This window comes from Panthera pardus, unplaced genomic scaffold (assembly GCF_024362965.1).
Source record: "Panthera pardus isolate Hobbes unplaced genomic scaffold, ASM2436296v1 HiC_scaffold_2, whole genome shotgun sequence".
Classification (NCBI taxonomy): domain Eukaryota; kingdom Metazoa; phylum Chordata; class Mammalia; order Carnivora; family Felidae; genus Panthera; species Panthera pardus.
Window position 1 is genome coordinate 46476812 of NW_026526765.1, and position 286518 is coordinate 46763329.

The 286518-nt window shown below is 44.6% G+C and overlaps 5 protein-coding genes, 3 long non-coding RNA genes and 1 pseudogene across 15 annotated transcripts; 6 read left to right on the forward strand and 3 right to left on the reverse strand.

The window, feature by feature from the left end:
• Nucleotides 1–25698: 25698 nt before the first annotated feature.
• On the reverse strand, nucleotides 25699–93648 carry LOC109276004 (uncharacterized). The gene is made up of 3 exons (XR_002084478.2): nucleotides 92145–93648; nucleotides 90136–90331; nucleotides 25699–26885 (listed from the first exon to the last, which is right to left on the reverse strand). It is a non-coding gene; the product is annotated as an uncharacterized LOC109276004 (long non-coding RNA).
• Nucleotides 54772–58667, forward strand: LOC109276005 (uncharacterized). The gene is made up of 2 exons (XR_002084479.2): nucleotides 54772–57189; nucleotides 58418–58667. It is a non-coding gene; the product is annotated as an uncharacterized LOC109276005 (long non-coding RNA).
• Nucleotides 63692–83945, forward strand: LOC109276006 (uncharacterized). The gene is made up of 2 exons (XR_002084480.2): nucleotides 63692–64568; nucleotides 83493–83945. It is a non-coding gene; the product is annotated as an uncharacterized LOC109276006 (long non-coding RNA).
• A 297-nt stretch (nucleotides 93649–93945) lies between the features above and the next one.
• LARP1 (La ribonucleoprotein 1, translational regulator) lies at nucleotides 93946–150145 on the forward strand. 3 transcript variants are annotated; one of them, XM_019464499.2, is made up of 19 exons: nucleotides 93946–94813; nucleotides 126888–126949; nucleotides 127198–127263; nucleotides 128218–128392; nucleotides 129318–129446; nucleotides 129523–129729; nucleotides 129829–129991; nucleotides 130893–131037; nucleotides 133756–133930; nucleotides 134035–134204; nucleotides 136070–136462; nucleotides 137276–137399; nucleotides 137523–137728; nucleotides 138183–138289; nucleotides 139173–139324; nucleotides 142752–142896; nucleotides 144447–144556; nucleotides 144752–144879; nucleotides 146395–150145. In XM_019464499.2, exons 1-19 carry the CDS (start codon nucleotides 94372–94374, stop codon nucleotides 146602–146604), a joined length of 3309 nt encoding a protein of 1102 aa, XP_019320044.2. In that variant the 5' UTR covers nucleotides 93946–94371; the 3' UTR covers nucleotides 146605–150145. The 3 variants fall into 3 exon arrangements, with proteins under 3 accessions (XP_019320044.2, XP_053763029.1, XP_053763030.1); XM_053907054.1 differs by having other exon boundaries at nucleotides 129523–129630; XM_053907055.1 differs by lacking the exon at nucleotides 129523–129729.
• Nucleotides 150146–153572: 3427 nt separating this feature from the next.
• Nucleotides 153573–178378, reverse strand: FAXDC2 (fatty acid hydroxylase domain containing 2). Its single transcript, XM_019464500.2, has 9 exons — nucleotides 178266–178378; nucleotides 167029–167073; nucleotides 164066–164157; nucleotides 163847–163950; nucleotides 160665–160786; nucleotides 155973–156178; nucleotides 155379–155484; nucleotides 154781–154947; nucleotides 153573–153858 (listed from the first exon to the last, which is right to left on the reverse strand). Exons 2-9 carry the CDS (start codon nucleotides 167071–167073, stop codon nucleotides 153702–153704), a joined length of 999 nt encoding a protein of 332 aa, XP_019320045.1. The 5' UTR covers nucleotides 178266–178378; the 3' UTR covers nucleotides 153573–153701.
• A 3774-nt stretch (nucleotides 178379–182152) lies between these two features.
• LOC128778427 (U6 spliceosomal RNA) lies at nucleotides 182153–182249 on the forward strand (annotated as a pseudogene).
• Nucleotides 182250–183654: 1405 nt separating this feature from the next.
• Nucleotides 183655–200515, forward strand: CNOT8 (CCR4-NOT transcription complex subunit 8). Of its 5 annotated transcripts, none has more exons than XM_019464504.2 (7): nucleotides 183655–183966; nucleotides 190714–190897; nucleotides 192285–192478; nucleotides 195343–195504; nucleotides 196105–196249; nucleotides 197219–197329; nucleotides 199005–200515. In XM_019464504.2, exons 2-7 carry the CDS (start codon nucleotides 190781–190783, stop codon nucleotides 199152–199154), a joined length of 879 nt encoding a protein of 292 aa, XP_019320049.1. In that variant the 5' UTR covers nucleotides 183655–183966; nucleotides 190714–190780; the 3' UTR covers nucleotides 199155–200515. The 5 variants fall into 5 exon arrangements, with proteins under 5 accessions (XP_019320049.1, XP_053763031.1, XP_019320048.1 ...); XM_019464503.2 differs by lacking the exon at nucleotides 183655–183966 and adding an exon at nucleotides 184056–184844; XM_053907056.1 differs by lacking the exons at nucleotides 183655–183966; nucleotides 195343–195504 and adding an exon at nucleotides 184044–184844.
• A 989-nt stretch (nucleotides 200516–201504) lies between these two features.
• On the reverse strand, nucleotides 201505–242813 carry GEMIN5 (gem nuclear organelle associated protein 5). Its single transcript, XM_019464502.2, has 28 exons — nucleotides 242572–242813; nucleotides 241604–241764; nucleotides 240734–240915; nucleotides 237743–237894; nucleotides 237429–237548; nucleotides 235931–236063; nucleotides 234868–235033; nucleotides 233695–233907; nucleotides 232695–232780; nucleotides 230026–230108; nucleotides 228438–228574; nucleotides 226804–226877; nucleotides 225942–226123; nucleotides 222720–222859; nucleotides 221667–221838; nucleotides 219179–219406; nucleotides 218040–218153; nucleotides 217459–217581; nucleotides 216057–216152; nucleotides 215509–215646; nucleotides 214379–214526; nucleotides 211142–211261; nucleotides 210504–210714; nucleotides 208755–209003; nucleotides 207062–207224; nucleotides 205781–206285; nucleotides 204166–204262; nucleotides 201505–203586 (listed from the first exon to the last, which is right to left on the reverse strand). The coding sequence occupies exons 1-28, from the start codon at nucleotides 242735–242737 to the stop codon at nucleotides 203419–203421; spliced, it is 4527 nt and encodes a 1508-aa protein (XP_019320047.2). The 5' UTR covers nucleotides 242738–242813; the 3' UTR covers nucleotides 201505–203418.
• Nucleotides 242814–244108: 1295 nt separating this feature from the next.
• Nucleotides 244109–278006, forward strand: MRPL22 (mitochondrial ribosomal protein L22). 2 transcript variants are annotated; one of them, XM_053907057.1, is made up of 8 exons: nucleotides 244166–244222; nucleotides 244302–244344; nucleotides 258705–258821; nucleotides 259019–259154; nucleotides 263605–263670; nucleotides 264898–264975; nucleotides 271654–271723; nucleotides 277713–278006. In XM_053907057.1, the coding sequence occupies exons 5-8, from the start codon at nucleotides 263650–263652 to the stop codon at nucleotides 277922–277924; spliced, it is 381 nt and encodes a 126-aa protein (XP_053763032.1). In that variant the 5' UTR covers nucleotides 244166–244222; nucleotides 244302–244344; nucleotides 258705–258821; nucleotides 259019–259154; nucleotides 263605–263649; the 3' UTR covers nucleotides 277925–278006. The 2 variants fall into 2 exon arrangements, with proteins under 2 accessions (XP_019320053.1, XP_053763032.1); XM_019464508.2 differs by lacking the exon at nucleotides 258705–258821 and having other exon boundaries at nucleotides 244109–244222.
• Nucleotides 278007–286518: the final 8512 nt, after the last annotated feature.

Here is a 286518-nt window from a genome sequence, read left to right on the forward strand (position 1 = left end):
AGACATAACATAAAATAGCTGGTGGGTGAGAAATTGAATGAGTTAACATCCTTCATGTGGGGCCTTGCCTCCCCATCACCCTTTCCTGCCTGGGCCTTGGTGCCTATGATGGCTTTGTGTGTGTGTGTGTGTGTGTGTGTGTGTGTGTGTGTGTGGTAAAATATACATAACATAAAATTAACCATTTTAAGCATTTTTAAGTGTACAGTGAGTGACATCACACTTGGATGCAAACTACCATCCATCTCCAGAACTTTTTCATTATCCTAAACTGAAACTCTGCACCCATTAAACACTAACTCCCCCATTCCTCTCTCCCCTCAGCCTCTGGTAACCACCATTCTCCTTTCTTTCTCTGTGAATTTGGCTCTTCTAGGTACCTCCGGTAAGTGGAGCCATACAAACATTTGCCCTCTGTGATGGATAATTTGATGTGTCATCTTCGCGAGTCTATGGTGCCCACTTGCTTGGTCCCATAGCAGCCCAGATGTTGCTGTGAAAGTATTCTTTAGATGTGATTAACATTTAAATCGGTAGACTTTGAGCAAAGCAGATTGCTCTCCATAATGTGGGTGGACCTCATCCAACGTTTGAAGACCTTAAAAGGAAAGACTGAGTTTCCCTGGATAAAAAGAAATTTTGCCTCCAGACCGCAACAGAGAAATTCTACTTACGTTTCCAGCCTTTCGTACTCAAGACTGCAACATCAACCCTTACCTGAGTGCCAGCCTGCTGGCTTCCCTTGCAGATTTCAGGTTTACCAGCCCCTACAATCACATGACCATGAACCCTCAATTTCAATCTCTATCTCTCATATATATATATATATATATATATATATATATATATATAGTGTGTGTGTGTGTGTGTGTGTGTCCTATTGGTTCTGTTTCTCTGGAGAATCTTGGCTGATACATTAGCCCTGATCCCTCTACATAAACCTTATTCCCATCTTCTCATCAGCCCAGATATCACCTCCTCTAGGAAGCCTTCTGGAGCATTCTCACATGGGACACTTGTGCATTTAGGTGGCCACCTGCATGAAAGAGACCTGAGCAGACAGCTGGATGCAGGCAAAGTTCCTGGCTCCTCCATTCCTTCACTTTGACCCAAGGGGTCTTGGTTCCCCAGCTGGAAGCTTCCAGGGCACGCCAAGGATTTCTGTCGGGTCTGGGATCTGACAGCAGGACACCCACGACTGCTCTCTGGCTTCCTGGTGCCCAGTGGAGGCTGTGACAAGGATGAGGAGGACAAGACTGCGGCTTAGGACCCCAGACCCCAGCCACCAGAGGCTGTACTACAAAGTGGTTGGGAGCCAGGTTTGGAAGGAAAGTCTGCTTGGTTTTGAATCCCAGCTCTGCCACTTACCAGTCATTGTCACCTCAGGAAAGCCAATACCCTCTGTCAGACTTTCTCTTCTTCACAACGAGAATAATAACGCTTATCTCTGAGGGTACCCGGAGGATTAGATGAGGTAACACAAAGCACCTGCACAGGGTAATCACTCTATAAATGACAGGTATTATTATTGTTATTGATGCTATTTTCACTGTTAACCATGTGGCTTCAGGCAAACGGCATAACCTCTCTCGGCCCCATTTCCCGGTCTCTAAACTGAGGACAAAAATAACAGGAAACGCTTCACGGAGTGGCTCTGGGCACGAAATGAGATAAAACATGTAGAGCGACCCTCTATAAACAACAGCTATTATTAGGCAACAATATTTAGTAGTATTGTTGTTATTATTATGATATGGGCCCGCCCACAGAGGTAGCCCCTGGATCCCTCCGCCTAGGAGGGATCTGAGAACCTGGGTGGAGGAAAAGCCCCGCTCAGAGCCCCCTCCCCGCGCCCCCGCCCCTCAGGCCCCTTTGAAGTCCCCAGGGGCCCCCGGGGCCCCGTGATAAATGTCCCAGCCCTATAGGTTATGACTTGCTGCCAGATTTGACGTTAACCATCATGCCCTGGCTGGGTGTTTGAAGAAAGTGGCTAAATGCTGCTGGGGCTGATGGGGGAGATAGCCGCCGAGGCCCCGTCTTTGAAAGCCGGCCGCCCGGGCGAGAGCTGGCGAGGAGGCCGGCTCCGCTGCAGCTGTTTAGTCTACCAATCACGGTGGTGACAGCGAGTCTGTGCGGCCGCGGGGAGGGCCGCGCGGGGCGGGAGGGGCGCCTGCGGCCGCTGGGGCGTTCCCGTCGCTTTCTTTCTTTTCCTGGGGGTGTATGTGTGCATGCGCTCGGTGCTCGGTTCACACCTTTGCGGTGAGCAGGGAGAAGGCTGCAGGGGACAAAGAGCCGGAATGGAAGCCCAGCCCCCCGCCCCCAACCGGGGGGCTCGCTGCTGCCTCGCCTCCCCTTGTTTCCCCTAAAACAGAAGCGCGTTTCACGAAGAGGTTCATATCCCAGGCTTCAGAGTCAGCCGGGCGCTGCCTCTTCTTGCAGGGTGTCCTTGGGAAAGATCCTTGACCTCCCCAGCCTCGGTTTCCTCATCTGTAAAATGGGGGTGAGTAACGGCACCTCCCTCATAGGGTTCCGCGACGCTGAATATGTGTGAAGCGTCTTGCACAGAACCAGGTACACAAGCGAAGGCTGGGCAGATGGAAGCTGATCCCCAACGGTGTTTGGGGGTGCATAAAAAGAAGAGCCACCTTTGCTGTGGGGCTCCCAATGTGTCCCCAGACTCCTCATCCCAACTTCTGGTTCACTCCACCCTTCTCCGTTCATTTGTTCTTTCAAACAACTTGTCTCCAAGGCAGAGAAGCATCATAATTAAAAATAATCGCTACCATTAGGGAGCCCTTACTCTCGGCCAGGCACCGTGCGGAGCACTTTACAGGTCCCAGCTGACCTGGGAGGAAAGCGGTGCCATGGAACCCTTTCACACGGTACAAACCCAGGCTCAGTGAGAAGCCCCTGGCTTAGTGAGCAGCAAGAAAAAACACCAGCCCAGTTGTCTCTTGGGTCACAAGTGGCGCTGCAGACGGGGTGCTGGAGGACAGAGGTGTGGGTTCTTAGGCCACTCGATAGCCAGAAATGTCCCTCATCTGTAAATCGGGAATAACGACACCTGACTTATAGGGTTGGTGGGAGTTTTAGGTAAGATAACAGTGAACAGTGCCTGGCGCTTAGCAAGGTCTTAATAAATGGTAGCCCGTGTGATTTTTGAGCACCTCCTCTGCCCCAGCCTGTGCTAGGAACTGGAGACCCAAAGCTCATCGCGTCAAAGCACCTGACCCATCAGGACACACCAGGTCGCCCTTCGGCGACAAACAACCCAGTGCTTAGCGCAACCAAGGCTTAGTTCACACTCATGCTACGCGCCCAACACAGGTGAGCAGGAGTTTCTGTTCCGCCAGGCACTCGGGGACAGCAGCTGGTGGCCCCTCCACTTACACATGCGTTTCCAAGGTCACTGGCAAGGTGAACAGAATACGGTGAATCACACACTGGCTCGTAAAGTTTGTATCACCAACATTTTATTGGCCACTGTAAATCACTTGGTGATGCCTAACCTCAAAGAGAAGTACACCCTTATCATGGGTTAGAAAGAGGGAGAAAACGACCACCACAAGTCCCATAGTCCAGGAGGGGAGGAAAATATGTAAACAGCTATCCTGATGGAGTTATGTCCTCACTAAGCACTGTGTCAACACAGAGGTCAGGGGAGGCTACATGGCAGAAGTAAGCTAAGAGCCCAAGCCTGGCTTTTAGACCAGTCGATGGTTCTTCCACTGGGGGCAAGGATCCACGGTTGGCTTTCAAGGATCCAGGAATCGCCTGAAACTGCAAAATCTTAGAGGTAGGTGGGTTTGTACATTTTTATGGGAAGAACATCTTAACTTTCATGATCTGAGACTCTGGCCACCAGATGATGTCTGTGCCTTTCTCCTGACATCAGCCCCTTCTATTACAGTGTATCTTAAAGTGCAGTGTTTAAGCCACTGCGGCACACAGTCTGGGAAGTTGTAAGATATGCATAGTCCCGGGACCAGCCCTGAATCAGAATCTCTGGGGGTAAGGCTGGGCAATCTGAATTTTAACGAGTTCTCAGGTAACCCTGCTGCGCCCCCAAACTTGGAGAATGAAGCAAGTGAATGAGGCTGTGAGTGAAGCATGGTGAGTGAACACACAAGACCCTCTGTGGCCAGAGAGTGCTTTACAGTTTGCACAGTGCGGCCATGCACTGTACCTAGTTCGACTGGCACAGCAAAAGGGTGGAGAGAAGGCACCAGGCTCTCTGACTGGCACAGAGGAGGGGTTCAGTGTCACTGAGAGAGACAGGAAATGCAGGGGCAGCCAAAAAAAAAGAAGAAAGAAAGAAAGAAAGGCCTAAAAATATTCACTCTGGAATCAGACATCCCTGGGTTCAAATCTCATCCTTGCCAGTTACCAGCTGGGGACCTCTGACAAGTTCCCTACCCTCTCTGGGCCCACCTACTTCATCTGGCCCCGGAATGACGGTCTCAGCTCCTTCACAGCACTGTGCACACACCCCAGGCGCTCTAAAGGATCGCCAGAGAATAATAACTGTTTTAATGATTTCTGTGCTAGTTCTCAGGAACTCCCTTCTTGAGGGGAGCAGAAGGAAAACCTGAGGCGGTTCCACTCTTGAGTTCTAGAGGCTGAAATCAAGGCCAGGCACAGCCCCTCAGCCTCCTGTCCTAGACACCTGTGCACGCACACACACTTGCCCTTTTTGTCCTTGATACCGCTGTTGAAGCCCCGTCTGACATAGTAGTTAGACACCCCCCCACCCCCGACCCAGGGCTCAGGGCCAAGGGTCAGATCGGTGTTTCCCAGCCTCGTCTGTGCCAAAGAAGAACCTAGCAAGTGTGTTCAAGATACAGATTCCCGGCCCCACCCCTGGCGGTTCTGATTCTATGGCTTGGGGCCCCAGAAACTGCAGTTTAACATGTTCCTGGGGATTCTGACTCTCAGCCAGGTCCTTGAGACGATGCTCGGAACTCCAGTTGGTTCAGAACATGCAGGTTTCGAATGTCTGATAGGGAGATGGAGGTCCTGGCTCACACAGGACCCTGTGCCCAGCAGGGATACAGCCCCAAGATGAACCCTCTCCTCCCCAGCAAGCTACCTGCCCACCCATCTCCAGGATCCCCTGTGCTACCCTTCCCCTTGCAGCTTGGGGCAGGGAGAAGGGGCGACTGTATCTTTAGGTGACTTGGGTGGGGGAAAGAGCCCTGGACTGGAGTCAGGAAACACAGCAGGGGAGACTCCTTGGCTCACCCCATAACCTTCAGGCACTCAGAGCCTCAGCGTCTGATCTGTCTGTGGGGCTCACTCCCCTGACTGAAGGAGATCAGAGGAGAAGCTTTGGCCTCCGGGCGCTACCCTGCACAGCACCCCTTCTGAAGCCCTGCACCTAACTTTGTTTTCTCGTCTTTAAGTAGGGCCCCATAAAATCCACTCTGGGCCCTGGCCAAGATAGTGGCTATGAAAGTGCCAAATGAGGGACAGACCCAGCAGCGGCTCTCACCCAGGAAACTCAGCACCTTAAAAAGGGGAGAGATAAGGCCTCCTAGGTTGCTCCCGGAGCACCCCCTCCTCTGCCTGCTTTGATTTCTCCACTTCTCTCCTAGCCAGAGACCTGCCTGGGAGTTTATCAGCAGGGAGTGGCAGGGCCTGCTAATCACAGGCTGCTCTGGGCCAGGGGATTAACTCTGCAGACCTGAGCTGGCCCGGGTCAGGGGCCCTGGCTACCAGCTGTGCCCCAAGGGTTCTCAGCTTCAGATTGTTTATGGGGAGGAGGAGGGGGGGAGGTTATGGGACCCTGAGGGAGGAACCCTCAGCAAACTTGCAACAGAACCACAGCAGCAGAGAGATTAAAATTAAATCGAGCACCTCACTCTCCTGCTTAGGACCCTCCAGGGGGCTTCCTCTCTGTGCAGAATAAACTCCAAACCCATGCCCCGCCCACAAGGCCCTCCTGGCCTCTCTGAACTCAGCCCTGGCTCTGGGGCGCTCCAGCCATGCCTGCCTTCTCTCCCTCCTGGACCACCACCCCCTCCCCAGCTTATTCTCGCTCTGGGACTCTGGACTGGGCTCTTCCTGTGTCTGGAACCCCATTCCCAGATCTTCAAAAGGCTCTCCCTCCAGGTGTCATCTCAAATGGCTTATCGCAGAGAGGACTTTCCCCCCTGCCTTCCTGAGGGAGGGCCGTCCCTTCCCACTGTCACATTATTATCCCTCTGTTTTATTTTTCAATCAGAGGCTGAAATTCATATCTGTTTTCTGCTTATTTTCTGCCTCTGCCAAGAGAGGAGGTGAACTGAGAGCCTCTGCCCAGTGCTTAGGGGGAGCCACCTACTGGGGGCTCTGAACAGTTTGCAGAATGAGGGCTATAGACCTGTCAAGCCACTGTCCTGGGTTCTGGGCAGGGACTGGGGATGGGGATGGGGGGGGGGGGGGCGTGCCAGGAGCCCTGCTCTGAGCCCATGTGCTTCCCATTGTGGGAGAGCGAACTGAACGGGTGTATTTAAAAAGGCAAGCAACACCTGCCGGTTTCAGGTGCAAACCTGGAGGCTGGGTTGGAGGAGGTGGTTCCATACCTCACCAAGTGGTAGGAAGGATGCCTGGGGAGCTTGTTGCAAAGATGGCTACCTGGACTTCGCCTCCAGGAGCAGGTAGGATGGGAAGGATTCTTGGGCCCCCGTGGTCAGAGAAGGCTTCCCAGAGGGGCCATGCTGTGAACAGGTACATCTGGGGTTGGGGAGGAGAGGGGCAAAGGGAAAGCTAGGCACCTTCTCTTGCGCCCAAGTGTGAGACCCCAAGGTGGAATATGGTAAGACTTGGGGAGGCCCTGGAGAAAGGGGAAGAAGGGCAGGGCCTCAGACCCCCTGCTGCTCCTCCCAGCCACTCTCCTCCTCCCAGGATATCCACCACCTCCTGCCACAGAGGCAGTTCTACCCCTCAGCTCACATCACCTGGCATCGGAGCCAGCAACCCATCCCGGCAAGAACTGGGCCAACTCTCAACCCCTGCTTCCCCCACCCGGTACAGTGAGGTGCTTGGTGTGAGAGCACTGCTTGGCCCCCTGAACTGGGCGGGGGACCATGGTCCTGCCACATGGAAAGTTTGGTGGCCACAGGAAAGTACTTAAAAAGAATCTCTGAGCCTCAGTTTCCTTATCTGTAAAATGGGAGGGTTAAACATGCTAATGCGTGAAAGGCCCCCAGACCACCGTCTGGCACACAGCAAGTGCTTAATAACTGCAGTGAATGTTTTTGCGGCCCTTTCCCCAGAGCCCAAAGCCTTGGGCCCCCGGCGCGGGCCGCCCGCCTAACCCTGGCCTCTAGCGCCACCTACCGGCCAAGTGGCAGAGTGGCGGACTCAGGGGCCGCGAGTGCACGTGTCCGATCTGCCCCCACTCCCTGAGGGACGCGGGCGGGCCCCTCCCTCCGCGGCCTCCCCTGCCTCATCAGTTAAAAGGTGGTGTCCTTTGGCGCTCACGTCAGCTTGGTTTGGGCTTGCAGAGAGTCTTCGGGGCGGGGAGTGGGGTGGGGGATGCTCTCCTGGAGGGACTGGCTCGGCCCGAGTTCAGAAGACAGGTGCCCAGGGCGGACGGGGGCCGCTGCTCCGGCCGGTCACGCCCCTTCCACCGCGGGCGAGCTGCTGGACGCGGTCCGCTGGGGTTTCCGACAGGTTCCAGGCTCGCCCCGCGCCCCCAGCCGCTGCACCCCGGGAGCAGGGGAGAGCGCGTGCGCCACACCCCCGCTGCGCCCATGACGCGCACAGGGTTCCAGAGCCAGACACACGCACCCACGACGTTAATTTTGGTTTTTTTCCGGCTTGATTTGTTTAAGGTCTGCCCGCTGAACACTTCTCCCCGGAGTGTCGGCTCCCGCAGGGCGGACAAGGTCCTCAGCTCTCGTGTCAGCCGGTATCACCAGGCAGGGGGCTGGCACGCAGCTCTCCAGGGCTACTTGGTGAGTTAGTAAATAGCACGACGCACACAATCACGCCCAATCTCAGTCACGCTCTCCACCGGCGCGCACACGCACACACGCGCGCACACACACACACACACACACACACTCGCTCCAGCGAACGCGCGTGCACCCTTGGCGTGCAGCGAGAGCATCTGGCGCCCTGCCAGCCTCCCCGCACCTCCCTCCTCTGCTTCCTGTACTAAGGGCTCCATCCAGCCCTCTTGAGGCCATCAGGGGAGGGAGTCCGGAGGGGTCCCAGTGACCCACAGGGAGATGCAAAGATTTTATGAATCTGCTGGCTGTAAATTCCCACCACCTATACCCACCCCACCTCCCTTCTCACTTGAGAGAGAGTATTTCCCCAACCTCTGCTCGCCCTCCAAAGTTCTCCTCCAAGTAATGAGGGCCATTCAGATGGGACCGTTCCCCCAGCCATCACACACACCATACCACCACGGCCATTTAGACTGATAGGCTGGAGTCCCACCTCTGTGCTGATCAGGTGGGTAGCAAGTGGCCTTGGCCACTTGGACAAGTGACTTGACCTCAGTGACTTCCTCAGGGAAACGTGACTAATAATAGGACTTCTCATGGGTTTAAGTGACAGTGAAAAGAGATAATGCAGTATAAGTCCCTCAATGCCTAGCACCTGTGAAATGCTCAGAAAATTGAGTTATGGTTCTTCTTATTATAGGGCCCTTAATATGATTAGTCTTAGAACTGCCATTTAGACTTAAAATAGCAGAACTAGACAGGCTCTGACAGAACCCCTACTGCAATGGTTTCATTGCAAGCTGGAGACAAAGAAGCCCGGAGAGGGGAAGGGGCTTGCTCAAAATCACTCTGCCAGTCAGTTGTAGAACCATGTCAAGAATTCCGATGTCTCAGGCAAAGCGTTCTTAGACAAGACATCAAAAACACAATCCACAAAAGACAAAAGATAGACTGGAATTTGTTGAAATTAAGAACTTCTGTACTTTGAAAGACATTGTTAAGAAACTGAAAAAATAAACCACAAATCGTATACCTGATAAATCACTAGTATTCAACATAAAGAATTTGCAAAATTCAATAGTAAGAAAGCCTAATGTTAAAACGGGCAAAAGGCTAGAAGAGACACTTCACCACAGAAGATATATGCATGGCAAATAAGAATGAAAAGATGCTTGTATTTAGTCAGTAAGGAAATGAAAATTAAAAGTATAATGAGCTCCTACTACACACTTATTAGAATGGCTAAAATTGAGAGGGAAAGCTGACAATACCTCGTGCTGATGAGGATATGAAGTGACTGGAACTCTCATACATCAGTGGTGGGAATACAAAAGATGTAACCACTTCGGAATATAGTTTCACAATTATAAAGTTAAGCATACACTTATCATAAAACCCGGCAATCTCGTTTCTAAGCCTTTATTTACCAATGAGATGAAGATTCATGTGCGTGCAAAAATCTGTACATAAGTGTTTGCAATAACTTAATCATAATCGTATAAACTGAAAACCCAAATGTCCACTGGTGAAGAGATGAAAATATAGCACAAGCTTACTCCCTCCCAGGAAATACTGTTTCTAAATATTAAGTGCCATTTGATCTGACCAGGATCCCCTGGTGGAAAAAAAGGTGTGCAGAACTTGAAAAATATTGTTTTAAATAAAACCACAGTGTAGGTCATAATATCAATATCTCCAAAACAATATCAGTCCCTCCAGAACAATTTCCTAGTGGTTCTGTGAAAGTCACCTGCAGAATTTGAAAAAAAAAAAAACAAAAAAACCAACAACAAATTTTAGGGTGACTTCTGGAATGGTACTTAGGAATCTTTGAGGGTTTTAACTTTTTTGTTGTGATGTACAATATACATCCTGAAAAGCGCATAAAAAGGGATCATACAGCTCAAGTAGTTTCCGTAAAATGAATATGCCCATGTGCCTAGCCGCCCCGTGAGGAAGCAGAACAGTGCCTACACCCCCAAATTTCCCTTACCCCCTTCGGGATCACACCACCCTCCCTCTTCCCCCAGAAGTCATACTAACCGCTCTGCCTTCTTTTTTTTTTTTTAATTCATTTTTGAGAGACAGAGCGAGACAGAGCGCGAATGGGGGAGGGGCAGAGAGAGAGAGAGAGGGAGACACAGAATCTGAAGCAGGCTCTAGGCTCTGAGCTGTAAGCAGAGCCCAATGTGGGGGATGTGGGCTTGAGTTCATGGAGTAGACTGCGAGATAGTGACCTGCACTGAAGGAAGTCAGATGTTTAACCGACTGAGCCACGCAGGTGCCCCAACCACTCTGCCTTCTAACACTAGTTGTGCCTGGCTGGGGACTTGATGTTCATGAAATAATAATGCATGAACTTGTGTTTGCTTCTTGCTTCCCTTGTTGAACAACATGCTTTAAAGACTGATCCTTGTCATTGTACGGAACATTTTTAAAGTCAGCTCTGCTGATTCTTAAGCTCATCCAGTTTCGAAAATCTTTTCCAAGAAAGCTGAGACTCAGAGAGGGAGAGGAATTCATGGAAGGTCATACAGGCAGTCGGTGGAAAAACTGTGATGGGCTCATCTGACACACATCCTGAGCTTTTTGCATGTCCCTACATCTGTTATCTATGGTGCTGGGGACAGAATTTTGGTTTGTTAATCACATTTAGATGGCAAACAATGTGATAGGATATCACCATTTTTCCTACCCTGGGCAACTTCCACAGGAAACCACCCAGCACCCTGGAGGAAAGCCTGCCACTTGAGCTTGAGTAAGAGGCGTGACCACTCTATGCCTCAACTTCCCCAGATGTGAAATGGAGATAGAAATACCAGTACCTAATTCACAAGATTGTCAAGAGAGCTGAGACAGAGCATGGAATAGTGTCTCCTCAAATGGCCTCAGTAACTTAATGGTAGCTATTTTTATTATTTCTCCTTACTCCCCAGTGGCTCACACTGAACCAATACTCAGGGTGACAGCAGCTCAGATAAAACCATGGCAAATTCCCTCACGGTGTCAATGGGACACAGGGGCATCATGGTAGAAAGTTCAGTAGAGAAAGCATGTTTAGGAAGGGCACGCAGGGTGGTCCAGGGGCTCCATTTTAGCCACTGACTGCCTTGTAGCCTTTGGCAAGTTTCTTCCTCTCTCTGGACTCCAGTTTCCACCTACTTAAAATGATGGAATGGAACTAAATGGTGTCCAGGTATCAGAGCGGAGAGCTCAAGTTGGTGTATCTACTGGTGCCCCTCCTTGTCTCTCCCTGAGTAACATCCTCCTGCCCATGGCCTCTGCGCCTCACCAGAGTAAGGGACCCCACCAAGATACTGTGACCTGGAGAAATGCACATGTACCCTATATCACTGGCCATGGGACTTCTTGTGCCAAGGCTCCCTGAGGCGTCTTCCTAGATCCCTAGAAGTCTCTACCCCCCAGGCTAAGAACCTCCAATCTCTCCTACCCTTGAGTTCCAGACCCTTTTCTCCCAATGGTTCACAAGCACTTAAAAAAAATGCAGTTTTATGGAGACAGAATTCACATAAAGTGTACCATTGAGTGCGTGTTAGCATATTATGATAGCTGCACAGCCATCACCACTATCTAATTCCAGAACATTCTTATCACCTTAGCAGTCACTCCCCATTTCCCCCCTCACCTGGACAACCATTAATTCTGTCTTTATGGATTTGCCTGTTCCAGACATTTGATATAAATGGAACCATACAACATGACTCTTTGTGTCTGGCTTCTTTCATTTATCATAATGTTTTCAAGGCTCATCGTGTTATAGCCTGTATTGGTACAAAGCTTCTTTTTATTGCTGAATAATAGTCCATTGTATGGCTGTACGTCATAATATTTATCTGCTTGTCCACTGATGGATATTTGAGTTGCCTCCACCTTTTGATTATTGTGAATAATGCTGCTGTGAACATGGGTATACAAATATCTGTTGGAGTCCCTGCTTTCACTTCTTCTGGGTATCTACCCAGAAATAGAATTGCTTTATCCTATGGTAATTCTATGTTTAAATTTTTGAGGATCCGTCAAGCTTTTCCACAGAGGCTGCACCACTTCTCATTCCCATCAGCACTATTAGAGGGTTCTAGTTTCTCCACACCCTCTCCAACACTTGTTTTTTTTTTTTTATTTATATTTTTTAATGCTTATTTTTGAGAAAGAGAGAGACAGAGCATGAGTTGTGGAGGAACAGAGAGAGAGGGAGACACAGAATCTGAAGCAGGCTCCAGGCTCTGAGCTGTCAGCACAGAGCCCTACGTGGGGCTCGAACTCACGAATGGTGAGATCATGACCTGAGCCAAAGTTGGAGGCTTAACTGCCTGAGCCACCTGGGGTGCCCCGTTTTTTTTAATGTTTATTTACTTATTTTGAGAGAGATAGAGACAGCACCAGTGGGAGAGGGACAGAGAGAGAGAGAGAGGGAGGGAGAGAGAGATTCCCAAGGAGGCTCTGCATCATCAGCACGGATGTCTGATGCAGGGCTCGAACCCATGAACTGAGAGATTGTGACCTGAGCCAAAATCGAGGGTCAGGACCCCCTCCAACACTTGTCTTTGATTACAGTCATCCTACTGTGTGGGAAGTGAAATCTCATTTGCATTGTTTTGATTTGCATTTCCTGGTGACTAAATGATGTTGAGCATCTTTTCATGTGTTTATTGGTCATTTGCATGTTTTGTTTTGTTTTTCTGGGGAAATGTCTATCTTTATCCCAGTACCACACTGCTTTTACTATAGCTAGTAAATTTTAAAATCAGCAAGCATGAATCCTCCAACTTTGTACTTTTCAAGATTGTTTTGGCTGTTCTGGGTCCCTAATGTTTCCATATGAATTTTAAGGTCAACTTGTCAATTTCTGAAAAGACTCCAGCTTTGACTTTGTAGGAATTGCATTGAATTTGTAGATAGATTTTGTAGGAATTGCATCAAATTTGCAAATAATTTGGGAGCGTATTACCCACAAACATAGGATGTCTTTCCACTTCGGTCTTCAATTTCTTTCAATGATGTTTTACATTTTTGTTAAATTTATTCCTGGTATTTTATTCTTTATGATGCCTTTGTAAGCAGAGTTGTTTTTCTTAATCTCCTTTTCATCTTTTCCATGCCAGTGTATAGAAATACAATTGAATTTTGTGTGTTGAAAAAAAAAATGTATCTGAAGAAACTTTCAAAATGCTTGTTCACAGGCCCACCTCTATAGAGGCTGTAGCGAGGTCTGGAAATCTGCATTTATTTAGATGTTTGTTTGTTTATTTTTAGAGAGAGAAGAAACATGCGCACACGTGCGTGAGCAAGGGAGGACAGAGAGAGAGGGAGGGAGAGAATCCCAAGCAGGCTCCACACTGTCAGCATGTGGGGCTCAAACTGAACCATGAGATCATGACCTGAGCCAAAATCAAGAGTCGAATGCTTAACCAACTGAGTCACCAGGCACCCCTGGAAATCTGTAATTTTTTTTTAATTTTATTTTTTATTTTTTAAAATTTACATCCAAATTAGCATACTGCAACAATGATTTGAGGAGTAGATTCTTTAGTGCCCCTTACCCATTTAGCTCATCCCCCCTTCCACCACCCCTCTAGCAACCCTCAGTTTGTTCTCCATATTTATGAGTCTCTTCTGTTTTGTCCCCCTCCATGATTTAATATTATTTTTGTTTCCCTTCCCTTATGTTCATCTGTTTTGTCTCTTAAAGTCCTCAGATGAGTGAAGTCATATGATGCTTATCTTTCTCTGACTAATTTCACTTAGCATAATACCCTCTAGTTCCATCCACATAGTTGCAAATAGCAAGATTTCATTCTTTTTGGTTGCCAAGTAATACTCCATTGTGTGTGTGTGTCCCTACATCCATACATCCATCATCCATTTTCTTTATCCATTCATCCATCGATGGACATTTGGGCTCTTTCCATACTTTGGCTATTGTTGATAGTGCTGCTATAAACATGGGGGTGCATGTGTCCCTTCGAAACAGCACACCTGTATCCCGTGGATAAATGCCTAGTAGTGCAATTGCTGGGTCGTAGGGTAGTTCTATTTTTAGTTTTTTGACAATGGAAATCTGTAATTTTAATCTTCTGTTTGGCGGCATTTTTCCCCCAAAGTGTTTCAGTGCATTTAGATTACAATATTTTGTTTTACATAAGTGCTATCATACTGTGTATATTGTTCTGCAACTTGATTTTTCTCCAATAGCATACTTAGGAGATCATCTGCACATCCATACACACACATTCTGTTTAATTGCTGCACAGCGTGACAGAGTGTGGCCATCTCCCAGCTGACTTCACCACCCCTCTCTTCATGACTGTTTCCTTTTCACAACTGTCTTTCATGTCTCCATCTTTCTTACTACATTGTCTCACTACATTATTCAGTTCTTCAAACAGAATACACAGGCTCTAGAGTCAGACTACCTGGGTTTAAACTGCAGTTCTGCCCTTCACCAGTCATGCAACCCTGGGCAAGTTCCCACTTCTCTGTCTTCTGTAAGGTGGGGGCAATGGTAATTGAGGCCGATGTGAGTTTCAACACAGAGCTCACTTAGCTCAGGCACCTGGTACACAGTAGGTGCTCAAGAAATATTGGTGGATGTATCAGCAGATGAATAGTTTGCCCACAAGCCCCTTTGTATCCCCTAGAACATAATGCCCCTAAAAAATAAAGAAAAGTGCCATAGTTAGCAGAGGTTAGGAAATGGCTGCTTTAGAATGTTTATGTTTCCCACAGGCTAGGGACATAGGAAACTGGATTTGGAGGCAGATCCTTGTGGTCACCATGCAGATCTGTTAAGCAGGACTTGCCATGGGCTATTGTAGTGCCTCTAGCACAGTCATGGGGACTTCTATTAGTCAGGGAGCCAGGGTTTGCCTAGTAGCAAAAGGTCCAGCTTTGGAATCAGACAAATTCCAGACAGAACTGGATTCAAGTCTTGATTCTACAACCTGCTAGTTGCATTGACCTTGGGGAAGTCACTTAATCTCCCTGAACTTCAGTTTCTTCAACTGTAGAATGGGAAAGTGATGCTGCTTATTTGGGAAGACAGTATGAGGGTCACTGTAAAGAGTTTGCCTTAGTGCCTGGTGTATGATGATGCTCCTCACATGTTGGTCCTCTGGACCTAGCTGTGCCTGAAGCTATTGCCCAGCCTCCACCACCACCACTCCCTGGCTTTTCAGTGCACTATAATGATGCTCACTTTGTTGGTCCTCTGGACCTAGCTGTGCCTGAAGTTATGGTCCGCCCTCCACCACCACCACTCCCCGGCTTTTCAGTGAACTGAGCCAATAAATAATTTTTGCTTAAGCCCATTACAGTTGGGTTTCTGTCCTTCACAGCTCAAAGAATTGGGCTAATTCACAGAGTGAACTTTGTTATAAAGCTCCATGCTCTGACCCACTATCCAACTCCCAGTTTACATGTGACCTGAATAGAACAAATAACCATATGTATATAGACAGTCACTTTAGGATAAAATGAGTTCAGTGTTTCACCTTTCCCATCTCGTTCTCCCTTTTTTAAGTCGCATTTCACATGGTCTCGGGAAGTAGAATTTAATCCAGCTAATCACAGTTAAAGACATAGTCTTTCATCCTGGCCCTTGGGGAGCCCTTCACGAGCCCTTCTCCACAAGCATCCTCCCCAATTCCCTCTGACTGAGGATGCAGTCTCTCTATCTGCATCATGGGAAGCAGGGAAAGGATAACTCTGGAGCCATCAGTGCTTTGTTTAAAACCCAGTTCTGGGGGCACCTGGGTGGCTCAATGGGTTAAGCATCGGACTCTTGATTTCAGCTCAGGTCATGATCTCACAGTTGGTGAGTTCGAGCCCCGCATCGGACTCTATGCTGACAGTGCAGAGCCTGCTTAAGATTCTCTCTCTCTCCCTGTTTCTCTGCTCCTCCCCTGCTTGCTCTCTCTCTCTCCCTCTCTCTCTCTCAATTATTAAACTTCAAAAAATAAAACCTAGTTCTATTGCTTCCTAGTTGTGTAACCTTGGGCAGGTTACTTGCTCCCCTGCTTTCTTGGCACTTCAACTACAAGGAAGAAGGAAGGAAGGAAGGAAGGAAGGAAGGAAGGAAGGAAGGAAGGAAGGGGGAGGGGGCAGGGAAAGGGAGGAAGGAATGAAGGAGGAAGGAAGAAAAGGAAGGGAGGGTGAAGGGAGGAAGGAAGGAAGGAGGAAGGAAGGGAGAAAGGAATGAAGGAGGAAGGAAGGAAGGAGGAAGGAAGAAAAGGAAGGAAGGATGAAGGGAGGAAGGAAGGAAGGAGGAAGGAAGGAAGGAGGAAGGAAGAAAAGGAAGGAAGGATGAAGGGAGGAAGGAAGGAAGGAGGAAGGAAGGAAGAGGGAGGAAGGAAGGGAGGAAGGAAGGAAATAGAGACAACAATATCTACCTCAGGGGAATCTGACACAAAATATACAAAACGCTAACACAAAGCCTGGCACACAGTAAGACTAAAGACAGGGTAGTCATTGTTAATAGTAGCAAAACATTTAGCCCAGTGCCTGGTGTAAAGCAGTCAAGCACTCAATAAATATCTGTCGAAATGAGTTAGATTCAAATCAGTGTCATGACGATTGAGGGATGGAGGAAAGGAAACTGTGGTATATTTTAAGGGCTTTTAAAAACATTAAAAAAATAATAATAAATCAATAAATAAAATAAAAACATTTAAGAGAAATTAATAAGCGTGGCAAGTAGACCTTGTTTGGCACTTCATTTGCATAAGCCAACTGTAAATACATTTCTTGAATATTGGGATAATTTTAATTTTGGCGAGTGTAATAATCGCTTTGTGATTACAGAAGAAATTGTTTCTCTGTTTTATGAGACGCATACTGAGGCATTTAGAAGCGAGAGACACGACTCCTGAGATCTGCTATACGACACTCTGCACAGAAGACGGTAAAGGAGGAGAAGGATGAGAGATGGATACGTGTGGGCAGTTGTTGAAGCTGAGCGATGGCACACGGGGGCCGACCGTACTCTCTGCTTTTGTGTAGGGTTTGGAAATGTTCACAAGTGAAAACAAATAGGGGGCATTGACTTTGAGCCCCCCCCCCCCCCCCCGAGAGAAAGGTGAGCTCTACTCCTTGTCCAGGAACTCAGGCATCATGCAGTAGGAGCACTAAGACACAGGCTTCAGGCAAGGTGAATGCTGTAAACCCCAAAATGGGGGGTCCCAGGGACAAGGGGTGCTCAGCCACGCCCCTCCTGGGAGCCTGCGTTCCTGGTGGGAACATTTCCCATCTGAGAGCCACACAGGCTGATGGAAGACCCCCACAGACTCTCTGCCCCACCCACTCTCACACGCACAAAATTGGCCCAAAGACTAGGGGGGATCCAGAGCTGATTTTGATGATACCCCTAATTAAATGAGGGCTGGTTTGGGTTAAACTTCCTAAGTAAGTTGTTATTCAGTCATTATTGTGAAGCTGTTGTTACGATGGCATCTAGAATTTGCAGTCATGTCAGCACCACCTGATGTTTGAGAAGTTCACCTCGGGCACCCTTGTGGGTCACTAGGGTCCCTGAGCTGCCCCCTGCCCAGAGGGCTCCTGGCTAGATCTTGAGGAAAAAACATAGCACTGGGTGGGGAGTCAGAGTCCAAGCCCCAGTCCTGACTTTGCAGCCTACTTGTGAGTGGCAAGATGAAGCACTCAGTGTAGGGATAGAGGGGGGGCCTGTGGGGTCCCAAAGACCAGGCACAGAGCAGGTGCCAACCATTGGGAGCAACCTGAGGTCCAGGCACCTCCGCTAACTAGCTCGGTGACCCTTGGCCACATACTTTGTCTGTCTGAGCCCCAGTTTCCTAGTTTATCAGATCGAGAGGCAGATCTCTCTGGGTCTGACTCAATGCCACTTCCAGAAAGGAAGTGTTCTCTGTTGTGCCCCAGTGCCTCCCCAGCTTGCAATCACACCTGTTGACTTGCTTATTTCCTGTGTCCCTTCCCAAGCCCACGCCCCAGCTGTAAGCTCCAGGTGGTCGTGTTCTGTTTAATTTACCATCCTATCACCAGCTCCCAGCCCAGCGCCTGACGTAACGGACCCCCAAGTAAGTATAGACTGGAGGGATGCATGAAAAGGGCTTAGCCCCTGGTCTGATACATACTGTGTGCTCAATAAATTACAGTTATTCTTAGTAGTCGTCGTAGTAGTATAGCTAGTATAATTCCTGAGCTTCCGTTTCTTTCCTATAACATGAAGAAACTCATATTTACGGCCCCAGAAGTATTCTGAGGACTGACAGGGTTAGTGTTTGGAAGGATTTCGATTAGGCAGGGCTAATGCAATGAACTGCTAGCAAAAATCATCTGGAATGTAAAGCGAATGCCAGGGAGCTGCCAGACCTGAGGGAAGCGACGCTAAAATGGGTGCAGGGACACGGGCGACTGTGTTCAGCAGGGTTGACATGTCTGTGAGATGGCAGGCACGATCTTTCCTTCCTTTGATTTTCAGTCTTGATACAAATGTTAAGACTTTTACGCTGTTGGAGAGCAAATAAAAGTGACGTATAGTACAGAATTTTCAGTTGTCTTTTAACCCTTCCAGAACGTGTCTAACAGTTGTGGTTTCCCCTTCCAGAACACAACTTGGAGACAACTTGGGGAAGAACAAGGAAATGAAGGGGAGACCTCAGCTTTGCTTACGGGGACAGCTGTTCACTGCTGGGGAAGGTACAGGAGACAAGGTATTCCCAAGGTCCCAGGAGACAAAGGTCATTGGGAGTTGTGGAAAAAACTGCTCACGTCCTACCTCCATTATCTGTTCTCTGAACTGAATTTCCTGATCTCCTTTGCAGACCGAGAAGACCAACAAGATTAAAGCAAAAGTCACTGGGTAGGAAGGACTTCCAAGCTTGAAAGACAACTGAGTAGGATGAGAAGTGTGCCTTTTACCCTTTTTCTTGTATAGAACTCCAGAACTCAGATGTGATGGCTAGAGTTCCAACAGCCATCTTGGACCATGAGGTTACCTCAAGGAAGGAAGCCTAAAGATTGTTTTGGTGGAGCAAAACAATCCTAGGTTATTGATGATATTCTGGAACAGCCACCTCCGTCATAGACTGCCTAGCTCTAGCATGTCATTATATGAGAAATTTAAAAATTGAGTCAGATTTTTGTAATCAGAAGCTCAGCACAGTTATTTACAGGCTGAGAAATGATGGAGGAAAGGGCCTACCACAGCACCCAACATGTAGTGAGTAAATGGATGAAATAATTAGTGAGTAAGCTGGGAAAGGAAGGTTGGAGGGAGGGAGGAGGAAGGAAGGAAGAGAAAGGCAGAAGGAGAAAGGAAGGGAGGCAAAAAGGAAGGGAGGAAGAAAGGGAGCCAGTCTGTGATGGCAAAAGAGCATCTCTCTGATCTAGAAACGGGTTGAGGGTTTGAAATGAGGGATCTTTTTGGCAAATTCAAGCCAAGACCCTCTACATGCCTACCCCGTAGAGCACCCTCTTGGGAGAAGCCAGTGGAGCCATTTTGTCAAAGGGAGTCAGAACCCCCTTCCCCGGGTTCAGACTCCCTCAGACTCTAGTGGACGTTGAAGAAAGACCTGGGCCCCAGGTTCATGTCTGCTGCAAAGGACTCCACACACATCTCCTTCCCTAGATCGGCTAGTTTCTGCATCTGGACAGTAAGACAGCTGCTCCGGAAGGGTCTATCCAGCTGTGACTCACTCAGTATTCTGTCTTTACACTTGCCCTCTCCCCAGATGGCCTTTCTTATGATCATTGTAACCACTGTGTGCTGAGTATCCTCCTTTTCTCCTTTATTCCTCAGGACAGCACAAGGAAAGCTCAGTATTATTATATAAGACAGGTTATACCTTCTGGGGCCACACAAACCAAGGAGTGTAGAGCCAGCTTGTGTACCCTTGTGGGTATGACCCCAAAACTGTGCTGTCAGCTCTGCGTTTCATTCCCTTTCAGAACTTTCTCTTCACCGTGTCCCTGAGTTGAGACCCCAACAAGAGGAGGAAGCTGGGTGGGAGTCGGGGATAAGTTGAGGGTCCTCTGTGTCCCCACCACACCCCTAGCCCCTTCCCATCTCTGGCTCCACTGTGGAGAGGCGGCCAGCCGCTCAGCCCAACCCAGGCACCTCTGGGAAGACACAAATAAAAATAAAACAGTAATAACTCGGGCCCCAGTGGGTGCATAGGCAACAGCTTCAGCCAATTAACATTCCTTCGGGGTTTGGGGAGGGCCCCCCCTTCAGCAGCACCTCATAAATGTCAGGAGGGGCTTGGGAGTGGCCAGGGTTTCTCCCAGGCCTGGGTGAGGGCAACACCCTGAGCCTGGCCTACGCCTTCTCAGTGGGGTAGAGATGCGTGGGCACAGCCTTCCAGGTGCTGAAAGAAAACCAGAGTGAACTCCCTGTCTGGGAGTGCTAATCAACATCCCAAGGTCAGGGAGAGATTTATGGTGATAACTGGAGAAGCTGCCCGATTTCGTCCTGGAGTACGCTAAGCCTTTTCCAGCCAGGAAAGAGGGGACAGGCACAAAGGCAGCCCCTTCCCAGCTTGATTCCCTTTGTACACAGATAAGAGATGACAAAGTCTTGTCCGATCTCCTCACATTGCTCATCGCACCCATTTCACAGGTACAGAGAGTGAGGCCCAGAGACTGGACATGACTTGCTCAAGATGTCAGAAAGCCAGTATGAACGACAGGGAGCACACCATCCTCTGTGCCCTCCTCCCTGTACTCCAAATGTCCTACCCACACACCCCAGCCTGTGGAGGGGATCTCCCCAGCTCCCACTTCTCCCTCAGAGCTCAGCTTCCCTGCTGCCCCCCGCAGGAGCTGGACTTTCTGATCCCTTCTCATGCGTCTCCACATTTTTCCTTCAGAGCACATTTTGTATTGTATATTGGTTACTTTCTGACTCCCCCACTAGGTTCTAAGTTTCCAAGGCAGGGGCGGGGTCTGCTCTGCTCACTGTTGAGTGCCCAGCATAGGGCCTTGTGAATGGATGAGTTAACAAGTAGATGAATGTCCCATCTCTGCTTGAAGGCTCCCAGGTCCCTGGTGGGACAGAGGGTTTCCCAGGGCCCCTATTTGGGTCCTTGAGGGCAGTGCTTCTAACAGGCAAGGATCCCAAATGTGCTGGCACATCAGAACCTCTTCGGGCAGCTTGTGGCCACAGCCGGAAATCCGGAAGGAGGAGTGCTGGGAAGCTGCATGCTAGCAGGCGCCTTGAGAGAGTCCCATGATCCCGCGCAGATCGCTTCACCGTTCTGAGCCTTGCTTTCCTCATTTGAGAAATGGGAGGAAATAGAACAGACCCCAAAGGGCTGCTGACAGGAGTTAAGTGGGGCTTTGTAAAGGGCTACAAAGTCACACACGGGGGACTGCTATCGTGCACACCAACTCCACCACTGTCATCGTCATTGGTAGTTTGGGACAGGATCAAGGAGGCCCTGAATGCCTGGGTGAGGGATGTGAGATTTAATGTCAGAAACATGTGTTGATTCATTCATTTATTCAACTCGTAGTTACTGTGTTCCCACCATGCTCCAGACCCCAGTGCTGGGCACTAGGGAAACAGACACTGCCTCTGCCCAGGGATGTCTCCTGCCCAGACCAGGGGCCCCGGCGCTCACAGGGCCAGGCAGCTCCTGTGGGCGGGTGTCCAGGGCTGGGCGGCCCACAGCAAACCAGCAGCCAGAGTCCACACCTGCGACAGGCAACCTCTGCTCAGCCCCACCTGGAGGAAGTCAGGCCAATGGAGGCAGAACCTTGAGTCTTTCACAAGAAGCTGGGAATTTGGAGGTAACTCTCCTTATTTTTAAATGTCGGCCTCTAATTCAGAAAATTAGTTTAAGCTGGGAACTGAAGCACCGAGAAAGAACTATTCATGGCTGGAGGAGGAAGCCCGTCAGCCTGGGGAGGGGTGGGGGTGACCCCACCGAGGGGTGACCTGGCCCAGGTTCCCGGGTTTCGCTCAGAATGGCAGGGACACAGGTTCTGGCCGTCCTCCCCCTTCCCTCCCTGAACAGATGCCCCCTGGGAGAAGGAGCCAGCTCAACACCGAGTCCAAGGAGGCACCACAGCTGCTTCCAGGGCTGATCACCCAGGTAAGCAGCAACTCCGGGGGTGAAAGTTTGAGAGGCTCTCCCAGGGAGGCAGAGACAGAGAACCACCAGGGGGCCAGACCAAAACAAGTCCCACAGCAAGGAACTGCCAGGCTGGGGGAGAACCAGCCTGCAGGCTCCCTGCCCAGAGCTATTTCCGCTCTCCCAGGACACCTCTCAGAGGACTTGCTGCTGCTCTCTGTCCCCTTAAGGGGAGGGCAGGGGAGGGGGTGGGGCTGGGTTCGTCCCCCAGGCCCGGGATCAGAGGGCCGGCAAGCTGGAGAGGTGGAGGACAGAGATGGGATCTGATCTTATTTCGTACTTCCCCTCCCCAATAGACACACACCCATAGTCTCAGCACGGAGCTGGGCACGTGCAAAAAGTGTAAATTAAATGTGTGATGACAGGGGCGCCTGGGTGGCGCAGTCGGTTAAGCGTCCGACTTCAGCCAGGTCACGATCTCGCGGTCCGTGAGTTCGAGCCCCGCGTCAGGCTCTGGGCTGATGGCTCGGAGCCTGGAGCCTGTTTCCGATTCTGTGTCTCCCTCTCTCTCTGCCCCTCCCCCGTTCATGCTCTGTCTCTCTCTGTCCCAAAAATAAATAAAAAACGTTGAAAAAAAAAATTTAAAAAAAAAAAAATGTGTGATGACAAACCGTACTCTCTAAGACAGGGGAAGCTCCACCATGCTTGGCAGGTGGAGTTCTGTATCTCCCCTGTCCCTGCACCTCCACTTTGGGGAGCCCTGGAAAGTGGGGGGGGGGGGGGATTTCTCAGAGCCGGTGTGTTGGGAGCGCCACGATCACCGTGACCTCAGTTGTTTGCGGGCTGGTGACACCTGCTGTACCAGTTCCGAGCGCTCGCGGCCGAGAGCGGGGCGCGCTAACAAATCCCGCCACGAGGGGGCGATAAATCCCAAAGCCTGATGCTGGGGACCTGGAGGTTAGGGTCCTAGAATTTGCGCGCATCTTTTGGGCCCGAGACTCGCCACGCGCGCTTGGACCGCACATCTGCGAGCCTCGGCTGCTCCTCCGGGCGGGCTCTCTAGAGTTTGGATGAATGTGCATGAACAGGGCGAACGCCCTGCGAAGACTCGTAGCCCCCAATCCTGAGAAAGTGATGGCGCGTTTGAAAAGCTGGCATGGTGGGAGGAGGGGGCTAGAAAATGATGGAAAATCGGGAAAGGCTACGGTTAAGGCACATGAGGAGACTTCTCGTCCGTGTGGCTTTGTCTCCCTCTAGTGGAAATCAACGGAGCTCTAAAAATATTAACCTGGAAGACTCCTCGTCTATTTTCCTCTTCGAGATCTCCCGCCCTTCCTCACCCTTGCTTTATAGGCTTTGTTTGTTTCTTGTTTATCTTTTCGGTTTTTTACTATTAAATGGCCATCAATAAGGAAATGGAGTACCAGCCAACAAATAAAATAGTAAAATGTATCTGGTTCCTCGCAGAGTTCCAAATCATACTGCTAATTTAGTAAACCAAGTTATGAAATAATATAAACACATAACTCCATGTTTACATGTGCATATATATGAGTATGAGTAGCCTGAAAAGTTTGGGGGAAGATCTGCAGAAATGCACACCCAACGCCGTGATTTCTGAGGAGGAAGAGACAGAGATTTTGCTTTACCTGTAATGTTTGCATTGTTACATGAGAATGCACTTTGTGAAATTAAAAATTAATGAAAGTAGCCTTTTTAGTATAAAATTATGCCTTTGGAAAGAATCACAGTATTCAATATGTATTTAAATTGCTAGTTACAAACTAATACATATCGTATGATTCCATTTCTTTCAATAACGTGTGCATGCATGGAAAAAAAGGCTGGGAAAATATAAACAAAATGTTTACCAGTAGTTATTTCTGTTTGGTGGGGTCAAGGCAATCTTTGTTATTTACTCAATCATCTTTGTCAGTGTTGTTGGTCTATACTTTCGTTTTTAATCTTTTGTGATACTTGTGTTGTATGGGCATACCACGATTTATTTGACCAATCTCTTATTGATGGACGTTGAAGCAGCTTCCAACATCTTCCTATTGTAAACAATGCCGTTAAGAGACATCATTAATGACATAAGGACAAATTCTGGAGGGGGATCCTCTGGGTCAAGGAGCGTGGCACATTGCATTTTGATATATATTACCAAACCCCTTCCCAGGAACGTTTGACTCATTCTCAATCCCCCTACCTACACGTGCAGACATCAATGTAGAGAGTGTCTGATTTCTCACGTGTCCCCAATCCTGAAAATTGTCATTCTTCATCCTTGGCAGTCTGATGGATATAAAAGGTGACTTTGTTTTCACTTGGGTTTCTTTCATGACCAAGGTGGTGAGATAAGACTGGTTTTCCTGATGCTTTTTCTTTTCTTAATATGTATTCCCAGAGCAGTACTCTCTTAATTATAGATAAAAAGCCTTTATACTAAGTCTGGCTATCTGATAGGAGACGTGTTCCTTCTGCGTCTTCCAGTTTCGCGAATTTCTTGACTGTTGTTTCCTCTTCCATGTCGTTCTAGAATAAGTGTATTAAATTCTGCAGAACACCTCAGTGGTGTTTTGATTGTATTGCTTTGCACTTATAAGCTGGAAAAAGTTGACATCTTCTATGGCTAATCATGATATATCTTGCCATAAGTCAGATTTTTTTTTGTTTGGCATTCTTCATTAAAGTTATCTAATTGCCTTTACAATGGCGACTCTAGAGTTACATCCTTAGCCTACAGCACATGGTCAGGGAAACAAAGATAACAACCACCAAAGGAGAACTGAAAAGCAGGACCTGACTCCTAAGAGTCTAGTAACCATATGCATCTGCCCACAGTTTTGCAGGCAGTGGAATGTTCTGCAGAAGAGGGCCGGCTGCGGGTTCCATCCCCGTTCCTCCCTGACGTGCTTGGGCAGGTCACTTGGCCTAGCTAAACTTTAATTTCTTCGTGGGTAAAATGGATTTAATGATAGTGGCCCCCTTGTGCCGGCAATTGAGATAATGTGTTGTCTATAAAAGTGTTAGCCCAGTGCCTTGCATGCAGGGATGAGGATTTTTAAATGTGGCCTTTCCACCTTTCACCTGTGGCACCAAATACTTGCTGTGTGATTCGACCATGTTCACCAACCTTTTGGTTCCTGGGGCTTTTTTCTGTTGTGAAAAGGGGTGACCGTAGCATCCAATCTCGGGATTTTGTATGTGGGTTGAGAGTGGATATTCCTGGGTACAATAAAGACCAGACGAGGGTGGCCATTTCACTCCAGTGATGTCACTGGTCACGTGCTCTGCTGGGGGGTGGGGGGTGCAGAGAGAAGCCCCAAGGGGGTGCTCCTCAAGAAGGGAAAGCATAACTAAACCAGGGAATATGCAGTGGAACAGGCCAAGTGGGCAAGCGGCACCCTGTGCAGCAGGGGCACCCTGGGAACCGGGCTGAGGGGCTGGGATGGGGCAGCTTTGGCCCAAGTAAAGGGGAAGTGGAAAAAGTTCTGAGTTTCTGAGGCTAACTTGGCTGCTTGTTCTAGGGTCTCTTGCCTTTGCATTGGGGCCATGTGACTCAGTGGTACCCTGGTGCCACCTGCCACAGAGCCACCTCTGGCCCAACTTTGGAGGAATAAAGATGGCTCATGGCCCCAGAGTTGCCCCTCATATAGGCTCATGGCCAGTTGCCTATAACTGACTCCTGACCTGGGAGACTGGTCAAATGACCCCTGCTGGACCCTCCCTGCTCAGTAACCCTTGCTGCTTTTTTTTTTTTTTTTAAACCTCCCTCAGCCCTCTCCGGGTCCATGCAAGGTGCTTAACCTCTCTGAACCTGTTTGCTCAGTGCTAACATGGGAAATGGCAAACTTCTTCCCACAACCAGGGGCATTGAGACTATCAGCTTAGCTAATGGGTGCAGAAGGGATTTGTGGAGAATAGAGCACCCTGCAAATATAATGTCCTTTCTAGCCCTGAAGGCTTAGGCCCAGCTGTCACTTAGCCTTACAAGGCTGGGTTTCCTTGTCTGAGAGTTGGGGGTAAAAGTGACACGTCCCCATGAAGTTTCTCACTGATGTATTCATTCATTCAGCCAACCAGCTTGGGGGGGGGGGCAGTGCTAGGCACTGTGTGGGCCCCAGCCATGCTCAGGCCAACCCACCCCCTCCTCTCTTAACTCCACCCACCAGCTGCTGTGTTATCCTGCTTCAGGCAGGAGAGGAGGTTCCTGGTGCTAAGCCAGACACCAGAGCTCTGCAGAGGGAGAAAACTGAGGACCATGCGGGCATTTTGCACGAGGCTACATTTATTCACCCACAAGGGACTGCCCCTTATTATGAAATTATCTCTTTGTATCTAGACAGATTGTAAAAAGGTCTATTTCATTTATGAAGTTATGGTAACCAGAGGTGGGAGTTGATTTTCTAAGTGTTCTTCTCTGGCAAAATTAAAAGTTGGCGACTGGTGTGGCAGGCAGAAAGGTTCTAGAATGGCCCCCTGTGATCCCCTCTTCCTGGTATTCAAGCCCCTGTGTACTCTCCTTTTGTGCAGGATGGGCTGGGCCCAGTGACTCACTTCTAACAAATAGAACACGGCAATAATCACTTCCACGATCAGGCTACAAAAGATCGTGACTTCCACCCTGCTCTTGCTTCCACACCCGGCTTGCACGCTTTGATGAAGCAAACTCCCACACAGGAGACATTGATGCGTGGAACTGAGGAACTGAGGGTGGCCTCTGGCCAACAGCTGGGAAGACATCAGTCCAACAATCCTTGAGAGTAAATCTTGCTAGCAGCCACATGACCTTGGAAGAAGGTAGCTCCCCAGTTAGTTCCCTTCAGATTACTACGGCCAGCTGCGGGCCCGGACTCGGATGAGAAGACAGGAACATCTAGGACACAAAATCGGTTGTAAAGCAGTTTGTTAGACAGCAACGGTCAGTATATATCTCAGTATATTTTTTTTAATGTTCCTGGTAGGTGCGATCCAAACTTCGGGCACGAGTGGTGGTAAGAAACTGCTCCCTACAACTCCTTTGCAGATGAGCATGTGAAATGGTAGCCTAAGGGTGGGGAGGCAGCTCCTGGGCAGGCCTGCAGTCTCATCTTGGCTGGTGCTCTCTTAGCCAAGTGGCTGCGGGCAAGTTACCTCGACTTTTCTGAGTCTCGAGCTCCTCATCTGTGAAATGGGTGTAATACAGCTCTCCTAAGCAGTAAGGAGATAAGTGTGTAAATACCAATAATTACCATTTCTAGGATGTTCTTTTGTGTCAGGGCCAGTGTTAAGTGCTTTACATGCATTATTGCGTTTTATCCTTACAAAGGTATGAAGTAAGCTGTTACTACTCCCCTTCTTGAGATGAGAAAACCAAGACTCAGAGAGGCCCTGGGACCATTCCGGAGTCTGCCAGTCTCCAACCCCAAGGCACAGGAGTGCCTGACGCTTTGCAGGCCCTGGAGGAACGCAGAGGGACTTGGGTTGTGGAGAGACAGGGTGCTCTATTCTCCACAACGAATAAAGGCAGGAAGGGAGCAGAAAGCGCTCCAGTGTGTGCTTTCTTACTGTGACCGCTAGGTGACAGCAAAGGCAGGCAGACCAGCCTCGAGCACTGAAACTGAGCTGGAAGTTGACTCCTGAGAATAAATTAGTTCCGCTGAAAATGGATTCCTGCTTTATTTCCCTAAATATTTATGGACTGCTTGTTATGTGCCAAAGGATTTATAATAATTACATTAAAGCTCCTCACAACCCTGTGAGGTTTGTTATTACCAACTTTCAGGAAGAGGAAAGAGGCTAAGTCACTTCCCAAGGTCACACAGCTAGAAAATGGCATGCATTAGGTTAATCATTTGGCGTGACTCCTTCCAGAACTTTCCCATGCCAATAGACTTGAGTTGCCATATATGCGACTTGTTAATAAGGGGAGAGAGTTGCGGTGCCTGGGTGGCTCAGTTGGTTAAGCATCCAACTTCGGCTCAGGTCATGATCTCACCGCTCATGAGTGAGTTCGAGCCCCACGTCGGGCTCTGTGCTGACAGCCTGGGGCCTGCTTCGGATTCTGTGTCTCCCTCTCTCTCTGCCCCTCCCCTACTCATGCTCTGTCTCTCAAAAAATGAATAAATGTTAAAAAAAAAAATTGTTTTCAAAAAGAAAGGGAGAGAATAGTTTTGTTTTACATGTGTTTTTCAGAGTTCTGTTTTTGCATGTTCTTCAACTTGCTTCTCTCACCGGCAGTGAATTTTGGAAACATTTCCAAGGGAGTCCATGCTTTACTTTTCCATAGCGTGGTTGGATCACACAATGTCTAGATAATCAACCTCTGTGGACAGTCATTTGAAATACTTCCAATATGGTTATGCTTTTACCCACTCCCTCCCGCAAAAAAAAAAAAAAAAAAAAAAAAAAAAAAAGCTTTCACAAACATGCATGAACAGATGAGCCTGTGGTAGCATTTCTGTTCCATTGATTCCCAGGAAGGTGACCCATGGGTTGTTGGTCATGTGTGTGGTTGTGTGTTGAGAGAGATGCTAATCACCCACCTGGGGGGGTGTGCCCACTATCATTCTCATCCACAGTGAGGGGGAAGTCTGTCTCTCCAGCCCTGCTGGTGATCAGTGCTCACACTTTTTGCCGATTTAATACAAATTATTTTTTGGTATATATTTCAGCATCCTTCTTCCTTGAGGTGGGTAGTGAGAGTTTGGGGAAGCAAGAATGTCCCAGCGGGAGTGCCTGGGTGGCTCAGTCGGTTAAGCGTCCTTTTCTTAATTTCGGCTCAGGTCATGATCTCACAGTTCGTGAGTTTGAGCCCCGCGTCAGGCTTTGGCTGGCAGCATGGAGCCTGCTTGGAATTGTCTCTCTCCCTCTCTCTCTCTGTCCCTCCTGCTCCTTCTCGCTCTCAAAATAAATAAATAAACTTTAAAAAAGGAATGTCCCAGGGGGAGAGATGAGAGAAGAAAGTGTCCCCTCCCAGGCAGACACTCAGGCTGAACGCATACCCCCTGTGTGTGCACAGGGCACAGACGCATTGAAAAGCTGCCAGTCTTTTTTTTATTTTTTATTTTTTTAATTTTTTTTTAACGTTTATTTATTTTTGAGACAGAGAGAGACAGAGCATGAATGGGGGAGGGTCAGAGAGAGAGGGAGACACAGAATCGGAAGCAGGCTCCAGGCTCCGAGCTGTCAGCACAGAGCCCGACGCGGGGCTCGAACTCACGGACTGTGAGATCGTGACCTGAGCCGAAGTCGGACGCTCAACCGACTGAGCCACTCAGGCGCCCCTAGCTTCCAGTCTTTTTTAAGTTGCTGTGTACAAATCCCATCTCCACAGCCAGACCACAAGCCCACTAGGTTACATTTGTGCTTTTGTTGACATAAGCTGAGAGATTGCTTAAGGGCAGTGGCTATGAGAGGGATGAATGGGTGCCCGGGGCGGGGGGGGTGGGGGGTGGGGGGGGGGGGGGGAGGTAGAACTGCAGGCATGCAGGCAGTTGGGAAATACCACTGGGAAGAAGGTGGAAAGGGACAGGCAGGACTTCTAGGCCCCATCCTGTGACTTCAGGTGCAGACGGAGACCCCTAAGCCTCCTTACAGTGCAGAGGGGGTTTCCAGAATGTGGAGCTATCCCTAACATTAGAGACCCCTGGGTGAAGCCCCTCCCACTCACCTGGCACAATCAGGCCTTAGCCCCAGGGCTCCATTCTGCCCCCTATCAGGAAAGAGCCATGATTATCCCCATTTTACAGATGAAGAAACTGAGGCTCCACGAGGTGAATACACCCAGTGGTGTCAAAGAAGTGGTGAGCAGTACAGAGCGGGCATAGGCTCAGGGAAACCAAGCTAAGTGGTCCCGGGGGCTTGTAGGCACGCAGGGGAGGTGGAGACTCCCCAGGCAGGGCCCACAGCAGCAGAACCAGCAGGCGCTCCCAGGGAGGGAAGCCTGGGTGTCACTCTTGTCCCACCCTCTCCTGGGGCTGCCCGCCCCTCCCCGGGGCACATGTTATCTGTGTCCTGGGCACACAGCTGCAGACTCTCACCAGCTGAGGCCCTCCCTGGCAGGCAGCATCTGACCTTTGGACATGTAAACAAACCTTGGCCTGGCCCAGGGTGGCCCTGCTCGTTGTCCTTGGGGCCTGCGGATGTGGGTACACGCAGACAGGCATGTGCGCATGCGTTCAGCGTCCTAAGAGCGCCTTTGAGCCTCCACGCGTCCACTTGGAGTTGAAGCTGGGGGCCGAGGACGTCATGTGCATCCTGCTCTCTGCCTACACACTAGGGACTCTCAAGACTGGTTTCAGGGCCCAGGTTACTTCCTAAAAGAGGACCAAGCTGGAACCAAAGGATCGCAAGGGAACCTGAGGATCAGAGAGGGCATGAAATGTGCCCAGAGCCACACAGCGGACAGAGCCAGGGCCATACAGACCAAGCAGGTCACACCTTCTATGGGTCTCAGCAGCTTCGTCTGCCCAGTGGGGAGAAGCCTGCTCACACTTCTGACTCACCACCCCATCCCCCTGCTGTAGACCCTCACCCTGCTGGTCCTTACCACCAAGCTCCTGTTATCTCCAGGGCCACGGAGCCTGCTGATTTCTGGAACAGGGCCCACCCTCCCTGGGGGGACCAGATGGATGGGACTGCAAAGGGCTGCTCAGGCCTGATACGGGTCTCAGTGTGCCCCAGTCTTTATCAGTGGGCCTTGGGGCTCTGGGCAGGCATGTGGCCCCGTCTAGGAGAGAGAGCAGTGAGGAGACGGTGCCGGGATCCTGAGCAGATGAGATACAGGACAGGAATGTTTTCAGTAATTTTTTTTTTTAAATCTATACTGCTTTCTCTGATTGGGAAAGTAATTTAGGCAAGCTACAGTAAACTCAACAGAAATAGTTTTGAAAGTGAAAGTACCTATAAGTGCACCTCCCAGACGTAACCCGTGGGCCCAGATTGGGATCACCCTTGCAGATTTTGCCTGTGCATAGACTAACATTGCCAGTTATTGGCTATACTGAAATCATACCGTAGAGCTCAGTGTGGTGGCTCAGTGTGTCCCAGGTCCCAACAGTGTGGCTCCTTGGCTTCATACCCAGAGTCCCGCGTGGCCTCATCTCTTTGGACCTCAGTTTTCTCTTCTGTAAAACCTCATATGGACATTGTCGAGGTTTAACAAAGTAATGCAGGTGAGGCTCTTAGCCTGGGCCTGGCCCACAGTGAGCTCTCAACAAATGTCAGTGTCAACAGGACTGTCACATAATTTGCCTTTATTTTTCATTCAACAACAAAACATGGACGTCTTTCCATGCTGATGCCAAAGTTGTAGCCCTCTCGTTGTGACAAATCCAGAGCTTTCTTTGTGTGTGTGAACCATCATTTTGTTTTTTAATCAATTTTATTATGGTATAAGTTGCATACAATAAAATACACTCGTTTCGAGAGTACAGTTCAATGACTTTCAAAAATTATATAGTCATGGGGCACCTGGGTGGCTCAGTCGGTTAAGTGTCCGACTTCGGCTCAGGTCATGATCTCGTGATTTATGGGTTCAAGTCCCACATCGGGCTCTCTGCTGACAGCTCAGAGCCTGGAGCCTGCTTTGGATTCTGTCTATCTGTCTGTCTATCTGTCTGTCTCTCTCTGTGTCCCACCCCCGCTTACTCTCTGTCTCTCTCTCTCTCTCTGAAAAATAAACATTAAAAAAATTTTTTTAATTATATAGTCATGTAACCATCACCATAATCAAAATCCAGACTATTTATGTTACCCCAGAAGTTCTTTCATGCCCCTTTGTAGTCAATCCTTTGCCCCCACATCTTGCCCCAGGCAACCCCTAGACTGTTTCCTGCCCCTATAGCTTAGCTTTCCTTTTTCCGGAATTTTGTTTCAATGGATTCATACAGTAGGCACTCTTTGGGGCTTCTTCACCCCATCCAGTGTTTTTGAGCTTCACCCACATTGTTGTGTTACCAGGAGGTGACTGCTTCTCATTGCTGAGGAACATTCCTTCATGTGGTTGTCTCAGTTTTTAATATCTGTGCACCTGCTGTGGGACATCTGGATTACTTTCAGTTTGGGGCTATTATTCCCCCGTGTTTAAAACTCCAATGAGGAAGGGGACAGAGACGGTTTCTAAATGTTTACTCTTGCCTTATAAATGATACTGCAGGGAGTAGTCGTGCACATTTTTATGGTCAGTATTGCCAGAGAAATGCCATGGCACTAGAGGCACAATAGAAATTTTATAAGAAATAAAGCTCCCCCTCCAGTCCAGCTGGGGACACAGAGGCCCAGGCATAGTGAACAATGTGCCCCAAATCACCCTGTGAATCAGTTTGCAGGCAGGAGAAGACAGAACACAATTCTGTGCTTACCCATCTGTCCCCAGGGCCTCAAACAAGGAACACCCCCAGTGTATCCCCTAACGATGTTCAAGACCTCGATGATGATGATGGTGATGACGGTAATGTGATCACAGTGTTGACTACCAGTATTGAAAGCTAGGTAGTGTTCTAAGTGTTTTGTGTCAATTGACTTACTTTAATCCACACAATACCCCAATGAAGGAAGTAAAATTGTTATTTCCATTCTATAGTTAAGGAAACTGAGGCACAGAGAGGTTAAGCATCTTGCCTGAGGTCACACAACAGCACATGGGCCTGAGTCCCTGCTGAGCAAGGGAGGAGGGGTGGCTCAGTGCATACAACCAGAATCAGATGCCAAGTGGCCTGGGCCTTTTGTCCCCAACTTGCTGTGTGGTGCGAGTGGTCCAGCTACGTCTCTGGGGCCCAGGTTCTTCACCTGCCAAAAGGAAAAGGGAGCAGTGTGGCAAGATGGTTCTCAGGATCCTCTGACTGTGGTTTAGACGATTTTCTAGGGCTGGGATGCCGGGAGAAACAGGGAGCTGGGGGCTTCACCCCCTAAAGGGGGTCAGGAGAGGAGGTGGTCTGGTGGCTTTTCCAGGAGGGATATTGGAGGTCTGGTCTAGGTCCCAGTGACCAGGCTGCTGACCCTGGGGATCTGGCCTCTGTGCCCTGGGGCAGGTGAGGCCGGCTCTCCTGTCACACTGCAGGTCATTGCTGGCTTACACGCCCAGAGTCCCTGGGCATCTGTGCCCACCGCCCACCACCTGAGAGTGATGTGCTCCTAGTCTGGAAGCCCCTCCTCCGCCCTCCAGGCCACGTGTCTTCTCCCTCCCTTGGCCCTCCCTTCAGGACCTGTGCTATATCTGCACCCCCCCCCCCCAACCCCTGCCTCTAGCTTCAGTGAAACCACGTCCATGGCCCTGCTCACAAATCTATGCCATCTAAAAGATGTGAACTATATACGACATTTACTGAGCACTGTTGTAATTTGCATAAATTAACATTTAATCCTCCCAATGACCCTGTGATGTAAATATCATATCATCACATTTCACAGAGGGACTATCTGAGGTTCAGAGGGGTTGAGCACTTTGTCCCTGGTCACCCAGCACATACAGGGCATAGCCAGGATGCGGGTCCAGGCACTGTTTCCAAGTTCAGAATCTCAACAACCGCACTACCGCTCCCTTCTTGGGGTACCCCAGAACCTCTGGCTCCTTCCTGATCGCATTCCTCCTACAACATCTGTCCATCAGCGAGGGGCTGGAGTGCGATGCTGCTGTTAGGAACACACTTCCCTAGAGCCGATTATCTTGGGTTGATACGACTGTTACTGGCTATGTGCCTTTGAGCGAGCCTCATAACATCTCTGAGCCTTATTTTGCTCATCCATAAAATGGAAATGACAACAGGAAGCACCTCACAGAGTGCTGACCACTGGTTCTAAAGTATGGTCCAGGGACCCCTAAGTTCCCCAAGACCCTTGGGATCCATGAGGTCAAAATTGCACTCTAAGACCAATGTATTACTTGGCTTTTTACTCTCATTCTTTCATGAGTGTACAATAGAGTTTTCCAGAGGCTACGTGTCACGATATCTCACAACAGACTGAATACAGAAACAAGTATGAGAACCCAGCTGTCTCCTTTTAAGCCAAACATTAAAGAGATTTGGAAAAGTGTAAAACAATGCTACTCTTCACAATTTTTTTTCAAAAATAAGGTTATTTTTCATAAAATAGGTTCTATATTAGAATGTGTATTGTTATTTTTATATTAATCAATATTTATTATATATGTTTTAATTTTTGATACAGTGAATGTTGATAGATATAATGACCACAAAAAAGAAGATCTTTGGGGTCATCAATTTTTAAGAGTATAAACGGGTCCTGAGATTAGAAAGTTTGAGAACGGCTCTGGGAGTACAAGGCACTGGCTACTTTTGTGGAGGGAGAAACGCTCGACCTTAAACTTGCTAAAACACATCATTCTTTTTCACCAGGGCTGTGTCTCCCCTCCTCTGCCTGCCCTGTTAGAGGTCACTGCTAAACCGCAGGTGGCTGAACACTGGCCAAGAGACACATGTCAGACCTTGGCCCTGGTTCCACCATGGTTGATTGCTATGTCACCCTGGACTAGACCCTGGGATGCTCTTGGCTTTCCTTTTCTTCACCTGAAGGACAGTCACGGTCAGGCAAGCAGATTTCTCAGGCTGGGAACCTTGAATTGCTAACATGTGAAGAAAGTGTGAACAGTCTATCCTAAACCTGCCAGCCTTGAGGTTGGAGCTTGAGAACACCGGGAGGAATGCAGCCATTTGCCCCCAGCCTGGGTGGTGACACTTGCTATAGCCCTGGTCAAGAGACAGGATGCCAGTGTGGGAAAAGCTCCACAGTGGGTACTTCTGGTCTGGGTTTCTAGCCTCTGCAAACTCTTTGTGGTGCAGGACCCGCAGCCTCATGGCGCCTCAGCAATGACATCTGTGAACGGGAAGATTGTTTGCTGATGTTCTAGCTGGGACCGGGGAAGCCCCAGTCATGCACACCTCCTTTCCCTTTGTCTTATCATCTAGAAGATGACAGGGTACAGAGAACACTAAACAGGGAGAAGGGCTGGATTGGAAGCTGAGCAGCCTTATCTGACTCTGCTACCACCCCAAGTGACCTCAGGCAAGTCCCTGTCCCCATCTGAGCCTCAGCTCCCAGGAATTTGAAATGGGCACAGCCTGGTTGAACTTAGAGTTGGCTTCTGCATGCCCTGCAAATCTGATGGCTGGTTGGGGATTCAGCAGACACTCCTTTCTCAGGGCCTCATATCCCACACTGAAATGCCATCCCTAAACATCCTTGTCTTTCTCCAGAGGGCCAGTCTATTCCTGAGTCACTTTATAAAACTTTATTCAGCACTTACTATTAAGAAGCCACAGGGCAGACTGGAGCCCAGATATTTTCAATTCTTTGTATTCCATTCTACTTAATCAGGACTCCAGGTACATTGATTTGCAGCCCAGGGCTGCACTAAAGAGAAGAGAGGAATGAATCATGGTCTTTGTCTTATAATATGCCTGGGACCTCACTAAGAGAGGCATTTGTTCATTCGTTCAACAAATACCCACCGAGCACCAACTTTGTGCCAGGTCCTGTGCTATGAACAAAACAGACCCAAGCCCCGCCCTCATGGAAATTACAGTTTAGCAGAGGAAGCAGACATTAAACAAATAAACACACGAGTACAGGTATTATTATACATTCCGATGACTTACATAGATGGTATGAGGTGGAAAAATAGGAAAGATTTTTCAGTGGGGATTGTGAACAGCTGTTACTAACACATCTTAAAGAGAGTAGCATAAGCACATAAGAGTTTACTTCTCATAATGAGCAGTCTGAAGGCAGTGGCTGCTGGTATTGGTTCAGCAACTCAGGAACAGAAGCCTCTGTTGTACTTCATGTTCCCAAGATGGCTGCTAGAGTGTCAGCCTTCACGTTTGTATTCCAGATGGAAAGCATGGAGGATGGGAGAGCAAAAGGGTACACATTGGTTCTCTATCCCCCTTTTAAGTAGCCTTCACAGAAATCCACACAACCTCTGCTTATATTGTATTGGCCCGAACATAGTCCCATAGCCACACCTGGCTGGAAAGGAGGCTGATAAATGAAGAAATGAGCAGGGTATCCTTACTGAAATGAAAATTCTGTACAAAGAGTGAATGGGAAAAATGATATTGAGTAGATGTATTCATTGCCTATTGTCACCGTAACAAATTAGTAGAGGCTGGGTGACCTAAACAACAGGCATTTATGCTCTCACAGTCCTGGAGGCTGGAAGTCCAAAGTCGGTATCACTGGGCCAAAACCGAGGGGTTCACTGGGCTGCACTCCCTCTGGAGGCCCTTCAAGAGAATCTGTTCCCTGCTTCTTCCAGCTTCCAGGAGCTGCTGGCATTCTTTGGCTTGTGGCTATGTCACTCCAGTGTTCGAGGCCAATATCTTCACATCTCTCCCTGCTTTATCTTCGTGTTCCCTCTCCTCTATATATGTGATGAACCTGTCCCTGTGTCTCTCTTATGAGGATACATGTGATTGCATTTGGCCTGGCTCCCCCCACCAGATTGCCCAGGATAACCTTCCTGTCTCGAGGTACTTAATTTAATCACACCTGCGAATGTTACCCTTTTTCTAAACAAGGTAACACAGGTTCTAAGGATTAGGGACGGATATCTTTGAGGACCACTTTTCAGCCCTCTACAGTAGGGTACCTCACTTTCTGTTCCCTGCAACTCCATTTAAACTGACGGTTGCCCAAAAAAGAGATACCGCACCTGAGGTGGAAATGGCACATGGGAGTTAGCCTGGGGAGGAGTGGGGAAGAGTGTCCCCAACAGAGGGAACAGCATGTGTGAAGGTCTGAGGTGACAAAGAGCTGGCCATGTGGCCAGTGGGACTGGTAAGGGCAGAGTGCAGGAGAGAAAGATGAGCTGGGGTCCGAGAGCACGGAAGCCATGTAGGGTCGTTGTCTTTATTCTATTTTATTTTTTAATTTGTTTGTTCGTTTGCTTGTTTTAGTAACCTCTACTGCCAGCGTGGGGCTTGAACTCACAACCCTCCTGAGATCAAGAGTTGTATGTTCTTCTAAGCCGGCTGCTCCTATTCTATTTTTATCAATTTTTTAAGTTTATTTATTTATTTTTGAGAGAGAGAGAGCATGTGGGCACACATAAGCACGAGCAGGGGAGGGGCAGAGACAGAGGGAGAGAGAGAATCCCAAGCAGGCTCCTTGCTGTTAGTGAGGAGATGCTCAGGCAGCCATTTGAAGACTGACGTTGTCGCCATAATCCAGGGGAGGAAGGATGGCAGCTTGGTCGGGGCTGTAACTGGGGGCCAGGAGCAGTGGTCAGAGAGGGTATAGGGGTTGGTGATAGATTGGATGGGGTGGACCTACACCGTTGATGCTGGGCCACAGGATTCAAGGCTCTCTCAAAAAATAAAAACAGAATCCTGTAATTCTATGGTTGAAAGAGACCTTCTATCGTTTCCCATTTGGGGAAAATGTGTCCCAGAGAGGGAACTATGAAGGGGCCAGAGTGGGCCCATGGAATCCTGAGGGGCTTCCTGGAGGAGGTAGAGGTTAATAAGCTCTGGATGGAAAAAGGGAAGGGTTGTAGGGGCACGTAACATATTCGGCCTTATAATAGCACTTCAGGAGTGCCTGGGTGGCTCAGTCGGTTAAGCCTCTGACTTCAGCTCAGGTCATGATCTCATGGTTTGTGAATCCGAGCCCTGTGTTGGGTTCTGTGCTGACAGTGTGGAGCCTGGGGCCTACTTCCAGTTTTGTGTCTCCCTCTCTCTGTCCCTCCCCTGCTCTCTCTCTCTCTCTCTCAAAAATAAAATAAACATTAAAAAAAAAATAGCACTTCATTTTTTCCAGGTTTCAAATCTTGCCTTCTCTTTCTAGCATGGGAGCATTTTGGGCTGGGGATGTGTCTGAGTTTATTCACCAAACCCAAGGTATGTAGGACAAGATAGTGTGAAGGTCACAGTGGAGAGCAGATGACCTGGGACAACCCAGTGCCCTTCTAGGCCTCAGTTGCTCTATCTATGAAATGGGGGTAATCACGGTGCCTACAAAATAGGATTGTTCTGAGGATTCAATGAAGTAGAGAATTAAATATAGGGTTTAGTAAAAAGCTAACGAAGCTTAAACCTGTCAGAGCCCCTCACTAGCTCTCACACTTCCCCTGGGAGGGGCCCTCAAAATGCATTCACACAGTGATCAGAGGGTGTGGGGCCAAAAATGTAAGATGAAATATAACAGAGGTGTGTCAGGCAGTTAATTAGTTTTATTTGGATTTTGTGATGTTTACGGAATTGGTCGCTTTAAAAACTACGTTATTTGCTGTGCTTTCTTCTCATGTGCTAAGTAAACATTCTCGTTGGCACTAATTTCATACCTAGAATTGTGTGTCTTGCACTTGTCTTCCTAAGGAAGGCTCCTAAGATTGTGTGAGCTTCGGGCTTCACCACCCCTGCGCCCAGCGGCCCAGAGGCCCAGTGGCCCAGCAGCATGCGCTGTCCCAGTCTGCCCACGGATGGACTGAAGGTCGCCTGTCTGGAACCAGTGCCAAGAGCAAACAGCAGGCACCTAGGGCCATCTCTCTTTCTACCTGTAAACTCTCTTCCCAAGACTGAACTCTGTGGGGGCAGGAATCTCTTCTTCTTGACCCTCAGCAGACCCCCAACACTCACCGCAGCACCTGGCATGGGGCAGGCATGCTGTCCAGAGCAGGTGAATGAATGAACATGAAGGAATAAAGGGTGCCCCTGCCTGGTTCTTGAGACACAGGAGTTGGGGACCAAACCTGAAGACAGGACAGTTCATGAGCAGGCTAACCTGAGCTTTCCCAAGGACTCCTGGGTGGGCTGACCCTGGACCAAAGCCCCCCCCCTGGGGGTTGATTCAGAGAGAGGACTAGATGGCCTTGGCTGATTAGAAGAACAAGTTCTACCCCCATTGCTGAGCCCCAAGAGCACCTCTCAGAGAAGCCTCTGGTTGGGGCCACCACACCCCTGACTGCATGTCACTGGGACCTGCGCCTTTGTCCCCTGACCTTGGACTGAACTTCAGACTCAGGGCAGGCTACCTGCAGGTTCTCAGGGCACAGGGTAGGCAGAGAACAAATCACCTGGAGGTAAAGTGGGAACTGACACGGTTTACTTAACCTCTCTGTACGTCAGGTTCCAGATGTATAACTTTGAGCAAAATTTTTTTCTGTGTTTATTTATTTATTGTGAGAGAAAGAGAAAGGCAGAGAAGGAATCCGAAGCAGGCTCCACGCTGTAGTGCAGAGCTTGATGCGGGGCTAGATCCCATGAAACCATGAGATCATGACCTGAGCTGAAATCAAGAGTTGGAGGCTTAACCGACTGAGCCACCCAGGTGCCCCTTGAGCAAGCTTTTACTTCACCTTTCTGAACTTCAACTTCCATATCTGTAAAATGGGGCAATAACAGTTTCCACTTCAGGCTTGTGGTGAGGACAAAGTGGGATGAGCCCTCTGTAGCTTTTAGCACAAGGTTTGGCACATAGGGAGGCTCAACAAATACCATGTATTATTATTCTTTCTTCTTATTATTTCTAAACACCTATTTGTGGAAGTTTTCTTTGATTGAAGGTGAGATGAGAAAAATTAATATGGGAGAAAGCCTATTAATATTAATATCTCCATTTCCTTTTGTTTTTTTTTTCTAAATTTCCATTAATGTATTGCTTTTACAATAAGAAATAAGGCACAGAAGCCACATATAAATTACAAATACACCCACTAGATCTGTTTAATAAATACTGTGAAGAAAGAGCTGAAATGTTAATGGTAATTACCCCCCTCTGGATGTTAAGAATAAAGATGGGTAATTTTTATTCTGTTAGTAATACATTTTCCAAATGTTCTACAGTGAGTACGTGTTTCTTTCACTAAGTTACTGGAAAACAAGACTAAAATCTTATTCAACTCTCTATTCTGTGATTGTGTCCTTCCCACTAGTTTTACATTAGTGTTCTTTCTCTGAAATCATGATCAGAATAGATCATTCATTTTTTAAAATCTATTCTGGGAAAAATTTTAAATGGACATCCCTGTTCCCATTTTTTTGCCTGCAATTTCATTGGTCTGCGAAGTCCTGTTATCCGATACCCATCCACTGTTCTAGATGAACTACCTTATTTTAGAGATGGGGAAACTGAGACCTAGGAAGATGAGCCTTCTAAAAACACAAGCTTGCATTCTAAAAACACACAAAAAATACAAACAGTAATATTACAAACATCCAAGTCTCCTCCTCAGAATTGACAACTGTTAAGAATTAGTTATATTTGCTTAATCCTGTGTTTTTATTTTTTTAATTACAAATAGACTCAACGCCCCATTTGCCCCCATCTCTGCCCCGTCCCTCCTCCCCACGGCCCCTCAGCCAGCCCACTATCCACTATCAACTATCGTATGCAAAACACAATATGGGCAGTATTGTTTAGCATATGTATTTCAAAATTACATAAATGGCATCAAACTGCACATATCGTATCATTCCATCACTTGCTTTTTTCCCTCCCTTCTCAGCATTATGTTTTCTAGGTATATCTGCATACATATAAACTCGGAATCATTTCTCTTTAGTATTTAGTATTCTAGCTGGTATATCCATTCCCCTTTGAGGTCCATGTAGGTTGTTTCCAGATGACGTTTCCAAGGTCACAGAGGAGTCAAATGCCCTTTCTACTACCCAACAGCACAGACCCATAGTCACTCTGACAAATACAGTTCAGAATTCAGAGCTCCACCACCGTACCCCTGGTCACAGGTGGGATCCAACTGTGTTCCTGGACCCAGACTCCTCTGTTCTCCTTATATCCTGGGGCCCCAGAGATTCAAGGCAGCTGGGCTTCACAGTATAGGCAAGAGGGGGTTTACAGGCAAGGGTCTTTCCTCAGGGACGGAATGCTGAGAGACCCCTGGGCACTCCTGGCCTGGACTTCGTTATTCCAAAATGTGGTTAGGATTGCCAGACTGTTTTCAGTGATCAACAGACGACAAGGCCTGTGGCAGTCATCCGTGCTGTTCACCAAATATTCCAGTTCTCTCCACTTGGGGCACACGGGAGAACACACGTCCCTTCCTCTTTAGAGTTAAGCCTATAGAATTTGCTTCATCAAAAAAAAAAAAACAAAAAAAAACAAAAAAACCTGAGGGGAAGTAACAAGTCAATTCCAGGTGAAGCTTGAGGAGCCAGTGTGCCTTTGACTACATTCTCTCTTGCCTCCTAGAACGGCAACCGGCAGTGTTCAGGTTGGGGACAACACACAACAGAACCTATGGCAACCCCATGACGAATGCCTTAAGCCCTTATCTCGGGGTTGTTTGTCACTGCAGCATAACCTGGCCTATCCTGCCTGCTACAGGGCCATGTCTGGTGGGCCCTACCTACTATGAGCCTAGTGATAAGCTGTCCTTTTTATTATTATTATTATTGTTTATTTATTTTTCTTTTATTTTTTTATTTAAAAATTTTTTTTAAACGTTTATTTATTTTTGAGACAGAGAGAGACAGAGCATGAACAGGGGAGGGTCAGAGAGAGAGAGAGGGAGACACAGAATCTGAAACAGGCTCCAGGCTCTGAGCTGTCAGCACAGAACCCGACGCGGGGCTTGAACTCACGGACCATGAGATCATGACCTGAGCCGAAGTCAGACGCTTAACCGACTGAGCCACCCAGGCGCCCCTGTTTATTTATTTTTGAGACAGAGAGATGGAGTGCAACTGGGGGAGAGGCAGAGAGAGAGAGAGGGAGACACAGAACCTGAAGCAGGCTCTGAGCTGTCAGCCCAGAGCCTGACGCGGGGCTCGAACTCACAAACCATAACATCATGACCTGAGCCGAAGTCAGATGCTTAACCGACTGAGCCACCCAGGCGCCCCAGGACCTGTCCTTTTTTTAAACACAGGTTTGCAGAGTGCAAGATAAGTACTCCTCAGGGGCCCTAGTGGAATAAAGAACTTTAGGGCTGAGAAAACAAGGAATTCTCCATCCTTAAAAAGCACTCTGAGTTAGACAAAAGCCTGAAAGTGTCGTTGTCTGGCTGAGTTTCCTTTGTCTGGTGAAGGATTAAATGAGGTACACAAACAATAGGTACCTAGGACAGCCCTCGGCACGTGATGAGCTCCGGGCTCCAAAGATGTTCACTGAAACCTCATTGGTAACAAGAAAAACTTAGAAGCCGAGTACACAACAATAGGGGAAATAGTTAACTAATCGTATGTCCATATATAGTCGTCCCTTACTTTTGGAAAGGTTGCATTATGCCACTTTGCTTTTACAAAAGATCTATGCTAGCACCTACCTTAGTACTCCATGAGTGACTACAAGCCAGAGCCTGTGCAGCTAACTCACTCCTGAATTCCTGATCCACAGGAACTTGGGAGATAATAAATAATTGTTTTAAGCCACTAAGGTTTGGGATCGTTTGCTACATAGCAATAGGTAACTAATACAATTACACAATCACAGTACAAGGAAAAATGATACCTTGGATATCTTTAAAGGAAAACAAAACAATTGCCACATGACTCTCTTGGACCCCGAGAGTTGGAAGAACACTTCGGCACAGACCATCCTCTCTTACACGCTCACCTGGCCATGTTCTCACAGCTCCTGATAAGCACACCATCTTTCTCTGGCGTCAGCTCTAAAACGGGCCTCCCGTCTGTCCCTGTGATGGCGTTCTGTACCTTTCCTACAACCCAATTCAAACAAAAAGCACCAGAACAATATATACCCTGGCTCGGAATAAAAATAAACTTCATACACTGATAAAAACTTGGCACCACCCCTCGGAGGTCATGAGACCACAGTCCACTGTGCTAGGGATTTCATCAAAAGCTGAAAAAGGGCAACTTTTAAGCCGACCCTCTCCTTCTGCCCAGGCACCTCCCTGCCTTCTCCATGCCTCCCATACTTCCTCTGCACACCCCAGCTGGAGAGGAGCCCCCCTTCCTATGGAGAAATCTGCTTTCAGCGGAGAAGATCAGGGTGGTTAGACTTTGCAGTGACAACACTCAGGTTCAGATTCATCTTAGCTCTGTCACCCTAAGTAAGCATCATGGTATCCGAGCTTCCTTTCTCTGCTGTGAGGCTAATAATAGCACTTTCCTTCCAGAGCTGTTGAAGGGATCCAATGAGAAAAAAATTGTCCGGGGCTTAGCATAGGGCCCGGCAAATAAATAAGTGCTCATTTGCATTCATTGTTCATCAAGAATCACAGCACAATAGTGGTAGCTACTATTTATTCAGGGCTCAGTAGATGTCTTGTATCCTTTACGTGTACTATCTCATTTAGCCCTACCAGATAGGACCTCTCAGTATCCCCACTCTAGAAATGAGGAAGCTGAGGCACAGAGAGGTGAAGTGCCTTGCCCAAGGTCACACAGACTCAGGTAATGAGGTGCCAGAACCTCCGTCTTTAACCACCTTGCTCTACAGCCCCCCAAGAGGAAATGGACGGAGGCCCTGTGAACATAGAACACCGTGGGGATTGCAGGAGAATAGGAGTGCAGGGAGAGATAGCACAGTACAGGAACACACAGGCAAGAGATGAAAGTTTCCGGAGTGCCAGAGCCTGGAGTGGTGTGAAAGTCCTCTGCGGGTGTTGTCGCCTCTGTCTTGTCTGTAGCAGGAGCCTGAGGCCTCCTGCTTGCCTGGCACTGCTACGGCTCTCCCCTCCAGCTGCCACCCAGGCCCTTGCCCAGCAGCATGGATGCCCTGCCCAGGCCTGGACAGGCCGAGAGCCCTGCTAATGGCTCCACCTTGCCCTTCCTGAGCACCTGTTCTGGCTGTAACGTAGCTCTTGCTCGTTAAAACCAGGCTCCACTGGTGGGGAGAGTCAGGCTGTTTTATTTGCAAAAATGAAACTGCATAATGATGATAGCATCAAACGGGACCAGTTTTGGCTCAACACTATAGCATTGTATTCTCACTGAACCAGGAAAGCAAACTCGCAGAAGCAGCAGCAGCGTCTATAGCTCTGGGCCAGAGAGAGCTGGCTGGCGTGGGGCCTTCTTTCTCCACATTCGCACCCCAGGAAACCCCTGTGACTTGAACGATAATAATAAGGGCTGTAGAGGTATCACTGAAGTGCCAAGCTTTCTGTGGCTGGGGTGCATAGAGGTTCAGTTGCTGAACAAGGTGGCCCAGCTGGTAAACCTTCTGTTTGTGGCAAAGGGAAGGGGCTACCTGCATGAAAATGAGGGTCGCCGTGACAGCTGCAGCCACTGGACCTGGTGGAGACAGTGCAGCCCCTCAGGAAACATTTATCCAGGGGGGCAGTGGTTCTCAGTCGGGGGGGAGGGGTGATTCTGTCCCCAGGGGACATTTGGAACTATCTAATGTTGATTTATTTTTGAGAGAGACAGAGACAGAATGCGAGTGGGTTAGGGGCAGAGAGAGAGGGAGACACAGAAGCAGAAGCAGGCTCCCGGGTCCAGGCTCTGAGATGTCAGCACAGAGCCCGACGCGAGGCTCGAACTCACAGACCGCGAGATCATGACCTGAGCCGAAGTCGGACACTCAACCGACTGAGCCACCCAGATGTCCCGACATTTGGAACTATCTGGAGACATCTTGCTTGTCACAACTGGGGAGGGAGTTGCTACTGGCATCCAGTGTGTAGAGACTGACGATGCTGCTGGACATCCCACAGTGCCCAGGGCAGCCCCGCATCACTGGATTATCTGGCCTCAAATGTTAATAATGTCGAGCTTGCGAGACCCTGGTCTAGCAGTTGAGAAGGAGGCGGCCTCTGGAGTCCGAGGCACCAGAGGCACCTTCTTAGCTGTGTAATCAGGAATAGGCACTTGACCAACTCAGTTTCCCCTCTGTAAAACTGGGGATATTAGATTTCTGCCTCACAGAACTGAACCAATGCCCATTCATGACTTTGGGGGTCTAGCATACAGTGAGTGCACCATAATGTTGCTATTGTTAATTACCAAGGACGTGCACTCTGCAGAAGAGCACTGGCAAGATAAACAGTGAGGAGGCCACTAGAGAAACAGACCAAGCACCTGGGAGGGCCCAAGGAGACCGCAAAGAATCATTTTGGCATTCAAGGTCTTGCTTTAGCCTACATTGTTGACCCAACCTGTCACTACTCTGGATGGTCACTGGGCTGGCACAACCAGATCTTTTTCCTACTTCCACGGTCCCCACCCCATGCCTGCCAAGGGCCTCTTCCTCCAAGAAGCACCTCCACTAGCCCAACCCTTAAGAATCACATGGCCATGGGGCGACTGGGTAGCTCAGTCTGTTCGGTGTCTGCCCTCGGCTCAGGTCATAATCTCAAGGCTTGTGGGTTCGAGCCCCATGTCAGGCTCTGTGCTGACAGCTCAGAGGCTGCTTTGGACCCTCTGTCCCCCTCCCTCCCTGTCCCTCCCCCCTTCAAAATAAAGATGTAGGGGCGCCTGGGTGGCTCAGTCGGTTAAGCATCCGACTTCAGCTCAGGTCACCATCTCGCGGTCCGTGAGTTCGAGCCCCGCGTCGGGCTCTGGGCTGATGGCTCAGAGCCTGGAGCCTGCTTCCGATTCTGTGTCTCCCTCTCTCTCTGCCCCTCCCCTGTTCATGCTCTGTCTCTCTCTGTCCCAAAAATAAATAAACGTTAAAAAAAAAATTAAAAAAATTAAAAAAAATAAAGATGTAAACTTAAAGAATTACCCGTGGGGCACCTAGGTGGCTCATTTGGTTAAGCGTCTGACTTCCACTCAGTTCATGATCTCACAGTTCGTGGGTTTGAGCCTCTCATGGGGCTCTGTGCTGACAGTTCAGAGCCTGAAGCCTGCTTCAGATTCTGTGTCTCCCTCTCTCTCTGCCCCTCCCCTGCTCACGCTCTGTCTTTCAAAAATAAATAAACAGGTAAAAAAAAAAAAATCACATGATCCTTAAAAAAAACAAGGAAATCCTATCATTTGCCACAACCTGGCTGGATCTTGAAGACATTATGCTAAGTGAAATAAGTCAAAGAAACATAAATACTGTATAATCTCACTTAAATGTGGACTCTAAAAACAAAAATAAAAAACAACTGATAGAAAAAGAGATCAGACTTGTGGTTACCAAAGTGGGGGGCAGAAGGGGAAATGGAGGAAGGTGGTCCAAAAAATACAAACTTCCAATTAGACTAGGGATGTAATGTACCACATGATGACTATAGCTAACACTCCTGTATGATACCTCAGAACATTGTTACGAGTAAATCCTAAGAGTTTTCACCACAAGGAGAAAATTTTTTTCCTTTTTTCTTCTTTCTTTTCTTTTAATTGTATCTACGTAAGAAGATGGATGTTAGCTGAACCTATTGTGGTAATCATTTCACAATATATGTAAATCAAGCCATCACGCTGCACACCTTCAACTTACACAATAATGTGTGTTAATTATTTTTCAATAAAACTGGAAACAAAGAATCACATGCTCCTTATCTCAGACGGAATCCGCAGGATAGCTACAGAGATACATCAAGACACACACATAGTCACATCCATACAGACTCCGAAAAACACATACGTTCTCATTCATACACACAGACACACACTTGCAGCCTCAAGACATACTGGAGCCCTGGTCAGACTCAAAATGTATTCTCATACACACAGACACATCACCATAACACAGTCTCACCAAGACACATGCTCTCCCGCTCCCCAGCCCTGCCCACATTTGACATTGACACATAAAAGCAATACACACCCAAGGAGTATGTAGTCACATACACAAATATATAAACTCTTGTACATATATATATTTACATACAAACTCAGGCGTGCCCCTAGATCTCATCGACACACAAGTTTAATATTAAGGCACATAAACACCTATACATATACACAAAGACACATTCTGGGCACACAGATGCATACGCAGCTATCAATGCACTTACATGCATAAACATACATCACCTAAGACACACACACACTCCTATACATCCTCCCAAACACACATGAACACACATAAAGACATTTAAAAAAAATTAGCCCCTCATAGACACACAAGTATGTTCCCACAGCACGTTTTATTCATTCATATTTATTCATTCATCCATTTATATTATCAGAAAGTTGCTAAGGAAACTTCCTTAGGGCACCTTCCAAATCCCACCTTGTGTTTCCAGCTACTTACTTGTGTAAGCCCAGCACAATGTGCCACTAGATCATTTCTCCCTTTAAATTTGCACTTGTGGATAGGCGACGTGGGTTTTCTCTCACCCGCAAGGCCCCAGGATGCAGGGCTCCGGCTCCTTCATCTCGGTCTCTAACTGCCCAGGACCCAAGGCCCCCCACCTGAAGGTGCTCACTTTTAAAAGTGGCTAAAGGTGCATTCCCTGGCACTGCTCCAGCAAGGGCAAGGGTAGCCTGTGGGTGTGGCTAGGGGGTGTATTTCCACAAGCGCTTTCGAGAGAGGGGATCAATGGGGGGTAGCATACGACCCTCCCTTCTCCTCCCAGACGCGCGCCTCCACTATTCTCCACTCCGCTTCCCGCACCCTGCTAGTCAGCTGTCCGCAGGCCCCCAGCAGCGGGGGGCGGGGCTTCGGCCTTCCGGAGCCCCGCCCCTTTCTCTCCTCTCGCCCCTCCTCTCCCCCCTCCCATTCCTCCTCTCCGCCTCTCCCCCTCCTTCCCCTCTGCTCCGCCCCTCTCCTCCCCCCCTCCCTCCTCTGCCGCCTCTCAGCCCCCTCCCTTTCCCGTCTACCCTCCTTCCTCCTCCCTCCCCTCCCCACCCTCGCCCTCGCCCCTCCCCCGCCGCGCCAGGGCCGCGGGAGGCTGAGTCATCGCTGCGGCGTACGGCGGCAGCGGGCGAGCAGGTAGGGAGAGTGCGAAGAAAGCGACGTCGTGCGCCCCATCACCGCCACCGCGGACGGGTCGGAGTCCCCGTGCAAGCCCCTCTGCCGGAGAGCCCTGGGAGGGGGCACCGATGGGGGCCGGGGCCGCGGTGGGGAGGGGCGGCCAGCCCCGGAGGGCGCGGATTCGGCCGCTCTTGCAGCAGCCGCTTTGCGGCATTCTAAAAGAGCTACACGTAGAATGGAGTCCTAAGCTTACCACATTAGGGTGGCATCCAGGCCAGGCATCTCAAGCTGGCGGCCCACGGGCAGATGTGCCGTGCTCCTGATCTCTTATGTGACCCACAGAGTGTCTAATTTTTAGCCAGATGCCAGCATTGAAAAACCATATGATATTTCACAGAGTGGGAAAATCAGATTCGCAACACTTGAAAAATTAGAATCCATAACAACACTGGACCCCTATTTCCCAGGACAACAGTTGCCTAATGCTAGGTGTAGCTGCCTTTTTTAGTCAGGGCATTGCCTTCAGTCATTGCCACAGTCCCCACTATTTCTGTTTCATCTCCTTCTATCCTTTTCTATTTCACCTAGGCCACTCAATTTCCTTTATGTTACCTGCCAAACCCTTGATCTAGCGACTCCTAGTTCTGTCCAAGCTACCCATTTCTCAGATGCCGGTGAGGAAGTGGAGGTGGAAGTTTCCCAGAGTCACACAACATGTGGCCTTAATGCTAAAGAGATTCCAGCTTTTCCTCACCCATTAATCTTTTCTGACAAGCCATTTTGCCTCCTCAGATATGCAGACAGAGAAAGGGAATTGTCTTGTGAAAGGTGGGTCCCAGAACATGATCTGGGGGTCAGAGTGGGCCCCCAATGGAAGATGATTCGGAGCAGAAATTAGCCCGGAGAAGGGTCAAACAGCTTTATATTTATTCCTGGGTGAGATCATAGTAAGAAATTGAGCAGAAACCCCTCCCTGGAGTTGATGGTATATTCTAATAGTCTTTCTCTTGGAGTCACAACAGAAGGCAAAACTGGGGCAGGTGGATGGATGGAACAGTTGGCAATTCTGAGAAATTTGGTTATAATAAGCTGTTTTCAAGTCACAGGAGACCTGGCCTGCGAGACACTAGGCTGTTGTGGAAGGGTTATTATTGCTTGGATTACTTTCTAGTGCTTTTCAGCCTGTGATGTGTACAGGGGTCTTGTAAAATGCAGATTCTAAGTCAGTGGTACTGGGATAGAACTTGCAAAGCCTACACTTCTGACAAGTTTCCAGGTGATGCCAATACTGCAAGCCCCGAGTCCCCACCCTGACCGGCAAAGGCTCTGGACTCCTTGTGCCTTCTGTTTATTCATGAGGGTCATTGCTACATGGTAACCCAAAGGAGGGGCTCAGAATCCCGCAGACCTGGGCATAGATTCCTGCCCACCCCTGAGTTGCCAGGTAATGTTGGGCAGACGGCTCATCCTCTGTGGGCCTCAGTTTTCTTCATCTGTGCAATTGGAATCAGAGAATACTGAGAATACTTACTTCCTTAGGAGGCTGGGAAAGGAAGAATGGACTGGACACGTGGCCCCAGCATAGTGTACGGTTCATGATGGATGCTCTGTAAAGGTAGTTTCTGGTATCGTGCACTCTATGGGCCTGCCCATGAGCGGTGACACCCATCAGTAGCATGGTTCGAGAGGGGGAGTATATAAGACATTTCAGGATAAAAATCAACCCCCCTAATATGGCCTTCTAGGCCATGCGTGGTATGATCACTACCCAGCCCACCCCTTGCTGTCCTTCTCCTGTCTCATGCTGGACATTTATTAGGTGTCTGCCACAGTACTTTCCTCAGAGGCCTGGCACGTGCTGTTGTTCCTCATACTTCTACCTGCCTGGCCTCTTATCCTGCAGCCTCAGTTCCAATGTCACTTCCTCAGATGCCCTCCTTGACCCCCAGAATCTTTCAAGTAAGGATTTCGGGGGTATATTCTGGTAGAAAGGGAGAACGGTTCCATCTCTTGAGGCTGCACATGAATAGGGAAGTCACCATTTTTACTTAGATTCTACATTTATTTAGAGCAGCTTTTGGCTGGGTGGGGGAGGGAGGTCGGGGGGTCAGAGGAACTAAACACTGTCCCCTGCCTTTCTGCAAATTAGAAAAGGGCACAGCTTGGGCAAGCAAGCAGCTCTCGCCTGCCCTCTCAGCTGGTTACCTTTGTGCAGTATACAAACTATGCAACCTTATGTAGCAGCCCGAGTGCTAATGCTTCCTTCCCCCAAGCTGCCTCGTGACCTGCTTAATCCTCCTGCCTGGATTAAGCTCCTTTATAAACTTTCTTAACTTCATAAAACTCATCACAATTGGAATTAGGTATCTTGGGAATGGTTTATTTAAAATCTTCCCCCTGTAGTAGACTCTGTATTCCATCAAGGCAACGTCTATCCATCTAGTTCTGGATTCCCAGTGCTTAGCCTGGTGCCTGCAACAAAGCAGGTGCTCCATAAATATTTGTTGAATATTTCAGGAGCTCATTATCTACCAGGGGAGATCGGACTCGTGGAAATAGCTATGGCATGAGATGGACAGGCACAGAGCTGAATGACTGGTGCAGCCCCAAGGAGGGAGATGTCCCTTCCAGCAGAGGTCATCCAGGGGTGCTCATGGAAGAGGTGTTTTAGCTGGACCTGACAGAATAGGTGGAGTTCACCAGATTCAGATGAGTGGGACGGTGTTCTTGGCAGTGGGAACAGCAAAAGCAAAGGTATAGAGAGAGAGAAGAGTTCAGTGTGTTCCTGTGACCAGTCACAAATTACCATCAGCAGACTGGCTAAATGTGTTTTGTGAATTAGCTGCCAATATTTTTTTAAAAATCATGAGATTTCACATAAAGATCCGGATTTCCTGATCTTCTTTAAAATACTGGAAGATGCCACCAACGAACAATTGACTGGCACTGAAAAGTGACAGTCCCTTTGGAAAGTCTGTGCTTGCTGGAGTTCACCACAGCCCCTACCTTTCCCCGGTGCGTTCTTACACCCAGCTTTCCTTGCTCATTACTCTTCCTTCGTGGCCCACTGTGCAGCTGGCTAGAAGACCATTTGATTGACCCACTGGAGATGTAAGGAAACTTGGTTCAGAGGGTACAGGCATTGAAATGCCAGACTAAGGAAGTTGGCAAATACCAACTGAAGGAAATGAGAAGCCATTGAAGATTTTTGAGCTGTAAACCTTTAGCTGTAAATCACAGTAAAGCTGTGGGGGGACTCAGAGGTTCCTCGTGGCCTGTAAAGAACACCCAGAAAAGGCACAATAACCCAAAGTGAGGGAGCACGAATGCCCCAGCTCTTTTTCTGAACTGGTAAATAACAGGCCTCCTCAGTTAACTAAGTGAGCTGGTAATGGCCGGGATTTCAGGGTCTTCTACGGCTCCACAGAGCACAGCCCACAGCTGCCCTGGCCAAGCTAGGCCTGACTTCATAAGCAGGAACTCTGGGCCAAGGAGGCTGGTGAAGTTCTGGAAGCCAAAAGAGTGGGGAGCTCTGCATGGGGCTTTCAAAGAAGATAAAATGTGGACTGACCCATGGTCGGGAGACAGGGTGCTTCCTAAAGGCAGAATATTAATCTTAAAAGGTTTCTGATTACTCACACATAGGTGACCTCTAACTTGCTTTTGCTTGGCCTTGATTGTTTTCAAACACATTTAGAAAAAACCTGTAGTTTTCTTCTGTTTACAAAAATCGTATACTTATTAGAAAAAGAAAAATTTAGAAAAATAGAGGTGAAGGTAATCATCAGTAATCCTGCCACCCAGAGGTAACTCTGTTAATATGTTGGTGGATTTCCTTACCTTTATTTTTATTTTTATTTTTTTTAATTTTTTTAATGTTTATTTATTCTTTGAAAGAGAGAGAGAGCACGAGCAGGGGAGGGGCAGAGAGAGGGAGCCACAGAATCTGAAGCAGGCTCCAGGCTCCGAGCTGTCAGCACAGAGCCAGATGAGGGACTCGAACTCCCCAGACCACGACCTGAGCTGAAGTCGGATGCTTAACGGACTGAGCCACCCAGGCGCCCCACCTTTATTATTTTTTTCAGTGTATTTATACTTTTAAAAAATGAAGTAGGGGTCACATTTCATATACAGTTGATTGCCCTTTTTTGATGAACATTATCCCATGAATGTTTTACCGTGAGAATATAATAATGCATCTTTCTGTAAAAAATTTAAATAAATTTACAACGGAGAAGTAAACATTGCATGTTGGCATCATTTTTCTGGGTTATTAAATATGCTTTGAAAAAAACATTTTATATGCTTGTTTCCTTCCATTCTCAAAGTAGTCAGGAATCTGAATTTTTTGTCTTGCAAGACAGATAAAAGAGGAATTATTACCCCCAATTGAAAGAGGATACTGAATCACAAAGATGAAGTGAGTTATCCGAGTAAGTAGCTAGTGGGGGGCTGCACTACAACCCCCAAGCCTTCTGAGTCTAGGTTGGTGCTGTGGGGAAGGGGGTAACCAGGCTGCTCTTCCCCACCCCAGTTATAGTTAGTTTAGATCATGTCAGCTGTGCTTTAGATTCTGTGAATCAAGGAAGGCTTTAAACAGTGCAGTTAATCTGGGTGGACTTTGTGGAGGAGGCAGGTTTTATTCAGGATCTGGAATGTTTGTCCTATTCATAGGTAAATGAGTGCCAGGCATCCAAGCCTCTCGACTCCCAGATTAATAATAACCAGCTTGGGGAACCTTGGGTGGCTCAGTCTGTTAAGCGTGGGACAATTGATTTCAGCTCAGGTCATGATCTCATGGTTTAGTCAGATCAGATGGAGCCTGGTTTGGGGTTCTGCATGGAGCTTGCTTGGGATTTTCTCTCTCCCTCACTCTGTGCCCTCCCCCCCCCCTGCACTAAATAAACATTTAAAAAATAAAAATAATAACCAGCCTTTATCATGTGGCAAGCACCTTGCTAGGCTCTTGAATACTTATGTTACTTAATCCTCATACCAAACCCTAGGAAGCACTGTTATTTTCACCAATTTAAAAATGAAAAAATAGGGGGTGCCTGGGTGGCTCTGTCGGTCAAGCGTCCGACTTTGGCTCAGGTCCTGATCTTCCAGTTCGTGACTTCAAGCCCCACAGTGGGGCTCTGTGCTGACAGCTCAGAGCCTGGAGCCTGCTGCAGATTCTGTGTCCCCCTCTCTCTCCGCCCCACGCCTGCTTGTGCTTTCTCTCTGTCTTTCCAAAATAAGCATTAAAAATATTTTCAAAAAAATTTTGAAAAAATAGAAGCACAGAGAGGGGAAGTGCTCAGCTCAAGGTTGCATGGCTGGTGAGTGAGGGCAGAGATTTGAACCAGGCAGCCTGGCCCCAGAGCAGTTCCACTCCATCCCCGCACCTTCCCTGTCTAGGCTGAAGGGAGAACAGCCAGAGCCCAGACAGCTGGGAGTCCCCAACACGGTGGGCACCCCCACCTCCCCGACTGGTTGTGCCCCTCGGGACACGCAGGCCAGGAGGGGATGACAGATGCACTGGCTGAGGGGCTGTGCCACAGGAGCCAGCCAGGGGTCTGCCCGGAACCCCCGCTTCTGTGGCCACCCCGTCCCTCAGAGAGGCTTCCCCAAATGGGGAGATAATAATTTTTAAAAAGGAGGTAGTCCCCAGAGTGTTTGGCATTCCCAGTGGCTAGTCCAAAGCGGTTTTGTCTTGATCCCTCTTTGATTCTGAAATAGACTCCATCCTGAAAAAGAAGCGGATTTAGAATTAAGAGGCACCTCGCAACTTCTAGTCCTGCCTCTGCTGAGATCTGACTGATCCTGGGCCCATCGCTCCCCCCCCCGCCCGCTGGCTCTCAGAGGTTAAAGCTGATCCCTCCACCCGGTCTTTGCCACTCACGACTCACCGCGATGTGGCCGACCAGTTGCTGGGACGGGGAGACGATGCGGTGGAAACCGGGGCGGCTCGCAGGGCGCTGGGGTCCCGGAGTGCCGCGCCCAGCCGGCTCCAGCCCGTCCCGGTGGCTGTGTGCGCACGGGAAGGCTGCAGGTGTCCCGCAGAACCTAGCCCACCCCACCCCCTCTTCCCACCTCTAACCCCTTCCCCCAACCCTCCGACGCCCGGGAGAGTTGAGGGTCCGCGCACAGGTCCGGGAGACACTTGAATTCCTCCCTAAATCTCTGTTCACCAGGGTCCCGCTCGCCTGAAGGGACGCCCACCCTTCCCCCAGCAGCTCACCCCAGCAGCTGTCCACTCATCCTTCACAGGGCCGAGTTCCAGGGTGTGCGTTCCCAGACACAGCCATGCCCAAACCCGGAAACCTTCACTGGCTCCCCACTGCGGGGGGAAGAACACCCAAACTCAGAGTGACTAGAAGGCCTGTCTCCACCTGCCCCCAATCCGCCTCCCCAGCTGCTTTGCCCTGTCACCTCAGCACAGAGCTTGGTGATTTTTAAATGCAGAGGCCCAGGAGTCAGGCACCCAGATTCAAATCCCGAGTCTGCCTGTTTCTAGCTATGTGACCTGAGGCAAGTTACCACATATCACTCAACTGTGACTCCACACCCTTAAAATGGGGGTGGTAGCACCCATTCCATAGGACTGTGTGAAGAATTAAATGAGTCACTTAGCATAGTTCCTGGAACATGGTAAACTCACCCTAAGTGCTTGGTGTTGTTATGACAGCTCTCAACCACATTTGGCTACCACCTCCTACTTCCTAAAGCCAATCATTCTCTTTCCCAACACTGTGCCTGCATGTATACCTGGAAAACCCTTCCTCTTCCCTTTTCTCCACCCGGTAGGCTCCTACACACCCTTTAAAGCCCTATTCAAACGTCACTGTGGGGGCGCCTGGGTGGCTTAGTCGGTTAAGCACCAGACTTCAGCTCAAGGCATGACCTCACGGTTCGTGGGTTCGAGCCCCGCGTTGGCTCTGTGCTGACAGCTAGAGCCTGGTGCCTGCTTCCGATTCTGTGTCTCCTTCTCTCTCACTGCCCCTTCTTGGCTCACACTCTGTCTCTCTCTCTCAAAAATAAATAAACATTAAAAAAAAATTTTTTTAAACGTCACTGTGAAGACTTAACCATCCCTCCCAGTTGCTTCCTCCTCTACCTGCCTGTCACCACCTTAACCCAGGGACCACACAGTATCCCCAGTGGTGGGACAACCAGTATTTCATGCCTCCCAATAGGATGCAGTAGACTTCACAGTTCTACCTATTCTGGCTCTTGCCAAAAATGTTGAGCGTAAATATAATCAGGTCTTTAGAGCTGGCTGCAGTTTACTGGAATTTCAGGGGTAGAGGAACACATTAAATAATACCCAGAAAAGCAACCAAACAAATCCAGAATGTGGGACAATTTATAAGACAACTGGGATGATCTCTTAAAAGTCAATGTCTTGAAAACAAAGCAAAAGCAATGGGAGAGGAGGTTCTAGATTTAAAAAGATCTAAGAGTCCAACAACTAAATATGAGATGTGATTCTTTTTAAAGTTTTTATTTTAACGTTTATTTATTTTTGAGAGAGAGAGCGAGTGCAAGCAGGAGAGGGGCAGAGAGGGAGACACAGAATCCAAAGCAGGCTCCAGGCTCTGAGTTGTCAGCACAGAGCCTGACAAGGGGCTCAAACCCACAAACTGAGATCATGACCTGAGCCAAAGTCTGACGCTTAACTGACTGATCCACCTAGGCCCCCCATGTGATTCTTGATTGTATCTTGGTTCACTTTTCTTTCAAAGCTATAAAGACCATGTTTTTACACAATGGGGGGAATTTGACTATGAATTGGGTATTAGATGATGTAAGGAAATTATTGTTAATTTTGTGAGTTGAGATAAGTCTACTGTGGTTATGGAAGGAGAATTCTTACAGCTTTTGGAAATGCATGCTAAGTGTTTAGGGCTCAAGTGTTAGAATATCTGCAATTCACTTTAAAATGGTTTAGCCACAAATTTAACATATAGTGAGTGAGATGAGGTAAATATGGTGAAATGTTTACAATTGTTGAATCTACATGATCAATATGTATTCAGTTTACAATTCTTTCTACTTTTCTGTATGTTTCAACATTTCCTTAAAAAGGGTTTTTTAATACTGAAATATAATTGACATGTAACAGTATATTATTTCAGGTGTACAACCCATGATTCGGTCCATGTATATATTGCAGAATGATCACCACAATAAGTGTAATTACCATCCATCGCCATGCATAGTTACAATTTTTTTCTTATGATGAGAACTTTTAAGATATACTCTCTTAGCAACTTCCTAATATACAATATTATAACTATAGTCACCATGCTGTATGGTATAGCCCCAGGACTTATTTATTTTATAAATATATATTATGTATATAAATACACATACACACACACACACATACAGGTATCTACCTTTTTATAAACACATAAAGGTTTTTAAAAAGCTCCTTCCCCTGGAGGAACCTCCGATAGCAGGTTTCTGGGCCTTCGTTAAAACACGAATCACAATATTTGGAGGTGATGTTTGCCAGTGGGTCTTTCCATTCAGATTACAGACTATGAGCTCCCCGGGGTAGGATCCAGATGAACTGTATTTCTCTCGTGGTGCCACATTCATAATAAACAGGCAATAAACAGGTGTTGAATGAATGAAGACTGTACTATTGCCAGAGTGCATGATTCCTCAGTAAACTTACTCTTAGGAATCTCCCAGAATGAAAAATGATAACACAAACTTTTATTGAGAAATATACCAAGCTTGGTCCTAAGTTCCTAATTTTGTTCATCATGGATTTTTTGCATTCGTTTTGGTTTTTAAAATATTGTGTTCAAGTATTATTTACCTAGGTTACTAACTTTGGGGGGCCTCCCCTATTTTAGTGCCTGAAGCAAGTGAGGCACCCTGATATGATCCCTATAAAACAGGGTTTGGGGCACATATCTGAGTAATGCCCCATTGCCCTATGGGGATCCTTCCAGATCCTATCACTTTATTTGTCTGACAGAATTGACGTTTGTTTGGTCTCACTGTACTATTGCTCTTGTCATCTGACCTAAAGAGAGGGTTTGCAATCTGCAGTGCATATTTATTTTGCTGCCCCAGCAACATTCTCCCTGCTCTGGCAACAACAACTCTATGTTGCTTGGGGACCCTCCCCTCCCCATCCACTGAACTGACTCCAGCCTATGCCTAGAGGTGGGCATGTGACTCAGCTCTGCCATCAGAGCCTTGCAACCACTGGCCATAGTCGTGGCTTCAGAGTAGTCATATGACTCAATCACAGCCAATGAGATTCAATTCTGGGGGTTTGATCTCAACTTTGGAGAAGGGATACTTTCTCTTTTCTGGTACCTGAGATGGGATGTAAGCCACGTGGGGTGTTGAGCCTCTCTGAGACTGGAGCTCGTACAGAAGACAGCAGTATGGAGTGATGGAGTCAGGGAGGAGACATCCGGATAGTATTGGAGCTCCTGGATTCAGCTGTACATGAAGTAAGACTGCTATCTGGACTTAAGGGATGTGTTGGCCAACTTTTGCCTAAGTCAGTTTGAGTTGTCTTTCTATCACTTAGATGATTCACTCCCTCTTGCCTGCTGTGTGGTCAGGTTGGTCCCAGGAGATGCTCTGGTGAAGCCCAGCACCTATCACCAGACTTCCACCGTGAAGTTCTCCATCCAAAGGTGCCCTTCATCACAGGGCAGCCGTGGGAGGCAGAGGATTGAGAGCAACAACAGTAGCCCCACATAGCATTCCTGAGCACGGGTCACTGTTAGGTCCTGTGGTTAAGATTTCCACATCTTTTGTCCTATAACAACTCTGCGAAGTAGATTCCATGAACTCCAGGCTGAAATCGTCCATCTACTTCTAGGCCAACTGTCCCAAATCGCCAACCAGAGGCAAAGAGAAGGCTCCAGTTAAACAGCAGACAAAGGCTGCTTCCCACTCCATTTTGTCTCTCTTGTAAATGGGTAGACTTTCTAGGGGGCAGGCTCTTTCTAAGAACAGCTGAGCCTGGGTATTAGCAAACCCCTCTCCCTATGCTTTTTTTTTTAATTTTTAAAAAATGTTTATTTATTTTTGAGAGAGAGAGAGACAGAGCGCAAGCTGGAAAGGGGCAGAGAGAGAGAGAGAGAGACACACAGAATCTGAAGCAGGCTTCGGGCTCTGAGCCTTTAGCACAGAGCCCGATGCGGGGCTCGAACCCACAAACTGCGAGATCAGGACCTGAGCCCAAGTCAGAAGCTCAACGGACTGAGCCACCCAGGCGCCCCTGCCTACACTTTCTCATAACACTGTCAGCATCTTGAAATAAAGGGCCTAAGGGCAGCTTCCTTTGGCCTGGTAGTGGACTCAGCACCTTCGGCAGTGTTGGCCCTCAAGATTGACAGATGGGTTGACCCACTGGCTGTGGCCATCTTTGCCATCTGGGTTCATTTATTCATTCAACAAATACTCACTGAGTGCCAGGTATATGCCAAATCCCATTCCAAGCACTGGGGATACAGTAGTGAACAACACTGGGGGCAGTCCCTGCCTCCAGGTTGCTGACAGTCTTGTCAGGGAGGCACACATTAAACAAATAATTGCACATGTAATTATTTAATTACAAGCATGATAAGCACTGAGAAGGAACAGTTCAGGCTGTTATGAAAGTGTGCAACAGAGACATCTAAACCCGTCGGCTAACTGTCTGACCAAGCAACTTCATTCGCTTCCTAGGTATTTTTTGATTGACCATTCAGTGCTAGGCACTGTGTTGGGTGCTGAGTGCTGGGCAGAGTGGGGAAGCAGACATAGCCCCTGCCCACGAAGAGATCGCTGTGCATAGCAAATACACCATCTGACCGGCTGTGTCTCCAGCCTGCAGCCTGTGAGCAGCTACAAGTCGACAGCTTTGATACCAGCTTGAAAGAACAACTTCACTCCTGCTTCTACAGGAGAACCAAATACATTTAACTGGTTTCATTCATCTCGCAATCCTTTCTCTGATCCTTAATGGTTTTCATTCTGTAGGGTTGGGGAAATTGGGACCGATGGTCACGGGGCCAAGTGGGAAAATGTTTTGTTAGGCTCTGTAAAAATAGGGTCTTGGGTGAAAAATATGCATGGTTTCATTGAGAGGAGAAGGCATCAGGAAAAGGAAGGAACTGGATATTGAAACTCCCTGTGCCCCATGGCTCCAGCATACCGGGGACAGGAGCTCGGCTTTGAGGGCAGGCCTTTTATGATATTTTTGGCTGCTTGGCCCCAAGGGTGCAGACCAGAGTGTGGTGCCCAGCTCGCTGCAGGGAACTTTCTGGATGGCCTTATTATTCAGAGCATGTGATGCTTTGGCTCCAGCGGCCTGAGGTAGTCAGGGATTCTGCAGCGCTGGGAATGGGGCTCTCACTAAAAGAGGTGAGAGTGTGTGTGGGTTCAGACCTAGCAACTCTGGCCTGGTCATTTTTAGAGCCAGCTTCCCTGCAGGATCAGTCAGAATTACTTGGCCCCCTGGGCCCCAATCCGGGCCTGAAATGTGACAGCATGGGGAAAAATAGAAAGGAAGGCGTGGCCTCTGACTATCCCCCACTGGATTGAAGCACCCTGTCGGCGAAAAACGCAGCTGATTCTTTTTTGTGTCTCCTGACACCCTGGGATAGATGGCTTGCCTGGTCAACATCATAGCTATATCTTGAGGGCTTACTCTGCACTAGGGATTTGTTCATTTAACCCTCACAACAACCCCATGAGGTAGGTTCTACTGTTACCCTCATCTCACAGGGAGCTGGGGCTCCAGTTAGTGGAGCAGGATTGACAGAAATCACAGAGCTGTCATGTCTCAGCCAGAACCTCCGAGAGCAGAGACAGCAGAGTAAGAGGGTGGTGCAGAGTCCTTTACGTGTGCCTTCTGTGGGGAGGGCCTGGAACACAGAGCAGCTAACTGACCTGGGACAAGTCTGCAACTTGGTACAGAGCCTCGGCCATCCTGGCTGTAACAAGTGTGGATTTAATCATATGAGAGCAACATAAAATGTAGCATTTTGTCCTTTTTGCTAAGGCTTATCCTCGTATCAACAATAGTAAAAGCAAATAACCTATCCATTGAGGTTTTATTCCTTTACAGTCACTGGGTCAAGTGCTTTATGTATATCATTTCATTTAATCTTCCTATTGACCTAGGAAGTATTTATTATTATACTTCTAAGGAAAGAGAATAACTTTGCCAAGGTTACAGCTAGTAAGTTGCAGAGCTGGGATTCAACTTAAGAATGTATGGCTCCAAGATCTGTTTTCTGCTGAGCATCAGAGACCTGGTTCAATTCCCACTTCCTCCACAAACCAACATTGTGCCTTGGCAAGTCATTTAATTACTCTGGGCCTCGTTTTCCACATCTGTAATATAGGTAGGTTGGACTCAATGATATGTCAGGGTCAGGCCCTCTCTAGCTCTGATATCTAGACTTTAAACCCTTTGAGGGCTATCGCGTCTATATCCTCAGCACTCAGAAAAGGGCTTGGCCCAGAGTGGGTAACAGGTCAACATACGTTGAGCTTAATCTATCCTGATGGGACCCTGGCTCCTATCTCCACATGTAGTTGCTATTTCCAAATCTCTACATTTCATAGCCTCCCCCTACCTCTTATGGTCCAAAGATATCATAATTTATCCATTTGGGTTGTTTCCCATTTTTCCTATTAAAAAATGCTTCCATATATCTCTTAATGGGCTGAAGTTTCCTTGGAATATATATATATATATATATATATATATATATATCTCCAGATGGGGAATTTTTAGATCATGGGATGTATACAAAACCCTCTCAAAAATGATAGGAATTTATATTCCCACCAGCTGTGAGTGTTACCTTTTCCCCTGTATCCTTTCCAAACTTAGAGTTTGTCAGATTTTTAAAAATTTGTCAACTGGTTAAGTGTGAAATAGTATAAATATATTTTAACTTTTCATAGTGGAAAGTTTCAAGTACCAGGAAAGCTTCATTCCAGAAACATACTTATAATCCAAAACACTTGTTTATCAGAGCAAATTTCAAGAAACATCGGGTCAGTTGAGATCATGTGACATTTGGCTAATGTGCTACTCGTATTGCAAGACATCACTTGTTTATCAAGTTAAAATTTATTAAAAATGTTTGCTCATCTGGCGGACCGCTCTCAGAACAAGTTAGTCACAATCCAAAGTTTTACTGTATTTATAAAATAATAGAATCGGGTAATAAATTTATGTACCTGTCACCCACCATCCAAATCCTTACCAATTTTGTTTCTTTATATTTCACCACCCATTATTTAAAAAAAATTTTTTTTAACGTTTATTTATTTTTGAGAAACAGACAGATCATGAGCACGACAGGGGAAGAGAGAGAGGGAGACACAGAATCCGAAGCAGGCTCCAAGCTCCGAGCTGTCAGCACAGAGCCCGACGCGGGGCTCGAACCCACAAACCATGAGATCATGACCTGAGCTGAAGTCGGACGCTTAACCGACTGAGCCACCCAGGTGCCCCATCACCACCCATTATTTTTAACCAAACCTGAGATATTATTCCATTTTATCTTTAAATATTTCAGCAAATATCTCTAAAACATAAGGATTTCCTCTTTTAAACATAACCACAACGTATCATCAAACATCTCCAAATGTCAACAATAATTCCTTCATATTACCAAATATTCGAGTCCATGTTCACATTTATCAAATTACTCTATATATTTTTTTTCTTTTTATGCTTGCTTGAATTAAGATTCAAACAAGATCCATACAATGTGATTGGCTAACATTTCTTAAGTTTCTTTTAATCTAGAGGTGCTCCTGTCTCTCTCTACCATTCATTTGTTAAAGAAATCAGGTTGATTTTCCTGTTAGACTTTCCCCCAGTCTGGCTTTTGTTCATTATGTCCCCATGGTGTCATTTCACGTGTTCCTCAGTCCCTGTATTTCCTGTACACTGTAGTGTGGTCAGGATCAGTTGGGAAACCATGGTCCGTGGGCCAAATCTAGCATCTACCTTTTTTTGTAAACAGGATTTTGTTGGAACACAACTCTGCCCGTTTGTTTAGCTATTGTCGGTGGCTGCCTTTTGTGTTCCAACAGCAGGCTTAAGTACTTGCAACAGACTCTAGACACTGTATAGCCTGTAAAATTTAAATTACCTGGCCCATTGGAGACGAAGTTTGCCAACACCTACTCTAAAGGCTTGTTCAGATTCCTGCTTGATTCTTGGGCCATGCTTTCTTCATAGGATATAGTGTTTAATTAGATCAACTAATTCATAAGGAGTTGCAAAATGGTGATATTCCAAGTTAATCCTTCTTCGTTCCTATTTCCTTTTCTTTATTGGAATGCTTACATAAAAACCACCTTCTTCTCATCTACTACTTGGTGGCCTGAAGCACAGTTCGTACAGGAAAGACAGAATAAATGCTTAATTGTCTCTCTTGATTTTCAAAATAATGAATTGATTTCCTAATATCCTCCAAAGATGATCGCTGAGGTTTTTTGTTTATTTTTAAAATATCATTATGAACTCATGGATTTAAATGTGTTTGATATTTTCAATTCATTGCAGTTAATTAGACTGAAATTGTCTGGACTTTGGCAAGTGGGACTCCAGAGTCCCTTTGCCACGACTCTGGTTTCCTTGATTTGCGTTAAAAGTCTATGAACATGTTGTACATTTTCTGCCCCAAAGCTGGAATCAACTATTTATTTATTTATTTATTTATTTATTTGAGGAACCTGGGTTCCTTTAAGGGGAAATAGTATTTAGAGACCACAGTCTGGGCACCAAAGATGGTCACTCAAGTGTTGGTTGTTGTTTCTAGACCTGAAAATGATAGGCAGAGCTAGGGAATATGGTGTGTGCTTTCAAATCAGTTACATCAAAAATTCATACCGGAACTTCCAATTTAAATCCAGGATTATAAAGTTTTTACTTAACCCCTGTCGTCTTTCATTTGTATCTCCTTTCTCTCACACCAAAAGTCCTGGTTCTCAACACCACCAGCATGAAACTCACTGGCTACCCCACACTACCTATCCAACAGTTTCAGAATAACAATCCCAGCATTACCACCACAATATGATGACTGAAAACAGGCAGCCCTTTTTTCAAAATCAGAGTAAAAAATTCTGAAAGTGGAAGTGGAAAGGAATTCACCAGGAAGGGTCTGTGCTGACCCCATGTCACTGTATGGCAGTTTGCATTGCTGCTGGGATTTTTAGTACTATATTCTGTTGGTGAGGATTTGGTTCCTCACTGTGAGAAACTCTTAAATAGCCCTTGCCCTTTGGGAATTGACACATGTCTACAGAGTTGGGGAAGCATGAGGTTAAAGCAGTGTGGGCTCATAGAATGATTGTTTTATTGGTAACTTAAGTGTGCTGATGAACTCCAGACTTCAGTTTCCGTCCATAATGAATGAGAATAAAGAAAGGAAGGAGAAATTTGCAAGAGGGAATCTTGGGCAGGCCATTGCTCTCAGTCATTTCCTTATCTATTAAAAAGGGAGTGCAAGGATTGGGCTATACTCTAGCCGTGGCAGCGTCTTTCTCTTCTCCTAATACACCTGCCTCAGGGCCTTTGCACTTGCAGCTCTCAATGCCTAGAATACTCTTGCTCCAGCCTTCTAATGACTGGTTCCTTGTTATTATTCAAGTCTCAGCTTCAATATCACCTCCTCAGAGAGGGCCTTGCTGACTAGATAATCTAAAATACCCCTCCATTACTTTATCATATCAGCCTATTTTATTTCTTCATGGTACTTTTACCTATCTAATCTGTTTACTGGTTTATGTCTATCTTTCCTCTTCTAGAATGCAAACCCAATAAGGCCCTTGACTTTCTTGTTCACTGGTGTATCCCTAGGATTTAAAACAGGCCTGGCACATAATAGGAATGAATGCCTGCTACATGAATGGATGAGCTAGATAATCTCCCAAGTCCTTTTCAGCTCTAATATACACTCAATATATTGAGTGTAGAGTACATACAAGCATGACTGTACCGTCTTACAGATGTGGAAACTGAGACAGTGAGTGGCTTGCCACAGGCCTCACAGAGAAGAGGGTGGTGTGGTCCAGAGGCACTGTATGGAAAGTCAAAAGCAACAGACTCAGGTTTGGGTCCTCAAACCATCCTCCCCTGTCAACATTCCTTCCAAGAGCCGTGTGAGCTGGACAACCCATTTCATCCCTCCAAGGATAGTTTCTCCATCAAAAGAGAAGACCTACAAATAACTCTGGTCTAGGGCTACCGTGAGATAGTGAAGCTCTGTGGAATGAATGGCCCTAGGCACTTTGCAGAACGTTTATTTATCCGGTCTTTACCTCCAGCCGGTCCTGGGGTTGGGGCGGGGATAAGGAAGGAAGCCCGGGAAGGAAGCGCTGTGGAAGAAGGGAGAGCCAGCTGGTCACCACGGTTTGTTTTCTCACCTGAGTCCCCAGCCCTCCCCTAGCCTGGCCTCTCTCACCTGCTCAGGTAAAGAGGTAGGGGGAGCCTCGCTCAGCCAATCAACGGCAATTATTCTCTTAAAGGCACCCAGCAGCTGGCAGGGAAACCAGCCATGCCACCTGGAGAGCTCCCTGCTGGGGGCCAGAGGCAGCTGTGCAATTTAGGTGTACTTAAGCCCTCCATGGCCACTCTGTGACCCCAGGGCCTGGTCGTTTCATCCGGGAGAGTGCTTTCTTCAGAGACGCCTCCTTCGCCTGGCCCAGAGCTGGCTTTCCAGAAGGCTCCCATGCCTAGCTGCCCTGGCAGACGCCCAGGGAGGAAAGACAGCGTGGCCTTTGGCAACTGCTCGGCAGGAAGGAGCCCAGAGGTGTGAGGGAGAAGCCATTTCCCTGTCCTGACCCCCTTCGGCAAACCCTGGTGAGTCCTGACGGTCTGGGTTTCTCGAACCTCAACAGAGCAGGGCCTGGTAGGAAAATGCTCCCGCCTGAGGGGCGGAAACCTCGGGTGCTGGTTCCAGCCCTGCTGTGTGACCTTGAGCAAGTCACTCCAGCTTTCTGAGCCTCATGTTCCCCATCTGGGAAAATGTGGAGCTCAGACCTCCATGTCAGCTTTCTCCTTTTCTTATTCCCACCCCCCTTACACCCATTGTTTTGCAAGATTTTTGTCCGCCAGGCTGTACCTGTTACATAATGTCATTAATTGTTTTTCCCCTTCTTTGTTAATTGGGACTGTGTAATAGCCAATCAGTGTTTTACATAATGTCATTAATTGTTTTTCCCCTTCTTTGTTAATTGGGACTGTGTAATAGCCAATCAGTGTTTTCTGGTCAGCAGGAACAAACCGCGGTGATACCATTGAGCTGATATAAGTTAAACCAAAAGCAAAGAAATGTGGTGTTTTGGTCTGCCTGTGCGAGCTTATCTAGAGTCAATGTTTGCTTTCCATTTGGCCTTTTGAAATATGAGAAATAGGGCAATTTTCAGAGAATGGGGAGCCTTAGGAGGGATCTGGCTTGCATGGTTTATGAGGGCACCAGGCAGAAACACTGCCATCACACCCCAAGCCCGGCTCTGGCCTCTACAATACATGAGATCCATTGTTGAAAATGGGCCTGCAAACTTCCTATTTGGGGTTGGACCACTCCTAGGAGACCCCACACTGGGTTCATTCCCCCTCTGACAGGCTGGACAACCCTGGGAGAGCTGAGGTGTCCCTCAGGCCTCTGCTAGGGGTCGGCCAGCGGGGTGATGGAAACAGGCAGGTGTGAGCACAGAGCCTGGAGTCCAGGAGCATAGAGTGGACACAGCTTGTGCTGGGAATCAGGGCACAGGGCTAATCTGCATTGACTAGCTCTGTAACCTCAGGCAAGTTGCCTAACCCCTTTGAACCTCTGTTTTCCCAGCTGTAAAATGGGGATTGTAATCTTGACAATGCTTGCCTATCAGGATGATTCCTAGGGCCAAATAAAATAGTGTATATCCTGGAAGCAAGGAGTCCACAGGGTTTTAAATGCATCCCAAATTCAAAAACCGAAAAAACCCCCACAGACATGCATTTTAGAATTGACGAAATAGAGTAATGGATGTTTTATAAAATGTGACCTGCGAGATAGAGAATTATTCTGAGTATGATGGATTATGGTTGCTTGTTAAGTTCTTTTACTTTTTTTTACAATACCACTTATTGGGACTTTTTGAAATACAGACTCATATAAACAAAAGCAGGTGGAAACAGCTCACTGAGTCATGGTATTTTCTAATGACTCCTGGAACTGAAACCCAGGCCGGGAATGTGGCCCTCATGTATGAGGCAGTCTAATAGGTGGTTGGAGCACGCGCTTCGGAGTCAGACGATCTTGTGTTCACATTCAGACTTTAACACCTACTGGTGACCTTGGGTGTAAGTCACTTTTCTCTACCTCAGTGTCTTCTAAATTCTAGAATGAGGTGGGAGTGGAGAAAAATCAAAAGAGTTGGCTGGCTAAGTGGTAGTGGTGGTGGTGTTAAGTTGGGGTGCAGCTTACAACAGGGACTCAGAACCCACACACTTGTTCCCTTAGAGTCCAGGTCGGGAGGGCTCCCGATCCTTAGAGAGGACTGAATAAACGGATTCAGTGCAAGACATTTGGGTCTGTCTCCCCATCCGTAAAATGGAACCCCTCCCAGCCCTGCCATCATTCGGGGTAGCAGGAAACTCCTGGGGACACCGGAGGAGCGGGTCTTTGGAACCAGTCCATGCCCCTGAGTGCAGGGGTGGGGGTGGGGGGTGTTGTTGTTCCTTGCTTCGGGGGCCCAGTCAAGGGATCAAGCCCCTCCAGTTGGGTCATTTGAACTTCTTTTGCCCTGTCCGTCTCCCGAGGCTCCCTGCTGAGCAAATCCGGTTCAGGGAATGCTGGTTCAAGGGTTGTGACAGTACCTCCCCTCCCAGTGAGCCTGCAGGAGAATGAGAGAATAGAAGCTTCCCAAGAGCAGGAAAAGCAGCCACTCTGGCCCAGGCTCGGGACAGATGGTGTGTGACAGTGTGTATGTGTGTGCCTATTTGTACACATGAGCTAACAAAATTCAAGGTAAAAAATTCTAAGGCTATGAAGGCCCCCATCAGGTTTCATTAGCCAGCCCCCTGCACTGGGCAGGCCTCTCTTCTCAACAACACTAGAAGGTTGTAGCTGCACCCCAGGGAAGCCTCCTAAACATCTTTCCTTGGTAACCAATCTTGGCATCTCAAAATCCTCCCGAGGGTGAATGCAGGTTGTGTGTGAGCACGTTTGAGGGCCTTGGGTGTCTATGTTAGTTGCATGGACACTGAGCACCATGACCTTGCAGAAAAATAAGTCTGAGGTGGATAGACTGGGTGCTTTGGGGTTGGGGGTCCATCTGATCCATCACCATGAAGCTTAGAGGCACTTTGGTAGAGGAGCTACATCTACTGAGCACCTACTCTGGTCGAATGATTGTGCTAAGTGTTTAAAATTCATTACCTCATTTAATCCTCACGGTGTTCCACTTTAGTATTCCCATTTTACAGAAGAAAGCACCAAGACTCAGGGAGGCTACACATCTTGCATAAGATTGCTCAGCTAACAAATGGCAGAACCGTGATTCAGGTCTGTGTACGGCTAAATCTAGAGCCTGTCCCACCCAGAGGTGCAAATCAGGCCAAATACTAATGTCCCCAGATCCAATTTGTTTGGTCTACACAGTGTTTTATTTTGTTTTAGCCCTTTAATTTTTTTTTAATGTTTGTTTATTTTTGAGAGAGAGAGAGAGAGCAGGGGAGGGGCAAAGAGAGAGGGAGACAGAGTCTGAAGCAGGCTCCAGGCTCCAAGCTGTCAGCACAGAGTCCGACATGGGGCTTGAACTCACATACCGGGAGATCATGACCTGACCTGAAGTCGGATGCTTAACCGACTGAGCCACCCAGGCGCCCCCTGTTTTAGCCTTTTTAAAATTTAGATGACCACATGTGAAAATGGGGCTATTTAATATCAAAATCTCGATTCTGACTTCTCTTTAGAAATCAGGAGAATGTGGGGCTCCTGGGTGGCTCAGCCGGTTGAGCATCCGACTTCAGCTCAGGTCAGGGGATCTCACAGTCCGTGAGTTTGAGTCCTACGTCGGGCTCTGTGCTGACAGCTCAGAGCCTGGAGCCTGTTTCAGATTCTGTGTCTCCCTCTCTCTGCCCCTTCCCTGCTCATGCCCTGTCTCTCTCTGTCTCTCAAACATGAATAAAAATGTTAAAAAAAAAAGAAAAAAGAAAAAAAAAAAGAAATCAGGAGAATGTGGTACTATAGATCCACACCCTTCCATGCCAACAATCAGCTTAAACTGATTATCAGCTGCTGCCTTTCAATAGAACATGCGACCTCTGGCTTGCTGCAATTCCCATCTACCCAACCCACTCTCTCATTTATGATACCAGCCCGGCCCCACAGGCCTGGAGAGACCTGGGCCCCAGTCCTAACACTTCAACTGGCTATGACCTTAAGTAAACTATAACATTTGTCTAGGCTTTAGCTGTAACCTGGGATAGTTAACACTCTGAAAGAACTTTCTAAGTGGCTTTCTGTGCTGTTTGGGAGAGAAGCCACAAGTCTCCAGCATATCGACATCTTGCCCACCTGGCTATGTGCATGAGTCCATGTAAATTACACTAGGAGCTGTGGGTGGTGTTCACTCTTTGTCACCATCACTCGGCTGCACTACATGTCTGATCTTAATTTTGTGACACGAGACATCTGGGGACAGGTAGGGCCTGGTGGTACTGATCCTGGAGTGACGCCCATTCCCGACACTGCTCAGAGTTTGACTTCCATGCGCCTCTGCTCATCTCTTCCAGGAAGTCTGACTGAGATTTCACCATCCAAGTGTCCTATTCTGACCCCATTTTTGCTATAGAGTGCATAAGTGAAAATCCACAGCCCATCTTTGTCTGTTACACACACACACACAGGCCTATGAGTGAGAAATAGTCACGCTTTAGGTGTCGGCACGTCTATCTAGGGTCTTACTTGGGTTCCTGGAATTAAATCTTTAGAGGTACAGACTAGTACAGATAGAAATGTGTAGATCATCTTGTCCAATAATAGCAAATATGCTTCACTTCATTTGCTAATTCCAATTGATCAGTAGAGTGTCGAAAAGGCTTCTGAAGCTGCATGGAATGATCACACGCTGATACCTATCAGCAATGTCTACTGTGGGCATGGCAGGACTTACGCCAGCACTCATACCTGGGGAAGGGAGGTGACCTGCCCAGAGTCCCTCAGCAAGGCAAGGAAGAGTCAGATCCAGAAGCAGGGTCGCTCTTCCCCTCAAGGCCACTGTTGCTTCCACTATAGTAGCTCAGAGAAGAAAACGGAGACTGGGCAGAGAAATGAGAAACGAGACGAGGGCCCACAAGTCCTGGCTCCCCCAGAAGCCTGGCTGGGACTGGGGCTGAGGAATTCAGTTTTGTCCCACTAGACCGAGTCCTGCCAGCCTGGCCTGTTGGCTTCTGCTCCACTTCTCAGAGTCCCTTTGCTCCTGCCCCAATTTCCTGTCTCATTTTCCTCAGGCTCAGAGTGTGCACATCGGAGCACAAGGCCTCCGGAGATCCTAGGTCCTACATGCCCTCTTTTGGCAGCCTTCATCAAGCTCCCCAGCCCCCTCCATTCTGAAAGAGAAGTCCCAGGATAGGGACTCTTAACCTACTGATGCCATGGACTCCTCTGGCAATCTGTGAAGTCTGAAGGACCCCTTTTTCACGATGTTTTTAAATGCGTCAAAGAAAATACTCAGGACTGTAAAGAAAACGAATCATGTTGAAATATGGTTATCAAGGTATTTTTTTAAATTGTATGGCATAATAATGTATACTTCTTTATTAACTTACAAATGAGATCTGGCAGCAGATATAATAACTATTGTCGTTTTAAAGTAATGATGAGCATAAATGATAGTTTGAGAGATCTATGACAACTATAATGTGATAGGAAAATATCTGATTTCTCTTAGTGACATGGTCACAGGAACTGTCAATATTACTCGAGTCATTGTCGACATTTGTAATGGAATAAAGCGTTTAACTTGAGTTAGAGGTTAGTGAAAATGAATACGGAATTTTTCATTTTAAGTTCAGAGACCCCAGAATTCTATTTGTGGACCCAGGCGGAGAATTCCTCACTCTAGGATGTTCAAGTAGGAGTTCTCCAGTCCTGTGGTTTACAAACTCTGGGCCATGGAACCCTGGGGATTCTGAAAGTGTCACGGAGGTTGCCAGATGGTGGGGGCAGTCAAGACCTCTGCCTCAGCCTCAGCAGGTTCTTTTTTATTTGAGTTCACGTTAGCGTTAGCGATTCATGTAAGTTTCCTTTGTAAATAAGGGATCACCTGTTTGTGTCTGAATGTCGAGAACCTGCACTTGGCCCCACCCACCTCTTCACAGGACATTAAGAAAGCCCAAGTGGGGGTGTGAAGGTGCTGGAGGCAGGCTCGGGGCTGTGGAGCCCAGGGGAGGCAATGGGAAGCAGCTGGGCGGAGGCAAACTTCCCACCACCTCTGCCTGCCCATCAGCTCAGGAAAGACATCTTCTCTGGCCAAGTGTGGGGCCAACGATTAGGAGATCTGAGTTCAAGGTTCTAATTGTGCCAGGATCTTAAGCTTCCCATCTACAAAACAGACAAGTGTTGGGAGGACCAAATGAGAAAACATTTTAAGAAGCATAAAGAACTATTGAAGAGATTTTAATATATTTGTCTCTAAGCCTGAGACCCTTTTCTCCACTCTTCCTTGAGGTCTTGTTTCCCATACTAACAAAGCAGATAGTCCCTCGGGCCCATGACAGTGTAACTCCAGTCACCCAGCCTGCGATACAGTTAGATTTGTGGTGGAACAACCAACCGGGCACCCAGTCTGCCAACTCACCCCCTTAATTCCTCCTCTTTGCTCTCCCTACTGCCATGTCATGATCTCTGGCCTGCGTTCTCTAACAGCCCCCAGGCTCTCTCTCTTTCTCTGCTCCAGTCTGCCTTCCATGGAGCCCAAACACATTGTGACCTTAAGTTTTGGCCATGTCCTTCTTCTGTTTCAAGGCCCATGGTGTCCCTTCCCTGCACACCAGTCCAAGTCCAGCCTCCAGAGTATTGTACCCCAGATTCCTCAGGGGATCTGCCTCTAGCCTCCCCACACTCTTCCTTTCCCTAGCATCCCTACCTCCTCTTACAGGGAGGCTGTTGTGCTTCTCCTGCTGGTCTTCCCTGCCTTCTCCACGAGCCCAGATGATAGTACAAGCCCTGGGAGCTGTGGGGAGAAGAGATGATTTGGGACACTAGGAATGCTCCCAGAGGCTGAGCTAGCAGGCAGGGGGAAGCTGAACATGCACGGGACTCAGAGGAGTTCCATTGATGGGGGCACCGGGCAGGTGTGGCTCTGCCCTCTGTCAGGGCCAGGCAGGGGTTAATTTCAGAGACCAGCCTGTAACATGTGGGGAAAGCTGGGAGCACCTGCACAGTCGGAGAGAGTCTACTATTTGCTGCACTAAACTGAACCAGAGACAGGAACTAGGTCACCAGGAACAGAATACTGCTGAGTGATGGGGAATTCATAGAATCCCTGATTCTTAGAATGTCAGAGCCAAAAGGGACCATGTAGATCTTTCCTCTAGTCTAATTCCTTTCTGCTTCAGACAGAAAAGTAAAGCCCAGAAAAGGGTCATGGCTTGCCCAAGGTCACATGAGTTGAGGCAGAGCCTGGACTGGAGCCAACGCCTGATTTTCTTCCCAATCTCCATGCTCTGGGCTCTGGCCTCTGGACTCCTACCCGGAGACTGAATTAGCTGGTCCAGGACTGATTTACCAACAATGGGTTAATGTGTCACTTTTGGGCAATGCAATGTTGGCTCTTACTGCAGACTGTCAACATCTTAACCGAAAGATTCTCAGCTGGGGGACAGTGACAGGTTACAAGTATGCTGAAATATAGAGCCCTCAGTTCTCAAGTGGCCAGGTGGAGCCTGGGGCAGCCAGATCCCCCAAATCTGATGAGACAGTCCCCTGCAGGCCTCAAGCAGCCTCATTATTATAGTCCAGAGGATGTCCAAATGCTATTATGTACTGTGATAGGAAAAGTTGGGAAATACTGCCTCAACCCCAGAGCAGGAAAATTTTAGGGGTGGTGTGGGCAAAGTGGGGAAAGGGAGAGTCTAAAGACACAGGTTCAAGTTCTAGCTATACTATCTCCTTCTGACTAGTATATTCTGGAGGAAAAATAAAAGGAGAAAAAATAAGAGATGCTATTTATTGTGCCACATTTAGTCTTTCAAATAGTTCTGTAAGTAGGTGCTATTATCAACTCCATTATACAGACGAGGAAACTGAGTCAGAAAAATTAAGGGTTTTGAATAAGATCCAAAAGTTAGGAAATGATGAAGCTAAGATGTGAACCCAATCTGTTTCTCTTTGGATTCTGTGCTCTTAACTACTCTGCCATAGGGACTTGTTGGGGGACTAGTGGAAGAGAAAGATTTGGAGTCTTTCAGCCCTGCTGCCCTGATTTCTGAACTGCTGATTCTCCATCCACCCCAGACTACCAGGCTTCAGGGAGGCCTTCAGCATGGGGGAAGCCAGCAGTAAGGTCCTGAAGACACCTAAGAAGACTACCCCCCACCCCAGCCTTCATGGGTTTGAGCTTATCAGCAGGACTTGGGGGTGGTTATTTTGCATGATTCCTCTGGGAGTAAAGCCCCCAGCCCTTGGGGAGGGAAAAGTGGTGAGATATCATTGGTTGCTGCACTACCCGTGAAACTCATAGAATTAAGGCACCTTGTTTATCATGCTGACACCCCCTAAAGAATAATTCCTATTTACAGATCCAGTGACCCTGCCAAGTACTTTATACACATTGGCTCACTTTAATTTTCACAGTGGCACTTTCTTGAGTAGCTCCTATTATCATCTCCACTTTACCAGATGAGGAATCTAAAGCTCCAAGAGTTCATGTAACTTGGCCAAGGCCGGACAGCTGGTAAGTGGCAGAACCAGGATTTAAACTCTGGTCTATTTGACACCCAAACTCATGATGGTCTTGACCATCACATTACAGAACAATCTGGTAGAGTGGGGGAAAGCACTGTTCTGGTTCTGTATTCAAGACCCAGGTAGGCCACTCACTTCTTAGTAGACCTTAGTCAGGGAACCTTTGGGCAAGTCTTCTCTGGGTCCAATACCTAGGACTATAGAAGGGTCATTTCTTTTCTGTCTACAGGTTAAAATTACATAAGTAAAAGCAATATATAACTGTTATCCATTTGTTCAAATGGTGCTATTAAGAACTTAAAGCAAGGGGGCCCTGGCACTATGGAGAGGGTAAGGTATGGTTTTTGTCCACTTAAAAATATAACATAAATGTTAGATGAGCAAGGGTTTTGTATTTCCAACAATAATGGAATAGCTTATTGAAGACCAACCTTCCCACTGAGAATTGTTAAAAGAGGTGGACAAAATAAATGTGTGTGTGTGTGTGTGTGTGTGTGTGTGTGTGTGTGTGTGTGTATTTGAAGGTATTAGAGTGTTACCAAAGCAACATGGACTTGAGGGCTCAAGATTCCAGAGATAAGAGAAATGCAGGGAGGTAAGGCCCATACTCAGCTGCTACTTTGCCCTTCAAGGCATATGCCATTTCTCAAGATGATTAAGAAGGTAAGCAGAGACTGAAAATCTGAAGCTGGTGTTATGAAGCTGAGATATAAAAAAATGGATTTCAGGGTCCACCAAGTAGGATTATCCCTAATAAACACCCCAAGCTTTCAAATGGAACCCCACAAAGATTCTACCCTAGGAATAGAGGCGAATCAGAAACAGACTAGCTCCACAAAACTGAAGACTAGCATATAATCAATTAAACCCCTTACAAGACCTACAAGACTCTTGCTTGCCAAAAGTAAAGGTAAAAAATTCTCTGAAGGAAGATAATACCATTTGGGGTCTCAAATTTTCCTATAGTTTTTTCATACACAATATCTAGCATTCAATAAAAAAATCACCTGACATCTCAGTAGGCAAGACTAAACGGCTGAAAACCAAGACTAAAAGTAGATAATAGAAATAGGTCCACAGAACATTCAGCTGTTGGAATTATAAGACATGGACTTTAAAACATGTGACTTACATATTCAAGAAATAGACAGGATGGAGAATTTCAGCAGAGAACTAGAATTTACCAAGGAAAATCAGATGAAAATTCTAAGCCTGAAATACAGTAACTGAAATTAAGAAGCCAAGGGGTGCCTGGGTAGCTCAGTCGGTTAAGCATCTGACTTCGGCTCAGGTCATGATCTCATAGTTTGTGAGTTCAAGCCCCACATTGCGCTCTGTGCCAACAGCTCAGAGACTGGAGCCTGCTTTGGATTCTGTGTCTCCCTCTCTCTCTCTGCCCCTTCCCTGATTGTGCTCTGTCTCTCTCTCTCTCAAAAATAAATAAACATTAAAAAATAATTTTTTAAGAAGCTAATAGATGGAGGGGTGTCTGGGTGGCTCAGTCAGTTGAGCATCTGACTCTTGATTTTGACTCAGGTTATGATTTCATGGTTCATGGGATTGAGCCCTGCATTGGGCTCTGTACTGACAGAATGGAACCTGCTTGGGATTCTCTCTCTCACCCCTTCTCTGCCTCTACCCCCACCTCTCTCTCTCACTCTCAAAATAAATAAATAAATTTTTAAAAAGTCTATTTTTAAAAGATGGATATAACAGCAAAGTATATTAGCACAGCTGAAGATAAAATTAGTGAACTGAAAGACAAGTCAGTAGAAAGTACCCAGACTACAGCATATGTAATACAGAAGAGAGTCATATAAAACATGGTGAAAATGTCTAAATATGTGTAATTGAAGTCCCAAAGGAGAGTGGGAGAAAAAGAGGAGTAGGAAAAAGAAGGAGGAAGACGGAAGGAAGTGAAGGGAGGGAGAAGAAGAGAGACCCAAAGAGAAATGAAGTGATACTGAAAACAATATGTTTTGATGGTCAGTAATTTTCCAAACCTGCTGAAACACATCAAGCCACAGATTTAAGAATCACTTTAAACCCCAAGCAGAATAAATAAAGAGAAAACTGAACTAGGGTCTACTATGGTATAAATGCTGAAAAACAAAAATAAGGGGGATATCTTGAAGGTAGCAATAATGAAATTGACAGATTCTCAACAGAACTAATGAAAGCCAGGAGGCAATGGAATAACATCTTTAAAGTGATGAATGAGAACAGATACTGTATGAGCATAAATGAATGGTTCTCAAGTTTTATTGTGGGTATGAATCACCTGGCCTGGGGCTGGGAGAGGAAGGGTGTTAAAATTTTAGACTGCCAAATCCCACCCCAGATATTTGGATTTGGCAGCTCTGGAGTAGAGTCAAGGAATAGACTTTCAAGAAATATTCTGCTGTTTCTGATGCTGTTGAACTATGGTAGGTTTGCAATGATGGCTGCCATGTTCCTCCCATTCCTGTGCCCGTGCCCGTGCCCATTTGCAATGTGACTTTGCCACTTTTCTGATCAAGAGATAGAGTTTATTTTTCCTCCTTTTGAATCTAGGCTTGCTCTATGGCTTATTTTGACCGATAGATGTCAGTTAAAGTGATGTTATGGGACATCTGAGCCTTGGCCTCCAGAGTCCTTACATTTTCAGCATTCACCTTTTGGAACCCAGCTGCCATGTTAAAAAAAAAAAATCAAGACTATTCTGCTGGAGACATTTGGAGAGAAAGCCACAGACAATAGCCAGCATCAACAACCAATCTCACAGTTGGAGGGTTTGAGCCCCACGTTGGGCTCTGTGCTGACAGCTCAGAGCCTGGATCCTCCTTCAGATTCTGTGTCTCCCTCTCTCTCTGCCCTTCCCCCATTCACGCTCTGTCTTTCAGGAATGAATGTTAAAAAAATTAAAAAATAAAGAATTATTAATTATAACAGGGGGCTGGAGTAACAAGGGACTGACTAATAAGAAGTAAAGAGAACTCTAAAGAATTTCTACAACAATAGCAAATATAAGAAGCAGCCCCTCAGGTGGACATAGAGCACCTGAAGAAGAGCCTCCCCAGGGCCAAAATCCAGATCTCATTGCAGAGGACATGGCTGTGGCCCACACAATGGCAGATAAGTCACTGTGGTACTACACCAGGCCAATGGACATGGCAGAAATCATTCTTTTAAAGTTGCTGAAACTGTGTCCTGTTGGGTTTCAGAAAAGCCATTCATAGGGAAATGTCTCATCAGAGACACTTTGATACAAAATCACTTAAGAGAGATTCCTGGGGAAGCCTCGGGCTGCCAGGTACTGCTGGCCACGTGCACTCTCGGAGCCTGATGCTGGAGAAGCCATGCCCAGCAAGAGCTGGGCATGGGAGACCCACACATGCCTCAGGGAGGGTGGTGAGCTGGCAACTAAAACCAGGAAGCAAAACACTTTCTTACTCTAATATCTCCCCAGCACCCTCTACTGTCAAAACTGAGCATCCCGCCAGCTGGCAAAATAAACAGATATGTAAGGGCCCATATTCGTTTTCTCTGAGCAGGCAAAAAGGGTGAAGTGCACAGGCCATCTTGGGCTATATAGCCCAAGTCAATCTCTCTGACTACAATCTCTTCAGTGACCTTAGAAAAGATGGCACTATCTAGCTAAGCCCAACCCAAACCGCCAACTTTCAGAATTATGAGCAAATAAGTGTGATTGTTCTTAATGCCTAAGTTTTGGGATCATTCGCTTATTCAAAATATTGTAATACCAATGTTGCAAGAAAGCTGCCTTGTTTTCCACTTCCCACTCTTGCAACTTTCTTTGTGCTATTTCCTCTGCTCAAAGTGACATCCTCGGCCCTCTCTACCTGACGGATTTATTTGCCTACAACCACTTCATTAATTAATGTTTTATTGATGTATAGCACATATGTAGAAAAGTACACAGTAATAAATATACAGCTTGATACATTTCGCCAGGAGCTTATACTGTGTTACCTGCAGAGAGATGCCTCCCACTATGGTCCCTTCCACTCACTAGCCCTGCCCCCAAGCATAAACAGTGTTCTGATGGCTTACACCATGGTTAGTTTTGCCTGGTTTTGCACTTTGTATCAGTGGGTCATTGTGTCTCTCGTCTCCAGCTTCTTCTGCTCAACATTATGTTTGTGGATGTATCCATGTTGTTGTGTGTAGTGATAGTTCATTTTCATCACTGTATACTTTCCATTTTGGGGAATTCAGCATAATTTATTGGTCCATTCTATTGATAGATACGCAGGTTGTTTCCAGTTTGGGGCTATTTTGGAAAATGATGCTTGCACATGCCTTTGGGTGAACATATGGACGTATACATTTCTGTTGGTTATTCTTAGTAGAACTACTGGGTTGTGGGGCACTCTCATAGTATATTAAAACTTCTAAAAATCAAAATATAAATGACACACACAGATCAACAACCATGTGAGCGGAGGAAAAAACCAAATATCAGTGCATAGAATAAAGATACAAGAAGAGAAAAATAAAACAAAATGTTGACATAGCTTATGGGTAAAGGGAACAGGAGTGATTTTGCCTCTTGACATTCTGTCTTTTCCAATAATTGTGTAATGACCATGTATTACTTTTTTAATTAAAGAAACATTCAGTCCATTTGATCTCCGAAGTCTTGCTCAAATGCCACCTCCTTCCAAGTTGCCTTACCATGGCCAGATGACTGTAGCTAGCCCATGTCCTACTTCATCTTTACACTCTCTGGAGCAAAACCACATCACAGCAGGAGCACATTACCTTGCCTAGGGAAGGTGCTCTCAAAATATCTGACCCTTTCCTTACAGTCAGACAAATTTTAGCAACAGCTCACATTCCTCAAAAGAGCACACCAGCGTGCCAGTAGAAGAGGCAGGAACATGAATCCAGATTGCTGTTTCCCTTTTCAACTTGAAAACACCCAACACACAAAGATTTTAAGCAATAGGCCTGCTGTCGCTCAGCAAATCATTGGTAGGGGCATTCTACACAGGTCATCCAAGAAAGAGGAATCTGCTGCACAACATACAATCTACCAACTATATTTTGAACAGAGCAAAAAGGCAGGGGTGGGAGGTTAAGAACAAAGCGAAAATTTGGAAACCTCAGCTTTGCATTACCAGCTGTGTAGCTTTGAGCAAGTTAACTTACCTCTCTGAACTCCAGTCCCCTCTCTATCAGATTGGAGGGATGAGAGTGAACTAATTTCCAGGATGGCAAATAGGGTGTGACACTGATTAGGTGGTGGTAGCTGCCTAGAATGCTATGTTGAAAACGATTCTGAGGATAAGTCCAGGCTTAGTGAGAAAGAATGCTGTCATTGATTAATAATTTCTGCCATGAGCAGGGGGTTTTAAATTGGTTAGTACCAATATGTTTATTACATATTTATTTGTCCTTTTTAAACAAATGGCTCTTCAAGATCCTTTCTAGCCCTGTGTTCACAGTTCCTGGGTTTAGATCTGTTCGTGTGTCTGGTGGGCATCATATTGTTCCCATAGGCAATTCTCTTAATTCCAAAGGCAAAGGAATTTTAATTATCTTCTAAAACCATAGACTTTTCTCCAGTAATGTATGTGATATATATTTAAACAATCTGTAAGACTCTCAAAGATCCTTAGAGATGAAAATGTTTGAATAAAAAGTGTTAATTACATAATCACAATCATTCTTTTGAGATAAATCATATTATTATAGTTACCATATTTGACAGCCTTTCCTGTCTGCCCATTGCCCTCCCCTCAGGTTGGAGACGGCCCTGGGAGGTGGGTGTGTGTCCTTCTTGGTTGTAGTGGGCAGTGGAGTTAGTATCTAAGTGGATAAGGTGAATGCCCTGGATATAGTCCCACAATCCCAAACCACTCAGAATCCCCAGGATTGGCTCTGTCTGGACCCATCCGGAACATAATGTGGCCTGGAAATTCTGGAGGGAGGTCGACCTTTGTCTTATCTGTGAAACAAATATCCTACAACCATCAGGAGAGTGGTAGGGGTGCTGACTGAACAATTTAACACATAAATTATATGTTCATGGCTGCTGAAGGGGCCCATGCACAGGATGACAGGTTAGTACATCATGTGGGTCTAGCAGAATACCCAGGCTGTCAGAAACATGGGCTTTGGAATCAGACTGCTGTGGGTTTCAACACAGCCCTGACATTTATAAATGAGTTTGTACCAGCTACTTAACTCTGTTTCCTCATCTGCAGAATGGGTTTAATAGTGGTACCTATTTCGAAGAGTTATTGTATAGAATAATTCATAAAAAGCACAGATTAAGTTTTCCCTACATAGGAAATATCACTATTGCTATTATTATCTTAAAATTAATTATTAGCAGTGATTTCTAATTATATATACAATAAAACCTCAGAAATGTGAGTTCCACTTTTGTAAATTTTGTGGATAAACAGAGGGACTGGAATGGGATGAAGCTTTCATTATTGTTTTAATAAATAATATAACGCTTCCTTTAAAAAAAGTTAGAGGGGCGCCTGGGTGGCTCAGTCAGTTAAGCGTCTGACTTCGACTCAGGTCATGATCTCACAGTTAGTGAGTTCGAGCCCCACATCAGGCTCCGTGCTTATAGCTTGGAGCCTGGAGCCTGCTTTGGATTCTGTGTCTCCCTCTCTCTCTGCTCCTCCCCTGCTTGCACTCTGTCTCTGTCTCTCTCTCTCAAAAATAAATAAACATTTAAAAAATTAAAAAAAAAAGTTAGAAAATACAAATGATAAAAAAAAAAACAAAATCAGTACTCAGAAATAGCCTATTGTTCATCTTCCAGTGTGTATTCTAATGATAATATATATATTAAAGTGGAAAAGGATATTTGACAAAAATAGGATCATACTGAACAGGCTGTTTTATAACCACTATTTTTCAGTGAGTAAAGGAAGGTCTACAGGCAAATGTATCGGTTTCTTGTTTGTTTTTTGTTGTTGTAATAAAAAAACATCTAACATAAAATTTACCACTTTGAAGTGTCCAGTTCAGTAGTGTTATACATGTATTGATATCGTTGTAAAACACATCTCTAGAGCTTTTCCATTTCGCAAATCTAAAACTCTATACCCATGAAATAGCTCCCCCCTCCCTGTTTCTCCCCAGTCCCTGGTAACCGCGATTCTACTTTCTGTTGACTGCCTCCTTATTTTTTTTTAATGTAAAACCCCGAGGTCGGGAATTGCATGCTCTGTTAACTGAGCCAGCCAATGGATTTGATAGACTTTGACTAGTTTAGATACCTCATTATAAGCGGGATCACACAGTATCTGTTGTTTGGTGCCTGGCTTACTTCGTGTAGCATAGTGACTTCAAGGTGCATCCATGTTGTAGCATGTGGCAGAATTTCTTCTTTTTTTTTTTAATTTTTTTTAACGTTTATTTATTTTTGAGACAGAGAGAGACAGAGCATGAACGGGGGAGGGTCAGAGAGAGAGGGAGACACAGAATCCGAAGCAGCTCCAGGCTCTGAGCCATCAGCCCAGAGCCCAACGTGGGGCTTGAACTCACAGACCGCGAGATGGTGACCCGAGTTGAAGTCGGACGCTTAACCGACTGAGCTACCCAGGCGCCCCCAGAATTTCTTTTTAAAAAAAAAATTTTTAATGTTTATTTTTGAGAAAGAGACAGAGCAAGAGCGGGGGAGGGGCAGACAGAGAGAGACACAGAATCTGAAGCAGGCTCCGGACTCTGAGCTGTCAGCACAGAGCTTGACTTGGGGCTCGAACTCACGAACCGTGAGATCATGACCTGAGCCGAAGTTGGACGCTTAACCGACCGAGCCACTCAGGCGCCCCAGAATTGTCTCCCTTTTTAAGGCTGAATAATATTCTTTTGTAGGTAAACACCACATTTGTTTATCCATTCATCCACTGATGGACATGTGGGTTGTTTCCACTTCTTGGCTATTTTGAATAATGCTACTATGGCCATGGGTGTATATACCCATGATATATATATATGGGTGTATAAATATCTCTTTGAGACCCTGCTTTCAATTCCTTTGGGAATATATACACAAAAGTAGGATTGCTGGATCATATAGTAGTTCTATTTTTAATTCTTTGAAATTAATAATAGTAAGTGAACTATTTCACATTCCCACCAGCAGTGTACAAGGGTTTCAGTTTCTCCACACCTTCACCGACACTTGTTTTCTTTCCTTCCTTCCTTCCTTCCTTCCTTCCTTCCTTCCTTCCTTCCCTCCATCCATCCTTTTTTGATAGTAGCCATCCTAAGGGGTGTGAGATAAACAAATGTATTGTTTTAATACAATTCTAGGGAAGATGTTTAAAGTCCTCAAAAGAACAAACTCTTTGACACTGAGAAGTGTGGAATCTTCCCTTTTATATATAAGCAACTAACAAACTGTTCTGAAACTTATCAAATCTAATCTCATTAAACATATTATGCTTTGTGGATTAACATCCTCCACCTCTATCACTCCAAACTTTAGGGTGTTTACTTATTAAAGGATGCTTATTAGTTTTGTGATGCTGTAGAAGGTGACAACCCTATGTACTTAATATCTGCTCAAAGTCTAAGCTGCCTTCAAACGTCTCTCTCTTTGATGTCTACCAGCTGTTTATCTCCTCCTTCCCTGTTTATCTCCTCAGTTCCCCACCACTGCCCTCTCATCTTGAATGAAGGGTTCTCCATCGTTCGGCTTCCCAGCCCTGCTCCAACCCCTTCCCCTCAGCCTTCCCCCTTAGAGGCTGAAATCCCCCTGACTTAAGTCACATGCTGGGTTCCAGGAACCCTCAGATCCTTGTCCCCAGATCCAGGCCTTCCCTTAACCTGCTCTGGCACCTGCTCGGGGAGATCCGTGCGTGTGTATGAGATGTGGTACCATAAACCACCGTTCCCTTAGCAGTCTTTTTTTCTTCTTTTAAATGTTTATTTATTTTTGAGAGAGAGAGAGAGAGACCACTCCTGAGTGTGCACGTGTGTGAGCAGGGGAGGGGCAGAGAGAGAGAAGGAGAGGGAGAATCCCAAACAGGTTCCTTGCTGTCAGCTCAGAGCCTGACATGGGGCTCGATCCCATGAACCATGAAATCAAGAGGTCGCTGCTCAGCCGACTGAGCCACAAAGACACCCCTCCCTTAGCAGTCTTGGTCTCCACATGTGCCTCTCACCAGGCTGAGTATCATCCTTTTGTAGAGATACATTCTTTCTCTCACAACCTGAGCCCTACATGCCAGCCACAATCTAATCTGGACCTTCTGAAGAAGCAGCAGGCTGTTGCAATGCCCACAGAAACACAGCTGAGAGACCATGTTGGCTCTGACATGCTGCCTTCCTAAGGGCTTTTCTTGAGTCCTTTACATTTTACATTATTTCTGCCTTAATGCTGGCCTTAGACACTGCCTCCTTCATTAAATAGGACTCTGCCACACCATTTTATCATTTTTTTTATTTAAAAAATTTTTTAATGTCAATTTATTTTTGAGAGAAAGACACAGAGTGTGAGCGGGGAGGGTCAGAGAGAGAGGGAGACAGCAGAATCCAAAGAAGGCTTCAGGCTCTGAGCTGTCAGCACAGAGCCCGATGCAGGGCTAGAACTCACAAACTGCGAGATCATGACCTGAGCTGAAGTCGGCCGCCCAACAAACTGAGCCACCCAGGCGCCTCACCATTTTATCGTTTTAAAAACGTGAGTTAAGTTTAAAACAATATACTGTCCAGATTTTAAGTATATAATTCAATGAGAGGTTTTCTTCTTTTTCTTTTCTTTTTTTAAAAGATTTTATTTATAAGTAATCCCTACACCCAACTTGGGTCCTCACACCCCTGAGATCCAGAGTCCCATGTTCCACTGACTGAGCCAGCCAGCCTCCCCCAGTTCAATGAGTTTTGACAAATGTGAACCCCTATGTATTACAAAATTTTGAGACACAGTAAGCTAATTTAGAGAAACTGCAAGACTCCATAGAACTGTTGGAAAGAGTACAGGGTTTGGAGTCAAGAGACCTGGCTACCTGGTCAAGCCTCTGCCATTAACCAGCTGTGTGACTTTGGGCAAATGCCTTCCCCTCTCTGGGCCTCTGTTTCGGATCTGTGCAGTAAGGTCGATTCTAGGGGCTTCCTCATGCTGTAGGCCCCCAAGGCATGACAGGGGTCGAACAGAGATCACACCAGGCTTCCTGAAATTATGCAGGGCTACTGTGTTCTGCCTACATTTGCAAAATGAACACACCTCACCTGGGTCCTTCCAACCAAATCCCTGAAGAAGAAAAAGGGAAGAAATAACAACAATAAGCAAAGACACCAGAAATCAGCCAAACCGAGCTCTATATCCTGTAGGAATGTACCAAATGGCTTATAAATAAATCCTTCTCAAATTTGTTTGCTCTGGTACATTAACGAAAGAAGATTCTGAAGGGATTAGCTTCAAATTCACAACAAGTATCAAAAACACACTGTTTGCCAAATAGGTTGAGTTTAGCTATTTTGCTGTTTCAGAGCTAAAGTGCCTTTGCTAAAAGAGGAAAGCTCTCTAATAAAATAAGAGGGGCATGTAGGTGGCTCAGCTGGTTAAGCGTCTGACTTCAGCTCAGGTCATGATCTCCTGGTTGGTGAGTTCAAGCCCAACATCGGGCTCCATGCTGACAATGCAGAGCTCACTTGGGATTCTCTCTTTCCCTCCACTGCTCTCTCTCTCAAAATAAATCAATAAACTTTATTAAAAAATAAGATGAATCCCTCATATCTATAGAGCTTTTTTTTTTTTTTACTTCTCAAAGCTGCCTTGTTTATTTCTCATGTGATCTATACATCAGTTCTCTGGCAGGAAGCAAGACAGGGATTTTTCTCTTTCCTTTTTTCAGGTGGGGTCCTGAGGCCTGGAACAATGAAGTGGATATTCTCATAGATACCAGCGAGCCCACCCCCTAGATTCCCAGCCCTGTGTGTTTGGGCTGGGCCCCACTATCTCTTTTGCAAACAAATCGATCAACACAAAGAACAGAGTCCAAGAAGATCTAAAAACAATAATAACAACAAGAACACTTCACAGGCAGCAGTTAACAGAAACCGACATTATCACCTTCACTCTATTAATGCTTATGGTTTCCTCAACAGCCTGATGAGGGTTCTCCCTATTTTGCAGAAGATGAACAGAGGCACAGCGAGGGGTCATGGCTTGCTCAGGCTCACATAGCAAGTAGGTTACAGAGCTGGGATTCTGCAAACCCTCTGGCTTACAGCCCAGGCTTTTTGCCCCTATGCTACACTGCCTCGTGTTCCACCAACCATCTGATTAAAGGACTTCCTAAAGCTGTTCACTGGTGAGATGAGCAGCCCTAAGAGCCAGCAAGGCCCCTATTCTGAGCACTACAAGTAGAACCCCGGTGACCATGACCACTAGTGAGCAAAGTTTAGAAGGCAGAGGGCCGGGCCAAACGTCCGGGAAGGTCCCTTCTAACCAGAGATTATAGGATTTGATGAAAACTCCCAAAGATTGCAGTCTTTCACATCAGGACAGTGACAAGGCCTCTTGGCCCTTGGGCTTCCAGACTGACCAGCCTCTCCCAGGTGGCTGTGCATAGATCATTCTGAAAATCTGACAGCATGGTTCCCAGCCCAGGGACTGAGGAGGAGGGACAGCAGAACACGAAATGACAGGGTGTCTGCTGCCCGATTAAACCAGTGCGCTGTGTGCAGGGCCATGGTGCTACAACATACTAGGCTCACTCCTGGGCCCGAGGCCCAGATATTAGTCACAGACCCGTAGTCAGAGCTCTAAAGGCTCCCAGCAGCACCCCGTTCAAGCACTGCTTTTCACACGTGGGGAGATGGAGGCCCAGAGAAGGGAAGCACCTTGCTAGAGGCCACACAGCATTCGTTCAACCAAATATTAAGTGCCTACTGTGTGAAGCACTGTACTCGGGACTGGGAATTAAGGGTGAAAACACAGCCACAAGCTTCAGTTCCGTGGAGTTCAGACATTAGTGAAGGAAATGGGGAAAAGGAGGTAAACACATAAAATCAGAGATTGTGATCTGTGCTATGGAGAACATGGAGTGCTTCAGCCAAGTTGATCGAGGAAGGTCTCTCTGAGGAGGGGCCCTCTAAAGCTGGGGCTTGAAGGATGAGAAGAGTATGGTGTTCGAGTGTGTGCATGTGCTATGCGGGGGGCGGGGGGGGGCATGTGTTCCGGACAGTGGGAACTCTTTGCCCTAGAGCCCCCGGCTGGAAGGAGCTCTATGTGTTTAAGAAGCTGGCACATGACAGGCAGGGGGAGAGGAGCAGAGAGGGGGGAGTAGGGGGTGGGCAGAATCTGGAGCACATAGGGTCTTGTGGGCTGAGGTGACAGGTCTGGAGTTTATTCTTGTTGCAATACAAAGTCACTGGAGGGTCTTTTGCAGGAGAGTGGCAGGTATGCCTTAACATTTCCTGCTTTTCTTGTTTGGAGGGCCCCCTGGGAGCCCCATCACCCTGGAGGCTGGCAGAAAATGCATCAGGCAGTGCTACTCACACAAAATGAGCCTGGCTCTCCCTTGTCTTTATCTAGGGATCATCTCTACGCACTTTACCCACATTAAGTAATTAGACCACTCACATTATTTGAGGTTCCCCCTTCCTACCATGTGTCACAAATCTAGAAACTCAAGTGCTGTGTGACTCTGTGGGAATTGGCAAACCTCTCTGATCCAGTGACTGTCACTGGGACAGGCAGTCAGGAGGCTTCATCAGCTTGCCACAGCCTTTTCCCACCTCATTCCTGTGACCAGCACTCATCCTCTTTGTCATAGAAGTATGAAACATTAGAAACTGCTATCAAGACTGCTAGGATGGGAAGAAACTTCCAGGACCTACAGACTTTTTTTTTTTTTTAATGGGAAAACTAAAATCCAGAGAAGAAAAGGGACTTATCTAGGTTCCATAAGAAATAGCAGCAGGTCCAGACCTCTTCCTACATCCCTTTGTCTGAAACCACCCCAGCAGAAAGGGAGTCAGTGTTTCTCAAAAGGGGTTCTCAGATTTGCTCTGTGTCACATGAGTTTGGGGAATGTTCTCCTTCTGAGAGATTTACCATGAATGCTAGAGGCCCCAAGACACCCCAGAGCAAAACATTTATTTAACGTTGCTTAAGTAAGCCCAATGTTTTCCCAAATAGTTTGATGGCAGATTCCATCTTGGTGGATTATCTATTCACATTCTCGGGAATTTCCCTTGGGAACTGCCACCCGGAACAAAAAAAAGCCCCTGTCTACAGACCCTGCTGTTATCATTATTATTCTTGCTATCATTATCATCGAGGGCAGGGGCCATCCTTCATACTCCATTCAGCTCATGTGATCACACCTCCCTCCAGGTGTCCTGCATGGTGTTGAGTACTCAGGGGTGATGACACAGATCAATTACTCAAAAACAGTGACAATGCGTATTGACTCTGGACCTCCTGAGTCGCATTGCCTCATCTGAGATAAGGGGCAGCTTATTTCTTTTCTCTTCTTGACCAAGGGAAAGGCCTGTGGAAGCCTTGGCAGGGAAACTCATAAACATCCCTGAAGGTCACCAAATGGTAAAGCAATCTGCCACCCCCCCCCCCCCTTTATACTGGACAAAGCCCATTCCCTAATTTTAAGTTTTAACTCGAGTACAGACACCTCCAGGAAGGCTTCCCTGACTACTTCGTCCCTGTCCCTCTGGCCTGTGCTCCTCTCTGCCTCCCCTTTAGTTTCCAGAACTTGTCTATACCATGTGTTTAGTGACTGGCATTGTATCAGCCTGTGCAGGGATCTAAATAAGGGTAGTCGGCTGGTTGGCTGGGAGTCACAAACACCAGAGGAGGGGTTGGGCCTGAGGCTCACTAGCGTGTGCTGGGCCCATCTAATCACAGTTAAATTCAATTAAAAAAAGAATACTGTGTGGGCCAAACAAAACATGCCTGTGGACTGAAATTGGCCAGAAGGCTGACAGCTTACAACAGCTAGAATATTATCTGGAGAAGGAAGGCATTGCATTTGGAATCTAGAGAAGTCCTGAAGCCGCCATCAATTAGCATCAGGACTCTGGATAAACACCTCATCTTTCTGAGGATTGGTTTCCTCATCTATAGATTAGACACTTGCTCTGATTTTTTTATGGGATTTTTGAGAATGATTCTCTTGATTCTATGCTACTATAATAATAGAGAACATTTGTTCAGTATGTACTATTTGTGAGGTACTGTTCTAAGCACTTTGCATATGTTAACTCACTTAATCCTCACAATAACCCTAAAGGGAGGTGCTTTTTTCATCTCCAATTTACAGATGAGAAAACTGACACAGAGAGAGGTGAAGGAGGAACTTGCCTGAGGTTACAGGGCTGAAAGGTGGCAGAGCTGGGACTATAAAACTCTTTCACAGATGTTGGTTTATTTAACGTTCTCAAAAGCATAGTGAATTTTATCAGCTAACTATTTTCCTTTCACCATTTTATAGATGGAAACAATAAAGCTCAGAGAAGTGAAGTGACTTGCCTAACATCACACAGCTAGAAAGTAGACAAACCTAAACCTGGACCTAATTCTTTTGACCTCAAACCCTTTACCTTTTTTCCCCTGTGCTACAGGCAAAGGATAGGCAAGTGGTGTGTGAACAGAACACTGTGCTGGTGTAGGGAATTTTGTTCCCTGGGGCAGAGACCATGTCTTGCCCTTTATTGTTTCCACTCTAGTCCCTAAGTCAGGGCCCTTCTCTTCTGGGAGCTCAGTACTTGTGACTAATTATGGTCATGTTGCCAGGAAAATTGCTGTCTGCCTTTGTTTTGGCTGCTAATTTCTACCTGCCTCCGTGAACTGAGATGTTTCCAGTCACTGGAATGATTGAACATGGTTACCTGAGTTTGTCTGACTGGTGTGGTGGGAGGTTTGCATTTCCAATGTGTGCTGTATCTCCTGTGGGATGGTGGAGGGGTCTGGAATGAGAGGGTGTGACCTGGGTTCTCATCCTGATTCTGCTGTCCTGGGATCCTAGAGCATTTATCTGAACTTCTGTGAGGCTCAGTTCTTCAGCGGCCAATTGGAGACAATCACATCTGTCTTGTCTCCATGAAAGCCCTTTGGGAAATGCAGTGTGGCACAAACAGAAGATGGGCAGATGTGAGCAAACCATAGGTGCTCAATAGATGACACAACTAACTGTGTGAAGGGCATTTGCAAATGATGTGGGGACAGTGCTCATAATACAGTGTTAAGGCAGGGAAGCAAGAAATAAAACTGCTGAATTTGCAGTACTGCCTCAATTAGATAAAATATACATAGAGAAAAGACCAGAAGAAAATACACCAACACGTTGCCAGTGAGTGTCTCTGGGTTGTGGGCTTATATGCGCGTTTTGCTTTGTTAGACTTAAAATACTTTGTTTGCTAAAGTTAGCACATTTTATTTTCACATTATATTTTATCATTTCAAAGTATATATATAATTTATATAATTATACCAAACATTTATTATCTACATTATCTATTAAGTATACATGAAAGTTAGCACTTGGCCCTTGACAGTATCATTCTAGTTACTGAAACACTGATGTGATCAGGAGTGATCCTGCACTCATTCATTCATTCATTCATTTGTCCAGAAAATACACTGAGGGCCTGCTGTGAAGGCACCACTGATGACTACAATAAGAAACACTAAGAACAATGGGATGCAATCCCTGCCTTCAAGAAACATAATCTAGATGGAAGATAAGACATACTTATAAGTAACCATAATTGAGGGCAGAAAGGAAATAAACAATACTATATGCTTTAGGGAAATTGCCACTAGGAGTTAAGACTGGGGAGAAATCAGGGTGCCTGGGTGGCTCAGTCAGTTGAGTGTCCGACTTCAGCTCAGGTCATGATCTCGTCGTTCGTGAGTCTGAGCCCTGCGTCGGGCTCTGTGCTGACAGCTCAGAGCCTGAGGCCTGCTTCTGATGCTGTGTCTCAGTCTTTCTCTGTCCCTCCCTTGCTCATGTGGTCTCTCTTTCTCTCAAAATTAAATAAACATTAAAAAATTAAAAAAAGAGTGGGGAGAAATCTATTCTAGTTCTGGAAATTAGATAAGATTTTGTGAAAAAGTTGGCATTTTGTGTTGAGCCTTGAAGGATAAGTAGAATTCTGGACAAATGGAAATGGAATGGCATTACTGGCAATAATAAAAGTAATGAAAGGTAATACTTACTTACTACATACTATGTGCAAGCATTGTCCTATTAAATTATACACATTATCTCCTTTAAAAATCACCAGAGCTCTATGAGATAAGTAGTATTATCATCTCCAATGGACAGATGGGGAAACTGAGGCTTAGAGAGAAGTTAAATATTTGTTCAAAGTCAGCAGACGGTCAAGCTGGGATTCACACTCAGGACTTCACTATGATCAGGAATGTCACAGTAAAAGAATTTACATGAATTGAGGCAGGAAAGCGTGGGGGCCACAGGGTGTAAGACCAGGAGCTTCCCAAAAGCAGGGAATTTGTGTATCTTGCTCACTTCTCTATGTCCAGGGCCTAGGCAGTACCTGGCACATTGTAGATGCTTAATAAATATTTGTGGAAGGAAAGAAACAGTGAGTGGTCTACTGCTGCTGGGGTATTGGGTGTGGTAGAGGCAGCAGGACAGGGAGGGGTGCAAATGGGAGTTGTTAAGCAGAGGCAGGGTTCGGTTCATGAAAGAGTCCAGAGAACTGGCTCAGGCAGTGTGGTAGGCTGCATCGAAGCGGGAGGCGGGGGACAATCAGTGGACAAGCTCATCATGAGACCATCTGAGGAGTGTAGGTATGCCAGGGAGGGGCGTGGGGCTGGGGGAAGGGGGAAGAATGGAGGAGAGAGAGGCTGAGGTGAGGCCTGTCTCTACGTCCAAGTGGTGAATGTGTTGGAAGTTAAATTCTCTGTCAGACCTTCTTCATTACAAACCCATGCTCCTTTTTTACTAACCCCCTGGGGAGGCTTCGCTGCCTCTGAGCCTACTTCCTCATCTGTAAAATGGGAATAATCATACTTACACAAATTGTGTTGCTCTGGAGGCTAACGAGGTACTACAGGAACACACAGTACCCCCGCCATCCCACCTCAGTTAACTATTGCCGTTTGCATTTACTTCACAAGAAGAGATCTAGGCTGAGCCTCCTCCCATGAAGTGAAATAAATTTTGTGGCATGTGCCAAAAAACCCAAGAGTTCTCAGAGTTTGGAAAAACACTCCCCAGCTGGCACTATTCGTATTGGCCAAGGCCCCTCCCTTGCTGACCCCACCCACTCCTCCAGGTCTGCTTAGAGGCCTCCAGCCCAGGAGCCCTTGATATCAGAAGATAAGTTATACAGCCCAAGTTCTTCCAGAAACACAAGGTCCTTTGGAAAATCAAACTGAAAGAGGAGAAAAACCGTACATCTATGTGTATTAAAATTTTTCATCCTAACACAGATAACTCAAGGAACCTCACCACCTTTTACCAATTCTTCCCCAAAAAGAATGAAGTTTCATGGAAACTGTACCTTTCTTCACCTTGATAAGCCAGAGAGGCAGGTATTATGCTTCCCATTTTGTGGAGAGAGAAATGGAAGCCCGGGAAGGCAAAGAGGCTGCCCAAAGTCATTCAGCAAAGCCGGAGATGGTCTGCAGCTTATCAATCAGGTCTCTAGGCTATCTGTCCCTCATGTGGCCTCTTCTGTCTTCAGGAAGTTGTCAGCACTGGGAGCAAACAAGCACACAATTAAATACAAATAGGTATTTGGACCCACTTTATAATTTTTATTTATTTATTTAAAAAAAATTTTTTTAACGTTTATTTATTTTTGAGACAGGGAGAGACAGCATGAATGGGGGAGGGTCAGAGAGAGAGGGAGACACAGAATCTGAAACAGGTGGGGCTCAAACTCACGGATGGTGAGATCATGACCTGAGCGGAAGTTGGATGCTTAACTGACTGAGCCACCTAGGCGCCCCCATAATTTTTATTTTTTAAGTTTGATTTTCTCACTGTGTGTCTCTGTGTTTTTAAGCACATGGGGTGTTGAAGCCCTGGATGCCACACAAGTTAGTTTGGTTCTTGTCACTTTCTGCCTAAAGCAAATCTTGTCTTACCTCCTTTTTGGCCTGAGGTGAACTATTGCTTAATTACTTGCCCCTCTCCCCCCCATTAGAGTTTACTTTTGGGGGAAACAAGATTCCATATCTTTAGGATCTTCCCTAGGCTTATGTATTTGATGGGTTCTCCATAATTACTTGTGAATTTTGCATTGGAAGGAAGAGAGGCAGGCCTTACAGTGTGGTATGGGGGTAAGAATACGGTCTGGGAAGTTACATTGCCTTGAAAAAGGTCACTCTGATATTCAGCTGCTGCCTGTGACTCCAGACACCCACCTAACTTTCTTATTTTCTTTGATGAATTTCAGTCACCTTCGTTTGTGATTGAAGATAATAGCTACCTGGCCTTGGCATGCCTGGCACATAGTAGGGACTCAATAATTATTTGTGGCCAGAATTAACACCTATCTCATTGGGTTATTGTGAGAATTAAGTGAGATAATGAATGTCAAGTATTTCTCATAGAACCTAGCATATAGTTGCTACTCAGTAAAAGTAACTACTAATTTTGGTCATTATTAACATTTAGAACTGAATATAGAATGCCACATTGGGTCAGGAATTTTTAAAAATTTGAATTCAGGGGCATCTAGGTGGCTTGGTCAGTTGAGTGTCCAACTCTTGATTTCGGCTCAGGTCATGGTCCCAGGGTCATGGATCGAGCCCCATAACAGGCTCCACGCTCAGCATGGAACCTGCTTAAGATCCTCTTTCTCCTTCTGCCCCTCTCTTGCTCACACACTCTCTCTAAAATTAAATTAAATTAAATTAAATTAAATTAAAATAATAAAAACCTGAATTCAAATCCCAATTCCAACATTTTATGTAGAAAAGGCTACTGGACGTAGGATCAAGAAATTCAGGTGTGAGACCTGGTTCTGCCATGAACTAGCTGTGTGACCTTGCTTAAATAACTTCACTTCTCTGAACCTCTCTGCCCTCATCTGCAAAACAAGGAAATTGAATAATCGTTAAGATTCCTTTTTCCAGCTCTAACAGCCTTAGTTTAAGATGTAGTCTTTTTATTTTGTCTCTGGCCCCAGGTCTCCTATTTGCAAAATGATGCACTGGTGTTTAGGAGCCCCTTTCTGGGGCAGAGCAGGCCCAGGGCATGCAGATCCCAGTGCCCCTCCAGCCTTCAAACAGCAGGCCTGGTGGTGCTTGTTCAGCTCAGACTGACGGCTGGGTAGTGTGAATGGGATACTTGTGCACACAGTCCTGGTCCCCTCACAAGTTACATGGGGGCGCCTCTACCCTCCACCTCCAACTATAGGCACATAGAAAAGAATGACCAATGACCATAATGTCCCTTATTAACAAGGTTCAGAGAAGGTCTAGTGTGAATAACCTCTTCAGGAAATACCAGTTAAGTATGATAAAAAATAGTGCATTCCAGTGGCAAGGTACAATAATTTACCTTCCGATTAAGGGCATATATAATACAATTATGAAGAATCCTACTCAAATTCATTGAGATTCCTGTGATCATTACCTTCCTTGGTACCTCTTTTGAAGCACCAGCCTCAGACTCTATAATTTACACCGCACTTTGACTAACGTCTCATTTGACCCCTCACAGAAGCTGAGTGGGTAGAAGCAAGTTAGGCATAATTTTACCCCCATTTCACCACCAGGAAAGGGGTGCCCATGGAAGGTTGGAATGCTGACCAATGTGCAGAGGCTGAGTTGCAAGTTATGGAAGAGCTGGAACTAGACGTCAGATTATCCCCCAACAGCATCTCTCCCCAATAGTCATGGTTACAACCAGCCTCGTCCCCTGGGGCAATTCCAAGAGGCTTTTCAATAAGCCTTTTCCCATATCCAGCAGGTCATGTATTCTAATCCTTGCCTTGAAGATGGCCAACATTCCAGGCTGTTATGTCTTGAGGTGGTGGGATCACAGCCAGTCAGAACCAGGAATTCTCCAAGTGAAGTGTGGGACCACCAGATGGGTAAGCATCCAAGGAGGTTTGTTAGACTTGCGGGATTCAAGGTCCCATCCCAGACATATTCCATTCGAAAACATTTGGAATCTGCATTCAAGGTTTTCCCTCATCATCCATACTGAAGTAGCTGATCTAGTTTAACCAACCACTGTAGTAGTTATTTTCTTCATAGAAAGGAAACAAGCATTTAGCACTGTTTATTGTCTTTCTCCACCTCAGAGTGTAAATTCCAGGATAGAGACCTTGTTCGCCTGATTGCCAAACTCCCTTTCCTAGAACCCTTCAGGTTCTCACAGTACGAGGTTAGTAAATATTTATTGAATGTGCATTGAAGTTTGAAATCACTGTCATTTACCATTGGTTCGTTTTACAATAGAGAAACTGAGGTCCACTGAGGAAATGACTGCTGCAGAGTTGGTAAGGGGCAGGGCCAGGGCCAGGATAAAATCTCAGGTATCTGAGTCCCAATCACTTTGGTTCATCTCCGCCCTAAGCAATTCTTTAGAAAAAAAACATTTCCTGCCCATGAATATTCGGTTTCGGGGGCCTGGCCAGGTTGGGGGTTGGTAATTCCGTTCCCACTTCGTAGGCACTCTTGTCCCCATGGGTTAAGGGCCTGCCTTCGGGGCCGGGCGTCGAACCGAACTCCGGGCAGTGTCCTGGCCGTCCGGGGCCGCGGGGAGGAGCCCAGTACGGCCCGGAGAGGTGAGGGCGACTCGCCCAAGGTCACCCGGGCGGGCCCGGGGGGCCAGGCCCGCGGGGCGCCAGGGAACTGGCGGCGTCGGCGCGTCCTCGAAGTGGATGGGCACCCCTCTCCTTCACTCTGTAAATCCGGGATGACATTAATGGCTCCTTCTCCCGAATTCGGTGCACCCAGCCTAAAGAGCGCGAGCAGGCCGGGTCGGCCGCGTGGCCCGTTCCCATGTGCTCCACCTGCGAACGCTCTGACGTGCTGGCCCTTTAAGACACCTCCCCCTCCTCCCCCACCCACCTCTCCTGCCCCCCTCAATGCCCTCCCTCCCGAATTGCATCAGGCACGTGCTCGCCCCCGTCCGGTCGGAGCACCCCTCACCCCCCAGCCCGGGAGGTGCTCCGAGGAGTCAGAGGCTAGGGGCGGGGTGAGGGGCGGGGCCGCGAGGCTGTGCGCGCGCGCTCCCGCCGCCTTCGCCCGCCCGTCGCCGAGGGCCGGCCTCGGCGGGCGCGTCCCCGCGGCGCCGTCCCCTCCCCTCGCCCGCCGCGTCGCGAGGCGCGCGCCCGCCCGCCGCCTGCCGCGGATCGCGTGGTCGCCTCGGCTCGCCGCGCCTCTCCCCCGTCCGTCCATATTGCTGCAGCCCCCGAGCCGGGAAGCCCGGGCCGCCCCGGCGGCGGGGGGGAGGGAGGGACGGGACGAGAAGCCTGCCGGGCTCGGGGTGGGGGCGCCCTGCGAGGAACGGGCGGGGGGGGACGCGCGCCGAGGAGGCCTGGACCGCAGAGTGGGGGGCCTTCCTCCCCCCCCCGCCCCGCCAGTGGGCCTCGGATCTACGGCGGCTGCATCCGACCGCGAGGGGGGCCGCGCCTAGCGTGAACCCCGACCCTTCTCCGCAGGGACTGGGGCCCAGCGCCCCGGAGGAAGGCGTCGCGGGTGCCCTGAAAGCCAAGTTCGAGGCGGGGGAGGCAGCCTCGGGCGCGCCCGGCTTCTCCGGGGGGGCGGGCGCGCAGATGGCCACTCAGGTGGAGCCGCTGCTGCCGGGGGGCGCCCCGCTCTTGCAGGCCGAAGAGCACGGGGGTCTAGTGAGGAAGAAGCCGCCGCCGCCGCCGCCCGAGGGCAAGGGCGAACCCGGGGCGAACGACGTCGGCGGGGGGGAGCCGGACGGCGGCGCCCGGAGATCTCGGCCGCCCTGCGCCAAGCCACACAAGGAGGGCACCGGGCAGCTGGAGCGCGAGAGCCCGCGGCCGCCGCAGCCACCCGGCGCCGAGGGCCTGGTCGTCAGCGACGGGGAGGAGGGCGGCGGCGGCGAGCCGGGAGCTGGTGGAGGAGCGGTCGGAGCCGCGGGCGCCGGGCGCCGTGACTTCGTGGAGGCCCCTCCGCCCAAGGTGAACCCGTGGACTAAGAACGCGCTGCCGCCGGTCCTGGCCACGGTGAACGGACAGTCCCCTCCAGGTGGGTCTCCCTGTTTGCTATCCTGGGTCCAGGGACCTCTTCCGGGGACTTGGGCGTCCCCTCCCCCAGCGGCCTTCAGGGCCCGGGGGTCCGCCACTGGTAGTGGTGACTCGGGATTTTTTTTTTAATTGCCTCTTGGGTCGCCGTGCCCTCCTTCCCGACATACTCGGGAAGCTGCCCCTGCCGGAGGGCCCAGCCCTCGGGAGCCCGCGGCCACCGCCTGGGCCTCAGCGGTTAGTGGGCAACGGCGTGGTCCGGGCCTACCTCGCCAGGAGAGGGTGGGCGCTGGTTTCGGTGAAAAGGGCCCACCTACCCCCCTCCCTCCGCGTGTTGGGTGTCGAGGACGGTTTCTAGCCTAACCCCTTCTTGGGAAGCCCCTTTTCCCACCCCGCCCCATGCTCCCCGTTTTGGTAGCGTTGCGATCGTCCCCATGTTGTAAATGTTTAATGAGCATATGTCATGGGCAGCGAAGCGCCGGGTGATGAGTTGATACCGACCACACGGATTCGGGATTTAAAAGTTAACAAGTTTTGTTCTCTGGTAGACGATTATAGGCGGTAGAATCGCCATTGGTGACGGGTTGAGGGGTCGGTTACGGGGAGAATGATGAGAAGAGGAAACCCAACGTGTCATTGAATTCGGTGGTTTCCCTTCCCGATCCCGGGGACCTTCCGCCTCGAGAGGGAGCCGGATGGCGAGTGTGCGGGGATGCAGTTAGGGGCTGGCGGAAAATGTGAGGCGAGGAAAGGGGCATGCGGCGACACGAGGGGCGTGTGGCGACGGGGGAGGGAGTGGCCGGGCTGGGCGGGCGGGTGACAGTTGGGCGCCATGCGCCGCGCCGCCGGCCCGCGGACTGCTCGCGGCCGCTGGGCCTGTGCGTTCGGCGCCCGCCGCCGCGCTGGGGGTGGAAGGCGGGTGCGGGCTGGCGGCGCGGCACGGCCCGGACTGTGCGTGTGCGCGAGTGTGAGTGCGCGGCCCCCCTTCCCGGCATTCCTCCGCAGCCGGGACAACGTGGTGCCTCCCTGCGCGGGGAGCGGCATGTGACTGCCGGCCGGCGCTCCCCGCGCCCTCCCTCTCCCCGCTCGGATTTTCGGTCCTAAGGACCCGGCCCCTTGGGAGATCCCGGCGGAGCCGTGTCAGCGTGGGGAAGGGGGGGCGGGGAGGCGGTGCAGAATTTGGAGGCTCGTCTGGGCCTCCCTTTGCCGAGACTCATCGTCGGCTTGGGTGGGGGGCGCGCCCTACCGCCTCCCTTTGCCGGCGCGTAGAGAGGCACAGCGGATCTGTTTTGGGTCCTGTTGAAGTGGACCAGTGTCCAAACCCGCTTGTAGTATAATGACGGCCTGTGGCCGTAGCGTTACTGCTTTTTCAGTGTTCCTCTTCTGTAGTCGCTAGTTGAAGCTGACTGGTTTAAACCATCAAAATGGGGAAAGTTGAAGAAGGAGATTAATGCCTTCACATTCAAGGGATTAGAATCACCCTTAGTCCTAGGGAAACCAGAACAGCCAATTCTGAAAATGTCATGTTGCAATTTTATTTCTTTTAAGATTGCTTCATTTGGAGGAGGGGACATTTGAGGTTTACTAATAGTACCTCAAACTGTGTTCTCTTCCTTCTGCCCTCTCCCCTTCCCCCCTTTCCCTTCTAGAACCCTCTTATGCAAAGGGCAGTGCTGAAACCTCCCATTTTCTTGCATATCCCTCCCGATCCACCCACAGTGGGAGGGAAGGCAACTTTTAAGACAGTCTTTGGTCCTTCCCCCCTCTTTAAACTCAAAGGGGTATAATCATCCCCAGGAGAGAGCACTCTTCAGAAGTTTAAATGGGGCTACTCACCCTGGCTGCTGCTGCTTAGCTAATGGTGAACCTGCCTTGTGGGTTTTAAATCAGCCATGACATCAGGTGGTATTGGGTGCCTGAGCTGGCATTTTGTGCAAGTGCAGGGGCCCTTGATAGGGTGCGTCACTGGAGTTATTGATCGTGGGAAGAAGACAGCTTGGCTGGCATCTTGCCTTTCCTTGGAGTGGAGAAGCCAACTTGCTTTAAGTGCCCAAAGCAAAATTCTGAGTCTGGGAGTTTTGTTCTGTTCTTGTTTTTCTGGAATCATAAGGCAAGAAAGTGTTTTGTCTACTCATCCGTTTTTGAACCTTTGGACTAGTCTTTGACAGACTAACTCTAAATTAATTCAGTAGCTTCTCTGTTGTTAGGGCTTGGGTGCTTTTTGAGGGAGAATTTTGTGATTGAATTGTCTGATAAGGTTAGATGGTGGCCCTTTCTTTAGAGTCCACATGGATTGCTAAGGCCTTTTTTCAGCCCTGATTTTATTTGCAGCTTGGACAGGTTTAAATGTGACACCAGTGCACAGTGTGGTCTTGGGAAATTGTGTGTTCTGGGATGCATATGTTTTTGGGAGTCTACAGAAATGAGTGCCTCATAAGCAAAGCTAAAAGCTTCCAAAGCTTGCTGCAAATGCCTATTTTTAGCCCTCCTTTTGGCTCAGATGCTAGTGTTTTAGTTCTTTAAGGGACACATGCAGTAACTAGTAATGAAAGATGTTTTTCAATATCCCCCTTTCTTGTGCTGTTTTCTATTCTGGTTTAAGCTTCCACATCTTACATTTGTAGTTTTCAAGTCAGGATTTGCATTTTGGCTCTTTGTATTTCCTTCCCCTAGAATATTTTGAAGTCGTTTAAAATTTTTTCCTTCTAGCCACAACTCAATTTTGAGTATGAGAGAAGCAGGATGGGAAATGATACATGCATAGCAAAGGTTCTGGGGTTAAAACTGCATTGGCTCAAATGTCAGCTCTACCACTTGGTAGTTGTGCCTCCTTGGCAAGTTGCTTAGCCATTATGTGTCTGAGCTCCATTTGTATAAGAGGGATTAAATTATGATTTATTTGCTTCCTGGGGTTGTGATCATTCACTGTGGTGGTAGCCCAGTGCCTGGGAGACTGGGAGACTATGGGGTTTTCCAGGACTTTTTCTGGGTCTCCGTTTTTTCCACCTGTAAGATAAGGGCAGTGGACAATGCAGTACTTTCCTTTTCTGGTATTGTGTCACTAGTCTGTGAAATACATGGGACCCATCTCCTTAAAATGGAGTTTTGCTTACCCGCAGACACAAAGGGCATATTATGGATAATCTTAAAGGTTGCTGACCCAAAGAATTGGCTCTTTTTGCTCTGGAATGTGGTATGATGCATGTTTTAAAAATAAATTTTAATTTGTTCATTTGCCTTTCGTTAAAAGCTACCTTTGGGAGAGCGTCCATGTACTCTCAGGGCAGTGGGGATAGGCTATAACTGAACTAAAAGTTTGCTGTGGCTAATGCATGTGCAGTGGGTTGAGACTTGAACGTGTCATCACCACAAGCTTCTACCCACCCCAGCAGGGGGAATCAGTGGGTTGGTTGTGTGGCACCTTCATCTCCATGTCATAAGAAAATTAAGCAGTGCTGTGGTCTTTTTCTTGACTGTAAAGGAAAGCCTAGGCAGAGTCTCAGCCTTGAGTATTTATTTTCTGGGCGTCACTTTTTTGTGTGTGTTCCTTTGAAGTGCAGCTAACTCATGGCACAAAATAAAGAAGACTTACGATCCCAGCTAACCCAGGGCAACCCCAGGGATTCTGTACCCCACTGAGCTGGCCCCAAATAAACCTCTACTCTCTTTCTTTACTTTTCTTCCTAGGTTTAGGCCCTTTCCCAGATCCCTCCTAGTTGCACTAGGGTGGGGCATCTCTGTGGATCTGGAGTATCAGTTTTCAGCATAGCATCAGAGCTCCTCCAGACCTTGGCCTCTTCCCTCCCCACCTTGAGAAGTGGACTGGGAGGAAGCACGAGCTCTCTCTGCCTTGGAATCATACAGTCTGCAATTTTGAGTCCCAGCTTTACCTGTTTTGCTGCAGCTGCTGCTGTTTTTTTTAAATTGAGGTATAATGGACATATTGGTTTCCAGTATGCAGCATCATGATTTGATATTTGTATATATTGAGCTTTGCCTCTAACTTGCTGTGCAGTCTTGGGTGAATTACTCAGACTCTCTGAGCCACTATTTTCTCATTCTCAAAATGAGAATATTGATAATTAACTATTTCAAAGAGTTTTGAGAATTAAGGAAGATAACGTTTATAAAGCCCTTAGTATGATGCCAGGCACAGACCATCTAATAAGTGTTGCCTATCCAGTAACTGCTATTTAAAACTTTTTATAATAAGTGATGACCATTATTAAGCATGCTTGTTCCACTTCTGATTCTGCTGGTGACCAGCCTTGTGGATACCAGCCACCCCCATGCTTTCTCTGCCTCTGTTTCTTCATCTAAAAATGAGGGAATCTGATGAGGTCTAAATGTCTTCACAGTATTTTTAGTATCATAAAAACTTTCTTTCAAGAAATTGTTTCGCATGAAAGAAAGAAACCAAAAGAGAGCTTTTTGTATGTGTACGTGTATGTCTGTCGTGGTGGTTAAGAACTCCAGTTTTGAATCCAAGTCCTGAGAGGGCTAGACTCTTCTGGCTTCACTAACCTCGGTGGATCACTTGGGGTGCATATCAGACATTGCGGAGCAAGCAGACGTTATGTGCCTTGTAGTACCCTATTAGGAAGCACACAGCACTGCTTATGAAAATCTCCCCCCACCAAAGAACTGAACCCAACCCAATAAAACCGTAGATGTGTAGACGTAGAGGAACAGATTGACCACGAGGTAGCAGTTATCTAATTTTTGAACGTGAGCGATTCTACAGGACAAACAACCAATAAATGACATTTTTTAAAAAGGGAACTGTTAACAGACAAAAAGACTTGAGACATCAGTCAGATGCATTGTGTGGATTCTGATTTGAAACAGTTTCAAGAAGATACTTTGGTGACAACTGAGGAAATCTGATCACTTTAGATGACCATTAAGGAATTACTGGTCAGGGGCGATGAGCTCCATAACTGTTTATATTGTGCACCCTTGGCTAAGAACTGCTAGGTTAGCCTCCATGAATGAGGGTTTAAAGCTGTTTTCCTGCAGTTCAAATTTCTTTCTCTTCTAAAGAAAGCACACAGTTAGGACCCTCTGAAGGGAAGGTAGGGGGTGGGGAGTTGAGTTGTATACTTCTCTGGGCAGTGAGTGCCTGCCTGGGGAAGGAGACCTTTCCCTGGTCAGGCTAGGGTTGGTCTCTGCAGTCTGACCCCTAGACCTCCTGAGGGGTGGAGTCTCTTGGCTGACCCACCCACTGACTGCTGTGGGACCTAGGCTAGAGTAAGCATTTTAGAGCTGTTACTCAGCACTCACTCCCTCCCAAAGGGAGGCCGGCAGGGAGAGGAGGAGGAGCGGGCCTGAAACCACAAAAACCTCTTTAAAATGGAGAGCTCGGCAGATGGGAGTGCCCCTGTTTGCAAAATCCAAGACAAGCTCACAAAGTGGGTAATTAGGGTGCTGGGGCCTCAAGAGGGCTTACAGGTGCCTCAGTCTGGGCTCACAAACACCCCTGGCTAGTCCAGAGTTACCTGACAGAGTGGTCAGGAGAGAGGATGGCCTTACCTTGCTGGGGGTTCATGAAAGGAAGTAAGTTTTGACACCTGGCTAATGAAAGCATAGGAAAGAGCCAGGTGAAGGAGCAGAGGGAGAGGTGATTTAAATCTGAACAGGGGCAGAGTCCCTGTGTCTTCTCTCACTTGGTGACCTTAGCTTGCCTAACCTCTGTTTTTCTTACACACAGAATGGGACTAATCTCTGTACTGAGGTTGTTTCGAGGATCAAATTAATAAAAGTATGGGGTAGCCTCGTTCATTAGTTAAAATGTCCCACACAGGTGTAAGCGATTTATGTTCCAGAAGATGCATTCCAAAGCCAGATACGTGTACAGTGGTTTCAGTGACCTCATCTGAGGAGTTATTCGTGACTTTCCTAACTGAGTATGGATAATCAGGAGGTAGCTTAATTTTCAAGCAACACTATTTGCAGAAGTTACCAGGGCCATTTGGCTGACTTGTGGCAGATAGCCTAGGGTGTCTCCCTGAGGGATTATCTGAGAATTCCAGGGACGTTCTTGACTTGTTACCTTTCTGTTGGCTGTACCTCTGGACTGGCAAAGCTGTAGGTATAGGTGTGAGGAGCGTGGGTCTTTATTGATGAATTTTGTAAAGCCAGCCATCTAAATCTGTCACATGTAGTGAGGGGCTTCTCCATCTCAGTATGAGGTACTGTTAGTAAACCCAGATGAGCCCCTCCATCAGAGGTCCTGTTTATAGGGCACTTTGTAATAACCCTCCGTACTTGTGGTAACCACCTTACCCTCCAGACATGCATTCCAGTAATTCAAGGTAGGCTTTTCTCTTCTGTACTTGAAAATGAAGTTGCAACCCTCTCAGAGGAACTGAAGTCCCCCCATAGCCAGGAACCTTCTGGATGAATGGTCCACCCGGGCTTTGTATGGTTTTTGCTCTCCTTTTCACCAGCTTAGTTAAGCTCCTGGTGATCACAAGATCGTTAATAGTGATACCATAGTCCCCACTTACTGGGTATCTGACATGTTCTAGCCCATGTCATCTGCCAAACAGGTTATCTTTTTATCCCAGCTTCACAGATGAGGAAAGTGAGATTCAGAAGTTAGTAAGGAACTGTCCTCCTAATTGCTAGGATTGAGAGTCTTGGGGTCATCCTTGCCACCTGTTTAATTTACCAGTACATCCTTTTGGCTCCTAGAAACTGGATCCATAGCTAAACACTTCTTACCATCTCTTTTTTTGCGAGCCTGATCCATACGACATTGCTTCTCACCTAGATTGCTGCAGTGGTCTCCTACCTGGTCTCCTGTCACTCTTGCTCAGGATCCTCTCATGGCTTCTCATCGTGGAATAAAATTCCAAGTCCTTTGAATGTATCCTCTCAGACTCCATTTGATGTGGCTTCCCACACCACCCATCCCCCCCACCCCCCCCCCCACCCCCCGCCCCGCCCCAGTGCTCTAACCTTATCTTTTGCCACTTTTCCCTTCCAATAGCATTGTACCTTGCTTTTCCTAGAGTAGGTTGTGTACGCTCTGCTTTAGGGCTTTAGTTCTGGAATGCTCTTTCCTCAGCCACATGGCTCCCACCGTCACTCTTTTCAGGTTCCTGTTCAAGTAACACTGTGATGGAGAGGCCTTCCCAGACCACCCTGTATAAAACAGCAGGCCTCCATCCCGTACTCTGTATCCCCATCCTTCCTACCCTGCTTCGTTTTTCTTTTTAAACCCTTAATCACCATTGAGTCAGGGACTTGGATATTTGGCTACTGCTTACCCCTGCGTCTACAACATGACTGGCACATAGTAGGCAGCTCAGGGAACATTTAATTAGTGAATGAATGGATGAATCTCTTACTTTGACAGCCTCACAGCACATTTTGAGTTTGGCAGAGAAGATGCCGTGGTGAATAACAAATCTGTGCTGGGAGAGAAGCACATGCACTCACAATCCAGTATGGAAGGTGCTGTGTAAGAAGGTGGTGAGATTCTCTGGGAGTGTAGCAGGGGCACCCAAGTCAATCAAGGTCAGAGAATTCTTTCTGGAGGAAGCAGTGGCTAAATCGCTTGAAATGGGAAGGATAGATAGGAGTTATTTGAGAAAAAGACTAGAAAGAAAGCTCATTCCTGGTGGAGCAAAGGCCCTGGGGTTCAGGGAATTGAGTAAATTCCCTGTGGCTGTACTGTAGATGATTTAGATAAATTGTGATTTTAACTGGAAAGCAGTGGAAAGCCATTAAATTTTTATTTTATTTTTTATAGGAACCAGAGAACAGTTTATTTTTATTTTTTTACTGTTTATTTTTGAGAGAGCATGCACAAGCAGGAGAGGGGCAGAGAGAGACAGAGACACAGAGTCCCAAGCAGGCTCCAGGCTCTGAGCTGTCGGCACAGAGCCTGACATGGGACTCGAACACAGCTGTGAGATCATGACCTGAGACAAAGTCTGATCCTCAACCGACTGAGCCACCCAGGCGCCCTGGAAAGTCATCAAAGATTTTAAATGAGAGAGTGGCATGGTCAGATTTTTTTTTTGAAAGATTACTCTGGCCACATGAGAACCTCTTAAGAATAGATGGTTTGGGGTTTCCTGCCTGATCCTTTGGGGCAAGGTTCCCAGATTACAAAAGGGAGCAGATTCCCAAGTCGTTCCTTAACTGTTGGGCAATTATCAGCTGTCATCCTTTAGGCGTAGGGAGCAAGCAGCTCCAGTTTATGGGATTTCTCTGACCTTTCAGAAGGCCGCACTACTGGAATGCATCTCAGTTGTCGGAAGAAGCACAGTTTCTGATATACTGGCCTAAGCTGAGCTCATGCTTGAGCTTAGAGCCACCAGCCCGCTTGACACTGATGCAGCAGGAGAAGCAGAAAGAGGAGGAAGCGCCGGAAGTAGTGGCAGGGGACAGGCTTGCAGGTGGCGTGGCAACTCCCATCTCCACCAGGGGAGGCGCCCGTGCCGCAGGACTTCCTAGGCTTAGGCCGCCTGCTGTCAGCCGCTCTGCAGGCTTTTCCACAGATAGCCACATGCACAAAGTTTCTTTCCTTTAGAGGCACCTCCCTTCAGCTTAATTCAGCTGTTTTTAGACTTGTGCTGGGAGTAGTGGGTCTGCATTTGCCCACAGATAGGCTGCTGTAGTGAGTCCCTGAGGATGCTCACCCAGCCCAGTGTCCAGTTGTCAACTCTGACCCCATTGCTGTGCTCTCAGGGGCTGGGATTTCCTTTCCTTTTTTTGTGAGAGGAAGGAGTATGTAGAGCTGGAAGGGACCCCAGAAGTCATTGAATCTAAACCCTTCGTTTACAGGCTGTATACCTCAGGCCTAGAAAGGAAGTAGGAGTTGCTCAAAATCACAGTTCAGAGAAAGGCAGAGACTTGAACCCAAGCCTCTTGGCTCCCACTCTGGTTCAGTTTTCACTCCACCTCTGGAGGAAGAAGTAGAATGGGGTGGTTGAATGGAGCCTTGGGAGTCCGTCAGGCACAGTTAGCGTTAGCCCCAGCCGCTTAGCAACTGGGTGTCCTTAGGTTGGTAACTTTTAGGCTTCAGTCAATGGCGTTATATCTGGAGTCCTCATGTGCTGGAGTCTTTGCTGAAAATGGGGTAGGTGAACATGAGAGCTTAGCCGGAGCCTGGCAGATAATAAGAAGTGATAGTTCTGAGAGTGTTGAGGACTTGGTTTTGACCTAAGTTGTCTTCTGGAAACAGAAGTCAGGTGCCAAAGCCAGCCTTTCTCTGTCTTCCTGGATCCTTTGCCCCTTGATCCCTTCTGTTGGGTCCTGAGCATACATGGGAAGGCAGCCCATGCTATTTCTTAGAGCCAGCTCTTCAGACCCTGTCTTGGGGTGTCAGGCAACTCTGGTAGAGGGGGATCAAGGAGTCCGTGGGGGTTATAATCCTGTAGCAAGAAGCCCACAGTTGTGGTGCTTAGGAATGCACTAGCAGTAGAATGTCAAAGAAATGGACTCATGTGGTTTGCAGTGAAATCCCGCCCCCTACTCTGTCTTTGATGGCTTTCTCCAGCTTTAGGGGTGAATGGGGGAGTGGAGGCCTCTGCTTTTCCTGTTCTCTGTCTGTATATGTATTAACAGCAGCATGAGGAAGAGATACCAATTATGTGCATGGAATAGCCTGGCTTAGGTTTTCTCCGAAGTGGAGCTGAGTGTAGGGGTAGAGTTTGGACGCAGTGAGAACAGAGTTGGGTGTGGGAAGCCGGATGCTGCTGCTAGGGAATGTGGGAGGGAGACAGGAAATCAGGAACACACAGAGGAGGCAGCTCACTGGGATGCATGCACCTTTCTGTGAGGAGGGAATGGTTGAAGGAGCTAGGATTATTTTTCCCAAAGAATCAAAGCTTGGGGTGGGTGGGAATGCTGGCGGTTCTGAAATACAGCATTTGAATAGACCTACTTCTTGTGGCCCTATGGGTAGAGCTCTGATGGCAGGTGGGAGGTAGAGGGTCAAGTAATAACTTCCAGCAGCAGTGCCACCATGTGGAATCAGCTGCCATAGGAGGTACTGAGTTTCTTGATGTGGTGATAATATTTAAACAGGTTGGATGGTAATGTGCTGTAGGGCTCTCTCTGCAGCTGCAAATTTGCAGAGTACTTGCCCAGAATTGTTCATTCAGAAGTTTTTGAGTACTTATAGGTGTCAGGCCCTGAAATCCATGGGTAGACAATTCAGGGGCTGTCATTTTGGGACTTACATCCTGAAAGGCAGAAGTCACCAATGGGCATTCCTCACCTTATGTCCTCAGGCCCAATCCAGCCTACTGACAGGTTTTGATCGGTCTTGTGTTTTAAAAAGTTTAATCACCTATATTTTAAAATCAAGAAAATATATCTGGAAACCTAGAAATTTGGAGCTTCTCTTTAAGAGAGTAGACTCCACATGCAAAGAAACAAAGAAAACCTATTGAATTTTGTTTGTACTTTAGATAGATGAATAACATGGCATGTGAATTACATCAGTAAAGCTGTTATGGGACACCTGGGTGGCTCAGTTGGTTTTGGCTCAGGTCATGATCTCACAGTTTGTGAGGTCAAGCCCCGAATCAGGCTCTGTGCTCTGCGCTGACAGTGCAGAGCCTGTTTGGGATCCTCTCTCCACCCCTACCCTGCTGGTGCACGGGGAAGCCTGCATCTCCTCTCCCCCCCACCCCCCACCCCCACCCAATAAATAAAAAAACTTAAAAAAAATAAGCTGTTATAGAAATAAATGAGAAGATCTAGCCACACTGAACCTTTGTTCCTTTATGACTGCTGTCCAGTGGCAGTACCTACTCCACTTTAGACAAGGACACCAGCATGTAGCCTGTGGGCCCGGACTTTGTATGTTTCATCATACAAAGTAGGGAGAATAGTAGTCTGTCCAGCCCGCAAATTGAAGAACATCCTTATGGGAGAAGAGTTTGAGAGGAGAAGGTAGAGAAGACTTTAAGGCCTAGGGCAGAATTTGGAGGCCCTAGAGGGGGACTCTGTACCCAGGACACCACTGGGTATTGTGTCCTGACGTTCCAGAGCAGTGATAGAAAGCTGTCTGAGGGCTAAGGGATGGGGAAACTGGCTTATGTTAGGTCCCATTGAGCCTTCACTTTCCTCCATCTGTAAAATAGATATGGAATCTAATCTCAATCTCTAAGGTCTCTTCCAGCTCAAACACTGTGTAGGTGTGGGAGCGGCTAAGGCAGATGTTACTAGGTCTCAGATGGAAAAGGAAAAAGATCCTGGCTTCGAATCATTGGTGTGTCATTGGTGCATTGAATTCTCGCTGGGGGCAGAGACACTGGAGAGAGTCTTCACCAAGGCAGGCCTGCTTCTCATACCATTTTCGGTGTGAGCGCTGTAGTAGGGGTAGAATAGAGAACTCTGGGCAGGAAACTGGAGACCAGCCTTCTTAGTCCCAGCTGTTTGGCTCACTTACTTGCTAAAACACTTAGGGCAACCTACTGATGAACCTCTTTGGACTTCCTTTTCCTCTTCTGTAAATGAAAGTGGTTAAGCCTGAAGACCTTTCAAGGTCCTTTCCTGCTAGGGTTAAGTTCTTTATATCAATTTGGAGATGAAGACTACAGTGTGTTGAGAAAGATTTCCTCTAAAGGGAATTGCTTTCCCTCACCTGATTGGACCGGCTTTAGTGTTAATCCTGAGAGCTTGGCCAGGGCTGTGGGATTTTTCTGCCTAGACATGAGGCATTCTGCCTTAGGCTTCTGGAAAATGCTGGGCTAAGATGAGCTGCCCCAGAAGGTTGTGAGTATTCATAGTAGTGTGTAAACAGTGGTGGTGCCTTGGTGTCTCAGTTAAGCATCCGACTTCAGCTCAGGTCATGATCTCATGGTTTGTGAGTTCGAACCCCACATCGGGCTCTGCACTGTTGGTGTGTGGAGCCTGCTTGGGATTCTCTCTCTCTCCCTCTCTCTCTGCCCCCATCCTGCTCATGCGCTCTCTCACTCTCTCTCTCTCAAAATAAATGAATAAACTTTAAAAAATACATACCAAAAAAACACAGTAGTGGCACATCTGGTGACAGAAGTGTTCTTGAGAAGATTCGCCATCTTGTACCTGGTTACACCGGGTTGTTACTGAGAGCCCCTGCTCTGGCCCTGAGATTTAGAACCAAAGTCTGGTGGAGGCTGGGGTCAAAGTATTAACTGGCTCAGTGGAAAGGAAGCTGACCCATCTCAAGAGACTGAGTATTCAGAATCATCAGGCCAGTCAAGAAAAACACTAGGGCTTGAGCCTAACCTTCTTTTGTGTGAAAGGAACTAAGTTGGCTACCATCAAAGTGAAAATCATTCAACACATTTATTTGAGTAACCTACTGAGTATTAGACCAGGACAATACTGATGGGAACAAGACAGAAGGGAGCTGCCTTCATAATTTACATTCTAGTGGGGAGACATAGTAAACCAACGGGGTGGTTCTTGCTATCTATTGCTGCCTACCCAGTCACCCCAAACTTGGTAACATAAAAAAACAACCATTTTGTTCCTCGATTCATGTGTAGGTTGGGATTAGGATAGGGCTGAACCAGGTGGTTCTTTTCTGTATGGCAGTGTTAGAGTAGTGTCTGTCCTGGTCTGGAGGGCCCACCAAGCTTCACTAGCATTTTTGGTACCGAGGCAGGGATGGCTGGAAGTCTGAGTTTAGCTGGAAGTGGAGGGCTCTCAGGTGCCCTCTCCAATGTGCTGGTTTCAGAGCAGTATGACTTACTGTGCAGTGGCTTATGCTCCCAGACAGAGCTTTCCAAGAGACAGGAAGTAGATGTCAGTATTCTGAGGTCCCAGACCTGAGCACTAACTAGCACAACGTCACTTTTACCGTGGCGTGATGATACAGGTTACGGATCCTGCTGGGAATGAAGAGGAGTCATGGGCCTGGCCTTTCAGTGGGAGGAGTGTCAGTTTGCAGCCATCTTTAATACTACATGGCAGCTTCTGGTAGCGGTAAGGGCCGTGAAAGAAACAGAGTAAGGCAGTGTGCTAGAGAAGTGTTGGGGATGTGCGACTGAGGACAGCTTCAAACTCCGCATCAGGGAATGCCTGTAAGGGTGAGTGAGCCAAGATGGGATTGATAGCATGGTGTGGGTATTCTTGCCTGGAGGAACAGCCAAGTACTAGGTGGTAATGAGTTCAGAGTTCTCCAAGGAAAGGACCAAGAGGCCTGTGTGGATGACAGGTGAGAGGCTCAAAAACTCAGAAGCAAGAGGCCTTGGGAGGCCAGCTTAGGGAGTTTGGATCCTGTTCTGAAAGCATTGAGAGGGGTAGCATGATACAATTTCTGCCTGAGGGTTACTTTGTTTTATGCAGAATGGACTGATGGGGGGGCGGGGTGCGTGGGCAGGGAGAGGCCAGATCGGAAGCTGGGAGACTGCTTGGAGACTTCTACAGAAGTCCAGGGAAGAGGTGGAAAGGCATGGAGGATGGCATGGTGACCGGGCCTGATTTTTTTTTTTTTTTACTTTACTGTTTTCCTTTGAGCTTAGCCTACTTTAAAGAGGAAGTTTTCTGATTGCTGTTTCTTACTTCCTCTCGTCTGTCCAAAAGCAAATTATTGTTGTATTGTGCCCGTTAATAAGAAGAGGATGGCCTGAGGCAGGCAGAGGTCATTCCCCTGGTTCTGGGTCTCTGGGCTGCAGGGCCGCAGGGCCGGGAGGGGTGTTGGTGTTGCCACGCTTGGCGGCTCCCCACCCCACCCACCCCCACGCCTGTCTCAGGCTCCATGCCCCAGGGTGGAGGTGGAGTGAGAGTGTGGGGGAATGGCATGGGGGCACCATCAGGAGCTCTGGGGCAGGGGTGGCAGGGCCTGGGGATGGGGAACAAGCCCGACACGAGCTCTCAGTGTCACAGTTTTCTGTTCCGACTTCTTGTCAGAAACTGCAGTGGCTTTCTTGTTTCAGGTAAGATCTTCAGGGTGGGGTCAGAGCAAAGTCTGTGGGTCCAAGTTCTGTTTTCAGCCCTGCTCTCTTGTTTCTCCTGGCTGGACCTTCATTTCTTGACTTGTAAAAAGGGATTGGGTCCTGTGGTTATGAATGCTTTGCTCATCTATCACTGATGTGCCTTTATCATGTCCCTGGGCTTAGCCAGATGTCCTAGAATCTGCCTCATAAGTAGCTTGCCTTGAGGACAGATGGGCCAGGGAGCCAGGCCAGACTGCCCCAGACCCTCCACTCCTGACATGATTATCAAACTTGTGAGCCACCACACCATCTCATTCATTGTCTAGGTTCATTTCCACAGTGCTGTGGGATCTGGAGTTATAATCCTCGTTTTACAGATGAGAAAACAGAAGAGTTCAGAGAGGTTCAGTAATTTGCTTAAGGCCATGCAGTGTTTTATACATAGCTAGGATTCCAGCCCATGGCAGACTGACTCCACAGTTCTGCAGTACTTAGCATCTGACTTTGCGTTCTTCCAGACCACAGAAGTATACATACTTCACCTGGAAAACTGTTTCTGGGAGAGGGAGGACCACACAAATCTTCAGGTAGCAAGAATCTCTTCGGGACTCTAGTGGCCCAGCCTGGAGTTCCCAGTTCTGCTCCCTGGCCACCTTTAGTGGGTGTGAGCCAGGCCCTGGAACTTCTGATCTTGCAGAGGAGCCCTGGCCCCTCTTCCCCCAGAGAGGTTCCTCTTCAGCTCTGTCAGGCCACGTGCAGCCTGCTGGAAAGGGCCCTGCTGACCTTGTGGTTTCTCAGGCATGGCCTCTGGGCCCGTTGGGGGGTGGGAGGCGGCCCTCTACTGGCACCGGGTGGCTCTCTGGCTCTTCCCAAAGGGGATGGGAACTGCTATTATGTGTTGGGCCTTTTAACTTCTTTCAAAGGGAAAATCTTTTTAGCTTATTCAGGCAACACCAATTCATTGTTGAAAAATGTCCACGAGCCACCATAAACACTACTAAGCAACCACATCCTTTAAGACCAGTGTTGCCTAATAGAAATACAACGCAAGCTGTATATATAATTTTAAATTTTTTAGTAGTCCTATTTCTAGAAAAGTAAAGACAGGTGACAATTTAAATGATATAACCCAAAATAAGAGATTATCATTTCAACATACAATGAACATAAAAATTATTAGTGAACTATTTCATATTCTTTGTACTAAAGAATATGTACTATATTATAAGTACATATAAGTACATATAAGAATATGTACTATATTATATATAATATATAATTTAATATAATATATTATATTATTATAATATATTATATATATTATATTATATATAAATATATTATATTATATATATATAAATTATATATATATATATAAAATATATATATATATATACAATGGGATCATACTATCTCATGAGCTGGATTCTCCCTCCCACCCCACTTAGAAACATAGGCTTTCAAGGGCACTTAACTGCTTATAATCCTCAAAGCAGCCCTTGATAATAAAAGAACATTTTACGGATGATGGAGGTTGAGGAGCTGGCAGGCACACACACCCCAGCTCTTCCGCCTCTGAAGCCTCCACTCCTTCGCTGCCCCCTGCAGGCACCTGGAGTTGATCTGAGAGCACTGAGCCCAGTCCAGAAATCACACGTACCACGTGCATGTGTCTGCACACACCACGCACTTTGCTGACGAAAGCAGGCCCACATCGGGGAAGCTACTGACTGAGGCGGTCATGCAGGGATGCAGTGTTTCAGACACAAGCACACTGATGCCCAGGTCAGTGCTCTTTCCACCACACTCCTCTGCCCTCCAACAGCTTACTGCTTGGGTTTGCAACCAGCCAGATTACGAAAAGAAAAGAAAACCTGTGTGGGGTGGGCAGAGACTTTCACTTGGGTTTGTTCTGGGGTGCTCCCAAGCCCACAGTACATCCCCAGTGGAGGCTGGTCAGCAGTGGAGAAAAGAGGAGCTAGGCCACAGTAGGTGCAGAGAGGGATATGGTTTGACCTGGATGAGGTCGGGACTTAGACATCTGTAAATAATTGATTAGTTTGTCAAATCACCCTGCCCCCGTGATGCTATTGCAAGGATGTACCTGCTTCACACCAGACCACTTGGGTGGCAGGAACCTCATTCCTTGGCAGGTCTGAGATGTTTAGGAGCCTGGTTTCATTCCCCACCCCACCCCCACCACACACACACACACACACACACACACACACACACACACACACAATTGTGCTTTAGTTTTTCAGACTGTAAAATGGGGCTCCCTTCTAAGTGTATCACTTACATGCCACTGGCCACCCCCTTTCCCTTTGTAGGAGGGCTGGGGATGAGCAACAGACCTTGGATTAGCCCTCAGGTAAAGGGGACTGGATTGCTGATGCTGAAGGTTTTTCGTTTTGTTTTAGTTTATTTATTTATTTATTTTGAGAGCATGTGCGCTGGAGAGGCAGAATCCCAAGCAGCCTCCTCACTGTCCGCACAGAGTCTAATGCGGGGCTTGAACTCATGAACCCCTGAGATCATGACCTGAACCGAAATCAAGAGTCAAACACTCAACCAACTGAGCCACCCAGGTGCCCCCCCCCCCCCCCCCGCCCCGATGATTAAGGTTTTGAGGATCCAGGGAGGCTGGGCTTCTCCCCTTTTATTGTGACACCCAGGAGCACTGAGCCAAATCTCCACAGGCTGGGAGGGGCCTGCTCCAGGGAACAAGGAGATGGCTTCGTTTGTACTCCTTTGGGAGCTCTATTGCCTGAGGACAGTAGGATACTGTCCAAGATGGCAGCTACCAAAGCTGAGGTTTCTGAGCCACCATCCATTTATTTATCCTAGGGTCTAGTCTTCTTCATCAATTCCTTGGATTGAAAGGACTGGTACTGCATTTGGGATAGCCCTTAAGACTTTAGAAGACTTTACGTGTAAACACTTCTTTATTCATATTTCACAAGTGCCCTTGAGGTGGGTGGTTGTTGGCCCCCTCTTAAAGATGTGGGACTCTTGTCAATCTTTCCAGGAGCTATGAGCACAGCAGTTTGTCCATGGAGCCGGAGGCCCTCTGGCCAGGCATGGGGAAAGGAGTGTGCGGGCAGTGGCAGCCTGGGAATGCTGGACTGCTGGCTGGGAGTGGAGAGGCTGCTGAAGTTCCCCATTGGCTGCAGCTAGGCTTGGGAGTTCTCTGGAATGTTCTCTGCCATTCCAGGCCTTCTCTATCCCACCCCCTGATTTGCATCATCACTGCCATTGCCCCTCTGAGGTAGCAGCTCTTTGGAGATTGTAGACTTGAGGAAGGCCAGAATCCAAAGGGGCTCTGGAAGCCATCTGGCTTCTCCTTTTATAGAAAACTGAGGCTGTGTCTTGGCCAGAGTCTCCCACTTGGCACTAAGGGAATCATGATGCCCGTGCTGGGTCTTTTTTCATTCTGCCTTGTTCTTTTCAGGGAAGGAGAAACAGGAGCCCTTTGCACTGTCAGTGCTGCAAGAGTGTGGATGAGGAAAGGATGAGGTCTGGCAGCACCAGCCTCTAGGGCTGACAAGCACATGCTGGGGCTCCTGGGGCTCCAGCTGACCAGCCTCCAGTTGGCTTCCCTCCCCCACATGGGCCAGCGGATGACACACCCTGAGCCCTCAGAAGGCCAGGAAGGCGTGCCCAAATGGAGGAGGTGTTGCCCAGAAATGCTCTAAATTTCCTGAAAACAGGCCCACCCTTCTACTCTGCTTTACTGATGAGCTCTTTAAGCTAGAGCATAAAGCATGGTTCTGGGAAGGGTGGGGGCAGGGGCACTGAGCAAACTTCCAGAACTAGGTACCTAATAGGAAGCTCACCTCAGAAACTGAGCTTGGGGTGGGGTAGAAAAATTTGTCGGTGGCCTTTTAAAAAAATCCTCTGCAGTGAATTTTATTGAATTCATGAGGAGAATTCCTTTATGAAAAATAAAAAATTAAAGTTGTACAGGCCCGTTTTGTGAGACAAACCAGTGATGAAGCCTGCTCGGATACACAGAGATACCTCTAAACTTCCAGGATAATAGCTAACAAACAAATATTGAATGCTTACCATGTGCTAGGCACGTTTCCAAGCACTTAACAAATATCAACTCATTCCGTCCTCACAGTCCCATTAGGTTAGAAACTATTCCCATTTACAGAAACCCAGAATCACCAAGGTAGAAGAGCTGTTGGAGTCCAGGCTCTTTTTTTTTTTTTTTTTTTTTTTTAAGTTTATTTATTTATTTTGAGAGTGAGCGGGCACGACCAGAGGAGGGGTGGAGAGCGAGAATCCCAAGCAGGCTCTGCGTTGTCAGCACAGAGCCTGATCAGTGCTCAGTCCCACAAACAGTGAGGTCATGACCTAAGCCGAATCAAGAGTTGGACCCACTGAACCAGCCAGGTGCCCCTGGAGCCTAGGCTCTTAACCATTGCACCACCCTGCTGCTGGGGGTGAAGTAGGCAGTTTTCCTGACTCCCAGCCCAGTGTTCTTTCCACAGAGGCACCCATTCCTTAATTCTCACTTGTGTTTCTGCTTTTTGTTCTTCCTGGGGCTTGTCTTAATTCCTCTAGAAGAGCCCACGCCTAAGGGTTGCAGATCTTTTCGGACGTGAGGACCCAGTGGCTTTTGGACGGAAAGCATGTTGAGCCCACCACACCCATGTCAGCTCTAAACGTCAGCTACTAGTTTCATGGGCTGGGTCCTTGGTAATCTTACCTACTTTCTATATCCACGGTACATAGTGTGTGTCATATATAGTTGTTGAGAAGAAGAGCATTTTCTTAGTCATTACCAAATGACATTCCTGGGAGACTTGCTAATTGATCCTAGGCTTTTCTTGAGCCCATTTACTACCTGAGGATCCTCGATACAGCATCCCAGGCAGTCAAGATCAAGCAGTCACATGTGGAGTTTCACATTAAAGCCCTTGTATAAATTGAACCCTGAGAGCATAGAGACGGTCTTGTTCACCACTGCTTCCCTAGTGCCTTGCACACAGACCCCTCCATACCCAAGTTTCCAATGGTCAGGTGACACAATAGGCTGGTCGGAACATAGGGCTGGGATCTCAAAAAACAAGTTGATATTCTTGGGACAAGTCAGGAAGCTTGCTCTGGGGAGAACTGCATCTTCCTACCTCAGACTGTTTGAGACTTAGATACCATGGTGCATGAGGAAGTATCTTAAAGCTGATTAGCCCTGGTCAACAAGGGTAAGGAAGGGTAGTTTACCTGGATGGGTGGTTTATGCTCTGTTCAGCTCTCCTGTGCCCCATAGCAGAACCTATACAAAGTCCCTGCTTTTTCCACCACGCTTTCCCCTCTCTTCCCTGTCCTTTGTACTATAAGGTATTTACAGTTTTCTCCATCCTTTCCTTTCTGATCTGCTGGAGGAGGCAAAATCCTCTTGGGCTTGGTGCTGGCGAGGGCTCAGGCCTTTGGTTTGCCTGTGACCCTAGAGCATTGCCTTTCGATAAACAGTGCTTTGATTCCTGACTGTGTTTGCCCTTTTCCCCCTGTGCTGAGGAATGGCATCCCCACCTGGCAGGTAAGCTAATAGTCTCAGAGAAGTGGATTCTGGTGCTGGTGGCTTCAGTCGCCTGTTGGGCCCACAGGTTTGAGCTGGAGACCTTTGAGAACCTAATACTGATCTCCTGCAGTGCTGAAAGAGGCCTAGGGTAGTCTGAGATTTCAGATCCTTAGGTCAGATACTTTCTCACCGTGTGACTTTGGCTAGCTACTCAGTCGCTGAAACTGGGATGGTAATTCCACCATTGTGAGGGTCAAAATGCACAAAAATCCTGCAACAGGAAGCTTGAGGTGAATGCTTAGTGATAGCCATTATTGTGTAGCAGACCCAGGCCTCAGGGCGCTGGGTGAGCAAAGAGCAGGCTTAGCCTAAGAGCGTGGAGGCTGGCTGGCTGTTAAAGGAGGCAGGCAAGCTGTTCCCTTCAGAGCCTCCGTTCTTCTTCTGCACAGCCATAGTCTGGAGCCTGTTGTGAAACTGAACCCCGAACCCAGCCCAGATTGATCCTTTGTGACCTCCCATCTGTCAGGACGCTCAGCTTATGGCTTCTTGGCCTTACCAGTCTTGATTCCTGATGCTAGAGATTGGACTGGGGTAAATGGAGGGGATGTGCTTCTCATGTACCCCTCCTGTGGCTGCTGTTTGTGTGTGTAATTAAACATTCTCCCTCCTGCTCTTGTGAGCCAGGTCATTTGTGTCTGCAAACATGAGGCCCTGGACTGGGGGTTGGGGACCAGGGTTCCTTCCCAGCAGTCTCCGTTCTAACATTAATTGGCATCAGCATTGCATGGGAAACTTGTTAAAACTGCAGATGCCCAAGCTCTGCCTTCTTCACCAGACTGATTCCTGGAACTTGAGGGACTTCCAGGAGTATGCATTTAAACCAAGCCTGCCCCTCTTCGCCAAGTGGTATTGCCAGCCTGCTAGCTCACTGGTCCCAGTTTCCACAGCTGTGAGGTGAGGGTTTTTCATATAGCCTTGTGCTCAGAAACTCCAGCTGAGTGGAAGGTTAACGGGTAGGGGGCTTGGGTTCCATGTCCATCAGACCAGCCCTGCTACATCAGAGCATGCAACTCTTGATCTCGGGGTTGTGAGTCTGAGCCCCATGTTGGGTGTAGAGATTACTTGAAAATAAAATCTTTAGAAAAGAACTTAAGTGTACCTTTTAAAAAGAACATAAATGTAAATTTAAAAATATTAAATATTTTAATTTTAATCATCAAATTAATTATATTAAACTTAATTATAAATATATGGATATGATAAATACTAATTTTAATTAATATAAAATATTAAAACAACCCATGTACCCACTACCAGTTTAAGAAGTGTAGCCCTGATTTTAAAATATTAAATGTGGTGTTGTGGTTCTGGTAACCCCTATCAGAATTAGCAGTTGAAACTCACTGGGTTAAGTTAAAAAATTTCCAAGTATGTCCAGAGAAAACCTAACTTAGAATTACCTACCAGATTCCTGGCCCTACCATTTCTGAGCAAAAATCTCTGGAGGGTGCGACCCAGGAATCTACATTTTGATAAGCTCCTCAGAGGATAGGTAGTTCTGCATATTAAAATCTTAGGGCTGATGTACTTTGTAGCAGTGGTTTTGGAGGTAGATTGTGCCCCTGGACAGCTGGCTTCAATTAAGTTGTAGTTAGGATGATCAGTGAATACAGGGATAAAAATCAAAGCATGTTAGGCCTGGAAGGACCACAGATGACAGGCTCCCCTCCACCCCAACCACAGGCCTCTGAATGGCAAGACTGAAGACACCCAGGTGGGAACTCATGGCCATCTCCCACCACAAGGATACCAGTACCAGCATCCAGTCTCCTGACTCCCTAGCCCAGGGCCCTGCTCACTACCCCACTGTCATGGAACATGAGCAGTGGTCCGTCCTTCCTTCCATCCATCCTTCCTTCCTTCCTTCCTTCCTTCCTTCCTTCCTTCCTTCCTTCCTGTGGTCATCAGGTTTAGCAAATAAAAATACCAGACACCCAATTACATTTGAATTTCGGATAAATGGTGGATAGTTTTTTAGTATAAGATGTCCCAAATATTGCATAGGAAAAATTACTTGCTGATATGAAACGCGCACTTAATTAGAGATTTTTTAAAAATCTGGCAACCATTATCCATCTCTCTCTTTTTTAAAGCACTAGAGAGATTCAGGAGTTGCCTCAAAGAGCCAAAAAAATAGCCATGTATTTATGATAGTTCTGTGTTTCATGATGATGTCATTTAAGCTGTAAATCTGTGAGCTAGCAGCTATCATGAACCTCACAATGAGAGATTAAGTCTGATGCTAGAATTTCCCATGTAAATTGTCTTTTTGCCTCCATCATGAACCTGCTTGTTTGGCTCATTCTTGTGTGTCCCAGTTAATGCCTATCAAATTACAAGCTCCACGAAAGGTTGGTCTGATTTAACCATGTCCCCTGGTCTGTGGGTTACTTATTTCATGCAGACTGGTGGTTAGAACATCGTTGGGTGAACTTGAGTCCATGCTCTTAACTGCTGCTCTGTCCTGTTCTTAGCCCAGCAGCCTGGTAAATTGGTGATAGAGTGGGTTTTGGATAGAACTCAGACCCCCCCCCCCCACTACATTTGCTGAAGGGGAAGGGACTGTAGAGTAGAGTAATAGGGTACCTGGCAGTGCTTTGAGAACATCTGTGAGGAGGGTTGGGGTGTCTGCAGGTGGGGCAGCCCCTGTCTCCCCATCTATGGCATCCCAGGGCTCTACTCTTTTCCAGTCGGGCTGTAGCATGTGACACTGAAGCAGTCCCCTGGCCCAGACCCCTCAAGAGGGGCAGATCAACTGCTTCTGGGAAGCAAGGCCTGCCTTTTTGAGCTGGATCAGTATAACTAGCCCATACCTAAGACCTCCCAACTTGTCATCTGTTTCTGGGATACCTGGCAAGTCTTTTCCATTTCTCTGGGATTTTCCTGTTGCCAAGTATACCTAGCCTGCAGGGCTGGAGCTGTTAGGGCTCAATGATTTCAGAGAGCAGGAAACTGAGGGCTAGTGAGGGAGCCTAACCTGGCATACTGCATGGGTAAGTGATCAGGACTTGCCTACCCCACATCTTCCAGAGGGAGCCGAGAGGTTTGGCCTTCCCGGGAGAAGTGTGAAGAAAAAAGATGGGGGCAGAAGTGAGGTCCCCCTCTGAGATCCATTTCAACAAGAGCACCCCTCCTTTTCTGTCATATATTACAATTTCATGTGAGAAATTGTTGATCTTAAAAACAGCAGGGCGGTTCCTGGAATGCTTGGGTTTCTGAACCTGTATTGCATGCACCTCACCCATGCATGATATGCCCCTATGCCATGAGTGAGTGTCGAGGTGAACAGAGCGTATTTTGTTGAGGCAGGAAGTTGGCTTTCCCACCGGCTGGAAAAGCTCTGGATTTAGAGGCAGGAACTGGATATTTGGTGCCAACTCCACAACAATTTACTGGGCACTTTGGGCACAGCCTGGTCCCTCCTGGGCTCAGCTTTCCTGTCTCTACAAGGAGAAGAGTTCTCAAGTCCCTTCTAGTCTTGGCTGGGTCTGAGAGCCTCTCCACTCCAATAAAGTGGTAATCCAAAGTAATTTGGGGAAGGCGGGGACTCAGAAGCCTCTTGAGAATGCCCTAGATTAAGACAATAAAAGTGAATTTGCATTACCTGAAGTGGTGGGTTACCAGGGGAAAACCAGCTTTGAGGTCAGCAGCTTCCCACATCAGAACAATGGAGTCAGGTGGGCAGTGGAGGGTTACTTGTGCCTCAAAACCTTCCTGAAAGGGGTGGCTCCTGAAATCCAGGGCCCAGCTGCCCAGTGCTTGGCCTGTCCCTCAAGAGAGCATGCAGGAGCCCACTAGCAGAATATGATGCATGGAAGAGGGTTTTTTTTTGTTTTGTTTTGTTTTTTTTTTTTAATGTGAATTGATTAGCAGTATTTACAAAGCCAGAAATTTCTTTTTAATCTATTTTTTTGCTTTTCTTGAAAACTCAGAAGCTCTGGAAACACTAAGTCTGTGTTTGAGGGTAGAGCTTTGGCTGCTTTTGCACAGATGCTACCCCCTTAGCTATAGCTGTGCTTCCCAGCTCGCTGGGGTTGCCGGCCAGACTTGTGATTTCTGGTGTGGCCCGAGGCCTGGGGGCTTAAGTCTGGGACCTCTGGGAAGTTCCTGTGCTGGCTCGTCTGCCACATACCCTCGCGGTCCTCTGTTTTCCACGGCTGGCCCGTGGTGTTTGGATTAAAGCACCCTGATTCCAATTCTGAGTACAGAACGCAGGTCTAGACCTCAAAGGGGTTGCAGCTGCTGGACTGTACAGCTGTGTGCTGCTCAGTCATAATGCAGAGGGGCACTAACCTCTCTTCCCTTTCAGAGTTCTTTGAGAAGCACCTGTGCTTCTGTAAATTGCTTCATTTGGTAAATGTTTACTGTGGGCCTGCCATGTACATGCTGCAACCCTGGGTTTCAGAGGCCAATGGGCACGGTGGAAGAGATCCCCGAAGAGATCCCCACCCTATGGAGTTTGCAATCATTGCCCACAAAGGATGTGTTATAGGCCGACAAAGCCCAGGGGTAGGGTTAGGCAGTACCTGGGATTCAGTCCCAGCTCTGGAAGTTCATAGCCTGCTGAACTGTGGACAAGTCATTTAGCCTCTCCGAGCCTTAGTTTCCTCTATAACCTGGAAACAGCATCATACCTCTCTCGAACGGTTGTGAAAAAGAAATGTTACCGTATGTAAAGAACTTTGGCACCTTCCAAGGATGTATGTAATACAGGCTCAGTAATTGATTAGTGAGGTTGAGATACAAGTGCAGCTGTTTCAGGGGGTGGCTCTGAAGACCCCAGGTTACAGACTGAATTAGGACTTGATCCAGAGTTGCTAGTTGGGTAGTTCTTTATAATGGGCACTCAACAGGGAAGGCTTCCTTGGAAGAAATCTGAAAATAATGCTGAGATGTGTGAATAACGTCACACAGAATATATACTGTGTGACCCTAGGCAAGTTCCTTCCCTCCATTTCATTTTCTGAGTGACAGAACTAATAGTGTCTTTTTGAGGCAATTTAGTAGAATCACACATAACAAAACAACTTAGACTAGCACCCTGTAAAAGGGGGTTGTTACTATTATTACTGCTCTATTTAGAACCATATGTGCTCTTCAGAAAGGCTGTGTTAGGGTGCTGGCACTTGGAGACCAGGGGCTTCACTGGCTGTTTGTGTCTTCCAGTTGTAATATTATTAGTTAGCTTTTGGTCGGACTTTAGGGACTAGGACCAGCTGTGGGGGCAGATTCCATGTCTGATCATGAAGAGTGGGGGCATCAGGCTGCCTGGGTCACCACAGGCTAAAGATAGTCTACTGAGGTTGGGCCTGGTCCAGGCCAGGCAGCATCATGTGACTGGAACCCAGCAATCCTGCCCCTCCTCCCAGGCCAAGGGGCTCACACTGGGGCTGGCAGCTTCCTTTGAGCAGAGCTTCTAGATGGTCTGATGTTCTGAAGCCCCCTACACACACACACACACACACACTCTCTCTCTCTCTCTCTCTCTCTCTCTCTCTCTCTCTCTCTCTCTCTCTCCTGCATGCAGGGATGCCCTCCAGTCCCTTCGTGTGTTTCATCTGCAGGTCTGGGGTCTGGGGGGAAGTCGGGGCAGGAGGGCTGGGCAGAGAGAGACCTCTGAGAAGTGGCGGCAATGGCAGCGACAAGAACTGGTGAACAAGGTGTGGAAGTTAACCCAGTGTACTTTTTACTCGGTAGAAGAGTGTTTCTGCTTAAGGGGTGTTAGGATGAGTGGGGTTAGGCTGAAAGGCCTGTGGTCCCCGAACTCTTCCTCCATGACTCTGCCCTCAGGCTGGCTTAGGAGGGATGAGCACAGTTGGGCGATGTAACCCAGGCTCCTTCTGCCTCACCTTCCCCTTAGATGGTTTTGCTCCCTTCCACATTTGGGGTCTCAGTTTGCAAATATCTTTGGCAAATAATCTTTCCACCGTGTGCTTTAGTTTCCTCATTTATAAAATGAGACCAGTTATGGGGCGCCTGGGTGGCTCAGTCGGTTGAGCGTCCGACTTCAGCTCAGGTCATGGTGTCACAGTTCGTGAATTCAAGCATCACATTGGGCTCTGTGCTGACAGCTCAGAGCCTGGAGCCTGCTTTGGATTCTGTGTCTCCCTCTCTCTCTGCCCCTTCCCTGCCCATGCCCTGTCTTTCTCTGTCTCTCAAAAATGAATACATTAAAAAATATATATTTTTTTAATAAAATGAGACCAGTTAGAAAAACAAGCTCAGTGTTAAAACAGCACATGGCACCTAGTAAGTGCCTAGTACATATCGTACGCACTTGTTAATATTATCACCACAGCTTGTTGTTAGCATCTCTTTGATGAGAAATCTCAGTGGTTGAGGTCTTGCCTTCTCTCTCCTCACCCCTCCAGACCTCATGTTACTACCTTTTGTTCAGTTGAGGAAGATGAGACGTGGAGAGGGTGGTCAGTATTGCCCCCCAAGATTATACAACTGAAGAGTGCTGGAGTCTGGACTAGGACCCAGCTCTGATTTCAGGTAATCAGGTGCCTCAGAGTCAAGGCAGGGCTGGACGTGGGGTTCCTCTGGAAGCCAGCAGTGCGGACGATACTCGTTCTTTGCCTCCGGAGAGCTGTGGCTGAAGGTGGAGGATGAAGCTGTAGCCTCAGGAATTAGTACTCGGAAAGCAAAGCCTCTTTCCTTGGTGTGAAATCATAGAGGAGATGGGTTTTGTGAACTTACCACTCATTCAACAAATGTCAGCGCATTGCCAGGCCCTGAGCTAGACCCTGGGATTACTGCTGTCAGAACAGTCTGCTTCCTGGCCTCAAGGAGCCACATAGGGGGTGAGGGTTCCAGCGCCGTGAGAGCATGTAGGAGGGACACTTTACTTGAGGTCTGAGAGGGTCCCTGAGGAGATTGACCTCATGGCCACATACAGATTAGCAAGTTGGTGAGTGTCAACTCAAGAAATACAGCCTAATAAATAACCTTGTTCCCCAAAGTAGAAATTCTTTCTGGTTAGGGTAAACTCAGCCTATTCAGCTGCCAATCTCCAGGAGATGGTGCCAGCCCCAAAATAAACATTTGGCCCTCCCCATTCTTCTGGCACTGAGGCAGAGATCTCTGACCATCCATTCTCAGTCCCACAGGCTTTCTCCCATCCGGCCTAGGCCCGTGTCGCCTTTTACCCACATTTGTCCCCCAGTCTCATTTCCAGCTTCTCCCTCGTACTAGTTCTTTGTTACCATGACCTGAAGAGTTTGAATCAACCCGTGTGCCTTCTCACCCTAAAAACCACTGGCTTCCCATTGCTTGACCAAGTCTTTGCTCCTTAGATTTCCTAGATCTAGTCCCTCTGGGTAGCTTTTATTTCAAAGGGTCAGCAGCATTAGGATGTTTCTAGAACAAGACAGCATAGAAAATATTTCTTTTTATCTGGCTTTGTAGTGGGTGTTGATGGGTTTGGCCCCTGGGTAGGCTGAGAGAGATTCTGGAGGGCAAGCTCTGTCCCTCTTCCATGCTGAGTAAAAAGTTGAGTCACTAAATTTCTTCAACTGAAAGGGAACTCCAGGCTTTCCCTGTGCTCTTCCTTCCTCTACTGCAGCAGGGGCTGATGTCACAGCCCCCCCCCCCCCCCCCCCCGCCCCCCAGGACTTGTGGTGAATCCTCTCTCTTTCTTTCCTCTTCCCCTGGGAAACCTGCCCTGGAGCCAGGACGGCTTCTGGAGGGCGGTGTCCGGAAGAAGGGCCAGGCTGGAGCTGGACAGGGGATGGCGTTTGTAATCTGAATCAGTGAATTGAACCACTTGATTCCCAGGAGTTGATCTGATTCTTTTCATATTAAGAGATTATTTGATGGTCTCTTTTTCTCTTTAACCCTGAGGATGAGGGTTACTTGGCCATAGTAAACTTGGTGTGTGAATCTGAATTGAAATATTTAGCATTACCATATGCTGAGCACTCTTATGCTCTGTTCCTTTAACTGTCACAGCAGTCCTATGAGATAATGGTGACTTTAGTTTTACAGATGAGAAAACTTAAGTTCAAAAAGCTTCTCTGGGTGCCTGGGTGGCTCAGTCGGTTAAGCATCAACTCTTGATTTCGGTCATGAATCTCCTGGTTCATAGGTTCGAGCCCCACAATGGGCTCTGCACTGACAGCACGGAGCCTGCTTGGTATTCTCTCTCCCGTCCTCTCTGGCCCTCCCCCACTCGTGTTTTTTTTTTTTCTCTCTCTCTCTTACTCTCCCTCCCTCCTCCTTCTCTCTCCCTCTCAAAACAAAACAAAACAAAACAAAACAAAACAAAACTCAAAGGGCTTGTCAAGGGGCAGAGTATGTAGGGCCTCCAGCCAAGTGCAGTGGATGACAAAGTCCACGTTCTTATGATGGACTCTCTGCTTTCCTAGACAAGTGTTTGAATGAAGGGGTGACAGTTGAGGAAGAGAGAATCTCAGAGGGTTAGATAGTCAGTGTTGTGCCGTCAGCCTCTCCGCTTTGCAGGGGGAGCCGCTCTCTGCCCTGCCCACCCTCAATGCCCACATTCTGCCCCACCTTGTTTCCCGGTATCCTCCATTAGCCATAGTGGTTTAGCTGCCTTGGTCCCCACCGCTCTCAGTAATCTGAAGGAAAAAGAGTGGGTTTGCCGTGCAGATACAGGTGCATAGTCTTCTGGTGTTCCACAACCACACATAGAGATTCTGGTGTGCTTCATTTAATACACAAATGCATGTGTGTATTTAGGGAAGCCCCTTCACCCCCTGGAACTAGAGTCATTCAGTATTGGCTCCTGGCTCAGGATGTTCCTGTGGGACGGAAAGTAGCTTGTCTCCTTTTCCAGATGCCTGTTAGCCCCCGACTTGTTTTAATCAGGAGGAAGGTACTCCTAGGGCCTCTGTCTGCCATCCGGCTCCCTTAGAATGCTGGGCCTCAAGTAGGGTCCATCTCTACACAGTTCTACTTCCTTCTGTACATGAGAACCTTTCCCTGTCTTCAGTAACCCTGTTTACCAGGAAACACCAGGGAAGCGCCCTAAGATTGCACCGGGAAGTAGTGGGTTGTCGTTTGTTTGTTTGTTTCTTTGTGAAAGCCAAAGTGCGAGTGGGGGAGGGGCAGAGAAGGAGAGAGAATCCCAAGCAGATTCCGCCCTGTCAGCACAGAGCCCGACATAGGGCTCAAAATCACGAACCTGTGAGATCATGATCTGCGTTGAAATCGAGAGTCTCATGCTTAACAGACCGAGCCACTGAGCCACCCAGCCGCCCCCAGGAAGGAGTTTTGACCCTACCAGTGGCCACATGGGATTTGTGGCAAGCTGGAGGGAGCACTTAAACAAAAAGAGTGTAGACCTGTGGCTGTCATCCTGGTTCTTCTCTAGGGAAGCCCCTTGAGGGCCTCTGCTCCCTATCTGCAAACAGGGGGGATTAGAACCATGGGTCCTTTTTTCTCACCTTCTACAGTCGTTTTCTTGGGCAGATGCAGAGTGGTGAGTTTAGTGTTTTTTGAGCTGGGCTCTGGTCACTGGCAGCTGGCACAAGTTTGAGAACGCAGAAGTGGGAGGAGGGGGCTTGTTCCCTGTTTGGGCTGGGATGATGCTGGACTTAGGGACTGGCACCTGCGCAAAGGATTGGTTTTCCCTGGGAACCATTTCAGATGCTAGGCCCTGTATATTAGGGAGCCGGAGAGAGACTCTTGGTTGGTTACCTGGTGAAGGAGGATGGCTGGGAGGGGACCCAGAAAGGGATGTGTAATTGAAGTCAAAAAGCTGAGCGTTTTTTCTTGTCTCCCGCAGGGCCTGAGAGCCGTGCATCTGACTGAGCCCTCCTGCCTTTGCTTAAGCCCCACAGGATCTTAACAGATCTAGGAATTTTACGTAAAGGCAGAAATAGTCCTCTCTCCCTAGTGGACTTTTCTGTCTGTCTGGGAGACTTTGTTCCTCCTTGGAGCGGGGGCAGCATGAGGATGTAGCTGTGAGCAGAGCAAGAGCAGGGCACTGTGGGTCCCGGGGGCAGAGGGAGACTAGCTAGGGATGGGCCTTTTTCAGCAAACTTCACACAGGACTACTTGAATATTCCTGTGTATGCTCAGACTAGCCATATTCCCTCAGTCATCTTGGGGCTAGTGGGAGAATGGGGACATTTCCCAGGATGACAGGATGACTCTCCCATTAATCAGAGACTGAACTTTCAGTACTTTACCACGTCCCTTTGTGATCTCGGCAAATGGGGTGTCAGGCAGGGTGATCGCAGGATAGGACTCTTTCCAATTTTAAGAGTTTTTCTTAGGTTTATTTTTTATTAGAAGAAACAGACAATGCCCTGAAAAACTTTGCCTCACTTTTTCGAGGAAAGTCTTCAGGAACACCTTGCCCTATGAGCCCGATTTGCCCTTTCCACGTCTTGTTAACGAGCTTGAAGTTGCAGGTCCTTTGGCCTGCTCTTGTCCTGATAGCAAGCAGGGGGGTCCTTGGAGAAGTGATTACTCCGGTAACTCAGGTATAGTCAGGGGAGATGATCCTGGGGTGGCTCCCTCTACCCAGTCCTGGTTTTGTTTTTGTTTTTTTAATATTTTAGTTTTTATTTATTTTTGAGGTGGGGGAGGGGCAGAGAGAGAGGGAGACACAGAATCCGAAGCAGGCTCCAGGCCCTGTGCTGTCTGCACAGAGCCTGATGTGGGGCTCGAACTCACGGACTGCAAGATCATGACCTGAGCTGAAGTCGGACCCTTAACTGACTGAGCCACCCAGGCACCCCTATGTGGTTTGAAGCACCAGCCTAGTCTGGGAACTGGGTGGTATTAGGCTTCTCAGAGCCACCGAGGATCAGCAAGAAAGTCGGTGCATAGTAGCTCCCTGATCTATGGGCTCCATCCTCTTGGCACTGAGAGATTTCTGGGTCTCCACTATCCAGTACTGGGTGTAGAGGATGTTGTGGGCTGGGTTCCATAGCTCCAGCTCTCACAAGGCATGAGGGGTGTCTTGAGGGGGCAGTGGTTCTGGTAAGGGTTGGAAGCCAAAGATGCCATGGGCTCATAGTTAGGAGTCAGGCAGGGACTCGTTCTACTCATTAAGAGAACATGGGTGTGCTCAAGGACTAGAAAACTCCTTTTGAGACCAGCTAGGCAGATTTCTGTGTTCAGGGACTGTGGGGGCAACATGATGGGAGAGAAGTGGGTGAGTAGAGCCCCAGGATGTACCTTTCCCGTGGGTCTCTGAGGGAGGAAGGGTTTAGAAACCCTTGTTCTTCAGAAGTGTGTTGGGAAAGCAAGTGTAGGTGTAGAAGAGACCAGACCTATTAGAGTTCTTCCTTTAAACAAACAAACAAAGGTTTTCTTTTTAAAAAGCCCATGTCTCGTTGAAATGACTGGAAAATTCCAAACAGGATTAAATCACTGTTAACATACTACTTTACTCCTGATGATACTTAGTTATATGGCCTTCCAGAATTCTTGTGAATATGTGCATATACACATTTTTTCTTTGCTTTATAAAAATAGAATTGCAGCTTTTCTCACTTACTGTGTTTCACATCTTTTATCTCTAGTAGAGCATTATCTTTTTAATGACTGCTCTAAAAATTGCTTAAAAATTTTTTTTTAGTGTTTATTTTTGAGAGAGAGAGAGAGACAGAGTAGAGTGCAAGCAGGGGAGGGGCAGAGAGAGAGAAGGAGACACAGAATCTGAAGCAGGCTCCAGGCTCCGAGCTGTCAGCACAGAGTCCAAAGTGGGGCTTGAACCCACAAACCGTGAGATCATGACCTGAGCCAAAGTCAGACGCTCAACCGATGGAGCTACCTAGGCACCCCTGCTCTAAAAATTGTTAAGCTTTAATTTCTGTAGCCAGTTTTCTACTGTTGGAAATGTAGGTTGTTTTCAATTTTTTGAACTTACAAACAGCACTTTTGTTATGGACGGCTTTGTATATAACTCTTAAACACTTGTCTAATTTGTACTGATAAATTCCTAAAAGGAACATTGAGTCAAATGGGTCTCATGTTTTCTTTGGGAACTTGGAGAGCAGCAGAGTCTTTCCTAAGTGGCTAACCTTTCTATTGACTGCAGGTCATTGAGGACAGAGCTGGTCCTGGTGGGGGGTGGGGATGCTTAGAAGAGAGAGCCCTGGATTTCTTGACTGCCAGCTCAGGGTTCTCCCCTTACCTTCCCCATGATCACTAGCCCAGGTCTGCTCACACACAGACTTCCACAGTGTTAGTTAGAGCCAGAGAAGGTCTTTCAGATCCTTCCTTCGTGGAACCTGCTGGGATTAGGGAGCCTTTAATTACAGAGCCAGCTCTGGCATGGCCCCAGTCTGTTGTAGACTTACCCTCTCCAGGCCTCAGTGCCCTCTCTATAGGAGAGTACAGAGCTGGGAGGGCCCTCCTGCCTCACTTCATGGGTGTTCATGGGGTGTTGTCCATTGGTTGTTTCCATGGTCTCATTTTCCACGACTTCTTCAGAGAGAGGCTGGTATACTTGTTACTGGTGTTTGAGCACGTGTCCTTCCCCTCTTCACCATGTCTTCCTCCTTTGGAAACCTGCAGGTTGCTTGATGGAGTAGAGGCGGTCATGAGGATGAGCTAGCGGTGGCCACCTCCGTGGGCTGTGCATAACCATCTCTCCCTTCTTGTTCCCACAGAACATTCTGCTCCAGCTAAGGTGGTGAGGGCAGCAGTTCCTAAACAGCGCAAAGGCAGCAAGGTAAGGAGTAGGAGCGGGCTGCCTAAAGGGGGCTTCCTTGAAGAAAGGTGGTGGCCTCTTCTGAGCTGTGAGGTAGTTCTGGATCCTCTCAATAGCGGGGGAGCCCCTCTGGGCCTCCACTGTGGATGGTCCTAGTGGACAGATGATTGTGGGTTCTGATCTCTCGGGGGAGCTGTATTTTGTTTGGGTGAGGGGCTGAATGGCAGGGGCATGGCCACCCCAGGGCCTTCACAGAACGTGCCTTGCAGGTTGGTGACTTTGGAGATGCAATCAACTGGCCCACACCTGGAGAGATAGCCCACAAGAGTGTGCAGGTGAGTCTTTGGGGAAGAGTGGGCAGGTTTAAATGCTATGTACAAATGCACATTTGGCCTAAGTTCTCAGAGCCTCGGGTCTTAACTTTCTCAGTTTTTTTTTTGAGAGGAGTGGTTGGTACAGTATGGGCAACTCTGAAATAGCTAAAGATCATCATCATTTGAGCCCTTGCTGTATGTCAGGGACTGCCAAGTGCTGCTTACCATTTCATCGAATCCTCACAGTGACTTAAAGATAGGTCCTTTAGTAATTCCCGTTTTACAGATGAGACCACTGAAGCTAATAACCAGCCGTTGGGAGAGGCTAATAAACGAGCCCTTGATGGTCAGGTGGGCCTTGGAAGTCAAGTCTGTTGTATTATTATTCCAGAGCCTGTGTTCTCCATCAGCTATACTTGGGTTGCCAGTGAGTGAAGCAGGAGAATGGTCATTAGGCCAGGTACCCACCTCCAGACTGTATGTCTTGGGGAAGCTTATGTAGCGCTCTTTAGTCCCAGCAAAGGAACTCCTGATCAGTCCCCCCCTTCCAGTGCTTTTGTTCTGGACTGATGGCCTAGATCACTCACTGGCTGTGGCCATTGGCCTTCAGTTCACACACAGGGTTGCTGTGGACAAGCCAAGGGCTAGCATCTCTTTTGTCCCACAGACTGCCTGGACGGTCTGGTCCTATAGGGAGTAAACGTATGTCCCCTGTGTCCTGGTGGGTTGTCTCAGTTACTGAGACTCAAGGAAGATGAAGAAACAGGTTGTTTCCTACTTCCTGCCTGTTTGAGCACACTTCCCAGTGGAGGCATCTCAGGCATAAAGACAAGACCTAAGAATATATGTAGTCCAACCTGCCATTGCATGCTGCGTCTCCCCTGCCCCACCTTTCTAGTGGCAGGGGTCCTTCTGCCCCATCCTAGGAGGCTCTCTGGTTCACCTCACCCCCTGTTACTCTGCTTCCTACTGCAGCCACAGCCCCACAAGTCCCAGCCTGCCCGGAAGCTGCCCCCCAGAAAGGACATGAAGGAACAGGAGAAAGGAGAGGGGAGTGATAGTAAAGAGAGCCCGAAAACCAAATCGGATGAATCTGGGGAAGAGAAGAATGGGGACGAGGACTGCCAGCGAGGGGGCCAGAAAAAGAAAGGTGAGTGGCTTGGAACAGGCTTGGGAGAAGTGTGTAGGCAGAACTGTGAAGTATCAGAACTCGGGGCTGCTGGATGAGTTTCAGGAGCCCCAAGAAGTCCTTGGGAGGCTGAGTGGTGTAGGCCACCGGGCCAGCAATCTTCACTTCCGCCTGCTGTCCATCAGTTCCTTCTCTTACTTAACAAGCATCCGGTAAGCCCTGTTCTCGGCAGTTGGGCTCCAGCAGTACACAAGACAGATGAGGTCCCCGCCTCAGAGGAATCTTAATGTATCTTGTTGTATTGCTGTCCCATGTAAGATTTCATTTAAAACAAGAGTTTCCATTGCCCTCGCTAAGATGTTTAGGGTACAAGTTTGGCTGCTTTGACAGAGATTCAAAGTAACAGTAGTTTAAACAAGATAGAAGTTCATTTCTCTCATCTGACAGCTGGGTGTAAGTAGGCCAGGCCTAGAATGGCAACCATTTCTTTCCTTTCATCTTGCTGTGGTGTCTTGGCTCTTTTCATCCAAGATGGCTCACTCTTTCCCTCTTCATTCCACTTAGCAGGAACGGGAAAGGGGAGAGCAGTTCCCTTTTAGGGACTCGGCCTGGAATGGACTACTTTCACAGAGCTCTCCATAGACAGAATTTTGACAATGTCTACAGGGAGCCTGGAAGTGCAGTCTTGATTCTGGGCAGCCATGCGTCTGGCTCCGGAAAGCGGTTCTCTGACCATGGAGAAATTGATATTAGGAGTCAGCTGTGAGTGTCTGTCGCACTGAGGTCCATGGCTTCCTTATTTTAGAGGTGAAAATGAGGTCTAGTGTGGGTCATCAAATTGTGAATCAGGTCTGTTGCTCGAGACAGCAAAGAACAATTGGGGGTAGGGATGGCTAGCAGAGACCTCTCCTTCAAGCCTTCTTCATGTGCCCATGCTGTCCTCCAGGGAACAAACACAAGTGGGTTCCATTGCAAATAGACATGAAGCCTGAAGTGCCCAGAGAGAAACTGGTCTCGCGCCCTGCTCGCCCGCCAGAGCCACGGCACACGCCTGCCAACCGAGGGGAGATCAAAGGTATGCGCCGCCCACTGTGGAGGGCCTGGGCATGGGGGTCACCCTCAAGCCTGACCCAGCGCCCCTCTCCCCATAGGGTCTGAGCCTGCCACCTACGTGCCCGTGCCCATGGCCCCCCCCACCCCAGCCTGGCAACCAGAGACCAAACCGGAGCCTGCCTGGCACGACCAGGATGAGACATCGAGTGTGAAGAGTGATGGGGCTGGTGGGGCGCGGGCTTCCTTCCGTGGCCGTGGACGGGGGCGTGGTCGCGGCCGGGGACGCGGCCGGGGTGGCACTCGAAGTACGTGAGGCCCCTTTGGGCTCCGGGATGTCCGAGGGAGCGTGGCGGGGGCGGCGGGCAGGGCTCTCCTCTCCCTTATGGCGCCCATTTCCCCCATAGCCCATTTTGACTACCAGTTTGGCTACCGAAAGTTTGATGGTGCAGAGGGGCCTCGCACCCCCAAGTACATGAACAACATCACCTACTACTTTGACAATGTCAGCAGCACTGAGCTTTACAGCGTGGACCAGGAACTGCTCAAAGACTACATCAAGCGCCAGATGTGAGTGGACAGGAGCCTTCTTCCTGGAGGGATGCTTAGGGGCCCGGGAGCCGTCAGAGGTGGCTGCTGGCAGAGTAGGGATGGGCAGGTCCTTCTGGTGCTAGGGACAGTGCCTGCCCCTGGCTGGAGCTGAAAAAGTTAACCGCTGCTCATCCTTTAAAAGCTAAGTTTTCATAATAAAAGCTAATTTTTCATAAAGGTAATATTTATTGCAAAAGTAATACCATATTCGCCTAAAGAAAATTTAAAATTATCACAACAAAAAGGAGAGGCAGTGTCCAGAGTCCAGCCCTTTGTGCACTTCTGTTTATAAAGGCAGCACGGTTAGAACGCTAGCAAACACCTAAGGAGTCCACACAGTTAGCAAGGCTTGCTATTAAGTGCTTTCTAGGCATCCTTTTATTTAGTCCTGCGGCTATCTTGTTCCTACGAGCTGGGTCTTCTCTCCAGTTCGTAGGTGAACAAACAGACCCAGAGTGTTGCCCAGAGTTTCATGGCTAGTATTTCAAGGCACAGATTTGAATCCATTTCTGTCTGATGGCAAAACCCTAGCTCTGAACCACTCTGATGGTCCCTCAGTCGGGGGAGCCATACAAGGAGGTGGATCATTTCAGTAAAGTGCAGTAGTATTTTAGGAGCAGAGGAGAAAGTGGCCAATAACATTGGAACTGGGTTTTAAAGGAAGATGAGGGCTTGGCCAGGCATACGAAGAAGCTGAAGGGCAGGGGGAATGGATAGGGAGCCATAAAAAGATAGCATCTCTTTTCAGCCTGCAAAATTGTACATTCAGTAGGGTCAGGGTCGGTCAGAGGCTATGTGCGGTGGCCGGGGTGTTCCGAACAAGAAAGGCAGACTCCTAAATGATGCTGTAGCAATCATCTGTCTTCTCCCCTCCACCTAGTGAATACTACTTCAGCGTGGACAATTTAGAGCGAGACTTCTTCCTGCGACGGAAAATGGATGCTGACGGTTTCCTTCCCATCACCCTTATTGCTTCCTTCCACCGAGTGCAGGCTCTTACCACTGACATTTCACTCATCTTTGCGGTAGGTCTCCCTTCCTGGGGCTGGGGTGCAGGGGAAGGAAAGGTCCTTACTTAAGGAGCTAGAGTTTGGGCCACGGCAAAAAACCCTGGAGGAGTCCCCATCTGATGAATTCTGCTAAAGTCGCAGGGCTTGGCCAGCCTCTCTGCCTCCCTTCTTGCCTCTCTCTCTCTCTCTCTTATTATGGAAAATTGGAGATATTTCAGAAGTAGACAGCATGGTATGAACCCAGCCTCAGCACTTACCACCTCATGGCCCATCTTACTCCATCTATCCCCCATCTGTGTTTCGTCTTTCAAATTACTTTGCAGAAAATGTCAGGTAACCTGACATTTCATCCACGTTTCAGTACTTATCTCAAAAAGATAAATACCTGCTAAAAACCTAGTCACCATGTCGTTATCACATGTACAAGTATTAATTCCTTCATATGTCCAGATACCCAGCCAGTTGCAACTTCACCCCACTCGTCAAAACTGAGACTCAGGATCCAGACAAGACCCATATGTTGTCTTAAGTCTCCCCTTCCCTTCTCTTTTTCCTTGCAGTTTATTATTTCAATAAACTGGGTTGTGTATTTTGTCGAGTTTCTCATGGGACACAGTGGTGTCATTTAGCATATTTGTGTATATTCCAAATTTTTTGTAAATTGGTGGTCCAGAAGCCTGATCAGATTCAAGATTCAGGTTTGGGGGGTTTTCTTCCCGTCTTCGTCGAGAGTAAAGATCATGATAGATTCTCTCAGGTGGCACATAGTGTTTCATTTGTTCTCTTGTGCTAAAAGCTGCTATTGATGACTGTCTGGTATTTCATTAGGGATTGTAAAATGGTAAGATTCTAATTCTGTCAATCTGTCTTCATTTGTTACCTGTAACCTCTTTAAGGAGAAACTTTGCCTCATCAGCTATTCAGTTACCAAGAGGTATGGTTTGTACAGAAAGGGCGGATAAATGCTTGAACTTTCCTTTGTTAACCAGTTTTCAGAATTATGAGTTGATCCTAATAGCTTTAAAGGTTTGGCGCTTGGGATTGTTTTTTTGTTTTGTTTTGTTTTTTGTTTTTGTTTATTTCTTTTTCTTTTTTTCCTTTAGTATCTTTTAGTACCATTACAGTGTTGAAACCTGTGAATTCAAACATACTGCAGTTTTTTCAACCCATTGCAGTTCATATGCTGAATCAAATTGTCCCATCTTTGGCTAGTGGAGCCTTGGTTCATCTTGTGCGTTTCCTGCCTCAGGGGATTGGCCATATTTTCAAGAAATTCTAGGTCCTCTCTTCTGGGGAAATGGTATTTATATACTACAGTCTGAGTTGATTGTTGCTGTTTTGATTGGTCATTGTTTCTGGAGTTGTTTTTTTGTTTTTGTTTTTGTTTTTTTTGTTTTTATGCATCATGAGATAATACTGGTATTTTCTTTTTTTTTTTTTTAAGTTTGTTTTTTATTTATTTTGAGAGAGAGTGAGCCAGGGAGGGGCAGAGAGAGAGGCAGACAGAATCCCAAGCAGGCTCTGCACACCCAGCACAGAGCCTGATAGGGGGCTTGACCTTCCAACCGTGAGATCATGACCTGAGCTGAAATCAAGAGTTGGACACTCGACTGACTGAGCTACCCAGGCACCCCTCTACTGATATTTTCCATTACAGTTCAGGACTACAGGATCTTTATTCAACCCCAACTATCTTCTATTTGTAATATTCCTTTATCCTGTGCCCCAAATTCTAATTGCTGATGACATCAACATAATTATTCATTTGTTTTATTCAACAATTTATATAACCTATTCTTGTAATAATAACCTCTACTACTAAAAACAGGTGTTTTTTTTTTTATACACTCAAATGACTGTATTTTCAAGTTATTACTTGAAATAATCTCTGTGTGGTCATGTCTCTAACTTGATGTGTATTAGTTTTGTTAGTTTCATTTTGCTCTCGAGTTTTAGGGATTGCTTTTTTCCCCTCTAATTTCTGATTTGTTTTACATTTAGGTAAAACATTTACATGGTTCAAAGTCAACATGGTATATTCCTAGAAGTCTGATTTAAAATTCTCTCACTTCCACTTTTTTCCCTTTATTTTCCTGTAGGCAACTTGTTTTGAATCCTTCCATTAAAAAAAAAACCTAAGTAAAAGTCTCTCTGTGTATTTATATCCTACCCCTTTCTTAGTTAAATGACAGCATATAGTGCCTGTATTTCTTCACCTGTTTTTTGTTTTCACTTACTAACTCTGGGAGCTGACCGCATAGTAGTACATAATAGGAAGATGCTCTTCATTCTTATTTACAGTTGCATATATATCTTTTCGTGTATTTGCCAGCGTATCTTTGGTATAGATTTCTAGAAGTGAGAAGCCTGCACTAAAGGGCAAATTGCCGGATTCCTTTTCTCCAGAGGTTGGCCTTTGCATTCTCACCAGCAGAATAGGAGAGTGCCTCTTTCCCCAAACTGTCTGTGCCAGTATTTCTCTGGGGGCAGATTCCTGGATGCAGAATGGCAAGGTCAGGGGGCAGGTGGGTTTTTCATGTTGGTACCCTCCTACAAGTTTGCACAGCTCCTTTGCCCACCAGCTGTGGAAGATGGTGCCAGTTTTCTTATACCCCTGCCAGCACCAGACTCCTGCCTGAGCTCGTGGGGCCCAGTCCTTCATCTGCCAGCTTCCAAAAATCTCATTCTGTCCAAGTCTTTTCTCTGCATCGTCTCCCTCCTTCTCTCCTGCAGGCCCTAAAGGACAGCAAGGTGGTGGAGATCGTTGATGAGAAAGTGCGCAGGAGGGAGGAGCCGGAGAAGTGGCCTCTTCCTGGTCCCCCAATAGTGGATTATTCCCAGACCGATTTCTCCCAGCTTCTCAACTGCCCCGAGTTTGTGCCCCGTCAGCACTACCAGAAGGAGACAGGTAGGTACTGCAGACCTGTAGGTGCCTTCCTGTTGTCCTTGTCGCCCAGCCAACTGGCATCAAGAGGACTAGAAGGTTGAGGGTCTCACCTTTCCACCCTTCAGAGTCTGCACCTGGTTCTCCCCGCGCAGTCACCCCAGTGCCAACCAAAACAGAGGAGGTCAGCAACCTGAAGACACTGCCCAAGGGCCTGTCTGCCAGCCTGCCTGACCTGGATTCTGAGAACTGGATTGAAGTGAAGAAGAGGCCGCGGCCGTCCCCAGCACGACCCAAGGTGTGTGGGACGTGGGCTGGAGCATGGAGAGGGGATATCGCCTGGGTACAGGGCTCTGAGGGGCTAGCTGGCAGGCTGGGTGGCTCAAGGTGGCGATGTGACCTGAGGTCAGCAGTGACTGCAGGAAAGCTGGTAGGACTGTTTCCCTTTCCAGTGAGGACCACTGCTCAGGATAGCCCTAGCTGAGTGGGGTTTTCCATGGGAAGAAATCATACAGCCCCTGGCAGCAGTGTCCCAGGTTTCTTGATGTTTGGCTCTTATTTTTGACCCATCTAAATTTGCTGGGGCTGCTTTAATGCCCAGGTGTGTCCTCATTGTCCCCTGTATAAGCCCCTCAGGCCCTCTGAAGAGGGAAGGGAGAGGAAACAGACACACGGCCTGGATGTAGCGTTAGTCTAGACTAGAGCACCAGTCTCCTGTCACCGATGGCTGTTGACCTTGGGCAGCTCGTTTAATATCTCAAGTTTTTAGTGTTCCCATCTTCACATGAAAGAAAGGAGGGCTTAGACTGCTCTAGAAATTATAAAGCAATATGCCAGTAGTGTGCATTAAGTCCACTGTTAGAGAACGGTTTCCATTTCCGACTAAAATGAGTGCCCCCTTTCCAGAAGCGGATGTGTGCTCTGTCCCATCCCCCACCTCCTCTTAAAGATCTCTTTGGTCTGAGGCTTGTAAGGAGGCTTCATAGATGACCTTGGACTTTGGGGTCTGAAATTCTGTGCCCCCTTTTCCATTGTGCCACTGTGACTGTCTCCCTTGTCGCCCTCTTGTTCAAACCCCAACTTCCCTATCTCTTCTGGCTGTGATCCTTTGACCACAGAGTGTCAGGGATCAGGCCGGAGTCCTGAGGACCTTTAGGAGGTCCAGGCTTCCAGACTGTGAAGGCTTTGGAAAGACAGGCAGGCTTAGCCCCCATTCCAGAGCAGAGCCCCACTCGCACCTGGCCTATTTGAACCTTAAAATCGAGTAGGTTTGGAGTTTACATGGGAAGCTTTTTGCAAAGCATGGAATTGACTTTTTGGATATAGATTATGAGGTAGACAAATGCTTCTGCGCCAAAGTCTCAGATAAATTCAGTCTAGCAACGGTCTGAAATATTTTGCTGAAAGCACCTTGTTGTCTCTTGCATCTGGAACATGCTGTTCTTCCTGCCTAGCACACTCTTGGTCCCTGCCTTCACCTGGGTTACTTACACTCATCCTTCAGTAATTACAGCTCCCCGGAAGCGTTCCCTGACTGTCCCCGCCTCTAGTTCGTTAATAAGTGCTTCTCCCTATGTACTCCACAAATTCTATTTATAGTTAGTCTTTACCAATACCACATTACACTTGGCTGGCTGGTTGTTTGACTTTTTCTCCCACTAAACTGTGAGCTCCTGAAGTTCAAGAATTGTGTCTTGTTCATTATTCTGCTTTTAGGTTCTTCATTCAGGGCCTGGTGCCAGTGGGTGCTTGCTCACTCATCAGATAGTTGAACATCTGCTGTTGCTAGGTCCCAGTCTAGGTACTGGGGATATGATGAAAAGCAAGGCAGCTGTGGCCCTTGCCTCATGAAGCTTCCGTTTTCTTAGATTTTGGATAGGTGGAACAGATGGATCAACCTGTTGAACTTCTGCTGTGTGCTCACTCCCAGGCTAGGTAAATGAGAGCACAGGTGGCTGCAGGGAACTTGTCACCTCATTGTTTATGAGTGACTGTGTTGTGAGCCGGGAGAGAAGAAACCTGGAGTCCTAGGGGACTGGCTCCAAAGCTGACAGCTGCAGCTTGGTGGCATGGCCAGTGCCTCTCTCTTCGGCGGACAGCTACAGAGGCCGGTCCGAGGGCGCCCTGGTGATTCCCTCTCCCCTTGGTCTGTCCCCATTTTAGAAGTCCGAGGAGCCTAGGTTCCTCCACCCGACCTCTCTGCCTCCGCAGCTGCCCGCTCAGCAGCTGACGTCCAAGGAGCAGGATGAGCAAGAGGAACTGGATTTCCTGTTTGACGAGGAGATGGAGCAGATGGATGGGAGGAAGAACACCTTCACCGCCTGGTCTGATGAGGACTCTGACTATGAGATCGATGACCGGGATGTCAACAAGATCCTCATCGTCACCCAGACGCCACCTTACATGCGCCGGCACCCCGGGGGGGACCGCACTGGCAACCACACCTCTCGTGCCAAGATGAGCGCCGAGCTGGCCAAGGTCATTAACGACGGGCTCTTCTACTACGAGCAGGACCTGTGGACTGAGAAGTTCGAACCTGAGTATTCCCAGATCAAGGTGAGGCTCAGACACGGCACTGGGGGTGGAGCCTGGGGTACCTGTAGCGTGTGGGACAGGGGAAGGCTGATGAGCGGTGTGGCCTTGGGCACAGAGCCTCAGTTGTCCTCGTGTATGGAAAGGGGGTGGTGATGGATGCCCTGCTGGGGCATTCGGTGAGAAGAGACATGTAAACACTTTGTAAGCTGTGCCAGAGCAGGAGATGACTGTTGTGCCAGCTGAGCATTGCGTTTAAGGTTGTAACAGTCGGCCAGATGCCAGTGGGGAAGAGAATGAAGATTCGATTGGCACTTCTAGTCTCAAATATTTAGGCCCATATAAAAGTTTAAAGGCCTTTTAAGGCACTTGTTTTGAGTAGAGAAGATAGAGAAAAGACAGGCTTTTTAAAAATCACTGTTGCCCGGAAACAGTCAAAACTTTCTGTAGGTTTTTACAGAGCGACTGTGTGTGGTGGTAGGTGGGCCTGAGGGGAGCCTGTGGAGCAGGTAGCGGTGTGTTTGGTGGAGGTGAGGAGACAGTGGTGAGAAGCAAGTCGGGGGTCTGCAGTGAGTTCCGGGGAGCTGAAGTCCTCGTCTCGGTCTTGCCGTAGAGAGGGCCGGGCGGGCCCTAACCCCTTCTGGGTGGGCACGCTTGTGCCCTGGTAACTGGGGGTGGGGAGTGGGGAGGCTGCCGCTGAGAGCCTGGGGACCAGAATTCCACGTATGTGGACGTGGGAACTGCCCTTTGCAACTTCCTGCAGGTCCCGATTCCTAAACAGGCTGGGGCAGTCTTCTTACTAACCTCTTCTCCCCACCCATCTTGTATCCTCTGCAGCAAGAAGTTGAGAACTTCAAGAAAGTCAACATGATCAGTCGGGAGCAGTTTGACACACTAACCCCAGAGCCCCCCGTGGATCCCAACCAGGAGGTCCCTCCTGGGCCACCCCGCTTCCAGCAAGGTGAGAGGTGACACCTGGAACCCTGGCCTGGGTGGGAGGGTCTGCAGCCCTTCAACGGGGAGCCTTCCAGGGACAGACGGTCACAGGCCTACCCCTGCTTACTGGCCTGCTCTGCCTCTGCAGTTCCCACTGATGCCCTGGCCAACAAATTGTTTGGTGCTCCTGAGCCTTCCACCATCGCCCGTTCTCTACCAACCACTGTCCCGGAGTCGCCAAACTACCGCAACGCCAGGACCCCCCGCACTCCCCGGACACCACAGCTCAAAGACTCAAGTCAGACATCACGGTTTTACCCAGTAGTGAAAGAAGGACGGACACTAGACGCCAAGGTGAGGCTCTTCTGCCGGGCTGCTAAGAGTCTTGGGCTCACTTCACCTCTTTCCCGTGCTTTGCTTTTTACCCTTGCTTAAGCCAGGAGACTGCCAGATCCCAGACCTGCTCTGTATTCTTAGGCAGCTGGGCACCCCCCCAGGATCAAGTGGCCACATCTGAAGAAGGGACCAGGTGTGGGAGTGGTGATTCCATGTAGCCAGGATAAGGCCTCAGGAAGATGGACCAGGAGTGGGTCCTTAGGGCTCCCAAGCCTCAATTTCCTCACCTGTGAAATAGGCATACCAGTTCCTGACTCATAACTGTGGACATCGTGTGAGAGAATAGATATGAAAATGCTTTGTAAATTGTGAAATAACTCACACACATGAGAGGTCTTGGTCCTACAAGTGCTTGGTGCTCCTAGATTTCTGTGAGTGCGATTAATAACAAATTCTGGACTGGCCTTTGCAGATGCCTCGGAAAAGGAAGACAAGACACAGCTCGAACCCGCCCCTGGAGAGTCATGTGGGCTGGGTGATGGATTCCCGTGAGCACAGGCCCCGGACTGCTTCCATCAGGTGCCAGGGCAGTGGGGAGGAGAGATGAGGCCGACTGCAGGATGGGTGGGAAAACCAAGCAGCTGATGGGACCAGGAAGAACGAACCTCTTTGGTCTGTAAATTAAAGAAAGGGACCGTTAATCTAAATCCAAAAATCTGGAGGAGTCTAGAGAACTTAATCCAGAGCCTGGGAAGATTTTCCTAAAGAAGTGGCGTTGCATCTACAAGGGACCAGAGTGTCTTCAGAGAGAGAATGTTTGTGAATGATTCAAAAGTGTGTATCTGCTGCCTGCCCCAGGATGGGGCGGTCATTAAATAAAAATACAGATTCGTGGGCCCTGCCCTCGATCTACTGATTCAGCTTCTGGGGGTAGGGTTTAGGTGGCTTCCCCCATCCCCCAACCCCCAGCCCCAGGAAAATTGTCCCAGTGTTCTCTGTTCAAGAGCAAGGTTTGGAAGCCATTGACCTATATATGCACTCTACTCCCTGCAAAGATGGCACAGACTGAGAATGGTCATGGTTTTAAAGAAAACATATAGATGGATTAACCCATAATAGCTTATCAAAGAAAGTTGAATGTGGACTCTGGATAAATAAATGCTTAGAAGCTCAGGTTTGGGCATTGTGCCGATCTGGGATGTTAAACAGCCCCGTGACTCAGGACAAGTCTCCCAGTCTCTGTAAGCCTCACTGACGGCTTTGTAAAACACACCAAAGGTCTGTGCAAAGAGTGATTTGGGCCCGTGGATGTAAGTTAAGGACCTAGCACAGTACTTGGGTCTCTTTGCTGCCCTATGAGAAGCTAGATCTTGGCTGATGGAAGGACCAGAGGGGCCCCTCCTAAACTGATGGCTAGCTGCTCCAGGGAACCCGGTGACATTGTCTCTTTCCTGACCTCTAGTTCCAGCCCCTCAGAAGGGACACCTGCAGTTGGCAGCTATGGCTGTACCCCTCAGTCATTGCCCAAGTTCCAGCATCCTTCCCACGAGCTGCTCAAGGAAAATGGCTTCACACAACACGTCTACCACAAGTATCGTAGGCGCTGCCTTAACGGTAAGAAGCACAGGGGCAGAGGGGCTGAGCCTCTGGGTCCACTACTTAGATCTGAGTGTAAGGGTGGTGGAGCAGGTGATTGTTTTCTCTGACCTTAGATCAAAAAGTGACACGACATTGCAACAAGAAGGATTGGAGCTAGACTCAGGCCATGTAGTTGGGAATACAGAAAGCTAAAAGAATCTGCTACTCAGAATATTTTGTTCCTTGATCTTCCTCTACGGATAATAAAAAAGATATCAAAAGTTTACCTTTTTTTACATTTTTTACATTTTTTTACATTTTTAAGTGGTTGTGAAGAAGAAAGAGAACTTTTGACAGAGACAATATCTGGCCTGTAAAGCCTAAAACATTTACTCTCTGGCCTTTTGTGGGAAAGAGTTTGCTGACCCCTGCTCTAGAAGATGGTATAGGGAAATAAGCTTTCTAGATACTCTCATGTGTTTCTTTTTATCACAGAATGAGATTTTATTTTATTTTATTTAAAAAAATTTTTTTTTACATTGATTTATTTTTGATAGAGGTAGAGCACAAGTGGGGGAGGGGCAGAGAGAGAAGGAGACACAGAATCCGAAGCAGGCTCCAGGCTCCGAGCTGTCAGCACAGAGCCCAATGCGCGGCTCGAACTCACAAACCGCGAGATCATGACCTGAGCCGAAGTCGGAGGCTTAACTGACTGAGCCACCCAGGTGCCATGAGATTTTTTTTTTTTTTTTAATTTTTTTTATTTTTTAGAGAGCGAGTGAGTGGGGGAGAGGGGCAGAGGAGGGAGAGAGAGAATTTTAAACAGACTCCATGCTCAGAACAGAGCCCATTGCAGGGCTTGATCTCACAAACCCCGGGGATCATGACCTGAGCTGAAATCTGGAGTTGAAGGCTCAACCGACTGAGCCACCTGGCTCCTGAAATGTCTTTTAACTATAGATTTCTGTCAGGTTGGCTGTAAAGATGCTCAAAAGCAATCTTCCCCACCCCACCCCCCAATTTTTTTTTAGAGAGAACAGTGGGAGGGGCAGAGAGAGGGGAAGAGAGAATCCCAAATAGTCTCTGTGCTATGAGCACAGAGCCTGACGCAGGGCTCGATCCCACGAACCATGAGATCATGACCTAAGTTGAAAGAAATCAAGAGTCAAGACGCTCAACCGACTGAGCCACCCAGGGGCCCCACAGAAGCAATCTTTAAAAATTTTCTTTTTAATGTTTGTTTATTTTTTGAGAGAGGCAGAGTGTGAGTGGGGAGGGGCAGAGAGAGAGGAGACACAGAATCTGAAGCAGGCTCCAGGCTCTGAGCTGTCAGCACAGAGCCCGACCTGGGGCTCGAACCCACAAGCTGTGAGATCATGACCTGAGCCGAAGTCAGACACTCAACTGACTGAGCCCTAGGCAACCCCCCACAGAAGCAGTCTTAATGCTCCCTTGTATTAATTTGCCTCACCTCTTTTCACTTAGCAAAACATGGCTGCTAAGTGCTTCTTTCGTCTGCCTTACTTCCCTCTGCGTTTGTGTATGACAGTTTTATTGAGATAGGATTCACATACTATACAGTTTACCCATTTAAAGTGAAAGGTGCTGTGACTTTTAGTATATTCAGGAGTTGCACGTCCATCAGCAGAATCGATTTTAGAACGTTTTCGTTACCCCAGAAAGAAACCCTGTGCCCCTGACCAGTCATTTCCCATCCCCGCCCCCACAGCTCCTTCCGGGCCTGCACAACCACCAGTCTGAATGGTTTGCCTTTTGTGGGCTTTTCGTATAGATAGAATCCTGTATCACACCATTCTTTGTGACTGGTTTCTTCCCTTAGCATACTGTTGTCACATTTCATCTATATTGTAGCATGGTGTCGGTACTTTATTCATTTTCCTTGCCAGATAATATTCTATTATTATGGGTATGGCCTGTTCTGTTTATTTGTTTGTCAGATGATGGACATTTGGATTGCCACTTTTTGTCTGTCATGAATAGTGCTGCTGTGAATATTCATGTACAAGTTTTTGTGTGGACATAGGTTTTCATTTAGCTTGGATAGAAGAGCGGAATTGCAGGGTCATATGATAGCTATGTTTAAACCTTTGGAGGAATCGTGAGACTGTTTGCCAAAGTGGGGGCACCATGTTTTCGTTCCTGACAGCAGTATATAGGGCTTCTGGTTGCTCCAATCCTCCCAGCACTTGGTATTGTCTGTCTTTTTTATTACAGCCGTCTTCATAGGCTTGAAGTGATAAGTGATACCTCCTTACGGTTTTGATTTGCATTTTCCTGGAAGCCATAACGTTGAAAATTTTTTTCATGTGTTTATCGGCCCTTTGTATACCTTTGGAGAAATGTCTATTCAGATCCTTTGCCTATTTTTTGACTATTATTTGCCTTTATTAACAAGTTATAAGAGTTTTTTATAGATTCTAGGTACAAGTCTCTTACCAGATTCATGAGTTGTAAATACTTTTTCCCCACCCTGTGGGTTGATTTTTCATGTTGTTGATAGTGTTCTTTGAAGCACAGAGGTTTTTAGTCTCTCTCTTTTTTTTTTAATTTATTGAGAGAGTGTGCATGCACACGAGTGGGGGAGGAGGAGAGGGAGAGGAAGACAGGTTATTAAGCAGTCTCCGTGATCAGTGCAGAGCCAGAAACGAGGCTCGATTTCATCATGACCGTGAGATCATGACCTGAGACAAAGTCAAGAGTCAGACGCTTAACCAACTGAGCCATCCAGGCACCCCAGGTTTTTAGTTTTTAGTTTTTAATTTTTTTTAATGTTTTATTTATTTTTGAGAGAGAGAGAAAGAGCCAGAGTGTGAGTCAGGGAGGGGCAGAGAGGAAGACACAAAATCTGTAGCAGGCCCCAGGCTCTAAGCTGTCAGCACAGAACCTGACACAGGGCTCGAACCCAGAAACCATGAGAGCATGAACTAGTCGAAGTCGGAAGGATGCTTAACCGACTGAGCCACCCAGGTGCCCTTTTAGTTTTTTTAATGATACTAAATTTATCTATTCTTCTGTTGCTTGTGCTTTGGTATTGTGTATTTTTAATGGTACCATTTTGTAATTGTTGGATTCCTAAAATAATTGTTGGTGATGACTAATCAGTGTAATTTTTTGGATTGTCAGATTATTTGTTCATGCTTTTCCTTATTCTGACTACACTTGAGAGCAGTAGCATTTGAGATGAAGAGCTAGACCAGGCTGGCCTGATTTAGAAGCTGATGCCACCTGCTTGTGGCGAGGCTCAGGCCCTGCTGCCAAGGCAGCAGGGCCTGACACGGAATAGCGCTTAATGACCGTCTCCTGAAAGACTGAAAGGACAGGGGATGAGCAAGGGAATTGGGGGGGACAGGAGAAAGGACCAAAGTCTGACCCCAGGAGCATTTGTCCCCTCAACACGGGCAGCCTGGCCCTGAAAGGTCTTTCCTCCTCTGTCCCCAATCAGAGCGGAAACGCTTGGGCATTGGCCAGTCTCAGGAGATGAACACTCTCTTCCGCTTCTGGTCCTTCTTCCTCCGAGATCACTTCAACAAAAAGATGTATGAGGAGTTTAAGCAGCTTGCTCTGGAGGATGCCAAAGAAGGCTACAGGTGAGCAGGATGTGAGGAGTGTGGCCGGGGGGGCGCTGCTGGCGGGTCTTGTGGGAGGTGAAGCGTTCCTGGTGGGTCTGCCTCCAGAGCTATAACCAGAAATCTGTTTTGCATACACATTTGCTTTATAAAAACATGATTATTTTTGAATGAGTAATATGTTTACATGGTTCAAAATTCAAAGAGGACAGAGGTCATATAGTGAGAAGTCTCCTCAACCCTGTCCCCATGCCATCTAGTTGCTTTCTCCACAGATAGCCAGCATGGTCAGAATCCCGAGGGGCTTTCCTAAAAATATTTGCTTGTGTGAGCAAGGACATACCTATAGTCTCCCACCACCCTACTGTTGTTTACCCAAAGTATAGCTTCTATTAGATAATAATTTGTACCGTACTTTTTAATGTATTTAGATCATCACATGAATACCTTTTTGTATCTTACCATTTATAAGCATGAGCGTGTTTCCACGTTGTTAAAGTATTTAACTTTTAAAACTTTCTTACAGAAATTCTTACATACCTTTTGCTGAAAGTTTAGAAAATATAGATAAGATCATTTGAAAATTCCAACTCCCAGAGATAAGCATTGTTAATATATTTAAGTGTGTGGCCTTCTAGACTTTGTATGCATGGGTAGATGTAAAATTTACATATTTGTTTATAAAATGGGCCCATTCTGATGTAACACTTTGAAACCTGTCTTTTCCACTTGGTGATATATCATAAGCATCTCAGTATCCATCAGTGTGTATTTACATTATAATTTTTTTTAATGTTTTATTTTTGAGAGAGAGAGACAGAATGTGAGCAGGGGAGGGGCAGAGAGAGGGGGAAACACAAAATCTGAAACAGGCTCCAGCTGCTCTGAGCTGTCAGCACAGAGCCCGGAGCGGGGCTCGAACCCACGAACCATAAGATCATGACCTGAGCTGAAGTCAGACACTCAACTGACCGAGCCACTCAGGGGCCCCATACGTTATAATTTTTAATAGCTTATATTCTGTTGTACAGATTTACATTATTTTTCTTAACTGTCTCTTTAAGACATTTAAGTTTTGTTGAATAATGTTAATGAACAGTTTTGTACATCTGTAAAATAGAAACAATGTATTTTTGGTCACCTCCTTGACATGTTCCTAAAAGTAAAATTTCTGAAGTCAGATAAACAAACCTGCTAATTGACATGGTCACGTGACTTTGTGGAGAGCTCATCTCAGGGTATTGGCAAACTTGTTCTGTGATGGGACAGATAAGAAATATGTAAGGCTTTGCAGACATAGGGTCTCTGTCGCAACTACTCAGCTCTGCTCTTACAGCAGTTGAATGTGGGCAGAGGGCTGTTGTTTGGCTGAAGTTTGCTGACCCCTGGCAAACCATAAACTGCTAGACCCACTTAGACTAACGTTAAATGTTAGCCTTCTTAAGGATTTTTTACCATTTTTTCAATAATCCACGTGCTTAAACCATTTCCTCATTCATTTATTATGCAGGTGCAATCCAGTTTTACAAATAAACTGTGTCCTGATTTCACTGACTTGTGCTCTCCTACAGATATGGTTTGGAGTGCCTTTTTCGATACTACAGTTATGGCCTGGAAAAGAAGTTCCGGCTAGACATCTTCAAGGATTTTCAGGAAGAGACGGTGAAGGACTATGAAGCTGGTGAGAGCCAGAGTTGGACTCTGCAAGCCCCAGTCATCTAGGCCTTTTCTCCCTCCTCCCTCCCCGGGGCCACCTGGGTCTGGCTGTGTGTCAGTCACCTCACACCTCCCGCTCCCCTGAACCTCTTAATTCTCAACTCCTCACCAGCCCCGCTTCTCTCTACCTCTCTCCACCTCTGCCTCCTCTTTCCTGTAGGCCAGCTCTATGGGCTGGAGAAGTTCTGGGCCTTCTTGAAATATTCCAAAGCCAAAAATTTGGACATTGACCCCAAACTTCAAGAATACCTCGGCAAATTCCGACGTCTCGAAGACTTCCGAGTGGATGTGAGTGAAAGTCTCTTGTCTTTCTCACCCTCGTTGTCCTGGAAAGAAAACTGGACCAGAGGTCAGGATACCTGGGTTCTGGTCCCAGCTATGCCACTAGCCCAGAGACCCTTTTCCCCCATTTTGGCCTTAGTTTCTTTGCCTGTAAAATAGAGAGTGAGAAGTGGACACTGACAGCCAATTGAAGGGGATTATGCAAGTTGCTCCTCCCTCCTTCCCATGGTCCTATAGCTAAACCATCATAATGCTCTCTTTTATCTTAGTATGCCCTGGTTAGCCTGGGATGAGTGCCCTAGTAAACGTACTTGCTTTTTCTGGAAGAGGCCAGTTCCAACCCCGCACCAACACAACCCCTGTCTTCTTGGAGCGGGTGACTCAATGGTGACATCCAGTGGTGGGTCAGGGTTATTGCTACTGGGTATTATCAGGGAAGCGGTAGCTTTGAGTCATGGATGTCAGTCAGAGACTCCAGAAATGAGTGAGACTCGTTCTTTCAAAGACTTTATAATATAGTAGAGATGTACCAGTCATCTTATTCCCTTGAAACCTTTTAGCCAAAAGACAAATAGCAATAATAGTCCTCTCATCTATTAAAAAATTGCCATTAATTGAGTGATTACTGTGTCCCAGGAGCTGTGTTAGGCACTTGATATTGACCTCATTTTAATCTTTATAATGTGGTGAAGGAGGCAGAGTTCATTGTTACAGTTGCTGTACCCGTGGATAAATGGAAACCCGTAGCCACCCAGTTAGATAGTGGCAGTGCCCTTCAGGCCTCCCAGTATAAAGATGAATCTGTTGTTTTCTGTCCTTAAGCACTTCCTCCTCTGGGGGTTGGAGGGGCATGTGTGCAGAGAAGCCTTGCAGTGGGAAGACCTGTGGAAGTGGGACTAGAAGGGCTCAGCTTTGACCCTCAGAAAGGGAAGGAAATGTCCTTGAGGTCACCAGACCTTTGGCAGCGGTAAGGCCAGACTGGATCATGATCTCTTAGATCAGTGTCCTCTTTCTGGCCTGGAAGGGGATAAGGCAGAGCCCAGGAGCATGTGGGCCTTCTGAGCTGAGACGTCTTAGCATATTGCATATTGCCACATTCCATGCATCATTGCCTGAGAAGCGATCCCTTCTCAGAGGAGAGCAGAAACTTGTGTGGGTGAAGGCCTGGGCTTCAGAGTTAGATAGATGGGCCTAGTCCTGCCTTGTCTCCACCAGTTATGTAATTTATGCAGCCCTGGGCAAATTATTTTTCTGTGCTTCACTTTCCTCATCTGTAAAATGGGATGATTGTGTCTCCATCAAAGGGTGGTGTAGACTCCCTGAGTGGGTTCTTGTGCATAAAGTAGCATGGGTCTTTGGCATCTTGGCATGGAGATGTGCCTCATAAACTGGTAATTAGTTTTTAAGGTTATAACTGTTATCTGCATTTGGAGGTAAGAAGTCTCTAGAGAGCCAGCCATGGCAAGGAAAGGGGTATGGGTAGTGGCCCCTGGTCACCTGTGACTTCCTCCTCTGTTACAGCCCCCCATGGGTGAGGAGGGCAACCACAAACGACACCCAGTGGCGGCAGGAGGTGGCGGCGGTGAGGGCAGGAAGCGGTGCCCTTCCCAGTCTTCCAGCAGGCCCTCCACCATGATCAGCCAACCCCCCACACCACCCACTGGCCAGCCCGTCCGGGAAGATGCCAAATGGACAAGCCAGCACTCGGACACACAGACTTTGGGAAAGTGAAAAAGCCCCTTAGCCCTGGGGTTTTGGAGGGGGGGATGGGGGGTTGGGTAAGAGTCCATGGGGGTGCCCAGTCCCAGGAGAGGGGACAGAGAAGGGACAGGCCTAGAGTCATTAGCATGGGCCTTTGTGCTGAGTAGCAACATGTACACCATTTGGGCTATCAGAGGTACCCCTGGGCAGGAGCCTCCACACACCCCCTTCCCCCTCCTCTCTCCATGACTCTTCACATCCTAGCTTCTTCTAAGGGGGGAGGGAAAGGGGGGAGATTTTTTTTATATATATATATATATATATATATCAAGTTTTAAATTATTGATAGTTCGTCTGGATTACCAAAATCACTCTGCAGCCCTGCCCACGGCTGGTAAGCCGTAACCCTGGTTCCCACCCACAGCCTCCTCCTGCTCCCCCTCAACCAACTATGCAGCCCACAAGAAGGCCCTGTGGGCCCCATTGCCCAGCACTGTCCCATGGAAGGCTCTGGCAGCGTCCCTGGGCCCCACGAGCACCAGCCCCCTCATCATCTGGGGCTTACCATCACCATGTTCTCCCCCTGCTGTCCCCACCATGCCCTTCTGCCATGTTCTGGGAGAAGGAAACCAAAGGATCTAGAAGTGGGAGTGGGGGAAGGTTTCAGCCTCTCTCCACTCCCCTCTCCCTATGCCCCTTACTCCCCAGCCCAGAGAGACGCTGCTCATACCAGAAAAGACTATTGAAAGATGATTTATTTTATTTTTCTCTGACCTTTCCATCCTTGGAAAAATGGAAAAACAAAAAAAAACAAAAAACAAAAAACAAAAAAAAAAAACAAAAAAAAAGACAAAATCGACCATAAAAGACCAAAAAAATAAATCAGAAAACCCCCACCTAATCCACAGAAAGTGATGTCTTTCCCCTGCCCTTGGATTTTGTTTTGTTTTGTTCTTGGAAATAATATTTTTTTAAAAGTTGCCTTATTGTGGAGCGGGAATCTGAAATACCCAAATGCCTGTTTTCCTCGGTGGAGTCAACTCGAAGAGCTCACACCTTCTCTGGATGTGCCTGGGCTGGATTGGCTAGAATCTTTCTCTGGACTGAGTTGCATGTACAGTGCCTCCTGCCTACAGGCAAGAGGGTTGGGGGCGGCTCAGATCAGAGCCTTGCCTGAAATACCCCTACTGTTGCATCGTTCGAAGCTGACGTCCTGTGTCTATACACTGCTGCCACTGTCGTGTCCTCGCTCTGCTTGCTGTTGCTTCACGACAGGCCCCGTCCTGCCGTGACACCCTTCATCTGCCCTCGGATCCCCAAGGCCATGCGTGCTTCAAACTGTTGAAGAAGAGCATTGGCCTGGATCTGGGACACACTTGGCCTCAGCTTGACCGTCTCCCCAACCTCAAAGGGGAAAGGTGAACACCTGGCAGCTGAGGCTTGGAAATACGTTGCCCTGAAAGATCTGAGGCCTCGAGGAGGCTCTGTCTCATCAAAGGTGGAGAAGGATGCCATTCTCCCTGGGGTCTGGTGGGGTCTCCCCATCTTGCATCCCCCTTCTGCAAGCCATCTCTGCCCATCCTCCAACTGACCCTGCCTGGGAACGAGGGACAAGGAGGATTTGGGGGCTGGGGGGAATCCTGCCAGTTGGAGAAGCCCCGCGGCAGGAAGGTATATGTGGACATAGAGTATACCTGACTTCTCTTCTCCAGCCACTGACTGCTTGGGTTGGGCTGTGAGTGATAATGGACTGGCTGGAGTCTACTGGCATCCGAAGCTAGGGAGGGTGACCAAAGGACTGACCCACACAGACTGGGCTGTGTGTTGGGTGCGGGCGTGATGACATAGTCACCCCCAGTGTGGACCGGGCAGCACAGAGAAGTTGATGGTAGTGTTGCTCAGTTGCTGACACTTCATTGGCCCTCTTTTTAACTGTTTCCTCTGCTGGGCCTGAAGATTGGGAGTCGGAGACAGTATCCCAGGCTGGCAAGGGCTTGCCCTCTGTCACGGGCACCTCATTGCTTTCAGCCGGTGCCCTCTCCCACCTCTGCCCTCCCAGTGGTTATTGTGTGGGGAGCCCACCTCAGTTCCTGTTACCCAGTTGTCTCGAAAGCCAAGGATGAGTGTGTCTGGTCACTGCTCTAAAAGTGGGATCTGAGGCCTTTCCCTGCCCAGTCTGGTGCCTGCCCCCCGTTGTACCAGACACTGGACTCCTGCACCCCCTCCTCCTTCCCTTTATCCCCCTTCTTTGCTTCGGGTCGCTCAGCCCAGTACTGTATCCAGCACCATAGAACCTCAGTGTTTGTCCTCTGCTGGGTTTGGGGGCACAAGGAAGCCTTGGGGGTATGGGGAAAGGCTGTTCTTATCTTGAGTTTACTCCCAGGCCAGGGGGCTGCCATTCCCTCCCTGATCCTCCCACAGACACCCCAGAGGGAGGAAGCCCCTTTGGGGTGGGTAGGTGAGGACTTCATCTCAACGTAGGCTGAGGATGGGGGGGGAGAGGGCTTTTTTTTTTTTCTTTCTTTCTTTTTTTGTAACATGTTAGGAGTTAATGTTGCAAAGAGTAGTTTACATCTTCACTTTCTGAAGACACTTGAATTTAGGACCGACGTATCTGTGACAGGCATGCCGGGAGCGGCCAGAGCCATCAGGGTTGGCCGCTCCACACCCACCACCCTCCTGTGGGGGTCCAAGACCTGAGACACAAAGCAGCAGCCTGCCCAAACCCTTCTGCTCATCCTGTACCCTTCCACGATCGGTCCATACCAGGACGACCTTTGGGCATCAAACATCACAAGGTCTGTGTGCCTCAGCCCTGCTAAGGGGCCGGTTTCTTTCGCCCTCTCCTGAATCTGGGAGCAGATGCACTACCAGAAGAGAGGGGCTGCCTGGGCCTGCCCCAGCCTGGACCCCCGGGGCTCAGGTCCAGGTGCCGAGCCCCCATGTCAAAGTTGTTAACGTTTTTGTTTTGTTCCATTGTAGCTCTTTTTTTTTTCCCCTTTCCTGATGATTGATTTTACAAAAGAAAGTAAGCTGCTCAGAAGGCCCTAGAAGTGGGGAGGAGGGGCAAGGAAGACGAGCTAGGGCGGGTGAGGGTGTTTTTTTGCCAAAAAGCCTGGGTACAACGGTCTGGGTCATCTGGTGCCCTCCTGAGTGGGACCCCAAAGTGTATCCTGTCTGGAAGGGTCCCTGGATTTATTTGCCCCAGCCCCCGCCCTCTCCTTCAGCCATGTTGATGGCAGAGGCAGAGAAGATCAGAACTTATAGCCCATTTCTCACTGGAGAGGAAAACTTGTCATCTGGCTTTGCGGAGAAGGTTCCACCTTATGCTCATAGTACATTATCTTTACCATGTGCTAGGATATCACATTTAAAAGGACAAAAAAAAAAATGTAAAATACTTGAATGAGCTTGTATTATAACATTAATATTATTGAGAATATCTGCTTTCCAGGCTGAAGTGATTCATTCATTATTCTAGTCCTGCTTTAGTCCTTTGTAATTTGTGGTAATTATGCTTTTCTTTTTAATACAAAAAAAATGTATAAAAATAAAAACTTGAAAAGGCAAAGTACTGGCTGGTCTCCCATCTGGGGTACAGCTGTTGAGGGATGGAGCCTGGTTAGGGCCCCCTCAGATCCAGGGGAACCCTGCACTCAGGATGTGTACATGAAAGCTTTGCAGGGCTCTGCCATTGGGCTTTTGGGGAATCTGCCCAGGGAATGGGCTCCAGAGGCTGCTAGTGAATACATCCAGGAATGTATTCATCCAGGAATTTCTCCGTGGTTTTGAGAGCGTCTGCCAGCCTGGAATTCACGTCCACCATGTGTCTTAAAACATGGCAGCTATAGCCAGTGCTAGAGAACAGAGAGATGCCAGTCCAACAGAATCCCAGGGTTTCTGCCCACTTGTCCCACTCTCAGGATTTCCATCCTCTGGCTGTGGCCTGGCATCTTGTAAGGAGATCACTAGGAAGGTTGCCGTGATTCCCTGTGGAGGGTCAACACAGCCCCTCTCTGAACAGACATCCCTGCCAGAGTAGAGGAGAAACAGGTCAACACTCTGGCCTTACAGGAATCCAGGTCAGCCACTGAGCCCGGAGGATTGAAGCTGGGAAAGGATGGAATGATGAACACACCCTAGCCTACTGAGGACTGGCCCCTGGGTTGTTGGTGGCTTTTCCCTGACTCTTGAGGCCAGGTGCTGGCAGCGGTAACATTCTCCGTGCCAGTCTGACCTACGTGTACATAAAACTAGAAGTGAGGCGTGTCCTTCCTTAACCATTAGTCTGACAGCTGTCTCCCATGCCTGGTGCTTGAGCATCCCGTCAGAAATGTTCTTCCAGAGAATTCCGCCATTCTTGAGGCGGGCAGTTACTTTAGAACCTCCAGTGGCCTTTGTAGAGTTTAGGAGTTGGGAACCAGGGCTTCTGCAGACTGACTTGGGGACAGGAAGACAGACCCACTTCACAGCCTGGTAGGGATGCTCATGAGGTTGGCCACCACCAGTTGTTTAATTGCACTGCAGTAGCTCCCAGATGCCATGCGATCAGGAGTTCTGGAACTAGGCATGTAATGGAGAGGAAGAAACGGAAGCATCTACTGGCATTAAAAGGAGCCCAGTTTATTTTCCATTCCTTTCACTTTCACATGATCTGCTGGGAATTTTGAGACCTCAGCCCTATATTTTTTTTTTCAATTTTTTAAATTTATTTTTTAAGTCTGTTTATTTTAAGGGAGAAAGCAAGCAGGGCAGGGGCGGGGGGGGGGGGGGCGGGGAGGAGGGAGAGAATCCAAGCAGAGTCCACACTGTCAGGCGCAGAGCCCACTGCAGGGCTCCAACTCCCAAACCATGAGATCATGGCCTGAGCCAAAATCGAGTCAGATGCTTAATCGGCTGAGCCACTAGGCACCTCGAGACCCCAGCCTTTTCTTAAGCCTCACTTGTTTACCAACCTGAGGGCCATTTGTTTGCTGAAGAAGAGGATAGGGCTGGCACCCTCTGCCAGAGCCCAACCACCCGGCTGCCAAAAGGGATGAGACACCGACAGCCTCTTGCCCCTCGAAATCCAAAGACCTCAAAGGGGAAAAGAAATGCATCCATTCTTCCTCTTTATCCACGCTCCTCATTCCCTACCCTTCTTAAGTGTACAGAAGATGGACTATTTTCTGTATGTTTACTTGTGTAGGAACAGGCTGCAGGAGCAGGCAAGCAGCCGTGAAAACGGACCATTGGTGCCGCAGAAGCTGTGCTGCAAGCTCAGGGCATGAAGTGTCCTGGAGAGCTGTCCTGGGGACAGAGCCAAACCCACCAAGGCCTGAGGAGGGCAGGTGGGGTTTGGAAGGCCAAGGAGGAAGCTGTAAGTGCCCAGTTGGTCCACTAGGCAGATTTCGAGTGGCAGGGCCGATAGGAAGGGATCTTAGATAGTTCTGCTTCAAGAGTTGGCCTTATCCAATGCTAACGTATTCTAAAACAATGGATGGTTTTCTTGATGGAAGAGAACTGAGAGTTCAGGAACAGACCCAAATATATGTAAGGACTGAGTAACAATATGGTGGCCTTGCAAGCCAAAGATTGGTCTTCAAATTGTTCTTGGGAGCCACAGGGCTCCTGGCAATGTCTGCTAAGGGAAGGCCAGGCTGGGGACTGCGGCAACCCAGGCAGCTCTCTGGTTTTGTTTCAGGTAAGTTTCATTTGAAATGAATGGTGTTGAGACAACTGGTTAATCATTTGGGCGGCGGGGGGGGGGGGGGGGGGGGGGGGAAGGTTCTGCCCTTTTTCAGCCATGTTTTTCTTTTTTTTTTTTAATGCTTATTTTTGAGAGAGGAGTGAGAGAGACAGCACGAGCAGGGGAGGGGCAGAGGGAGACACAGAATCTGATGCAGGGCTCAAACCCACAAGCCGTGAGATCATGAACTGAGCTGAAGTCAGACACCTAACCGACTGAGCCACCCAGGCGCCCCTCAGCCATGTTTTTCTTGCCTTCTCACTGGAGGAAGAGGGTTTCAGCCTCTTTGGTCCTACTTCAGGGAGGCTAATAAGGGGGCCTCAGGTGGGTGTCCCCAAAGGTCAGGAACTCTGACCCTTCCCTCAGTGGATAAAAGGGCCCCCAGCTTAGATCGACAGGGTTTAGCCTTTGGTTTCCGCATATGGCTGAAGGTAGGTGTCAGGGTCTGGTCTGCACCTCTTTGGTATCTCAGTTTTAATCCAGGGAGGGGCTCTCTCTGATTGGCATTTTTCTTTTCATAGAGGGATGATGTCTGTAGTGGAGCAGAGTTGAAATGGGGCCTTTGTTGGCTGACTCAGTGTGTGTGTGTGTGTGTGTGTGTGTGTGTGTGTGTGTGTTGGCAATGGGGGTGTCCTGGCCCTGACCAGAGTAGGGTATAAGAAAAGCTTTTTGGTGCAGGAAGGGGCAAAGCAATACCTTCTGGTTCTCTCACCCCCTGCCACCAGAAGGAGCTCTCTCTGGAGTTGGGAGTGGCTTCCAGTCTTACTGCCACCTTTGCATTCTTTGTGTCTTGCCTAGGCCATAAAAAAGTCACCCGGGGTCTCACCTCTCCCTTTCCACAGCAAAGGACCACGGGGGTACTTGCCCGGAGCCCTAGTAAGGTGGTTTCTTCCTTCTCACTGGCCTCCATTCTGGGGAGCTGTTTCTTGTTTCTCCCCCTTAAGCCAATTCCTGGTCCTGTTGAGGGACAACAGAGGCTGTTGGGGGAGCCCTGGCCCCATCCTTGGCCCTACCTTTCCGGGAAGCTGTGCTTCCCCTTGCCACAGTGATGCTGTCATTAGAAAATGCATGGCTGGGGCACCTGGGCGGCTCAGTCAGTTGAGCATCCAACTTCAGCTCAAGTCATGATCTCACCTTTCATGAGTTCAAGCCCCACGTGGGGCTCACTGCTGTCAGCACAGAGCCCACTTCGGATCCTCTGTCCCCCTCTGTGCCCCTCCCCTGCTCATGCTCTCTCTCTCTCTCTCTCTCTCTCTCTCTCTCAAAAATAAATAAACCTGTAAAATAAGACAGAAAGAAACTGCATGGCTGAAGGAGCGAGTTAGATACAATCAGCACGCCTTGGGCCACCTTAGCAGTCCACTGAGGGGGACAGCCAAGGTGGCACTTGGGCCCTCTCTCAATCCATCTTCTTTGGGGGATCCGGGATGCTCTCAGACAGTGGAGTGAAGCCCAGCAGGAATCTGTGTCTCTCGTAGGCCTTGGTCTGCTTAAACATGGTGTCAGTCCCATGGAGGTGGTCCAGCACCCCCAGCACCCCGTAGCACTGGTTGAACCTGTTGGAGAGAGGAAGGTGCTGGAGGTCGGTGCGCTGACTTCCTTTTCATTTGCGTCAGCCTCACACACTTCTAGGCCCCCCTAACCCACAACCCTTCCCAACCATGCTGACCACCTACATCGGAATATTCCAGGGAGTTGCACACATCCTGGGGCCGCTCTGGACTGAAAATCTATGATCTGCCTTTGAAAAGCTCTCTATGTGAGTCCAATACTCAAGTCAACCTGTGGCAGAGCTTGGCTTGTCCAGGTAGGTTCAGGGACCACCTCCATCAGAATCCCCTGGAACACTCACTAAAATGCAGATTTCCAAGTCCTCCCCCCTGAAACACACACACACACACACACACTTTGATTCAGCATATTTGGAGTGGAACCCGAGAACCTGCATTTTATCAAAGTATCTCAGGTGATTATGGTGCTGGAGGTTTGTTGACCACACTTGAAAAAGCCTGGAGGCTTTCAGAGAGCACACAAGTCTCCTTGAACTGCATACAGGATTCTTATGCATACATGCATTGTTTTGACAGTGTCTGTAGCTTACGTTTGATATTCAAAGGGTCCAGGACCTAAATAGAGGTTAAAAACACACAGCTGCTGGAAGACCTGGTGTCAGAAGGAAAAGAGCAAGGAGGTCTAGGTCCAGCATGGTCATTATTTTCCCAACCTCCAGACCTCTCCCTTCACTAGCACCAGCACATTCCCCCCACCCCCAATGGAGCCTAACACGGGGTATGAACCCACAATCCTGAGATCAAGAGCTGAGCTGAGATCAAGAGTCAGACGCTTAACCGACTGAGCCACCCAGCCGCACCTAGCACTGGCACGTTTAAACTGAGACATCAGGGTCTCTACTAGAAGCCTCAGGGGTGAAGGTGAAGGCTATTGCCCAGGGACCCACAGTGGGGAAGGAGGCCTTACCTGAGATGGTGGTAGTCATGGAATTCAGGTGAAGGCAGGAAAGGTAGGTGGTAGCCACAGTGGGAAACAGTGGCGCAGATGAGGGCCAAGGAAAACCACACGGCAATGGAGGATAAGTGGGAGCCCATTAGGATGGGACCCAGTACCACTGGCAGCATGTTGGAGGCCTGTAAGGGTAGGGCTGTTTGAAGGTGGACCCAAGAGAGATGGAGGGGACCAGTTGTGTGTCTACGTTGCCCCAAGAGAGATGGAGGGGACCAGTTGTGTGTCTACTTTGCCCCAGGGTGTCACCCAGGGTGTCTACTTTGCCCCAGTCAAGACTTCCTTGACTCAGATCTGGAGAAGCTGAAAGAGTTGCAGAACCTTGATTTGCCCGCGTCATTTAGCTTTATAACTTTGGGACAAGTAATTAACTGTTTGAGATAAGTTATGTTGGGCATCTCACATAGCCTACCATAGGCCAGGCCAACAATAAATGGTAGCTGCTGAATGGGAAGAAGAGAGAAAGGGCCAATGTCTAATTCTCTGCAGGAGACCTTAGGGTAGGGGGTTGGGGCCCTCTGCCCTTTGCCTCTGGGGAGAGCAGAACTCTACTGACCACATGCTCAATAGGGTGGGTGTAGAAAGAGATCACGCCAATGGGAGCTGTCCACTCATGGTGTTTCTTATGGATTTTCTTGTACAATGTTGGGTGGTGAAGGAGCCTGGGAAAATAGTTAAGTTAATAATCTGCCAATCTCCCTTTTCCCTTTCCCACCAGGCCATGAGAAACCAAAGGTAGGAACTAGGAGTTCTACCTATCGAGCAAAGTTGCAAACACATTGGACTGGCACTCAGACCTGCCTTCGAGCTCTACCCCCACCTCTTATGCTGCATCATTTGGATTACTTTGCCTCTCCCTACCTCAGTTGCATCAGCCATGGTGGGGATGATGCCCACAAAGGATTCAAAAAGGAAATGAAAGTGCCCTGCTGCACACATGAATGCAGAAGGCTCTCTTCTGGACATTTCTCACTTGTTGCAACTTGTCAGTTGTGGCACAAAGAGATGTCTCCATGTTAACTAATAAGAAGCTTTTGAGGCCCGGTGGTGGTGGTCCTACATCTACAATTCTGAGGCCTCCATTTCCTCCCTTAAAAGTGAGCCCTAGGAGAGGGAGAAGCCAGTTGTGCTCCGGCAGGGCCCCACTCACCGGTGTGAGTAGTAGAATAGGACTTCGTTAATCAGAGTGAAGATAGCCAGCTCCAGAAGGAACCAGTGGAAGGTGGGTAGCTCTCGGCGGTAGGGGTCTCCCCGCACCTTGATGATGGGATAGAGGAAGATCACCATGGGGACAGATATTATGCACTGGTTGAAGAGAATTGTGCGCATAGACTGGCGTAGTTTCATGGTGTCCACCTGCATCAGGGAAGGAAGGAGGGAGATGGACAAGAGTGTGAGAAGTAGGTCTTTCCCTTCTAGAAAGTAGGCTGTACTGTGACCCGCTCACAGGAGGCCCTCACTCAGGGTGGATGCTAGGCATGATGTTTGGCCATAGCTGGCAGCCCCTGACTGCTGCCAAGGCCTGAGGTGGAACCATCTGGCAACACGCCTGCCTTTGGAAACTCCCTTCCCGGTAGCTGTCTGCTAGGCCTGAGCCTGCATTCTCCTCCCTGCAACTGTCACCGCTGTTCTCTGCATTTCTCTGGCCAGGCCCCACCTATTCCTGACAGGCACCTTAGGGCGCCTCTAGGGTGCTTGGAGAAGGCTGTCAGCTCTCAGGTTGATATTCTTATTCAGCCTCTGGGCCCCTCCTCATACAGGAAGGCTTGATCAGAATGCAGAGATCAAGGTCCTCTGCCTCCTTATGTGGCCCAGCCCCCTAGACAAGGCCCAGAGTGAAGCATTTGTGCAAGAATCAGTAACCCCCTGACCCTTGCCTTCTTCAGAGCACTGGGGCTCCCAGGAATAGCCCCATGACCACAGGTCACTTCTCAGGTCCTGAGGAGCTAGTGTCAGATTGGTCATAAGGGATTTCTCCCTGAGTTCTCTTTGTGAGCTGGAGGGGTTCCAGCTGCAAGGTAAAGCTGGGTTCAGAGTGATCCTCAGTCTTCAGGCCTTCCTCTTCCTCTAACTTTTGCAGGCACTGCATATATTGACTGACTGGAATCCACTCTCTATGCTTTCAGTTCCATCCCATGGTGAAACCAGGTCTGGCCAGCCTGGTTTGAGAGCACCATTAGACGAAGCCGTATACCTCTTCTGGAAACCTCGACCAAGAGGAGTGTGTCACATCTGTTTGCTCCTTCATTTATTTGACCGATACTTCTGAGCACCCTCTATGTCGCAGGCATGGGAAGGAAGCAATAGTCAAAACAAAGATTGCTTTCTTCATTGAGTTTATATTCCTGGCACCAGTAATTTTAAATAGAACGGTCAGGGTAAGCTTTGTGGAGATGGTGAGGTTTGAACAAAGAGATGAGGGAGGTGAGGGAAACAGATACCTGGGGAAGAGAGTCTTCAGGCCAAGGGAGCAGCTGGTGAAAAGGCTCTCAGGGACATTGCAGGTATACTTGTCTGGGGAGGAGCAAGCGAGTGAGGTGGGGAGAAGTAGGAGGTGAGGCCAAAATGGTGGGGAGGAGCCAGAGCAGATAGGGCCTTGCAGGTCATTGGGAAACTTTGATTTTTACTCCAAGGGAAATGGGGAGGGGGAGGCGGTCACTGTGAGAAGACAAGTGACAAGCTCTTACAGGAATCCTCTGGCTGCTGTATTGGGAACAGACTGTAAAGGAGCAAGAATAGACACAGGGAGACCAATGACAATTGCGGTAATATTGACAGAAGACAGTGATGGCTCAGACCAGGGTGGTGGCAGTGGAGGTAGTGAGAAGTGGTTGGATTCCGGAACTATTTTGGAAATAGAGCCAACATGGTTCCTGACAGATCGGATGTGGAGTATGAGGGAGAGAAAGTAGTTGAGGACCAACTAGAAATTGAGGCATTGCCATGAACTCAGACTGGGGAGGATGTGGGTAGCAGTCTTTGAGGGGTTGATCAGAAATTCTCCTGGGGACATGTTGGACTGGAGATGTCCGTTAGACATCCACGTAGAGATGTCAAAGAGGCATTTGGCAACTTGAGCCTGGAATTCAGAAGAGAGTTCCGGGCTAGAGACAGAAATGTGTGAGCTGTCGGCATATAGATTGTATTTAAAGTCATGACACTGGAACAGATAAGTGAGGGTATGAAGACAGAGACAGGGAGCAAGGCCCGAGCCCTGGGACACTCAGCAGTAGGAGGCTGGGGTGGGGAGGGGCAGGGGGAAGAGGAACCAGAAGGGCCGGAAAAGCCAGGTATGAGAAGATATAATAAGGATATAACTGGCCCACTAGTTCTGATGAGATAAGCCCACCTGCTGAGAGCTATTTAGGCGAAACAGTGCCGTGGTGGGGAAGGCCCCACCAGAGGAGGTTCAAAGAAGACGCAAGATGATAAAGGTTTGTGGCTATTTAAGAGATACAGGCTGAAGGATTTAGGGTGAAGTTTTGTAATGTCTGGAACTTACTTTCAGATGGTTAAGCTAAAAAGTATAGATGCATACATAGCTATATATTTTTACATAGAGATAAAGCAAATCCTGTAAAATATTTGGAATTGGTGGAGCTAGGCGGTGTGTAAATGAGTGATCATTGTACTGCTTTTTCAACTTCTGTGTCTATGCTTCCAGTTTTTTTCATGATTACAAAATGTCGGGGGTGGGGGGGGGGAGGAAAGCGGATGGAGAGGAACTGGAAACTATACAGACAACTCTTTCAAAGAGGCTGGTTGCCAAGGAGAGCAGAAATAGGAGTGGTATTGAGTCTGGAGGATGGGGGCAAGGGAGTTTGCTTTGGTTGGATCTTAAGATGGGAAAAATTACAGCATGTTTAATAATCCAGAGGGAAAGAGCCTAGGAGAGGGAGGGGGAAAGGGAAGAGAAAGGAGAAATTTCCTGAGGTAAACAAGAGGTAATAGGGTGTAGCACTCGGAGAGGGGAGGAAGGGGTTAGCAACGGAAGCAAAGAGAGTGCACCTGTTGTATCAGGTGGAAGGCGAAGCTGGAGTGGGGAAGTCTGTGGGATCTCTCTTCAGCTTGCCCCTGTTTACTTAGAGAAGTAGGAAGTCAGGGATGTGAGGAGGGAGGAGGAGCTTCGGACTGGCCATCCAGGAGAGTAGAGAGCAAGCAGGGGCGGGGAGCTGTGCCCCTGAGGTGGGAGCTCCGGACCTAGTCCGGTGAGACGACGCCCTGGCTCTGCTTCCTAGTGACGCTCTGACCTTGAGCTAGTCACTGCACCTTTCTGCGCCTCGGCTTCTGCAAAATGCAACCCGCCCTTCCCTGTGTGCCTCTCCGATCACTGTAGACGGTCACAATGAATGTCGTCATGGTAGGTAATACTCTTGACAGCTGATGTGGCCTCGTGGTTAAGAGTACGAGTTGGGTCAGAGAGCTTGAGCGTGAATCGTCTACCCATGTCCCACCTCAGAGCCTGTCTGATCATCTGACCCATGAAGGCTATTACAGTACTTGGCCTTGAAGACCTAAGCCTGTAGCCAATGGTGCCTGGCAAGGAGACTGCCATGGTCTGACAGATGAAGGGCTCTCGACAGCCAAGCACTGGCTTTGATAGGCTCCGGTCCATGCCTGCCACGCTGGATCCGGGGGAGGCCCCCGGCTGGCTGGCAGCTATTGTGTCCAGTGAGGGGGGTTGTAAGCCCAGCCAGCAGCCCTGGTTCAGGAAGGGGCTATTCCGAAAGCCTGGGTCCGGGGCACTATTTTTCTGCTTTCTGGAGGGCTGGGCTGGGGCAGAATGCCCTGAATGCTGAGATGAGCCACCCAGGCACCTGGACAGCTAATTAAAAGATAATTGTCTTCTCCGGGAAAGGAGCCAGAATGTGTTTTGGGTGGAAACTGGACAAAGAACCCGGGGTTTAAGAATCAGCTCCCCACTGCACAAGAAAAGGCTCTTGGAGGTTGTCAAAGCACCAAGGGGGTGACTGGGCTCCGGGCACAGTGGGGCTCATTTCCCATGGTGTGTAAGTCAAAGATGTGTGTACTGGTCTTCTCTCCCTTACCGGGCCAGGGGTTCCTCATAAGCAGAGTCCAGGCCTTGTTCACTGTGGATCTGCTACGCACCAGCAGTTAAATGACTGGGGAGAAGGACCTGCTTAAAATCCAGCCACTGCCCACACATTCAGAACCCTCTGTTCACAGTGGGCTAGCCACTGTCTCAGCAGCTGTGTCCCTCACTCATGACAGCTGTCATCCGCGCTTTCAGCCTCCAGCCACCACCATCCCTGCTTCGGGTGGCCGAGGTGGGGGGCTGCCTAACACCTCTGCACTCAGCCCAGTGCCAAGCTGACCCCATCATTTTGGTTCCCAAAATGCTGACGGCAGTGCTGTGGGGGCAGTGCAGGCAGGCACAGAGCTGGGGCTGGGAATCAGGAGACTGGAACATTCGTCCTGCCTGGCTGGCTCTGAGAAGTGGGGCAGATTACTTCCTCTCTCTAAGCTTCTCAGCTGGGGAAGCCTTGTGCACAATAACTTGGCTCACAGTGGCCATGCTCTCTCCTGGGCCTGCAATGAGAATTTTTTTTAAGTTTATTTATTTATTTTGAGAGAGAAAGAGAAGTGGGAAGGGCAGAGAGAGAAGGACAGAGAGAACCCTGAGCAGGCGCCACGCATGGTCAGCACAGAGCCCGATGTGGGGTTCGAACCCATGAACCGCGAGATCATGACCTGAGCCGAAACCAAGAGTCAGACCCTTAACCGACTGAGCCACCCAAGCATCCCTGCAGTGAGAATTTTCAGTGTGGCTTCAGCTCTTGCTTTCTGTGCTTTGACCAAGAGAAGCCACAGCAACACTTACTGGTTCATTCTGGCCAACTTGAATTCGGTAGCGGGAGATGAAGTTCGGTTTTCTGGCTGTGTCAGCCACCAGCAGAAGCCCGTTGAAGCTCCAGAAAAGCAGAGCAGGTACTAGGATGGTAGCTAAGGTTGGGAAGTAGAAGGCAACAATCAGAACAATTAAGGTTCTCACAGCACATGTATTAACCGAACACGAGCTTGATGGTGACGAAGGCTGCATTGTAGATAGTCCCTGACCAGGGAGGTCTTGAAGCTCCGGGCCATAGGGCCTACCTTTAGTCCTGGGGTGACCAACTAGCTGGGGGAACTCAGCCAGGTCACTTAAGGAGTGTCTCTATTGTCTTAGTTGTAAAATGGGGACAACAACCTTCTAGGTAGTTGAAGACAAAAAAAAAAAAAAAAAAAATTTGTTAAATATAAATAAAATTTATAATACATGTATAACCTATATAATACAATAATAAATAAATAAACTACAAATAAATTTAGGTTGACATCTGGGAGTCTGTGCCCACTGAACCCTTTATGAATTTGAAGGAAGGTAGAAACAGAGGGAGCTCCTGGTATGATTCAGTTCCCAATGAGCCACTGGACCAGGAGTCAGTTGGGAACCTAATCCCTATTAACCGAGCAGTGGGACTTCAGGAATCCAGTCTGCATTTCCCAAAGTGGAAAACTCATCTCTCAAGGCCCTCCTTGATTAAACAGCGTTCATACCTAAGTCTCTTGGAGAGCCATGGTCCAGACTAACGTGCCAACGGCTCTAAAAATCCCTGCAGTGGAGAAACCTATTTGACTTTGTTAAACTCAGCCTTTCCCAGTCTTTTTTTACCCTAGAACTTTTGTTTTCTCAGGCCACCTAAGAATAGGGTGGCCATGCATCCCTGTCTGCCCAGGATAGTTTCAGTTTACATCTAGCAGTCTAGCATAATTGTTAACAGTGCCTCATTTACTCTCACAGACGTCCCTATTTGGATGATAAATTGTATGGCCACCCCACCTATTCACATCCCACAGCACTGATGTTCTACAGGATACTTTCAAAAATGCTGATCAAGATTTAAAATTTAGATACGGGTTTTTTTTTGGATCCACATCCCACTTTCCTGGCAAAGTCATTCCAAGTATCTCTGATATCCAACTGTGAACAAACAAGCACTTTGTCCCCCCTGTTGGCAGTTATTGGAGTGACAGTACAATGTTACCTAACTCTTGTGCTATTAATGCTGCCCATGGTTTGCCTCTTCCTTCTAAATGTCCCAGGAGGCAAGGACATTTTACTTAACTCTATGCCTCTGTACCACTCCTCCAGTACCCTTCTTGCTGCCACCAGAAACCCAGTGCCTGTGGCAGGTGGGATCTGAGAAATATTTGGCCAGCACTGTGGGAAAATATGATTAACACAATGTCTTGGAGAGCAGTTTGACAGTATCAGGAGGTATTAAAAAAAAAAAGCGAGTGTAACAGAGACAGGAAAAAAGAAAAAAGGACACACATATATCCATACACACATCCTTTACCGCATTAAAAAAAAAAAATCGTGGGGCGCCTGGGTGGCTCAGTCGGTTAAGCGTCTGACTTCAGCTCAGGTTACGATCTCGCGGTCCATGAGTTCGAGCCCCGCGTCGGGCTCTGGGCTGATGGCTCAGAGCCTGGAGCCTGCTTCCGGTTCTGTGTCTCCCTCTCTCTCTGCCCCTCCCCCGTTCATGCTCTGTCTCTCTCTGTCTCAAAAATAAATAAAAAACCTTAAAAAAAAATTAAAAAAAAAATCCTAGTAGAACACTTAAGGAGCCTGAATGTCCATTTATAGGGAATGGACTAAATAGAAGAGTATCTGTATACAATGGATTAGATGAGGCAGCTTAAGATAATAAGTTGGTCTATACTAACTGACATGGAAAGATGTCCACAATCTATTCAATGAAAAAAAAAATGGTGTCTTAAAAGTTCAACCATATATCCAATATGTAAGACATTTATACTTACATATTAACTGTGGTTATTTCTTGGGTATGGGATTGGGTGAGTTTCATTTTCTTCATGCTTATTTGAATTGTCTGATTTTTATTTTTAACACTGAACATGTATTTACTTTTATTCTCAGAAATAACAAGCTTTCTTATTTTGGAAAAAAAATGTTAGGTCGGTAGTTGCCTAGTGGGCCATCCATCAGGGTGGCTGCCTGCTTGCGAATCCAAAAGCTCCTTGAGGGATATGGAATAAAAGCCCCAACAAGAGAAGATCTTGAACTTTCTTCCAGTTGTAACACTTAAAATTGCAAATACTTAACCTCCCTGGTATTTGCGTATCATTGGGGTGAAAGGTAGTTTTCCTATCACTGCAACAGAAATATATCAAATGTTTCACCACCACTTTCCCCATGTACGTTTGCAATCTGCATTGTTCTTTTCAATGACTGCATAAGATTGCATTGAACCTGTCATAGTTAATGTTTAGCCTGTTTTCAGAGTTCTTCCAGCTGGAAAAAAATTGTCAGGGATGTTTTATTTGTACTTTTGCTTTGTGACAACTGGCACTTTTTTAAATCTCCCCTTCTGGACTATGACATAGCTTTTGAAATGAGGGAAACATTTCATCTTAAATACCTCTATATCCTCCATATAAGTTTGGCACAGACTAACAGTAATATTATTTGAGTGAATGAATGCGTCATTGAGGACATTCACTATCGCAGACAATGCTGTTATAAATATCTATGTTGAAATGATACCTTTTCTTTGGCTGGTTGACCGCCATTCACACTGCCGGTAAATATTGATTAAGTGACCACATGCTGTCAAGCCCTGAGAGCTAGATTTCACTAGATACAAGGACATAGTCTCACAGGATATAGAGCAGCTCTCTGTGCTGTGGACCTGACATCCAGAAGCAGGATTATTACTCTAAACATGCATTCAGTTTTACACAAATCACTTCTTTTTTTATTTTTCTATTTTGGGAGGGGGAGATCTCAAGTTCTTTTCTTAGATGTCCTTAGGCATCCATTACAGATTGCCCACAAATTTAGCACTCTTTGGGATTAACACTGTCTTAAATTGTAAGTCTTTCATTCCTTGGAATAAAGAGCTGAGAAATCTCAAAATAGAGAAGAAAACAACAGAAAAAGAATTAAGCTATAATCATGTACCCAAGCCCTAAGCACTGGTGGTCTGGGAACCTCACCTATAATGTAGAGGATCCACTCCTTCCCTTCGAATGTAGACAGGAGCCTCTCCCATTGGGCTTGCTGAAAACAGCCAGAAGCATCCCAAAATCTCTGAAGTTGCCTTGGGAGAAAAATCATTCAGGTTTCTGGGTGAAGCTCCTTACTCCATGCTCTGCCTCCAGACCAGCAGCACCCTGCCCCCAGCTCCGGAATTAAAGCTGGTTGTGTAGACTTACCCTGAGACCGAGTTCGAGAAGGCCACAAGCAAGAGAAGGCCAGAGCCCAGGATGAAAGCCGTCCTCTTCATGGAGCCCCAGATGCGTTCCTCCTAGAGGAGGACAAGAAAAGTGTGAGGCCCCAGCAAGCCTCCTACCATCCCGGCAGAAGTCACAGCCCACAGTAGTGAGCTGCTACCCAGTCCTGGCAGGAATGATGTGGGATCAGGATCTCCACCACGTCAGCGTGGTGCATCGGCTGACCTTTTCCCAGCCTCTACGGGAGGTTCTTCCTGAGCAAGAGCTCTCAGGCTATATTTGGGTGTGTTTATAAAAATAACAACTCAAGGTTGGGGGAGGGAAGAGAACAAATCTGACCCCAGAGAAACTAGCGAACAGTTTTGTCACCCCGAGAGGGTCAGGTGAGCCTCCCGCAGTGGTAGGCTTTCATCACCAGTCCTTCTGTGGAACAGAAATGCCCATCACTTATCCGGTGGAATCACCCGGGAGCTTTTAAAAAATCCCAATGACCGGATTCCTCTGCAAGCTGATTTCCTAAGAGTCTCCAGGGTGAGACCTGGGCTTCTATGTTTCTGAAAGCTCCCTAACTAATTCCAGTAGGCAGGCAAGGCTGAGTCAGCCATCACAGAAAGATCTGCAGTCTGTGATGAGGGCATAGGGACTTCACTGTGTTCATGGGCCAGGCCTCTTTCCCCATCCCCATCACCCTCTTGCTTGTGAAGAAAAGAACGAACACATGTTTTGACTTTTAATAAGGCCTCTGTTTCTGGTGAGATTAGCCTGGGATGCCAGTGGGACAGGATAATGAGAAGTTCTAGGGGCAAAGAACAGACCCTTGGCAATCACTGGTCCCTTACCTATGCTCCTCCAAAAGTCTAAAGCAGAGACAGATCATTGCAAGCTTGATGGCCAAACAAGGTGCCAGATTTGGAGAGGGAAAAATACTGGCTGTCAGGTGTGTCACCAATTTCCATTGTACCATGGACAGAAATTACAAACGTCCTTTACATGTTCTATTCTAGATCTAAGCGCAGATGGAGTCTGGTTAAATTTCATGGGACAGAACTGGATGGTGGCCTACAGGTATATGCCTGAAGCTTATCTGCAGTTTGTGACTTGTACCACGTACACAGGGTCAGGGGGGTGCTGTTGGGGGAAGCCGATCCCATAGGGACACTACATTTTAATCCAGACTTTGGAGATCTGAAGGAGCAGCTTGTTTTGACTGACCCATTCACAGCAATCTGAACCTGCACTGGATTATTTATTCACAGCGTACCCCATCCCACTTCCAATCGGAAGACCAAGAAGAAGTAAATCATTTTCCACAGCTGGTGAAAAGTTTTTGAAGCGCTGGTGGTCCTCAGGGTCTTGAACTCTGGAAGTAAACTTTTCCCTCTCTCCTGGAGGGCTTGATGGGCAGGACCAATCAGAGGAACTTGTTCTTTTAAATAGGCCACTGAAAGGTCGCCCTCAAGCTTGCCAGACATTTAACTTGGACTTTGCCTTTATTCCTTTTTTAGTATTCAGAGGATCCTTTTCATGAACTTTTCCGGATTCACTAGGAATTTTTCATTTCAGTGTAATCAGATCAAGCTAAATGAAATTAAAAACCTCAATTTTAGGGTCACCTGGGTGGCTCAGTCAATTTAGCATCCGACTGGCTCAGGTCATGATCTCACAGTTCGTGGGTTCGAGCCCTGCGTCAGGCTCTGCACTGACAGCTCAGAGCCTGGAGCCTGCTTCAGATTCTGTGTGTCCTTCTCTCTCTGTCCCTTCCCCACTCCCACTCTGTCCCTATCTCTCTCAAAAGATAAATAAACATTAAAAAAATTTTGGGTGGGAATGCAAACTGGTGCAGCCGCTCTGGAAAACAGTGTGGAGGTTCCTCAAAAAATTAAAAATAGATCTACCCTATGACCCAGCAACAGCATTGCTATGAATTTACTAAGGGATACAGGAATGCTGATGCATAGGGGCACTTATACCCCAATGTTTACAGCAGCACTTTCAACAATAGCCAAATTATGGAAAGAGCCTAAATATCCATCAACTGACGAATGGACAAAGAAATTGTGGTTTATATACACAATGGAATACTACTTGGCAACGAGAAAGAATGAAATTCTGCCATTTGCAACAACGTGGATGGAACTGGAGGGTATTATGCTAAATGAAATAAGTCAGTCGGAGAAAGACAGGTACCATATGTTTTCACTCTTATGTGGATCCTGAGAAACTTAACAGAAGACCATGGGGGAGGGGAAGGGAAAAAAAAGTTAGAGAGGGAGGGAGCCAAACCATAAGAGACTCTTAAAAACTGAGAATAAACTGAGTGTTGATGGGGGGTGGGTGGGTGATGGGCATTAAGGAGGGCACCTGTTAGGATGAGCACTGGGTGTTGTATGGAAACCAATTTGCCAATAAATTTCATATTAAAAAAAATAAAACCTTAACTTCATGATAGGCTTAGCCATTTTTTTTTCAGTAGTTGTGGTGTTTTCTCTCTCTATGGCAGCCCAAGGGAACAGAATAGAAACAGCCCAAAGGGCTCTGTAAAGTGCAGAAGTTAGCTGGGGTCGAGAGCCGCTTCCCAGTCCCACTTTCTAGCCCCCAGTGGGCCTCTCCTGTCTCTGGAGCAGTTACAGAAAGGGGTGGTTTCAAAGGCCTGAGGCACGGGACATTCTTAGGGGCCAAGAGGGAATGGGAGCACAGCTAGCGGGCTTTTGGGCCACTCTCATGCGGTCCTGCTCCCTCTCACAGGCAAAGGGGCTACGGTTACATGGCAGCCTGAAGTCCAAGGGTTTCTGCTCAGCTACTGAAATGAGCACCACCACCACCAATGTGTCAGCTACCCCTAAACCTTGGGGGAGACCTCAGATATGCAGCACCTGCAGATATGGAAAGAGTCACGGGCTGCGTTCTCCCCAGCTTGGGGAAGTGGGGGTGGTGCTGGCATTTACCTGTTTGGGCTTCTCCTGTCGCATACTTCCGGCTTCTCCCTTCATCTGGAATAAGAAAGCACCCCGTGAGTTATGATGTCATGTTCACGTGCAACCAAGCAAGTACAGAATGAAGAAAGTCAAGGTGAATGGCTAGCCCTGATTTGAAAAAAGAAAATTAAGTTTATTTATTTATTTTGAGAGAGAGAGAGAGAGAGAGAGAGAGAAAGAGAATCCCAAGCAGGCCCCACACTGTCAGTGCAGAGCCCAACATGGGGCTTCCTCCCACGAACCATGAGATCGTGGCCTGAGCCGAAATCAAGAGTCAGAAGCTTAACTGACTGAGCCACCCGGGTGCCCCACCAGACGTGATTTTTAATGCTGGGTACTCATTAAAAGTCACCTGGGGAGTTAGAGAACCTCTGTCTGGGCTCCACCTCTGGAGACTGAGTTGGTGTGGGTATAGGTAACATGAATCACAGAGAGCAGGCAATGGGGGACTCGATCTGCGTGGAACTAGCTTTCCAAGAGATGGGCTGTGACTAATCCTTCTTTTGCATAGTTTCACTCCCAGCCTCAGCACAACCCTGTCTCACTCAGAATAGATCTTTCCTCCACATCTCCACAGTATCCTAACTGCCAATGGCCCACAGCCCCAAGGAGCCAGGATTGAAGCCAGGACTCTGCCTGGCTGGCTGGGACAGCTTACACAACCTCCGGAAGTCAGGTTACCACACACGTGGGCTGCAGTTTTAATGCCGACGAAAATTGAAGCATTTTGCAAACTGTAATAATGATTCAACGTCTCCAGGACACTAGGTTTGCCAGGAGCATTCAGACCAGAAACGAACTGTGTATTTATATATAGGAATTGTTAAGGCAGCCAGTCTTGAAATCTGATACCTTCCTCAAGGTCATGTCAGAGATGTGTCTATCACTTACTAGTTTTATGATCGTGGTCAAGATGTCCTCTCTGGGCCTCAGTTTCCTTAGCTGTGAAATGGGAATAAGAACAGGGTATCCCACTCATGTGATTTCTGCTGGGAAGCTGTAAGCGCCATGAGAACAGGCTCTCTGTGTAGCTTTCCATGGGCCTTCGCTGAGTAGGTGCTTAGCATATGTAGCGTGGATGAATCGAGCAGAGGGTCTGGTTCACTGGGCCAGTGTTTCCCTAGATGTATCTCAGGAACTCCTATGTCCGAGTCATCAGAGGTTTGCTGAAACCCAGATTTCCTGGCTACACTCTAAAGCAGGGTTTCTTAGTGTGGAGCCTGGGCACCTGCATTTTAGACTTGTTCCCGAGGTGATTCTTCTGAGGGACTTTGCTGCCAGCCCTGGCTAGGTATGCCATGTGCTGTGAGTTGGTCAGGATAATGGTAGGAGAGTGAGATAAAAACTGGCAGCAATCACCTGAGGTGTATGGGGCACAGGCTGGCCCCGGAAAACGTCTTCTCACTCACTCCTACTCCCATTCCCTCTTCTTGGCAGAAAACTGAAGCTGGAAGTTTTGACTGCTGCAGGACAGTACTTCCCTAAGTCTACCAACTGGGGGAGATATCACCAACATGATGAAATTCAACTCATGTTTAATCAACTAAGTAAGCACCATCCATTGGGTCCTGCTCTGAGCAAGGCCCCGCGGTGGTACTGAACTCTTTATATACTATGTTTTTTCCTATACATGCATACCTGTGATAAAGCTTTATTTACAAGTTCAGCACAGGAAGAGATCAACAACAACAATGATAAAAGTTATAACAATATACTGGAATAAAAGTTATGTGAATGTGAGTGATCTCTCTCTCTCTCTCTCTCTCTCTCTCATTCTTTCTCAAAATATCTAAGATCCTTCCGGACAGAAATCTTTTGTCCACGTTCATACTCCCCAGCATGGCAGCCGTGATCCAACTGCACCTGCCACAGACTTGCCTTTGCTCATGGTCACTACAGTTTGGTCTCAGGCAGCCACAGCATCAACGTTAGCCTTTATTCTCAAGAAATTGCTTGGTTTTCCTGATGGCTTGCATCTTTGGTATGTGTTCTTGCAACTACTGTGTGCCCTTCTGAATGCATTTCCTAATCTTGGCCTTTTCCAGTATTATCTTGGCATTCTGATGAAGTGTTTTTGTGATGAACTTAAAGCGTTTCTCCATATGTGAAACAATGCCATGACTTCTCTGGGAACGTGGCAGCCTGGACAGTGACTGGATTTGGCAGTCGGGGGTGGCTGGGGATTGCACTTGGCCTGAGTTGGCAGCCAGCTTGACTTTGTTGAGTGTCTTACCACCTGTTTTATTGTAAAGCTTTAATAATGACAAATGTGGTGCTAGCCTATCAGTAGGCAGACATATATAACAGGTTAGAAAGTCCAGAAACAGACCTAAATCTACATATGTGTATACACATATATATGGGAATTTAGTAGATGATAAAAAGAAGTCAATATAAATGGACTTTGAATTGAACAGATGCTGAACCTCCCCTATGATAAGAGAAGGGTGAACTGAAACTACGAGAGATTATTTCTCACCCATCGGCAGCGCAACAAACCAAAAGTTTGATCGCATGAGCTGCTAGTGAGGCTGATGGGACTTTGAAACTGTATTTGTTCTCTGTGTGTCAACTATACTCAAAATAAAAAATGTCTTTATTGATATGTAACTCACATACCATACAATTTACCCATTGAAAGTGTACATTCATGTGGCTTTTAGTATATATTCACAGAGTGGGGCATTCACCACCAGGACTGATGTTAGAACATTTTCATAGCCCACAGAAAAACCCTGCACCCTTCAGTCATCAATCTCCAGTCTCTCTCTCCTTCCACCCCCACCCCAGCCCTAGGCAACCATTAATCCACTTTCTGTCTCTATGGATTTGCCTATCCTGGGCTTTTTTCTATAAATGGAATCATACACTATGTGGCCCTTTATGACCGACTTCTTTTACTTGGCATGTTTTCAAGGTCCATCCAGGTGGTAGCATGTATCAGTATTTCTTTTTTTTTTTTTTTATTGCCAAGTAACATTCTATTACATGGAGAGATCGTATTTTGTTTACCCAATCATCTGTTGATGGACATTTGGGCTGTTGCCACTTCGTGGCTATTACGAATAATGCTGCTATAAACATTCAAGGACAAGCTATTGCATGGATGTATGTTTTTATTTCTCCCAGATATGTACCTAGGGGAAGAATTGCTGGATCATCTGGTGACTTTAACCTTTTTGGGACTATAAAGTGGTTGCACCACTTTACATTTCCAACAGCAACGTATGAGGGCTCTAATTTGTTTATGTCCTCACCAACACTGATTATGGTCCCTGCCAAATACTGTCATAACTATGACTGTATTTGTCATAACTATTTCTAGCTGAAGAGCGTTACAGGGCACCTGGCTGGCTCAGTCAGTAGAGCTCGCAACTCTTGATCTCAGGGCTGTGAGTTGGAGCCCCATGTTGGGCGTAGAGATTACTGCATACGTACATACATACATAATACATACATAAATAAGAGCATTACAGATCATCTGGTTCTGCCATGTGACGAGGGTGAAGAAACCTAGATAAAGGAGGCCAGGGGACTTCCCAGAGTTTGTAGAAGGCACAGCCAGGATCAGAGCCCGGCTTCCAATATCTTTAAGGATATTTTATTCTTTTGTGTTTGATTGTACTCAGTTTTATTATTCTGGATGCACGTTTACCAGCTATGTCCTTAGGAAATACTGCTTCCCTTTGACTCACACTTCTTATAGATTACTTAGGCTGGAGAAGGGAAGAGAGAACAGTGACCTATGAAGTGCCTTTAGGGGGTTAAGGAGTTAGGACAGCAGAAGGAGGTGAAATGTAAGCCGCTTGCCATCTCCAAGAGATGATGTTACGCAGCAGGGATGCAATTAGTTCCGAGGAAAGGTCTGTTGAGGAGAAAAACTGGGACATTGGATACCCAGTCAGTGAGACAGCCTCTGACATAAGAAAAGGCACCAGAGTGGGGCGCCTGGGTGGCTCAGTTGGATGAGCGTCTGACTTCGGCTCAGGTCATGATCTCGTGGTTGAGAGTTAGAGCCCCGAGTCGGGCTCTGTGCTGACAGCTCAGAACCTGGAGCCTGCTTCGGATTCGGTGTCTCCCTCTCTATCTGCCCCTCCCCCGCTCACATTCTGTCTGGCTCTCTCTCTCAAAAATAAACAAACGCTAAAAAAAAACCCAATAGCCAAATTATGGAGAGAGCCCAAATGTCCATCAACTGATGAATGGATTAAGAAGTATATGTATACACATGTATACATGTATACACATATATGTATATATACATACATATATACATATATATGTATATATACATACATATATACATATGTTCTACACCTGAAGCCGACTACATTGTATGTTAATTAACTGAGAAAAAAAAGAAGGATTCCGTTGACCTCTCCCTTCAATAACAAGTTTTCTCACTTGTCCTGTGCAATTCCTGTTGGCCCGATTCCGAGTTCGCTCCACATCCTCAATGTGGATAAGGGCCCATTCCAAGAAGCCACCCTCTGCCCAGTGATAAGATTCTTTGACGATCCAGGGTTATTTTTAATCTGGCAGTTTGCTGCCTGGAGTTCTGAAAAGCACAGATCTCTTAGCACGAGGAAGGAAGTGGTGCTAATACCATTTTGGGGCTAAGCATGTCAAGTGTCTTAATGATAAGGAACCAAATGTCAAAGGAAGCACCTTAAGCTGAGAAAGACTTGGGGATCTAAATGTCTGCAAACCGTTTGCAGACAGGTAGAACCTTCCTATCACCATGAATTTCCCTCTTCAGTTCTTGTGACAAAATGGGAAAGGTTCCATTGACCCTGTTGAGTTAACCATCCCTTTGGGGAAAGAAATGGAGGGACTGGGGTTTGTCTGTTAAGCTTTCAAAACTAACATACCAGGGGAACTTTGCTTACAAGTAAGAGTCTCACCATTATCTTTTCCAAGAGCTTGCAAAGCTAATTTGATCTTTAGAAGCTCATCCATTCCTTTCAGGAATTTTTATGAAGAATTTATTTTGTGCAAGGAACCCTGGACATGTAAAGATAAATGAGAAACTTTCAGTTTAGATACATAAACCCATCATTCCAAAGTCCATATGGAAAGTACTGGGCTAGAGGTCTGGACCTGAACTAAGTGAGTAGATCAGGAGATCTGACACACCTAAGAAATCTTAAGAGGAGGACAATGCCAAGGTTTTCTCTGTACTCTTAGACATATGGTCTCCAACCTCAAAACTGAATCTTTTCCTCTTATATTTCATTTTAGCTTATCCAAGGAATGCTGGGTTTTAGTCAGATCATACTTAAAAAGAAAATCAAGATAAATGTCACAAAAATAGACACAAAGATCAATGGAACAGAATAGAAAATTCAGAAATGAACCCACAGTTATACGTGGGTAATTAATCTTCAACAAAGCAGGAAAGAATATGCAATGGGAAAAAGACTGTCTCTCCAACAAATGGTGTTGGGAAAACTGGACAGCAACATGCAGAAGAATGAAACCGAACCGTTCTCTTTCACCATGCACACACATAAGCTTAAAATGGATTAAAGACCTAAGTGTGAGACCTGAAACCATGAGATTACTGCCTTTGCTTTCCTTGAAGAAAGTAATTTCTCAGACATTGGTTACAGCAACTTTTTTCTAGATAGGTCTCCTGAGGCCAGGGAAACAAACGCAAAAATAATTACTGGGACTACATCAAAATAAAAAGCTTTTGCACAGTGAAGCAAACAACCAAACTAAAAGGCAATGTATGGAATGGGAGAAGATATTTGCAACTGACATGTCTGATAAAGGGTTAGTATCCAAAAAATATAAAGAACTTCTAAAACTCAGTAGCCAAAAAATTAATGATCCAATTAAAAACGGGCAGAAGACATCAGCAGACACTTCTCCAAAGGCATACAGGTGGCCAACAGACACATGAAAAGATCCTCAACATCACTGATCATCAGGGAAGTGCAAATCAAAACTACAATGAGATAGCACCTCACACCTGTCAGAATGGCTAAAATCAATAACACAAGAAACAACAGGTGTTGGCGAGGATGTGGTGAAAGGGGAACCCTCACGTGTTGTTGGTGGGAACACAAACTGGTGCAGCCATTGTAGAAAACAGTATGGAGGTTCCTCAAAAAGTTAAAAATAGAACTACCCTATGATTCACCAATTGTACTACTAGGTATTTACCCAAAGAATACAAAAACACTAATTCAAAGGGATACATGCACCCCTATGTTTATAGCAGCATTATTTACAATAGCTAAATTATAGAAACAGGCCAAGTATCTGTTGATTGATGAATGGATAAAGAAGGTGTGAGAGGTGCCTGGGTGGCTCAGTCGGTTAAGTGTCCGACTTTGGCTTGGGTCATGATCTCACGGTTGGTGAATTCAAGCCCCGCATTGGGCTCTGTGCTGACAGCTCAGAGCCTGGAGCCTGCTTCGGATTCCGTGTCTCCCTCTCTCTCTGCCCCTCCCCCACTCACGCTCTGTCTCTCTCTCTCTCTCACACACACACACACTCAGAAATAAATAAAACATTAAAAATTAATTTAAAAAAGATATCTCTCTCTCTCTTTCTCTCTCTCTCTCTCTCTCTCTCTCTCTCTCACACACACACACACACACACACACACACACACACACACTGGAATATTATTCAGCCATAAAAAAGAATGAAATCTTGCCATTTACAATAACATGGATGGAGCTAGAGAATTTTATGCTAAGTGAAATAAGTCAGAAAAGGACAAATAGCACATATTTTCACCTATATGTGGAATTTAAAAAACAAAACAAGTGAGCAAAAGGGGAAAAAAAAGGGGGGGGAGCAAACCAAGAAACAGACTCTTAACTATAGAGAACAAACTGCTGGTTGCCAGAGGGTAGATGGGCAGGAGATGGGGGAGACAGATGATGGGGGCTGAGGAGGGCACTTGTGATGAGCACATGGACGTTTTGAATCACTATATAGTACACCTGACACTAATGTTACACTGTATATTAATTAACTGGAATTTAAATAAAAACTTAAAAAAATCAAGATAGATGTATGAATCTACCGCATGGATATCAAAACTGCCATTGGAAATATTCCCTACTCCATTATTTAGTTCTCCGAAAGAAGCAACATACTTCGTATGAGGATACAGATGATAAATTCCTACAAAGACATTAATGTACAGTTTTCCTCTTTGAAAGCGATGGTAAGTTTTTTTTGTAAAATGCAAACAAATTTTAGGCAATCCATTTTGGTCCCCTGATCTCTGCCTTTTTGCTTTGACTGCCAGTAAGCTCAGAGTTAAATTTCATATTCAATTACACTTTGGGATATTTTTTTTCTATCATATAATCCTGTATAAAAATGATGTATGTACAAAGATGTTCCGTGTGACAGTTTATAATGGCTAAAGATTAGAAACAAGTTAAATATCCATCAGTAGTGATTGGTGAAATAAACTATATAGAACGTCCAGTAGTGAAACATTTGTAGCCAGTAAACGATGTGTGGAACATACGCATGCGCGCGTGTGTGTGTGTGTGTGTGTGTGTGCTGTTAATGCAAGCACAGAATAATACACAGAATATTAGACTATTGCTGGAAGAATATCTAAGAAACCGGTTACAATCGTGGCTTCTGGTGAGGTGAACTGGGCGGCTAGGGGGACAGGGGAGGAGGAAGGGTATCTGTTTGCTACGTGCCTTTTGAATTCTGTGCCACAAGTTATATTTTACCTATTCAGAAAATTACAGAACTGTCCAAAAGTTTTAAATAAATTCAATGCCCATTCGTAGGAAACATTGTATTGAAGCTTTGTAGGGTAATTAGCTCTCCCTGTAATTAGCTCTCCACTTCTCTAAATCAGATTAATTTCAATTTCTGAAAGGCTTTGAGAAGTCTTTGTTTCCCCTGAAAGTGTATGCCAATTTTTCCGTGTGCATTTTCCAGGAGAGAAAGATTCATAGCTTTCGTTAGATTATTAAAGGTGACTATGATTAAGAACTAGTGCCCTGTTTCTTCTTCTTTCTCTGTCTCTGCCTCTTTCTTTTTTCTTTTCTTTTTCTTTTTTCTTTCTTTCTTTCTTTTTTTTTGCTAACAGCTTTACATGATCCCAAAGCAAAGCAAAGGCAATAAAGCAGCTGGTTCTTTTCTCTACAGATCACAATGCAAAACAGTATGAAAGGTATTTATTGAATGCCTGGTGGTTTCTAATCAGTTTTTACTTATTTGCAACCATTCTGTTGTATATATCCCTTATTGGAAGCTATCTCAAATTCCTTTGAGATGGAGACTGGGTATAAAGTATAAATAAACAGAACCAGATATTAAAATTAAAAACAAAAACTAAGAGAGCCTAGGGTGACTGTTCAGTGAGACCTTGACCCTGGGAGGAGGCAGCCCTGCTTGATTCCAAAAGGCAGAGTGCTGACGCCCAATGTATCCATGTTATGGAAACTGAGTGTGGCTGGCCTGAGTGATTAGGGGCTGATATATAAGCGGGACCTGGGAACCCTCTGCTCCAGGTAAACCTTCTGGCCAAAGGAAAGGTGACTGCTTACCTTCTGATGGTGGGAAAGCCCTTTTTGGCTGCAGGAATCACAGCATTTAACTGTTGACCTCTGATTTCACTAGAAGCAATGAAACATTTCCCAGCAGGCCATTTGTTCTTTGGCTAGGCTACTATGCCCACATGCTATCTCCCAAGATACTTGTCTAGGTGGTTGACCCTTCTACGCTACACAACCCCACATTCTGTTGACTATTTTATGCCAAAGCAGCTTGTCTTCTGTGTCTCTCTACACGCTAGCAGACATGTTTCCAGTTTTAAGTGGACACAGTCTGTCAGAAAGGTTCTAGGAGAGACCCCAAACATGGCAGGCCGATGTGTCTTCAACCAAAGACATTCCTTAACGTTGCTTGCCAATGGTCGTGCTCAAGTTAGAAATTCTGGCAAACAAAATCAACCACAATGATTACATATTTAATTCACTATCCTTCTACTTTAGAACAATGAATTGATTTCGCTTTAAAGGGAATTTGATATATATTGTGAGATTATCCAAATTAGATACTCTTAAAGTATGGTTCTTTTGAAAATAAGATGATTCTGACTAGGCAAGCTTCTTACTGCAGAATCTCCAGCCTAGGAAAGTGATAACAGTGAGGCTACAGCTGATGTTCATGACCTCCGAGAATCTGAGCAGAAGAATGGGAAAGGCAGAGATTGTTTAAGTTTTATCTGCTGCCTGATTCTTTCAGATTTTCTCTCAGATTCTAGGTCCCTGAATATTCTGCATGGTTGATGAGTGCTCCCATTTTCTAGGTATAAGATACAGCATCTTTATAGGACTGTGTACCGTTCGTTTGTAGACATCTTGTGAAATTGTTAGAATTATTTACTTTTAGAGGAGAAAAAAAGAAACAAGACCTCATTGATCACCTAATCTACCCCTTCTATTTTGTAAGCCAAGAAGATAGGCCTCTGTAGCAGAACTGGCTTGTTTCAAACTCCATACAGTTTCTGGAAAAATCCAGGCTTCCTGAGACTTTGCCGGACACTGCATGTGTGTCTGGAATAACACAGATTCTCCTGTGTGAGTGGGAAATGACACTGGGAGAGGGCTACGGACAGGACTAGAACTAGCCCATTACTTCGGCGGGGCTGTTCGTATTCTTGGGAAAAGCTGAGCAGTCTGCCTCCAGGACTGAGGACACTGACCGGAAATGTACTTACACAGCTTAAAGCCTCTGGTGAGGAAGATTCTAGGGAGCTGCTAAGAGCAATGTCTGTATGCAAGTGAGGATTTTCCAGATGAAAAGACATGCATTCAAGAAGATGAAATGCCTGAAGGAAAAGGTTAAGCTCCGAGCCAAAAAGACCGTGAATCTGGATTATTCTACAAGTGTTCCTCTCACTGCTTTTGCTTGCTGCAGGGGACTTGCACCCCTTGAGTGAACTGTTCCCACTTGATTGCGTGCCTGTGACAATGAGCTTGCCTTTGTTTACTGTGAGATCTGCAGCACCAAACAGATACTCAGGAAGTATTTGTTGAATAAATGAAAGAAGGGGAATTGAATAAAAAGCATTGTTTTTTGCCCTCGTAAGGTGTCTAACATTTGCTATTAAATACATCAGCCCCTTTTCCTTGTCCTTGTCCTAAGGCCTTTCCTTTCTTAAAAAAAAATTTTTTTTTAAGCTTATTTATTGAGAGAGAGAGAGAGAGCACTTGGGGAAGGGGCAGAGAGAGAGAAAGAAAATCCCGAGCAGGCTCCACACTGTCAGTGAGGAGTGGGGAACTCAGGAGCTGTGAGATCATGACCTGAGCCAAAATCAAGAGTTGGACACTTAACTGACTGAGGCACTCAGGCACCCCAACATTTCCTTTTCTAAGGCCAGAGGCTGATGCTTGGAGCATTCCTGTTTTACCAAACTGAATTGAATCTTGCTATTGCAACCAGAGAAATCTAGTTGGAATTGCACATAAAACTGAAGCAAACCACAGTCTATATCCTGTCTTGCTTGCCTGAAGCCCCAGAGGGCCTGTGTGAGCACCCTGAACACCACCCCCATCTACACACGCTGGCTGCACCCTCTCACCCAGTGAGGTTGGGAGAATCCTTCCAGAGGTACTGCCTAGCTGCTGGTAATTGTGAAGCTGTTGATAAATCCTTACTTAGGACGTTGCAACAAGACAACGTTGACGTTGACGTGGCTGCCCACTCCCAGCTCACACACATTTCTTGGCGCTTTACAGTTTTAAGACATTTAAAACGGGCTGCGTGCCTTCCAGGTGATCCTGGCAGGTTCGAGAAGCAATTTGATGGCAGTTGTGGGAGCTGTGTGAGAAGCAATTTGATGGCAGACTTCCCGTTGGATTTTTGCCCTTTCAAGTTCTGACTTGAGAGCTTCTCCTTTATTCACCTGGTTGTGAAGCCAAACCCAGTCCAATCTGACAGGCCTGCCTGTCAATTGCTAGAAAAACAAGACCACTGAGGAGGTGAATGGTACAAAGGCAGAGGATGCATACCTTAGAGGGAGGCTTGTAGGGACTCCGCCCTAAGAAAACATCCCAGGACATTGGTCGGAGGCAAACCTCACCTGTAGGGTAAGTGGAGAGGCCAGGGAGGCAGCAGAGGTGACCAGAACATTCTTTGCCTTTAAGTGAACTCCGATGCGTCCTGACCCTGGCAAACCGCTGCCCTCCCCAGCAGGTCCCACTCACCTGCGCAACGGGCCGATTCCCAGCTCCGCGGAGGTCACAGGTCAGGCTTTCCCTCTCTTGCCTTCAGCCCCTACATAAGCGGCTGCTGGCTGTCACTGCACCGCCCATCCTGGCAGCTCTTCGGTGATCGAGTTACGAAGCAGCCGACTGGCCCGGGCCAGGCACGTGACGAGAGAAAAAGTTTGGGTCTGTGTGGACTGGAGACAAAAACGCCCTTCTGGTTTTAGGACATCTCCTGAAAGCGGAGAGGAAATGCGCACTTCAAGTAGGAGCCTCCAAAAGCCCGTTCGGCCAAACTCTGGGCCTTTTAACCCCCTCTTTTTAAAAACTTCCTTCATCTTCCCTAGCTTAAGAAAATGTTGCTGTCCCGTAGGAGGCTGGTGCATTAAAAAATGTGGTTATCTATAAAAAAAAAAATCAAATCAAATCAGATTTTTAAAAATAGGGCGCCTGGCTGGCTCAGTTGATGGGAGGCTGCTACTCTAGATGTCTAGTGAGTTCCAGACCCACGTTGAGCATAGAGATTAATTTTAAAAAAATAATAAACTTAAGATGTGGGTATCCTATACTGTGGAAGGCAGAAAGTAGGCAATTCAGGTGGACAAAAAGGTTACATGGACCAGAAGATCTCATTTTTGCATTTTTATTGTTTCTGTTGCTGCTGAGGGCAGGCAAGGAGGAGAAATTCATCAACTATTATATCACTATATATTCTGGTGAATCTAGATGCAGGAAAGGTACTCCTGTAGAGGTTAAGTTTACATGTTGACTGAAACAGCTAACATTAGGATACGGGATCCATGACCTGAAATGGTGAGCTCTTTTGAAAAAGAACGGAGTTTTATTTTTAAATTTCTAAAAACTATTTTTGAATAGGCAATATGTGTACCTGATATAAAATACAAGAAGATCAAAGAGTGTCCATAGTAAAAAGTCTTTTTTCACTCTTTCCCAGTCCCTTAATTCTCCCAAGAGACACCTTCTGTGACCAGTGTTTTGCATATCCACCCAGAGCTTGTCTGTGTAAATATAAACATGTAAGTCTCCCCCTCTTCTTTAGAAACAGCACACTGTACATGCTTATTCTGCTCCTTGCTTTTTTCACTTAGCACGCAAACTTGGAGATTGTTATAGTTCCTTTAAGAACTACCACATTCTTTTTAATAGCTTCATGCTGTCCCATTACCCACATGTGTCATTATTTGGCCAAAGAAGGACTATATCTTAGTCATCTTTCCCTGCCTAATTCCTGGCACCATGTAAGGGCTCAGGAAACACGCAATTCTTGCTCACAAATTAATTAATTTTGTATAACTTATCCATGTTTTTCCTCCTCTCTCCTTTCAGAGGTAGCAGTATTTTTTTTTTTTTTAATACTCCAGATATTTCTATAACGTATAGATTTCCCTGCAGACCGAGTCTGCCTTCTGCACTGATCAAACCTTGCTACCTGATCCAATGCCCACCTTAATCTAGCTCCTTTCATATAACAGTACTCCCCACTACTTCCTACTTTTTTTTTTTAAGTTTATTGGAGGGAGAGAGAGAGTGAGCGCACAAGTGTGTGCATGTGTGTGTGCAAGTGGGGGAGGGGCAGGAAGCAGAGAGTGCTGAAGGGAGAGGATCCCAAGCAGGCTCCACACTTGAGTTCAGAGCCTGACGGGGAGCTCGATCCCACCAACCACAAGATCATGACCTGAGCCAAAATCCAGAGTCGGATGCTTAACTGACTGAGCCACCGAGGTGCCCCTACTTCCCACTTTCTAATGCTCTGGGCATCACTGTTATGTGGACACATTGTTGATCACTTACTATGTGGAGAATTTGTTTTTCTCTATCTTCTGTTATCCCGGCCCTTATATCATTGCTCATAGACTTTCCCATCCAGACTTTCCTTCCTGGTCCTGTCCACGATTCTACCTCTGGTTCTTTTCTTCCTGAACGTTTTTAGCTTATGTGGTCAGTGTTTCCTTAGAGTAGCAGGCAATTTTTTCTATAGTCATTTCAAGCAGGAGCTTTGTGTATCTCGGTGGTATAATTCTGGTGCATAGTAGGTCCTCAGTAAGGCTTGCATAAATGAGAATCTCTCTTTGGTCCTCCTGGGTTTTCTCTTCATCCTGTCTTTGAGGAATTGCTCAGCTTTCTTGTCACCCCAAGGTTGTGTAAGACGCCCCTCTCCTGGCTGTTCTCCTTTAAAGGAAGTGCTCTTGAGAAGAGGTCCTGAGATCCTGGAAGAGGGTGGGTCTGGTTCAAACTGAACGCTGCCACCCACCAACTTTGTATTTCAAATCCAAAAACAGTTGACTCTTAAATAACACAGGTTTGAATTGTGTGGGTCTGCTTATATGTGAATTTTTTTCCATATGGTACAGTAATGTGAATATATTTTCTCTTATGATTTTGTTAATAACATTTTCTTTTCTCTAGCTTACTTCATTATAAGAATACAATATATATGGGTGTCTGGGTGGCTCAGTTGGTTAAATGTCCAACTGTTGATTTTGGCTCAGGTCATGATCTCACAGTTCATGAGTTCTAGCCCTGCGTGGGGCTCCCTGCTGACAGCAAGGACAGTGTGGACAGTGTGGAGACTGCTTGGGATTCTCTCTCTCCCTCTGTCTACCCCTCCCTGCTTGAGAACTGTCTTTCTCTCAACAAAAAAAGAATACAGTATACAATACATATAATATACAAGACATGTTAATTGGTTGTTTATGTTATCAGTAAGGCTTCTGGCTAACAGTGGGCTATTAATAGTTAAGTTTGGGGTGTCAAAAGTTATATAAAGATTTTCAACTGTGCAGGGCATTGGAGCCCTTAACCGCTGCATTGTTCAAGGGTCAACTTATATTTCAAACATTTTATCTTCCTACACATAATATACTTTAAGAAATGCATCTCAGGCACCTGGGTGGCTTAGTTGGTTAAGTGGCTGACTCTTGAGCTCAGCTCAGGTCTTGATCTCAGGGTTGTGATTTCAAGCCCTGTGTTGGGCTCTGTGCTGGGCACAGAGTCTACTTAAAAAAAATGCATCTTGGCTTTGGGAATAGATTCCATGATTCATCACTTACATACAACACCCAGTGCTCATCCCAACAAGCACCCTCCTCAATGCCCACCACCCATTTTCCTTTCTCACCTGACCCCCATCTCCTTCCACCCTCAGTTTGTTCTCTATTTAAAAGTCTCTTATGGTTTGCCTCCCTCTCTGTTTGTAACTATTTTTAATTTCCCTTCCCCCATTGTCTTCTGTTAAGTTTCTCCGCTTTCACATATGAGTGAAAACATATGATATCTGTCTTTCTCTTACTGACTTATTTCACTTAGTATAATACCCTCCAGTTCCATCCACATTGTTGCAAATGGCAAGATTTCGTTCTTCTTCGTTGCCGAGTAGTACTCCATTGTATATATATAAACCACATCTTTATCCATCCATCAGTTGATGGACATTTGGGATCTTTCCATAATTTGGCTATTGTTGAAAGTACTGCTATAAACATTGGGGTTCAAGTGCCCCTATGCATCAGCACTCCTGTATCCCTTGGGTGAATTCCCAGCAGTGCTATAGCTGGGTCATAGGGTAATTCTATTTTTAATTTTTTGAGGAACCTCCACACTGTTTTCCAGAGTGGCTCTACCAGTTTGCATTCCCACCAGCAATGCAAGAGGGTTCCCGTTCTCGACAACATCTGTTGTTTCTGAGTCGTTAAATTTAGCCACTCTGGTGTGAGGTGGTATCTCAATGTAGTTTTGATTTGTATTTCCCTGAGAAGAAATGCATGCATTGAGAATAACAGGCTTGGCTGGCCAAGGATTTCCCCCGTCTGCTTCTTAAGCAGAACCATTTTACAATCAGTGTTTCAATTTATTTAACCAATACTCTCGTGCTCATGTTGGCAACACATATACTAAAATTGGAATGATACAGGGAAGATTATTATGGCCCCTGCGCAAGAAATTCGTGAAGCATTCCATATTTTTTTGTATGGAACCAGAAAAGACCCCGAGTAGCCAAAGCAATCTTGAAAAAGAAAACCAAAGCAGGAGGCATCACAATCCCAGATTTCAAGCTATATTACAAAACTGTAATCATCAAGACAGTATGGTACTGGCATAAGAACAGACACTCAGATCAATGGAACAGAATACAGAACCCAGAAATGGACCCACAAACGTATGGCCAAGTAATCTTTGACAAAGCAGGGAAAAGTATGCAATGGAATATTTAACCTATACGCTCCTAGCTGAGATTTGTTCAAGCCTTACTTACTTTCTATAGTTTGTGGTCCAAAAACAAAAGTTTTTTTTTTATTCACATAGGAAATTATATTATTGGATATATTCTTCTCCAACTACCCTCTCATTCATTTGGGGCCTCCCTCCCATTGAGAATCAGTGATTTACACAATTGTTCTAATTTTGCAATCCATAAATACAGCATAGGCTCCACTGTTTACAACAGATACCCAATGCCTCCTGAACTACAAGCCATCTGTGTTTTTCATTTCTCTTCAATAACCTGAGAAATGAACACCCAGTTCTGGGTGAGGGTGGGGGTTCTGGAGATGGAGACAGTGTGTTTCCTGTTTGATTGTTTCAGTGTACACACCAGGCCCAGTGCTGCAGGAAAAAAAAAACAAACCAAAAGTCTAAGAAAGGATTGCGGAGACTGCTCTTCATGTGACTAGCTCCTGATAGGGCTGTCCTCTCCTGAATGTAGTTGCAAGTGGGTGAAAGGACATTAGAAACCCACAAGATGGGTGGGGTGTGGAGTGTTTTGCCTGCCTTCTCCATGTCAGTATTGCTCAATGGAATGATTGTTAAGCCTGCACCAGAGCTAAGAAACACTGAATATCACAGGGATAACAGACACGCCAGAAACAATAGTTTATTCAATAGACTTACATGTCTTCCTCAGTGTGAGGTGTTTTTCTTCTATTAATACGACAATAACCTTATGAAATAGTTACAGCCCTGTGTTACAGATGAGACAGACCCTCATTTGGAGGGGAGATGAGGAGTGGGGTTCAGAAAGCGCACTTGATGCTCTGATCTGGGGACTTGGGGTGGGAGTTCACCTCCCTGGAGAATAGCTTTTGGGTACTCGGTTTGAAATTGCCGCTGAAGGCTTGCTCTGCCTCCCAGCCTCGGAAATGGAAGCAGGATTCTGGAGAATCCCCGTTGGAGGAAATGTTTAAAAGCAGCAAGGCCCCGTGGCTTGGGAGTAAATTTGCTATCCACTTGCCAACAGCCTTCTTCAAGGGAAGGCTCCTAGGGTTGTGGCTACAGCCTTGCTTTGGGCCGTCCGCACTAGCCAGTCTCAGGGACTGGGTGGAGCTCTTGCGGGAGAGGCTAGAAGGGCGGCTCAGAATTGACAGCTGTGTGCAGGAAGTCGGTGCTTTGTCTTCTTCCCCAGGGCCGGAGAACGAGGCAGCGCTGCAGCCGAGCCTGCTCAAATGATGTCAAGGACAGGAGTTGGTAGACAGCCCCCTCTCTCCAGAAAGGATCAGGGCGCGGGTGGAGGCTTTGGAGGCTCCTAGGCCAGGCCCGGGCCCAGTGTTCTCTCAAGGAAAACGTGCAGAGCCTGCCTACTGACCGCCGCCTCCAAGCTCCTCGGACCGCCGGGCGACGCGGTTCTCCCACGGGAGGCCGCATCTTCTTTGTAATTCGAGCAGGCCCTGGCGGGCCGGTTGCTGTGGTAACGCTGCTTTTCCCGACTCTGTAAGGCGGGGAGGAGGGAGGCGGGCCTTGCCGGACGTCACGGAGACTGGGTTTGGGGGTGCTGCCCACTCCCGACTAATTGTTTGCCAGAAAGGAAGCCTAGAGATAGATGTTTCGTTAACTGAGGGGTCCAAGGGGCTGCATTAGTACGGACGGAAGGGATCAGGATCCACCCCCATCAACCTCCCCCCAAAGTCCGCTCTTGCCAAAGATTTTAACGGTCTATCAAAGCAGGGCGGAGGGGGAGTTGCAATTCGGAGATTTGGTCGGATGGTCCACGCCCCTTCCTCGGGTTTGATGTTTAGGCCACGCCCACCCCGAGCGGGGGCCAGTTCTAGACCACGCCTCTCCCCTGGGCGCGCGGAAGAACCAAAAAGGAGTAGTATTGCGAAATTGAATTGAGCCAGAGCAACTAACGCGCCAAGACCTGGGACGGGTCGTGTTCCGCAGGCGTCCGCCGAGGCCGCCCCGCCCCACATTTTCGGGGAGCCCTCATGGTTTTGCGCCTGCGCACTGCCCCCGCGAGCTCACGGGTTGGACGAACACACAGAGTCGCCGCGGCGCGCGGAAGGGGTGGAGCAGGCATGAGCAGGCGCGCGCGCGCCCGTCTGGAGGACGCTAAGGGAGCAGGCGAGACGGGAGGATCCAGTGGGTAGAGTGGTTCGCCCAGGTTTCTTTGGGCAGTGCGTAAGGCCGCTCTGGGCACGAGGGCGCCCATCTCACTGGCTCGCTCGGTTCCCGGAGCAGATCCGGGGCAGTAGGAGAGCGCCGGGTCAGTGGCCGCCGCCGCCGCCGCTCCCGGGGGACTGTGCCCGCCAACCCGCAAGCCCGCGCTTCGCGGGCCCAGCCGTCAGGGTAAGCGGGCTCGCGCTCACCAGAGAGACGAGCGAGATAGGAGAGTGTGGGAGGCCATCGGGGACCTGTAGGAGGAAGGGGCTTTGGGGCGTGCGTGAGGGGCAGGGGGTGTGAAAAGAGAAAGAGGGCCATCGAATAGTGGTAGTATTAACAGCCACTACCACACAATAGTAATATTCTAGTGGTTTGTGCCAGGACTTTATCAAGCACCTTATTTACTTTCTGTTAACATCTACTGCAGTCTTCCGAGGTGTTCGTTATTAAACCCATTTTACAAGATAGGAAAACTGAGGCACCAGAGAGGTTAAGTAGCTTATGCAAAGCCACACAGCTGGTCGGTCTGGGTTCGAACGCAGGTCTTTCTGGCCCGAAGGCGTGTAATTAAAAAAGAAAAAAAAAAAAAAAAAAAAGAGGGAGGGTAGAAGGAGGAGGGGCGGGATGAGTGTTGTTTGGGGAGGGAGGGTGATCCAGAACAGGAAGAGAACGATGATGGGAGACTGTAAGGGAGAGGATCTGAGTCTGGAACCTTGCGGGCCTCCGCCTTCTTGGTTCTTTTGGCCCCACAACTTTTCTTTGCTATTCTGTTTATGAGCCATAGCTATTGCTCTGGAGGCCTGGACCACATGGTTGGTTTTAAGAACTGGTTGAACTGCGGTTAAGTCCAGGGTAGTTGTCTTCGGACACTGTTTTGCGGGCGGAGGTGATGGAGGACGGCGGGCCGTGTATGGAGAGGACCCTCTTCCAAGCTGCTGCCATTTCTTCTAACTTGCTCCCACTTCCTTTTCCATCTTATCCATGTGCGGTAAAGCCTTTGTTCAGTTCTCTAGAATTGAGGAAGTGATGTTTATGGTCTCCTTGCACACTTAGGCTTAAACAAAACAAAACTGGAAAAACCAAACATTCTTTTCCTAAGCAAGTCTCTGGATTGCTTGCAGAGAAAGCTTGCCGGTGGCTTTATTTGTAGTTGCTCTTTAGAACTTGCCTGGGTAAATAGCTTTGTTTTGGAGAAGTTTATCCTATAGGTCAGCAGGAGCTCGCTCGCAGATTTTACTGCAGATCAGCATAGGGCAAGGACCTCAGTAATTCCTGTATCTGACCTTTCCTTCTTGAACAGTCTAATGCTGGGAACCAACAGGTATCAGTGTTTGTATTTTGCTTTCATATAGAGTGGAGTAGCTCACGGGAGAGTCAAGTTTTAAAGTCACCCTGTGAGGGAAACTGCATGGGGATCAGAATTATCCTTAAAAATTCCTTAGAAGGTACAAGGTTGTACATCAGGGCCATTCCGTTTCTCAGTAAATCTAGCACAGTTTTTCCTTAAGCCTTTAAACTTGTTACTGTTTCTCTCGTTGCAACCCAGGTAAAGTAATTAGCCTAGCTTTAGGATCTGTGTTGCACAAATAAACATATTTGAATGGAATAGAGTCCTTCCACGTTGTGAAGTGTGCTATGCCCTGCTGGCACTGAGAGGCACTGAGAGAGGAGGAAGACTAACCAAGGAGAACAGTATGTTTGTGATTCCCGTCTTACGCTTCTTCTGGAGCATGTGCTCGCTGAGTGGAAAGTAGCAGGCAAAATTGCTGGCATCATTCAGTATTATTATTTCTCTTCTTTGGCTAGCATAACCAGTAATCTATGCTAAGCTAAATGTGCATAAGGTGATTCCTTTTCAGCTTTCGAGTGGCATTACGTTTTGGGGTTTGCAAGCTATTTCCCCACAATTTTCCTAGATAAGGGTTTGGTGTGAGAACTCATCTTAGGTATTTTTGCCAGTGGTCTGCACTTATGTTCCCCATTTATCAGCTATATATAGCAATGGTTAGCTTTTTGAAAGCGGCTTAGCTTTTTAAAAATTTTTTCTTGGAAATGGAAGTCATGATAGTGCTTTTTAAAATTAATGTCTCTAAATTTCTGTTTTATCTGCAAAATGTAGTGAAGACACCACTGTACAAAGTTGTTGTGAGTTTTGTCCACTGTTAACTTTGAAGCAAAATCCCACATTTTGTATCACCTGTACTCTGTTTTGCATTATCTCTGAAAGATGAGGACTCTTTAAAAAAAAAAAAACATGACACTATAACACCAAAAAAAAAAAAGCAACCCCCCCAAACAAACCCAAAACCAGCCATTATTCAGACTTTTGTCTTAAAAATGTCAGTTTAAAAAGATTTCTGATAGTTTGTTTAAAGCGGGACCTAATTAAGGTCTGTAGATTTTGATGGGCTGATATGTCTCTTGAGAGTCTTTTACTTTTTAAAAAAAAAATTTGTGTGTATTTATTTATTTAGTTAGTTAGTTAGAGGGAGAGCATGAGCAGGGGAGAGGCAGAGAGAGAGAGAGAATCTGAAACAGGCTCCACACTAGTGCAGAACCCCATGTGGGGCTTGAACTCTCGAACCGTGAGATCATGACCTGAGCCCAAACCCGATTTGGGCACTTAACCGACTGAGCCACCCAGACGCCCAGTAGAGTCTTTTACTTTTAGTACTTGCAATTTGTTGAAAAATCTGGGTTATTCTGTAGATTCCCACAGTAGTTTCTGGATTTTGCTGATTGCCTTTCTGTGGTGTCATTTAACATGTTCCTCTGTCCTCTTTATTTCCTGTAAATTGGTCTAGAGGTTTGGTCAGATTCAAGTTAGATTTTTTTTTTTTGGCAAGACTTATTCATAGTGGTGATGTATTCTGTCAGGAGGCAATGGTATGTGGTTGTCTCTTTTTATAGTAATTACAGCCATTGTGATATTTTAGCAACTTTATTGATGTATAATTCATACTATAAAACTTACCCATTTTAATGTAGAGTTCAGTGATTTTTACTAAATATATGGAGCTGTGCAGTCATCAGATAGTTGAGTTTGGTAACATTTCTATCACCTCAATAGCATACCTCATGCCATTTACAATTAATCCCATTCCCATCCCACTGCTGTAGTCTACTTTCTGCCTTTATAGATTTGCCTTTTCTGGGTATTCCATATAGATGCCATTTTGATATTGCCCAGATCTATGAATTCTTTGGGAGTTACAGAACAGTGATATTCTCTCAGTCCGTATTTCTTAGCTTTATAATTTCTATTAAAAGAAACTTTCCCTCACCTCTTAAGTTACTTAGTACAATTTACATAGGAAAGACAAGACACATACTTTAAAAAATAGATTGATTTACTAGCATTCTCTAGTGGTGACCAGTGAGGTTTATTTTCTTAGGTTTAAATCCGTGAGTTCATAGTGAATTGTCGGAGAAGTCTGAATACATTGTACTGACTGTTCATAATGGTGTTTATATTATCTTTTCTTTGACCAGAGGGAGCCTCTTCAGATTATTTCCTGAGTTTTTTTTTTTTTTTTTTTTTTTTTGACACACCCTTAAGAGCTTCTTAGCTGGGGAGCCTGGTTCTAAGGGTTTAGTGTAAGTACTTAATTGTCTTCTTTTTAAGTCTGCTCTTTTCTGCTTGGAGGTCAAAGGCATATTTTTGCTTGGGTCCTTTTTGCTGCTTCACTCTTAAGGAAACGTATTCATAGTCATACCCACTTCCCCTGCAGTAGTTTATGGTTGTGTTTGAAACGATACCAGTCTACGGCCATACCACCCTGAATGTGCCCAGTCTCTGAAATGACACCAGAAAGGAAGTGCATTGTTTCAGTTAGGAAAATAAGGAAGTGAAGTGGTACTGATTTAACATTAATGGGCATAAAAATGGCTTTGTGCCATCTTGCAGGAGAAAACCTTAAACACAATGTAGAATTGAATCAGAGTCCTTGCATTCTCTTAATTATGGTCATATAGTGGAATTTACTCCACACTCAGTTTGGACTTCACCCCTTTTTGGATGTTCTTTATATGTTCATCTGCAAGTCTTTAATTCATACCATTGTGTACAGAACGGAAATGAGAAGAAATGGATTCTGCCTTTAACAAGTGTCCACCCATATTTGTTAGGAATATACCACAGTCTACTTAAGTTTTAGAGTAATTACAGTAAGTCTGTTATAATTTCAGAGAAACATCTGTTGAAGTGTAAGATACCTTGAATAAATGGAATCTTTCAGGGTTGCTGACAGACCAACAGGTTTCCCAGAACTTTCTCGGAGAAATGATGACGTTTGAGAATGACAATTTTGTTTTGATCCAGATTCTTATGGTTGCATCTACCTGTCAGGAAAGTAGGAAGGAAAGATTTCATTTTACTGTTTCTAGGAATTTTCCTCTGAATACGTATATATACTGGAGTCCACTCTTACATTGTGTTGAGTATTCCCTGTGGTGGGGTTGCCTTTTTAGTTTTTTAAAGTTTATTTATTTATTTTGAGAAAGAGCATGAGCGGGGGGGGGGGGGGGGGGGTGGGGGGGAGGGAGAGAGAGAGAATCCCAAGCAGGCTCTGCGGGGTCAGCACAGAGCCCTATGTGGGGCTCAATCTCATGAACTGTGAGATCATGACTTGAGCTGAAAATCAGGAGTCACTTAACTGACTGAGCTGCCAGGTGCTTTGGGGGTTGCCTTTTTAAAGAAAGGCCATTATGATAAGCTCCTTTTGGTCTTTTTATGATCAAGCATCTCATTGCTACAATAATAGCATTACTCTGAAGCTGAACTATACTGAGTTTCATTTTGCAGACTACTGTTTCCCCCCTAGTTTCCTCCCAGAATATACATTGTAAATCATTATCTTTTCCTGTTGAATTATTTATACTTGCCATCTTCTCGAGGCACCTGGGTGGCTCATTTGGTTAAGTGTCAGACTTTAGCTCAGGTCATGATCTCACATTTTGTGAGTTTGAGTCCCCCATCGGGCTCTGTGCTAACAGCTCAGAGCCTGGAAGCCTGCTTCAGATTCTGTGTCTCCCTCTCTCTCTGCCCCCTTCCCCACCTGTGCTCTTGTCTCTTATCTGAAAAGTAAATAAACATTTAAAAAAATTATATACTTGCCATCTTCTCTACTCCTATTGTTGAATTGCTTAGTTTCTTTATATTATTATGTGTTTAAAAGTAGACTTTAATAACTCCAATTCTGATTTTCATTGTGGTGGTTAAAGATTCATTTAGTGGTGTTGGTTTTTACAATCTAAAATCCCTCACTTCATGATCTATTTGCACAAATGTAAAGAGGCACTGTGTTACGTTAGTTAATTGGCTCTAGTTATATGTGACTTTTTGATGGTGGAGAAAAGGAATTTCTCCTTTTTTAGGGGGTGGAGGGAGGAGTCACTAAGACTTAGATGTACATTCTTTCAGGCTTTCAGAGATCCAGGTACATGTAAACTAGCTAAAGAGATTCTTTTAAAAATGTTTCCATGATTTGGTCTCTGTGCAAGTGTTGTGAAAGTTACAGATAAGGGAGTATTTGTGGTCATTGGAGGCTATTTTAGTGTTTAGGTAGTCTGGAAAGGGCTCAAAAACTGGTTTAGGGTGGTGGTTTCACTTCTGTGCTAAAGGGCAGCTTGGGCAAAAGTTTCTTCAGGTTTGTTTCTGTCTGTCTGTCTCTCTCTCTCCCTCCCTCCCTCCCTCCCTCTCTCTCTTTCTTTTATTTTATTTTTAAGTAATTGCTAGACCCAACATGCATCTCAACTGTACAACCCTGAGATCAAGAGTCACATGCTCTACTGACTGAACCAGCTAGGCACCCCAGTTTCTTCAGATTTCTTAAGTAATTTTAGTTTCTTCAGGTTAAAGACGTGTGTGTGTGCGCGTGCGTGTCTTGACCAAGATAGGTTTCCCCATCATAATAAATGGGGAATAAATACAAATATAACTGTCTTAATGTTTTAGCTTATTAAACTGATGAAGTGATTTTTTGATACCTTTGTTTTGTTGGCATCTTGCCAGTGTGTACATTTATGTGATTTCAAAATATGTTTTTGAATCTAGATCAGATCAACCATTGGCTTGCCCTCTAATAAAGTCAGCTGAAAGTGACTGCTCAAGTTTCTTCAAGATGCCTGCAGCACTTGTGGAGAACAGCCAGGTTATCTGTGAAGTCTGGGCCAGCAATCTAGAAGAAGAGATGAGGAAGATCCGAGAAATTGTGCTCAGCTATAGTTATATTGCCATGGTAAAGAGCTCCACTCTTTTTAACTCACCTTCTGCTGCGGATTTAGGGAATACTCAGTGTGAGATTTTGAAGGAAAGACTTCCACCAAAGCCATGGTAAATTAAACTTGGTGGAAGGTTGTGAAGCTTTTATGAAACCCCAAGGTAGCCAGTGGGTCTGAGAAGGATGTAACCTCTAGTATCTTAGACTTTTTGTAATGTTACTCTGTATTGACAAATGTTTAAGGCAAAAGTTATGTTAGCCAGTAGGACACATCTATACCACAGATGCGGTGAATTTGACAGTGTTTTTTTAAAAATTAGTTATCAGCATTTAAATACAGAGAGACCTCTCTTAAAGCCCAGATTTCTGGTATCTCTGGAAAACACTGGGAAGATCTGGCATGGGATTCGCATTCTTGCCTGGCGGTGAGTGGCTGGAGACGCAGATGTGTGTCACGGTGATACCAACGGCCTCTTCTAGAGGAGGATGTACCTTCTGTGCTCCAGTCCCCATTACTCATAAGCATTACGTCTTTAGCCTTGTATTTAAAATTCTCTGTGGTCTTGTTCCAGGCTTTTTACTCAAGGTAAGTATAGCAGTTGTTTTTTTTTAAATAACTGTTTCACTTCCCCATATTTGTATTTTTGTTCATAATCTAGACTTTGTTCTTAATCTAGACTTTTTTTAATTCACTGTATATGAACCTAGCATGTCCTTAATTGATCTATAGTCAGCCGCTCTTACATCCTGCCTAGGATCTCCTCTGAGTTGCTGCACAAAGCTTCATGATTCTAGTGCTCCTTCTGTAGATATCAATGAAATCAATATTTAGTTTTTAAAAATATTTATTTATTTTTGAGAGAAAGAGAGTGAGTGGGGGAAGCGCAGAGAGGGGCACAGAGGATCCTAAGTGGAGTCAGTGCTGACAGCAGAGAGCCCGACGTGAGGCTCGAACTCATGAACTGTGAGATCATGACCTGAGCCAAAGTTGGATGCTGAGTTGACTAAGCCACCCAGGTGCCCCAAAATCATATATTTCTTTAAATTATTTTTTTAATGTTTATTTATTTTTGAGATAGAGACAGAGCAGGAGTGAGGGAGGGGCAGAGAGAGAGGAAGGCATACGATTCAAAGCAGGCTCCAGGCTCTGAGCTGTCAGCACAGAGCCCAATGCAGGGTTTGAACCTACAAAACTGCGGGATCACGACCTGAGCTGAAGTCAGATGCTCAATCGACTAAGCTACCCGGGCGCCCCCCAAAATCAATTATTTTAAGATAGGTTTTTGTGCCCAAGCTTGGGCTTGTCATATAACTTTTATAAATTGAGAAAAAATTTTTATGAATGATAAATTCAGCATCCACTGTTTTGTGAAACCTAATGATGACAGACCTTTTCCTTTTCTAGGACACAGAATTTCCAGGTGTTGTGGTGCGACCAATTGGTGAATTTCGTAGTTCCATAGATTACCAGTATCAGCTTTTACGGTGCAATGTTGACCTCCTAAAAATTATCCAGCTGGGCCTTACATTCACAAATGAGAAGGGAGAATATCCTTCTGGAATCAACACTTGGCAGTTCAACTTCAAATTTAATCTTACGTAAGTGAGACACTTCTCAGTGTTATTCTTAGATCTGCTACATTTGTGCAGACTGTGATCTCTAACTGATTTTATTAATTTAAAGTTTTCTTTCTGTTGAAACCAGGTAAGGATTGGACACAGCAGCCAAACAGAGAATGGAATAAGGAATCTCAGAAAGTAAAGTCCCTCTTAAAGAACACTTACAGGTCAACAATAAAAAGACAACTCAATTAAAAATGGGCATCAGATCTGACTAGAAATTTCTCCAAAGAAGATATAGATATGGCTAATAAACCCATGAAAAGATGGTCACCACCACTAGTCATGAGGGAAATAAATGTAAATCAAAACCACAGTGAGCCACCCACTGGGTGGCTATAATGAGAAAGACACAAGAACAAATGTTGGCAAGGGTGTAGAGGAATTAGAATCCTCATACATTGCTATTGGGAAAGTAAAATGGTGCAGCCTCTTTGGAAAATAGGCAGTTTCTCAAAAGGTTAAACAGAGAGTTACCAAATGTCCCAGTAACTTCTTTTCTAGGCATATACCTCAGAGAAATGGAAACACATCCATACAAAAACTTGTATGTGGTGAATGTTCATTACAGCATTATTTGTAAAGGCCCTAAAGTGGAAACTATCCAGATGTCTGTGAACTGATGAATGGATACAATAAATGTGGTATATCCAGGCAGCGGATTATTGGACAGTAAAAGAAAGAAGTACTAATACATGTTGTATATTGATGTGCTTTGAAAACATTATGCTAAGGGAAAAAAGCCAGACACAAAAGACCATGTATTGTATGATTTTGTTTATATGAAATGTTCAAAATAGGCAAATCTGTAGAGTCAGAATAGGTTAGTGGTTGTCTAGAGTATAGGGGGGTTATGTTATGGGGTGGTGGGGAATGACTGCATACTAGGTATGGGTTTTCTTTTTGAGGTGATGAAATGGCCTGTGGTGGTGGCTGCACAACTCTGAAAATATTGAAAACTGTTGAATTGTATATTTAAATGAGTGAATTGTTTAGTTACGTGAATTATAGCTGTTTAAAGTGAAAAAGTAAAGTCAGTTCCCCAGTTAGGGGATCAGTGTTTGAATTGCATTTCTGCCATTTTTTAGCTGGGTGGTTTGGAGTTCATTTTATCTTCTGTAATTCAGTTTCCTTATCTGTAAAATAAGATTACTATGTTTCATAACAGAAGAAATAAGCTATAGAGTAGATGCTAATCAAGAGTAGGTGAAACTGAAGCCTGATAGTGGGCAAATTTTGATGTTTTAGAAACGTGGGTAAAAAAATACATAACATAAAATTTGCCATCGTAACCATTTTTAAGTTTGCAGTTCAGTAGTGTTAAGTAAGTTTGCATTGTTGTGAAACAGAACTCCAGAACTCTCTCGCAAATCTGACACTCTACCCACTAAACAACTCTCCTTTTTCTTTTTTTTCTCCAGCTCTTGGTAACTACCGTACTACTTTCTGTTTCTGTCTATTTGACTATTTTAGATACCTCATATAAATGGAATCACACAGTATTTGTCTTTTTGTGACTGGCTTATTTCACTTAACATAATATCCTTAAGGTTCATCCATGTTGTGACATGTCAGAATTTCCTTTGTTTTTAAGACTGAATAACATTCCATTGTATGTTTAGACCACATTTGTTTACCTGGTCATCCACTGATGGACATTCGATTGTTTCCACCTCTTGACTTTTTGAGTATTGCTGCTATGAACATGGATGTGCAGATAATCTTCATGACCCTGCTTTGAGTTCTTTTGGATACATACCCAGAAGTGGGATTGCTGGATCGTTTGGTAGTTCTGTTTTTAAGTTTTTGAGGATGATATAATTTTTTATGGGGAAAAATTAGGGGAGACTATCATTTTGCTGAATGTATGAGGTGGTTTTAGTGTATTTCTTACTGGACCACAGTTCTTGAATACTGCATTCTTTAACTGGGCACCAGGAGCATTTGGTAGCTCAGGAATAATTTTTTGATTGTTCATGTGCTTTGGAGATTTCTTTGAGGTCCAGGAGTAATTTGGGGAGAAGATCTGGATTTTTCCTTTAACTTCCTTTCCTTTTTCCGTTAATCCTTTTTTTTTTTTTTTTTTTAGTCCATTGTCAAAGCCTGTTATTTATACCTTAATGGTAATTAATACACAAAGGAAAATAAAAAATTCCCTAGTTGTCTTTTAAGTTTATGTGAAAAACAAATGAAAGGAAAAAAAATAGTGAAATCTAGTGGAAAAGAAGTTAACGTAATGGAAGGATCGATCAGAAAATGATGTCTTTTTCCCCCTATTTTTGTGATAGGTGGTATTATAAATATTCCTGTGTTTAAATTGATGAATGTATCTTTGCAGTGGAGTATTATGCCAGAGTTGCAAAGGATGTGTATTTATCAGTATTGGTCTGGAAAGATGGTTTGTGCTATGTAGGTGTAGAGATGGAGGTTGTTGTGTACATGGAGAAAATAGTCTGAAGGCTATATAAAATGAATTGTTAACAGTTATTTCTGTGAGGTGGTATTATAAGAACATTTTTAAGAGTATTCTATTTTAAATGTTTTTGTATTGGTTGATTCTGTTTTTCTTTAAACAGTGAGAAATGTGGACCTTTTGTATTTAAGAAATTTATTTTGTGGGGGCAAATCTCACTTTTCCATCTGCCGCAGAGATAAGATTATCTACTTTGCATGCTTGTTGGAATATTGGAAAGAATGAATTGATCTGTTCTTAAATTATGAAAGCCTTTCAAGGATACCTGTTCTGTAATTATAAGATGTTAATTTTAAGGTGATGTTAACATTGCTGCCCACTACTTCTGTTAGATTATCCACCACTAAGAAGTGAATACCTTCTTTTTTAGAGAGGACATGTACTCCCAGGATTCCATAGATCTCCTTGCTAACTCAGGACTGCAATTTCAGAAGCATGAAGAGGAGGGGATTGACACATTGCACTTTGCAGAGCTGCTTATGACATCAGGGGTGGTTCTCTGTGACAACGTCAAATGGCTTTCATTTCATAGGTCAGTTTCAGAGCATCTATATTTCTCTTTCTTTGGCAGCAGGGGATTGCATTCTGATGTTATTTTTGCAGTACTGATTGCTATCTTCTTCCGGTAACTTATGAAGCAGTTATGAAATTGAAATGGTAACTGGCCCATGTTTCAGTTTTTCAAAAAGTACTTTGGAGCACATACTGGTTTGTTTCATACAGTATTGGGTTCTGTCATATGGCTATCAGTGGGTACATTCCAAGTGGAAAGATGGAGGAGGGGAGATCAAAGCACTTGATCATCTTTTTCTCTTAAATGAATGGCCTGGAATTTCCTAGGTACTCCAAAGACAGATTCCTCTTAAGAGATGTTAATTTACACTTTCAGTACTTGAGAATTTTTGGTGGATAAAACCCACATTTTTAAACCCTTGGGTTCTCTTATATGTCTCTCATATTAGTGTGGTTTGTTAGTATTTAATAGAAAGTCGAGATTACAGTAGGATAAACTAGTTTGGAACACTGAAAGTTACTCACGGGGAGTATCATTAAGTTTTGAGAAATAAAGCAGTTGAATGCTGGGGCCTGGTAACTGCTGTTTTTTCACTCCTTGCCTCATTTTCTCTTGTAGTGGCTATGATTTTGGCTACATGGTAAAGTTACTTACGGATTCTCGTTTGCCAGAAGAGGAACATGAATTCTTTCATATTCTGAACCTTTTTTTCCCATCTATTTATGATGTGAAATACTTGATGAAGAGTTGCAAAAATCTTAAGGTACACAATATATATATATTTTTTAATTTTTTTCTTAATGTTTCTTTATTTTCGAGAGAGAGACAGAGACAGAGCATGAGAGAGAGACTGAGAGCATGAGTGGGGGAGAGGCAGAGAGAGAGGGAGACACAAAATCTGAAGCAGGCTTCAGGCTCTGAGCTGTCAGCATGGAGCCCGATGTGGGGCTCGATCTCACGAACTGTGAGATCACTACCTGAGCCCAAGTCGAACACTTAACCGACTGAACCACCCAGGTGCCCCTACAGTATTTTCTTAATATTAGTAACAACAACAAAGACAAAAAAGCAGACTTGTCATTTGGCTTCATTGCTGTTTTTAGAAATTATTTGTCATTGTTCTGCATTCTTGAGCGCCAGCTAGGTGCCAACATGGTGCTAGAGAAGTACATATAGAGCTGATTGGCACAGGGATTTGTGTGGTGAATGTCTTTAATCTGGGTATGAAGGGAGCCCTCTGCTTCTCTCATCTTGAGGGAGGAGTTCTTCACTTAGGGCCCATGAACCTAGTGAAACAGTTGGCACTGTGAGGTGTATGTGCAGTTTGTTAAGGATGGGGTCTGGAGCGCACCAGACTCTCAGATGGATTCGTAACTTGAGATAGTTCAAGAACTCAACACCCTAATAAGTTGTTGACATAAGAGATTTGCTGTCTAGAATTGGATTGGTATTTGACTATTTGCTCAGTTTTTATAGCAGTTAGGACTTTAAAATGGGGCAGAGGTCTAACACCATTAATAGTGTATAAAAGAAAGGAGTTGAAAGTGAAATATAACACAGTATATTGTGTGGAGGGCTGAACAGGGGATATTGCTGGGGTAATAAGGCCTTAGCAAATGGCCTGCTCCCACTTGTCATTCCCAAAATAATTAAACACAAGAATGGACTTAGTTGACTCCAGTAGACGAGTGGCGGGTCTGAAATATTATCTTTATTTTCTTTACATCTGCAGGGAGGTCTTCAGGAAGTTGCCGATCAATTGGACTTGCAGAGAATTGGAAGGCAGCATCAGGCAGGCTCAGACTCGCTGCTGACGGGAATGGCATTCTTCAGGATGAAAGAGGTAAGGTGGTGGGTTATCTTTGTGGACCGAGATTTGTTGAAAATTTATAGTTCTTTTGGAAGTTGACCACTTTGAAAGCAGTTGTTTTGTTTGTTTGTCATTATGTTCAGTATGTTAAATGTAGTTTGGGAGGCAAAGACACATTCTGAAATGGAGGCCACTCAGCATGCTCAAGTGTAGACATGTACTGGGCGTTCTTAGCAGTTCTCATTCTTGCAGTTATTTGCTTTTCTTCTAGTTTTTTCTTCTCTCATATAAACAAATTCACGTTTGTTCAAACATTCATTTTATGCTTAAATTCTGTTACTTATCAAATGTCTGGCAGCTAACATCATACTCAGTGGGGAAAAGCTGAAAGGGTTTCCTCTAAGATCAGGAACAACACAAGCGTGCCCCCTCTCACCACTTTTATTTAACATGGTATTGGAAGTCCTAGCCAGAATAATTAGGCAAGAAAAAGAAACACAAGGAATCTAAATCGGAATGGAGGAAGTAAAACTCACTATTTTCAGATGACATGATATTATACATACAAAACCCTAAAGAGTCTACCAAAAAAACTCTTAGAACTAATAAATGAATTCAGTAAAGTAAAATTTCAGGATATAAAATCAATATTCAGAAATCTCTTGTGTTTCTGTACATTAATAATGTACTATCAGAAAGAAATTATGAAACAATCCCATTTATAACTGTATCAAAAAGAATCAAATATATAGCAATAAATTTAACCAAGGAGGTAAAATACCTATACCCTGAAAACTGTAAGACATTGAGGAAGGAAACTGAAGAAGACACAAATAAATGGAAAGATATTCAGTATTCATGGATTGGAAGAATTAATATTGTTAAAATGTCCACACTATCCAAAGCAGTCTACAGATTCAGTGAAATCTCTATCAAAATTCCAATGGCATTTTTCACAGAAACAGAACAAATAATCTTAAAATTTGTGTGGAACCACAAAAGACCCCAAATAGTCAAAGCATTCTTGAGAAAGAAGAACAAAACTGGTGGCATCGTGCCCCCCCGCAAGCTTCCTTTGGCAATATCTGGAGACATTTTTGGTTGTCACAATGTGGAACAGCAGGGGAGACGTCCTCTACTGGCCAGGGACACTGCTAAACATTCTACAGTACCATAGTGCACTGGACAGCTCCCCTCCTTGCCCCTCAACAAGGAATTGTCCTGCCCAGGAGGGCCAAGGTTGAGATAACTCTGCTGAAGTGTGTGATATCCTGTATCTCACTTGTAACAGCCTACTGTTACATTATCCTGTTTTATAGATAGGGAACCGTGGCTTACGGACAGGTATAGAGTGTAGAGCCCAAGCTCTTGACCACTGCACTGCTTGTTAAAGAGAAGGGAGATGGAGGTGGCCGTACTAAATAGCAGCAGCAGCAGCAGCAGCAGCAGTAGCAGCAGCACACGGATCCTGCCAGTAAAAGAACTCATGGAGAATAGAAGTCTGTTCAGAAAGGAGAGCCTATATATAAAAGGAGCGTGAAAAGACTGTGTATAGGAAATGTCTTGAGCCTTTCTTTATGAAGTTACTTTCTAGTTGGGTAGATATTCAGGGCTTTAAGACAGTTGGGAGGTGCTGATATAGTAGTGTGGAGACTTGGCTGGACTCTGGGCGTGATTCTCACCGTGAGTTCTCTGTCCTATTCTGCAGTTGTTTTTTGAGGACAGTATTGATGATGCCAAGTACTGTGGGCGGCTCTATGGCCTAGGCACGGGAGTGGCCCAGAAGCAGAATGAGGATGTGGACTCTGCCCAGGAGAAGATGAGCATCTTGGCCATCATCAACAACATGCAGCAGTGATGGCGGCGAGGCTCAGGAGGGTGGGCCTGATCCCAGAGTGGTGCTTATGTGCTGACTGTTTGTGTGTACTTACCTTCCTCCCCAAGAGAAAACGCTTCTTTTGAGCAAACCGTACCTACCATCTGCGTTGACAGAAAGACTTCTGTTGCATTGAAGACAAAAGACGTCTTTATTTTAGATCCAGAAGAGGGGTTTGCTCTGAATTTGTAAACAAGTCTTCCCTATTCCTCATCCCCAAGCCTCTCCAATTGCTTCCTGCCACCAGCATCCATGGCTCATTTGACACCTTTTTAAATATCCGGGACAAGTCAGAGACGAACTAGTAAAATATATATAATTCTCATCTGTGTCATTATTTTTCTTTTAAATCTGTTGCTCATCTCTGAGGATGAAGACTTCTTGACGTGATTCTCAGCTGAGCTGAGGGCTTCCAGGGAAAGTGGAACGATGTGGCGTTCTTGTGAAGTGGGATATAGATGTCTTTTCCTTCCTTTCCTTTTTAAAAATCTTTTTTGACCCTTCTCAAGGACATTTGCTTTCTTTATGCTTTGTTAGTCTTTCGTTGTGTACTATTATGTGGAAATGAATTACTCCGTGCTGACATTTTGAAGACGAGATAATGAAAACTTTTATTAAAAACAAAATCTTCTGAATCTGTCTACCCTTTATTCATGAGGAACTCCAGAACGGGTGTTAAGTTAACCACTTACGCGTCTTTAAGTCTCTGTTCCATTGTGCCACTGAGATTTGCTGTCACATGTTTATCATTTGAAATCATTTTAAATTTTAATAAAATATGCTGGATTTGTCCCTGAAGGAAATAAGATCAGAATTTTGGACCGTAAGTCTTATATTTTCAGTAATGTGATTTCAGATGGTCATGTGTATTCCCCCATGTCTCTTTGTTCTCCCTGCCTTTCCTTTCAGCAAACCTGAGAAGTTAGGGAGATGGATTATGTGAGTACCAGCAGTGTGTTTAAAAAGTTATAGTGGTACATGTAAACAGGGCAGTAAGGAATTTGGTTAGAGTTTTCTTGGAATAATATCCCACAACGGGTGTAGGAAGCTCAGGACTATGATTTTTTTTTTTTTTTTAAACTGGTCATTTAAAAAATGCATTGTTTTTTGAATGACTACAGTATGGCCAATTTAGAAAAACCAAAAACCCCTTTGAAATGGTGGAAATGAAAACTGGTAACTCACTGAAGTGGATGAATAGTCTTGCATTTTAAAAGCTTATGAAAAACTCAATTTCAGATGATTCAAAATGTCAAGTATTATAAGCTGGTATTTAAGATGCTTGTAAATATTATTTATGTTTTTAATTTTGTAAAATAAAGATTTCTTTTTAACCACTGGCATGAAGGTTTGGTCTTTTATAGCTATTAATTACTGGCTGTAGGAGATGGTCATTTGCAGTCAGTGCCTGGAAGCATCTTGACTGTCCCCAAACTCTTGTCTCAGTTTTCCACAAGTTGGTGTGCATATAAAATGTCTCATTTTGTAGGAGGTTTTTAATGACCAACTGTGTAAATGGAATTGTCTCTTCACTTCACAACGCCCCACTGATCGTCCAGCCTTAGTGGGAAAACTAGTTTTAATTCTAGTTCCTGGGACCACTTTACTCCATTTGGTGGATTAGCTTGTTAATTAGCAGACTATAGACAAAGCGAGCTTCTGGTATTGTAGAGTTGGCTCCACACTATTTACAACCCTTCCTATTGGCACAAAACAAGGGGTTGTAAGAAGTCTGGTATAGGAGCCAATCTAGGTTTTTGCCTGGGATGTTCACATATAGAAAGAGAGGTATTTATCACTGTGATTTGTGGTAAAGGCAGCACAGGTCAGGGTCAGTGGTTCTCTTTCAAGTTCTTTGGCATGCTGGTGACTGAGCCCTGCGTAGGTGTCCTAAATTTAGATTCAAATAGGGAATTTTATCTTTGCCACACTTCAGGACAGATGTACATGTCAGGAGAAGTATTGAGATGAAGGGTTGAGGAACTCCGTGTCGAGTGGGGAGTCTGGTCACTGCATGGGAGGGATGAGAATTTATTAAGTTTTTCTTAAAGGGCACAAGTCTAGTAGAATTGGCAAAAACTTCACCTTGTATACAGATATGTGAGTGCATTTAGGGCTTTGTGAGTGGTTATCCTCAGAAAGGGATGGTCCTGTAGAGTAACCAAGAGAATGCTAATTACGGGTGAATTCAAGCCCCTCTGTATAAACTGCCAAATGTTCTTAAATTCGTGGTTCTGCTAATGCAATAAGGTTGACTACCAATGACGAGCTTAATTGTTAGCTTGTCCTGATATGCATGAGCTCAGTTTAGAGTCAGATTTTAAGTCCAGGCTATTAATGAGTATTCTAATTTCTCAATTTATTCAGTCTGCAAGTTTCTATTGTGCACCTACTAGATAACAGACACTGTAAATAGGTGCTGGGAAAATAGCACATGGAAGACATAATCTCTACCAATCTCATTGGAGCTTACAATCTGCATTGCCAGAGTACATAATTCACAAAAATACAGTATGAGCTGTAAAGTACAGCACGCTGATGTCTTTTAGATTGAGGTTCAGGGACAGTCATTAGAGAAAGGACATTTAAGCTGAGATCTAAGAGATGGCTAAGAATGGACCAGGCAGAGGAACAACATGAAAAAGCTACTGAGACAATATGAGAACTTGGTGGATTCCAGCAGCCTAAGAGACCAGTGCGTGTGGAATCCAGAAGCAAGGATGTGAGTGTAAGAACAGGAGTCCAAGAGGTAAAGGCTGGGATCAGGCAGGGCCTTTTAAGCCCTGCAAGATGATTTTTTTTTTCCAGTAACAATGGGAAACTACTGCAATAATTTTTTATCAGGGAATTGTCAAGATCTGATTTATAATTCAGTCACTGATACCATGCCAAGAAGATTCTTCATCCCCAGTAACAGTGCATCTTCTTCTCAAAGTTCAAGTAACTGTATAAAGAACTATGAGCATCTAAATTCTACGGTATTTGCTTTTGGGTTTAGCATTTTTAAATTCTAAAGCTAGGTCGAATTCAAACAAACAAAACCCCTGGTCAGTCAGATGTGTGTCTTAAACTTTTCTTCCTAGAGTTCCTGTGAATGAATTTTATTCTTGCTGTCCACAACAATGCCAGCCACAGGAAACTAAAAAATAAACTGGACATTCAAGCAGAAAAGCTTTCATAATGAATCCCCAAAGAAAATAGTTACATTATTGGGAAAGAATGCTCCCTCCCAACCCTACCCCAGACTGATGTTTATATCCCAGCAACTGGGCTATTACAGAAATATCTGTTCCTGACATTGTTCAACTATTTAACCAAAGAGAAGAACAGACCTCAAGAGAATGCTCAATAATGGGGGGGGGGGGGGGAAGAACAAGGATTTATAATTAAATAGTATATAGGATCCCATTATGCTGGAGTCCAATAATCCAAAAGCTACATACACAAAATTATGCATTTTTCTTCAAAGAGCATCTGTGGTTCTAATTCTCAAAGCGTCTATGATCGAAAAAAGATTAAGAACCACTGAAATAGCAATTTCTTCCTGAGCTACTGTGATCACCATTAATAATTTCTTATAAACTGAAGGGATAAGACACATCTGAGTTTTAGTTATTTGTTCTTCTAAAGCTTTAGTAAATGATGTGTTCAAGTAAGCAATTACATGAAACAGAACCAAATTTTTGATCTAAAGTTCAGATGGAGGGTAGAATCAACATGATGGGTAAAGACCTATTTCACATTCAAAGTTCAGTCTTTGAAAGAATAGAAGGGAAGAACCCAAGTTAAAAACAGTAAAAAAAACCAAACAACAAAAAACAAGCCAAGTCATAAAAGATATCAATTCTATCTCCAACAAGAATGGCACATTTACCACCAGGCAAAGTATTTATAAAGGTAGTTTGTGTTTAAGAACGTAACACTTTGGGTGATTAAAAAGTTTCTCCTCTTTGGGTGAAACCTGCATAAGGCTTTAGAGATGACCAACAATGAATCATACTGCAGGTGTTCTGAATACCTACTTCTGGCTTTTCATGATCTTTTCCTCCAGTAGGAAACCACAATTGAGTCCAAAGTCCGATTCCACTATGTCTAGGGGTAGAGTCAATTCAAACTTGACCCTCATTTGTATTATTTGGATCACTGCAAAAACATCTAGGGATCAAAGAGAATGGCGCGGTGTCACGGTGGTGAAGGGTGTTGTACGTTGGAATTTGGCACAGTTTCCTTAAAGGTCCTTGAAAATTCACGTGCAGAAGGTCTGGCAGTATCTTCTGTAAACTTTAGTGTTGCCATATTTCTGAAGGAGCTCTTGGGCCTGCTGCTGCATGTCCTGGGTTACGCTGCCAGGACACTGGGCCCCGATGTGAAGCAGAATGAGACAGCACTCCAGCACATCTGGGAAGGGCCAGATCTGAAAGGGGACACAAGGATGAACAAGGAAGCATTTGGAGGACTCACATATACCTGTACAGAAGGCACCAGCAACTCAAAGTCTCATCTAGTGACACTACTCAGGCACGGCTGAACTGAGGAAGGCTCTTCCTCAGTAACTCTAAGGGTAGATGATACTCAAAACTGGGAGGGCTCAGACTGGGGTATCCTTCTCAAATGACAGAATCATCTTCTAGAGCCCTACTCAATTCATTCAAAACATGACTCTCCTCTAATACCAGGGCCACATTCAAATACACCTACCCATCTGTAAGCTATCAAATACATGGTACCAATTTTAATTTTATTTTACTTCCCAGATGCAAAATGTGTTCCATTTCTCTGAAGACCGAGGTATAAAATTGCTTGTGTTGCCAATAATCCTATTCTCACAAAACATTTTAGTTAACCCAAGACAACGGGATCCTAAATTTTTAAGCATATACAAATGTGTAGCAATTTTATAAATGGAACACAAAATTAGATGACCTTAAAGAATTTGGTCCAGTCAGTTGATAATATAAACAATAATGTTTTATTAAATGAACTGATATCTTACCTTAACACTCTCAGGAAATTTAGCTATTCTCTCATTTGCCTCCGTAAGACTTTTGGTTAATTCAGGCAGAGAAAGTGGCTGATTTTTTTCTTCTTTACTAGTAACGATAAAAAAAAATTACAAGTCATATGCCTTGCCCCACAAAACTTTTAACTATTACCCTATAAATAAAATTCTTTTGTTATCTCTTTCATCTTTAATACAAAGGTCAAGAGGAGGGAATTTAATGTGATGTGATATGAGGTTTTCAAAGTGAAATATCATTCCTCACCATTTGCCAAATCCCCAGTTCTTAGATACATAGCTCTAATGAAAAGTTAGGCCCTTCAGGGGATTTGATCTGCAGCTAAGTGCACAAAGCCTGGATTTCTCTGGGGAATGGTTAGACACAGCTCAGGCTCCTAACTGTTGGTATATGGATGCACATTCTTCTGGAAAGAGTGTCTGAATCTTCTCAAAGGAGTCCTGTGATCCAAAGGTTAAGAGCTGCTGAGTTAGAAAGATTTTTAGTGTTTTTCTTGTTACTAAAACCTAGTAACTGCCTAGAGTGTGATAGCTTACTGGAGAAGTGACTCAAAACTCTAACTCAAGATTTCAATGGGACTATTTTTACAGCAATAAATATATAAGGGCTTCAAAACATTTTAGTTTTGTTTTTTTTTTTTTCAGTTAGTAATAATAGCTATCAGTTTATTGATGGTACTAGTTACAACGTTTTATTTACGCCCTGTGCTGGGGAGAAATAATCTAGGTAAAAGGCCCTCAGCATAATGACCAATCAATAATTGTTAATCACTGCAAATGCCCATAGCAGAAGACCCTGTAATATATGCAAATGAGCTCTACAGTGATTGCGGATCGGCTCCTGTCATCCACCTGGCCCCTATGTTCAGTGGAAGTGATTAGGATGTTACATTCTGATCATTTGGGATTTTCTCAATTCAGTGTGCAGTTTTGTACACTACTCTTTTTGTGTATTTTCTGGGATAGCATAGAATAATCGAAAAACCGTGGTTTTCATTAATGATACAATAATGCACTTCCATTTTACTTGGTTAATTTTTGGGGGGGAGGGGAATCTATCGCCTAGAGATAAGATTTTATTGTCCTATTGTTATTTTTTACTGAGGTTTTTTGTTTTTTTTTTTTAAGTTATTTTTATTTGAGAGAGAGAGAGAGAGAGAGAGAGAGTGCAAGCAAGAGAAGGGCAGAGAGAGAATTCCAAGCAGGTCCCATGTTCAGTACAGAGCCCAACGCCGGGACTCAATCCCACAATGGGATCGTGACCTGAGCTGAAATCCAGAGTTGGACGCTGAACCTACTGAGCACCAGGTGTCCCTATCCTATTATTAATACTATTTGTGATTTCATTTAATTCCCCAAACAAGCAAGGTAGGAGTAGGTACTCCCAGTTGTATATATGGGAACAAATGCTCAGAAACATTAAGAATCTTGCCTGAGCTCAGTCAGCAGAGCCGGATTAGAACCCCATGTCAGACTCCAAAGCCTGTGCATTCTACATGATGGTGCCAGCAAGTGACCTGATCAAGCTCATCACATACTGATTTTTATCTGAGAAGCCAGCATGGTATTTCCAATTCCACCTTATACTTACCACTGGTTCTGAGGACTAGAGAGGGGCTGTTCTGCTACCTGCTCAGATTCATTCTTATCAGGACCATTCGTTGTGGATTTACAGACTTGACTCTTCTGGTGTTGGCGGATCATTTCTGCCAAGGTCTCTTGTACTTCAACAACGGTTCTCTGTGAGTTTTGGAGACTGGCGTGTTTTTCTGAAAAGAGCTCTTTACAAGTGATCAGCATTTGCTCGCTTTCTTCTGTGAGGCTCAAGTCTAATTCTGGAGGCCTGCTTGGCTTTGGCTGAGAAATATTAGGGTCTGTTTCTTCAGGGCTGGCACTGTCTATCTGCTGGCTTTGCTCCACAGAAGTTGTCCTTCCGTGAGCAGCTCTTGCCCAGACACTGGATTTAGGGCAAGGCTTGGAGAGAGACCACCAGAATTCATACAGACGTCCATAAATAAAAAAGGCCTCTAAACTTTTGAAAGCTGGTGTGGTAGGGGACTGATGTTCACCCAGTTTGTCTCTTAGGTGGTCACAGCCTAGAAGAAGAGAAGGATTTAGGGTTGTGCATTTCTGTTTCTGCTAGATACACATTCCTCTTCCCGTTACATTTCCTATCACCCAAGGGGCAGAGCTCAAGAACAAGGACAGCAGTGATCCATGGGGTTACATGCTTTTCACCTAAAGCCAATCAGAGCTAAACATCTCCTGACCTAGGACAGTGTTCTTGTTGCTGTAGTCTGCGAGTCAATCAAAGCATTACAGAAAAAGTATTCCATCTTCCTATGAAAGCTCTGGGGTTTGATCTCACTATGTCTCTGAAAAATCAGTGATTTAGTTTAGTGACTAATTATGCAGTTCAAAGAATGTCCCTTCTGTTGTGCTTCTCCATTCTTTTTTTTTTTTTTTTTATGTCTATTTAGTTATTTAATGTAATCTCTACACCCAATGTGGGGCTTGAACTCACGACCCTGAGATCAAGAGCTGCATGCTCTTCCAACTGAGCCAACCAGGTGCCCCATGTGCTTCTCCATTCTTAACTAACTTCTGAGCACATTGCTATTTCTCTTAAACCATGGAGAAAAATTTGTAGAAGGCAGCAAGGTAGGTAAGGTAGGTAAGGCCAGGTAAAGGAAAACAGCTTAGCCGTTCTGGCCCCCTCTTAGGAGCTTGGGTAAGAGAATTCAAACTTGGTGCTAAATGACACAACTGGCCAGTCTCTTTCAATAATGTTTGTACTCCTGGTGCTACACCATCGGTGGTGTTTACATCATCCATTAGTAGGCATGCTCCGGCAAAGGTTGGGGTCATTTACCCTCAGGAAGAAAGGCTGAGTGCACTTCCTGCATGATGGTGAAGTTTCCGGAGTCGTAGCTCCGGATCACAGCCCGAAGCAGGGCTTCCACAGCCGCGTCCCAGGAGGCCACATGCTGGCTTAGCACTGCCAACGTCAGATCATGGCAAATATGAAGCAGAAGCTGGAGGGAAGAGCCAGAGTTTCAGTTAAACATTCTTGCACAGCAAGCACTGGGATGATACAGAAATATTCCTATTGACTGCACTTGGAAGGAAGGACACAGTGCAAGTTTAAGAAAGGTCCTCCTGTCTCCATCACCCATTTTTGCTTCCCTATCTGAGAAACTTCCATATCTAGTTGCACAGCAACATACCTTGTCTGGTGTTAAAGTCTGTTCATGCTAAAAAAAAATGCTGTGACATTTACATTTAATTAAAACAAAAAGTGAGTTTCAGAACTAAAAGCTGTAATTAAACCAACCCACCTGGAGTACAATTAAGAAAATTGTACAATTAAGAAAATTTATCAGTTTTAAGTGAGCCATTTGATGAATTTTGATAAATACATGTATCTCTATAGATACACATGCTACAATCACCACCACGATCAAGACAGAACATTTTCGTCACTGCAGAATATTCCCATGTGCCCCTTTGCAGGCATTCCTCTCTCCCCACCCCCTGCAACCCCTCACCTGGTTTTTGTCACTATAAATTTTGTCTTTTCTAGAATTCAGATAAATGGAACCACAGCGTGTAGTCTTTTGTGTCTTGGTTCTTTCACTTACCATAATGCTTTCCAGATTTACCAGTATGATTTGTACATCACTAGCTTGTTCCTTTGTATTGCTGCACGTATAGTATTCCACTGTCTGGATAGGCTAGTTTGCACATCCATTCAGCAGCTGATGGATGTCTGGGTTGTTCTAGCTTTTGGCTGCTGTCCGCTAAGCTGCAGCGAATAGCTGTGTACAAGGCTGTATTTCTTTTAGTGAAATATCTGGGCAGTGGGATTGCTGGGTCACTGGGCACGTCTATATTTAACTTAATGGGAAACTGCCAAACTGTTTCTCAAGGTGCTATATTATCATTTGAGGAAGTCTCATTCCTCAAAAATAAATGAGCCTTCCCCCATTTTCAAAAGAAAAAGCAGATAAATTGACATACATTTATAGGATGGGTATAGCTGCTATAATGAATCAACTTTATCTCTGCATCAATACAGATAGATTTTACAAACTGGTCACTGAAGTAAGGCAAAAAATAATACTATGAGTGACCTAGGGGCTGACTTTGGTAAGCTAGGAAAGGAGAATGGGACCAAAGGAAGGTCCGGGACACCAGGGACTTCAAACTTACTGTATTTCTTTTACTAAAAACTAGAAGAATATATGCAAAACAAAACCAAAAAAACTCTATGAAGCAAAATGACAAATCACGTGAACTCTGGTAATTCCTGGTTGATGAGTACTATATTTTTCTCTGTGCTTTTGTATAGGTTTAGGCTTTTTTTTTTTTTTTTTTTTTTAAAGAGAATACTGATCTAAGACTAACTTCAAAGCTAAAGGGCCTTAATTAGTCTTGAAGGGATCTTTCCAGGTTGCCTGTGCCTGCCTTAGTCTTTTCTGAAATGCAAACTGGCATTCACTTGGTTTCCTTATTATACTAGACGTGGATTAAGGAAGGCTTACTGCAGAGTGCAGACAGGGTACCTGTTTGGAGGGAGTGTTATTTGTAGCAGATGGGTACTTGATAGTTTGCAGCTGCTGTAATGCTGCCTGGTACTGCTCTGGGGTCTCCAGGCTGAAGGTGCTCTTCCATACTGCAGTCACCCTCTCCACGAAGGGCCCTTCAGTGCCTGCAGCCCACACATTGTAGGAAGAACTTTTGCCCTCCGAAAGCTGCCTTTCCTCCAGGCGCTTGGACAGGAGCTCAAGAAGGCAAAACACCAGTCTCTGCCCCTGAAACCCAACAACAAGGACAGGAACTGTTAGGCAATGGAGGTGCCTGATTATCTCAAGAGCTCTTCTCAGTTTCTCTGTGTTCTGCATCACATCTGCAGCAACCAGACCCTTTAGGGGGCTGCCTCTGGCCAGTGTGAGTCATTGAGTGAGGGGGCGGGGAGTAGAGGTGATCTAATAGACATTTTTCCAGATGCCTTTGCAGGAATCCTGGAGGTAGCCTGGAGCCCAAGCAAATAGTTTTACGACACAGAATCCCAACTACAGCCCTGTCCACTGCAGTGTAGACCACATACAGGACAGTCACCTAAGACTTATGACCCAGTTTGAGAAAAGACAGCCTGGGCTCATCCAGTTCTTTCCCCCTGTCCAAACTTTACATTAAGGGATACAGAAGCAAAGTGCAATGGGCAGAAGGTGCTAGAGCAGATAAGCTGTGCAGATATGACAGCTGCGGCAGGTGTCGGGCGCCATGTCCCAGCAGGCTTCAGAGGAGTCAGCAAGTATCTTTCTTTTTGCTAAGACCTTCAGTTGCCATGAGGTTCACGTATACTCTTGTAACAGTATTTTCTCAGTTCGGCTTGGCAAAATATTAGCCCAAATAGCCTGACAATGACCAGAACAGCATTCTGCATAAACGTAAAGGTTTTCTTGCTTTCATAAGGATGCTTTTTAAAAGAAAAAAGAAATACTTAAATAACCATTCTGGAATTTTTTTTTTGCTATGGATAAATTAAAATCTCTTTAGATTTGGTCATTTTATAAGTAATACACCAAGTGACACTGTCTTTGAGGGCATATTACTTTTGCTAGGAAGTAGCTTTCCTAGAAAGCTACTATTTTTCTTGGGTTTCAATATTTAGGTAGGAACTGTCTTTAGGTCCAGTTACTCTATTAGGGAGAGGGGAGCTTACAAAGTTCATGTTAGTATCTGAGCAGTAAAGCTGTCTAAAATGTTTATGTGTTTTAGAAAATGAGAGTGCTGATGCTTTTAAAGTAATCTCAGTTTGATGCGTCAAATAAAACAGTGGTGAGTTACTCATAGTTAACCAGAAAGGGATAAACAGACATTTAACAAAATGTTGATTTCGCCACACTTCGTTATGGCTTATAGTTAAAGAGTGATGCTATGGCGGAGCACCTTGATTTCTGTTGGAAATCCTCCCCTTCCTCTCCCTCTTCAAAGAAGACCTGATAACACCAATAAAGAAACACCAGACTGCTAGCTCAGGGCTATGCTGACTAAAATCGACTCATGTATGTTGTACACAAATTGATAAGGAAGGAGAATAATATGAATGACTACATTATCTCTTACTCTGAATATGGCAGTGGACAAGCCATGGTACTTCCATGGGATAGTATGGCCAGGGCTGGCCTTCCAAGGGTACCTGCCAAACTGGTACAGCTGTGCAACTGGGTTATTCATTTGGAATTTGACTAGAAAAGGACTTGTGGCCTTTCCCTCTTAAATACCTGGAGATACAAGAACAGACTGACCTTTAGACTTTCATGTAGCTTCAGCGCTTCCTGGGCTCCCACCCAGTTCCTGGCCAAAAGCAGCTCTTGGGCACATCTGAGAGCCAGGGTAGAGGACAACTCATTCTCTCCTACAATTGAAGCCAGTTCTGCAGCTGTTTTAAGTGATGCTGCGTCTCCCTTCTTGGATAAAACTTTGGCTGCATCATAAGCAGAAGCAGCCCCTAAATAGCTGTAATACAAACAAAAACCCAAAAGTGTCATGAACAGATCTCCTATACCCTCTTCCATCTCAACGTAGAGAATGAGTGGCAGCATCCTACAGGGTAAGGACATACATTTGCTGAACTGAACCCAAATAGAGTTTTTATTCTCTCCCAGTTTCCTTATTTGATAGTAAAGACATTACTAGAGAAAGGTGGAATTTCTGAGTCTGCTACTGAGGTTTCTTCAGTAGTTATGGTGATTTATATAAGGGAGGTGATTTATATAAAGGATTCATCCAAGGACGATGAATCTTATGAAGCTAGGTTTAATACACATATGGCTTTTTGTTTTCTAGTCACTTTACCTCCCCCTCTAAACTTACTACTCTCGTCCTGCTCTTCTGCATCACAGCTCTTCGATGTTTGGGTACATGCCTGTTCCCTCCAGCTTACCATTTGGCGGCCACGGCATAATGGCCGTCTTTTTCCAGGATGGCTCCCCAGGTGAGGTACAGGTCCTTCAGGATCGGGTCTTCTGGGCGCAGTCGGGCCTTGGCAACTGCAATAGCTTCCCTAGAGGCCAGAACAGATAAAAAGCCAATTTGAAAAGGCTGGAAGATAGGATAAACTGTCCCTCTTGTGTTGTTTATACTGTTCCAACTTCCTGTACAAAACCATTTTCCTGCACTATGTGGGAAGTTAAATTTTTTTTTTACATTTATTTATTTTTGAGAGTCAGAGAGAGACAGCGTGAGCAGGGGAGGGGCAGAGAGAGAGGGAGACACAGAAGCTGAAGCAGGCTCCAGGCTCCGAGCTCAGCACAGAGCCCAACTCGGGGCTTGAAACCACAAACCGTGAGATCATGACCTGACCAGCCGAAGTCGGATGCTCAATCGACTGAGCCACCCAGGCACCCCACGTGGGAAGTTAAAACCACATGCTGAGCTCAATTCTTCACCTGGGTCAGCAGTTCTTAACGTGTGGTCTGTGGATTCCTGGGGATCCCCAAGTCTGTCACTTGACAACCAACAGTATTTTTGCCAATGGTAAATTTTGAGCTTTCAAGTAAAAACGAGAATTTTAGAAAATCTATGCCTGCCACTGTGGGCTAGATAGCTCCCCAAATGCTAAAGACTTTTCTGAAGAGACTGATGGTGATATTTAAGAATGTGAATGTTTCTGGATATTTTATAATGAAATGTGTTAACATTTGGAGTATCTGTATAATTCAGTGAGCTAATATTTTCAACTGACCTACAACTTCTGAGTTGTAGCCAACATAAAGTTGTAGCTAGAATAAAAGTATTTTAGATTAAGGTGATCTATGCAGAGCAATGTTTAAGAAGTATTTTGAGACATCAGCTTACCAGACTTACCCTCCTGCCACTAAACTAGACAAAATATGTATGAAACAACTGTTTTCAGACATTGGATCCAGGCAGCTCAGGATTGTTATCCCCGAGAGAAGGGAACCTCCTAATAGCCATTTTCCTATAGAGAACCCAGCAGAGCCCCAGCAGTCTTACTGAGTGGAGGAGAGATAAAATAATTGGAATATGAGGGGCAGGATAATAGGAAGGAAGAAGCTATCCAGGGGAAGCCCTACAGAACTCTGGGGATCTCATGAGTCTTTGGCTAAACACAAAGCCATGCATGTGTAGGACACTCCTTAAGGCTGGATAAAGAACAATCAGGGAATTATAAGCTGAATAATTCCCAGAGTTCACTCAGGGCATAGGGGACTTCGGTGTTTTAACCAGCCAGACATTTGAGTTCTGATCTGTTGAACACACAGGCATTCAGTAAAGACACCAGAAGGTAGAAGGACAAACTAATTCTAGAATATAGATTTCTCTGGGTGGCTCGGCCGGTTAGGTGTCCGACTCTTGATTTTGGCTCAGGTCATGATTTCACGGTTCGTGAGTTCAAGCCCCATGTTGCGTTCTATGCTGACAGTGAGGAGCCTGCTTGGGATTCTCTCTCTCTTTGCCTCTCCTGCGCACTCTCTCTCTCAAAATAAATAAACTTAAAAAAAAAAAAAAAAGATTTCTCCAAACCTGTTCTAAGAAACCTTAAAAACAAGCCATGAAAAGATCAAGCTGTTCTATTAGCAACTTTAGTGCTCACTAAAACAGAGTTCAACACCCTTCAGAGGAAGACAAACCAAAACAGGAAAAAGACAAAGTCTCACCAAAGCCATCACATCAAACGGCTGAAAATCAGTGATGGAGAAAGTCCTAAAAACAGTGAGAAAAAAATGACAGTTCCTATATAACAAAGATGGGAATAGATGCAGTCAAGTCAAGAACAATGTAAGAGTAAACAGTCATCTCTGAAGCCCTGAAAGACAAAAACTGCCAATCTAGAATTCTACCCCCAGAAAAAGATCCTTTAAAATGAAGGCAAAATTAAAGACTTTTATAGACAAACAAAAGCTGATGGAATTGGTCACCAGAAGAACCACACTACAAAAAAAATGAAATTCTTGTTCAGGTGAAGAAGGAATTGATAGCAGTTGGAACGTTGGACCTACGTAAGAGAATGAAAAATGCTAGAAATAAGTATGTGGGCAGGTATAAAAAAAGTTTTAAAGTTAAAAAGTTATTTAAAAAGATGACAGGTTATAGCAAAAATTCTAACACTGTAATGTGGGGCTATAACATGTCAAATATATGACAAGTAAGTAGCAGAAAGGACAGGAGGGAAGGAAAGAAATAAGTTTTATATAAGATGTAGGACAATATTAGTTGAAAGTAAACTGTGAAAATTAAAAACGCTAATCATGGGGCGCCTGGGTGGCTCGGTCGGTTAAATGCCTGACTCTTGGTTTCAGATCAGGTCACGATCTCATGGTTTGTGGGTTTGAGCCCCACGTTGGGCTCTGTGCTGATGGTGTGGAGCCTGCTTGGGATTCCCTCTCCCTCTCTCTCAATATAAATAAATAAACTTAAAAATTAAAAAAACATGCTAATCATCATCAACCCTAAAGCAACCATAAAATAGAGTATAGCTAATAAGCCAGGATTGGAGATAAGAAAATATTCAAGTAATCCAAAAGAAAGCAAAATAGCAAGATGGTAAATTTTAATTGCACCAATATTTATATTTAATGTAAATGGCCTAACCATTCCAATTAAAAGACAGAAACCAACAGAATGGATAAAAAAAAACCTGTATGCTGTTTATAAGAAATATTTTACTCCTTTTGTTTGTCATTACTTACAAATGTATTATAGTGAAAGTGTAGTAACTTGGAGAGGAAGGATTCAAACCAATCTCAGCAGAATGGTTGCTTCTTAGAGAAAGGATGAGGACAGAACTGGAGAAAGGCAATTCAGTCAAATCTGGAGTGTTATACTTAAAAATAACAACAGTCGGGGACATGGGGAGATTTTGGGGTGGCTGACAAGATCCCATCTCTTTTGCATTACACGGTTTCTCTATGTTTGCAACTTTAGGGATAAAGAAATTCTGAAAAAGATCAGTGGCAAATACTGATCGAAGTTAACGCTTGTTAAGTATGGGTAGTGGGTACACTGGTGTTTGTTAGGCTAGTGTGCATGTATTTCTGTACGTTTGCAATGTTTAATTACAACCAAGATGTATGCTGGTTATCAGTAAGTGGCATCGTCCAGCAGATTAATTCCACACTGTGCCCAACTGGTGGTTCAACTGTAGGGTCCTACAAACCTGTAGAAGTGGTTTGACTTGAGCAGCTCTACAGCTTCATATACTTTGTGGATAGAAAGGAGGTGAGAGGCAGCCTTAACGTACTGATCTTGAAAACACAGCTGTTTGGCAAAAGCTTCCACAGCCCACAGCCACACATGGTAGCCAGCTAAAAAAAAAAAAAAAAAAAAAAAAAATGACGGTTGAATAAGCAGCAGCAGGGGTAAGGAAAAAAAGAATCTACATTTGGAATGAAAACACCTTGGTTTTAGTCACTGCACTAAGTAGAGCATTTAGATACTCTGAATTCAGTTATCATTACAGATTATCTGCTTCATTTACTCGCCCTATACCCATGTTTTGAAACATAAATTTTTTCTCTTTGATTAGCTAACACATAAAAAATAATGCAAAATTCAAAAGGTACAAGAGAATATGGAAGTCAGGGCAGTGATTAGCCTTGTTGGGGTGTGTGGAGACTGAATGAACAGGAGCATGAGTGAAGCTTCCTAGGTGCTTTCTGGCAGTGTTATACTTCTTGATATGGTGCTGGTTACAAGGGTGTATTCAGTTTGTGCCATCATAACCTGTGTACTTCTTTTTTTTTTTTTTTAAAGTATACTTGAATAAAGTTAAAAAACTGGGCATGGCATAATTTACCTTGTTATTCTGGTGTCCTCCCACCCAAACTCATCCAAATTCCTTTGCCTAGAGACAACCATTATTTCTAGTTTCTTTTGAAACCTTTTTGAAATACTATGTGAAGACAAATATAAATGACAGAGTAGTAAATATTGTCATGTATCAACATCTTGAGTCTTCTCCCTAATACGCTTTTGGAGCTTCATTCCATACTAGAATGCAAAGAGCTGCCTAATTTTTCCCAAGAGATTCTACTGTAGAGGTATGAGATTTAGCTAGTCTCTTACTGATGGACAGAGAGGTTCCTGTGGTCTTTTGCTATGACAAACACTGCTGTAATGACAGTGCCTGTATACTTGTCATTTTGCACGTGTGAGTACAGTTAATTTCCAACACCTAGAATTGCGGAGTTAAAGTTTTTAGACATGGCCAAATTGTCCTGCAAGAGAGTGTCCATCTTTAGTGGACTTATCTTCAAGGTGATAGCCCTTTTGTCGAGAAGAACATACCAACTGGTGCCATAGCCACAAGACTGTCTGTCAGCTCCCCCCTTTCCGCTGCCGTCTGAAGAACACCTTTTAGATCTCCTTTCCAAAGCATGAGCTGGTGAAATAATTCAGGGTGGCCATTTTCCAAGTGACCCTTTCCTGTTTGGAGGAGACATAATGTTGGGAAGATGTTTCAGAAACCTGTCTGCACAGACTTTAAGAGAAGGAAAGTCAGGACAAAGAGGGGAACAAATTCCTATAATATGTTGTTGCTGGCTGATGGGTGAGTCATCTCTCAGAATGTTCATAATGTGGTTTAAAGCCCACTCAGTCCCTTGTCCACCCACTCATTTTCACTTACACTCAGAGTGAACACTGTATGTTTAGGGTCCTATGAGAGATGCAAGGGGTATATGGGAATATGCAGATTGGGGAGCTCAAAACCTAGTTAGTTGAAATGTAAAACCAACCAGTATGATGCCACAGGATGGCAGCCATAAAATAGGTGTGTACAAAGTATTAGGGAAGCATGGAGATAGACTGGGTTATGTTGACTGGACTTGCCTCACCTTCAACCTCAATCATTCTGTACAGGGCGGTCCTGTCTGTGAAAAGTCCCAGGTGAAATCTTTCCTCAAGATCAGCAGACACGTCCTCATTTAGCTCTGCGAATTCAAAAAGACAAGAAAATGAGGTTACTGTTTTCTGCTCAATTACTTCCAAATGTGTGTCCAGACGACCCATTTCAGACAGTGAAGAGAAGTCCTGTGCCCTTGTTTACCCTAACAGAGACCCCTCCTGGTTACAAGGGTAGCAAAACATGAAAACACTGTGTTAAAGCTCAGCCTTGGCAAAATCCAGTGAGACAATTTAGTCTGCAGTGTGCTCAAATAAAGATGGGGAAGGGGTGAAAGAGGATGTAAAAAGCCAGCCCCAGGGGCACCTGGGTGGCTCGATTTGAGTGTCTGACTCTTAATTTCTGCTCAGGTAGTGGTCTCAAGGTTGTGAGATTGAGCCCCTCGCTGGGCTCCATACTGAGTGTGGAACCTATTTGGGATTCTCTCTCCCTATTTCTCTGCCCCTCCTCTGCCTCAAAAAAAAAAAAAAAAAAAAAAAAAAAAAAAAAAAAGGGGCCAACCCCAAATCCCAACAAGAAATGTCCTTAACATTTACTAGGACCCACCACAAAGGGATTCAATAATCATTCTGGTTTTTAAAAAGTCAACTGAGTAACTTTCCAGTAAAGTTAATAATGTAAAGCTATATGATAAAGTGTGTAAGTTACAGGAAGTCAAGATAAAGTCCCCAAAGAGGCTTATGTATGTAAGAAGAGCATAAAATATTTCTGGAGAGAGACAAAAACTGTTAACAGTGTGGTCTTGAGGGGAAATGTGAGGACTGGGTATCGGGGTGGGATGGGGATTTACATTCTTTTTGAATCTCTGAATTTCATTTTATCATGTGTATCTATTTTAAACATGTAAAATTCAAAAAAATACAGCTGTTCAAATGTCAAAATAATGGGCCTTAAATGAGAGCTCTGCAAAAGTAAAATAAAAAAAACCTTCTATAACAAAAACTTCCACCAAATCCAAAAAAAGGAACTGCCATATTATGGGTATATTTCCAATAAGGAAATACTTTTTTTTCTAATTGAAGATACTGTTTTCCTGGGGGAAAAATAGTTGAAGGAGTTGATTCATGCTGAGGTATTTAAGCCATCATACCAATTCCAGCACATAGATGGTTGGTGACAACTGGATTTAGAACAATAAACCAGAGCACTACATCTCAAAGGCACTGGGGAGCCTGGCGGTGGGGCCGTGGGGGGGATGGAAGGTTGGAAAAGAATTTAGAAATATAAACAATTCTAGACATTTGTGTGCTCATTCAACAAATATACCAGCAAGCGCCTCTTATGTGCTAGTTCCCAGAAGACTATGGATGGGCCAAGGGAGTGTATTTTTGTACCTTTGGAGTGTTTTGCCGTTGCTAATACCAAACAGTCCTGATGAAGCTCCTCTTTGGACCTGTGGTCCAGGCTGGTAGTCAGTGGAAGCATGGAACGAGCTTTTCGCTTCTTGGTTATGGATTCTGAAATGTAATAAAAATATAGATGGTCTAAGAAGAGCTGATCAGAATCACAAATGGGATGGCCATTGTGCGATTGTAACCTACTGGATGGATAATGCCGGTCATCAGAAAATTTGCTACTTATGAAGAAGCTTTCAGGTTAAGTTAGCTGGGGGCAGTGTGTACAACACACACAACACGTCCCTGTGAACACCTGTGAAGCATTATCAACAGTTGCAAAATGACACTTCCTCATAAAAACATTAAAAAAATGTTTAAAATTGTTTAAGTGTTAAAAATGTTTAAAAGCATGACCCAAAATTGAAATAATCAAAACACAAATATTTAAAACCCAAGAAACAAACAAAAATCCTAATAACAAACCAACAACAATAAAAACCAAACATTTTTGACTGTTTTCAGTTGCATGTAATATCTGAGGATGCTTTAACAAAATATTTTAACCATTAGACACCAACCTGACTTCTCTTTAGGTGGCTCCTTTTTCAGTATTGTGACTTTGTTATTAACAGTGATTTTTGACTTTTCAAAACCTATGGAAACCGGAGTGCAGGTAACTGGTTCTCTAGAAGCTGTATCATAGGAGATAAAGAAAAAAAGTTTGGAGGAGAACAATATAGAGTCTAGTTCTTTTTAATGATTAAGAACTAAACCAGGCTTAATATTATTTATGTATTCCATAACATGAGATAAAATACTTTCAAAAGGAAACATGGGTAGTCTCCCTTTTCCCACCTCACAAAATGTCTAAGTCTTAGAACTTTGACTGATTGATCTCAGGAGAAATTGTAAGTTTCTAGCTGCTACAACTTTATACCATAGGCCCAGGAGTTCTGAAACCTTGCTCAGATGACAAAAGACTTGTTACATATTTAGGTAACAAAGTATTAAGTGTATATATTTAATTACACAAACAAGGAACAACTTTACTAATAGAAATTATTAAGGGTATGTGATATGGAGTCACAGTCCTGAGCACACACAACCATGAACTTTAAAAAAAAGCCCAGCTGGGGGAAAAAAAAAAACGAAAAACCCAGCGGCTGGTCTACAGGGGTAAAGAACATTTTGTACAACCATTTTGTGATATAAAGGTGTTTTGATGAGCCTAAAAAAATAAATCCATTAAGCCTTTAGCTTTTTATTTTCCTAACCTTTTCCCAGGGTGGCAGTAGCTTCTAGGTCAGATGCTGGTAAGGGGCAGTGGTTTCTTTCAATAACTGTGGCTAGATGTGATACTGTGAAAACTTTTCCCATGTCAGTTTCTATGACTAAACTGCCCTGGTTTCACTTTGCCCCACAGTCTTATCCTGCCCAAGGTGCTAAGAAGTTTTTTCTAAAGACCTTCACTATTTCGATCCCAGTCTTCCACCAGATCCACTTTACCACTTCAAAGGGGTTTAGAGGCTTAAGATAACCTTTTAAGAAATGAATGGAGTTTCTAACGGCACCAAAGATACAGCTTAAGTTACAGAGATGGGACAATACATAGGTTAGAGACAGAGAAATTTCAAACTGAGTAAGGACCTGGCTTAGTTTCCTGGTCATGACTATCAAGTCCTAGAGAGTCCACAAAACACAGGATTTGGCCACATACCCACTGAGATGATGCTACTGGGTAGCTCTGGCTCCCGGGCTTCCTCCTCACCCTCCTGGTCCGACAGACCGTTCTCAACAGGTCCCGAGCTCTCCCTGATGCTCTCGTCTTCATTCCCGTCATACACATCCTGCTTTACAGGAGCTCTCGAGGTGGGCTTTTTCTTCTTTTTGGGCTTTGGCTTAGGTTGAGAGAGCCTTTTTTTCTCTAATTCAATACTTTTCTTACCTAGAGGTATCGCGATTAAGACAAAAGATAAAGTATAGATTCTTGGTTAAAAGCACTCTAGGAGACAATCTCCAAAACGTCCTCACTCTTTTTTTTTGATAGTATTCTCACCACTTTTCTTCCTTCCCCATGAATTTTTAGAGTTAGAGTATCAAAAAGTTAACCATACCAAACCCTTTTAGGATTTCATTAAACCATGAATATGATGCCCAATTATCCTTGAATACTTATAGTGTGTATCCTACACACAGGGACATTCTCCTACATTACCACAACACAACCAAGAAAATCAGGAAATTAACATCGATGCATTACTACTGTCTACTCCACAGACTGTATTCAAGTTCTGCCAGTTGTACCAAGAATGTCTTTTATGGCAAAAGGAATCAATCCAGGATTACATGATGAACTTGCTTGTTACATCTCTCTAGTTTCCTTCAGTCTGGAGGAGGCTCGTTTTCCTGTTAATTTGCATGACTTGAAACTTTTAAGATTACAGGGCTGTTATTTTGTTGATTTCCCCTACCACCTGATGTCTGCTATGATTAAATTTAGGTTTTACATTTGGGGTTGGAATACATAGGAGTGATGCTGTCAATGTAACACAGTGGGTAGCACATAGTTTCTACTTGTCTCATTATTTGTTTACTTCCATCACTAGATTAAGGGGGCAGGTTTCTCCCTGAAAACTTATTTTCCCTTTGTAATTAATAAGTTTGCGTCCACTAGTTTTACTATCCACCGATGTTTCTTGACAAAAAACTGTTACTATGATGGCTGAATGGTAATTTTCTAATTCCATCATTCATTCTACATTCATTAGTTGGCATTCTGTAAAGAGCTTTTGTTTCCCCCTGTTTATTTAGACCTTCATTCCTCACCCCCCCAATACGGACTCATGGATTCCTATTTTTTTTTTAATTTTTAAGTTCATTTGTTTATTTTTAGAGAGCAACAATGAGCAGGGGAGGGGCAGAGAGAGAGGGAGAGATTCCCAAGCAGGCTCTGCGCGATCAGCTCAGAGCCCGACGCGGCGCTCAAACTCATCAACTGTGAGATCGTGACCTGAGCCTAAATCAAGAGTCAGATACTTAACCGACTGAGACAGGCAGGTGCCCCCTAGTTAGTTTTAATCCATTACTATTTATTTATTTTTTAAGTTTTAAAGCATTTATCCCTTGCTTTTTAAGTCGTCTTTATTGAGGTATAGTTTAACACAATATACCCACTTTTTAATACTTCGATGAGTTTTGACAGATGTATAGTCCTGTAACTCACCACTGCGAATAAAATATTTCCATTATCTCATTTCCTCATGCCTCTTTGCAGTAAGATGCACCCCCTTCCTGAGTCCCAGGCAGTTACTCATCTGCTGTCACTATAGTTTTGCCTTTTTAGAATTTCATATTGTAGATACTTGTGTTTCTGACTGCACATTAGAATTACACAGCATGCATTCTTTTGTGCCTGGCATCTTTTGTTCAGTGTAACATTTTTTTTGGATTCACACATTTTGCTATGTTTATCAGCAGTTACTTTCTTTTCATTGCTGAGTAGAATTCCACCGTAGGGATATACCAGTGTATTTACTGTGCCAATTGACATGTGGGTTGTTTCCAGTTTGTGTTCATTACAGATAAAGCTACCAAGAGCATTTTTTTTTTTTTTTTTTTTTACAAATCATCATGTGGATAGATCATTTCATTTATTTAGGCACATTGTTAGTTGTTTAATATATAACTGGTATCAGTTAATCTTTGCTAGCCAGGGAGTTCTTCTGTTCATTATTTTTTCAAGTTCAGACTGTCTCAGATTTGGTTAGTGGGAGCCCCTGCAAGCTGGCTTCTTTGTCCTCTTGACAGATCTCAGTTCTTTGGACATTTCCTTCCTTTGTGGCATTGGATGATGTGCCAGGCCCATCTTGTATTTTTCCTGCCTCAACCTGGAATTAGCCATTTCTCCAAGAAGCCCTGGTTAGTCTCTCTTAACAGAGAATGCTATCTAGAAACCAAGATGTGGGCATAGGTCTACTCGACACTATTTGGATGTTGTCCTAAGCCCCTCATGGCTGCCTTCCTTGATTAGGAAAGCAACCCGTGCTATGCTGTTGCTGCCACCTTAGAGAGCAATCCTGTATCTCCAGTGACCATTACAGAGCCCTACATGAATGTCCTCTTTGCTTGAGCCTGATCAACTTAGTTACTGAGGTAGGGAGAAAGGGAAGTAGGCAAGCATTTATGGGCTCCCAGTTCTGACTGACCTTGAGGAGGCCGAGAATGTTCTTGCATGGGAGTGAGCCATTTGTACACACAGAAGTCATCTGCCCCTGAGTAGATGCAGTCTGGATCCAGTGGGGACCATGCCACACAAAGCAGTCGACCTCGATGTCCTCGGAAGTTGCATAGAGGCTCTTCTCTGAGAGTATCCCACACCTAAAACCAAAAGCCACATGACAGCATAGATAATTTTTGGTTATTCTATTGCTTTGGGGAGCAGGTATAAATTTAAAAAGATTTAAACAAATCTGTGTACTCTTGTTTCCTCTTATGACTTATTATTTCCTCTTAGGTGTTCAAATTTCAGAAATGGTATTTCCTGTGTCATGAGAATTCTAATTCAGAACTCACAGCTGCATGTGTAGTCCATGCTTACAGTTCTAATTTTTTACAGGTGATTCTTCTGCCCCATTTCTTGGCAAATGATCAATTTCCTTACTGTTTCTTGAATTACTCCAGTCTCCATTTCACAGAGGGCAGCCCTTCATGGCTTCTTGGTTTGTGCAGATAACTCAATTACAACTCAACAGAGACTGACATCCATCACAGAGGTTATTAGCTCTCTAGTTACTAATGTCTGTTCTGGTTCTGATATCTGAAAGTCCTATCTCATAGCTCAGGCTTGGCATCTCACTTTTATTTCTTCCAACCTGAAGATTTCTGACTTACAATTTATTATTAAAAAAATTGTTCATGATTTATAGCCATTTGTGTTTAAGACAGGAACAGGTACTTCTCACATCAATTTAGCCCATCTTATGACAGTAAGAATGAAATCTTAAGATACTAGAATTTAGCTAGTTCCCTATCAATACTTTCCCTTTCATCTAAGTAAAAAAAAAACCCCAACCCCCCCAAAAAAACAATCTTAGCCTGCCAAAGGCCCGAATATGTGGGATGTTTTCTAGAGCTCAGAATATCCCTTTCTGTAGAAGATAATGGTGAGGAAAAGAATGTACACAACTGGGGGAAAAGAGGAAAGAGTTCAAATTAGAGTATGTGGTGAGGAACCCACAGAATCAAGGACACAATAGTACCTGAGCTGTACCATCGTAGGAAGCGGATACCAGCCTTCCATCATGATGTGGGCTCCATGCCACACTGGTAATCTTGGCTGTGTGCCCTGACAGGGTCCGGTAGGGCTCTGTAATGGTCACTGGAGATTCAGGATTGCTCTCTAAGAGACAAGGGAAAGATGACATTTCTACCAACAGCCAACAACAAAAAGACCCAGAGGAAGGTATTATTGTGGAGAGTCAAGATTTTGCCATATGCTTTCTAGATGACTTTCAGCAGGCAATGTTATTTATTGGTTAAGACTGTGGGCATGTCCACAGTGCTTGGCATATGGGTTTACTGCATTGTTAGCTGTCATTTTGTCTTTTCAAAAGCCACCAAAGTGAAAATAATACCTTTTGCATATGGTACCAAGGAGGATGTATCATCACTTTTATGGTAGCTAAAGATATATAATCTGAATCTATAAGAAAAACACCAAATTAAGGGGGCATCTACAAAATAACAGGGCAATATTCTTCAAAGATTAAAAACAAAATGGCTGTAGGGTTCCTGGGTAGTCCAGTCATTTAAGCATCTGACTCCTGATTTTGGCTCAGGTCATGATCTCTCAGCTCCTGACACCAAGCCTCATGTTGGACTTTGCACCTGGGTGGCTCGACTGAGCATCCGATTCTTAATTTTGACTCAGGTCGTGGTCTCATGGTCATGAGATTGAGCCCTTCATTGGGATCCATGCTGAGTGTGGAGCCTGCTTGGGATTCTCCTTGTCCTCTCTCTCTCTGCCCCTCCCTTGCTCATGCGTGTGCTATCTCAAAAATAAATACAGTTTAAAAATGAAAAAGGGCTGAGAAACTATTCTAGATATAAAGGATATTATTGGATCAATCAACAAAACTAGAATATGGATGATAGATTAAACCATTGTATATTGTTAAATTAACTCAAGTTGATAGTGGAATTGTGGATTGTAAGGGAATATCCTTATTCTTACAAAATACACAAATATTAAGGGACATGGAGAGAATGACGCATTCAACACAAAAGGTTTGGGAAAAGTACATACACAGACACATAGAGAACCAAGCAGCAATTATCCCTTTCAGCCAGAACTGCCATTTTCTAATAATTTGCCACAAGGACCAACACAAAGGGAAAGAGGAGAGGTACTCGCTGTATGTTCCCTATGCCTTTTAGAAAACTTGGAGTTGTTCCTTTGGCCACATACATGTTAATCTACAAGAAAAGTGATACTGTGGACATCAAGGGAATAGGCACTGTTCAAAAAGGAATGCCACACGAATTTTACCATGGCAAAACTGGAAGAGCCTATGGTGTTACCCAGCATGCTTTTGGCATTATTGTAAACAAACAAGGACAAGATTCTTGCCAAGAGAACTAATGTATGTATTGAGCATATAAAGCACTCGAAGAGCCAAGATAGCTTCCTGAAGCAGTGAAGGAAAATGATCAGAAAAAGAAAGAAGCCAAGGAGAAAGGTACTTGGGTTCAACTGAAGCACCCAGAGAAGCACACTCTGTGAGGACCAGCGGAAAGGAGTCTGAGCTGCTGGAACCCATTCCATATGAATTCATGGCATGGTAAATATAAAAAAAATAAAAGACCTTAAGGCTGTAAAAATGCTTCCCTTAACTGAGTAGGAGTGTGGGGTCCTCTCCCTGAAAGAAATATTTAAAGCAAAAAACAAAACAAAACAAAACAAAATGAAACAAAACAAAAACAAAAACCAAGCAAATATGACAAAATGTTAATAGCAGTTGAACGTTTGAACAAGAGTATGAGAGTTCCCAGTCTGAAAGGGATATTGATTCTGGCCAACTTTTTTCCTTGTTCTATTATTCAGTAGATAAAAAATAAAAAACAAGCTAAGGTATTAGTGTTAAAGTAGACAAAGATCTGCATTGCTCCGAGGAATTAAATCAATGCCCTCAGCCGAAGTGGATGCTTAACTTGGCATTCCGATAATAATGATAAAGACCAGGATAAGCTTTCTAACATATCATGCTCATTAGTTACACACTGTCTACTACTTATTGTTAGGAAAATCTGTCTATACTTTAATAGTTTTCCATATTGCTTTTAACTTGAGAGAACCACTGCTAGAATCATTTTTTGTTGTTACAGATAAGGATTCTCAGATAACTACTGGAAATTCTAGAGAAAATGAAAATGTCAACTGTTTTCACTATTTTCACAGCACATACTTGGCACTACTCTTCAAACAGCACAATGTCAGATTATAATTTCTTCATATTAGGAAAGAAGTAATCGCACTTGTTTTGTATTAAAAAAAAGGGCTCTTCTAACCACCTATTATGGTTTTTGTGGGTGCTGAGCAGGGTCAAAGACTCCTTAAGGAATAAGTCATGGAAATGTGAAAAAGATCAACCTGCTAGGCAGGAATAGTACTTACCAGAACACATAGGTTCTGCAATCAGGCTTGAATCTAGGCTCCCCTCCACACTAGCTTTGGGACTTTAGGAAGTTAAGCTAACTTCTCTGGGCCTCAATTTAAACATCAGGAAAATGCGGCTAACACAGTCTACCTCACAGGACCATGAGAATTAGATATAGTCAAACATGGGAATGGGATGTGTGTGTAAAATACTCAAACACTGAAGGAAGAGGGTATAAACTGGCACAATCTTTTTGGAGCCACTTAGCAATAACAATACTCTATTATTTTTTTTATTTTTATTTTACTAAAAAAATTTTTTTAAATGTTTATTTATTTTTAAGAGAGAGAGAGAGAGAGAGAGACACCACACGTGAGCAGGGGAGGGGCATGGAGAGAGGGAGACACAGAACCCGAAGAAGGCTCCCGGCTCTGAGCTGTCAGCACAGAGCCCAACACGGGGCATGAACCCACGAACTGCGAAATCATGATCTGAGCCAAAGTTGGAGGTTTAACCAACTGAGCCACCCAGGTGCCCAGCAGTAACAATACTGAAAAAAAAACTGGAGAAAACATTCAGCAAACTCATCATGCTGGTTATGACTGAGGGATGTTATTATGGGAGGAACTTCATTTTTTAAGTTAACCTTTTTGTCATGTTTGAAATTTTTGTCTTATTATAAGTAAGATGAATATATTACTTTTGAAAGCAGAAGCAACAATAAGAATAACATTTTAATACCAAAAAATAAGTAAAAAGGTACAAAACTTGGAATGCAGAATAGCTGAACACATATGGCCCCAGGATGTAAGAAAGCAAAGTTACCTATGACAGTCTTCAGGTTGTGCACATAAATGACCGCATTGTTGGACCCAGAGGCCATCAGATAGCTCAGCTCCGGCTGACTGCCGTGCTCATGATGCCAGCTAATGGTATTCACAAGCTTGTGATGCTGCTGGATGGTACATATCAGTTTCAGGTTGGGAACTTGAAATATTTCTATTGATCTGGAGTCACAAACCCATGAGACAAGAAAGATGGATGGTCAAATTACAATCTAATGCAAACAAGTATCTCCCTCATTCCATCACTCAACTAAAGGTGAAATGGAATAGGATAACCCTATCTATCACTGCAGAGGTCACTCTCTTATAGAGAGCCAAAAACAAAAAGTTGTTTTTTTAAACAAATGTATTCAGCTTTGAAAAAATCCCATCAATCTCTGGGCAGCAGTTGTGTTTATCAGGCTCTTGTAATAAACGGTGCTATGGAAAAGCTAAAAGAATTAATGAGCCAATGGCTAAATTAGGACTATGTAATTAGGATCAACATTGGAAAGAGCATGGTGAGGTCTAAAAACCATTTCTTCCCAGGCTTAGTTTAAAAAAATGAAGGACGATTTATGCATTTCAGTGCAGACCAACATTTTGTGAAGCATAAAACAGCTGAAACACTGAATGGGCAAACATTTCTTTAGACTGAAAATACCCAACTTATTTTGCATTCTCAAAAATACAAAGAGCTTTCAGATCATTCAAGGATATTAAGGACAGATCAGAATATCATATTCAACTAAGCTACCCCAACTAAAACTATAGATGGCATTAGTCAGCTTTTGATCAAATGTGTAATACATACAAAAACAAAGTTTTCTGAATTTGTGTTTTTTTAAGAAACAAACACATACCCATCTTCGTTGCCAAGGGCCATGATTTTGCCATCTGCTTTCCAGCTGACCTCTGTGTGTACAGGCAATTTGTACTAGAAAGCAAAACAAACCAATCTTGACTAAAAGCACACTGTTCTTCTCTCCGCATGTCTTACAAATCAATAATGACAGCATGAGAAAAAAAAATCCCTAGTTTGAAATGTTCTAATTTTACAACTTGTACATAATCTACATAATTAGCCAAAGAGTTACTAAGAGCAAATATTCAAATTGTAATGTCCTTAATTGGGACAAAAAAGAGAGGCTAGTAAATACCCAATGTCTACAGTGTCTAACCTTGTAAAATAAACTTTTTAATTTTATCCCACAACAGAGAGTGTAACACGTCCATTTAAGAACGTGGGGGTCATGTCTCCTTAACAAAATAAGTAACACACACATATATATATATATGTATATACACACACACACACGTCTATACGTATACATACATATACATACATACACATGTCCTTGTTTTCTTCCTATTTCTATTTCTTTTCTTCCTTCCTTTCCCTTTCCCTTTCCTTTTCCTTCTCCTTTCCCTTCCCTCCTTTTCCCTCCCTCTCTTTCTCTTTCCTTTCCCTTTTCCTGTTCCTTTTTTTAATAACTCGGTTGGTCTTTCCCCAAGGCTGACTGGGCCCTCTTGTTTTCTTACTTGTCTCTTTAGACCACCTCATGTATGCCCAACAGCTTCATCAGCTACCGTTCACGTGAAGGAATTCCAAGTTTCTTTCTTTTTTCTTTTTTTTTTTAAAGATTTTACTTTTAAGTAATCTCTACACCCAATATGGGGCTTGAAACCACATCCCCAAAATCAAGAGTCGCATACTCCACTGACTGAGCCAGCCAGGCACCCTTCCTTGTATATATATTCAACTGCCACAAAACTAAAAGCTCATTAGGAACAGGAATTTTGTCTCTTTTATTCATTGCTGAATGTTAATGTTGAGACATTTAATGAAGGGATATAGTCAATAAAAATAATTCAGTTTATGACTAAATGTAATTTTTATGGTAGCCATTCAAAAATAATGAGCACCAACAAAAATACTCATTTGAAAGAGTAAAAGAACTCTCAACATATTTCACTTCAAAAGACAGTTCTGACGTTGATAAAATGGTAAGGCAAAAGTGATTAAATGTGGATATCTGGGTCAAGGATAAAAGGGAATTATTTGTATTATTTTTGTGTAAATGTGTTAATTATTTCAGTAAAAAATGGAAAATTAAAATGGCAATTCTGTCTTGAGCAAAATACCTTCTAGCCACACTTGGCCACCATATTATAGTTATCTTTACCAAGGTCTCACTCTGGAGTAAGTAGCTGGCCTAAAAAGGATGCTTCATATCCAAGATCTGAAAGTTTATCATAAATCACCATGGCAATTGAGACAAACTTTTTTTTTTTTGTGGTTAACTTCCTTGCTTTACTCAGGTATAAAGACTTCTCCATTATGTTTTATAAATCACAAATTCACTGAAGCTCTTAAGAACATCTAAGAAATCTGAGTGAGCATAATGGATATCTTTAATAATGGCATTTATTATGCAAAATGGGAAACCAAGAAGATGTAGAGACTTGGAGAAGACTTTACATAATAAGAACTCACTTTGATTGAATTAGTGTCCCTGATTAGTTTGTTGATGTCATAGGCCTCTCCACCAAGCTTCCAAGGGTTATGCTGTAAGACAATCCCTTCCCCTCCACAGCTGTATAAAGTAAGGGAAGGTCTGTCTCCTTCTCCTCCTAAGTGAGGTAAGAAAAGAAAGCTTATCATTTTTGCAATTCAGCAGCTTAACGACTGGTTACTACAGTACAAGTATAGCATAGTCTGAGTTGTTTTAAAAGAATTATATTAACACACCAGAATAAAGTCACTGTTCTTTGTATATGAACACAGTTGTTGGGAGGAGTAAAAAGACACTAAATCTAAACTAGTATTTCTAATGTAACAGATCTGCTTTAAACACTCTTCTGCCATTCAAATAGTATGGGTGCCAAAGTTGGGGTCAAAAAACATGTTCTCAGTGTTTATGAGAATTTGCCTTTTGTTTCAGAAATGAGCACCCTACTCTTTGGGCATTTAAATATATGGAGCTGCAGGCTTTCCTATGACTAACTCTTAAGTTATAGGAAGTCACAAGCTGTCCTCAGAGCAATGATTTCTTTAGTATTATGGCAATCTTCTTGTTGACCTTTAACAAGCAAACAGTGGTTCTTGTTGGTTTCTGTAAGGACAAGTTTCATTTTCACTACTGCTAGAACTATGCCTGGTGCAAATCAAGAATCCAGTAAACAGTTGTTAAATGAATGAAGGAATGAACTACAGCTACAGGGCTGCTTGAGTTCTCATGACTTCCATTATCCTCTCTGTGTAGTGCAATTACTATGGAAATGGACAGATGTTTCATTATAGCTGGTTAAGAAAAGTTAAGCAAAAACATCTGAATACACTGACTGATTTTTTTTTTTTTAAGTTTATTTATTTTGAAAGAGAGAGGGGGGGAGGGAGTGCATGCATGAGTGGGAGAGGGGCAGAGGGAGAATCCCATGCAGGCTCTGTACTGTCAGCGTGGAGCCCGACATGGGCTCCCATGAACTGTGAGATCATGACCTGAACTGAAATGAAGAGTCAGATGCTAGACCAGCTGAGCCATCCAAGCACCCCATGAATACACTTATTTTAAAAGATACTCTGAAAGACCTATCTCTTTAGGGATAAGAAAGAGAGGGCTGAGCAGCCAGAAGAGGGAAAGGGTCAGAATACAGTAAAGACAAGAGATCATTTCAGGAATTCTAAGTTTGCTGTAACTATAGGTGAAAACAGATAATCATTACTGCATTACTATAGTTAAATAATATTCTAATTCTGATCAAATTAAAAAGTGATAGCAAATTTTGGTGAACAAATTTTAGGTTGGATACCAGGAGCCAACATGAGACAACTACATGCACAATGGAAAAATTCAGCTAGAAGAGATCAAATAATGCTTAAGAGTTTGGGGATGCTTAGTATGGGCGAATGATTTCTAACATCACCTGCTATGACTGCCCTCATGGACCTCTGGGGACACAGTAGTCTGCATAAGCAGTCACTGCACTAGAATATTTGTAACTTTCCAGCTTGAGTGTCTTACAATTAAATTAAAAGAAAGAGAATACTCTCATGTTTGCTAGAGAATGGCTCAGATACTCACCGAGTGAAATGGGGGGCAGTGGTGGCCCCCAGGCTAAAGTGTACACAGTCTTCTTATGATACGTGCTGGAAATCTGTGGCGGTCTGGAGGGAAGGGGGATTACAAAGAAAGATTTAAACAGAAGACACAGTGGAAAACAGACCCATCTTTTTCTAAAAGCTCCCTTATTAGTTGCTGATGTTAGAGAAAAGCAATTTAACAGCATCCTTCTCCAAATAGCTGATTGTAGAGAAGCAAACACTTCAATAATATACCATGTAATGATATCTACTACCAAAATGATAAAGTCCCAAACACACTTTACCCAGAAAAAAATATTATCCCCCCCAAATCTGGCCAGTTTGTAATAATTCCCCCCCCCCGTCTCTCCGAGTTGCCCACTTTACTTAAATGTCACGTATTCTAATATTACTGTAGTTATAAGCACTGTAAAGGCTATCACAACTGAAGAAATACTGAACAAGGCAGAAAATGCAAACTAGTCAGCCCAGAACTAAGGTTACTGCTAAGCATATACAGTCATCATATAAATATAACCCATCTCACCTTCAGATAAAAGACTAGAAGTCATTTTAGGCTTACCCTGTCATTAATATCATATTCTTAAACTAAGACAAGATTTTAGAATAGTTCAGTTTTAAAGTTTTTGTAAGAAAACTTGCTCTTGAGGGTAATTTTGAAGGCTGTGGTGATTAATGACATGTGAGGTGTCAGTAATGGGCAGTGTGGCTGTTACCTTAACTGTAAACTGTATTCTTTGTAGGATTTGAGAATTCCAGGAATCCAGAACCTATGACAAAACTAGCTGCTGACTTATTTATTTCTATGTTTCTGGCACATTTGTTGTTGTCATTCTAGACAATAAACCCCAATTTCTCTGGGCTGAAAGAAACAGAATAAGTATCTGTGGCTGAATGCCTAACAGTGTATCTAGGGCAGCACCCTTCCTTCTACTACACACCTCATAATAACCAGAAGATAGTAATTTCATAGAATTAGTCGGTTTTGTGATGACATATAGTTTTATTTTCTTACATGCCTCTTTGCAATAGTGTATTATTTTTTGAGAATTGAAAGTGGAGTTTACCAGCTGCAGAACGAAAGAATGCAGGTAACTAAGTGCATGTAGGTTCACATGTGTACCTCAAAATTGCATCTAAAAAGGTTAACTCTGAGTATAGTAAATAATTCTTACTTAGAAATGAATGATCTGGAACAGGTAGGCAAACTTACCCTGTACAAGGACAGACAGTAAATATCTAAGGCTTTTTGAGCCTTGAGGTCTCTGTCATAACTCCCCCACCCTGCTCTGGTAGTGTGAAAGCAGGCTCCGATAAGGTGTAAACAAATGAGTGTGGCTGGGTTCCAATAAGAGCTTTGTTTATGGACACTGAAATCTGAATTTTATTTAATTTTCATGCGATGAAATATTCTTTAATATTTTCCGAATAATTTAAAAAGGTAGAACCATTCTTAATTCATGAGCCATGGCTCCCCAATCCCTGGTCTAGAACAGTGCTGCTCAGTAAGCACTGGGCCTTGTGCACTTGAAATGTGGCTCATGAGACCAAGGAACTGAACTTCTCATTTTATTAAATTTTAGTTCTTTTAACTGTAAATAGCTACATGTGGCTATCAAACTGAACGGTGCAGGTATGGAATCTACTCAAGCATCTAGGATAACTGTGTTCAACAGTTGCATAATGTGAGTTTTATGTATGAACCACATAGGCATCTTAAAACTTTCTTGTAGCCACATTAACAGAAGCAAAAGAAATAAGTGAAATTCAATTTTAATAATGTATTTTATTTAGCTCAATATACAGAAGTATTATCTTTTAAAATATAATCAAAATAATTACGGAGACATTTTAATTTGGAGGCGGGGGAGGGACTATCTCTGAACTCTGGCACGCATTTTACACTGACAGCATATCCCAGTAGTCCCCTTGGCTAAGGACAACCAGAATGGACGATGAAGCTCAATACATAACATCTAGTTTACAGGACATATAGGGAATACTGAAATGAGTTAGAAGTCAACACAAAGACCAAAATGTAAAATATTCTACAAAAAAACTTACCCAGAATCTTCAAACTGAAAAGGCAAATGTTATGAAAGAAGTGGGGGGTGGTCTTCTAGAATAAGAGAGACTAAAGAGACCTAACAAAATGCAGTGTGTGAACCCAAACTAAAGATGAATTTGAAAAAGAAAAAAATAGCTAGGAAAAGCATTTTTGGCTCAATTGAGGAAATCTGTACATTGACTGGATATTAGATATTACGGAATTACTGTTAATTTTAAGTGTGCAAAAATAAGGCAAGTATGGCAAACTGTTAACAGTTGGTGAATCTAGATGGAAGGCAGAGATATTCTCTGTACTACGCTTTCAATGTTCATGGATGCCTGAAAACTTTTGTTAAGAAAAGCTGAGGGAAAAAATAAACCAATGGTTTATTTTAGTGGTAACCATAGGTCAGACAGGCTGAACCACCACCTGAAAACATTTTTTAAAAATCAAATTCCAAGCTGTAAGCCTCAGACTCAGAGCCAGAATCTGAAAGATGTTTCCCAGGCCAATTCCGACGTATACCCAGGTTTATGAATCAAAATTAACTCCATCATCTACATTATGGCCAATGGGCTAAACAATCTTTTATTTCTTACTTGTTGGAGTAGGTGTCATACAATCCCACTTTTCCATCATCAGTTCCAAAAGCTAAACAGCCTTCCTTGGTTGGGTGCCAGCACAGCTAGAAAACATGAGGGAAGCGGCATACTGTTAAGGGAGCCCTTAGGTTATCTTTTGAGCATCCAAATGGAACACTTTCACGTTCTTGGTGTCTCCTAATTTAAAAAGTAACAAATTCTCATTTAAAAGAAACAAAGTATTAAAAACAATGTGAAAGTCACGGGTCATCTCACTTGTTCAAAACACCGCACTGCCCATTTTATATCTTGCCAGATATTTTTTATGAATAAAGTTAAATATATACAGTTGAAAAAAAAATAGGCTCAAATATTTAAATGATGTGTATGAAACACTGTTGAGTGGGGATAAAAGATTCCAGAATAGTTTAGAAAATAAGATCCTGTTAATAATAAAATTTGGAAAGATATATCACAGGTTGTCAACAGTGCTTCTCTGGATAATGAAAGTGGGAGCATGGAGTGGAGAGTAGGAAAATATTTTGCTTCCTACACTCCTATACTGTTTGGTTTTCTTTTTTTCCCTTTTAATTGGTACAATTTTTTTTTTTTTTTTTACTAAAGTATAATTGACATACAATGTTGTATTAGTTTTAGGTGAACAATATAGTGATATGACAATTCTGTATGGTCTTCTTTTTAACCACAAACATTTACTGCTTTTAGACTAAAGAGCCATAACAGAGGTATCACTTTGGAGAAAAACAAAAAAATTATACATATTGTTGTGTAACCTGCATTCCATGTTTTGTAATTTTCATTTTTCATGAATCATCAACATCTTTCCACATCAAATAAAGAGCCACATTATCATTTTTAATAGTGTGATACTGTTTATTATGTGTTTATAACTTTATGTATTTTCTGTGAGTGCACATGCAGGTTATTCCAAATTTCTTACTAAAACAACTACTTATTTGAAAAAAAGTTCAAGAGAGCTCAAAGAAATCATCCTTACCGCTGTAACCTTGGACTTGACCCCCTGCCAAAAATTTTTCACATCATAGTTGTTCTTTATGGAGAGTGTATTCCATACGCGGATCATACCATCTCCAACGCCTATGGCCAAACAGCCCATGTCCACAGGAGAGAAAGCCAGGCTGTAGGCAAATCCACCAAGGGAAGGCAGGGACCAGCAGCACTCTAGGGTGGCCATGTCCCAACATTTTACCTAAAAATATCCAGGGTTAGGGTTTAAATGTAAAAAAAAAAAAAAAAAAAAAAAAAAAAAAAATCAGAAAAACAGGAAAAAGAATCAACATCTCAAACAGGATGGACTCAAAGAATGGGTAATATAAAGAATATATAATAATAACATATAAAGAATATATATTATAATATACAAATATAATTTATTCTAATAGGTAGTAGGAAAAGTATCTCTTAGGAAAAGAAAAAGTAATAAATTGTAGGCCCAAAGGGATCTTAGAATATATTTATTCCCAGAGATGTTAAGTGAATTCAGGGTAAATGAATAAAACCAGATACAGGCCGCTCATTTCCCAGAGTCCAGCAGCCTTTCCACTGTACTGTACTATAGCATTGGTAATCTCATTTAGCAAATCCTAACTAAGAATGAAGATGGTCTCAGGACAGTGGGAAAATGAGAGGGGCTATCTCAAAAAGCAAAATATCTTATCCCCAGGGGAAGGAGGAATGCTACATTTTTAATCTTCACTCATTTAACAGAGGTTTGGGAGAAAACAAAGTCTATCAAATAAGCCTAGCCTAACTGCAAAACAATGAAGTCACAGATTCTTAAATATAGCCAATTCTCTCTTGGAGATTTCATCAAGAGCAGATGGTTCTGCTACCTTAACTATAGACAAGAATATTTTAAAGCCAAAGCATGATGGTCTCATACATCCTTCCCTGGACACATCTACGATCTTTCACCATAGCTGCTCTAACAAAAAGGCATCTTGGTGGTTTCTCACCTTTCCCCTAACTCTCTGCTGTTCCCACAGTTAGCTCTGGTCAGTAACAGTAACAGTAACTCTGAGATTGGGCTGGGCATGGGGGTGTAAGGCGGGGCGTGAGAACTGATGGATGGTTTGAAAAGCCCTCTGATCCTATCCAATTCCTAAATCACGGGCTCTACAATGGTGAATGCAAACTAAGCAGTGCTTACATCTCTATCCATTGATGTGGAAAGCAGCAGCTGTTTGTCATCCTCCGTTTGTAAAGGGCATAAGTTAAACACAATTCTTGAATGATTCTGCCCTTCTGATGAAGCACTAAAGAGGGTATATTTCCGTCTCCAGGACTGAGTGAGATCCCACAGCAACAGCTCACCTCTGTGAGGAAAAACAAGCACTAGTTCTCTTTCACAAGCAATCTGGAAACAAGAGATGTGGGGAGAGTGTGGGCCCTCAGTTGCCAAATAATTTCTATCAGTTGTTCTTTTAAGGAGAAAAAAATTGCATATTCTGAAATGTGCACAGAACAGCTCAGAAAGAACACACAAAAACAAGGTGTCACTGTGTATGGGGAAGGGAACCTAGTTGCTGGAGACAGAGCAACTCTGGTTCTTACCTTATTTTGAACCCCGTCAATGTGCTGCACTTCCTCTGGAACAGATTTTACTAACAGTTTTAATAGTAAAATGCCACCATAATTTGCACAGCCCCAAAGCTTAAACACATACTATACTCTTTTTTGGGATGGTGTGGGAGAGTAGGGCCATGACCAGCATTTTAGGGGGGGATTTTTATCTGCTTTCCCTGTACCATTTCATTTGAAATCAGGGCTTTTATCTGCTAAATTCACTTATTACCTCAAACAACTAGAAGCTAGTACTCACTAAATTCTGTTCAATGAATGGCTATAATCATCCAAAGAGATGGGAATTCTCTAAGCTCCCTCTTTTACACATGATGTAATTGAAGTTCGAAGGGTCACACTCATGAACACATAGAAGGTAAGAGACTGATCTGGAAATGCAATTTGGTCTGACTTTGGAGTCCATGCTCTTAATTACCAGGCTATACTTATTTGGTATTTTTTCAGCACTGTAAGTAGACAACACAGGTATCTGTCCCATGATTTTTCCATTACAAATGGCCTGTCACAGTATAAGCCTTAGCCCTTGCCTTTTCCATCTTCTATGTCTAGAAAGAGGAGCCTAGGAATTCCTCAAGAAGCTAGAGAGGAAAACAAAATATGTCAGAGAGGGCATGACCAGAAAAACTTACCCAAAACAGCTGGATACCAGCTGTGTTGGTTGATCCTTGGGCCAATGCAGTGTCAACCAAAGGCGTTCTTTAATAGTTGGGTCTACACCCCCTCCTCTTCTCTTCAGAAAGGGCAATTTCAAAACCATCACCCCTGCAGATTGAAAGAAAGTCGGTGGGTGCTCAAGTCGGTGAAAACACACGTGCAAAGTCCCCAGCAGTTCACAGTACAGTTTAAAAGTTTGTTAGTTTGGTTACTTAGAATGCAGACCTCATTTTCTCATGGAAACGTTATTACACATAGCTTTAATACTTGTCTAATTCAGGTAAAACAAACTTTTTATAGGCTATCCTGGCAACCTGAGCACACATTAATATTGTCTGTTTGGGAAAATGGGGTTTCAACTGGAATTGTGAACCCAGGTAGTAACACAACTCCAGATTCTCCAAAGTTGGCAGGGGAGAGTGGCAAGAAATCTAACAAGGTTTAGAAGTTACCCTTCTGGAGGGATCCTGGGCCTTATGTTGTCCCACCTGGGAGTATCAGCCCTAGTATCTCCAAAAGCAGTCCAAAATTCTTTAAAAAAATTCCATTTTCCAAAATTATTGTATTAGTTACCACTGACTATGTTAGAATTATGGCCAAGCACTATGCTATTTGCTTTATATGCACTAAAGCATATAGAGAAAAAAGACTGCTATAAAGACAAAGGCTAGAGTTTTATTATAAGTGTAACATCCACTTTGCTTGGAGTTCCTCTCAATTTCTAAATTGAAGGCAAATGTTCTGTTCAAAGAGAGAAGCCTGGGAAAGCCGAATGACTGAGGGTCCCTGAAATTTGGATAAAATGAACTTTAACATTTAAACATGCGCTTCTACACTGGGTACGTATTATTCTGCATTTGTGTATTAAAACCTTTAGCTCTAGGGGCGCCTGGGTGGCTCAGTCGGTTAAGCGGCCGACTTCAGCTCAGGTCGTGATCTCACGGTCAGTGAGTTCGAGCCCCGCGTCGGGCTCTGTGCTGACAGCTCAGAGCCTGGAGCCTGTTTCAGATTCTGTGTCTCCCTCTCTCTGACCCTCCCCCGTTCATGCTCTGTCTCTCCCTGTCTCAAAAATAAATACAACGTTAACAAAAAAAAAAAAATAGATTAAAAAAAAAAAAAAAAAAAAAAAAAACCCTTTAGCTCTAGAGATCTTTCCCAATCCTCTGATTCAGGCCTTGCCAAGTTCCAACATTCCTATCCTTATAACCAACATCTTGCCTTCCGTGACAAATGATGACCCTTCTATGAATGCATCAGAAACCCTCTTTGGTCCAAAACCAAAGTCAGATGTTCAGAGCACAGGGAGTTCTAGCCCAGGCTAAACTAGTGAAGTAACTTTCTGGATAGAAAAGTAAAGAACTGCCTTCTAGCTGATGACACACTCTTAGGATAACAAGACACAATAAAAAAGTTTCTACTTCTACCAGTCACTATAGGTTATATCACAAAAGAAACACCAAACATGAATCTTACCTCGGCCTCTAGAGCAGCTCCAGATTCGAATGGTCTGATCTTTGCTTCCAGTGGCTAAGTAGCAGCCTTTTGTTACTGGAGTTTGTGCTGTGACTTTACCATTGGGAATTGCAGGTTCTTCTAGGGTAGAGATGGTAATTTTGTTTTTAATTTACATGAAACATGAACTTGTCAAAAGAAAAACTAGTTTTCAAGGGATCCTAAAACTTAGATATTACATTTATAGATCTGATCTGTAAGAGCTAAAGTTTTAAATGTAATTCAAATGATACAGTTTTATCCACATTGTTCTTTAGATCTTAAATCATCTCTACCTGAATTTTCCTCTTGACTTATGGATAAACAATCTTCGCCAGGCAGGGGACACCAGGCTATGGAGTGAATCTCATCATCGTGGCCTCGAAGCCTGTGAATAACTTCTCCTTTCTTACTGATGTCAATTATAACCACTATGCCATCCTTGTAGCTAAAAAACAAGAGTTAGAAATATTACTGGAAAATGAAGACAGAACAGTAAACATTCTGACTTAAGAGTTATCACTCTACATTTCTAAAAGGTAAGTGTGTTTGGAGGAAGAGGGAAGGGAAGAAAGAAAGAATCTTGTTTTGTCCTTTTTTCCAAAGTGTTCACTTTCTGTTTCCTGGTGGTCCTGACACATTTGTGCCCCACCTCCAATCAAGCTCTTGGCACTAAGTAATACTGCATACACTGCCTGGCAGCAAGCTCAAGGTGTAAAGCATGCTTGTGTTTGAAGGGAACTTACAGAAGAATGGTTATTTTGGGGGCCCAGCAATCCCTCTAATTCCAGATGAATTTGACCTAACGCACTTAAACCTATTCCCCGGCCCTTTTTAAATACGTGATCCTATTTCTCTAACTATGAACTTAACAAAAGCTGCAGTACTGTAGCTTCTAGATCTGGGTATTTCAAGACTATCATTTTTGAATTCAGAGGAAGCTGAGAAATTCTTATAGTTTTTTCACACACATAAAGAATACCGAAGAACCAGCTTAAGAAAAGAATACACCCAATTACCAATATAGTTGAAATCCTTTGTACGTCCCACCCCAATCAAACCTCTTTCCCTCTCTTTCCCAGAGGTAAACTGATATTGGTGAATTCTGTGTTCCAACATTCCTAGCCTTTCTTTGTATAGATTCCTAAAGATGACAGAAGATGATTTTGTAGGTTTTAAAACTTCATAGAAATGGTATCATGAGGTCTGTTTTTCTGTAGATTGTTTTTTTTTCACTCACTGTTAGTGAGTCATCCATGTTGAAGCATGTAACTCTAGTTCCTGGTCAGTCATTTGTACTATTGGATAGCACTCCCTTGATGAAGACAGCACAAGTTTATTCATTTTCCCTTTTGAAGGGCTTCCGTTTTTTGCTATTACAAACAAAAAAATGACATTAATAATCTTATGCACACTTAAGACAATTTCAGATTTGATGCCTAGTAATGGAACTGCCAGGATGTTAAGATGTGTACACCTTTGCTTTACTAGAATGTGCAACACTGCTCTCCAAAGCGGGTGTACCTATTTACATTTCCTACATACTAGACAATCCTACAGGGAAAAACACATTCCAGCTCTACTTATTTTTCTTTTATTAGAAACATTTCCCCTATTACAGCTTTATTAAAAAAAAAAAATAATCATAGACTGTTATCGGTCTTTGCAGACACAGACTTTGAAAACCTTCAAGTTATGCAACCTTACAGTCCAGTAACCAAGCTGTCCTGCAATTTTAATCAGCCCTTTAGGGAAGGATCACCATTTTGAAGATCCTCCAGAAACAAATCATTCTGATTCAATCCTGTGTCTATGCAGTTCCTAATACCTGAAAGATTTCTTCTCGTGAATTCTTGCTCATCTTTCAAGGTTGGTCTGATTCAACCTTCTCTGATCCACACCTGCCACCTTTTCTGCTCCCTCTCTAGTGCCCCAGTGCAACACTGCTGCCACTTCACCTAGCAGGTCACCAATGCATGCATGCACAGATCCCTTCCATTTCACTATTAAGCTCCCACACCTGTCTTCCTATCCTTCCCCTCAGGCCACAGATTTCATGATCCATCATTATGATCACAACTTTAAAAACACCATTAGCTCCTTTGTGCCCTCTCTCCTAGAGGTATTTATTCCACAAAACCCCAAACCTTCTTGGATCCAACCAAAGTCTTTCTCAATCAGCTTGAATAGTTTACTTTGAATTCATAACTTTGATCCATAGCCTGGCACTTAATAGGGACCATTCGTCCTACATTCTCTCTCAGTAAGCTCATTTTCCTATTCTCTGAGAGGACTATTTTCACATCTTTCTGCATGCTTTCAGCCCCACTCTGAACCTGACTCCACCTTCTGATTTATGCCTCACGGAGAAAAGCAGAAGCCAGGAGGATGAAACACCCTCCTCTTCCAACCAGATCTCCAAACTCACCTGCCCTATTTCCATGTTCTCACTTATCCTTTCTACTTGTGATCTGGATCCAGTCCCCTCTTGACTTCTCAACATCACTCCTGTATTTACTACATTTTCCGTGTATTCAGCTCTCCCTCTTCTGCCTCATTTCCATCAGCATAAAAACATGCCCTTATTATTTTCCATTTAATATTCCCTTAACTGCCACATACCTCCTCTGGCTTCATGTCTACGCACATTTGTTCAACAAACAAAAGTTTGCTGTCTCCACGTGTACCTTTGCTACTGTACCTTCAGTCTGGTGAGTCCACTCCCGCCATACTTTGTCCTCTGACACTCTAGTGCTTATGTCATGTGTTCAAACTAGTGTGAAAGGACATCTTTGGGATAGAGGTAAATGGAGTGGTGAGGGAAAAGGGGGTGCCTGCTCAAGGCAGTTCATGTGAAACAACCTTGGTGATTGATCAAGGTGGAGGCAGAGCCCAATGCCAAAACACTCTCCCAATCCAGAGGGAGGGCTGAGAACCAGGACAGAACTGAGTCCTCTGACACTCCGGGAGTAAATGTTATCTCCAAGCCTGAGTACTGAGGGAGAAAAAGGGGGAAAGAGGGTATTTCCTACATTTGGAGGCTGACTGAAGAAATCAGATATGAAGAATGAGCAAAGTACATTATCGAAGAAACTAAGGAAATAAAAAGGCAGAGAGATAGCGAGGACCTGGAAGTCATAGGAATAAAGGCTACCAAGGGCCCAAGGAGTGGTTAATACCTATAAATCATTTCCTTTGAAGAATAAAGGGACAGGAAAAGATAAAGCAAATGCAAAATATGCTCATTAACAAAAATAAATTACCAATACAGAGGGGATAGTACTTACCCAATGGCTACTAAATCTTCATGATGAGGTGAGCAAGTAAGACAGAAAATTGTCCTGGGTTCTATAAAGAGGTGCTGGCTGTCATTTCTGTTAAGCCAGTAACAGAAAACTACTCCTTTTTCATCTCCAGATACTATTAAATCCTTTACTTGAGGAGACCAGTGCAATGCTGATATTGTATGCTTTAAAACAAAACAAACACACACATTTGCTTCTCATTTGTCAATGCTGAATTTTTACCTCATTTTAAACCTGTACTATACTAGGCACGTTGAGGGGTACTTAATTAGTGTTAGTGCCACTTGTATGCCAAGAGTACATTAACCAAATGGTAGAATTTAAGCTCCTAAGGATCAAGGAACCATTAAAACCATTTCTGCCTTTAATAGCTTAATGCAAAGTTCTTACTAAGATTAAGTGAGTCTTCTCCTTTTCTACACTCTCTGAAAAGGCAGGTTTATCAAGTAATCATCTGGTTTAGAAACAAGTTTTATTCACTCATTTACAGTTTATATTAGGAGTCTTTTTCATGGACAGAACCAGAGAGTAGATATTTTTTGATTTGTGGGCCATACTGTCTCTAGTGCAACTACCCAAGTCTGCCTTGTAGCATGCAAGCAGCCAATACTTAAATGAATTGACTGTGGTAGCATTCCAATAAAACAATCTGCAAAAACAGGCAGCACACTGTAGTTTGCTGACCTCTGGTTTATATGTTATCTCCTTCCAAAAAAGTTTTGAGGCATCTTATTCTCATCCAACTAATAAACATTATCATGAAAATTAACAGATGAGCTAGCATACTTGAAACAAAAGAACCCTCAGCACGGATATCTAATAACGGTCTGAGAAACCAGTAAGCCATGGTACCTGATGGAGTGCATGCTCTGTCACAACTGCTTTTGTCTCTACATCCCAGATTTTCACAGTCCCATCATCAGAGCTCGTGGCACAGAGGTTGTATTGACCCGGGTGATGTGAAAACGTGAAGCCAGAGACCCTTTCGGTGTGTCCCACCAATTCCCCTATGACTTCAAGCAAAACCAGATTCCAGGTTAGAGTGCTACCTGAGATTCCTGGCAGAATCATTCTGTTGTTAGATGGGTGGGGTGGGACCTCACTTATCCCGTGGTATAACAAAAATATCCAGGCACTCACAATCAGAAATCCCAAGTGCTGGTTCTGGCTCTGCCACAAGACTTCAGCCCATTTTATCTCCTTGAGTCTCACTCTTTTCAACCGTAAAATGCTGTTGCTATCCCTTGATGCTGACCGTTCACAGGCTGAGGAGTGGCTCAAATGAAGAATGTAAAAGTGATTCTTATTTAGATCTGGCCAGAGGTCATTTGGGAAAGAAGAAATGCCTGGCTTGCCACATCCCAGGGCATGATCAAAATCTAGTTTGGAGCCCGAAAGCATCTGGCTCAACACATTAATCTTACAGCAACGAGTATTCTGTATTTGCAGGATCTTGCGTAGGGCCTGGCGCTGTAGGCAGCCCCTTAAACCCAGAAAGGCTTCTAGGGGGCCGGCGCGCGCTGCGTAGGGGGAGGGAGGCCACACATGTTATAAATGCCTGGGTCTAGATAGGGATAACTTCAGGGAGTGAGAGGTCCGACGTGAGAGCACCAGGAGGCGGGACTGCTCAGCCACAGCGTGGTGTAGCTCAATCTTGGAGATGCGGACGCATCTAAGCTTAGTGACTGTGAGAGATCTTTCTGCCTACCTGGGCCTCAAGTTTCCCCATCTGTAAAGAAGGGTAGCTAGAAAAACCCACTTAGCGCCTCTGGCGAACCCAAGAAGGGCAGGAAGGAGGAGGCCCAGAGGTGGGGAGTTACCTCGAAATGGGGGCGTCCCAGGGATCGCGCCGGCGCCCGGGCCCACGCGGACAAGGAAAACGGAGGTCCGCGCCGCGAAGCCGAAGAGGCCCCCAGGCACGGCATCACTGCATCGGGCGCAGTACCAGTTAGGAGAGGGCGGCAGCGTGCGCGGCTCCTGCCCCATGATCACAGGCCACTGGGAAAAGACGAACGAGCCACAGGCGCACACCGATAGCAACCCCACGCTGTAGCCGGGAAGGGGGCGGGGTTGGCTCGGAGCCCCGCCTCGCCGGGCCCGCCGCTACGGCGCGCGCCGAGGCCCAGGCGGCACCGCGCGCTCCGCTCCCGCAGCCCCCGGGCTGGGAAGAACGCTGACGCGAGTCTGGCGCTCTGCCCCGCAGCCCCGCCCGGGGCCGGAAGGTCTGGTGCTGCCACAGTCCAGCCTGGGGGTTAGGCATTTTCACCTCCTACAGCAAGGCACATAATTAAAGGGTTAGTCTAGCGGAGTCACCTCCCCGCACAGCAGCTTTACTTTTTGGACCTGTTTAACTCTATCCCGTCAAGTATTTTTGAACGCTCTGGGCACTTTGCTAACTCTGGAGATTCTTTAAAGATACCTACAGCAAGCCAGGTAGCAAAAAGATAAAAGTTCGAATCAGAAATCTGAAAGGAAAGGAGGAGATTCTGCAACTGGCTGGAAATTCTGCAACTGGCTGCAACTGTCCTGGTATCCAAGGAGGAGTAGAAGAGCCTCGTTGATTGCCAACTCTGTGAAAGGGACTGCTGTGGAGGAAAAGGAATGGAAATTTCAGATTCTGCGTTTACACTCTCCTGCCCCTGTGTTGCTTGTTTGCATAGCGTACGTGGCACTCCTGCATCTGTAGCGAACGAAACCTGAAATATCTGTTCTAATACAGAGAGGTCAAACATATATTTGGTTGTGGGTAGGGGCACTAACTTCCGAGGCATCCAGTCCTACACTGAATTAGTGATTTTGCCAGTTATCTGAATTCACCCTAAACGAATCTGTTTCCTCATTGGAGAAGGAAGATGATAATGCATGCCTTGTTGGATTGCTGTGAGGAATACTTGGGATTTAGTGAAATGCCTGCCGGGCATATATGATAACAAATTCCTGATGTATATTAATTTATCTCTTGGAGGCCAACCTGGAGATTAACAGGGATTAGGACATCATACTTCGTATTTGAGCTGTTTTTTCTTTAAAAGAGCTTTCCACATGATCTCGTGATTTTTACAGCAAGCCTCTGCGGTAGGGATCGTTATTTCTGTTTCTCTGACACGAAAACTGAGGCCCACCCACGTTAGGTGGCTTGTTCACGGTCTCTGTTTTTTCTAATCCTTTCAGAACGTTTGTGAGGTGAAGTTTCTCAATTTCTCGGGATCCTGATGAGTTTCCGGAAACTCACTAGTTTTCGGCCTTTATTAAAGTCATTCATTCCCAGGCAAAGCTGGCCGGATCACATCTGAAGTGCAGGCAGCGTGTTCGCGGTCTCCATGACAACATCGCGGGTGTAAATACTGGGGGGCTCCTGCAGGGGAGGGCAACCTGAGACTTGCGCACTCGCCTAGTCCAGGCAGCGCAGGAACTCGGAGGCTTCCGTAGAGGGAGGGAGAAAGATGGCGGCGGCAAGACTGGAACGTTTGGGTAGGAATCTGTTAGAGGTTTAGGGGAGGCAGAAGGGAGTGGAGGTGGGCTCAGCTGACGGCTTGTGTTGATGTTTCAGGTGCATTATGGATGCAGAATCTGAGGGGGAAGCTGGCCTTAGGGTAAGTCTTTCGCCTCGGAGTTACAGAGGGCTGGAGGCCTCTTTGCAAGTTTGTCAGTTACTGAGCCCCTGTGCCGCCCTCTGCCTTAGGCTCTGGGGCTGTGGAGGGGAACAGAACGGCCAGTCTCTGCTTGGTTACTCCGTCGTTCCGCCGCCGCCGTATTGCATGGCCCTGAGGGAATCAGGGTAACCTATCACTCAAGGGATATTTTGGATCTCTTTTCCAAACAGTCTCCGAATATGGTTACACTCTCCCAAACCGTGTTGGGAGCCTCCAACTTTTCTAGTTCCCCCTCTAGTTACTTGATTACATGAGCAGGGACTGTGTTGTAGACAACTGAGCTTTACGACGTGCCTGGAATTGTGTTAAACGCTTTATATGCATTATCTCATTCTCATAACATCCAGTATAGTGTAGGTATTGCTCTACCATTTTTCAGACAAGGAACTTGAAGTTCCCCAAAGTAAAATAAGGTTCCCCCGGTCATAGGAAGTTTTAAAGCTTTATACTGTCTTCTCCAGAACATTCTTAGACCTCAGGACGGAAGCGTTTTTAAGGTTAGGGAATGCAGTTAAATCGGCCCTGGCAAGGAGCCTTTCTCTGTCACCTTCTCCTTGTCCCTCTTCTGCAGTACAGCTATTGATATTTGGAGATTGATAATCTGATTGTAAATTGTCTGATCAGTGCATTTGTTGGAATTTATCTTGGTTTAGTTCATAGGCTTTGGAGAGACAGATAAGTTGGGTGTGAATCCACTTTTTAAGCGGTGTGATTTTGGAAAAACTATCATTTTTGAGTTTTAGTACTTATATGCTATGAGAGTAATATTAGTACCTATGTCATTGATTTTTGAATGAGAATTAAAGGAGGTAGTGCATATGAAGTGTTTAGTATAGTGTATGACATATAACAATCCCACCTTAGATTCTGTCTGCCATTACTGTTTTATTCATTATAAATTATTAATGTGTTCCCATTATATTTAGCTCTGTTCTCGGTGTTTGGGTCAGTAGGCTAAAGAAGAAAATAGGAGGCACTGCCCCTTAGAATTTGTTTATGCTTTGCTTTTTCGGATTATTTTTTATCATTCCACGCCAGCTATGCTGATTTACTTACTTTTGTTGAATATGCTGTCCATTTATTTGCTTCTTGGCTTTTTCATGCTGTCCCTTCACTTCTTGTCTATAATATGAGTTCTAATTATTTAAACCCTGTTCAAATGTTTCCTTAGGAGGTTTCTCAGATCCCACTAAAAAGGAAACAAATTAATCCCTCCTTTTAGCATGTGCCTCTTAAATAGGGACTTCATGTTAATGTGTCTGTGCCCTTTACTAGCTGTATACCCTGGAGAAGTAGCAACAGTTCTTGTTTCTCTTTGTAGCTCCAGGTTATGGTCTTGCACAAAGTGAATTATTTTGTTAATGTTTGTCAGCTTAAATTGTCCTGCACTGACTATACTGGGAAGCTCTGAGCAAGCAACTTAAGCAGTTTGGCCTCAGTCTTTTCATCTATGTAATACAAAAGGGTTCAATTTTGCTAGATAATCATTAAGGCTCTTTCTGGTTGTGAAAGAGTATAAATAATTTTGTGAATCCCTAGTCTGGACTTTCTAATAGACAAATGGTTATGTAAAAACTAAATAGAGAAGGTAGAATTAATGCTCATGATAACTCTATAAAATCTTAGAGATTTTCTAATTCAGTGATGAAACTTCATTGCATATAGATGGCACTCAGTTAATGGAAATGAACTGGAAGAAGCAGTCTGTGTAAAATGAGAGAATGTGGTAGGGCCTGTGGCAATTAGTAGAGTGCATTCCTCATCTAAAGGCATTGAAATGGGTTAAGAAAAAGTGCTAACCAAATAAAACTTTTCTGTAGGCTGTATTTGGTAGTGGAATGACAGTTTCCAGCTTTTGAATTCCAAGTCTCCCCATTTTACTGATGGATGCGTTTGAGAATTTTAATGACTTACTGAAGGCTACACAGTTAATACAAGTCAAATCTAGGACCTAAACAAACCATTGTCTGGGTGATGAATCAGGCCTGCAGATGTGTTTTGTTTGGACTACACAGGATTTAAAAACTTTTGAAATTTAAATTAAAAAAACTGGCAGCTTCTTATAAAAATCCAGGTTTCCAGATTATCTTTTGCATCACAAAATATGGCAACAATTTTCTAGAGCTAAAAAGTGTACCACTCTTTAGATAGGGCCTATACTCTTCAGTTTTCCTCATTTAAAAATTTTTTTTTATTATTTTTATTTATTTATTTATTTAGAGAGAGAGAGAGAGAGAGTGTGTGACTGGGCAAGGGGCAGAGAGAGAGGAAGACACAGAATCTGAATCGGCGCAGAGCCTGATGCAGGGCTCGAACCTGCAAGCCATGAGGTCGTGACCTGAGATGAAGTTGGATGCCCAACTGACTGAGCCACCCTGGTGCCCTCAGTTTTCCTCATTTTTTAACCATATGTAAAATCCTTCACTTATTCCAAGCCCTCTTATTTATGTTACCTGGCTATTCCCTGTATTCTTTAATTCATTCTACAAACATATGTGTAGTGCCTTATGTGTACTAGGTACTATTCTTTTTTTTTTAATTTTTCACATAATTTTACTTATCATATCCATTCTTCAAAAAATATACATATATAATTTAATTATTTATATGTAACTAAAATATTATACAGTCGGTGAATTATATAGAGGTAAAATCATACTATTTATTTTGATTCTAAAACATCAAAAGGTATTAACTACATCAGACGTTATAAACTGTCCAACCTAGTCCAAATGAATTATTTATTGCATGTGTACTCCAATATGTTGTTGTTTTTTTTTTTTGCCCCCAGAATGTGTTCTGTGGTTTTTAGAATTTGTTAACAACATTTAAAATTTCACAAAGAAACCCAGATTTTCAAACTTTTGAAATAATAGTAATCTGGCACTACTGGGCTACACAATAATTGTGTGTGTGTGTGTGTGTGTGTGTATTCCTTGGTATGCTTCTAGTTAGGAAGAAAAATAGTAAATCCATGATAGTTTTTAATAAAAAGTGTAGAGGCATAGTGGCCTCATATATAAAACATACTCTCTTAAAGTTTTAGAGGTATCTGTGTATGTGTGTGTGTATGTGTGTTGTGTGTGTGTGTTGTGTGTGTATATGTATATATGTATATGTATGTATATATATGTGTGTGTATATATATATATATATATATATATATATATATATATATACTTTTTAACAACTTGGATTAGGGGAATATACAGAGTAACTTTGTCACAGTGTACTGGGGAGGGATGCAAGGCCCAGTGAAAGAGCTAGAAGCATGAGTTTAATAATGATGGTTGTGCCTATTGCTTGTTAAGGGGGCTTTGACGCATAATTTGAATTCTGAATCCAGCTAGATTTCCTGAAAGTGGATAAACTAACAGTCCTAGGTGTAGACCACTAAATATATAGGAAACTAAAAATTAGATAATGCATATTATAACAATTTATAAAATAAAAATTTATAAAATAAAAAAAAGTGAATAGATTTAGTAGACTGTGCCCAAGATAATGGCTGAGCATCAGACATGTCCCCCTGAAAGGCAGAAAAAGATTAAATGAAAAATATGAAGCCAAAAAGAAACTCGTAAATTTTTTAATTTTTTAAATGTTTATTTATTGTTGAGAGAGACAGAGCGTGAGTTGGGGCAGGGCAGAGAGAGAGACACAGAATCCAAAGCAGGCTCCAGGCTCCCAGCTGCCAGCACAGAGCCTGACGTGGGGCTTAAATTCGCGAACTGTGAGATCATGACCTGAGCCGAAGTCAGACACTCAACTGACTGAGCCACCCAGGTGCCCCGCCAGGTACTGTTCTTTTTTTTTTTTTAATTAAAAAAAAAATTTTTTTTTTAATGGTTATTTATTTTTGACAGAGAGAGAGACAGAGTATGAGCAGGGGAGTGGCAGAGAGAGAGGGAGACACAGAATCCAAAGCAGGCTCCAGGCTCTAGGCTCTGAGCTGTCAGCACAGAGCCCGATGTGGGGCTCGAACTCACAGACCACGAGATCATGACCTGAGCCAAAGTTGGACGCTCAACTGACTGAGCCACCCAGGCGCCCCTCCCCAGGACTATTCTAACACTAGAGATTTTGCAGTGAACAAAACCAGAGTAATCCCTCACAGTCTATTGAGGAAAGCACTTGATAAGTAAAATGTAGAGTGTATTAGACAATGACAACTGCTTAGGAGAAAATGTAAGCAGAAAATGGGAACAGGTAGTGTGTATATATTGGAGTGGGGTTACAGGTTTGGATAGGTAAGTCCTCACCAAGAAGATAACATTTGAGTAAAGATGTGAAGGAAATGAGGGAGCAAGCTATCAGAGGAGCAGATTTTGGGGAGAATATCACAAGTTCAGTTTGAGGCTTATTAAATTTGTAACATCCAGTAAGCTTTCAAGTGTAGATGAAAGTAGGCAATTGAATATATATGAGTTTGGAATTCAGGGAAAGGATGTCAATTCAGGAGTCATCCGTGCATGAAGAGTGTTTAAAGCCATGAGACTGGTTGACTTCACCATAGAGTGAAGTAGAAATTACAAGAGTACAAGGATTGATTCCTGAGGCAGCCAGCATTTACAGATCTCTCTCAAAAATAAATAAACTGGGGCGCTTGGTGGCTCAGTCGGTTGGGCAGCCAACTTCGGCTCAGGTCATGATCTCATGCTTCATAGGTTCTAGCCCCACGTTGAGCTCTGTGCTGACAGCTCCGAGCCTGGAGACTGCTTTGGATTGATTTTGTGTCTCCCTCTCTCTGTTCCCCTCCCCCACTTGCCCTCTATCTCTCAAAAATAAATAAACCTTTAAAAAAAAGTTAAAAATTTTTTAAAATAAAAATAAGTAAATAAGTAAATAAACTTAACAAAAAGGAATGTGGAATTTAGGCATTTGGTCCTTCTTGGTTTACATAGTGAGAAAATCTGGCTTATTAATCATCCACATGTGTATGGCATAATAACAGAAACCTTTTGGAACAGAGAAGTCATGCTCCCTAGTCTGCAAAAACTTGCAGCAGGGGTCAATTTTTGCCCCTACCCCCACCTCCAGCCCCCTAGGACATTTGGCAATATCTGGAGACATTTTTCGTTGTCCCAACTCAGGCCAGGGGTGCTACTAGAGTGGCTAGAGTTGAGGGATCCTACTAAGCATCCTACAAGGCACAGGATAGCCCCCACAACATAGAATGATCTGGCCCCAAGTATCAATATTGCAGTGGTTGAGAAACTTCTGAGTTTACCATGGTCCAAAGTTGCTGGAATTTTGTTTGCTTGCTGAACTCTTGTTTCCTTGTGTGATTATCCTTGACTTTAACCAAATGAAATTATATTGAATTATGACAATATACATATCACTTCAGCCATTTATTTTAGATGCTAATTGAGACAAGATGGAGGATGTTCTTTTATTCAGTTTCAAGTGTGGGATTAACGGTGTTAACAGAAGTAATTTTGGAACAAAGAATTTTTCACCTTGATGCATTTAATAACCTGCATATAGTAATCTCAAGATCGAGCCAGAGGCCAGTCATATCTTCACTTGGGATTTGGGTATACCTTGCACTAGATTTCAAGATGAATTTTGAGTAATACATAGGAAGTATAATTTCTGAAATTGTGACTTTAGAAACTTTGAGATCTTGTTTTATCTGAATTCTTAATCCTAAAATTTGCTTTGTATCTGCCACTCTTCAATGTCTGATGACTGTGGGAAGAATTTGAAAAGTGATAGTCCTTAAGTATCCTTAAGTATTGGTAGATAGAAGACACCAGAGTAACAGGAGTAAGGAAATTCATATGCTGGTTCCAGTATACCACCCACTTTCCGTTTGAGCTCTGGCAGTCTCACCAGACTGTGGGCACCTGTGTGTGTGCTTGTGTGTACAGGCATTCTGGAGACTTGGTTCATGCCTACCTTCCTTCATCCAATTTACAGAGGTGCAGTGAAGCTAAAGGGATTTGGGCTTCCCAGGAAATGTGAGGATGTTGTAAATATCAGTAATGGTCCTTGAACTTCAAAATGATAAAAGTTGATCTTGGATGCCTTTCAGTGTTTTTTTTTTTTTTTTTAAGGTTTTAACTTCTTTGATTTTTTAGAATGCTAGCAATAAACTAGATTGCTAGGTGGACCTAAAATTTAATGTTTGTTGGAAAACAGTTTTATAGAAGGAAATGGATTCTAGCAATAGCTCATGTTATCATTTGTTAATTCCACAAATTTCCTTTTCTTGAATCCGCTTTCTCTAGTGACTCTTTGCAGTATTTCTTACACAAAAAGGTCTCAAAAGTTGTAAGTTTTGAATTACATAGTTAAGTTTTGAATTACATATTTTCAATTTACCCCATGATTGCTTCATTTTCTGCTTTAATTCCAATAGTTGACCAGGAGAGGGCGTGTAAGAACTTTTGTTTTAATACACTTCTGAATTAAGTACTCTGCTTGGAATAATAATTTAATTTAATTTAATTTGATTACAATTGTTTAGTATTTTCCTGGTAGTTCGTTTTATGAACCATCTGAACCCTGAAAGTATTGTAAGTATTCAGAAAGCTTTGTCATTGTTGATTCATAATGTGTTTAATTTATTAAGCACCATATGTAATTCACTAAATGTGTATTGATTTGAGTACAAGACACTGTGTTAGATATGATGTATACAGAAGGCATGGGCCTCACCCTCAAGCATTCTTTAAGACTGGTTAGTGTAATGGTTTCACAGAAAAAGAATTAAATAGAAGCCAAGAGGCTTGTGTTTCTGTAATCCTGCTGTCAACAATGAGATTTGAGATAGAATTAAGGTTCAGAGAGACCCTAGAGATCTCTTTTCATAAAGAAGCTGAGGACCAAAGAGTGGATAAAGTTAGTGTACCCATGAATTACAGCTTCAAGCAAAGGGTCATGATTCCAAATGTGAGAAGGTTTGGAATTGTGTGATAATAAAGTTTACAGTTCACAGTGTTCATTTTTTCTGGAGACTAGGAGAGATGAACTGTTCAGAGGGCCTTATTTAAAATTAATACTAGGAATGCCTGGCTGGCTCAGTCGGTTAAGTGTCTGATTTTGGCTCAGGTCATGATCTCATGATTTGTGAGTTTGAGCCCTGTGTTGGACTCTGTGCTGACAGTGCAAGAGCCTGCTTGGGATTCTCTCTCTCTCCCTCTCTCGTTGCCCCTCCTCCACTGGCACACACATTGTCTATCTCAAAATAAATAAAATAAAATTAAGGGCGCCTGGGTGGCTCAGTCGGTTGAACATCCGACTTTGGCTCAGGTCATGATCTCATGGCCTGTGAGTTCGAGCCCCATGTCGGGCTCTGTGCTGACAGCTCAGAGCCTGGAGCCTGCTTGGGATTCTGTGTCTCCCTCTCTCTCTGCCCCTAACCCACTTGCATTCTCTCTCTGTCTCTCTCAAAAATAAATAAATATTAAAAAAAATTTTTTTTAATAAAAAAAATTAGAAAAAATAAAATAAAACTAGCCATTAGTGTTTATTATGTGCTAGATGCTGTAGGGTACAGTATATTAATTATCCACCATCAACAGGATGAAGTGGGTATTATTCTCATTCTGAAAGTAATAACATCAATTTTATTGAGCCCTTTTAAGCGTCAGGTTAAGTATTTTACTTAAAATATCTTATTTGAGCTCCTTAAGAAGCCTATGAGGTAATTACTGTTATTACTCCATCTACTGATGAGGAAACTGAGCTCGAGAAAGTTATGTGACTTTCCTAAGTTCATTTACCTTGTATTAAAGTTGGGATTTAGACTCAGGTTTACTTGCCTCCATAGTCTCTGCCCTCATTACTTTGCTTATGGTTTTGCTTTTTTTTTCTTTTTTTGGAAATTCTGCCCTCTAGCATCATGTCTCCTAATTTTGTACTTTTCACTTAAAATAGTGGAGCCTATATGTGGATGGCAAAGGTTTAGTCAAGTATTTAGATAGTATTGATCTTTTTTTCTTTTTTAATGTTTATTTTTGAGAGAGAAAGAGAGAAACAGAGTGTGAATGGGGGAGGGGCAGAGAGAAGGAGACACAGAATCCGAAGTAGGCTCCAGGCTCCATGCTGCCAGCCCAGAGCCCGATGTGGGGCTCGAACTCATGAACTGTGAGATTATGACCTGAGCCAAAGTCGGACACTTAACTGACTGAGCCACTCAGGTGTCCCAGATTGTACTGATCTTAATATTGGGATGTAAAATGGTGAATTTGAGGTAGAATAGGAAAAATGAGCCAGTAGGAGAATAGGTTTTTTAAATTCTTTAGTCCGAATGATTTAAAAACTAAAAGACTTGGCTAAATATATCATCCAATTGCATAAATTGTGTGAAAATCTGCCACTTTACAATAACTTTGAATATTTAAGTCTGGGTTAAAGATTTGCTTAGTATCCATGTGCCAGATATTGTCCTTAGTGCTAGAATATGGAAGATGTTATACTTGCCCTCAGAATGCTCAAATCTGTACACTTACTATAGGAACTCATTCTTCTGTAGCCAACTTACAGTACCATAGTACTAACTCACTGTTGCATGGTTGGCAAGAGGAGAGTACTTTTATATGCTGTTGAATTGGATTTGCTGGTATCTTTTTGTGAATTTTTGCATCCATATTCATCAGGGATATTGGCCTGTAGTTCTCCTTTTCTGTTGGGTCTCTGTCTGGTTTGGGAATCAAAGTAATGCTGGCTTCATAGAATGAGTCTGGAAGGAAGTTTTCCTTCTCTATTTTTTGGAACAGCTTGAGAAGGATAGGTATTAACTCTCCTTTAAATGGCTGGTAGAATTCCCCAGGGAAGCCGTCTGGTCCAGGACTCTTATTTGCTGGGAGATTTTTGATAACAGATTCAATTTCTTCACTAGTTACAGGTCTGTTCAAATTTTCTATTTCTTCCCATTTGAATTTGGGAAATGTGTGGGTGTTTAGGAATTTGCCCATTTTTTCCAGGTTGTCCAGTTTGTTGGTATATAATTTTTCATAGTATTCCCTGGTAATTCTGAGGGATTGGTTTTAATAAATCCATTTTCATTTGTGATTTTTATCTATTTGGATCGTCTCTCTTTTCTTTTTGAGAAGCCTGGCTAGAGGTTTATCAATTTTGTTTATTTTTTCAAAAAACCAACTCTTAGTTTCATTGATCTATTCTACTGTTTTATGATTCTATATTTTTTATTTATGCTTTGATCTTTATTATTTCTCTTCTTCTATTGGGTTTGGGGTTTCTTTGCTGTTCTGCTTCTAGTTCCTTTAGGTATGCTGTTAGATTTTGTTTTTGGGATTTTTCTTGTTTCTTGAGATAGGCCTGGATTGCAGTGTATTTTCCTCTTAGGACTGCCTTTGCTGCATCCCAAAGGGTTTGGATTGTTGTGTTTTCATTTTCATTTGTTTCCATATATTTTTTAATTTCTTCCTTAATTGCCTGGTTGACCCATTTGTTCTTTGGTAGGATATTCTTTAACCTCCATGCATTTGGAGGTTTTGCACACTTTCTCCTGTGGTTGATTTCAAGTTTTGTAGCATTGTGATCTGAAAGTGTGCATGGTATGATTTCAATTCTTTTATATATATTGAGGGCTGTTTTGTGACCCAGTATGTGATCTATCTTGGGGAATGTTCCATGTGCACTTGAGAAGAAAGTATATTCTGCTGCTGTAGGACGTAGAAGTCTAAATATATGTCAAGTCCATCTGGTCCAGTGTATCATTCAGGGCCATTGTTTCTTTACTGATTTTCTGTCTAGATGATCTGTCCATTGTTGTAAGTAGAGTATTAAAGTCCCCTGCAATTACCACATTCTTACCAATAAGATTGCTTATGTTTGTGATTAATTGTTTTATATATTTGGGTGCTTCTGAATTCGGTGCATAGACATTTATAATTGTTAGCTCTTCTGATGGATAGACCCCATAATTATTATATAATGCCCTTCTTCATCTCTTGTTACAGCCTTTAATTTTAAGTCTAGTTTGTCTGATATGAGTATGGTTACTCCAGCTTCCTTTTGACTTTCAGTAGCATGATAGATAGTTCCCCATCCCCTCACTTTCAATCTGAAGGTGTTCTAAGGTCTAAAATGAGTCTCTTGTAGACAGCAAATAGATGGGTCTTGTTTTTTTATCCATTCTGATACCCTATGTCTTTTGGTTGGAGCATTTAGTCCATTTATATTCAGTGTTATTATTGAAAGATATGGGTTTAGAGTCATTGTTATGTCTGTAGGTTTCATGTTTGCGGTGATGTGTCTGGTCCCCCTTAGGATCTCTTGTAGGGCTGGTTTAGTGGTGATGAATTCCTTCAGTTTTTGTTTGTTTGGGAAAACCTTTATCTTTCTTCTATTCTGAATGACAGGCTTGCTGGATAAAGGATTCTTGGCTGCATATTTTTCCTGTTCATCACATTGAAGATTTCCTGCCATTCCTTTCTGGCCTGCCAAGTTTCAGTGGATAGCTCTGCTACTACCCTTATGTGTCTACCTTTATATGTTAAGGCTCGTTTACCCCTAGCTGCTTTCAGAATTCTCTCTTTATTCTTGTATTTTGCTAGTTTCACTGTGATATGTCGTGCAGAAGATTGATTCAAGTTAAATCTGAAGGGAGTTCTCTGTGCCTCTTGGATTTCAATGTCTGTTTCCTTCCCCAGATTGGTGAAGTTCTCAGCTATGATTTGTTCAAGTACACCTTCAGCCCCTTTCTCTCTCTTTTCTTCATCTGGAATTCCTATGATACAGATATTGTTCTCTTTGCTGGAATCACTTAGTTCTCTAATTCTCCCTTCATGGTCCAGGATTTTTTTTATCTCTCTTTTTCTTAGCTTCCTCTTTTTCCATAATTTTATTTTTTGATTCACCTATTCTCCCCTCTGCCTCTTCAATCTGCACTTTGGTTGCCTCCATTTTATTTTGCACCTCATTTATAGCACTTTTTAATTCATCATGACTGTTTTTTAGTTCCTTGATCTCTGCAGCAGTAGATTCTCTGCTGTCTTCTATGCTTTTTTTCAAGCCCAGTGATTAATCTTATGACTGTTATTCTAAAATTCTTGTTCAGTTATATTGCTTATATCTGTTTTGATCAATTCTTTAGCTGTCATTTCTTCCTGGAATTTCTTTTGAGGAGAATTCTACTGTTTGGTCATTTTGGTTAGTTTTCTGTCCTTTGTGTGTTCTAAAAGTTTGTTATGTGCTCTGCACCTGTGAGTACTGCTATATTAAAGGGGGTCATATACTGTCCAGGGCCTGGCCCTTCAGGATGTGTTTTGGAGACTGTTACTTGCTCTCTGTTGTTGTCACTTTGGTTATTTTTTTCCCCTACTTGTAGTGATGTTTTGGGCCCTCCACCAGGTGTGCTTTGATTTGTGCCTTGAAGTATCCCTGGAAAGGAAAACAAACAGATAAACAAACAGAAAACAAAAAACACACAAGCACACAAATTAAAAAAAAAAGAAAGAAAGAAAAAAGAAAAAAAAAAAAAACCCCAAAAGCAAAAAACCGGAAACACCAGCTGTAAGTAAAGAACAGGGTGGAGGTGGTGCCCATGGAAGATCACATACAAAGAGAGAAATGACAGGGACTGGGTTGGGGGGGAGGGGAATAAACATTGATTAGGTAAAGAGACTAAACGGCTTAATCCAGAGAGAGAGAAAGGAAAATAAAGAAGGAGGCAGGGGAAAAAGCAGATAAAATTACCCAGACAGTGAAACTATACAGCTTGATTATTCCAGAGAGAGAGAAAGGAAAGAAGGAGGTGATCCATGTGTCAAGAGAATGGGTTAAATATGTCTGTTTATACAAACCAACAACCAGAGTAACCAGACTAGAGGAGGGAAGAGATAAGAAGGAGAAAAGGAAGGAAGAATATATCTATATAACAAGAATTGTCTGAGAGTTAATCCAGGCGATGCAGCAGCGCTGGTCAGGAGGAGGGGTCCCTCTGGTTCCTCAGTGTCCATCCCGCTCCGGTAGATGCGCAGTTACCCAGCACGGAGGGGCGTGGTTTGGTGTACACGGTTCTTGCCTCCGCTGTGGGCCCGAGGTTGGATCCCTGAGGCCCTGCCTTGGTGGTGGTGGGGTGAAAAATGGCAACCCCCCAGTCTCTCCTCCATGGACCCGGTGTCCCAAATCACTCAGTTCGAGCCATCCTCACTGTGCTGCAGGCGCAGACGAGGCGGTTTGCCCTGCTCTGCCGACTCCTGTGCCCTGCGCTTGGCTGGGATTCAAACTCCCGCTCTGCGCGCCCTGGTACTGGGGAAGCGCCTCTCCATGCTGCCAGATCTGTGGTCCCTGCTGGCTTTCTCCTGTCCCGCAGCACTCCAGGGAGGGAATCACTTTCTTCTACTGTGGACTGCGCCCCCGACCTAGGCACCGAGCCTGGGGCTGTCTCCCCTCCTCCCCAGGTGCACCAACAGGGCAGCCAGCCCCAGTCCAGAGAAAGCCCCGCAGTTGGAGATTGGATCTTTCTCCATGCTGCTCTGAGGTTTTTCTCTTGTCCAGATACAGTCCTATGCTTCCCCAGCCGCTCTTTCTCTTCCCTTTGTCCACAGAAGGGGATCCCTCCCTTCCATTCATTTTATCTCTCCCAGTTTGCAATCACGCACCTATGGCCCGTCAGGTTGTCCCCGTGTATTCCTGGTAGTGACTCAGTCTGTTTTCCTCCCAGTCTCTTCAAGAACAGAGTACTAACATAGTGGGGAGGGGGCGCCTGAGTGGCCGAGTGTCTGACTCTTGATTTTGGCTCGGGTCATGGTCTCACAGTTCATGGGTTCAAGTCTCATGTTGAGTGCTGTGCTGACAGCATGGAGCCTGCTTAGAGCATGGAGCCTGTCTCTGTCTCTCTCTCTGCCTCTCTCTCTCTCTCTCTCTCTCTCTCTCTCTCTGTCTTTCAAAAATAAATAGAAACAAAAGACAGTGGGGAGAATGGTTGGGAAAAGGGATCACGTGATAGCTCGCAATGAGGTGACATTTGAGCTGGAGTTTAAAACCGGACAAACATTTCATTCAGGAGATAATGATTGAGGAAAAAACAATATGATCAAAAGCATAAAGACATGAAAGTATGTGGTTTGTTCAGGGAACAATGAACATCTGTGTGGCCAGGCCAAAAGGTGAATGAGCCAAGATGGCAAGGTTGGGGTTAGATTATAAAAGGCCTTGTGTGTCTTGCTGGGATTTTAGACTCTGTATTCTGCATAGCATGGAAACACCAAGTTTGTGTGTTATTTGGATATCCCCAGAGATACAAAAATAGATAATATGATGAACCTTCTTAAACTCATCACCCAACTTCAATAACTTACTCATGGCCAATCTTGTTTTGTTCCCTACTATGTTCCCTACTCTTTCCCATCATATTTGGAGACAAATCCCAGACACTATATTATTTAATCCATGAATATTTCACTATATATCTCACTAAAAAGCATCAAATATCCAGTTAATATTCAGATTTCCAATGGTTAAATCACTGTTATACTTTTAAAATTGTCATAATCTACACATTGAAATTAATTGATATTGCTCTTAAGTCTCTTAATTAGTAGGTCTTTTTTTCAGCTCTTTCTTTTTCCCCTTGTAATTTATTTGTTGAGGAAAATAGGCTGTCTTGTAGTTTGTACAGCTTGGATTTTGCTGAGCACATCCCTCGTATTGTTTAACATGTTTCCTCTCTTTGTATTTCCTGTATTGAATCTAGAAGCCCAATTAATTCAGGTTTGTTTTTTGCAGAAAAATTACTTCATGGGTGGTGGGTAGTGTGTTCTTTCATCAAGAGGTACATAATGCCACCTTTATTAAGTTCTTAGGGATTACAAAATGATGCAGTTTGTCTTGCCTCCTCGGCAAAGTTGACTAATTCTACAGAGCAGGTCAGGGATCCAATGTATCTTCCTTGTTTTTTAAAACGTTCATTTATTTTTGAGAGAGAGAGAGAGAGAGAGAGAGAGAGAGAGAGAGAGAGGAGTGCGAATGAATGAGCATGAAGTGAGAGGGGCAGAGAGAGGGAGACAGGATCTGAAGCTGGCTATGTGCTGACCACAGAGAGCCTGATGTGGGGCTTGAACTCACGGACCACAAGATGATGACCTGAGCCAAAGTCAGATGCTTAACCAACTGTGCCACCCAGGTGCCCCGTGTCTTCTTTAAGTCTGTTTTAGAACTGAACTGGCTTATATTAGAGAGTCAATATTTTTTGGCCAGTCAGGGCAAGAGATCATGGGTTAATATCTGTTTACTGTTTGACTTATGCTAATCTTTAACTTTTTACTTTTTGTTTTTAAAATTTTAAAGACAGAGAAACTAAAATTTAATTTTAAATTTAGGGGGGGAGAGGGACAGGGCTCTCAGCATGGAGCCAGACTTGGCGTTTGATCCCACAACTCTGGGAACACAACCTGAGCTGAAATCAAGAGTCGGATGCTCAACTGACCAAGCTACCGGTGCCATATAACTGTTTACTTTTAGCTTTCAGTAAACTGACTCGTTGTGATATTTTATGTAAAGTTGTTCTCTGTTAATGAATACATCTAGACTGTTTCCACTTGTGATACTAAATAGTTTTGATCAAAATGGAGCTAATGTGGTTCAGAAGATACCTAAGCTCTGGAAAAGATTCTAAGTGTGTCTTGTTTTACAGATTTCTTTCATCTCACAATGTTTTACCCCAGTCACATATCCACACAACTGCATCTCTGGACGTATCTCGAAAATGGGAAAAGAAGAATAAAATTGTTTATCCTCCACAATTGCCTGGTGAACCTCGGCGACCAGCAGTAAGTTTGTGGCTAGAAATAATCTCTTAATTTTGATGACGAGCTCTTACTCTTAGGTGGCTAGCAATGAGTTACTGTTCCATGTGAGGAAAGGGAAAAAGCATATGGCAATTTGCATGATCGTTTGATTGATACAGAAAATGTTCTAGATTTACCTCCTTGGTATTGTTAAAAGGTTGTTTTGTTTACTTGTTTGCCTTGACTTTACCTTCTGTATGGGAGCCTTAATTCTGAAACTAAGCTAATAGCTTGAGGCATCCTGATAGATTTTTTACTCTTAGGAGGCTTGCTAATGTATTCTTAGTAATGGAGCATGAGGAGTTGGAAAGGATGACTTGAACCATTGACCATATTTAGATCATATATATATGGTTTTCTAGTGTTTTAAATTTGGACATAGACGCATTAAGTTGTGATTTTCTGTGTGTTTGTAATTCACAGACTTTTGAATTAAAGTTTAAATTTAATCACTGGATTCCTTTCAGAGATACTGAGTTTTATCTTTAGTTGCTCAGAATTCTTTTACCCTCTCCAAACTGCTGGTGAGTTGTCTAGTCTGAGATAGAAGACTCGCTTCACTGACCGAGCCACCCAGGCTCCCTTCATTTGCTTAATTTTTATATGAATTTGACAGCATGCATTTCATTAGGATTTAGTTGCTAAGTATTGGTCTGAATTAGTACAGTATTACGTTTTCTTTCTTTTTTTTTTTTCTTATTTAGGGAGTTAATTTATTAATTTAAAGAGCTCCCACATTGGGAAATAGGAAAAAGAGATGCTAATAGTTTAAACAAATAACTTAAAAAAAAATTTTTTTTTAAATTAAAATTTTTTTTTAATGTTTATTTATTTTGAGAGAGAGACAGAGAGACAGAGTGCGAATGGGAGAAGGGCAGAGAGAGAGGGAGACACAGAATCTGAAGCAGGCTCCAGGCTCTGAGCTGTCATGACAGCACAGAACCCCATGCAGGGCTTGAACTCACCGTGAGGTTATGACCTGAGCCTAAGTCAGATGCATAAGCGACTGAGCCACCCAGGCACCCTTAATTTTTTTTAATGTTTCTTTTTGAGAGAGAGAGTGCATGTGTAAGCGGGAGAGGGGCAAAGAGACGGGGACAGAGGATCTGAAGCGGCTCTGTGCTGACAGCAGTGAGCCCTATGAGGGGCTTGAACCCAATGAGATCATGACTTGAGCCAAAATTGGATGCTTAACCAACTGAGCCACGCAGGCACCTCTAAACAAATAACTTTCTATCTTTCATGTTTTATCTTGGCATCAGAACTTAAAAGTTAGATTTGTGACAGAATCTATGCTGTTAAGTATTGATTCCATTTTATAATTAACCAAAATTTAGAAAAAGTTACATAAGTGTACAAATATCATAAATAATTTCCTATTGTTAATGAGCTTTCTTCTTACTTGAGCTCTTTGAACTTAGATATTAATTGAGAAAGAAATCATAGCATTTGTCAGGTTCAAAATCTAAAAGTAAAATTGTGTATTTTGTAGTAGTAATCTTTTAGGATACTAAAACAAATGCACTTTAGGATATATCCGAAGTGGCAAAATTCAAGTAGTAAACAGTTGAGATCACAGATTTTGAGTGAGTAATCCTTTTGGGAACAAACTAGGACTCTTAGAAAATACCTTAACATTTTCTGAGTTTAAATAGTATTTGGTAAATCGACATTGGTGCATCATTTATACCTGTTATGACTGAAATATTGATGTCCTTCATTAAATACCTAGCTTAATAATGGAATAATTTGCACATCTAGCCATATAGCTCTTATACTATGATTTTGTGCCATGTGACCTTTTACTTGTCAATCTGCTAACTGCAAACATCTTAAAAATTAGTTTTATCCCTAGTTTAAAAGGGGGTCAGATAATATTTACAATTTTAACTCATTCTGATCTTCAGCATTGAAATATGCAGTTAAATAATAGTGGATCCATAGTGAGTAAATCCTATAGCAGTAAGTTAAAATGAATGTCATCAATTTAGGCTTTTTTTAGGCCATTCCTCTTATTTTTAAGGCTATTTTCCTAATTTAGCTAACACCAATTTCCAAATAATAGAGATTCCTGTGTAGACTTTATCCAACATATGGCTTCACATGGTACAGAAAATGAGCCAGAGAGAAATTAAATGGCTTTCTTCATAATAGTCATATCTTGTTAATTTGGTCTTGAGTTTACTTTTGCAATACCTTTGAAGAAAACTATGTTAAATAAGTTAAAAATGCAGTGAGACTGTATCAAAACTGTTTCGACAACCATTTCCATAGGAGACATTTTTTTTATTTTTTATTTTATTTTATTTTTTAATGTTTATTTTTGAGAGAGAGAGAGACAGACAGAGCATGAGCGGGGGAGGGGCAGAGAGAGAGGGAGACACAGAATCCGAAGCAGGCTCCAGGCTCTGAGCTGTCAGCACAGAGCCCGACGCGGGGCTCGAACTCACAAACTGTGAGATGGTGACCTGAGCTGAAGTTGGACACTCAACCGACTGAGTCACCCAGGCGCCCCGGAAACATTTTAAATTTATGGATTAATTGACATACTGAGAATAAGTCATACTTACAAGTCATTATATGGGTCCCATAAAGCTCTAGTTTGGACTTTTATTAGGTGCTACGTTTTTATCATTTGAGTTATTATGTGCATTTTAAAACAAGTTAACTTCTTTAAAAGTTATCAAGGTAGACATTTCATAATTTAGACTTTTACCTCATTTCAGTAACTTTTTTTCAGTAACCTCATTTCAGTTAACTTTGTCTAATTTACTATAGAGGTTGGTTAATAATGACCTCTAACTTGATCTTGTGACCTTCAACTTTGCCACTTTATGTATTTGCTATGATAGGTTTGTCTGGTTTATCTTTAGAAAATGCACTGAGACATTGCATCTGCCTAAAGTAAATGCTGAGCTTTTTAGTTTTCAGAGAGCATGATTGAATAACTTTCTTCTTCTTCTTTTTTTTTTTTCTTTTGTAAATACGTCATTCCTTTTTTTTCCCCATGCCCCTTCCAGGAGTACAGTATCTTTTTTACAAAATTGGAAGACAATCACATACAATTCAGGTTAGGAGATAGCCCACCATGGGAAACCAAGAATTGAAGGGTTTCTATATCAAAGATTTTACTGAGTGTATTAATTTTTGCAGATGAATATTATCAGTCATGACAGTTCTTCTTTCCCCTCCAGTGCTCCCCAGGACACTTTATTGCTGAAAACGTAATTAGGCTATTGCTACAGTTTTCAGCCTGTCAGCTTCTATTGTAACTGAAATGAAATCTGCTCCATATTAAAAGATGGCCACTTGAGAAAACTGCTGTTTCTAAGGCATTTGAAAATTTCCAGCAGGAGTCAGAATGTTAGAAAGTTCTGAGGTTTCCTTGTTATTGTTTACCTTGACAAATGGTTTCTAATTTTTTTAAAGGGACAATATGGTGTAATATGGTGGAAGGAATGTAGGTTTTACAGTCATAGGGGAACTTTAAAGATACACCTGCTAGACATTGTATTTAGGCATTTCATATACTTCCCCGGATGGCACTTTGACTTCCAGCTTTGTCTCTTACAAGCTTTGTGGTCTTGGATTAGTCACTTGATTGTTCTGATTTTTACTTTATGAAAATAAAATTAGAGTGAGAGCAAATGAAATAATGGCCTTGGAAAGTACTTCGTGAACTGTAAATTGTGTAATGGATGATTGAGTAAAAAAAATTAAATGGGATATAGCTACCACCATAAATAGAAGATAATAAAGATCTGACCATGTGCTGAGGCACTGTAGAATGCTTCCTTTACATAGATTATTTTATTTAATTCTTACTATATTTTTATGGGGTTGGTGCTGTGATCTTCATTTTAAAGAGGAAACTTAGAGGTACAGAGAGGTTAAATAGCTTGGATTCTATAGCTAGTAGATGGTAGAAGTAGAATTCAAATCCAGGTAGTCTGCTTCTAGATCCTGTGCTCTTACCAAATAACAAGAATGTCCTATGAAAACAGGGTTTTTTTGTCCATTTCACCGTTATTCTCCTCACTGAGGAAAAAAGGAAACTTTGGTCTTGTTGTACCTTTTCTTTTGTTCTTTTTAGCCAGCCAGCTAAGTGTTTTCAAAATAAATTTTGAAAGTTATTATTTTATATCAGAACGAAATCTTTTACTATTTCTCTGGATAGAAATGTTGCAAATATGGCACAAAGTAGCCAGGTTGTAGTTCTATTTCTGCCTCAATAATCCTTTTAACATAGTGATAATTTGGAAAAATATAACTTTAGTATAGGGAAAAATAATCTCCAAATTCTTAATAATGTTTTTATTTCCTGTGGCAGTATTTTCATTAGGCATAAAAAGTGAAAGCTTTATTAACAGTGTATGTTATTGTTATTTTGATCAGTTTGCTAACTTTTTTTTTTCTTTTCCCTGTTTGCAAGGAAATCTACCATTGTCGAAGGCAAATAAAATACAGCAAAGACAAGATGTGGTATTTGGCAAAATTGGTAAGCTAAAATGACTATAAAGAAACTAAAAATTTTCTACCAGGATTTGAAGAATTGAAAAAAATTTGCCCTGATTTCTCCAAAAAGTGAGAAATATAATTACATGTTCAGACAGTCGTAAGTAATCCACAAATGATTGCACAAATGAGTGATTTTGCTTAATTTTTACCTTTCTTCTGAGAAACTAAATCATGTTGGATACATAGATATTTACAAAAAGGCATCAGGAATCTGGCTATACCCTAAGAGGATCCAGGAGGCAAGCTTATTTATCTTAAAAGTTGATTCAACCTATTTCAAAACTATTGCTGTTTAAGATTTTTCTCTGGAGAATGAAATTTATGTATAAAAGAAGGCAAAGCCCTAGATATACATATAATATATTTATCCTGTAGGAGAGGGAGATGCCTTTAATGCTTAGTGTGGTCCTTGCTACTCTGTGATCTCTCTCTCACATCTGCTCTCTTAATATTACTGAAACATTTATAACCTAAGTTTTATGGTTAAAATGTTTAAGTTTGATTCTTTTAATAATTTTTTTTTTAAGTTTTTATGGGGTGCCTGGGTGACTCAGTTGTTTAAGCGTCCAACTTCGGATGAGGTCATGATCTCACGCCCTGTGGGTTCGAGCCCCACATCAGGCTCTGTGCTGACAGCTCAGAGCCTGGAGCCTGCTTCAGATTCTGTGTCTCCCTCTCTGTCTGCCCCTTCCCCACTCGTGTTCCGTCTCTATCTCTCAAAAATAAATAAAAATGTTAAAAAAAATTTTTTTAAATGTTTTATGTTCAGAGAGAGAGAGAGAGAGAGCAGGGGAGGGGCAGAGAGAGAGGGAGAGAGAATTCCAAGCAGCCTCCGCACTATCAGCCCAGAGCCTGATGTGGGGCTCAAACTCAGGAGCCATGAGATCATGACCTGAGCTGAAACCAAGAGCCAGATGCTCAACCAACTGAGCCATCGAGGTGCCCCTAACTTTGATTTTGACTTAAAGAGGATGGCATCCCTTCTCAAATACCTTTTCTTCTTTGCCTGCATTTAGTTAGCTGTTTTTATTTTTATTTTTTTTAAATGCCCCCTAGTTTTACTGAGATATAATTGAAATATAACTAGTTAGCTACTAGTTAGAGTTATTTGTGTTATGTAAAAGGGTTTACTTTTCATTGAAAAGAGAACATTGACTTTTTAAACAAATTTGTTTATCTTCTCTTGCCTGTTACCCTTTAATTCTAGATACGAGGAATGTCCATTGACCAGGCTTTGGCTCAATTGGAATTCAGTGACAAAAAAGGGGCCCAGATAATTAAAGAGGTAAACTAAGATTTGTGGGGAGGGAATGCATAGCTGTCTGCTGGTATTAGTAAGCTCAACCTCAGTCCTGAATTCTCTGGTGTAAATGCATAGTTCATATAATACAGATTCAGGGCACTCAGTTTTATTGATGTCCTTATACCTTAGGAATGTTGTATGCCCTAAGTTTTTTGTTTTTTGTTTTTTCCTGGAGATGCTTTTATTTGCACCATTTATTCATTTTTTTACTGTCTATGAAGTGATAAATCTTTCTTTTATTTATTAAAAAATTTTTTTTAACATTTATATTTATATTTGAGAGAGAGAGAGAGAGAGCTAGTGAGAGCAGGGGAGGGGCAGAGAGAGACAGAGACACAGAATCTGAAGTGGGCTTCAGGCTCTGAGCTGTTAGCACAGAGCCTGATGCAGGGCTCAAACCCACGAATAGTGAGATCATGACCTGAGCTGAAGTCAGACGCTTAACTGACTGAGTCACCCAGGTGCCCCTGAAATGATAAATCTTTCTTTTAATGATTTGGGGCTTGATAGATTTTTTTAGACGACTTTTTTTTTTTTTTTTTGGTCATTTCCACAATTGAGAGCTTATGATTTTATAATTAATTGGGTGGAAAGAGCACTGGCCTGGGACCCAGGAGACTTGGAGTCTAATCTTTTCTGTGACAGATTCTATCATGATGATGGGCACAACATTTAACCTGTCTGGTTCCATTTTTCTTATTTGTAAACTGGGTGGAATTGCTTAATGATTTCTAAAGACCTTTCCAGTTCTGAATGTAGCTGAATCAGTATGTACAAATGGGCTAATGGTATTTGAACCAGCTCCTGGTTTCATTGATCTGTTCTATTGTTTTTTTAGTTTCTGTATCATTTATCATTTATTTCTGCTTTAATCTTTATTATTTCCTTCCATCTGCTGGCTTTAGGCTTCGTTTGTTCTCTTTCTAGCTCCTTTAGGTGTAAGATTAGGTTGTTTATTTGCGATTTATTTTGCTTCTTGAGGTAGACCTGTATTGCTATATACTTCCCTTGTAGGACTGCTTTTGCTGCATCCCAAAGGTTTTGGACTGTTGTGTTTTCATTTTCATTTGTTTCCATGTATTTTTTAATTTCTTCTTTGATTTCCTGGTTGATCCATTCATTGTTTAGCAACATGTTGTTTATCCTTCATGTATTTGTGGTCTTCAAGATTTTTTTTCTTGCGGTTTGACTTCTAGTTTCATAGTGTTATGGTCTTTAGAAAAGGGGCATGGTATGATTTCAGTCTTTTTGTTTTTGTTGAAGTCTGTTTTGTGACCTAATATGTGATCAGTTTTGGAGAATGTCCCATGTACACTTGAAAATAATGTGTATTCTGCTGTTTTAGAATGGAATGGCCTAAATATATGTTAAGTACATCTGGTCCAGTGTGTCATTCAAAGCCACTATTTCCTTGTTGATTTTCTGTTCAGACGATCTGTCCATTGACAGATGTTAAAGTTTGAGGTGTTAAAGTCCCCTAGTATATTTTAAAAAATGTTTTTTAAAAATTTATTTATTATTAGCACACATATGTGAGGGCCAGAGAGAAAGGGAGAGAGAGAATCCCAAGCAGGCTCCCTGCTCAGTTTGGAGCTTGATGTAGGGCTTGATCCCACGACCATGAGATCATGACCTGAGCTGAAACCAAGAGTCAGATGCTTAACCGACTGAGCCACCCAGGAACCCCATGACTGTAGTATTGTTGTGTTATTATGAATTAGTTCCTTTATGGTTTTTTTTTTTTTTCCTATTTATTTATTTTGAGAGAGAGGAAGAATGCACAAGCAGGGGAGGGGCAGAGGGAGAGGGAGAGGGAGAATCCCCAAGCTGACTCTGTGCTGTCAGCGCAGAGCCCGATGTGGGGCTCAGTCTCGTGAACTGCAAGATCATGACCTGAGCTGAAATCAAGAGTCAGATGCTTAACTGACTGAACCACCTAGGCACGCCCTTTTATGTTTGTTGTTAATTGTTGTTATATATTTGGGTGCTTGCATGTTGGGTGCATAAATATTTACAATTGTTATATCTTCTTGTTGGATTATCCCCTTTATGATTATATAATGCCCTTCTTTGTCTCTTTTTACAATCTTTGTTTTAAAGGCTAGTTTGTCCAACATAAGTATGGTACCCACCTTTCTTTTGGCATCCATTTGTGTGATGAATGTTTCTCCACCCCCTCACTTTCTTTTTTATTTAATTTTTTTTTAATGTCTATTTTTGAGAGAGAGAGAGAGAGAGAGAGCGCCAGAGTGCGAGAGGGGGAGAGGCAGAGAGAGAGGGAAACACAGAATCTGAAGCAGGCTCCAGGCTCTGAGCTGTCAGCACAGAGCCTGACACAGGGCTCAAAACCATGAACTGTGAGATCATGACCTGAGCCAAAGTCAGACACTTAAATGACTGAGCCACCCTGGCTCCCTATCCACCCCCTCACTTTCAATCTGCAGGTGTCTTTAGGTCTAAAATGAATCTCTTATAGGCAGCATACATACAAGATTGTATTTTTGGTTTTTGTTTCTTGGGGTTTTCTATTAAACAAGTTAAGGACAGGGGTGCCTGGGTGGCTCAGTTGGTTGAGTGTCTGACTCTTGCTTTTGGCTCAGATCATGATCCCAGGGTCCTGGGATCGAGCCCTGCATCAGGCTCTGTGCTGAGTGTGGAGCCTGCTTAAGATTTTTTATTGTTCTGCCCCTCTCTGCTGCTCATGCTAACGCTCTCTCCTTCAAAAACAAACCCTCCTCTCTACCCAAAAAAAAAAAAAAAAAAAAAAAAAAAACAAGTAAGGATGGGAATTCCTTGTTTATTTATTTATGTTTTTTTATAAAATTTTTTTAGTGTTTATTTTTGAGAGAGAGAAAGAGCGTGGGCATGGGAGGGGCAGAGAGAGGGATACATAGAATCCGAAGCAGGCTCCGGGCTGCTGCTCCCATGAACCATAGGATCATGACCTGAGCCAAAGTTGGATGCTTAACTGAATGAGCCACCCAGGTGCCCCATATTTATTTGTTTATATTTTTTAGAGAGAGCACACACACGAGTGGGGGAGGGGGCAGAGGGAGAAAGAATTTTTTTTTTTTTTTTTTAGTTCATGTTAGTTAGCATACAGTGTAGTATTGGTTTCAGGAATAGAACCCAGTGATTGATTCATCACTTACATATAACACCCAGTGCTCATCCCAGCAAGTACCTTCCTTAATGCCCATCACCCATTTAGCCCATCTCCCCCACCACCTCCCCTCTAGCAACCCCCAGTTTTTTCTCTGTATTTAAGAGTCTCTTATGGTTTGCCTCCTTCTCTGATTTTATCTTATTTTTCCTTCCCTTCCCATTGTTCGTCTGTTGTTTCTTAAACTCCACATGAATGAAATCATATGGTATTTGTCTTTTCCGCCTGACGTATTTCACCTAGAATAATACACTCTTGCTCTATCCACATTGTTGCAAATGGCAAGACTTCATTCTTTTTGACTGCTGAATAGTATTCCATTGTGCACACACACGTGCACACGTGTGTGTGTGTATACACACACACACACACACACACACACACACCACATCTTCTTTATCCATTCATCAGTTGATGGACATTTGGGCTGTTTCCATAATTTGGCTATTGTTGATAGCGCTGCTATAAACACTGGGGTGCATGTGTTCCTTCGAATCAGCATTTTTGTATCCTTTGGATGTATACTTAGTAGTACAATTTCTGGCTCATAAGGTATCTCTCTTTTTAATTTTTTGAGGAACCTTCATACTGTTTTCCAGAGTGGATGTACCAGTTTGCATTTCTCTTGTAAATTAAGGACTTCTTTTGTCTTGTTGCTTTTAAGATGTTTTTATTTATCACTATATTTTGCAGATTTAGTTATATTGTATCTTGATGTTGGCTTGCTTTTGTTGATTTTGATGGGAATTCTCTGTGCCTTCTGGATCTGGATGTTTGTCTCCTTCCAGATTAAGGAAATTTTCCACTATTGTGTCTTGAAATAATTTTTCTCCCCTTTTCTCTCTCTTCTTGTCAGACTCCTATAATATGAATGTTATTATGTTTGATGGAGTCACTGAGTTCCATAAGTCTGTTCTCGTGTTTCGTTCAGCTTCATTATTTTCCATTATTTTGTGTTCTAGGTCAGCTTCATTGTTTTCCATTATTTTGTCTTCTAGGTCATTAATTCGTTCCTCTGCTTCTTCCAGCCTCTGTTCATTGCTTCAAGGATGTTTCTAGTCTTGTTTATTGATTCTTCAACTCTGATTCTTTTTTTTTTTTTTTTTTAACTCTTATCACTGTAGTAAGGGTCTCACTGACGTTTTCTGTTCTTTTCTGAAACCCAGTGAATTTTCTTATGATTGTTGATTTAAATTCTCCATCAGGCATGTTATATCTGTTTCATTTAGATCTCTAGCTGCGGCCTTATCTTGTTCCATTTGGGATAAATTCCTCTGTCTTGGCATTTTGTCTAAGTCCCTGCCTTCTTCGATCTGTTAGAAAAGCCAGTTATGGGGTATCTGGGTGGCTCAGTTGGTTGAGCGTCTGACTCTTGATTTCGGCTCAGGTCAAATCCCAGGGTTGTGGGATTGAACCCTGCATCAGGCTCTGTACCGAGCCTGCTTAAGATTCTCTCCCTGGGACACCTGGGTGGCTCAGTCGATTAAGTATCCAACTCTTGATTTGGGCTCAAGTCATGATCTCACTGTTTGTGAGTTTGAGCCCTGCATCGGGCTGTGTGCTGACAGTGTGGAGCCTGCTTGGGATTCTCTCTCTCCTCTTTCTGCCCTTACTCTGCTCACCCTCTCCCTCTCTCAAAAATAAATAAACATTAAAAAAAAAAAAAAAGATTTTCTCCCTTTGTCCCTCTCCCCCACACATCCACTCTTGTGCTCTCTCTCTAAAACAACAGCAACAAAAACACAAAGTAGTCAGTCTGTCTCCTACTCCTGAAAGTAATGGCCTTGTGAAGAAGAGGTCAAGTAGTGTCCAGGGCCTGGTGCTTCAGTGAGTGTCTCTGGTGTGTGCTCCATTTGCTCCACTGTGTTTTGGCTGCTCTATCCTTCAGGCCAGTCGTCTGCAGAGGCCCTCCTTGCTTGTTATGGGCAGTGTTTTGTCCCTGGCCTGAATGTGGTGAGTTTTAACTAGATGTGCTCTGGTCTGCTTGTGAAATGAGACCTGAGACCTGATACCAACTCCACCAGAACTGAGGACTTGCAGAACTCTCTCAGGAGACGTGATGTGGGCAGGGGTTTGTGCTGGTCTCATGGGGGAGGAGCCTTTCACGCTGGGACCAAGGCAAGTGTGGCTGAGAAGGACAGTCCCACAAAAGCACAGGGGATTGGGGTTTGGCAGTAAGTTAGGCAGCCATTGTTGGCACTGAGCTGCTTCCATCAGGTGGCTCTGTGTTTATGCTGGGGGACTGGGAGGGAAATGGTGCCAGCTAGCTGCCTTGTTCCCAGAGAGGCATCTCTGTGAATGCTGCCTCTCAGGGACATGCTCTGAGAAGAGCAATAGTCTCCCTACTATGTGCCCCAGGCTCTCTTTAGATAGCTGTTTCCATGATGTGGGTCGCCGGGTTGTTTGCCTGCCTTCTTTCCAGGAGCAATGTGGTGCCCTCTGGGGTTCTTTTCTAGCCAAGGCTGCTGGCCTTTAAAAGTCCAGGCTTTAAGTCCCACTGGTTTCAAGAACTCACAAAATTTAGCACCTCTCGTTTTCCAAACTATTGGCTATGGGGAAGCATTCTAGTGTGTTCCCCCGTGTGCTCCTCTCTCTCTTGCCCTTCTCTGCGACCAGAGCTCCCTCCTTCTGCAGCACCCACTATCCGTTTCTCCCTCAAACCACAACACTCTACTTTCTACCTTCTTCGATGTGGATACATGGTGTTCTTATTTCAAAAAGCTGCGATGAGGACATCTGGGGATATCAGCATTATTTTCTATATTTCAGTTAAATCTCACTTAGAGCCAGATCTTTTTAGTTTAGTAGTTCAGTAGTTGAGATTGATGGATTCAGACTTTTAAAAGGTTCCATTGTAATGCCTATATTTAATTCAGTTCAGAATGCAATTACTAGTATCTTTTGTGTACTCAGCTTTTTATTATATTCTCTAAGTGAGTAAAAGATTGGTTTCTGCTATTTTTGACAATTGTCCTATTTTTAAAAATGGGTTCTGGAGGAGGTTAACTTAATTCAAAATATCTACAGAATATAAATTTAATAATTCTTAAAATTTTCAAGTATGATTTTCTCTACTTGTCTGATGTTGTTTAATGGTTATTTTGGATCCAAAGTTTGAGAATTTTCAATAAGATTTAGCTCTTAAGCTTCTTGAACTTTTTGACAAGTCTCTTGATTCAAAGACATAATAGTGTTCATTACCAAGGATACTGTTACCAATGCTGCCATTTCCTCCTTTGCATCTCATACATTCTACTTTAAATTTAGCAGGATGGACTGTGTTGCTTGAATTTGCAATTCTTGTCTGAGGAAGGAAAGCTCAATGTATCCCTTTTCCTTAGTACTGTATCATTTAATGTTCTCTTTTTAAAATAGACTATAAAACAGAGGCATGTGATTAGCAGTCATATTATAGAGATAACAACAAGAAATGAGAAACTTAATTCCGTTTTAGTTCAGGGTCAGCCATATGAATGCCTGTCTTTTCTTTGTTTAAGATTCTCTTAGAAGCACAAGATATGGCAGTGAGAGACCACAATGTGGAATTCAGATCCAATTTATATATAGGTAAGATCTTTAATATTCTTAGCATTGGAAAATGTTTTCCAAAAGTGATGCCAAGTTCATTATCTAATAACAATCTTTGATATCTAACTACTTAGGACCGCGTTTACCAGTGAAAATTGCTGGTAATAGCTTATTCTTCTGCCTTCAGCATGCTAAAGTTAGTCGGTTATAAATGGTTATAAATGGTAATAACCTTACTGCTTTATTGTTACCAGTTGTGCAGTATGACTGAGATCATGAAACCATTGCCAATAATTTATTAAATAGTGGGTATCAGGATGGTACATGGAGTGGTCCTTGAATCATAATAAAACTAAGAAAGAACAAGACTGAGATTTTAATTTTTTTTTTAACATTTATTTATTTTTGAGAGACTGAGAGACAGAGCATGAGTGGGGGAGGGGCAGAGAGAGGGAGACGTAGAATCTGAAACAGGCTCCAGGCTCTGAGCTGTCAGTACAGAGCCCAACGCAGGGCTCGAACTCATGAACTGTGAGATCATGACCTGAGCCGAAGTCAGATGCTTAACCGACTGAACCACCCAGGTGCCCCAGAACTGAATTTTAAAAATGAATTCTTTGTCAACCTGGAGGAGGTAAATAAAGAATCACAGGTGGCCTTACAAATATATTTATTTATAATTTGCCAAACCAGGTGCCTAATCCATAAAGGTGTTCTGTAATTTAACCTTCTAGTTACCAGGATGGAAAATCTGTTGAATTGTAAAAGCCAAGGGGCTTTGGAAGGCTCAGATGATCCAGCTGTCTTTGTTTCCCTTTGTTTTTACATTCTGAAGCATTGTCTCAGGTTTTGTATGCTTGTTGCATATCAAATTAAATTAAGTGAAAATGCTTTGGGAAGCATGATGCACTGTCCAATGTAAGGGATTTTTTTGTTTGTTTGTTTCATACCTTCACACAGTTCTCTTTGGAGAAAGAGACCAATGCTACTACAAAGCTCCCTCGCCCCCTCCCAACACTACACAGTGGAGCGGTGGTTGGGGCTAATGTTTTCCTCTCTCTTCGGCAGTACTTACTCCTAACCTCAGCAGTTTTGTAATCAAACAGAGATGTTGATGTCGAAGCAAAATTTTCTCAATCTGCCAAACCTACATATAGGAAGGACTAAAGGTATTTTAAATTCAAGATATGGGGAACTGCTACTCTCTAAATAGAAAAAGGCTGAATCATTATGGGAGAAATTAGTTGTCCATTAGGATTTTTCAACAATTAGAATAAAAACAGATCATGTAAATTCTACTTAGCCACATGACCACTGCCCTACTGGAGATATTTATGCTGGTTACGTTAAAATCCTACCTCAGCTCACCTGGAATTGGTGCTGGCGACCACACCTACTCCTGAAATGCAAATGAGTTATGATTTCAAATTGAAATATCTTATTTTAAAGCTGAATCTTGTATAACTGATTATATTCTGATACATGCACAGATGCAGAGGGAAATCAAAAGGGCAGCTCAGAAAATGCAGGGCCGTAGTAGTTAATCATAAGCGTTTTCTTCTGGGAGCAGCATGAATAAATAATGCTGGGAGGGTCCAGAATCATTGGAAGAGATGAAATGGATGAAGAGCGAGACCATTTGCTTAAAGCCTCTTGGTGACCTTTCCTGCTCTGTGACTGAATATCAAATCTAATTTAATTAATTTTATTCAGTTTCATAGGAATATGGCCTTCTTAGCTGGCAGACAAAACGTAATGGAATTCAGATACAAATGAAATAGAATTTGTCTTTAAATCCTTTTCAGTGATTTTCGTAAAGTGAGAAAGGGTGAGGAGCTTAATCCTGTCTTCCCAAATGAAGGAGCAAAGTTCAATGTTGCCATTAAGCAAAAATAAACTTAACCAATCCTACGTGAATGGGCCTTTAATTCGTTGGTCTCCTGCACATTTCCGCTGAAAAAACTCTATCCAGCCTGTACCCTTTTTTCACCCACTTTTGGGTAAAAATCTCTTCTTGAATGGGACTGATAAGTTTAGATTTGTCTTATGATTATAAAAACCCATTTGCTAAGTATTTTGCTGCCTACCTCCTTTCTGAAGGAAAAAGGAATGAGTACCTTCGAGAAGATGAAGAATCTTACCGTGACATGTCACACATTTTATCCCTGTATTTGCCAAACTTCCCTGATAAGAATCATCTGAGGTTCTTATTAAAAAAATATAGATTGCCAGGCCCCACCACAGACCCACTGGATCTGAAACCTCAGAGGGGGAGGAGGCCTGGGGAGCTATTTGTTTAATAAACATCTTAGTGATTCTTACCTATAAAATATGGGACGCTGATTTTTCTCGTTGTTTTCTTGAAAAAGGCCTAAACATTTCATTCCGTGGATAGATGTCTTTTTGAGTTATGAAAGACTAGTCGCTTGCTGGCTATGATTTTGGCTTAGCGGTGGCCCCTCAGTCCCTTGACATGAGCAAGTCTAGCATTATAAGGGAAGTGCTTTTTGGTAGCGTATGTTCTCATTATGTGGTAATTCCTTCAAATGCCTGTCATCATTCTAAAGCTAATACCTGGTGTTGCATGACCACAGATTTTGAAAATTCATTTCCTTTCAAACTTATAATGATGACTAATGGCACTGTGAACAGGCCTTAACAAGTGGACATGGACTAATAAAATGTCAGTGCTTAGTGATTCATGGCATCTAACGTGATTCTTTAGGGAAAGTGATTGACTGACTTTGTAAATCAGTCTTCTGGGCAAAGAGCGATGAAGGCGGGAGAAGAGTGGTTTCCAATTTTAGAATGTCAGGATTCACATTTACCTAAATATTAGTAATAGGAAATACTGACAGTATTTTAAATTCTTGATACCTGTTGGACATTATCCTTAGGCTGTTCCCATTTTTGAGATGTTTTAATGTTTTTTTTTTTCTTTGATTCAGAAAGTATTTGAGTACCTTCCAGGTGCATACTACCCACACAGTTAGAGGTGGTAGTGTATCATATTAAAGCAATTTAAAACACTTAGCACATGTAATTTTGTTGTTTGTAGTCCTTTGGAAGGACATACAAATTGTTCTTCTGAGCAAGAATAAACCGTTTACACTGTTAGTACTGTATGTACTTGGGAAATTTTGAAACTTATTTTAGAATTTGAGCAGATTTGCCAGATATCTGTATTGAAAAAGTGATAGTAATTAGCAGAAGTTGTATTTCAAAATCATTTCCATTCCTTGTTGAACGTGAACTTTTGGGGCAATTCAAAAGACGTGTATGAGGCAGTGACTTTTACAGATTAAACATGAACACTTATACAAGATAGCATATGGTTTGGGACCAAAAAGAGTAATGTAGGTAAATAGTAGGAGTAGAAAAGAAGAGGTCAGTATTGATTAGAAGAATCATGGTAATCTTCTGGAAAAATTTCGCTTTTGAAGCTAGCCATTTGGGTATTGAAAGAGCATCCAGGAAGAAAGAAGATTTTCAGGGTGGAGTAACCACATGAGCTAAGGCACCTAGGGTGGAATGAGCAGCAATTGTGTGGTCCAGTGAGAATAGTTGAAGGAAGCAGCAGGTTGATCTTGAGTAGATAAAACTGAAAGGGCAGACCGGGCCTAGATCCAGAGGGCCGACCATGGCAGGCTCTGGGATTTGGTTAACACTGTATTGAAAAGGAACCACAGGAAGTTTGGGGGTAGGAGATTTATGTTATTAAGGCAGTGTTTTAAGACTATTAACTATAAGCAGTGGTTTTGAAATTGTGCCTTGGGGCCTCCACGGGTGGGGCATAAGGCAGACAGAAGGACTCCTCGATGTCTGGGTCACTGCTGAAACCTGCAGTCCAGGATAGAGCCTGGCACCTAGTAGCAACTCAGAAATAGTTGGTGAGTGAATGAATGGCACGGTTTTGGATCTCTCTCCACCTGTGTTTCAATTGGAACAGAGCCACAGGATAGTGAGCTTCTATATATTGTTTCATTTTAATTGAAATGGTTCCATACAAACACAGTTGAAACCCCTAACATACAGAATTATTATGAGAGACTGGAGGAGTGGAGACCAGAAACCAATTTGGAATCTATACTTCTAAGTCCTGATTTCATTCAGACCTCAGAGTGGCTGTATTGCATATGTACACATTGTAGTGTACTAAAGAATCCTGGTGTTTCAGAAGAATTAATGTTTTTGTTCTGAACTAAAAAATGATGGCATTATGTGCCACAAGATAGGTAGATGGTATTTCATGGCTTTAGGATGAAATCGTGACTGACATTTAGCAAATACTGATGTTTGCTCTTAATGTGTTTGGTGGAGATGGAAAATGGTAGTTAACATAGACCCTGATAAGGCTGATCATTGTGTTTGGATAGGTTACGTAGTACTGCACAGTTAGCTGGTTAAAATACTGTATTCAGTGGAGTAGTGTTCCTTTTCCTCAGAGCGTTTGGAAATTGGTGCTCAAGTTGAGCCGCGTCACAAATGTGGATAGAAGCAGCCATCATGTTTGCAAAATGCCTTTTAGAAGATTTCTAAACTTTTTCTAGTGTCATCATGCTTATTTGTAGGTTTCCTCCTGACAGGTGGATCCAGAGGAACTAGTCTTACTTCATTATAAAATGATTTGTGTAATTTGTCTTTCTCTTTGAAAATCCTTAAACACATTTCTTTAGTGCCCAGGGATGAAGTTGATAGAAGGATAGCACCTCTTTCCTTATCTCACTGAGACCTGAAGAGGTTTTCTTAATCACTTTCATCCTTAGCTTTCTCTCTGGCAAAGCTAGGATGTTTCTGCTGAAACCCATTTCATGAGAGGACTCTAGTGAGAGGGTTGTCAGGTGCATACTTGAACATAGTCCTTGTATTTATAAAGTTATGTCTCAGCAAGAATATAAGAATGGTGAGTATTGAAGTGGATTAATTTGATACGTATTCTATAGGTTTTGGCTTTGTAAAAGCCTTATTAAATTGACTCACGAAGTAATGGACTAAATAAATTCAGAAAATAGTAGAAGGCGGCTACCACTCTGATTTACTGTGTGTGAAAACAGGTAACAGATTTCTTCTTAACTAGTGTTTGAAAAATTTTCTTAAATTTTACAAGGTCAGACTTTAACGTGCAGAGTTGGGGACGGGAGATGGGGAAGCAGCCGTGATGTGGGAGTTCCTAAAACTGGCCCCAAATCAGAATTACTGGGGGAAAGGGATTGGTCTTATTTGTTCAGAATGTAATTTCCAAGGCCCACCCCAAATATACTAAATTAGAATCTCCAGAGATGGGGGTCTCAGCATCTGCATTTAAAATATGTTCTGTAGGCTAGTCTGATGTAGTCAGAGGACCAGCATTTGGGAACATTTGGTTCCAGTGACTTCCCATCACAATTAGAATAAAATAAAAACTCCTTAGCTCGGCCTTCAGGGCTCTATGTAATTTTGCCTTCATGTCTGATCTCTTTCCCTTGTTTGTAAGACTCTTTCCCTTGTTTAGGATGCTTCAGCAGGCTGGTCTTTTTTCTGTTTCTAAAACAAGCCGGGCACCATTGGTCTTTACACTTGCTTTTCCCTCAGCCTGGAATACCATGTCCCTAGATATTTGCATGGATGACTCATTCTGGTCTTGGATCAAATGTCCCTTCCTCAAAGATGCCTCGTGACACACCCTCCAGTCTGAGGTCGCTCCCGGCACCCCATCATTCTCTGTCACATCACTGTTTTATTCTTCGTACTTGTCACTGACTGCAATGATCATGTTTATTTTCTGTCTTTCTCCTCTGGATTGTACACTTCATGGAGATAGGACCTTTGCTAGTCTTGTTCACTCTTCTTTCTCCAACACCTAGAATAGAGCCTGTTCCTTAATAAGTACTCAAGAGATGCTCGTGTTGAGACAAATTTGCTCTCACCAGCCAGGGAACTCAGGTAGTCTAAGAATCCAGTCGAAGAAAGGACAGATTGCTCACCTGATGGAGCTATAGTCTTGGGGATGCAGTCATTTCCTGTAACTCTCTTTGTCTTCCCTGTCTAGCTGAGTCAACCTCAGGGCGAGGCCAGTACCTGAAACGCATCCGATACCATGGCAGAGGTCGCTTTGGGATCATGGAGAAGGTTTATTGCCATTATTTTGTGAAGTTGGTGGAAGGCCCTCCACCTCCACGTGAGGCACCGAAGACGGCAGTCACCCATGCCAAGGAGTATATTCAGGAGCTTCGTAACCGGACCATTATTCACACTCTGTGATGGGGGGTTCAGATTCCACAGTGTATATATTTTGCCATTTATTTCCTGAAACGAGACAAATTAAAGACAAATGCTTTTTATGTCTTGTCATTGAATTATTGCAATATGAAGTATAATTGCTCATTTTATATGAATATTCATAAGGCTTTTGCCCACCTCTTTTGTCCTCTGGGTATATTTGCAACCTGTGAGGGGAAATCAGCTTTCAACATAGTAACAGACTATAATTCAGAAGGCTTTTTTGAGTACCTTTGGGAGGGAATGTTAACTTTCATCTGCAGGAGGGCAGTTTCAATAAGGGACTTGAGTAGAAGGTTACAGAAGAAGAAAGCTTGTGGTTGTTTCCCTTGCTTTTCTCTTGGGACTAGGGAAGGAAGTGGTGGAGGTGAGCATAGCTGTATGCATTTTAGGACATTGTGTAGTTCTGTTTTTTATTTCACTGTTGGTGTGGGCCAACGGGTGAGGAATTTTATTTTCCTTGACTGCTTTAGCAGTAGTAACTAGAGATTACAGAAGTTTATTAAATACATTAATCTAGAACTCCAAAACCCTCTAACCGGGAAAGTTTTCTCCTAGTTAAATAAAAACTGTTTTCATGTCTCCTTCCAACAATGCTTTCTGTTACTTGGCTATCTTGTTCTGGATTGATTCATTTTTCAGAGTGAATTCTATTACGGAGAGAGGAATTGAACCGATCTCAGCACTGCATTCCAAAACAAGGCAGTAGGTGGCACTCATTGACCTCTTATTCACAGAAAGGTGTTAGTATTAAAGTAGAGCAAGTGTTCAGCTCTACTTGGCTCTCACTGATGTGTGTTTTCACTGACAAGGAAAGCACTCCCACAGCCCTAGACCAGTGTTACTCAAACTTTGGTATGTAGAGGGAGAACCTGGGGTGCTTGCTTGTTAATGCACACTTCTGGGTCTTGCCCCCATGACTCTGATTCACCAGGTCTTGGGAGGAACAAGTTTCAGAAATCTATCTATTTATTTATTTAAATTATTTTTGAGAGGGGGATAGGGACAGAGGGAAGGAGAGAATCTTAAGCAGGCTTCACGCTCGGCGTGGAGTCTGATGCGGGGCTTGATCCCACAACCCTGGGATCATGACCTGAGCTGAAATCAAGAATTGCATGCTCAACCAACTGAGCCATCCAGGTGCCCCCAGAAATCTTTATTTAAAAAAAAAAAAAAAACAGGGACTTCTAGATGATTCTGTTGTAGGGAACCACACTTGAGGATACTCCTCTAGTATGAAGAATGTGGTTTTAGTGCCACGTTTTAAGATGGCATTAATAATAGCTACTATTTACTGGAATCTCATTATTTGCCAAGCTCTGTGATAGTATTTTATATAACTCTTCACAATATCCTGCAAACGTAGATACTGTTTTGTCATTTTATAAAGGAAGAAACCGAAGTACACAGAACTCAAATAATTCTTTCGGTCACATGGTATGTAAAAATAGCGGAGCTACGATTTAAACAAGGTTCCTAAAGTACCTGGTTCTGTGTACCTAATGAATAGACAGATGGGTTTTGCGCCTCTCCAGTTAACCTAACGCATGGGTGAAAAGGCCAAGGGCTCAGGGCAATAAGCCATGAAGGCTAAGGACAGATTCACTCTGGGTCCTAAGTTACTGTGGCATGGCTTCATGGAGATAACACTGGAGTGGTAAAAGGCTGCCTCCATTCCAGTCCTGGCACATCCATTAACCAAAAGAAGGCCCTGGGCGGGTCCCTTCTCTCCTTGGCTTCTATTTTGTTTATCTACAGAACAAGAGGTTCGGTGTTTCTTGTAGACCACCTTCAGATTCACTTGAATTACTGTTTTAAAAGATGCCTGGTGCTACTCTCACACTAAGTGAATCAGAATGTGGCATGGGCACTTGAACTTTTCACAAACGCCGCAGTGATGTGCATACTGGAGAATCACTGGACTAGAGGGTCTCTCTGTTCTCTTTCAGTGCAGCTGTTCCATGATTCTTAGCCTGGGAATTCTGAATTCCTCAGGTGTGACCAAAACAAGCCAGGTGGTGAATGGACTCCATAACTATTTTAGAAGAGGTAAGGGCAAAACAGACCTTGGATTCTAATGAAGAAAATTGGCTGTGAGCTAAGGTGAAGCCTTCATTTGGAAATTCTTCTGATGTGTTAAAAAGTATAATTGTAGCTAACATGTAGCACTATGCCCCTAGCACTGTTTTAAGCACTTTATATACATCATCTCAACGAAACTTTCCCATTGCAACAAAAGCAGTGTACATCTGGTTAGTTTCTATGGTTGAGAGTGCATTTTCTAACATAAATGAACATTTTGGTTCCTACTTACAGTTTAAGTTTGCATGTTCGGAAGCAATGTCTGTTAAGTATTACTTTTGTTGTTATTATTATTTTTTAAGTAGGCTCCATGCCCAACGTGGGGCTTGAACTCCCGACCCAGAGATCAAGAATCACATGCTTTACCAACTAAGTCAGCCAGGTGCCCCTGTTAATTTTTGTTTAATGGTGATCTCTGAACGCTTGTAATTTCCTTCTTTGGCAGATAATCATGATAGACTTAAACTTTTTTTGCTGGAGTGTAGCATATTCAGAAAGCACACTAAGCGTAAATACATAGCTCAGTAAGTGAACTAGTGAACATGCTCAAGTAACCAGGTGGATAGAACCTGACAGCAACTCCGAAGTCCCCTTCACACCCAAGCCCAGTTACTAACCCCCTTCTCTTTCCCAGAGGTAACCATTATCCTGACTTTTAACATAAGATAGATTTTTTTAAAGTTTACTTATTTATTTTGAGAGAGAGAGCACACACATGCAAGAACGAGTGGGGGAGGGGCAGAGAGAGGGAGAGAGAATCCCAAGCTGCGCCCTGTCAGCATGGAGCCCAATGGGGGCTCGAACTCCCAAACTGTGAGATCATGACCACGCTGTCTGCACAGAGCCTGACACAGGGCTCCAACCCAAGAACTGTGAGATCATGACCTGAGACAAGGTCAAGAGTTGGCTGCTCAACTGACTGAGCCACCCAGGCTCAGACTTTTTTTTTTTTTTTTTTTTTAATTTTTATTTATTTTTGAGAGAGAGAGAGAGACAGAGTGTGAGCAGGGGAGGGGCAGAGAGAGAGGGAAACACAGAATCTGAAGCAGGTTCCAGGCTCTGAGCTGTCAGCACAGAACCTGACACGGGGCTCGAACTCATGGACTGTGAGATCATGACCTGAGCTGAAGTCGGATGCTTAACCAACTGAGCCACCCAGGCGCCCTGCCCAGACTCAGATTTTTAAAAAGTGATTAGCTTTTCGTTTTTTTCAACTCAATTTATTGGGCAATCCTTACAAGCCTGGTGCTGAGGGTTCAAACAGTGGAAGAGGAAACAGCCCTGCTCCGTGGAGCTCACGCTGTGATAGGAAAGACAGACTGTAAATCAGTGATTGCAAGAGTTTACTGTGCTGCATATTAGGGAAGTGGAGGGATGAGGCTATGCAGGCAGACATCAGGTGTCCTGAAATACAGTTACTGCTTTTTGGAAAAGTAAAGAGTTGTGTTAGAATGCCAACTTGAGTTCTGTTTTTAACACTATGAACATGAGGACCACTTCATGCTTCTGCAAGTTAAGATGGTTGTGGGATGCAAAGGGAAAATATACTGTCATTGGAGCAGACTCAAATTTACCAAACCTTATAAGGCTCCAGCTAAGCCCCAGGGGAAAGACAGGTGAAGTGTACTGCAAACATTGCAAAATAAAATGAGTGCGTTTTCTGTAAGTGATGAAAAATAGTAGAGTCTTTTCCTTTCCTTTCCTTTCCTTTCCTTTCCTTTCCTTTCCTTTCCTTTCCTTTCATTGATTGATTGTTTCTTTTGAGAGAGTGTGTGAGCATGAGTGGGGGAGGGGCAGAGAGGGAGGAAGAGAGAGAATCCCAAGCAGGCTGCGCCCTGTCAGCATGGAGCCCAATGGGGGCTCGAACTCCCAAACTGTGAGATCATGACCTGAGCCGAAACCAAGAGCTGGACACTCAACTGACTCAGCTACCCAGGCACCACCCCTTCTTTTCATTTTAATACAGAGGTTGTAATAATGATTTCAGTTGATTAAGATGGGCCCACTTACATATGTAGGTTTAAAACAGGAAATGTTTTGGGAGTAAGTAAGCTTCCAGACAGATTCTAAAGCAGGAGAAAGTTGCATAGGTGACATTAACACCAGTTTGGGCCCTTTTCCTTAAGGCTGTGTCTCTGATGTAACTGTCTAGGGTCAGATTTCTATATGAGAGTTTTCTTTATTTTTAAGTCAAACCAGCCAAAACGTCAGATATATCTGTTATGGAATCGCAAATACATTGGTTGGAAGAAAAAAAATATTGGTAGGTAAATCACACTTTTTCACTCAAGTAAAATTTTTTTTGTTTGTTCAGTAGGGACTTGAATGAATCATTATATTCACTTATGGCCCAAGGAGACTCATAAAAATTCCACTCTGTAAAATAAGGGATGGCAATATTAATATCAAACAAAGTGGAATTTAAGGAAAAGGCATTAAATAAAACTAAAAGGGTTGTTGAATACACATATGGAGGAACATGTTCTGCAGTCAATTTGAGAAAATTTCTAGACCTCCTGAAGGTCATCTATAAATTCCAAGTATCTGTAGTGGACCCCAGGGTAAGAAATTCTGATTTCAGTGATTTAAGTTCATGTATCTATCTGGCCACAGTTCTTTGTTCTTTCCCTATATCCATGCCCTTTGCAATGTGACTTTGCAGTTCCTCTTATAAAGAAGAGGAGTTGGGGTTCTTGGGGTTCTGTCAGTGTGGAGCCTGCTTGGGATTCTCTCTCTCTCCCCTCCCCCCCCCCCCCTTCTCTGTCCCTACCCTGCTCAGGTGCACCTGTGTGTGTGCTCTCCCTCTCTCTCTCTCTCTCTCAAAATAAATAAATAAAAACTTAAAAAAGAAAGAAAAAGTGGAATCTATTCTGACCTCTTGAATTTGGGCTGGCTTTGTGACTTCTTTAGCCAGTAGAATGTGCCAGAAGTGACAGTTCGCAGTTTTCAGCCTAGGCCTTGTGTGCTTCCCCTTTCTTTCTTACACCTCTGCTTCTGCCATGTAAACAAGTCCAGGCTAATGTGCAGGAGGGTGAGAGAGCACGTGGAAGAACTGTGGGCCCCCAGCTTACAGCCAGCCAACCATTAGACAGCCCACCTTACATCGGCACTGCTGTCTACCCAACCAAAAACTGATTATGGAAGCATGAATGAACTCTGTTGAGACTATAAAAAACCACCACAACTGACCTATAGACTCATGAAAAGTAGTAAGTTCTTATTGTGTAAGCCGCTGAGATTTGAGGTGGTTTGTTATATAATAACAGCTGTGATAAACACCTGTCTGTTCCAAATGTCTGTAAGAATTTGTAAAATTGATTCCAGGCTTACCACAAAGAAGACCTCGGTAGATTCCCCCAAATAGGAATTATATAGATCACTTTTGGGCTGCCTGGGTGGTTTAGTTGGTTAAGCATCTGACTTTTGATTTCAGCTCAGGTCATGATCCCAGGTTCGTGGGATTGAGCCCCATGTTCAACTCTAGACTGGGAGGGGAGCCTGCTTAAGATTGATTCTCTCTCTCTCTCTCTCCCTCTGCCTCTCTCCCTCTCTCCCTCTCTTTCTCTCTCCCTCTCTCCCTCTCTCCCTCTCTCCCTCTCGCTGTCTCTCCCTCTCCCTCTCCCTCTCCCTCTCCCTCTCCCTCTCCCTCTCCCTCTCCCTCTCCCTCTCCCTCTCCTTCTCCTCTGCTCATGCATGCTCTCTCTCTCTTAAAAACAAATATACATATATATATATATATATATATATATATATATATATATATAATTTTAAAAAATCCTACTGCCCTAAAACTAGAAATTTGTTCTTTTTAAAAAGAAAGTTTAAACATAATCTACTTGATAATAGAACACCCCTAACTCTCGGTTCTTGGGGGAAAAAAAAAATCCTGAAATAGATCCTGTGAGCCCAGTCAAGAATTACCAATGAAAAAAATAGGTATGAGAAAAAGGCATAAAGCATGCAAAGAAAATTAGGAATTCTATGTAGAAATGTGCTGGATCATTTCATTGCCCTCTTGCCTGACCTGGAACTACATTTCCCAGAATCCCCCTTTCTTTACGGTTCTGGTTTAGAGTTGGCCAAAAGATCAACTTGAGTAATACTTGAGAGTTGGAAATGGTGCCCTCACAATCATTTTGGCATCCTAATAGCTATAACAGTGGTATAAGACATCACAATAATGCAGCAGGTGTCTAATTCTGACATCTTCTAAGAATGATTTGAGCCAAAGGGGATTATTAGAGACTATTAGCTAGCTCAAAGGATTTCCAAGTGGCCCAAGAACTAAGTTTTAAAGCTACATGCAACCTGGATGATACAGCCACAAAAAACTCCCTCCACCACTACAGGACTGTTTAGTGGAAAGACCACCCATGATGCTATGGACTCAATACCAGGATCCATTGTAGCTGCTCTATAAAGGCCAGATGTCTGTATTATGCTTTCTAGAATATGTACTCTGTCAGTCTTTGGCCACCTCCTCACATTGTTTTCTTTCTTATCTGAATCTCTCATGGGTATAAATTATTGGCAGAAATGCCATAGGACTTGAACCTTAGCTATAAAAGTGTCTAGAACTGTAGTTTTTAGTTTTCTGAACTTGTAAAGCATGCCCATGTTCTCTAGCCAGAGACTGCTGTGAACACATAACTGAGTGAGGTGGGTTCATTACTTGTTGCAGCAAGGGAGAGCACACATCATAAGGAACGATGGGAACCCTCCATAAGAGGGTGTTAGAACCTTTATAGGATTTGACCTTTGGTTGGGTGATTTGTGGAGGGCCTGAGGAAGCAAGGATTCACTCTAGGTAGGATGCCATCTGAAAGTCGGGGTGAGGAGAATTTTATGATTTAAAATCTCAATAGATTTTATAGATAGGTAAACTAGAGGGGAAAAAAGGTATAATTGGTAAAGAATTAACAGTTACTTATTTTAGCCAGGAGAGGGAGATGTTTGGTATTTTGTGGGTGGCACAGGACCTTATTTTTGTCTGTGCTTAGGAAAAATTATAGTATGGACTTGCTTTATCTCATTTAGTCATGGTCTCAGAGTGACCTTGTCTGAGCTGGTATTCTGTGAGATGGTTTATGTCCAATGGGAGAACAACACAGGTTAGTGTTGAATGCCTGGCCAGCTTCCGAATGTCAAGGGCTGCTCTTTTCTTCATCAAGTACAACATAGAATGGAATTGGAGTGGCTATTGGATAAGCAGATTTATTGTATTTACCCCAGGTATCATCATACTTACTGGTGAAACTGGTGTTCCTCACCAGAGTCAAGTATGCCCACTGTCCATGGTCATTTAATATTTCCCAAAAGTTTAGTGAAAATAGTAAGACAAAATGAAATAAGAGAAAAAGCTTCAGAAAGGAGGAGATAAATTACTACTTGCGTGTAATTGCCTACCTGGGCATTGAAGAAAAGCAACTGAAAAATTATTAAGAGTAAGAAGTGTTGAACAAGTCTGTTGGTTACAAAATCAGTACACAAAAATCAGTGCTTATCTTTTAAATCAACAATTATCAGTTAGAAAATACAATTTTAAAAAGGCATTAAGATAGAGGCTAAATATAAGATATCTAGAAATAAACTTGACATAAGAAAAGTATGCCGGACCCATATAAATAAAACTAAAACTTCACTGGGAGACGTGAAGTCTTAAATAAATGGTAAGGCATACCACATTCTTGGATGGCATCTCAATAATTCTGCCATTTCAATTCTAATAAAAATGTCAAAAGTATTTTTTTTTAACTAGACAATATAATTCTAAGGTCACCTGGGAAGATTAATAAAGGGCTGAAGAATTTTTGGAAGATTGAAGGCTGACTTACATTGTTAGAAAGAAAGATTTATTATCAAAGTAGCATGATTCTTGTGTAAGAATAAAAATAGCCCCCTAAACAGAGTCAAGTATATACATTTGGTATAAGGTAAAGGTGGGATTTAAGTGTTCTTAGGCTTCTGCTTAAGATATAGAAAGCTGTTAAGCTAACCTAATAATGAGGAAATGACAGAGAAACTACAAAATCATTACTTTTGTTGATCCCAGGAGGTAGGTGAGGTTGTGAGGCCACCGAGTAGCCTGATTCAGAAGAGAAAGCAGTTCCTCTCCGTTGAGATGGGCTTTGCCACCTCTGGGCTCTGGTGGACCACAGGAGCCTGAGGCACCTCCACTCTCCACGTGGGTGAGAAGAAACCAGCTATCGAATGTACCACTATCATCCATCTGTGCCAAGAGTGTAAATCGGGGATAGTGGAGGTCGCCGAGAAGTGTCACACTTAGCGGTAACCTTTCCCACAGACTTCCACCACGTGCTCACGAGAAATACGGGGGGCAGGAGCCTGGCTCTCTCCAGCCCACCTCGGAGGTACAGGCAGGGCAGAGGCAATTGATTAAAGGTGGTTGGGGGACACAAAATGTCATGTGCTTCCTGGGTTCTTCTCTCTTAGGCATCAAAAGCCTTAAGCTACCAGGGTCACGGACGGCAGCA

Coding starts and splice junctions, on each gene's coding strand:
- LARP1 (XM_019464499.2), top strand. CDS start 94,372: ATGGCCACTCAGGTGGAGCCGCTGCTGCCGGGGGGCGCCCCGCTCTTG. Junction 133,931..134,034: donor GCACTACCAGAAGGAGACAG/GTAGGTACTGCA, acceptor TCCACCCTTCAG/AGTCTGCACCTGGTTCTCCC. Junction 144,557..144,751: donor GGTGAAGGACTATGAAGCTG/GTGAGAGCCAGA, acceptor TCTTTCCTGTAG/GCCAGCTCTATGGGCTGGAG.
- FAXDC2 (XM_019464500.2), bottom strand. CDS start 167,073: ATGAAGGGAGAAGCCGGAAGTATGCGACAGGAGAAGCCCAAACAG. Junction 154,948..155,378: donor CCCACCCTATTGAGCATGTG/GTCAGTAGAGTT, acceptor CTACCCTTACAG/GCCTCCAACATGCTGCCAGT. Junction 153,859..154,780: donor CATGACTACCACCATCTCAG/GTAAGGCCTCCT, acceptor TCTCTCCAACAG/GTTCAACCAGTGCTACGGGG.
- CNOT8 (XM_019464504.2), top strand. CDS start 190,781: ATGCCTGCAGCACTTGTGGAGAACAGCCAGGTTATCTGTGAAGTCTGG. Junction 192,479..195,342: donor AACTTCAAATTTAATCTTAC/GTAAGTGAGACA, acceptor CTTCTTTTTTAG/AGAGGACATGTACTCCCAGG. Junction 196,250..197,218: donor AGAGTTGCAAAAATCTTAAG/GTACACAATATA, acceptor TTACATCTGCAG/GGAGGTCTTCAGGAAGTTGC.
- GEMIN5 (XM_019464502.2), bottom strand. CDS start 242,737: ATGGGGCAGGAGCCGCGCACGCTGCCGCCCTCTCCTAACTGGTACTGC. Junction 221,839..222,719: donor CCTACGATGGTACAGCTCAG/GTACTATTGTGT, acceptor TTTTGGTTTTAG/GTGTGGGATACTCTCAGAGA. Junction 203,587..204,165: donor AATTTCCTGAGAGTGTTAAG/GTAAGATATCAG, acceptor GTCCCCTTTCAG/ATCTGGCCCTTCCCAGATGT.
- MRPL22 (XM_019464508.2), top strand. CDS start 244,195: ATGGCGGCGGCAAGACTGGAACGTTTGG. Junction 244,345..259,018: donor AGGGGGAAGCTGGCCTTAGG/GTAAGTCTTTCG, acceptor CTTGTTTTACAG/ATTTCTTTCATCTCACAATG. Junction 259,155..263,604: donor GTGAACCTCGGCGACCAGCA/GTAAGTTTGTGG, acceptor CCTGTTTGCAAG/GAAATCTACCATTGTCGAAG.